This window comes from Aquila chrysaetos, chromosome 18 (genome assembly GCF_900496995.4).
Source record: "Aquila chrysaetos chrysaetos chromosome 18, bAquChr1.4, whole genome shotgun sequence".
Lineage (NCBI taxonomy): Eukaryota > Metazoa > Chordata > Aves > Accipitriformes > Accipitridae > Aquila > Aquila chrysaetos.
Genome location: NC_044021.1, coordinates 15,613,578 through 15,857,370, shown reverse-complemented (window position 1 = coordinate 15,857,370; position 243,793 = coordinate 15,613,578). Strand labels below are relative to the sequence as shown.

Genomic DNA, 243,793 nt, shown 5'->3' with positions numbered 1-243,793 from the left:
CAGGGCCCAGCTCCGGCTAGCAGAGCGACTCACGAAGCACGCACATGCTTTAACCGCCCTGAGCTACAGCTGCTGCACCGCGAAACCCGCGTGGGTTTTGCCGCCTGAGCCCCGCCGGGGCCGTTCTGAACCCGCGAAGACCGAACGCGCCGAGTGCGCCCACGGCTTGGCTGCGGCGGCAAGGTGGCCGAAGCCTGTCATGGCTGCCGCCCCCAGGGCGGGGCCCAGCTGGGCGCCCTGCTGCCGCGCATGCGCACAGCGGTGCGTCAGCGGGCGCAAGCGTCCTCATCGCACAGCTTCTTCTCCCCCCCCCCCCCCCCCCCATTTCCCGGGCGGCGGGTGACGTGAGCGGGGCCCCGCTCCCCCATTGGCGGCGCTGCCCGGCGGCGCGCGGAGCTCGGCGGGGGATGTCGGTGCTGCCGCCGTTGCGGCGCCTCCGGCAGGCGCCGCGGCACCTGCTGGTGTGCGAGAGGGGCCACGCGGGGGACGCGCGCTCGCGGCACGCGGCGCGGGTGCGGGACCACGCCTACAACTGCCGCGTGAGTGGGGGGGGCGCGAGCCGGGGCGTTAACGGCCGCGGCCGTTGGCGGGCGCCGGTGGGGGGAGGGGGGGCGCTGCCTGTCAGCCGCGAGCTGGTAGTCCAAGCCGTGAGGGACGGAGGGGGTCCCTCGGCAGTGGGGGGGGGGTCAGCCGAAGCCTGGCTGCAGGCGAGCCCGGCAGGTCCTCTTTTTCGCCTCGCCCCTCCATCTGCCGAAGGATCCTGCCGTGCCGTCATCGAGAACTGCTTCGCTCTTTGGGGCAACTTAAACGTTGCGAAGACCGGCTTTTGCCAGCTTGCTCGCCATTCTTTGCCTGGTGCCAGTGTCAGTCAGACCCTCTCGCTATTTCCTTAATGATTTTCCTAGCAGCTAACTAGAAAGCTTTCTACTTGTGTGGCAGGCAGCCCGCCTGTCAGTTGTTATTTCTCTTGTGTATGTGTGCGAAGGGAGGTACGTACCTGTTCTCTGTGAGCTCCTTTGTTTCCGAAAACAGTTGTTTTTGAGGGGTGGAGTGGGAAGGAGCAGGGGGATGAACCTTTATGCTGCTCGTGCAGGGTTATTGGGAAGCTTGGTGTTTGCCCGTGTAATAATCTCGTTTGCCCTCATCTCGCGGCCTTAAGAGTTCCCTTGATCTATGAAACACGTACAGGAAAAGTTTTAAACAAAAGGGAAATTAAAGGTAGGCAATTGGGCCGAAAGAATGAATGCCGAGTTTAGTAAGAAAAGATAGGCGCTCATCTCTTGAAAATCGGTTTCCTACCTTAAATTAGAAGCCTGCTACAGAACTTGTAGCCTTAACGTACGCCTTGTGACTTTTTTGAAAATTGCAAGCCCATCTTCAAGTTTTGTTCCGATGGTCTGTTTGCTCTCCTGACCTCTAAAATATTCTACAGAGGAGAATGCATTGATTCAAAAACTAGTTTAAATTCTACTTTGGTCTTTGCATTTCCACTGATGTTACATAAAAGCTTAGCCTGCATTTTCAGTTAAAACTGCTTCCTGCAGTAAGGGCTGAAGGAAATGTTCCAGTGCGACTTCAAGCTAAATTTATAATGATGTCAAACAAGATCATTAGTTAAGTCATGGTGTGTAAAATCATGCCTTTATGTAAGACCTCAAATGCTGTTGTATAGCATGTAAAATGCAAAAACCAAATAATGTCTTTGCTGTACTTGGAGACCTTTTGCAAATTGATACATCTTGAAGACAGTAGCTTGAAATTATTTTTCCTTCATCTCATTTTGGTGTAGCATACTGATTTATTTGAAAAGAAGAATTTTTTTTTTTTCTGGTTTCCTTCCAGAACAGATTTTAGGATATGATTTACATTACAAATATGTTCCTAATAGGTGTCCTTTTTGATCCCTGAATGTGGTGTACTACCTGAAGTGCTGAAAAGTACTATTGCAGATGTTGGACAGTACTACCTGGTGAGGAATTTATCGGTCCATGAATTGGTCGCTCATGAATTCATCGATGCTTTTGTGAAGAAAGGTAAGGAGGTTAATCAGAACATGACAGATGCAGTAACAGTGTATATTTTTCATAACACAGTAAAACCCATTTATTATTATTTATTCTGAAAAGTATTTTAAAGGAAGAAAAAATAAAGAAAATTCTGTATTAATTTCTTTATCTGCTTTTTTCTGCTCTGTGGTATGCCAACATTTGTTTACACCCAAGGGGTCCAAAACTTCTATGACTGTTCCCTCTTTGTTTCTCCCTATTCTATCTTAACTCTGCAATACAGCTATCAAGAGGGCTTCCATGTATCCTCACACCTGTTTATCTTCTACGTTTCATCTTTATGCAGATTCCTGCAGAGATCAGCTCCCTTCTCCCTTTCTGATTCCTTCATATTTCAACACAAAAGTTGTGTTCCGCAGCAGACAAGAGAAAAAGAGGAAAAAATATGCTGTGGGGTTTGGGTGGTTTTTTTTTTTTTTGCTAATGGAGCTGAACTGGCTCATCCTTATACAGTAAGAGCAAAGAGGGCATGAAGAAAGATGCAGCCTCTGCCTAGCCAACTTGCTATTGCAGACTCAGAGCATGTGGTTTTTATTGAGCAGGCCCCGCTCATTTGGCTCATGATAAATGTTGTACCCTTCAGATAATTGTCAGGGCAAAAAAAAGCTTTAAAGGGAAAAGAGAGGAGAAGAGAGAACATGTGGGTGACACGGGAGAATGAGATCCATTCTTTTATAAATGTGGGACTCTTTTTCATATTTCCTTTAGTCTCATAAATGGCTTTTATGCCAGTAGTTTTATGGAAGCAGTACAATGTTTGTACACCAAGTTTACAGGATCTGACTCTTGTATTTTTAAGAGCAAAATTGGTTGTGGCAGATAATGCTACAAAATATATTTAGTAATGTGAGCATCTTCCACCTTGTCTGCAAGTGAACCAATAATAGAAATGTGTCTGGAAAATATGGGGGTTTCCATTTGTTGAGCGGGGAAGGCCACAGGTGGAAAGAAAGTGTTTTCATATTGGGGCATATTGTTAATATTATCTGTATTACAGGTCCTTTAAAATAGTGCCAGTCCAAGGTTTATAAAAATAATAACAGAATGCTATTTTGCTTGAGAAGGTGGTATTTGGCATGTTTGATTATCTTGAGGTGAATCTTTCATATTGTCATGTCTGTCTTTAGAGACTCTGTAATCTCATGGTTTTCTGCTTTACTATTAAAGGTTCATGCTATGCACTTACCTATAACACAAAAATTGATCAAGATAATACTGCAGCTCTGCTACCAAACGGTATGTTTTGTTGTGTTTGTAGTAATACCTACATATTGATTATGGTTTAGGTTTTGGTGGGGGGTTTTTTTTGTTTTTTTTTTCATTTGGAATGGTGTAAACTGGAAACTTTAATGCTTATTGTGCTTGCCAACTTTATTAGAAATGTTTGAATCAGAAAAATATTCATTTTAACTTATTCTTTTCATTCATGCTGTTAAATTATTTATTTCATCTAAAGGAAATTAAGAAAAAAAATCAGCTTCACTTATGTATAGTATCAGATTGTCAATGCTTCAATCGTAATTGCAGTTGCTACAGAGGATTATTTTTGTGACAACATTGCATTCCAACTTCTTGTTTCCTACTGGTCTTAAAGACAGAATTTGTACCAAAAAAGAAAATTATCAGCACTGCTTAGGAACACTTTTAAAATATTCACTGTTTATTCTTTGAGAATTATGTGACATGTTAAAATACTCTTTTGCAATTCCATCACAGTTTTATGACAAAATTTTCCATCTCAGGTGGGATTTTACATGCAGAGAAAATAATTAAGCTATTTCGGGCTTCAAATATGTCTGTTTAACAATACATCAGATATAATAGAAACACGAATTCGTCTATTGACCCTCTAGCCTAAGATGCTGTAAGATGATTGGTGCCTATCAGTGCATAAGTAAATTAAGATTCTTCAGAGGAGGAATTCTTTTATGTGCTCTGTTAGCACAGTCCTAGCAAAATGAATACTTGATAGTATTGGTATGATAGAATTTGTATGATACAGTTATTACAAGCTATGCACAATTAATGCAGAGACAGTGTTACAGTTCCTGGTTATGTCACTATCTGAAATCTTCAGCAGCAGCCTTATTTGTTTGTATTCTATATTATACTGTTGTATGCTATATTATACAGTAGAATCAAAAGACTGTAGTAGAGATCTGTTGTGTGAAATTCTGTACTAAGTACCAGCTGCCAGATTTGGTTTATGAACATGGAAGTGGAGTTGTTCCAGCACATATCTGCTCATCACTATTAAGCATAGTTTACTCAATGTGAGTAGTCCCACTGGAGTTGGAGGAACTGCTTTTGTATGTGTAGTTGAGCAGTGCACACATGACTGTTTACTATGTCAGGCCCTGGTGTAATGTAGTGCTCAACCAATGACACAGCAAACGCTAGGGGACAAGTGGAGGAAAGATTGATGCAATGAAGAGAGGTAGTACAGTAAAAAAAGCTATTACTATCTCAGGAATAATATTATACTTTTCTCATTCTAGTTCATAAGACCTCTTTGATAAAAAGGAGTAATTGAGTTATAACATATATTTTTTTAAGGGTTAATCTGGTAATCCATTTAACTGGAACTAAGGAGTCTGGATTACATTAGTAATACCATTGATCCAAAGCTAACGTTGTATAAGGTATACAGTTCTCGGAAGACTTCAAAGGGGACTAAGTAGAAGATTATTTGTATTGAAGTTTGTTTTGTTTATAGGTAAACTAATTCTATCAGTGGATAAGGATACTTATGAGGAACTTGGACTGCAAGGTCGCCCTTCTCAGTATTCGGGCAAAAAAGTAATGAGATATAGTAAGTATTATTTATATTAACAGAGTAATTACTTCAGATCTGTCTGTGAAGCAAGCACCTTGTTATGATGTTAAACCAGCAATGCTGAAACTTCCCTTTCCTTAAAATTGGTTATTGTCTAGGTCATATTTTTCCAGATGCAGATACGAGGACTGCCTGAAGAGATAAAATACTTTTTCCAAATAATAAAGCAGTTATAGGGAAACAAATGTGTGATCTTTTGGGTATTCTATAAAATTTTTGATTTTGGGGTCTTTCATAGTCTTGTTTATGCTGGAGTGATGTAGGATGCAAGGATTTTTGTATACTGTGCACAGTATCTATGCCTTCCGATTTAAATCGGAAAATACTAAACTAATTAAGGTAGAGCTTAAAATTTGCACACTACACAGAAAAAAATTAGTGAAGAGCCTCACCCAAGACTGCTTGCTTGAAAGGCAGAATTGTATTGTGTTTGACACATCTAAAATGGTAATCTCTATATACCAAGTACTTGGAAAATGTTGTAGTTTTTTAACAGCTGCAGAGGAGACATACTTAGTGTGATTTTTTTGTTGTTGTTAATTTTTTTTTTTGGTAAATAATTAAAAAAACCATGAACAGTATGCCATCTCAAATGTATTAGAACCTGCAGTAGTTGATAGATAGGTAGACAAAAACTTTAGAAGGGGAAACTTGTTATCTATAATAAGAATTTTGGCAAAATGGGACATGATTTTACTATTCAGTTTGTCAAGTAAAATGTATGATGAAATTTCCATGTAAAAAATAAATGTAACTTTTAGCCTGGGACCAATTAATCTAGAAAAAAAAAACAGTTGAAAAAGTGTCATTGCCATATATGTGGCTTTTGATGTTAGAAACTTGCTTTGTTAGTGCTAATAGCTTGCCTAATTACCAAGATATTTTTAAGGCACTGTTTTTGGACTTCTGTCACTGCCATTATAAAAGGAATCTTTCCCTCCAGTCACTAGAAGGCAGTTCCAGATTATATCAAAATAAGGACAGCAGGAGGTGAATATTTATTTACATAATGGGGAGTCATATGTATATAACCAGATACTTTTTATGAAGATGTTGTCTATATGGAAAGGAAGTTTAATGTTCTTTGGTATCTTTGTGTTCTTTTAGTTCGTAATGAATTTAATATGAAAATTTATTTCAATTGACTAACAATTGTTTTTGTACATTTTTGCAGTTGTAACTGTTGACTTGACTGATTCTGGCTTTCACCCTGATAGCAAGAAACATAACAGAGTGCTTTGGGCCTTGAAAGAAAAGAAACCTTTAGAATTTGACTTCCTACTGGCTTGGTATAATCCAGGTAATAAGAACTAAATGTAAAACTAAAATGTAACTGACATGAAGTCCAAACATTTTTAGTTTACTGTTCTTTTCTAGTGATTGTCCAAATGCATTTTTAGTGGAGGAAAAAGTTAGATTAAAATGTGTTTACATGCGATTTTTTGTTTGTTTTGTTTATTTGGTTGGGCAGGGGGAGCGTTATGTGCATTAATTCCTACACAGCAGAACATATCAGTTCAGGAACACAACAGTGATTCATAGGAGATACGTTAGTTGCTTCATTTCCTTGTCTCTGTTGTCCAGGCTTTCTGGTGTAACTTTGCCTGTTTGATAGTGCTGCCTCTTTTTTATAAATTTGTGACATACATAACTATTATTAATACACATTTTTTGAGTTTTTTAATTAATACACATAAGTTACATATTTGGTGTAGTATTTGAGATGGGGAACTTTCATGTCGTCAGTAGTTATAGGACATGTACAGAGTCCCTATTTCTGTTGTGTGCCATGTACACTGATACACACACAGTCTGCTATTTTATCATTTTATTCTCAAGCACTTGTTTGAGATTGGAGCAGAGTAAGAGGTTGTTATAAGAAATTGTATTGTCTCAGATCACCTTTCTTCTAGTATTTGTTTATCTACTGTTTTCTAATTACTTTTTTTTTTTTCCCCTTGGGATTTAAGTATTGCTCTTCCTCTCAGGGTCACTTTCCAAAGTCCTCAGTTGCTTGTATAACCTCAGAATAGGCTGTGTCTAGGGATATGTGGCATATGCACAGAATTGACAAAAACTACAGGAGTATGTACTGCAACACAATGTTTTTCTTCATCATAGCTGTGTAGCTTTTAGTGTAGTTCTGCTTTGAGTTTCTATGCTAATGAGACGAGATGTTAGAGGGGTCCCTGAGAATGCTTTCCCATCTGCTCTTTACATTGTTACTCTTTCCTGGCTCTTCAAGACCCAAGTCTGAGCGGGAGTTAACTGATCTGAGAAACTAAAGCTTCTTACGAGCTCCTTTAGCACGTGTCCAATGTTTCACTTTAGTCCTTCATGTTTCCCCTCCCCCTTTTTAAGTACTAATCATACGACAAGGATCCTTCCTTGTTTGTCATACAGAAATTGTTTAAAGGCTTGCAATTCCCATCCTTGTAGTCTTCAGGAAAGGGTCACAGTGGAGACTGTTGCTACCATAAATGGTGACATAAATCTAACTAAGGTGGCAGATCTTCAGGCTCAGCTTGCTTGGATTTATTGACCCTGGGCAGAGAGCAAAATGCCTCTAGGGCCAGTATGTTTCTTATGTTTGTTGCTGCCAGGGTAGCAGCATTCAGGAAGAAGAGCATTCCTTTTCCTCACTTTCTTACATCCAAAAAATGGGTCAGGTCAATCATTTCCTGAATATGGAGTTAAGTCTGAATGCCTTTCTCTGCAGGAATCTTGTGCTTATAACACACAAAAGACTCTTAGTTCCATAGTACTGCCAAAAATAAAACTTTTATAGATTTTTATTAATAGACATGAGGCATCATGTAGATTCTGCTGGAAGGGAAAAAGAGGGCTGTATTTTGTCAAGAGAATCTGTGTTGTCCGTGAACATTCTGCTTTGAGCCTTCCTGCTGATAACTGGTGTTCCTTGCTATGGCCAGCACTGCTGCAAACCTATAAACAATTGTTCCACTTGCCAAGAGCAGGATTTTCTTGTTTTCATACCCGTTTTTCCCACTTAGTGGTTCTGGCACCAAGAGGAACAGAAAAAGGGAATATGGATTGTCTCATGTCTTTGAGAGAGGCAAACCAATCTTCTCTTTTCTATTGCTGTAATTTCTATGACAATTTTAAATGTGTATTGGCTGAAGTACACTGGCCTCCAAAAAACTTTGACAATGTGCCTGGTTGTTGCTGACATGGAGAGCTATCCTGTAGCTAGAGAAATTTTTCTCTTGGAGTCTTGGCTGTAGTCTTTGAGATTTCCTGAAGGTAGGGCTCTAGCTGAGGCTCCCATATGCAGCGGACATTTAAAATGTATAATTTTTTATATTTGACTAAGAATTCTAGGGCAATATTATACATTCTTTAAGCCTGTTAGTTTAACAAATGCCAATAGGATGTACGGGCTGAAGGAAGATTGTCTGTTCTGGCACACTTCAGACTTAAATATATCTATATAAAAATACTAAATTAACAAGAATTCAGTGGCTGCCTGTCTTTGGCACTGTGCCCTTTGGTACTTGGACAGCCTTTTTTGAAGGATGACTGAAAAGGATCAGGTTAGCCCTCCTTTTTCTGTTCCCCCAAGTGATTGTCCTTTATGAGATAAATATGTCTCATGGAGTTTAGGCAGTCCTTAATTTTCGATAGCAAGTCTTGGATATCATATTCTGCAGTGAACTCCATCCTGTTCTGGAATTTCTTCTGTTCATACATGCCTTTCCTGTGGTATTTAAATGCTATTCTGGACTTCAGACTTCTCATGAGTAAGGTATTATTTCTTGGTCTCCTAGAGACCCATTGTCACTTTATGAAAACAGAATACGTTATCTGGAATTTCAAATTTAGGAGAATTGATTCCACATCAGTTATGTTACTGCTTCAAAAAGGAAGTTGGTTAGTATCTCTGAATTTGCAATATGCTTGCTTAGATTAGGTTTTTAGAACTTTACTTGCTGTTTTGGATCACTTACTAGAGTTGAAGAAAAATGGCCTTTCTCATAAGACCATCAAGGTACATCTGTTACAGCCGTACTGCATTTGAAGACTTAGCACTGGGGTTTTTTTTTCTTCTTCTAGGAAAGTGAGATTTGTTATATAGTGTGATTTCTTTACCCTCTCCGCTTCGTTCTCTCTTCAATCCTTGTCCCCCAGACTATCCTAGAATTCCTCTTGACATCACTGATAGATCTGTTCTCAAACCTGTAGTCACCTGCTCACTTTTCCACTATTCAGGGAAAACAGTGTTCTGGGATGGCAGGCATCTTAGCCACGTGGGTAGAAGAGTCTCTAGTCTTGATGACTAGATGACCTTCCAAATATACCTTATCTGAAGGTGATTTCTCAATTTACTGTAAGTTTCTCCAAAACCTTATGGCTCCTAAACTAAGTTTGCCATCACACCTAGGAAATCAAGTATGTGGTCTTTAGTGATGGTATAAGACCTCCCAAAAGGATTCTTATGTGTTCTTGTCCTCAACTGAGAGAACTAAGAGATCCCCTAACCTGACATGCTGGATAGAAGACTGAGTGCCTTTTAGGACAATGAAAAGGGCAACTTTCTGCAGGTGTGAAGGCATGTTCCAGGAGAATTTAAATGACGCTATAGCTTTTTGCAAAGTATTCCTGAGATCTGCAGGAATTTATTCTGCTGGAGTTGTTCATGATTCTAGAAGCCATACTGTCTCTAGGAGGCACTTTTTAGTGAACTAGTGATGCTGGGTTCCCTCTAGACACTCACTGTTCTTTGAGGGAATGCTACCTGGATTCATGTGATCTTAGTTCCCTTTACCTCATCTTAGAGATGCATTATCTTTGTGTACATCTACCACATGTATTCTCCCTCAGGTTGCAATGCTTGAGGAATTTCTAGAGATGCTGAACTAGAGGTGACCTAATGGTCTAATGCACACACTGCCCTTCTACAGTAGCGAGTACCTGTGCATGAGCATGAAGGGAGTGTATGTATGGGCACTAGTAATGCAAAATGTTCTCTGGCCTTGTGTTTATAGGCACGGGTATATTTACAGTGTGAGTGCATTTGCAAACCACGTTAGCTTGGGGAGCAGTTAACATGTTCCTGCTCCCTTTCATGTGTTCCTTTTCAGGAACGCTGAATTCCTTTCTAATGAGTTCATTTTATTACTTGCCCAGTTAATCCGCTTGAATTTTCTATTGACAGATCTATACTTGCTAGTTAAGTAGTAAATTTACTGAGCTATACTAAGTTGCTGGATCTTGTACTAATTTTTATTTGCAAGATAAGGAAGCTGAAGAGTCTATGGCTTTTGCCAAAGATAACAGCATGTAAGCAGTTTTACACACTGCATTTTCTTGTATACATATATAAAGGTTTCATGTATTCAGTGCTCCTTTTGTTTAGTAGTTTCGTAACAGCTGTTTGTGGTGTTCTGTTGTTAAGATGCAGAGGGATCAACGTTGATGTCATACTTTTCAAAAAACCAAATACAGGCCCTGAAGCCAAAAATAACTTTCAGCACACTAAGGGACTTGGAGTGTCCCGTGTTGCAAAGTAACGAACTACAAGGAAAGCCAGATGAGTCCTGCAGTACAGAGGAGCTGTTTGAGTGGCTAGGTGCTGTCTTGAATCAAGTTAGCTTGTAAGTATTTGAATTTGTTTTATCTTTAAATATATTTTAAGTAAGGAAAGCCACAGTTCATTTTAATGAGGAGTTAAATAAGAAAGACATATTTCTGTAAGTGGGAAGTCCGTTATGCACTTAAGTGTTTGTTCTAAGTCTTGAATAACTTACCTGTGTCTTTAGCGGTACCCATGTGTACTGGTTTTGGCTGAGATGGAGTTAATTTTCTTCATAATAGCTCCTACTGTCCTGTGTTTTGGATTTGTGAGGAAATAACACAGGGATGTTTTCGCTATGGCTGAGCAGCGCTTACGCAGCATCAAGGCCTTTTCTGTTTCTCACGCTGTCCTGCCAGTGAGTAGGCTGGGGGGGTGGGCAAGAGGCTGGGAGGGAACGCAGCCATGACAGCAGACCCCAACTGACCAGAGGGATATCCTACACCATATGGTGGCATGCTCAGCAATAAAAGCTGGGGGAAGGAAGGGTGGGAAGTGTTCAGAGTTACAGCGTTTGTCTTCCCAAGTCACACTTAGACATGATGAAGACCTGATTTGCTGGAGATGGCTAAACATCTACCTACTGATGGGAAGTAGTAAATGAATTCCTTAGCTTGCTTTGCTTTCACGTGCAACTTTTGCTTTACCTATTAAATTGTCTTTATCTCAACCCATGCATCTTCTCACTTTTACCCTTCTGATTCTCTCCCCCACTGCACTAGGGGGGAGTGAGTGAGTGGCTCTGTGGTGTTTAGGTGCTTACCAGGGTTAACCCACAGCACCATGACATCTTGTGTATTAATTGCTTGGCCATTAGTTGCTTTGGTATTAATTTAGATGATACTACTTGGTTGGTACAAGTTTCAATTACTAAGACTTCCTATACAAGATTTAAAGTATATTTATTTTAGTTGGTTTTTGGTTTTTTTTCCAGAAACAACAAATCGTCTAGCTTCTTATCAACCTATTGCTGTCCTCAGCCCAACACAATGGTGGAAAAAGCTTTTTTGTGCACAATCACAGGCTTTATAATTCCTGAGAAGATAATTCAGTTATTGGAGCAGCTGTGGTAAGGGCAGGAGTACATTACTAAAACACTTGTACTTTAACACTTTTTAATTTTTGAAATCACTTTTAAATACTACTTTTCAGTAGTGCTGTTGGAGTTAAATAGCAAAATATACAAAATGAAGAATTTTTTAATTAGGAAATGAGCTGGAAGCTTAACATTGGTATAAAAAAAGCAATAAACGATTTTGGATACTTCAAATTTGAAAATGCCTGCCCCGTATTCTAGTAATGACTTTGCTTTTTATTTTAATTTCTAAAAACCAGTGGCTCTACTGAACTCCTACATTTTCCAAATTCCCCCCCGTCTATGAAAATCAGATGCCCTCAACTATGTCTGATTTAGTATTTTTAACTACTGATGGAAAATGTGATTGAAATCCCTTTATGATACTAAAAAGAGTATCACAAGGTACTTCAAGGTTATTATGGCATTACAATAAATTAACTTACAGTGAGTTTTTTGAATCAAGTGTTGTAATGTAGGACACTGGATAGTGATGAATGGGGTAGCTGTAGTTCTAATTCAGTACCAAACTACATGATACTAGTGTATCATAGATCAGTGTGGTATCTGTCTGTATTATATATTAGTGCTACTGATAGCAAATTCTGGAAGCTCCTTGCTCCATGTGTAAGACAATGCTTGAAGTGCCTGGTGGCTAACGATTGTAGCACTGACTCATGACAATATTGCTGTTGTTTTATCTGGAATATGATCATTACTCTGAGCAATTTTCAAATCTCATGCAGAAAGCCTCCCTAGGCTAGGGTTGGAACACAGGTTTCCTTGGCTTTTATTCTCTCCTTAAGAGCAGTGGATAATGTGTGGGTTTGATTATTTGTAATCCATTTCCTTTCTGGTGGTAAAAGTATTTGTGTCAAGAATAGCCTGACTATGTTTCTTCCTCCAATGTCTTTGTTTTTCCCTGATAGCAACTGTTCTCAGTACATGTTCTGTTTTCTGAAAGATAATGCATGCTGTAGGAAATTCAGAACAGCTACTTTATGACTTAGAAATTTTTCAAATTGCTATTACTTGCAGGTTTGGCATGTCTAAAAGTATGATAGTCATAATCAAGGGTCAATCTTATTTTATTTCCTAATGTCTTCTGATAGAGTATTTTCTTTTGAATTTATTTATTATGTACTAAGGCATGGGGTTTTTAACTGTTAATTACAAATTTTCACTGAAGTGCCTGTGTCTGATTTTTTTTTTTTTTTTTTTTTTTTTTTTTACTTTATATTGTATACTTGAACATGCTGTCTATTCCATTATAATTATTGATACCTTGTCGTCTTCCTTGCAGTTGCTATTTTGGTGAACCAAAACTGGCATATTGGCTGACCTTAACTGTGCATGGCTTTGCAGACAGCCCTGTTTCCTGGAGAGAAAGTGAACATGGTTTCCACAAGGGAGGAGAGAACTTGTACAACTTTGTAATTTTCAGAAACCTGGACTACTGGCTTCAGATGGCTGTAGGAACTAATGATGATTGTCCTCCATAAAGCTACGTCTACAGAAGAAGTTTTCTAATAATCCCATGTTACTCTATAGAAACCTAATAAGATAGTTTTATAAAAGTTATTAGGTAACAAGTTAAGTACTAAGAGGCTGTATATGGTTTTCCATTATTTATAGCCCTTAAAGGATGACCTGCAATCGAAGGAATGGATTTTTGTTTCTTCACTGTCATACAGTGCCTTCTGAAAGACTTCACAATTCTAGCTTTAAGAAAAGATATGTTTTTGAGCGTTTTAAGTTCTCAGGAATTGACTGTAGGTGGTTTTCCCTTTTATCCAGTATGATTTTGGAATTTGAAAGTTAGTTTTACAGATTACTAGCTAAAATATTTGGGAGGAAAGCACATTTTGGGATTCAGTGTTTTCTTTCTTTACGTTAAAGATCTATAAAACCTTCAAATTCATGTTTAAGACATTTCAGCCTGCATGCTGGCAAATAAATAAAAAAAGGGGGAGATGTGTTCTCCATAATTTTGGTAGGGAGGAGGAGAAGAAAGCTGAGGAGAAGGAGGTATGTGACAGTGGGAGGAGCACCCATTAAACATGGAAAAAGTGAAGACTTACTGACGTGCTTTTTGGATTTTGCAGATCACAGTTGGTTATCAGAAAGAAGTTGATTTTTAAGTGATGCAAAAGGCTACTGCTTGCTTTCTTAATTAACCTCCACACACTTACATCTCCACCCCCACCAAATCTCTACTTTTAAAAGTAGCTTGTGATTCTTGCTTACAGGACAACTCATGGAGCTAAGATTTCACTGTCGTGTTATTGCAGACACATTTCTGGGAAGAATGCTATGGACATACCCTCAAACAATGCAGTTGAAGTGAAACAGGTCCTGTTAACAATAAGCAGTAATGCTGAAAGCATAGGCAGCTTTAAAGAATCCAGGTTAACTCCTGTTGAAATCCATGAAAGGTTGGATGGTGGGTTGGGGGGGGAGCGAATGGGTGTTATTTGGTTTTTGTTTTATGGAGTGGGTATGTGTCATTAAAGTACCAATGCAGTGCTGAAATGGAAGTTGTTCACTTGACGGAGTAAGAGATTGGTAGTGGAAGTTAGGGCATAGCTGTAGTGGAAACATCAAGATCTCCTATCAGGGTGAGTGGCACAGAAAAGCGGAAAGACCATGGGACGCAGTTGAGTTTTCTTTTTTTTATCTGCTTATTGGCTCTCTTCAGTGAGGAGAATCATCCTGGGTGATTTGCTGGATGGTATTTGTTTGTCATACACCTCCACTAAACATAACCCCTTTTGCTCAAGTTTTGTTACATGTTTCACAAACACAACTCTGACAAATCAGCAAACAGTTTTCTAAATCATTACATTGTTTTTCAAAATTATCCCGCCATGAGATGTTTCTGGTAGGTTACCAGGAACAGAAGAGCCTCTTTGTCACATGTACAGACATAGACTCACACAATCACAAACTGAATGGACAAGAGTCTGGAAAAGTTCTTGGCTTGGCACTTGACTAGTAAATACTTAACATGGCTGGCTCAAACTTTGTTTCATTACTGTGCATGAGTGCAAATGGCTTCAATTGTTGGCCAAAGTCTGCTTTTGAAAGTGTCTGTGGAGGGATTATGCCACGTGTCAACTTTCACAGGGGACTAGTAACCAGGAGTGTCTTCCTTTTTCCTCTTGATCAGAAGGTCTCTTAAAAGCTTGGGCTTTCCTGGATGTTAAACCGGCAGCGAAAGTTCTAATACAAAGTTTAAAATCTTAAAACTTTATGAAAAGTTGGGTGAAGTTTGTAGCTGCTCCGGTAAATGTGCTCATCTTTGTCAGATTCTAGTAAAACTTTTTCTCCAACAATGTGTATACATGCACACAAACAAGTGTAATGTATACTGCTGGGGGGGGCCGGGGAAGCTATCCAGAAGTAAGAATCTTGTATTGGTGGGTTTGTTTCTCTTAGTAACTATTGGCCTTGGCTCTGAAATGGCAGCAGGACCAGGTGAAATGATTTTTCTAATTGGCACCTGGTTGCAGAGCACCTTGGGATCGTTGATGAAGTAGCTGCTGCAGAAGTGCTGGTGGGTACAAGTTGATAGCCTTATTGAGACAATTCTGGAAGGCAAGCTGAGAAGCAGGCATTTCAGCTCTACCAGTTCTCCTCAGCATGTGAGTATTGAGGTTAATCTTTTATGGGTATTTAGGAAAATCTCTTCAGATTAGTCAACGGTTCCCTTTGCCTTCTATCTATGTAGGTAATAGGCTAAACATTTCTCAAAGCTCAGTGTTGTAGGCAGAGTCATTTGGCCATGCTGCTTCCTACAGTCCCTAGTTGTCTTCTGGTGGTTGTTTCAAATTGCTTTTCCAGCTAAGGAAGGAATGAAAATACTGTCTCTGAATCCTGTAACTTGAGATGCCGAGTTGGTTTCTAGCTTTTTCTCTCTTTTTCTTTAAATCTGTACAAAGTATAACTGAAAACCTTGTGCTGTTAATAGTCACTGCAGTTTGTCTGCTCCTAGACTTGGTGAGATGATACTGCATTAACCAGATCCATGCTTTCCTAGTAAGATCCAATAGTGTGTCTGCCTCTTCAGAGGCAGGCTTTCCTGCGCTTGCTGGGCTTTGTAGTTGCACAGAAGAGAAACTGTGGGGTGGAATTGACTCCTTTCTTACCACCTGCAAACAACTGTGACCTGAGGGAAGATTTTCCTGGGATGAAGGACAGCAGCTTGTTCCCTAGGGTCTGTGAGGACAGACGGAGTACTGTGTCTCCCCAGGAGACTCCTAAGCACAGAGGAGACTCTTGCTGAGAGAAGGAACAGGAAGGTATTGCTCACATGCTTGGGAAACAGGTTAGGAGGGAAGATCTGGGACTGGGCCAGGTGGGCAGTAATTCAAGGAAGAATTGGGCAGGGCACATGAGGTGGAGATAAAAGGTTTTGCCTGAGAATGAAGGATAGCTGCTGGTAGTGTTCTTCCCCTTTGTGCCTGCCTGTGAGGGAGGACAGGAAAATGCAAGAGGTTCCTGAGGGCTGCAGAAGTAATGGGGAGCAGCTGTGCACCAGCTGCTTCTGAGATCAAAGGGCTGAGTGCTTACTAAGAACTTTGCCTCTGGGGAGTGTTATATCTAGCATGGGGAAGGAGAGTCGAATATCAGAATGCAGAGACAAGCCTGGGGCAAGCTGGGTGCATGAGGAGTAGAGTTTTTTGTTGTTCTGGTATGCAGGGAGACAGTGATAAGACACTCCTTGAGAGCTAGGGAACTGCTCTGCTTTAACCTCAGCCCTTCTACTGAGCTGTGCATTTCTGCCTCTCTGCTGGTGGAAGGAAACGGAATTTTGTTGAGAGGTTACAGGGAGTAGCAGAACCAGCTGGGAATGGGCCACAAAGATGTGCTTTTCCAGCCACGTTTGAGCAAGTGGTTATGTGCATTCAGAAATTGGTGGGTGTGGAACAAATAGAGAACAAACTTCCATGTTGACAAAGGGGAGATAAAAGCTGAGGCAGCTGGATAGCATGTGTTATGCAGAATCACTCTAAGTAGAATATATTTGCCTTTTTGGCTTGCAAATGCCAACGGAGTCAGGAATGTGTCTGGAGAAATAAAGGTATGTGTCCCATAATGGCCTAACAGTGGTGATAGTATTTTGTGTGAGGAAGGTAATATAAGCATGGGGGACTCTGAGAAAGTTAAAGCATGAGAAAAAGAACTTTCACTATGAGATTCTAGAGATGTGGTTGCAGAGGGAAAGCACAAGATTTGGCACAGCTTAGATCTGGGGAATGCAGGAGAGACAAGAATGAGTGCTAATCTAAGGCTGCTTGAAAGGGAGGTGATGGCTTAATGGAAGGAGAAGCATAAGCTTTGTTTTGATTGCATCATGCTGTCATTTACTGGGGAATATCCATTTTGGAGAGGCTAGCCAAGATGTAAAGTCTGGAAAAAAAGCCAACAAGAAAACAGGTTCATATGTCATTAGCCTGGGGATTGCATAGGAATCGTGGGAGTGAGGGAGATTGATCAAAGATGGGCTATGTTTTTGTTGGAAATTTGTGTGCTTTTATTATCCCTTGCTATAGGCTGTCTCTTTTTGTCTTATCTGTAAGGTTTCTGAGAGTGTTACAGAAACACCAAAGATTTAAAACTGTCTTGAGGATAGGTTGGATGATGTTGATATTGCTGTTAATTGCAATTAGTTGGGCTGCTCAGCCAGTGCTGCAGAACCAGTGCGGCGTTCTGCACATGTAGAGAGCATCCGTGCTACAACTACTGCAAAAATATATGGTAAGCCTGACAAAAGGTAAAAAGGAAGATGAGAGGTTAGAGGGGTATTTCTTTTCCTCCTCTCATGGGAGGTGCATAGCAAATCAGTGGCTGATCTGGGATTAGAATGAAGGCTTTTCATAGCTGCTCTATTACTCTAGCTACTAGACTATAGTTCTCTGATGCTGTTAATTAAAGATTAATGCATGCAATTGAGTCTGTCTTTAGTATTTCTTTATGTTCCAGCTATACTGGAACATGTTTGAACTGTTTCTCTTAATCATTTTTATTCACAGAATAGAGCTTAAAGAGCAAAACCAGAGACTAATTCAATTAGTAGGCTATTAAATAACCACCTTCTGAATATTAACAATTTCAGAAATATCTACTATAAACTAAGGCAGCTCTTCATAAAAGAGTGGTCTCTGTTTCATCCTTGGAAGTAGCTTCCAGCACTGCTTAAAAATATTTGTTTTAATGCAGCCATATACAGGACCAAAAAGGGGGAGCTAAAGTGACTTGAGCAGTTTTCAGCTTTCTAGAGAGCAAGGTGCAGGGTGCCTCGGCTATGCCAAGTTTCTCTTAGCTGGCTTTATTAGAACAATTTATTGGGCTTTAGTTAGTAGAATATGGATATGTTTTACTTGGGTAATTAAAGAATATCCTCAGCAGTGGTATATGCTATGCTGTCCCCCCACTGTAAAATATAACCATTGATAGTAACGTTATTGTTAATGTCTAAGCCAGATGTCTAGGTTCACTAGATACCAACAATCTTTCTGCATCGTATGTCAGTAGGGTTGCAGAGAATGTAAAGGGACTAAGTTTTATTATGCGATTGCAGGTGAAAAATAGCATGTTTGTTGATTTATCATGAAGACAAGTATTTATAATCTTTGTCGCTGTTGAAGTTTGTACCTTTTTTCAGTGCTACCAAATCAAGTATGTATTTTTAAAAGGATATAGCTTAAGGCTCTATGGGAAGCTAGTGCTATTACACTGCAATATTCAAAAGGTTTTGTAGTTTGGCATGGGATGAAAGCCATTGGGACATCACCAATTACAATTCATGAAGAGAGGTTTCTTCTTTGCTATTGAAGCAAATGAAGAGTTTAAATGGTGAGCTTTTGCAGGGCAGGCACAAAACAAAGCAGTGATACATTGGTTTTTGTGCCTGTTTTTTGGTTAGATATTAAATCCAACTTTAGAGCTCCTGGTGTCAGAACAAGATGTTGTAGCCCCATAAACTTATTTAAATATGCTCAAATATTTTTATAAGCTTTATGACAGTTGGGTATCATTTGTTTTCCCATAGTTGGTATAAATGCCATATAACGTACTTGTGACTGATTTGACAGAAAGGTGGTTTTGTGTTCCATATGTCACTGAAATTTGTACTACTGTACAGGATGTTGTGACTCACATCTCATGTTAAATACTGTGGAATTGCAGTCTGAGACACGTGGAACCTCTGTACCTGCGCTGATCTTAAAGGTCAGTAGGAACATTTAGCAATTCGAAGTAATGGATGCCTTGGCCAGATGATTAAAGGTATTCATGTGACCAGTATGGGTTTGCAAAGTCTGTGAATTAAGTCTTCAAAATTAGGTAGGCACCACTACTTTTTACAGATCTAACCTGAGGGTGTCTACCTAACTGTTGAAGACTTGTAAAAGACTTTTGAAAATCTGTAAAAGCAGAGCATTGTGGTGCCTACTTGTAGGCAGTTAATTCCTCAATGGCATTAACAGCCTTCAGGTTGGATACCCAGTCCCACAAAGCGCTTTCACTCTCATGCTCGGAACAGAGATCCAGAAAAGTCAGCATGCTGGGTAGTGAGCTACCTGTGCTAGCTGGTAGACAGTGTGAAGGACTACAGTCCACGTTCAGATTCTAGCTCAGCCCGCTCTGATGGAAGCGGGGGTTTGGTTTTGGGGTGGTTTTTTGGGGGGGTCAGGGAACAGGCAGCTTGAGCTAGAAAGACGGGGTTGCCTGAAGAACTGTGATAGAGACATCTGGGTTTTACCTGTAGCTCTGATAAGAAATTGCTGGGTGACCTTCTACAAATAACTTCGCGGTTTTGTGCTTCTCTGACACTTTCCCGTTCAATGCAACAGACTTAGAGATGCTACTTGCTTTGTAAAGCACTTTGAGAGGGGCATAGGTTATCATTTAGTGTTCACAGAATTTACTTCAGAACCTAGAATTAGCTCTTGCCACATCCGTTTTCCTCTGAAGACTGCTGATCAGAGAGGGGTGGTTTTGACCAGGGCTCCAGGGCAAAACAAGTCTTATCTTTCCTCTACCTGCCTGGAGGGTGATATAAGTGAAGGAAGTGGTATGAGGTTTACTCTGCTTGAGGCAAGACTGTAATGTGCTGGAAAACATGACTCCATTTAGTTGGCAGCATTGCAGAGTACAGGGATGAAGGGTAACTAAGGGTAATGTGAAGCATTTGGGATATTTATAAAAATGTGAAATGGCTTTTCTTGTTAAAAGAATGGTTGTGTATCACTAAAGGCTACAGAAGTGAAGTCGGAACATGCTTTCCAAATCAGGAGGAGAGCAATCCTTAGCAGTTGCTAATCTATTTATGTTCCAGTCATGCCCAGAGTGTGGCTTTGAGGTCTGAAGCTCTTGTAATTGCCTGGAATATGTCACTCTGCAGCAAGATTCATTGTTATGTTCTCCCCAAGAGGAAGGCTGAGATTTTTAGCTGTAGGACTTGCCTTTCAATCAAGCAGAGAGACATGGCTAAATTCCCATGTATTGTTTTGTTGAAACACTATTAATTATGGCTTCCATTATAAGCATGTCAGTTCTATGTGATCTGGGCAGAAATTGATGCATTTGGTGGGAAGCAGCCAGAGCTTTATTTTGGGGATTATACATGAGTTTTAGGAGCCAGGTTTTGATCCCTGTTGATAGAAGGCCCTCAAACTCTGCAGGATCAGTAGGATGCTTGTTTGGTTCCCTGATTTCTCAAAGGGTCAGAGACTTAATTTTTTTTCTTTCCTTTTTCTCAACTTCTTGCTGCCAGCTTTTCTTTGCTATTCCCCAAGCAATGTTCAAAACAATTAGACATTAAGCCCCATTAAATGAGAGTGAACTCAAAGCTCCATGCCTTGCATGAAGGTTTAGAGGGGCAAGATTCAGCAGGGATTGAACACAGTTTCAGGAAGCTATGTAAGATGTGGCTTCAAAAAGGCTTCCAGCCTAACCTCACCCATGTTACTTTGCATGGGAATGTCTCTCCTTTGTGCCTTCCCTTGAAGAGAAGTGAGTGCATTTTTAAATAGCGAAGAATTTCTGTAGCTTCCTTTCAAGTCCCCAAGGTACTGTTGGCCGTGGGAACCTCTCTATATAGCTCCTATGGAACCAGGAGCTTGGAGTACAGCCATGACACTTCCATGTAAGAAAGCACACATGCTCTATGCAAAACTCTTCACTGGTGTTGGTAGATGGGGTGGAAAAGCCAATTTTTATTCTATAGATACATTTCTTTTGTGAATGACAATCTATGCTGACTTTTCCTCCCTGGGGGCTGAAAGTGGAGTTGCTGCTGAGCTTCAACTAAATATGAGACTTTTTTAGATCCAGGTGTTGTTCTCCCTGCTCCTTCTTTAATGCATGGCTTGATAAAGTGAATTGTATGCTGATGACCTCTAGGGAGGGGAGCTGTGAAGAAAATATCTTTCTTCATGCCTGTCAGAAGGTAGGTCTGCCCCATCCAGGACTGCTTTGGTACTTTGTAATCTGGAGCAGCTTGCTCTTTCTTTTCTAACTCCAGTATGTGTTGGTGGGTTGCTTCAGAAAGTTCAAGTGCTCCTGGATTTACTGGAATCTGTTTATAAAATTGTTTACTGTGCTGAAACTGAGAAATCAGCCAGAGAGATGGGCTTTGTTGCAGGCAGGGGGCCTGCTCAGTGTCCTGCTTGCCCAGCCCGACCCTGCCCTTGGCCAGAAGTTGCCACAGCCTGTGTAGATGAGCAAGCAGGATTTCCTTCCAGGGAATATAAACCGTGGAGTTTGTGGCCTCTCTTCTGGAAGAGTAGTCTGACAACTGTCATCCAGACAGAAAGCCCTCAGCACTGAGAGCTCGCTCTCCTCTTTATCTCACGAATGGTATACCTCCAAGATGGTGCTTGGTTGTTTTTTCCTTCAGAGAGCAGTTATTTCAGGAATACCTGCCATTTTCTGAAAGACCCAAAAAATGTGATTTGGAAACAAAGTTAAGGGGTCGAAAACTGCAGTGGTAACATAGGACAGATGTTTGGCTGAGGCCTTTTCAATAGCATAGAAATTGCTTCATGAACCAGATTTTGTCCAAAGTGTCATAGGTGCTTGTCCCTGTAAATTGTAGGGACATGGTAGAAGCATCTTGGGTTCTTAAGAAAGTGCCAGCTCATACAGTTAGTACTCTAAAATGGCTGTGGTGCCCCCTTCTTCCCTCTGGATTAAATTTCAACAAAAAAGCCAAAGTGGATAAAGAAGAAAACTACAATTTAGAAAATGGTGTTAGACTGAGACTAAACATGAAAAATTTTGCCTTGGATCTTTTAGATAGTAATATAGAAAAAGATACAGTATTTTAACACTAAGTTGAGGCTCTGATGTGTTTTTCTCCAAATTCAGTAAGTCTTGTGGGCAGAAGAGAACAGAATGTGTTAAGATGGTTGATTTCGGTGCAAATAGAGAGCTCCCAGGTTCTTCTGTAGTGTCCTGAATCTGGTAGAAACATGTTTTTTTCTTCCTAATGAACAGATAGCTTACTTTGCTAAATACCTCTACACGTGTTTAGATTTATTCCATTTGCACTCAAACAAGATGAGATACTGCCCTATTCTAAGAGAAGATCTACAAATACCAGAATCTGTGCAAAAATCAAGCAGCTGATCAGCACTGTAATAAACCCTCTTGGTTTCTTGCCCTTGTGCAATTATGGAAAGAAAAAAAACCCTCTTGATAAATGCCTATGAAAGGCATTTACATACAGCAAGTATGCTGGCTTATAAGTAAGTACCGTTGTGGATGGCATCGTCTGGTGACGGTGGCCACTAGAGCTGCATCCACTGATCAGCTCTGAGCTGTTTTATGTGACCCTGAGTGGGGGCTTATTGAGTCAGATTTTTTCAAAGAATCCTGTTTCCATGTAGAAGTAGAAATAAGTAGCAGCCTTCTTGTGGACTTAAGTTTCCCTTGACTTCATGGATCTTTAGTGTTCTTTTTTTTTTTTTTTTTTTTTTTTTTTTTTTTAACCCCCCACAGATCTTGCACTGTGTCTGTAGTGTGAAATTACTACAGTCAGTTTTAGTACAGAGGGGATAAACTTGATTCCTGCTGTCTAAAATCTTCCTGCATGAACTTCCTGGATGTTCTCAGTGAAGGATTCAGTGTTGGCAGTAGCACATTTAGAGGGAAACGGTGCAACTTCTGAGCACTTCACTGAATTTCTAACCAGTTCTTACACTGAACACAAAATGCCGTAGTCTGCTAGCAGCGTTACGTCAAGTGCTGTACTAATGTGTAAAGAGAGACCATCTCTGCCTTTAAGTGCTTCCAATCTTTAAAAAAAAAAAAAGTCATGGAGAAAAGTGGTAAAGTTGCACAAAAGATTTTGCTGTTACTAGAAAAGGGAGGCTAGAGAAGAGAGAAATGCACTGCAGAGTGTTTCACCCAAGCTAATGCTTTTAAACTTGATTGGTTGTTCTCAAGCAAGGTTCAGAAAGCTTGTGATTAGACATGTAGCCTGTTGAATTGTGTCCCTGTAGTTCTATGTGTGTTTATTGCCAGCAGAATAATGTCCTATTTACCAGGTTTTGGAGGTATTGGCAAACTACCAAAGGGATCTGTCACTCCTTATTTTTTATTTTTCTCTCCCAATAGCATCTGGCTTGCCTTGGTGATGGAAAAGGCTGGTACACGGAAAATTCTGAGACAGACTGTCAAGAACAGTAATGGTTTGAGGTAGTGAAAACCAGTTTCAAGATACTGTGAAGAACTAGGGGAAGCTTTCTGGGAAGGGAGTTGAAGCCAACCAAAGAGAAGTCTGGGCTATTAAATTAATTAGCCTGTCATGAGGCTTTTGAAAGCAAAGATGGAGCTCTATTAGCATGTTGGCTTCATGGCAAGTGAGAGCTGGCTGGAGCCTGTTCATCTGCATGAAATTTTGAGATGAATTAAAGTCTTAAAGCCTGTGGGTTTTGTTGAAAAATGACATTTTGAAAGAGGCAAGTTGGCTGCTAGGAGTCAGAATCACAACAGAGCCAAAATAAGCTTCGTGTTTCTTAACCCCTATGTCACTGAGGTCCAGATTATCCCAGGTGATGTACAAATGCACAAGGACCAAGCATTGTGAGCTGCCAGGTTTTAGTGAGGGGAGGGGAGGAAAATAAACTACAGTTGTCCATTATGTAAATACACAGCAGGTATGAAAAAGACTGCGTTATTCAAACCTGATAATGTTTATGAGGAAAGGGAGGAGGCACCTATAGAATAAGAAGAGGGATGTGAGTAAACTGAAAACTCAGACTGTGACTTCAGTGTTTGGCACAAGTCAGAAGGATAAATAAAGCACTGAGATGGTAGGGGGCAGGGAAAAGAGAAGTGTCAAGCGTAGCATAAACAGCAAGTCTCAAGCCAGTGTGCTGTGCATTGTGTTAGTAGGCACCAAGTTGGATTTGTGGGAAAGATGGGTAACAGCAAAAGATACTAAGGGGTTTGAATGAAGGCAACCAAAAGATTGCTGTGCTCCACATGTTTTTGTACTCTAGTATGAATCAGATGCAGCTCCATGGGACTTCAAAGAGGAAAACTGACATAATGCTAGGAGAGAAATGGGCTTTCTTTTTATTAGAAAAGATGCAGATTAGATAAAATTGTGATTTATGTGATTCCGAGTATGTGGAGAGCTGGCATCAAGGGCTGAGAAACTAGCAAATTAAAAAAGCCCAAAGAGAAATGGACTGGATCCCAAGGGACTGCTTATTCTCTCCTGATACAAAATGATCATTAAGAAAGATAAACTTATTAAAATTGGGTAGTAAATATAATTTTGGGCAGATCATAGCCAACAGTGCTCATGGCCTACTTCATATATGTGTGAATGGGAGATTAGGAGCCTAAATGCCTTAGGATCTTTAACGCTGTATAGCAGCAGCTCTGGGTAGGTCAAGTTAGAAGGGTGCCAGTCTTCCTCCAGTACCCCTGTGTTCCTTTTACAGGTATTGCTGAACTCTTCAGATGGTGAATGGTTTTACATGTCCTTGTCAAAAGCTATTCTGAGCATTGGTAAAGTTCTGCTTCAAGGTTGCTGTTGGATAAAGGCAACACAGCAGAGGGGGGTGAAGGTTGTTAAATGTGTGGCTGGATACAGTACTGATCCAAAAGACAGGGAAGGATATAGTGCACAGCCTTTCAGGGACTCCTGCCCCTTCCCTCTGTAAACCTGAGGGACACCATTTTTTATAATTTTGTATGTCCATATGATTTGATCAGGGGATGCATAGTTCCTGCTAAAGAAAGAAAACTACTATTCAGATTAACTCTTTCTAGGCAGGAAAAATCCGTGCAGATCAAGTAACAGTGCAAAATCATTGCACTGTTCTGTCTTCTGTCGTAAGCAAAAAAAATTTTTTTTTTTTTTTTTTTTAGACAGAGGACATCAAGGAGGGTGTGCCTGATATCTACCTCCAGAGTTCCTGGATTTGCTTGTGAAAGTTTCCCCATCATATATAATCTTGGACCAAGGAGCTTTAAAGCAAAGCTCCTGAAGCTGTGCCAGCAGGCCCTGTTTTGTAGTTTTATGAACACTTCTGATCTTCACAAGCGTGGAATTCAGAAATTCTGCTGGAACAATGTTAGCTCAGTGACAGGGGGATAAAATTGAGTTTAAGGTTGTCTTGATACAAGGTAATTGGGTGACTTGTTAGTAAAACATTTTTTTAAAAAAAGAGGGAAAGTTACTGAAAAAATGGGGTTAAAACTCTTAAAATGGGCAAAACCTTGTAAACTTAATGGGTAAGTTGTCCATGCAGAATATACATGTGAAGACAGCACATTATGCATTGTGTGGGTACAATCAGCTGTTTATATATCGTAGATTTATTTTAAATAAGGGATTTAAAAAATCTAGATCTAAGCAAAATTTATTTCCCATTTGCTTTTACTGACAGCTGTGTGTCTGAACCTCATGGTTACTGTCAGAAATATCAAACTTCACCACTATCTTAGAGCATAGGTTTATTCATTTACACAAATAAAAAAGTAGGGATGGGGGAAAATCTGCAGCTAAGATTTTTTGAAAAGTTCGAGGTCATTTTGCTTTGCTCCAGGGCTGTGCAAACTGTAATATGCTTGTCAGTTAAACTGGTTTGGGGTTGTTTACCCATTCTGGGCACCTAGCCAGCCTAACTTACAAAACTGCAATTATCATGATTGTTAGGAATAGTTCCACTTCTTCCCTTTCCTCGGATTTCTTCTGCCTTGCTTCTTTTCTTTTTCGAGGAAGTCTTAAATTTTTCCTGTCAGTTCTGAGAAGACCTTAATTTTCCCCTTAGGGGTTCCCACAGAAATGCAGAGTTGCAGAGGCTCCCCGGCTCTCTGACAAATGTAATCCTTCCAGAGGCAGCAACAAGCAAGAGTGTCACTCCTCGGGATCAAATCCCTGCTGGCCCCAATTGACAAAGCCAGGTCTTGCTGCTAGGAGCCCCACAGTGTTCTGGGTTTTTTTAATTGTATGGTTTAACAGAGAATTTCTAAATATATGTCTAATTTGAAGGCTGAGAGGCTTTGGCATTTGCATCATTCCTCATTTATGGCCACACCATTGCTGTGGCAGTTGCCAGCGGTTGGACAGTGAACACTTTTTGAAGTATTTTGATGGCCCTCCACAGAACACGAATTGAAAAGAAAGATCTGGCACCAGGTGCTGGCCACCCAGCAGCTTTTGGACCGCAAGTACTGTGCGGTACCCATGGTTTGAAGGCCCTCAGGTAACGAACGCAGTGTTTACTGCGCTGTTGCCTCTGGCCTCAGACTCCTTCGTGAGAAAGCTTGTGAGGTGGTGATAGTATGTTGATCTAGTGGGGAAACCAGGCAAGTCTGTAATCTTAGCAACGTTGTTCTCTGCTGTTTTATTGTCGGTGATTTGCAGGCTCAAGTATGGCAGCAGTCCAGGCACGGCGTATGGACGCCTTTGCACAGCCCTTCGAACAGAGCTCCTGTTGTGCACGATAGGAAAAACAGATGTAAGAGATCCTTAATCTCAGCTGTCATCTTTGCAGAGGAGCTGTGCCTCTCTTCCGTGCATTTCATGTAGATTCTGGGTGGGATGCTCTGATTCTCCTTTGTCTGTGCAAGTGGTTTCAGTTTGTGATGAGGCGGTGGTCTGAGAGAGAAAATCCAGTGCTTATCTTGCTTGTGCCTTGTACTGCTGGGCTGCTGTGTCTTCAGTGGTAACATGTTTCTGGGGAATGTGCTGTGGGTCCTTGCTGTTGGTGCTGGAGCTCTTCCCAGGTTACAGTTGCTCTTCATCAGTATGAACTTCGAGGAGCACTGGGAACATCAGAGACAGGGAAGTAATGATGGTGCATCAGATTATTGTGGATTGCTGGCCAGAAATTTTCTGTCAGGGAGTTTCCTGAGTTCAAACCAACTTCTTGGGGTACAAAACTCTGCTGAGGATTTCTGAAGTCTCTGAATGTAAAGTCAGGGTGTCTGTGCATGTCTTTTGCTAGACACTGGCAAAATGTTGTTTATTTTCAGCCACAAACCTCTCTCAGAAACTTCTGGACAATTTTTATATGGCTTATTTGTTTAATTATTATATATATATATATTAGTGTTGTAGACTGGTGTACTACTTGCTTATTTGGTTTTGAAAGTTCAGTAATCAAAACCAATTTACCAGAGGGGGAATTGAAAAAGAGGGATCTTAAGTGACATGTTGAGAATCAGTGATAACCTGTTCAGTGGCAAAATTGCAGTTTTAATGCCTTTGTGTCAAGAACTGTCTAGAGGCAGATGTGCCATGTCTCTTGTTCAGCACATTTTGTTCCCAAAGCATTAACTTACCACAAGCATTGGGTGGACCTATTCTGCTGTTAGGAAGTGTAGTGAGGGAACTGAATGGCATTTTAATGTAGGCTAACCAGAGATTTCCAGAAACTCCTCATGTATTTTCAGATATCTCATTAATAGCATTCTTGTGTGCTTACCGCTTTTTTTTTTAATTGAAAACTGTGTTTTCAACCAATTATGTTTAAACTACTTAATGTCTGTGAAAAATCTGTTTGCTGAGCTGCAATGTCTAAATCTGTAGCAGAATATAAAAGAATTGAGTGAATGTGAAAAACTACTGTCACCGTCATCTGGATGGTTGGTAGTGACACTGGGCATATCCATTGTAGGGGAACCTGAACTGTAGACCTTGGGGCTGCATCTTTTTTAAGGATTAAGTGCAATAGCGTATCTTCTTGTGCCAGGACCTTTCAGAAGCATTGGGCATCTGAATTATTTTTAAAGTGTTTATTCTGCTTCAGAGCTGGGTTGTGTAAGGTCTCCAAATTTCCTGCTTTACATCATTAGGACTAACAATTTGCAAAGGTCTTCTGTTGAAGGAATTAGAAAGAATTCTGCTTCCCCGCAGACTAATATCAATAACTTCAGATGCTTATCATTCTAGGGGAAAATAAATCTGTTCTCATGAGCTGAAATAGATTGTCCAAAATGTCCAAAATATTGTGGAGTTGTTGCCCCTGATTTCTGCATCAGCCTGGCTGTTGTGGTTTATTTTGCTTCAAGAAAATTGATGTGAAGACCTGACTTTTTTCTTTCCCTTCCCTTGGATGCGTGGACTTGTTTCATTTCTATCCAGAATACAATTTTCTGTCAGCATGAATGAACATGTAATTCCTTCAGAAGCATTCAAAAAATGAAAGTGTGACTTCAATTATTCCTAGACACAATATAATGCTGGCTTCAGAAATACTTCTGTGGATGTTACAGCCCAGCTCTTGAGATTACAAAGTTAAGTTTGCAGAATCCTATTTTGGCATGATTGGTCTTGAGAAGCCTACCAAGAAGCAAGCAGAAAAACTTCTGGTGGACAAGGTGGCTTCCCTTTGCTTTCTTATTTTGATCCCCTTGATTCAAGGAGTCATCCGGTTTAAAAACTCCCACCTTTGCATTGTTTTCATTTCGTTAACTGTTATTTAGCATCCAAAATAATATACTTCCAGGACGTAAGTTCAGGGTTTATCAGGTTTCCAGTTTAAATCCTTACCACTCTTTCTGAGCACGAAGCCTGGGAGAGGGGGGCATGGTGGAGAGAAGAAAGGGAAGAAATATGGGGATGTGTCTGTCTTTTGACATTTGAATGTGGAAAGAAAACTGTTATTTTGTCATTTTTACATCAAGTAGTGCAAACATGATTTCTGTAGATGTGTGTCTCGGTTATTCCTGGCTTAGCAGGCGGTTTTAGGTTTGTTTTGGTCTTGTAATAATACCATTTGATTAAAGATCCCAGGCCAACCTGACAAGCTCAGTGAATTCCAAAACCATTATATTTGTAAGGAGCAGCATCTGCATTTCACAGACATTGCTACTGGCAGTAGCCAGTTTGCCCAGCATATGATTTGGTCAGTGAGTGCCTTTTCCTACTGAGACAGATGGTACAGTGAGTTTAGTGAAAATTAATTAAGAAGGGGGAGGCAGGGAAGACAAGCAGGACTTTGAAGATTGTTTATATTCTAGGTTTTGTCCAGCAATCAGAACACTTTGCTGCTGGTGGAAGTAAAAGGTTATAACGAATGAGTCTTGGAAAGCAGCATCTAGGAAATACTGGTTTATTACAGCATTATGAATTGACTTCTCACCCTGCAGTTAGATAGTTGCTCCATGGTGTGTGTGTGTACTAAGTTATATCCAGAGGACATAGTAAAGATGTGTTACATTGGACCTAAAGGCTCACACTATATGCTGTCTTCTTGAGTAGCCCATGTGGTTACATTTCAGTATGACTGCCAGTGGCTGGATTACTGTTCAGCTTGATCAGGCAGATCTTGGAAAAAATGCAAAATTTCAAGTTGCTGCTGAGGCCAAAGCAATGTTTCAGGTACTGTAAAAGCCATGTATTTGTTTTGTTTAAGTATTGCAGTCCTGTTTATCCTCAAAGAAACAAATAACTTCTTTTTCTTTGAACAAATAACTTTTTCTTTATGCTTTTTAAGAGGGCAAAGAATGATCTGTGTCTTACCTGAAACACACAAGTTGCTCTGTGCTAATCTCTTTTTCTGGGTGATTTGGGGCTATCCAGCACAAGGTGTTGTGTTCTCAAAGACTAAAGCAGATAGTGTTGTAGAGCCTGATGAGCCTGCAATTCTAGCCACAGAGGTTGTTTGGTGGATGATGACTGGATAGTTGGAAAATGAATGCAAGTGGTGTTTGGGGTGGTTTGTTTTGTTTTGATCCCCCCTGCCCCAAATCACAGACTGGCTGAGGTGGGATGAAACCTTTGGAGGTCATCTAGTCCCACCCCCACTGCTCAAGGAGGGCCACCTGGAGCAGGTTGCCCAGGACCATGTTTGGAATGTTTTTGAGGATCTTCAAGGATGGAGACTCCACAACCTTCCTGGGCAACATGTGCCAGGGCTCGGTCACCCTCACAGTTAAAAAGTGTTTCCTGATTTTCAGAGGGAACCTCTCATGTGTCAGTTTGTGCCTGCTGGCTCAGGTCCTGTCCCTGGACACCACTGGAAAGAGCCTGGCTCTATCCTCTTTACACCATCTCTACACATTGATGGGATCTGCCTGAGCCTTCTCTTCTCTGTGTTGTCCCTCCAGCTGATACCAGGTTGGTTGAAGTTCCTCCATGAGGACCGGGCCTGCGAATGTGATGCTCATAGTCTGCATGAGTTTAGGCACAGGCACTGATAATGTGCTCCACACTGTGGTATGGAATAAGTTTATGTCCACCTGGTGTTCTTGTCAATTGTATCTCTTCCAGCACTGAGGATAATGAGAATGAGGACTTAAGGAATGGCAGTTACTCTCCCTTCATTTCCTCCTGCAGCTCCTGTAAGGTCTTACCTGCTGTATCTTGGTGGTTTCTAATTCTCATTTGTTGTATTTTTCCCTGTGCAGGAGGGATGAGGGGGACCAAAAGAACTCCATCACCATCTTCTCATTTTGTACTGCACTCCAAAATCCTTGTGCCTCAAACCACTCTTCATCCTGTGAGTACCTCATGAAGTAATTATATTTGTTTGTTTGTAAGTCTGGTGCATGAATTAATCTGCTAGTCATGTTCCTCATGAGTAAGATGACAAATGTGCAGACCTGTGAATGAAGTATTCTCTAGAGAAATCTGAGGGCCTGTACAGAACAGGACAGGATCTTGTCCTATACAGGGGCTCTCCTCCCGATGATACGTCTTCCCTTGGAAAGGAAAATTCACCCGTGTGCCTTCTTAAGGATAACTGAGCTCCCATGCTGCCAATTTAAGGTTGCCAACTCGGCCCCTGCTACAGCTCTGTAAGACAGCCTGAGTGTTGAAAGCTGCTGGCAGTTGCTTAGGATGGAAAATCATGTGGCAAAAATGTAATTGAGTTAAGAGGTACCTCCTCCTTCCTACTCTCATCAGAAGCATACTGGTCATGTCCCAGATTAACATGAAGTAAGTGCCTCAACTTCCACCAACAAATCTAGGTAGTGTATAGGCTCCATTTATTGAAGAAAGTCTCTCCTGGCCACTTGGCCAGGAATGTTTTGTTTGTTTGTTTGTTGCTTCATTCCCTAGATGTCTGCAGTCCTATTTTGTCTGCTGTTTGGGTAAAGTATGAAATATATCAGTGTAAAGTTAAGCAGTTTATAGCTCAGTGTTATGTGTTTTTCTATTCTTTTCAAGTATGCCTGACTTTAAGAAATGAATCTCACCTAAAAAGATTATTTAATTCCCCTGAGCCTTGTTTTCAGAATGATAATGGTGCAGCTTCTGAAGCACAGAGAAGTGTCTTTTAGCAATATCAGCAATCCAGTGAAGGACTTGCTGAAGGAAAATGCTTCAAATCCTGGATTCATGCAAATTAGGAAGTTTGAACAAGGAAAAGACCTATAGGTGAGTTCAGATCTTCAGATACCCTAAAATACCTTTTGTTGTAGGTTAGCTTACCCAGAGCTAACACCTTGCTCTGCTTTATATTTTTGCTCAAACTAACATATCAGCAGAAGGTATGGCTAAGTGTACACAGGTGGCTTTCAAACAGTTCCAAGTCCATTCAACCCATGGCTCTCTGGTACTGTTTCCTGACCAGGAGAAAAGTTCTCTTTCTTACTTCCAAAAATGAACTTGAAGGTGATGTTTCTATGTTCTTACATTGCACCCAGATCCAACAAATCATGATGCTCCAAAATTCTCCAGCTACAGTTGTTCACACATCAGTACAAGCTAGCACCAATGTAGAAAAGCCAATTTGAAGTACCACTACTTCTGTGAGGCTGTGAAGAAAAGCCTTGAAAACACTTATTTTAAAATGTCTTAAGTCAGTTTTTATGATCTCTCAGGACTTCTTGCTTGCTATTAGAAGTCTGTAATTTTTCTGTCTTTGTTCTATTATGGTTTTGCAAAGACTAAACTAGAGTTAACCAACTTGCACACACATCAAAGGATATTTACTGACCTATATTGAAAAGAATGCGACAGTATTTTCCAAAAGAAACAGTATCCTGTACTCCAGCATATAGACAAAATGTGTACATTATTTATGAATGAGAGCATAATTTGTTAATAAAGTTAGTTACTGCTTTTTAATTCTTCTAAATATCTTTAGATCCAGTTCTCTGTTACAGTGAAGTTCATTCATGTTTAAGGAAAGCATAAATAATCTTCTAGCTGAAATAGATGCAATCTATGCCCAAATGCTTCTTACAGATGCCAGAAAAGGGATCTTTATATAAATTTGAGTTGAACTCCAAAAGGTTTAACATTACAGAACTGTAGGTAAGGTATCTTTCCTTCTCCCTTCCAATAAAATAAAATTCAGCTAAGGAATTCTCACTTTACCACAGCATTCTTAAGAGATTGCAAAGAAAAATTTACTAAATGTTCTTTTAGAACTGTAACAAAATAATTGAGTAGAATTACTTATATGTCTTCTTCCCCCATCCACCTCCTCTAAGAGAAATCTTCTATATAGCTTACAAAAATAAATTAATTTTCAGCTTTTCATTTGAAGGAAATTAAGAGCTTATATAAGTTTAAGAAAACAAAATGTAAATATTGAAGACCTTAATTTCCAAGATTTAAGCAACTCTTACTTTAAAATCAGAACTGAAATGCCTTTGAAAAAGACAACTATACGAGAGCCACATTTAAAATGTGTTAAGAAATATTAGTTTTATTTAACCAGTTTTCACAGCTGAATATTTATTCTATAAAAACTTTACAGATTGTACAGTTTATATATAGTTCAAACTACTAGAACAAAAAAGTAGGTCCCACAGATGCAAAAATACTGTACCAATCCAAGGTAAAGGCAGATTTACACACTGTACAGCTCTCCACTGGGAAGGGGAGGTGGGTCAGTTCCAAGTAAAAACTTCAAAACTGTACAAAAATAAGGTTTGATTTCTTTTTCATTCTTCATAATACATTCAATAAGATTGCAAGCACAGATACCCAAGTAATAATAGATATCTGCAGTCAGGAATCAATAACCACTCCTGAAAGGAATGCAAAATAGGTCTATTTACACAGGGCACTCTTTTACACCATACTGTATATAGTGTATATTTAAAATAATAAAAAAGCATAGACAAAGAACATTAAACATCTAATATAAGGTAGTTTTTTTTAAAGGAGTTTTTTTTTTTTACTTAATAGTGTGCCAAAAGAATTTTAACTTATTAAATAATATATTCTAAGTGAACCTAAAATTTATGAACATAAAATGCATTTTTGGTGTAATACATCAATTAAACCAGCAAATAGGAAAAGAAGAACCAAACCCCAAACTGTATATAAAGTAGTATTCTCACCCAGCAACAGAAGCACTTATGTAGTTATTAAAAAAAAAAAAAAAAACAAACAAAAAAAACCCCAAAACAAAACAAAAAAAACAAACCCAGAGAGACTATTTAAAACCCACTAAAACTAACTTATAACTTAGGATATTCATACATAAGATATTCAGTGATTCACTAATACTGCAAAACAAGCTTTTTTCCCGCCCCTCTGTTCCATTTCCCTCCCACTTCCCCTAATTCCCCTTCCCCAAGAGACAGTGGTTTCTTCATGCTATCTGGGTAAGAATTAAACATATTCCTGCCCCCTTCCTCCCACCCCTCTATACCTCCCCCCAAAAAAGGACAGAGTGTTTTCTTAGCATTAATCCTGAGCACACTCTCTTTTGGGGGATATGTGTGATTTAATCTTAATAGGGTTTAATTCCAAAAAATTTTAGAATGTTCCATTACTTGAGGTATTTCAACCTTCTTCTGAGACAATGCCTTGTATCTTAGCTGACTCATTGGGCAGTGAAAGTAAGGGCTGGCTAATACCCGTTTCAATTCTGTATTCTAATGAAAAAGAAAAGCATTATTCCAGACTTCCCTGCCACACAGAAAATAATGCAACACCATTCACTTTTTAATCCATTCTCTATTTGATACAGTACTAGCCAAAGATAACAAAAACTAGAGCCTTTAAAAGAGATGTTTGGTAGTGCACTCTATCATTTTTTTTTTTTTTTAGCTTGTGTGTGCGTGTCTACATACACACTCACACACATATTACATTATATATATATATATATAAAGACATATATATGCACACACATACACTTGTGTGTGTATATATATCTATATGTAACAATCAGGGAGAAAGGAGTTTTTGTTCAAATTTAAGTGATACAGTACTTTTAAACCCCTTGACAATAAAAGGGGGGGGGGGGGGGTCCACTCCTGTTCCCAAGCTGAGCAAGGGGTGAGTTTATATAGGTTTTTTAAATGGGCATATTTTGTTTGCCCTGATGTCCAAGAAATACAATTCCAGTGTCAATGGGCATCTCATCAGAACTCGTCAATTTTCTTCTGCAGATATTTTAACATTGAGTCCATCCCTTGTGCTGAGCCCCAGATTTTCTTCAAAACTTCACACTCTTTTTCATTTGCTTGTTCCAAGTCCACCTTCATGATATTACGTACTAAAGCTTTGGATTCTTCAAGTACCTAGGCCAAAAAAAAAGGAGGTGGATTAGCGTTACATGAGAACGGAGCAACATGTGCATTTACAGGTTTATATGGACGAATCCTGAAGCTGATTATGAACTTAGGGGTCATAGTATGTCCGTGAATTGATAAGCTTAAGAAGTGTTTCTCGGAGTCTCTCTCATATAGTGTCACATAGGATTTCCTTTACCCTATACCAGCACAATTTACAAGTACCCAAAAATGTGGAAATAATGAAATCATAAAATCATAACTATGATACCGATAACTAGAGAAAATTCCATTTTGGTGAAGGCTAATCATAACACTATTATGCAGAACTGCTTGAATAACCAGGTGAGACCTTGAATCTCTTGAGCACTTAAAACAGACTGAAAAATCTTGTTTGCTTTTCCATTTAGAAAACTAATAATCTGTTTCAAAATCCAAAATTTCTAATGCACAGAACAGTTAATTTGTACTGCTTCTCTTCTTGTAAGAAAGCATCAAACAGTGGCAGTTTTAGCTATCTTGTGCAACTGCCAGTAGTGCACACAACCACAAATGCACTAAGTGTTACCCATAAAACTGTAAATTCAACATAATGTCAAAGACTGCATTTATTTCCTTGGTAATATAAATTACATCTCAAGATAACTCATGATTTCTGTGTTTCTGTGCAGTTCTTAGGGCAACTGTTTACACTGTTGATTAGAGTAAGTTGGACTTATGCAACTATGTTAAAACCAAAATATATTGTAAAGGAAGAGTCCAATGCTGTTTTAATGTTCTTAACCACAATGTACTACGCCATATGATAAAGAGGAGTCAGGTACAAATTTAAAAAAAAAAAAAAAAAAAAATCCTCAAAACCCCAGAAACAATAAGATACATAAGAATGAGTTAAAAGATATTGCTATACTAAAATGCAGTCCTTGTTTCATGAAAATGGTCTTTTCTTAGAAGGACATAATGATGTAGTGCAATAACTTAGATTAATTCTTCTTAATCTAATCATAAAAACGTACTGTAAAAAAATAAAGGAAACTTACAACTGAATTACATGTGACAAGTTCCTTAATTCGAACCATTACTTCTTGTGTGAATGTTCCTGGCCAAAACACTTGAGAGACGAGTCCTTTGGCACAAGCTTCCTGCGCAGTCAGCTTCCTTCCACTGAACAACATTTCATTGGCCTGAAGGGATAAAAAGTTACTTCTGGTATGAAATGTAATGAGACAAACTCATTAAAGAAAAAAAAATGTTCAAAACAAATAAGGAAAATGCCTGCACTATTTGAAATACTTTTATTACAGCTCTTCCAACTTTGAATTAATAAAGAAAAAGTCTTGCCTAGAGGTAGCTGGTTGGTGTTGTTGGCTATACTGTGTCAGTAGTTATAAAAACACAGAGGTCTATGATTAAGGGTTAAACGTGAAAACGTCTTTTGTCATTTCCCATTCACGAATGTTCATTAGCTCTAGCTTTCTTGCAGTATTGCTGACTTGATTAACTGTATAGGTGGTAACAGGTTATAATGCCTGGCAGATCTGTAAAACAGCAATGAATACACCAGCTTGCTTTATAATAATGTTAGTTGCAACAGTGAAGTCTTTGCTAAAAATCTACATTATCTGTAAATTATAAAGATAACCCAGTTTTGGTAGTAGACCTCCTGGGAACTGCCAGTCTTGGTAGAAAAGAACAGTTAAATATTTTGCAACTAAAGTGTTTTTTAGTACTAAAATGTTTGAAACCTAAATATACGGTTTATTTTCAGCACTTCTCAAACATCTTCAGCAGTATTTCATTTATGATACAACATTTCAGATAGCTGGATCGTCTTAGAATTTGACCTCCAGAACCCACTGAAATGAGTAGGATATGTTCTAATTTCTGATCAAACTCATAGAAAATAAACATTCCCATTTTATTCAAGAGTTCAATATTGAAGTGATAAAATCCTTTCAAAAGCTGATTTAGCAGTCTTATTAAAAAAACGCCACATTTAAAAGTTCTTGTACATAGTTTAAGGGTACAGAACAGAGTACTACATTCTATGCAGTAAGGTGATCTCTAGTTCTGTAAATCTTTTTGATTTGTAATTATCATACACTTTACTATTTATCAGCTTCCCCATTAAAACTTCATCCTACAACCATTTATGCTTACACTGTAATTCTACCTTCAGTGAAGTTTCTTACATAGTTAAACTTTTTGTTTGCAGTGACATCTGCACAGAAACAGCCAGTGAAGGTTAAAAAGAGTAATTGTCAACCTCAAATAAAATAAAATTAAATTAAAAGAAAATCAGTTTTACTATTTCTTAATGACTAATTTACATTGAAAATATGACAAAGCTGTCACTGGACTCTGGGAATATGGGAAATAAGGCTGTTATAAAACACCCAAACCTGATAGGTGTAGCATTTCTGAATACAAAATTCTGAGTTTTTTAATGTTTTCTAATACTGGAAATTTTGGTAGTTATTACAGCAACTTTCAGTTAAGGATCTCAAGTTATCTAATTACTGTAGGTAATGTTCCTAGTATTGCGATTTTACACATGAAGAAATTTGAAAACTTAAGAGGTCTATTACTTGTCCCTTTGTAGTGAAATACAACATCTGGGGTTTACTGGCCATTTAAGTTGCTGACTCCCAGTCCATTGGCATGTAAAAAAAGAGATGTTTCCTAGGATCTTTTACATAAAATTTATCATCAGCTCATCTTTCATAAGTTACTATGGAAAGCTGTGATTCAGATATATTAGTTTGAAAAAAAAACCAACCAAAAAACCCCAAGCCTCAAACTAAAGGTACAAATTATATACCACTATAGTTCTACCTTCTATGAAAGCAAGTTTCATTAACTGTCACAACTATCCCTTCTAGTTTTCCAGATTATATGTGAATGATACTAACCTGAAACACTAGCAAAAAATCAGTGATATATACAAACTTGTCTAAAAGCAGGAATCATTTTCCTAAGGGGATGTGGAAAAAAAAAATTCTTCCCAAATAATTTTAAAAGATACCTAACGTTTATTATAGATAAAAACATGAAGTCAATCTAACTGGGAGTTAAGAAAGTCAGAAATTGAAGTCAGCTGGTCAGGTCTACATATTCTTCACATGTATCTTTGGTAACAAGGATAAAAATGAATGCTAGAAAACCTTAATAATTTTTTTCTAAAACTCAGTAGCAACTGCTGTGGTCTCCTGAACATGAAAAACCACAAATAGTAATGGTGCAGGTATCTTATTTCTGCCAGCTCTAACACAGCATTAGCAGAAAACCTCACATGAAATGAGCACTCCCATTAGTGTTCTCAGTTGACGGGTTTTGAAGGGAAATGTTTTGCTCTGGCATCTTCACTTTTGATCTACACGCAGCATATGCTGGAGACTCACTACGAAACAAGTTTTTTAATCATATAATCGTGCCTTGTATCTGCTGTGAAAATTAACACACTTGGTGGTTACTTTCCAAGAACTATAATACAGCAATAGAAATGAAGATGATAAAAATAGTTCATCAATACAAGATTCTCATTTTCTACTCAGCCTTTCTGCTTCCACAGAGGAACTTCACCAGGACATCCTCTGGTCTCTCTTTTACAGCAAGTCCCTTGAGGCTCACGGGCCACCTTTGTGCAAGCCCGCAGGCACTAGCCACTGTGGAGCACGTCAGCTCCCCTGCGCTGCGATCAGGAGGCGGCTGGTCTCTGTGACACCAGGGACCCTGGCTGTGATGTGGACTACAGGCACTATGGAAATGCGAATCCTTCATAACTGACAGAAAAGCCTAAGAAATACTGCCCAGTGTGTGAAGTTGATCACGTGGCTCCTGTGCTAATTTATATCCAGGACCAGAAAACCAGACCAAGAACTCCACAGCAGACAAACAGTAATGTATCTCCCCAAACAGATGTCACCCTAATCTCTATAATAGATTATTTTCAAAACTCAAATACCAAGTTTAAGAATTCTTCTAAAATCCTTGGTATTTCCAATACAGTATCAGTTTTGAATCCTAAGGATTCAGGTTTCCTGTAATAATTAACTCTGTTGAACAAGTTCTGTGAGAAAAAAACCTGACAGACCTGCTCACCAGCCAAGACTGACCCATAGGAAAGACATTTCCAAATGTAACTGCTGATAATAAAAAGAATGCACTGAATCTGACTTACAAGAGGTAAGGGTGGAACTAATATTGCTGAATACATTTGTAGCAAATTTTATGATGCATACAGAGGCCTTAATTCTTTCTTCTGTATGATATTTTAACTTTTTCCCCCCTGAATGTTTCTTGTCTCATACCATCTCTTCTTTCTGCTGACTTCTCTCTCCCTTTTATAGTTAGAAAGCATGCTACTTTATCAAAATGTTCAGTATGGATTCTGAATATATTTCATGGAATCTGCTGCTTGAAGTCCAACTTTGCCCCTACAGCATTGACATTGCTGTACTGCAGAGGGTCGAGGATAGTATGAAAACAGTGGACATATTTTTTTCCCTTTTGCAGTGAATATTATGGAATTGTTATCACTGGAAGATTTCAATTTAAGTCTTCGTATTGAAAAATGAGAGCATTCACAAACACACATGAAAGAGTATACTAGGGAAGAGCTTCTTGTGTTTTTATACAACTTCTGGAGAAACGAAAAGTGACAACCACAAGTCTCTAAAGGACGGGGATGGATGGAATGGATGGGTGGATGAACGGATGGATGGACAAATGGCCAAATAAAAAGGGAAAGGAACAATCAGTAGTTTGAAACATGCTAAGATATTAAAGATACTCTTATAACTGTTAATCTATTTCAGTTACCTTTTCTGTTCTCTTCTAATAACTAAATCCAGACATCGCATGATTAGTCATTAGATCTGTTCATACTGATGCTTTTAATATATCAAAATCTGTATTTTTAAATTAATAAACACCTACAGGGGAAAATTGGCTTTTATAATAAACAGTAATGTAGGAAAAACGGGTGTAGCTACAAGTGCTTGTTTCATACTGTAGGAAAAACGGGTGTAGCTACAAGTGCTTGTTTCATACTGTTACTATTCAACTTCATATTGGAATGGGACATAGGTCTAACAGTTTTCAAAGAACACAGCATAAAAAATAGCAAGCAACACGAAAATAATGTAGCTAATAGATTTTAAAATAGCTTTTTGTTACATTTGATTCTTTAATTGGAAAGCAAGAAAATGGATACTAAGTAACATGGCTTATGTTTTCAGCAACGGTGCAAAACTTTACCTTTTTTTTTTTTTTCCCCAATCCAGCATTACTGTAAATAAGAGTGCAAGACTGGAAAAAAAATCCTTCACAAAGGTGATTTGGAGCGGCTGTTTCCTGCATAACACACTAGTGTTAAACATCAGCAGAGATCTAGGAAGTTCAGCAGGACTTCTTGAGAACAAGTGCATGAAAGCTGAATTACTTATTTTGAATACTAGCATGAGACTGCTAATAGCTGGTGACACAGTGCTCTGCTATGTAAGGACACTGAGTGCAGACCAGCCCATTCTCTGCTACACTCTGATGCTGTACTGAATGAAAGACACTGGTGGCTGGTCCTCACAAGGCATCAGCAGGGAAGGTGTGTCCTGGTACGCAGGACACAACCCTTCTGCCACTGTCAGAGTTAAGAGTGCCCATGACCTGGGATTAGGTCCTGTGCCTGCTTTCTGTTCTGTGCATGCGGGTGAAGACTAGGTTGTAACAGCATGGAGCAGAGAAGCTATAAATACTGGTTTCTCATGAAAGGTTTTCATGAGAGAAAGAAAAAAAATAAAGAAAAGGCAACGCAGCAAAGGTAGAAAGTCTTGAAATCGGTCTGGATAAGTTATCACAACTGCATTGTGAAGCTGTCAGCCCCTACCCTGCAAGCTACTTACAGAAGCCAGGCCCATTATCCGGGGGAATGTAAGGGATGAACATCCATCTGGACTTTGTCCAAAAGTAGTGTATGGTGTCTGAAACCAAGCCTTCTCGTTAGCCCAAACCACGTCACACAGAGGCAATATAGATGCTCCAAGTCCAATGGCTGGGCCATTTACTGCTACAATGATAGGCTTCTTAAACTGAATAAAAGTATTCACAAAATTCCTGAAGAGAAACAGAAACATGCACTCACTACATATATAGAGAGTAAAATATACCAGTCCTTGAAAGTTCAGTAATAATTAATCTCAACAGTACTTTCAAAACCAACCTGATAACCTTCCACGATGAGGCGGTTAGCTTGGTGGATGAGGGGAGAGCAGTGGATATTGTCTACCTAGACTTCAGAGCAAGGCTTTCAGCACTGCCTCCCATAAGATTCTCACAGACAAGCTGTTGATGTATGAGTTGGATTGAGCAGTGAGGTGGACTGAAAAATGTCTGAATGGCTGGCCCAGAGGGTGGTGATCAGTGGTGCAAAGTCTAGTTGGAGGCCAGTAATTAGTGTTGCACCTCTGGGGATCAGTGCTGGGTCCAGTACTGTTGAACAGCTTCATTCACGATCTAGATGATGGGGAAGAGTGTACCCTCAGTGAGTTTGCTAATGATACAAAACTGGGCTGATATGCCAGAGGGTCATGCTGCCATCCAGAGGGATCTCAACAAGCTGGAGAAATGGGCTGACAGGAACCTCATGAAGTTCAACAAGGGGAAGCGCAAAGTCCTGCGTCTGGGGAAGAACAACCCCAGGCACCAATATATGCTGGAAGCCAAACAGCTGGAAAGCAAGGTGGCAGAAAAGGAGCTAGGGTTCCTGGTGGACACCAAGTGGAACTTGACCCAGCAACGTGCCCTTGTGACAAACAAGGTTAATGGTACCCTGGGCTGCATTATGAGCATTGGCCAGTGGCCAGCAGGTTGCAGGAGACAATCCTTCTCCTCTGCTCAGCACTGGTGTCCAGTTATGGGCTTGCCAGTGAAAGAGAGATGTGCAGCTACTGAAGATGGTCTAGCAAAGGGCCACCAAGGTGACTGAGGGACTGGAGCATCTCTCACATGAGGAAAGGCTGCGAGGGCTGGGACTGTTCAGCCTGGAGAAGAGAAGGTTCAGAGGGGATCTCATCCTTGTGCATGAATAGCTGAAGGGAGGGTGCAAAGAGGACAGGGCCACGCTCTTTTCAGTGGTCCCCAGTGACAGGACCAGAGACAATGGGCACAAACTGAAACACAGGAGGTTCCCTCTAAATATCAGGAAACACTTTTTCACTGTCAGGGTGACTGAACAGGCAGCCAGCAAGGTTGTGGACTCTACATCCTTGGAGACACTCAAAAACCCTGCCTGGACATGGTCCCAGGCAATCTGCTCTAGGTGACCCTGCTTGAGCAGGGGCATGTTCAACAGGATGACCTCCAAAGGTCCCTTCTAACCTCAACCAGTCTCCAATTCTGTGAAAGCCTAGAATTTCTCCCAGCCCAACAAAGCACAGTAATTGGGTAGGTGTGGATTTAACGCCCCTCCTACAAGCACCAGCTGATACAGCACTTGTGGTATATTCACATGCCTCACAGCCCTCTCTTAGATGAGGCTGTAGTCATAACTCACCTCTGGGCATCAAAACCATGGTTACAGCTCTGCTTTGGTCTACACTGTGTTTATGTATGACATTGGCATAAGGTATCTATATTTTTAAGTGAAAGTATAAGGTATATAGGTGTAAGTGAAGATGGGAAAAGCATTAATGAGTTTCCTTAAGGAGTATTTCTGGACTTGTGGGAGACAGCTTTTCTTCATAAATAAATCTGCCTTTTTAAATGATGAACAAGCCATAAATAGTAGAGCTCCATTATCACGTCTCTCACACCCGTAAACTTCCCCTCCTCATCTTCCCTCTCTTGGTTGGTCATAGTGCCATGGGTGCTATGCTATTAAGTTACAAATGCGTGTTCTCATCCTCATTATCAAGACAAAATGACAATTCATTCCAGTACCCACAAAGTATGGATGCTTACATGCTTCTCCATTCTCAAATAGTAAATACCTTCAAGAGCTTCTTAGGAAAAAGTAAGCACGTGTGTGTACCATGCATTAGACTAAGTAGAGACTTCTAAAACGTTGAAGTTGAGGTGCAGACATTTCTCAGTTACTACCACATATAATGAAGAAGTTGTCCATATTTACTTGAAGTAAATATGGACATGACAAATTCTGATTAGAATACAATGTACAATATACAGTTGTCAGCACCTGTAATGCACTCCTTTGCTCTGAATGACAGATGATTTTTCATTTCAGTATTAGATGCTGAAATATGGGATTATTATCAAAATTTTAAAAAGGGGGGGATTTAGTGGCAATTTTGAAGTTTGCTCTTTATCTGTGTAACACATTCTTGTATTTCTGTGAAACAGGACATTTTTACGATACTGCATCCATCACTAAAGGTTATCATGCTTCTTAACTCATTCTAGTGAACTGAAATAGATGAATGCAAAAAAAAATTCTGGAACCATCTTAGGCAAGCTGTCATACAAACATCCCATCCAGAGACTTAAGATAATTTTAATCATGTCTGAATATTCCAGAGACTACCATCTCTAGCATATATATGAAAAATACCATTATTATACTTGAAGGGGGGGAGGAGTGTGTCATAGGTGTTTTAGGTTACCTTTATCCATTTTATTAACAATGAATAATCAGCCTGACAAATCAGGCTTCTGGAAGGGCCTGAATTAAACTAGTGACAGCAGCTGGGTGTTAAGAGCCTCTGTCCCCTGGCCACATCTGAAGTCACTGCATGAGCAACTATTACATGGAATGGTTGAAAAATTGCCTTTGAAAAAAGTAACTATCGTAATCTCAATGAGCTAACTGTGCCTCCAATGAAACAGGCTTTACATGTTACAAGGCCTTTTTTAGGGATGTGAATATTGATAACAACAGAACATAGGTCTCTGAAGGAATATAGATACTCTGGAAGCATACAAGAGCTAATCCAAGAGCCCAGACCCTCAAAACCAGTGTTCAAATGACAAGCTTCTTGTTTGCACTGTTAAAAGTGTGTCTCCAAGATCCATACTTTTTTCCCCGTATATATTCTTCTAGTTTATATTAGTTCAGCTTGTTTTGTTTAAACCTTAGGTTTGATATGTAGCATTGGGATGATGTTCACCTACTCTAACCTACTTCTCTAAAATATCCATCATTCCACTCCTGTGAATATCTTATACTGTTACTCATTCAATGCACATCTTATATTTGTGTGTATTAGATTTTTCCTGAAACACTATGGCTGTTTAAGTCTTAAAATTGGCTTCAACTGGAAGAGTATTACTATACTACCAGTTTTCATAGTTAAATTTTAGTAGTAAAAACAGTGATGTATGAAATGACAATCCAAATAGAAAGGGACAGGGAGTATATAAAAAAAGTGCTGCACACTGTATTACCTAACAGGTCAATGTCTGAGATCTTGTTGAATTAAAGGCTTTTGAAACAAAAAAAAACATAAAACAAGCCAGACTACATGATGAAGAATACCCACTCAGATGACTGAAGATAATCTTACATACCTAATAGCTTCTGCCATCTTAGTGCTTTCCTTTTTTCTATCATCTGTTAAACGTCGTATAAAATAAATAAAATCAAGACCACAGCAGAAAATGCTACCAACTGCACTGAACAGCACAAGTTTACTGTCATCTGCAGCTGCTGTGTTCAGTGCACTTTGGACTTCCTTCATTACCTGAAAAATCAAAAATTCATTAGAATCTTCTTATTCCATCATTAAAAAGTAGCATACTGTTCTCCCCTCCTCCCCCCATGGGTTCTTTGACATCTTTCATTTTTCCTTAGGATCCACTCAACCATCATATTAGAAAAGTTAACTTTTTTTCATTATCCAAAAATAAGAAAGTTTTAAAAAAGTATTAGAAGCTTTGCATTTCAAAAATTTAATTAGACTAAGATAATGAAATCATTAAGAAAAGATCTATTGGATGTTATCTGTAACTAAAGCACTCATTCAGCATTTCTGTAATTTGGACAGCAGATGGCATATGCAGCCAGTTCAGAAAAAAAGAACCTTAATTCAGTCTAAAGCTTGTTTCAAGTTGCACTTTGTAAATCACCACATGTCTTATAAGAGACATCTACATGTTCAGATAACGTAGTTCTTAAACTCAACTGAATTACACTTAAAGTCAATTCTATGTGTAACATCTTGCAAGCAACAGCCTGAATCTTGTTTTTTGCGTTTGTGCCTGAATAACAGGCATAAATGAGGCAAGGACTTAGAATTCCCCCAGCACCCTTCCCCCCCAAAAATCAGAATTGTTCAGACCTCTGGATTTAGTGAATTATTTTCAGATGATTTTGTTGACAGCAAAATGTGTGTGAATCCATCTTGTTTCCTGACAACAATGTCTCTGTACCGGTATGCACTCTCCGTTTGTCTCACGCTGAAACGTAGCCTTTTATCAAAAGGTTGATCTCTCCTGTCATCAATAAACCTTCGTTTGCTGGCTGTCACTCCTGTTACAGATGTCTGTATGTTGGTTGTACCATTGGCTGCTAATGCTTCCATAAAGGTGGATGTACCTGGAAATAATTTAAACAATAACATTCTATTAATTACATTTTATTAGCTCAGCAGTTTCAAAATCCCTATTAGCATGAAAACACGCTAGTCATACTAAGAAGACACAGTAAATATGAAACTCAGTCCCCTGGAAGTTGCTGAAATGTTACAGAAATAGACACACTGCACAGAGCAAAACTAAAGTAGCAAAGGGATCCAATAAATTCATTTTAGCATTGTGAGAAAATACATTTTAAACAAGCCAAACAGACCAATCATCATATACCTATTTTTAGAAGGAGGGAAAGGTTTATTTAACATTTCTAATACCAATGCACCTCAGTAGGTTAACACTCTGCTTTCTCCCTTTCCAATGTCTTTAAGTCATCTAACAGCATCAAAATTGCAAAGAGAAAGCAGAAGCCTTTTGTTTCAAACGCCATGAGAAGTTAATATACAGAAGAAAATGACACTTACAATAAGCAAAATAAAGAACTTGATTGACAAGATCATATAAAGCATAATGGTCTTTAAAGTAAAATGGAAATGAAGAAATACAGACACTATAGTTCTGTGAGAGGGAAATAAGACCCATGCAGTGATGGATATTTTAATGGATTCATAGACAATGAGATATTTCTCAAGTCTAAACAATTTTTGCTATTAGAATTGGCAAATAGAGCATTATGTCTTTCTGGTCTTGTTCCCAGTCACTTAAATGGACAGAATTTGAAGGCATGCAAGTAAACAGGCCATTCCTCATGACACAGAAGGGACAGGTTTTTCTGTACTCCACATTAGAAACATAATACCGAATAATTAGCATTCGTAAGAGAAAATAAGAGAACATCTTGGATCTATAATCCATCTGTATGTTAAAGTCTCCATGTAAAATCTCCATAACATTCATTGGATTAAAGTAATGGAGTACACATGGGGGGCAGGGACAGTAGTACTAAAAATGTTGGAAAAATGTGTTACAGGCCAAGACAGGAAAGTTTTGAAAGCCTTTTCCTGAAAACTGAGGTCTGAGACATTTTTAAAATCTGCTGGAAACCCACAGCCCTTATCTCACAAACAGATACTTCAGAAGATCATGCATATGATGTCTTAAAAAGTACAGTTAAACCACATATAAATAAGTTAATTAAATGCCATTGATGCATCTTGCTCAATTTGTCATTATCTTTCTGAAAAACCTGTATTTTTAAAGTTCTAATAATATGCAACGCTATGATTTTTAATTTAATTTAATTTTTTTTTTACAAAATACTTCAAACACTTGTGGGTCTAGTGAAGACATTAAACAGGCTCACCTAAAAAACTGGAATATCCTATATCTCCACATTTTAACTGTATTCAAATGTTGCTTACTTGGACCTGTATGCAGTATGAGAGATATTAAGAGAAAGACTAACGAAATTAAAATTCAGAACATCATACATTTTTCTATTTGTATTTCAGAAACTGCCTTCAGCTATAAATGAAGTCTTTATATCAAATATTTTAAAATAAATAAATCTTTGATTATAAATCTGTTATGATTAATTAGGCAAGTTGTCTGTCAAAGGAGCTATACAATAAGTTTTTATTTTACTTTTTAAAGTCTTTCTTGTTGTGTTAGTGGTTTAATCCTCTTCCCATATCACTTTTGTGAAGAAGTTAAACACAACTCAAGATTTTTCAATTGTTTAAAGTGAAGAGTAAGAAACTGAATTCAGTTTGTGATCAGTCTCAGAGACAACAGAGGTGAACAAAATGAAATGGAAAATTAATATTTTATATTGTCACAGAAGTTTCACATTTATTCCTAAATTTTTCACGGCTTATCAAATTCCTTTTTTCATTTCAGCAGAATAAATAAAAATTTGATGCATACCAAATACGATATTGATGAAGGATGTGTTTTATACTTTTCCCTTGCAAACCACACTGCGTTGATTACATTCCTTTAAAAGAATTCCCTTCAAAGGGAATTTGCAGGAACACCACTGTTGCCCCATATTTCATTAGGAACACAAGATGAAATGGTATCACTGGCCACAATGGTTTGTTTTTCCATAGGGAAGAGAAATTAAAACAACTGAAATCACCTCTGATTTCTAAACCCTGCTGCAAGATTTTATGGCTTCTGTCATAGCCATAGTGAAAAAAGTGGAGAACCAGGACAGCACAATAGACTAGACTAAGCCAAAAAAAGTCAGTAAACTTGTGTAAGAGCTTTGCGTAGATCTTTTCCCACAACTCATACTTCCAAAGACATACTCAAATACCAGAAAGTTACGTCTGAGATGTAAGAGACAATGATTATACACTTTGAGAGACAAAACTTTTGGCAAGAGAGACCAAGATGTAAACACCACACACCACTTTTCATGCTTATCAAATTGGCAAGAGACCTTCCAAGTTTTTACATAAGCTCTGTCTGCACTTGTCAATAGTTGCAGTTTCAAACCACAAACGAGGGACAGCTGCAGTTCCATGGAAGTCTCCCACATCCAATCTTGTAAACACACTTTTAGGATACTTAGACTGGAATCAAAAACTTGACGGCTTTAGAAACCGTACCGCTGTGCAGGGAGATTTGCCTAGCTGGTACGGATTAGAAAACAGCACTGACAGAGTTAAAATATGTTGGTTAGTGTTTGTTGTTATTGCTGTAAGTTTGTGACTTTCCACACCTTAAAGTGTAGGGGGCTCTTTCTTTTGGCATTTGGTCCTCAAAAGTGAAGAGACAACTAAGAGCCATAAAGCAGTACTTCATGCTATATATAAATAGACAAAGCTTGCATGACTGGACAGTCTTGGACACATGTTGCAGCAAATGAGGATGAAAATTTTAAAAAGTGCCAGAGAGAATTAACTGTATTGCCGTAGATTTCCTCATGTGAAAATTTGGCATTGAGGTTACTTATTTTCAGGTTAATTACAACTATATTTTACAATTCTAAAATACAGATTTCATAATAAACCAAAAGCAGTTCTGCTTTTTAATACGTTAATGGAGAGAGCATATCAAAGAAACAAAACACCACAGCCTTCTCCTTTCAAACTGAGCCTTCCAAAACCAATAAGGGTTTGGAAAAAAGACAATTTACCCTGGATATTGTCAACTAGTGCAGAACTATGTTTGTTTAAGAGGTAAACAAACAGCTCTTATAGCTATAAAAAAACCCTTCCAACTGCAAACTCTTAATGTAATGTGATCTTCTCAAAGGTGAAGACATACTACTACTGTGCAAAGCTTCACAATAAGAGATGCAAAACAAAATGAAGAGGACTACTTGCTTTTGCAGCTGCTGATCAAAACCTGATAACACTCACCATTTTCAAGCAGCTGCTCTTAGAGGAAAAAAAAAAAGCCATGGGGAACAGATAAGAAAGGAACTGGTCTTATTCAAAATGAAGACGGACACAAAATACAGAAGTTGGAAAAGGGGCAGAACAGCAAAGGTATCATCATCCCCATTCCACTGGCAGAAGACAGAAAAAAGCCACCTCTCCAAAATATAAGGGGGACAACAATTAAAATGCATGATGCCAGACATCTAGATAAACAGAGTTAAAACCAAACCACGTAACACACAACTTCACAACAATCCAAAAGTTAAAATCCCAAGCTCTTCTCTAAGCTATTAGTGCCCAACTGTTACCATCTCCCAAATTCTTGAGAAGTTTAGTTTAGCTTACATAGCAAGTCTTGAATACAAACACTCCCCTCCCTGCAACAACCCTGGGGACACATCCAAACAGGTGCTCTAAAAACAGCCAAGCCTCTATTGCATGCTTCTTTTTAAGTACACATGTACTAGTGGTGGTACGCTTAATTCAAAGGTTTGTCTGACAGAGTATGCTGTTTCTGAAAGGCTTAGCACAGATGTCTAAGGGGCAAGCATAAGAAGATGGGAGGAGGCGTGACGGATGCTGTCAGAGTATTTTCCCCAAATCCAGCCACCAGAAATTTAGCAATTCCTAAAATTTGCATGCCCAGAACCATAGGCTGCACCCAAACCCGTGTAAATTAAATCCTTATCCCCATGGGATTGCCCAATTTACTTTTGAAACCACTATGGTTTTGTCATCTTTACTTTCTTCATCGCTTTCATCACATGTCTTCTCCAGCTTTATTAGTCCCAATCTTATTTACCCTTTCTTCTTCTTCCAGAAGCCAGCCCAAGCCTGTCATTCTCCATGCCTCTTCTACTAAATCTTGGAACAGGGTCCAAAATGGCACACAATATTCAAGATGGGGATTTATAACATGGCATATTCAAGCCTTCTCTTTTGTCATCTGCTCCTTTTCCATAATAATTTCTAACAATTTTGTTTGTTTGTTTGTTTGTTTTTTTTTTTTTTTTTTTTTTTAAACTAGCACTGAGCAGCTGTTTGCAGAAAACTACCCAAGCAAAACAAACCCAATGCCCTTTTCCTGAGCAATAACACATAGCCAGGAACCAGTCATTGTCCAGGCACGGGTTTATGTTTTGCTATAGGCATAGCTTTGCATAGAAGTCTGTTTTGTCCCCTCCTCATTGCTTGGCATTCACCTGCGCTGAAAGTAATCTCTCAGTCACAAAAATCACTCTGTATCTTCAGGTAAGTCTGCAGTGCTCACAAGGAGCTTCAGGGACCCTCCGCCTTTCCTGTACCCTCACACACCAACCACGTCCTCTCTTACACTAAGTGACAAAACGGTTAATAAGCAGCATCCCACTTGAATAAGCAAATGAACACACACGAGCAACAACAATTTCTTACAGTGTTAACTGCAAAACTAACACCGTAATTGTAACTGATTACAACTCAAGTACTGGAGAGGGAAAAATATGATCTGCAAAACTGATTGGGAAAAATTTAAATTTAAAAAAAAAAAAAATCAGTGCTAGAATTTGTATTTTTTCCTAAGTCCTTTCTATACTTTCAGTACTTTATAGTCCCCTGTACATATAATCCACAAGACTTCACGTCAGTTGTCCACTGCAGGTTGCCTCATGTTCCCCTTTTGGCTATGAACAGTAGTGTTTTGCTAAGTGTTCGTATGTACTATCAAGGTCTAACTATAAATACTGTTAAGCTTTTCGAGTCTTAACTCTGCACTACATCAAATATTTCACACAAGACACCAACCCCAGACAGCAATACTGCAATGCAAGCATCATATATAACAGTTTCCAGTAATTTTTCCACCTCTGCTTCAGCAATTACACAGAAATTATTTCTTAGAATTGTAGTGTATTGGCACAGATTATAGAAATTCAAAATGAGGTTCTAAAAAAAAAAAAAACCTATATATGTGCTCATTTTTGTCTGAGAATATGTATTTACAGCACTTATATTTTGGAATCAAACAAAAGTCCCAGCTTCCTTTGAAACGTCACTATAAATATTTGCAAGAAGAAAAAAAATTCTGAATTTATTGTACATTTCACTCAAAATACTGGTTTGCTCTGTGTTTCTGAAATAGTGTTCAGAAGGTATAGGTCATTTATGAAAGAAAGATACACTTTAATTAAATCCTTCCAGAATATGGTATTACACCGATGCAGCGCACAAAAGAGTGCAACCAATAATAGGCTGCACATATTCCAGCATTAGAACAGGCATCCCCAAAGATGCCTGGGAGGAGAGGGGTGCGGAAGGGGCAATACTTCTTCAAATTATGGGCTGCTGATCACTGTGACACTCTGCCGCTGGTGTTGAAACCTCCTCAAAACTCTTATTCCCAATGAGGGAGTGTGTGTGTTGTAACTTTATCTTTTCTAATAGCGTTAGCCACTCCTCAATTCTGTTTCAAGGAAATAGTGACACAGGGAACCATTAGATGTTCTTCAGCAACCCTCTGTTGTTTTTGCAATTATGTCACTTTTCCATACACAAAGAATGTGGGTTTTAAGCACAGATTAACTGGCAAATTATTGCAGTACTACTCCGTGAAACTTCAGCAACAGGTAACTACAATTCAGCAGTAAACCATCCTGCAGTGGCTGGCAGGATTGATTGTCAATATCTATCTTCAATTCCTAAAAAGCCCTTTTCTCATGCCCTTTAATTCCTACTCTTTTCCATATATTTTGTATAGGTGTTAGTTTTAAATGTCACTTTGAAGCATTGCTCCTATAAAATCTACATTTCTTACAGGACACTGTTATTGTGGACAAAATTAACATGAGAAGAGAAACACATACACACATGTACCCTTGGTAATATTTCTCTACTCAAAAGTTTTTCCATCCTACACCAGTTTTTATCTTGGCTGCCATGTCACGTTAATATGGTCTATAGCGGCCATTTCTTCCCTCTTGTAGAGAGTTTTCTTGTTTTCTTTGATTACTTACAGCATCAATCAAATATATTTATATGTTTACAACGATACTGTTAGGAAGAGGGAAACATTACTGGTTGTATTGGACTTTAGTAGGTTATAGCCTATTTAATTATTTTTGCCTTTGAATGTCTTTCCTTCTCGGAGCATAAGCATCCATGTAAAGATAAATTCGTAATGCCAACCAAAAATGCAACTAATCAGAACATGAAATTCTACTACTGAAAGTAGGCAATCAATGCAAGAGAAAATGGCATTTCTCCACCTTCAAGTTAAATAGGTTTACCTTAGTCTGACTATTTTAAGTCATATAAGTGGGAATAAAAGAAAGTTTACATACTTTAAAAAGATGGGAATAACAAAATACTAGACCTAACACCCATAAAAACAAGGATAACGTTAATAATACGTAATTTGGCAACAAATCTCTTAAAAAGTCTGATTAAATTTGACTATCTTCAAAAAGGAACTGTGCATTTTTATGCATAAGGTATTAAGTAAACTTTCCACAGTCTTACAGTGGAAAAAAATGTCCCCCTCCTACCAAGTGCAAAAGGCTTTCCAAATACATCTCATTCTTATTATTTCACCAGAAACATATAAACAAACACTGCTCAGGTCAGCAAATTCTCTTTCTCCTTTATCATGGCATCAAGATAAATTAGGATTGCTGTCTTCTCCCTTTCCACTGCAGTTTTAGACTCATTTTGGAGTGATTTTTATTCCATTGAATCTATAGTCAGGATACTACTGACAGAGAGAAAACAATGCACATGATCATTCTCACCATTTTAGCTGCTATTCAAGGTGGCTGAAAGGAAAAAATATACATGAAAATTCATAAGCGCCTCTGATATTACTCCAGTCAAGAAATTCCAGCCATAATTCACAGTAGCATGTACCAAAGTATTTGATGGGGGAAGCAAAGAGTTAGTTGTAGTTCTTTTTCTCACAAATAAGTACAAATAAGAAAAACTTTCCCCAGGTTACAGACTCCTTTTTGAGGCCTTTTAATACTGGGAACATTTCATAGGCAAGAACCCTCTTATCTTGATATTCTTGGAGCTGCAGGTTATGATACCACAGCATTCACTCCAAATGCTCTCAAATTTGAGAGTTAAGTAAGGACATCTCTTGGGGCTCATCTACAGAGGAAAGGCATCACAAAATAGGCTAAGGTTTAAACTCGAAGTATTCCCAGCTATTTCACACTAACTCCTGAGGTGAACACATTCTATATTAAGAGCACTTCATTGCAATTTAATCCAATCCCCAAAGTGATCTAAAAAATGGCTCTCTTCCTGTGGAATAAGAGTGCGCTAACATAAGGCTAGCCTAGAACAGGTACTGCCAAAAGATATCCCAGGCAATTTCCTGTATAGTCACGAACATATACATGCCATGTATGCATGACATAATTCTTTTAAGGACATCAAAACTTTCTAAAACATTTCAGCTAAATTATTAATGAGATTTAGATAGATGGGTATAGCACCACTATGTTGGCAGAATACTTTCATTTATCTTCTTTTTGAAAACAACATGTCAATAAGTACTCACATTTCATTCTTATCACATAGATGAGGCTTTCGATACTAGAGTTTGCAAGAGCTCCATTCACAGCTGCCCACAAAAACATTTCAATGCAGTAAAGTAGCAGACAAAGAGGGCTGGAGGACTTTCAGAGGTTCAGGACCCTGACGTGTATGTATTAAGCTTTACAGGAGAGCCCAAGCTCCGAGCGCTCGGAGTATCTGGACTGAGCATCCCTGCTGGGAAGAAGCACCTCTGGTTTTACATATATACCTCAAGGAGGTACATGTGTCTTTCCAGTCACTGTCTAATGTCTGCTATTAGTAGAAGATGTCTCAACCTCCTGTGGGATATTCACCAACAGGTTCATTAAGAGGTGGCCAATGAGTAGACTACCTGAAGCCATACGAGCTTGCAGCAGGCAGGCCATCTTCCAATACACAAGTGCACACAGCTGCGTGCCTTAACAGGGCCAGCTATATACCCTGTACTCGGGTAACCTGCAATACATGATGTTGCTGGCTGCTGCCAACACAGGCACTCCGTTCTGCAGCAGCACCCTCTTAACAGAAATCACTGACCTTGACAGAAATAACTGTCTGGGGCGGGAAGGGGAAGCACAAAGGAGGAGTCTCTTGAGTCTTCACTTGAGGCTTTTGGGTACCTCTTACAAAAAACTAAATATTGCAGTGCTGGGTGTTTAGTCCTGAGCCTTGCACTTAAGCAAGAGGGCTGCCAGCTCCTCGAGCACGTCTGCTGCCTGAAGGGTTGCGGAGCAAAAAAATCAACAGAGCTGGGCATTGACACCCAGGAGAGAAAGTATGGGTAAAAAGATTAGAGATCTCGGGGAAGTATAAACACAGCTCTAGAGACCTCTGACAAACAGCACATTCAGAAATGCATGTGCCAAGCAGGTTCTTACCTTTGATTCAGAGGTACTCAATGGAAAGTAGTCTCCACACCGGAGAGTCAAGAATTTGAGCCAAGAAGATTTCTGAAAGACCCTGCCTTTAGAGTACGCAACTGCTATTTACACCACATCTAAAGAGGCATTCACAAATTGTTCTAGAGGCAATCTCTCCACCAGTTTTCCCAATATGCTGGGAAAATAAGCCCACATTAAAAGCAGGATGATGAAAGGTATATTTGGGTATCCCCTGTAACAGGTGCTGGATACTTAGATGCTCTGAACTGAAAAAGAAATTCAGAACAGTGTATCACCTTGCCAAATTTGTCCCTTTATATTGTTGGAGAGGAATAAATCCCAAGTATGATCTACTGGCAACAGCTGAAATGAGGTGTGATGGAAAGGAGTAAGTACATACAACCTGTGTTCTCAAGCTGAATCTGATCTCTCCTGTTTGTTTTTTGGCAATACTAGCTAGGATCATTGAGTATGCAAGGACATGCCTGAATTGGAGAACTCATGGAAAATATCCAGAATTCTTTATTCTTCCTACATTAAATAATAATAATAATAATTAAAAAAACCCCCAACAACAACAACAAAACCCCAGAGAAAGTCCTAAAGTCATCAGTAGGAGACTACTGAGAATAAAAGACTTGGATCACATGCTTTGCATGAGGAACACTTACATGATATCCTCCCTCAATTAGGTTTTGTCCCATATTACTGCAGGCAACTACTAGAAAACACAGGAGGCATTTGTCTTCACATCGTCTTGCCCCACAGCTCGACCCCAGTACAAATGGTATGGTTCTCCACGTTGTGGGATTTGCACAGATAGCAAAGATCTTGAACATGGCCATGAGTCTTGGGAAAACGCCCATCATAAGAACACGTTTTCACCAAATTTTGAAATAAAAAAATATAGTGATAAACAAGCAAACAAAAATAAACAAACACCACCCACCCCCCCCCCCCCACCATGCCCAGGATAAATCACAAGAAAATAACCACAGCCAAAAGCAGTGAACAGACAAGGCAATGCACCAATCTCAGGCAGCAGCTGGGAGGAACTGGAGGCAGCGAGCTGCCCTTACACAGCGGGATGGATCGCACATGCACGGGTAGTGTTTGGGTACGTACTATTCATATTGCTGAGGGAAGCCATCAGCTTCTCTTTAAGACATTAGGCTTTCTACTTCATTGACTGTTGTCATATTTATGAACAGTCTGTCAAAGGGAAAAATCTGACAGACAAAACCCCTAAACTGATAACTCCATAAAGCACTAATTAAGTAGTTAACACATGCTGCCATACATAGAAAATGGTGCAGAGCTGTGAAAGTGGCTTCCCTCAGGCTACAAAGCAAGTCAGTATAGAAGCCAGGATTATTAGTTACAGGTGGTCCCAATCCTCAAAAGCTACTTTCCCCTGTAAAAATCTGCTTTTATAAAGTACTGGATTTTTTTTTTTTCTTTACAGAAATTATATATATCTGGATTAAAGTACAAGTAGCAATATTGATACTATTGCTAGTCAGAAGAGACAGCTAAGGAAGCACTGGAATAAGCACTATGATATTTAAGTGGAACATATTGTTTCAGCAGCACCAATATATTAATATGAAACCACAGCCTCTAAGAGATTATGAAGACTAATATTAGGAGGCTGAAATTTTGAAGAAAAAAAAAGTAATCAAGAAATTAGGAAGTTACAGATGTGGCAGAGAAAAAAAAAAACCCCAACCAACAGAAAAACCAATGTGGTTTAAGGCAAATTTCAGAACAAGTTTCAAAAAGACAAACCAGTTAAGATCTATCTCAGAGAGTAGGACTTAGCAACTACTATCAACCATGCCAAAAACAAGGGAGGCTTAGTTAGGTACCATAATGCCTGTCACTATGCAAAAACAAGAACAAAGTATGTCATATCTGATGCTTTAAATCAAAGAGTGCAGTGGCCTGAGAGGGAATTTTATAGTTTGTGTAGCTGGCAATAGGAAAATAAGGTTTATTTGACTATTTGGAGGTGGAGGTAGGAGCACATCTTTTCACAGGAGTCATACTAGCGTGATCATAGTTCACAAGTCAATTTGTAGATTTTTTTAAAAAAATATTATCACTGCAAGTGCATGGAAGGCCTTGGGTCCACAACCTGGTAATTTGAGAAAGCGAGGGGGACAAATGGACACGAAAGAATAATCTCCATCTGAGTTTTGGGCTTGGGAATTGTTGCAACTCCAATCGCTGCAATTCCAAAGTCCAGCACTGGAGCCTCTGATGTTCAGCAGGAAGTTCATAAAGCTGTGCTCAGACTTACATTTATTAAAAGGTGGTTCATGGGTGACGGGCTCTGAACATCTTTAGATACAGTAGACGCCTAAAATGCTGAATCTTGCCTTAGGAAACAATCCATTAAGAACACACAGAGAAACCAAAAATATCAGAGGAAGTCAGTACATAAAAGACAGAAGAGTTACTATTAAGTAAAGCAAAGATCGTACACACAAAAATAATGGGACTAGTACATAACTAGTCACAATTGTGAGCTCAATTTTAATTTGGAAAGCATTTAAAACATGTCATAGATGAGACAAAACAATAGATGAATTACATGACTGGTTGTTTCCTGAAACCTGCCAGGGACCCACCTGTTTAAGTCAGATTCCAACCACTAAACAAACAGAATAAAGAAAATAGAAACAGAACAGTATCAGCAAATGGAATTGAAATTTCTACCAAGATGAATGCTGTGCAATGTTACATAATGTGCTATGTAAAAAGATATTGCATTAAACACTTTTTAGACAAATAGCAAGATACCCCAGTCTTAAGGAAAGGGTGTATAAATGGAACTAAACTTATACAGTAATTGAATTATTTTCTTCAGGAGTGAGATGTAGCTTCAGTTAACTCCACATGGTTAAACAGGTCAATAGGAACTGAGGGGAAAAATAGAATATGCTATACTTACAAGAAAATAGGAAGTAAAGAACACTGGGAAGAATACAGGGAGATGCTAAAACAGATAAAGAACGGGTATTAGAAATGCAAAGTAAAACTCTAAAGTTCTCAGTTACAGATCCTAAACACAAATTATTTTTCCAGTGATAAAAAAAAATGAGAGAGAGGAGAATTAGACCAAAAATGAGAATGAAATGTAGTGTAAGTTACAAAGTCAATTAAAATATTAGTGGGGAAACCAGCATGCCATAATAAACCAGAAAAGATTTATAATGAGTATGAATATATTGTACATATAACAAATGACAGACTAAAAGGCTTGAACATGGCAAGATTGCTGACTGACAGTCAAAAAAGAGAAACAGACAAATGTCATAGTCTATATGGGAAACGTATCATAGTAAGTGAAATACCTCTGAGACTTGCTTGCTTCAAGACTAGCAAATTTGGAAAGTACCTTAAGTAATAAAATTTGTGTTGATGTAGTTTCAGAGAGAGTTGGGGAAAAAAAAAAAAAAAAGCCTTAAACCTCTGCAGTTTATTTCTGTTTCTAAACAAGACTGCTCTGAAAGTCATGGTTCAAAAGTGTCCTTCCAATTAAAACCTACTGGGGATCCAAAGCAATACTCAGGAGAGCCATACTGGATACTGCAGAGAAATTTCATCTTCTTACACAAGAGTTCACTCATTACTTGCCATATATTTTACCAATATTTTGCAGTTTCATACCATTACAAAACATGCATCAGAACCCTCCCTATCATATATATTTACATCTAATGTAAATTTCAGGATTTTAAAATAATATCACAACACAGGAGCAACTCAATTTTGCTCAGCATCGAAGCTGTATACACAGAATTTTTCTTAGTGATATAAAGTTGGAAATACATTGAAAAGTAAAAATTTTCTATCTAAAATTGATTTTACTTTATAAGATCCTAAAACATGAAAGTTTCTATTGATGCCAAAAGTAGAAGTTAGTAACAACAAAGATTTCAGGGTTATTGTACAGTAAGAATGCTAACATTATCATTGGGAGTTTGATACACAGAGTTATAATAAACTCTGCATCTCCATTTGATCTCAGAATATGTTGCCATATCACTAGTACATTGCCGTAAGGTCAATAGTTAACTGAAACAAAGATATCGCTTATAGTTTTCTATTCTGTTATTATCTATACATCAACGTATTGGTGATTTACAAACCCAAACACCTTGTCCATTTTTAATTACTACGGTAGATGACTTTTCTGATATAGCTACATCACCGAAGATACCACACCGTCAGATATTTCCCCCCACAGCTCAGTTAAAATACTATCAATACCTCAAAGGAATTTATCTTCAAGCTGTTCTTTTGAATCATTATAATTAACAAAAAGGCTGCAGTGGGATCATCTTATTTTTTCATTAATTCTTAAACAAAATTATATGCTTACTGAAATTTCTAAAAGAATGTGGTGGTTTGTTTAACAAAAAAAAAAAAAAAAAAAAAAAAAAGACATTACTTTTTCCTTTTTTTTCCCCTTTCTTTCAAACCAGATAAGAGACTATGAGCAAGAAGCAGCAAGATCATACACTGGCTCAGATCAGACTAACACTGCAAATTTATTAACCAAGTTCACCCCTGCTACAAGGGGGAAGAAGAAGAAGTCTGCCACATGTCTGTCCTTGGGCTCGATTGTTCTTGCCAGCAGACTGGCACTCCATCTAGCTGGGAAGTTCAGGAAAACCAGCCAAGGACCTTCCAAGGAGCCTCACCATACCCCTCTGATCTGGGCAAGCAGCACATACTGAATTACTTACCAGTCCTTAACTACCAATCTAGTTTACATAACATGAAAATTAAGATTTGTTTCCCTTCACAGCTGTTTCTTCCCTGTATAGTCTGCCAGACCAGAAACAAGTCATTCATCGCAGGTATTTGTCTAACCCAGAAACAAGGCAGCTGGGTTCCTTAATACCTTCCTCCCTCTGATACATCTGCTGAACAATTCCACAAGAGCTTCCAAAGTTAAACCAGATTCCAGTTTAAAACAATTTACCATTGTCAGTGTTTTTACCCCCTCTGACTTTCCTTTCCCTTCCCAGCCTTAAGACAAATGGAATCCTAAACCAAATTCACGAAAAACATTAAATATAGTTCAACTACAGCAGAATATCCGGGCAAAAGTGTTTTCCTACTCTGGGCTCATTATTTGGACAGAAATATCAACTTATGACTAAGTAGCAAGAAATGAGTAATAAACTGACATAAACAAACGAAGACATGCCAAAAACCCCACAAAAACTGACAAAATTAATTTAACAGCAGGAACAAGCCAAACATTTTTGCGGGGTGCATTGGGTTAGATTTCAGCATGATCAGTTCCTGAGTGCTGCTGCTGACGAGGCAGGGAGCAAGAATGTATGGGGAGGGACTGGTGGAAAGAGGACAGGCTAATCGAGAGTAACGTGAAAAGCACATCTAAAGACAATAGCAAAACATTTCTCTCCAGTTTAAATAATATAGAAAATATTATAGAAATACCTACTCTTACAGAAAAGAGTAGGTATTTCCTCATGCAAACCATTTAATTATGAGATTGATTCCCAGTACTGCAAAATAAACTCCAACGCTTCTGATTTATCTGCATAGGAATCTGGCAAAATTGAAATCATCAGAGAACAGGTATCATTGTAGAACATAAAAGAGTATGTAGCACTACAATCTAAAGCATTTAAAAAACCCCCACCTGCTGTGAATCTATCTTCTAATATTTCAACTACATGGCTACAATAAACACTGAGATTATGAACTACTTTTGCAAGCATAAAGTGACTCGTAGTTTAGAACAGATCTGTGGACTAGTTTGTTTATACTGTAGAAAACAGCCTGTGATGTAAACTCTTTAAACTTTCCCAAACATGAAAATCGTGAGAAAAAATGTTGCAGGTATGTGCGAGGGAAATACAGCACACTTCATTGCTGCCATCGATTTGGCAGCAGAGTTTATCAATGCTTACCTAGAGAGCAAAGAAACGAGAAAAGTTGTCACAGAAAAGAAAATGGCTGAGACATGAGCTAGAGCATGCAGTGGGAGGTAAAGCCACGCATCCGCCGAGGCTGCTATGATCTGCAGTGGGATGAAGCACAAACAGGGACAGTCAGAGAAGTGCAACCATTCATCACCTCCTCTTCACAAGCAGGGATTTCCCTGCCTGCTAGGTCCAGGACTGTCCCAGCAGCATGAGTTTTGACTATAATAAAGTCTAGATTAAACTGCATGGAACAGGAAAGGGGACTAACGTTCAAGCTGAGGCTCCACAATCAGTTTAACAAGTGCTCCAGTAAGCCCCTGGAAAATGTTGTTAGAGAGTGCCCTGCCATCTCTGAGAATTAGATTAGCGCAATTTGTGCTCAAAAAGCCAACTTGGGATCATTTAGTTGCTGACTTTGTCAGCCTTTTGAAGGACACAGAAAACTGCAACTGATACAGACTCTAAAGCTGTTGGGAAAGTTGGTTCTTCCAAACTATTGGCTACAGTAAATAGTAGACTTCATGTCAAAACACATTCTTTCTGCGTGCCATAGTGTGTTGCCCATCATTTAAAAGACGTGTAGACATGTTGCTTAGGGACATGGTTTAGCGGTGGACTTGGCAGTGTTAGCTTAACGGTTAGACTCCATGATCTTAAAAGGTCCTTTCCAACCTAAATGATTCTGTGATTCCCAGCCTATGAAACAGCTTTATTTTCAGAGAGAGACTTACAACGTGCCACTCTGGGTGGTTCTCTCACGACTGCTCCTTCCAAAGACAAGCCATTCATCCTGCATCACTCTGTGTATACCAGCCAGCAAAGCCTTTCCCTTTCTTTTAGGCTTGTTAAGGTTTAAAGTTTAAAAGTTCCCCTTCCTTTTCACCTAGCTTATATATGTTCCCTGTAACATATGAAAAACGAGTATGATGATGACCATGAAGTAGGAAGCAATCAAGAGCAGAAGTGGGCAAATAATGGATTTTGGCTCAGGGGGTGAACTGGAGACACAACAAAAAACTTAAACAGGTGGTTCTTTTGTTTTCAGATTTACTCCATCTATGTAACAGCTTTCAAAATGTTCTGAACCAAAATAAAAATGCTGCTTCAAAACAGTCAGATGTGTATTTAATAAATTGGACTCATTTGTAAATAGGATTCTGCTCTTCCCTGTTCTAAGCTCTGCTTTTGTTATAATTTCTATTGTTAAAAAAAAGTTGCCCATATCCATTCAAGAGTAATAATTATAGCATTTATTACTAGAGTTAATGCAGTAGTTTTAATTCTTTTGCTGTATGATGAACCTGAATACGTATTATTCATGTTACTTGTAGCAAAGTTAAGTAAGAAACATAATAAAGTTTGCAAACACTAATACAGCTTTTAACTCATTAGATTCTCCTTGAGAAAGGTTAAAATTGAAGCAGAACAAGCCCAGCACTATATCTTACAGGTCGATTTAAAATTAATCATAACTTTAATCACGCATGTGTTTAGCTGAAAGCCAGAAATTATTTAATCTTAAATTCTAAGAATGGAAAGATATTTCCCTTACGTGGTAAAGGGAAACCAATGGCTTGAATTCAGGCCTGTGCTGTTTCAAGATTACTCTTTGAAAAAGCCTTGGAGAACAACCCCTCTCCCAGTCAGGATTCCTCCACAAAACCCAAAGCATTTGTCTCACACAGGCTCACTAGTGTGCTCGGGCTAATTGCCCTCTACAGCCATACTACACAACCAGGCAAATAACCAGGACCCATAAACAAAAAAGGCAAAGTATGGCCCATTTAAAATAACATACATCCACTGCCCTGTGTTGCAATTCCACCTTATCATATGCCCGAGAGGTGTATTTTAACGTTCTGATGCAGCTAAATACTTCAACAAGTAAATTCAACCCAGACTCTGAAAGCAAAATGAGATTTCCCCATTTTGTAGTCCTCACAGGCAAAAAATGGCTCAACAGAAAACCAAGCATCTCCAGAGACACGTGAAGTATTTTCACTGAAAATTTCCCTCATTAAAACTCTTTTCGCCCGCATCTGTGACTACCTAGAATTACCAGTATTTCTGATGTCCCAAGGGCATCTACAAAAGCAGATGGCGTTCTGACTTTATCGCACTACCTGAAACACCGCCTGCTCCACCAGATGACCCTCAGAGAGAACGTACCTCCATTTTGCAGTTCCCCGCTTTTATTTCTGCACAGTGACACGACAGCTACTAGCCTTTTTACTTACTGGCACGCTCTTTAACCACAGAGCTACAGGTGTTTTCCAGTGACCCTGATGGATTCCCCAGCATGTGAAAACCATTTGACTGAATCAACAACAGCATCTGCGGAGCAGTTGGGGGGGGAGGAGGATTGATTAGATGACAAAGGTCTCTTCCAGCCCTATTTCCTAGTATTCTGTGATGCATATGTGATCACACTATGTAGCATTTATGCCTTTTTGTCCTGACCTAAAGGCAGTTGCTTTTCAACAAGCTGGAATACAAAGACGAAGTTCCTGGACCGATGGTATCAGGTGCAGATTAACAAACTGTGGACAACGACAGTCTGGATTCTTAGCTAACTGCTGCTTTCAGTCCTGATGGGGAGTGCTCTGCCTGTGTCCTTCAAGAAACCCTGGGGGGGGAAAAATCCTCTTCTGTGGAGATGCCTGAATATATGTCTGGGAGGCCACAACCAGAGCTCCAATATGTACCTCCACCTCTGCCACAAAGCTTAGGGTCTCGTGCTATGTGAGGTCTTTGTAAGAATGTTCCTATGGATTGCAGTCTCCATTCTGAACTGATAATTTCTGCCATGGCCACACTGATGTGAAAATTACTCCTGTTTTATACATTATTTGTAAAATACCTCAAAATCAGGAGCCTAGACTCTATGACTGGGTACAAGAAATGATAGCCTTCTAACAGTTTCAAAATAATGATGAGAAAAATAGCCTGTGGTAAGAGGAAATTTCTAAATGATCAGATTAAAAATGACAGTTCCCTTTTCTCGAAGGGTAAGGAACACGAATAGTCATTCCTCAGGGGAAACTGCTAATCTCCTTGGTTTCAGCACAACCAAAATACTATCTAAATTAAATATGGGTGCTATTATTGGATAAATTTTGTGCAATACCTTTGGGACTGCCCAAGGGAGTTTATGGCCAATTCTAGGAGTCATTCTCTGAGATGACCTTCTGCAATGCTTGGTGTTAAGCTAGAATTGGGCAAGGTGGCAGCAAGAGAAGTAGAGCCAATCTGATTCCTGTGATATTACTAGCATTTAAATGCGGACCATAGTAGAATCACCTTTCCCCTGATGTGGGGGAGCCAGGAATATCTGATAAAACAATAGCAAGAATGGACATAAAGAGTTCAAGAGCACCGTGTTTCCCTGGTTTACTGCATTTATTGAGGAGGGATGACAACAGTTACTTTTTGAGAGTATTTTTTCCCTTTCTTGGACTCACAGTGGTTTTGCAGCTGCCTGTTTTGTCCAGCGTTGCCCACTGTTAATATAGTTACCTGATCATCCAAAGCATATTGAGGGAGCGGGGGGAAGGGGAAATCGGGTTTTCCATAAGTCTCAGCCAAAGCAGAGCCAGTTCCCTCTTGAGGGGCTTCAGGCTCCTCCTCCCCCCCCCCCCCCCCCTTAAATCAAGTAATACTTTGTCAGGGAAACATCACCGTGAGCCAGAAGAGCGTTCAGTAGCTGAACAAGAGTTGCAGGAGGGTCTTCCACCCTGGCAGTGCTTTTGGCCCTCCACCAGTTTGCAGCTGCTGTCCCAGGCTGGCAGGCAGGAGGTGGTGGGCACAGTCACTCTTCTGTGGCGAAGCGTTATACAAAGATAGAAAAGGCCGATGAAACTCGTCAATAAGGAAGGGGGCAGGGGGAAAAGGTGTCAAAGCAGAAAAAGTCTTTACCTGGGTGCCAGCAAAGGCAGCCACAGCTGGTTGTAATTTGGTGAGCAGCCCCTTCCCCACCTGGCCTGCCCAGGGAGGGAGAGCCTCAGCTGTCCCTGCTCCAGCCGGCACAGCTCTCAGCACAAAAGGAGCTGGTTACAAAACTCAGTCCCCTCAAAAGAGAAGAAGAAGAAAAAAAGTCTTCCAAAGAAGTCTAGCTAGCGGGTGCAGTACTTCTATGCTGCGGAGATCCATTCACTTAAAAGGAGGCTTCTTCCTCTGCTGCTGGCATTATGTGAGTAGGAAACATTTCCAAGGCTAGGCTATGCTCAGTGTAGGCGATCTTCAGGCAATGTAGTGGATATAAATCGAAGAGGGTTTTGCTGAGTGTGCACACAGTCAAACATTTTTAAAAAGACAAAAGGTGGCCAAGTCTGAATGGATTTTAACATGATAGCAAAAGCACATCTCACACAAAGGCCAAAGCTGTGTTAAACCGCAAATCATTGCACAAAGGCTTGTCTGAGGAGCAGATGATCGCTCCCCGCCTTTGACAGTTAAGATAGTCAAGAAAGCAAACTGCTGAGCAACGTATGACATTCTCAGGATATGGGAATTCCTGACATACCATACATTTCTTCCCTATAGTTCCCTCTAATGCAAGCTCAATATCCACGACAGAGCTTTCTGCTATTGACTTTTCCCTCTCCTTTATTCTGGTAATGTGTTTAAGTTTGGATGATAGGTGAAGAGCCTGAGGTTTTTGTCCCTCCTTTTCCCAAAAGGCTAAAATCTCAAGCCAATAAAAGTTTCATCACTGTCCCAAAGCTTAAATACTGCAAGCAAGATGGCTAAAACCAAATCCAACCCCCACAAACATGACGCATAATAATGGCTCCCTGTTACATTTTAAATGGAAATCTACCCATGAGATATTGCTGTCCACTGAAAGGTAGCCTGTGTGAACATACACACACTACAAATTCTGTGTAAACTTTTTTTTTGTTTTAAAATTTCTTCCTGGAAAGGATGTTCCTTTATCTATCGTACTAAAAGAGGTTAATTTGCACTGAAAATTGTTCTTTCTCATCTGCTTAGAAAGCTGCATTTATGATTCAAGAGAATCAATTATTGTTTAGTTCAGTTATTGTAATTTTTTTGCCAGTGTATACTATGTGGATTTTAGTTTTAAACTTAATTAAAATCATTTAACATTGGCTTATCTAATTTACATGTATAAACTATATTTCAAAAATCACCTTTGTTATCTCTTGGCAAAGACTGGTTTCTTGGTTAATTTAACAATATGACCACATTAAGACCTATTCTCTTTTACAAAATATGACAAAGTACATACTCTTAAGTATTACTATAAAATAGCAAAAGTGAAATATAATCAGACGTAAACAATCAGAAGCACAGACATTTCTCTGCATATATACATTTGTCCTGAACTTGATATGTTGTGAAAATCAGTCATTCAAAGCAAGTATTCACATCCCTATTTAAAGTTCCAAGTGCTGAAGTTTCATAAATAAATAAAATAATAATTAAAAAAAAAAGAGTAGTCTATGAACATCAACATAGGATTTAGAGCAAAAAAGGCCAATGCAACTTGGAACGCGTTAGCCAGACCTTAACCTTATGAAATGAGAGAGTAAGAATATCAATGCCATGGCAGCATCAATGTTATGGCAGTCCTAACCACTACAGCAGTGGAGAACAGATGGAATATTACTTCTGTTGTGCTTGTAACAACTGCAATAAAATTAATGTAAAAGAATTGTGGGTATTTCAGGCAAATACATTTGGTCAAACAGAGTGTCTATGGAATTCCTTTGGTTTATAACAAGGTACAATGTTTTGAAAGAAAGATACAGAAAGAAAATTAATACCCTCTAAACTTTAAAATATTTGTCTTTTAGCTGTTAATCTGTTTCACAATTTAAAATGTCTAACAACAGTTGTAAGAGGAAAAAAACAAATATAATCCCTAAACCAACCATAAATACTGACATCCTAGAGAAATCTAGATATGTTAAAGATGGAACCAAGATCAAGCAAGCAAAGTAAAGAACATCCTTCTGTAGGACTTCACGCTAAAATTAACTGGCAAAAAAAGGGTGCTGTGGAACAGCAATTATCAGGTGAAGCCCATCTTCTGCTCAGGAAACTTGGGTAGATTTGGGGGCATCATTTTACTGAATTTCTACTCACTGAAGCCTGTGGCACTCTTATTAAGTGTTCCTTGTCATCTTACAGATTTTTACTGTTTAAATCCTTTCAAGTAAGCTAGAAATTAAAGAGTAACATGTTTTCTGCAGGTTCATTTCTATCCTGCTACTGTTCCCTATGCCTTTTCACCTCACAGCAACTGAAAAACCTTTACACAGTGAGGGAAAAAAAGACACCCAACCAATCAACAAGCTAACAAACCTATTAGTATCAAAACCCAAAACCTTACTATGGGGATTGTAATGAAAGCTAGAACAGGAGGACAGAAGGAGTGAAGATAACATACAGAGAAATAAAAAGCAGAAATCTGAACTTAGCATTGAGGTATCAGGTAAGGGCTTTTTTGTTTGAGTAGCAGTAGCACAGGACAGTATCATAGTATCTGCCCCTACTGTAAAAGAATAAACTGACTTTAAAGAAACAAAATTATTCCAAAAAGCCCCTAAAACACATCTGCATGTCTTCACAAGTGAAACGCAACTTTTTATTAAGAACATGAAAGAGTTCTGAAGATGTATTAGCTCCTTTATGGAAAGATCAGAGTATGGTAAACTATCTGAACAATTATAAAGCAATTAATGAAGAGAATTACACCAACTTTACTTTAATTATGAGAAAATCAAACACCTGCCAGTGAATTTAATGAATGCTCATACTGGAAATGAGCAAAAAACTCTGTAAGAAAGAACAAATCCCTATGTCCCCATAACAGATGAGCTGTGTGATACTGAAAGAACACCACGTCCTTGGCATTTGCTTATTTGAAGCCAAAAATCTAAATCTCAGGAATGCTACAATTAATTACCCATTATTGCAGGTTACTGGAATTTTATAAAATTATTAACTTTATATTCTGTAATGCAAACAAGACAGCTCTACCTCCCAGCTGGAACCATCTATTTTATTTATATTATGTACTAAAACTAGGTCCAGAAAAGTAATTTCAGATGTGTCATGGGAAAGCACTGATGAAATGATTTCAAACAATAGTGGTCAGAAGCCCTTTATAAAACAGTCTACACTTTGTAGGCCACAGATCATTCAATGATTTGCTACTGAGCCTTTCTCCCACCAGGCTGAATTTTGCAAGAATCACATGTGAAAACCATGAGGAGACTAAAAGAAATGGAAGAGGCAGCAAGAACCCTTAATGTTCACGAATGAAATTACTTTTCACCAAACATAACTGTCTTCATAAAACTTAAGGATTTAGATCAACCTGATCCTTTAGCAGCATTTCCTACCAGCCTAAAGAGCTGTCTCGATGAATTCACACTGAGCTTAAGTCTCTGGCATGACCAGACAGCAGAATAGTTGAGAAGCAGAGATTTTCCATGTACTTACAGATGCAGTCTCAGGGGATCTTATTATCCTGACCTTTAATAACATGCAAAAAAAAAAAAAAAAAGGAAATAACAAATGTATCACATTCTGTGGAGTCTTAAATTTAAGGTAGAAATATGGAGATTATTACCTCTTAGATTTAATCATGTTATTAATTCAAAGCAGCAGACTCAGGCAATGAAATTTGAATTTTCCCTAATTTAGGCAAAAAAAGAAAACACTTGATCCTAGAGTCTGACCAGTACATTTTGTGGGCAAAACCCTGTTACACTGACAATAAAAAACAAAGAATGTGGCTTAAAGAGGTTTTCATCTAACTCGGATATAACAACACCCCACCTCCCCAATTATGATTTATTACCAATAGACCACAAAAATTCCCAACTAGTTTGGATATGTATTACATAAGTAGCAATGCTGATCTGTGAATTTACAAGGCAGGAGTCTCTGAAGCGCAGGAGTGATTATAGAATCGGGCATCAGTGTTGGGAGATTTATGAGGCAGGTAATATTAGACATACTTAATGTTAGATACACTTTAGTTCATTCTCTGCATCATCCATAACGCACTTCTAGTACACGTCACACAAATTACACTATCAAATAAATATACAAAGACTTCTCCTTAGAAAATCCACATATGACAATTATATTATGCCACTTCCCTCACAGGTGCACTAGAAGGAAGCTCTCCCACTACAGCCTTCACATAGCAGTAGTTATGACTTGCCACTGACAAAAGCAAAAGCAAAGCTGCAATTGCACACAACCGCAAAAGGCCCTAAATTAAGTATTTCTGGTCAGTCTGTAAACTAAGACAAGTTTCTCATTTGTGCAGTGAGCCAGGGTACCTTTCCTGTCACCATCCGGTATCAAAAGTATTACTCTACACTCCAGACTTTCCAGACTACAGCAACTACTATCCCTTGGAAAGGTATATTGTTCCTGAAGGTATACTGCCTCTTTCTTCTGGCAAAATGTTACTTCTTACAGAACTGTAAAGATCCTTGTAAACATAGTGTGATAACCCATGAACTGCAGACTGTATTTAAATTTGGAGATGTGCATTTTTATTTGTCACAATGTTGCACAAACATTTGAAACCAGGTGGTCTTCATTGGTATCTTGATGAAAAGAAAAAAGTACAGGACAAAACCTACTAATTATTTTTCTTAAACACAGATAATTTGTCATTAAATTTAACTGTAAAATATTCTAATCCTTCTGAGTGGCGAGTCTGTGAAGTTAGTTCTTAAAAAGCTTGAGGTCATATTTACCTTGCAAACAAGAAAAACCCAACACAGGTTAGATTTGTCAACTTTTCTAGAATATGTTTAAAACCAGTAAGAGTCAAAGGTTTTCAAGAAAGTCTCAAGGTAATGCTTCATTGCTTAAGCAAAAATCATTCTAACAGTCTCAAAGTGAAAAGTATGTAGGAGAAAAAGACAAGTGGGTTTTTAAGACTTACATGCTGTTTAAGCCTGTGACAGGAAGCCAGAGCCTGGACAGGAAAAGTTCTCAGCAGAAACTCACTTAATTGAAGCTTGCCAATTTGTAATTAGTGACTTCACCCCTTATGTGCTTTTTTTTTTAATCCTAACCAAGTATTTTGTTTGAGCACAAAAAGCGTCCATAATTCTGTACAGTTAGCAAACAATATGGAACTAGATGCTGTCTTTCTTGTATTATTTCAAGTTAGGAGTGATAAAATAAAATAAATGCTGAAAATCATTCTTTCAGTATATATCCTAGTATTATATAAATTTACGAGATATTTTGAGAATGAGTATTTCCCCCTACCCTCTGAATCACAAACCTTAATTTAAATGAGCTGAAGGCCACTAACAAGGCTAGTAATTAATGTACTTACAGTCTAAGTGATTCATAAATTGTTTACCTTCCCAGACAAAAAGAGATTAAAATAACTATGGCATTGTTTTTTAAAAAAGATGAGGATTGCTATCTGAAACAAATACAAAATATAAGATACTGCCTGTTTTCTCCTACAGAGTCCAAAGAGTGGGAAATATGTGGGGAAATAAAGCATTGTGATTGTGGTATGAGCAGGAACAAGCATAAGCCCAAATTATTCAAACAAGTAGGGCATAACTTTTTGGAAAGGCTGGAGCTAAAAATGAAACAGAAAGTGCAACTAATTCAGCAGTGTCAACTACTGAAACTGCAAGTCACTGTGCAATGAAAGAGCCGGTGCACAATAAACACTGGGAAGTATTCCCATGGAAAAGAGATGCGCTGCAATCACTCCTCCTCCAAAATAAATACTTAAAATAAACTATAATTACAGAGTTCCTTGGTCAAAACATGTAGTTAATGCTACCAAAAGGAATCAGACCGATAAAGTCCAACACTAAAAAAAAAATGTGGAGAAAAAATTTTTTTACAAGTAAGAGATAAGTGAATTTGCTGTGTGTTGCAAATGTATGCAAATGACATCACCTGACCAGACTGAGTGAGCAATACATTGTAAAGACAACATCTACACATGTACTTGGGGCCGTTAATCTCCAGAGTGATCTTTCAAACCTGATAGGCAAAACATTTCAAATTTGTAACTGATTCAGGAACGGCACACACTTTGATTTACAAAACGTGATGAAAATGCAAGGCAGTCACAAATGAAAGCAGCCCAAGGTCACGTTTGATAGCGGGATGGCCAAACCTTACCTGGGGCAGTTCAGAGGCTGCAGTCACACACAGCCTACCCAGAGGACACCCGTGAAGATCTTCTCTGGGAGACGGGCCACAACTTAACAGCCCACAGGCACTACTGGCTACAGAAGAGCAAGGTAGGACAGTGAGCGCAGCCCAATCTTGCACCGACGCAGTAAAACTCTGGGCCTTTCTGCTGCCAGTAAGAAAAAACAAAACCACAATCTAGCAATCTCACCACACCTTTTTAGCTTCACAAGGATAAAATGAGGAAGTCTGCAGAATCTAGAAAGTTTCACAGGTGCTAACATCACCCCTAAGTTTGAGAAACAGCAAAACAAAGTTAGGAAATCTCGGAAGGTAGTCATAGCTGCTGGACTAGACAAATGGAAAAAGGTATGCTGTGACAGACCATGAGGGTTACTGGGGCAGTGGTTGTATGAATAGACAGGGGGAGGATGAAGCAAAAAAAACCCCGCTTAAGTATTACACTTCCACGTGTAAATATACTTGGGCCACTGCTGTTATTTTTTCAAGAAAATTTTGGCTCCTGCTCCTGGCCACCCACTTTTGAACTCCCACTCAACCTCCAAAACCACAAAACCACCACCACAACCACCCCCCACACACCTGCAACCAACCTCTACAGGTTGCTTGAAATCAAGTAAATGACCTAGTGATAAGGGGAGGGGGGGGGAAGAAAAAGATGGAGTAGATGCTTTTGGCACTGGTGACATAACAAGATAAGAAATTACTGTCTAAGGGTAATAACCATTGAGAGGTGAGAGAAGCAAGGTATATGAATAGTTGAAAAAATATATGCAGAAACATTATTATTCATACACTATCAAACTAAAAATACTTTCCAAGTACAAAGGTCTGCCTTGGGCCCAATTCTAGTCAGTATTTTTTATTCAAGACTTGGATAATGGAAGAGAAATTATACTTATGAAATGAACAGATATATCAAACTGAAAGGACTGCCAGCTTTCAGAAGGCAAGGATCACATTTCTAAATTATTTTGCTGAATTTGGAAGACATGAATTTTTATTTGTATGGAAGAAAAATAAAACATGCACTAAAAATGTGGAATAACAGACTATGAAGCAGAACACAGAAAAGTTTATTGGGTTATAATCAATCACAAAGTATACACCAGTCAACAATGTAATGTAAGAAAGAAGGGCAAAGCCCAATTCTGAGGCACACTGGTAAAGAAACGACATGTGCAAGGAGATGATACATTCTACTAAGTGCTTGTGAAGTATCTGCTGAAACAATCCAGTTTTGGGTACCATACCTAAAGAGAAATACTTTGGACTGTCCACAGTTTATCAACAATGACAAGAGATTTAAAAACAAGACATATAAAGTAAGATGAAAGGAATAGGGTCAGGTAAGTACAGAGACCTGACAGCCATTCTACAGCGTATGCAAGTCAAATACGAATTGCTCACTGGAAGAATCACTACTGAATTGGCTTAACCTGTATAAATTAAAATATATTGGGGAAAGAAAGGGAAGAGGACTTTTCTAATCAAGCGGCATGAAAGGTGAGTTAGACATGGCTTAATCTCCATTATGGATGTTTTTTAAGAACAGGTTATACAACCCCTGTGAGGGAAAACAAACACTTGCTCAATCCTTCCTCAGTACAAGGATGGACTAAGCTGATCAACATCTCCTTTAGTCCAAGCTGTAGACCTAACAACATCCCTGGAATTAAAAAAATAATAATAAAAAAATAATAATTTGCTTTTCACATGCATAGTCTTTTTTTCAATGTTATCGTAATTTGAACAAAGGCCGATATTTATTGCTTCAATGACATGTTCTACACAGCTCTTAAGCTTAAGATATAGGTATTTCTAAATGGAGAAAAAGCGTTTGAGTAACAGGCTTACTGTAAACACATACCATCTTGCTAGTTTGAAGCTGTTGGTAGAAATCCATATAACTAAAGGCAGAGCGAATAGGGGCCTTAACTCTCCAAGAGGTTTAAACCAACTCCAGAACACACACCACAGAATTCCCATCTGGTAACAACATCTACTTGAGGAGCCCTATCGATTTCTCAAATTCTGCAAATTTGTAACAAAGACTGTGAGGCTACATGTCCAAATAAGCAAATGATTCAACCAGTAACTAATACTGAACAACAAGGTTGAATAGAGTTTACAAGCTTAATTTGACTATTTGATGAGCTAGATGGGAGATTCTCAGAACTAAGAAAATCCCTTTTCTCCCCCCCAAAATCAGACTTCCAATGCTTAAAGTTAACAAGGAGAAGCAAAAACTATTCAGATTTTAGTTCCCGCAGTCTACATAGGATGGCCTGACACATTAGAAAGCAGCACCTGATGAGAGGTGATGATCTCACTCATGTCGTATTTAACTACCTAACCTGTGGCTGGACAGAAGCAGAACCAGATTATTCTTGGTGGTGCACATTAAAGGATGAGGGGCAATGGAAACAAGTTGTAATGAGGGAAATTCAGATTAGATGTTAGGTTAAAAAAAATAAAAGTTCACAATGCAGTAGTGAAGCACTGGAATAAGCATCTGCAAAAGGTGTGGAATCTCCATCCTTGGAGATACTCTAAACAAGCCCTGAGAAACCTTCAAGAGGATAGAGGATAGCTGAACATCTGATGAGAAGGAGAAGAAAAAAAAAAAAAAAAAAAGGACCTTAAGCACAAGATTGAATCGCCTAATTTTTTTGAATAATCAAATAAAACCCTGTGTATTCTATTAATTGAACTACCTTCTAGATCTTGGTAATTATTCTTATTGTAGAGCTGAGTAAAGAATAGGGACATATTTTTTCTGTTAAATACTACCTTTTAAAATTTGTTTAGCTTCTAGCTTTCTGTGACCTACTATCACATTAGTCTGTATTTGAAGAAGCTGCTTAGTGACATTGCTTGCTTCTACGAGGGGGGTAGCGGACTAGTATATTGTGTAGGAGTTATAAGCACCGAAGAGATTGTTAATTAGGGCACCTAAGAGTTACCTCTGTATTGCTACTCATTGTAATAACGGCTTTTTCTCAGTGAAGAAACCAGCTCTTTACTACTCTCCACCACTTTACCAGATGTTTTTAGCAGTGAAAAAAAAAATTTAAAAAAGTCTTTTCAAAATACATGTAGGGCATGCTTCTGTAAGCAGCAGTGCCAGTTTAAAGATCCTCCTCTGCCCAATGCCTGCTGGTTTCAGCTCCTGCTCAGCCCCTCTAAGTGGGCTGGCATAAATTAAAGGATATGGACAGGACCAGGCAGCCAAAACCATGGAGTGATAAGAGGGACAGATAGAAGGAAAAAAAGACATTGTGCAAGCAGGTGTAGGAAGTACTTCTACTTAATGTTTAACCACAGCACTAAATGGGAGGAAAAGTATAGCTGGCTTAGGCTAGGTTGCCTAATAGACATCTGTAGCTGTATTTTTCCTTCCCCTCAAAGCAGCAGTATAGACTGAAGATTTTGAAGAAGCTGCATTCAACAGACAGAATGAAACAGGGCAAGACACTTTAGCAAGGCACAGGAAAAAGAACCAGAACACTTTTTAGACAGAAAAATCCATTCTTTTTGACAGGACCTTTCCCACCTTTGTGAGGGTTCAGTACAGAGAAATTGAGGATATTCCTGAAACCAACTTCCAAAAATTTTAAGTCTAAAATATTTTCCTTACTTTTGCAGAACTCCATAGCCTGGACAATAAAAAAAAAAAAAACCTGAAAAAAAAAGCAACAGCAATGTGTTTGTGAGACCTTTTATCTTAAAATCTATTCACATTGAATATTTCCAGGCTACAGCTTAGCTTGACACATGTAAAAATCAAAAAATCTCTCTGGTCACATGCTACTCTATAGGCAATTGCAACAAAAACAAACAAAAAAACCCACAAAAAGACCACAACAAAACAAAATAACCTCAAGCCTTTTTTTTTAAAAAGAGAAACGACAAAAACCCCCTCTGTGCTTCTCTTGTATTCATAAACCCCCTTATGCCAACTCAACTTTCACATGCAAGAGAAAGTCCAGAGTTTATGCTGCAGAGATTTAGCAGGGAATCATCTGAGCCCACCTCTATTCTCTTCCTCAGTTGAGGAAGACACTAAAGGAAGAAACTGCTAATAGCGAAAGCAAGCCCTTTAGCAGGATGACCTCAACAGAAGTTTTAATAACCAGCCTACACAGTTTTTCACTGTCAGCACACTCAGGCATTCAGGGAGGCATAACAATCTGCACGGGTCTTGGTGGGAAGAGCAGAGGTTGCCAGAGGGAAGTGTTTGGAGGGCACATTACCAGGGCTAGGCTATGTGTACATGGCTGAAACATAAGCTGCTTTTCTGCAAGCAAGCTCTTTTAATAGGAATCCAGTTTATTTATTTATTCAGAAGCAGATGGCATCCTCTCAAGACGTTATGCAGAACATGACACACAAAACAAGTATTTTCATCTGAGCATATTTTTTCTAATCAACTCCCTGCTATTCAGCATTAAATGACAAACAAAAATTTAGTCTCCAGAGTCTGGTAATACTCTAGGCTAACTGAAGCTAACTCAGGATATAGCAGTAAGTGATGAAATGTAATGACTTGTAATACACTGGAGCGCAAGACTAGATGACCTCAGTGTCTTTTGATTTAAATGTTATATAAAAAAAAGCATTCCAACTGTGGGGAAAAAAAATTATAAATTGCAGCCTCCATGCTGATGAGCACATTTTATGGACAAACCTCATGACCTAAGGTTAGTCAGAAAAGTCTAATGCGTCTTTTTGTATTTATACAAAGGAAAACAAGAGGCAAGAAGCCCTGTCATAAAGTATGTTAGTAATACTGCCATGCAATTACTGTATTGTAGGTTTCTGTATGACATTGCTGATAGCTTTCATGTTATGTTTTTATGCAATTCTTCCTGAATCTCCATTCACTGCAAAGCCTAAGCAACCACTACAAAGACTTGTGGAATGACATCATGTTAAAGAAAATGTTATCACTACATACAGACAAAACATAATTTAGAAGGAAGCCAAATACTACCAAATATTCCCCTCTGCTGACCCTCCCTACTCGACACCTCAACTCTGAGACCACTGTGTGCTACCTTTAACAGATACTACATGGTGTCCTTCTAATAGGGAAGTCATACATATCCAAGTGTGTTGATGTACAGAGTTTCATTTACCACACAACAGCACAATGCAGTACACCAAAACGGAGTCATCCTCTCATTACAGCCTCATACAACACATAATTAAAATTTAAAGAACTCCCACAAACTAAAGTGATTTTAGAATTTTCTGCATGAAGAACGTGGATGGCCCTAATATTTTCCAATGATTTAACAACTTAAGGTCCTTTTCCCCTCCTGCCAGTGTTTCTAGCTTCTTTTCAATCCTTCCCTGGTACCCCCATCCAAGATCATCACCTTCCACACTCTGTGCAAGGAGGTCCTTCTCCCTCCTCTCCCTCTCCCTTACAAATAGCCCTGCCTTCCACTTCTTCCATGGACAACAGCTGCTCCTGCACACACCGTCCGGAGACTGCTAAACCATTGCTCCAGAGGGGATGGCCCTGGGAGAGCTGCTGCTGCTGCCAGGCAGGGCACACAGCTGCTGCGGGAAGCACGGGGCAGTTGCTGCTGCTAGCGGCTTCCCTCCCACAAGCAGGAGCTGCAAGCCTGGATCCCTGGGAGGCAGGGGAAGGGAAGGACTTCAGGACTTGGACCACGCTTCCTGCTCAAATGGTTCTCCATCTCCTTTGGGAAAGGGCAGCAGACTCCAAACATGGATCTCCTGGGCCCAACTCCACCCCATGACCTGCCTATTGGAATCGACTACTATGTGCAGTTAAAGATGTTGGAAGAAAAAAGAAATTGTATCTTTTGCCAAATTAACTGCATCTCAAGGAGACTTGTACCCAAAGTTCTCATGATCAAGAATCATAAGAGTATACAAAATCATAGTTGTATTAGTAAAGAAATTTTGATATCCTCTTTCTCTTCTTACATTTATAAAGGTAAATTACACAGGTGAATATAAAACAATTTTAGTGTTTCTACCAATGACTTATTATTTCTTATATTGTGACTTATATTATTTCTCACCAATGACTTACTCTCACTTTACTGTGTTGTGCCTGAACATGGCTAAGTGTAAAAAAAAAAGCAAAACTAAGGTTTTGTTTAAATGTGTAGTTCTTATTTTTAGAAGAGTCTGGGCCATTATTATTTGGATGACTTTGCCTAACTTGAGTGCCCTTGAGAAGATTAGCCTGCATCACTACTTTTCTCCTCTCTGCTACATCCAGAACGTTGAAGAGACTTAACAGGTACGCAAATATCATTGGAGGTTGCTGAGCAAAGTTGAAACTTCAATTTTTCATGTTTGTGTAGTTTTTCCTGTTTAGTTTTTCATACTGAAGTGGATGCCCAGATAATTTCCAAACATTGCCAGCCAGTCTGATTTTGTCTTCTCTCTCCCCTTTTGGAAATGTATAGCTGAGACGATGACTGAGAAACCTAAGCTCTAATAGCTCCACATGAAGGAGCTGCCAAGCTTCAATCTTCCTCTTCATCTTCATGTGGCTCTTCCACAACTAACCCTATGGAAATCCAGCCAACTAGCAGCTCAACACTAGGTGAAAACCCAGCAAACTAGCTACTAAGAAAGAACTATTCAGACCTGTCTGCACTTCTATTACCTTTTTCCTAAAAAACCCCAAACTCTGAATGTGCCTCTCACAAGATACTAAGATTTTAAAAAATCATTTACTCTCTCACCCCCTTACCTACTATATCTGAGAAATACTGAAATGAAGGCAGTCACTTTTTTGGCTTTAGTCTTTTAGTTGCTCCCTGATGAGAATAAAAGCTAGTTGGGATCCCCGTGCAAACTAGGGAGCTTACAATTCACCATGGTTATGAAAATTCAGAAGTGGAGGAAGGCTTTACCTCCCCTGTTAAGAGAAGAACAGAGTACATGCCCATTCTCTTCCCTTCCTCTGATGGGCTTTACCCTAACTAACTCTGGATAAAAGTTTCTTTCCATGAACGTAGATACACTGTGAACAAAATTTCAATTGTATATTTTCTTCATAATTCTTCAGCTTGTTACACCACATTTTTGAAATATATGAATTCATTTTAAACCAATCAACTAAATGCCTAAGCATTACAAACTTTATCACTGCAATGGTACTGTACTTAATTTGTCGATTTGATCAAAACAGTCATTCCACAATATCTAACTGATGTAAACAAGACTGATTTGTGGTAAATCAAACATTGGGCAGAGCAGTTCTAGGATGTCATAGAAATTTCTGTAAAATCTGTATGTAAAAATACTGAACACCAAACCAATTTACCTACCTAACCTCCCTCCCTACAAAAAGTTTTTACTCCTTCTAAGTGAAGCCAAAGTACAATTAGTGCAGAATTACAAGAGTATCTGTGAAAACTCAACACGTACCAAGGAACTTACTGACCTATAAACAAGGTCTCTAAAAACACACAACAATCACATAAATACCACTCTGCAACCAACAGAAATCCTCCTTAACTGCTGAGGATTGCCAGGGACGCTGGAGTATCTCAAGTTTTCACCCAAAGGCTCCAACAGCCTCCCCAAGGGCCTTCCCTAACCCTGACGCGGTGCTGCCAAACTCGCTCCTGTGCGGATCCCTTCTCCCTGGGCAGGGGCAGAGCAGGTACAGCACCTTAGGGGAGGGTGCTCACATCATAGCAGGGCTCAGCCAGGGGACAGAGAAACCAAGGAGCACATACAACTTGGGGAGGGGGGGGAGTGCTTAAGAGAGAGAAATACATAGTCAAATTGTAATTAAAGCCCATCAAAAATTGCTTCCGTATAATGGATTTTTCTTTTTGGAGTCTTCAAAGAGTATGAGGCCTATCCAAAGAATATATGATGTACTTACAGTAGGAAGATAGGCTAATATTTAAGTATATTTAAAAATATTTAAAAAATCAACACATAAAAGACTGAAACATTTGAAAATGTGATCATTGAGTTTAACTGAGTTGTTCGAAGATCGTGGCATAGCTAATTCTTACGCTGGGTAAATATTAGAATATTAGACAAAATTACAGCAAAAGTATAGAGATGTTAATGCCAGGTCAACTACAGACCCAGTGAGTGACTTTTATACAGCTTTATCCTGAAATAAATTTTATTTAGTATTACCCCCACCCTTTTTAACCTGAACATATGTAAGTACATGGCCTATTTGTATTACATTATCCTACTAGGTTTGTAATTTATAATACACAACAGTGCAGTAATAATTTCTTCATATTACACTTTAACTGAAAATAATCTAGAGAGATGTATTACTTTCACTGGGGCCTAAATTTCACCTGCCACAATCTAAAACAAATATGATATAAATTAATTTGGTATCAGAGTTCATACCAGGAATTTTAAAATAGAAAACAAAATAATTCTTAAAAAGCTGGGAATAGATGCAACTCTATTATAAGAATTCACTGTCCTTTCAAAAAGAAAGCTCACACAATTGCAATTATGTCTTTTATTATTTTGTTAAAAAATTGTGTATTATTGACATGCATAAAAAGTCTAATAGAGCATGGAGTGCTCCTTAACATTTCATGCATCAATCACTAATCTACTAATATATCTCATTCGATTATAAGATGACATTTCAAACTGGACTATGCCAACAAAACAGTAACAGGGAGCCCTTAACTATGACAAGGTATAACAAGAGGAATAATGATTTCTTGAAGATGACTACTGTGCCAGAGTAAAACTTAATACTAAAAAAGGTCTTAAGAGCAAAATATCTTAACATACCATCATAACAAGTCCATTTTCTTCCTCAAAGTTTCACAGCAAGCCAAAAAATAAAGATCAGTGAGGGATACTGATTGTTTTGGCTTGTATTACTTTTATCAGAAGACTTAGAGCTCAAGCTTTAAATGTTAGCTAGCTACATCTGTATTTGGAAATGCAAATCAAAAGAAATCTGATTTCCAAAAATGCAGGGCATCAGCACTTCCCCATGAGGTCAATAAACACAATAGGTATCTAAACTGTCAATTGAATGAAAAAAAAAAATATAAAAAGCATACCATTGATTTGTCATATGTGTTAAAGGGACTCATGCTTGAATAATTTTACCCATTGCTTTCAAAGCTGATTAAACATAATATGCTTGTTATTGTTTCCTTTCAATTTACAGCACCAGAAAGAGAAAGAAAACCTTTGAAATAAACATTGCCTCTGATTCTTAAGAGCAGAAACGTCAAGTAGAACTAAATCAAGTTCAGAAACCCCTCATTTCAGAGTATTTCTTCAAGAATATGTCCTGGATCCTGACCCATAGTTTGGGCAGCCACTCCATTTACTATCATCACTATCCTATACTACATGATCATTTGAGAAAACTCATTCTCTCACTGTACAGTTATTACAAAATACGCATTTTTTTAATTAATGGTAGGATTTTTTATTTATTTTTACCTTTTTTAAATGGAAAACTTTCCACTTCCTACAAGGACATGAGATAAGCAGTAGGTCTAAATTTCTTTTTTCTCCCTCTCACATATTTAAAAAGGTTTTTTTGCTACTCCATTGTTTGCGCTCAGAAAGGTAATTTCTAAAAACACCCCCCAACCTAACTGACTGTACAGGACTCAATAAAGCTAATAGAAACAAAAGCACTGTCAACGTGCAAAGCAAAGAAACAAGAAAACAAAATGCCTCGCTAGCTTTCAATAATAGTAATCAAAGATGTAACTTGCGGTTTCTATAAACTTTTAAATATTTAAAACAGGTTTTCAAGCTAATTGCCTGCACATGCACAGAAAGTAAAAATAGATGATTCTCTAAACTAAAGAATGCAGAATAATCTGTCATCCTTTGTATTCAGAAATTAAAACAGAAAATCACAAAACACACAGTAAATTGTTTGAAATACCCATTATTACCATATTAAATTTTCCTGCTTTTGCTAATATAAGAAAAAACCCTCTTTGAATTCCTCGGTGAAAGGGTGTTGCCCTGCACTGCCGTAATATATCTCCACACAATCATCAACTTTAAGAGAAGCCCTAGCAGGTTATTCTTTCCGTATGCCAAAAATGATTTTGAAATTTGAAATTTTGAAATCAATAAAATGTTATGCCTGGTAAAATAAGAATTAGCTTTGCATTTACAGTTGGTTTCAACTCATTCCTGTATTTCTCAAAAGTGGCCACTGAATTTGAAATCTGTCCAGAAAACCAAGGGATGAGAGGAAAATACAACATAACAAATCTGTTTACACTGGAGGGGTTTTTGAACTGACTATCCCAAAACAAAAAAGGATGAATGAAAATCAGTATTCTTTATATAAAGCATCTAAGTTTTGTGGGGTTTGGTTTTTTTTCCCCCAAAATGTCTTATACACTTCTCTAAGCATTTTTTAAAGGATGTCATATATGGATCTAAAGAAAGGTTTCTTTAGATGTCCCCTTGTCTTACTCATGCAATTCCAGAATAGAAATTTCCAACTACATCAGTAGTTATTTCATTGTGTCTATAGTTTGTTTCTTCTCTAAAATCTTTTCAGTATTCCCTTCAGATACATGATTTTTTAAATTATTATTATTTTATAACCTCTTTGTTCCTATTGTACCAACTTTCATCAATGGCTTGGCCTAGGTTCTCCAACTGTGTATACATTGGAAGTCCACTTGGACACCTCTCACATGGAACTACCCTGAGAATGCAGTCAGCCAGTTTCTCCACTCCCTCTCATTCTAGCCAATCTTAAAAACGAGATAGCAATCCAAGTTGAAATCTGAGGGACAACAGTGCTAACGCATGGAAGACACTATGCCAGCCAACACATATTATCTACAGATTCATTATACACCAAGCTTGATTTAAGAGTAAAGACAAATGTATGTGACAAACAAAGAAATCTTGAGAGTTTCTTTACTCTGATATTAGGCCAAGTCTTCTTGGAGTTGCTCTTAACAGTGTTTACGTATTCCTATCTTCATCCCAGGTTAAAAACTCTGTTTAGGAGCCAGCAAGGAAAATGGTCAGTTCAAGTTATCTTCCTGCTGTTCATCACTTTGCTTAGTCTCCCACTTTAGATATGTCCCTCTGTAGTTTCTATTTTTTTATATCTTAAGGAATAAATAACTTCTTCTAAGTTTTGTACCTTTGCTGCCTGCTGCAATTTTTTAAAAAGATTACTAATAAATATAAATAAGCACAGATCCTGTTACAGAATCTTACAACATCCCCCTATTAACCTTCTGACACAACTACAATGAACCATTAAGCCTACTCTGTTTTCCATCTTCCCACCCAGTTTCTTAGCAGCCTTTTGAAGCACAACTACTTACTTTCTTTAGTTGCCTCTTTCAAGGAATATTTTCAAAGAAAATAAATGACAATCTGTACTTCTTTATCCATGTTTCACTGAGATGTTCAAAGAACTCGTAATACAATAGTAAGATGCTCTCTTTCCACCTCTTCTTCCACCCCTCCTATGAAGACAGGCTGAAAGAGTTGGGGTTGTTCACCTGGAGAAGAGAAGGCTCCAGGGAGACCTTATGGCAGCCTTCCAGTACCTAACGGGGGCCTACAGGAAAGCTGGAGGGGCACTTTTTACAAGGGCATATAGTGACAGGACAAGGGGTAATGGCTTTAAGCTGAAAGAGGATAGATTTAGATTAGATGTAAGGAAGAAATTCTTTACTGTGAGGGCGGTGAGACACTGGAACAGGTTGCCCAGAGAGGTTGTGGATGCCCCAACCCTGGCAGTGTTCAAGGCCAGGTTGGATGGGGCTTTGAGCGACCCGGTCTAATAAAACGTTTCCCTGCCCACAGCAGGGGGGTTGGGACTACATAATGTTTAAGGTCCCTGCCAACCCAAACTATTCTGATTCTATGATTAAATCTTAGAACTTCCCAGTTTTCAGATGCATTCAAATACAGAATATTCTAGTTCAAAGCACTAGTGTTTATGATTTGCCTTTGTTTCTTAAAGGCATCTAAAATATAATAAACTTTAAAGCATTTTAAATTAAAAATACTTACTAAATAAAAACCAAAAGATTTTTTACGCATTCTAAGATTGCGAAATTAAGAAAACAGTTACTAGAGCAGAATTAACTGATAATTTGTGGCCTAATGCATTTTAGTGTGTGTTCTTAAATATGTTTACAATATAAATGGTATGTACAGCAGATAATTTAGATATTTTTGTTTGATTTGAAAAAATTCATACAGTATCACAAATGTACAGCTTCTGTATTTATTTTCTTTTAAATAAAAGAATAATACTTTGCTGTACTATTATCAATAACTCACAGCAGCAGTTTTGGATCACAAGTATGCCGGTTTGAGTACTGCAATTTCTCTGGCTGGATAGGAAGTACGTCTATCCCAGGGCAGTATAGGATCTGGCTATTTCATTAGTTCTCATTATAAAAAAATATATTTTTGCAATCACCTGTAAAATGCAAAGCTGTTTCCAGCTGTTATCCAAGCAGTTAGCTTTAAAAAAAAAAACCAACTCCCCCCTCAGTTTGCGTCTCCTTGAATCTAACAATTTTCTCTCTTTCACAAACATTGATGGAAAAAAACTGAAATTGTTTGTTTACTAATTCTGTGATATTTTATCCCACTTGTAACAGTCTCCCTATGAGGATGTTTTGTTGACTTTTTATTTTAAGTAGATAATGTGATCTAGGCAGCTCTTCCCTGAACTGTGTTAAGATTGTTTTGGTCTGTTTTTTACAGATTTTTGTATGAACCTATTAATATGAATCTTCTTTTCAAGAGAACACAGATTCATAATGACAGTTACCTTAGCAAACATGCATTCCATCCACTTCACAGCCTTAACAGAGACGGGAGATGTAACTTTTTAAAAAATTGAAACAGCAAGAGACAAAAAAGGTTGCTGGTTACTCTGCCAGGCACAACTGCAAAAGGCACCACATGAGTATTTCTGATTGCACTTCACATTTCTGCTGTATTATCAAAAGCTGTTCTAAAGTTTTACAATTTTGACAATAGTGGAAGGAAAAAAAAAAAACACAAACAACTATCTCAACACTTTTGTTCTATCATTTAGTCTGATCTTCCCTACATTTTCTCTGTGTAGACGTATGCAAAGTAGGTTGAAAGTGAGCCTTGTAAACAGAGCCTTTGCTTCATTGTGCTTCATCTTTCCCGAGTTTTGACACAGCAGGTATGACAAACTTGTCATCAGAAATTACTTCTGTCTCATGTTGGTACAAGTACTGTAGGACAACATAATGGCTGATCATTATTGACCCCATCTGAGTAGTCAAGAGAGATTTACACTCCAGATTCTCAGTCCCTGTAAACTGATGCAACAACAGAAGAACTGCACAGCTGAGAGCTTTGTGTTTACCAGTGGGCCTGCAGGTGTAATACCAATTTCAGTGAAAATAACAGGAGTTTTTCTATCAACTTAGGTTGAGGATTTTATGTCCAAACTGAGTATTTCTTGAGAACTTCCTTCCCCCCCTCCCCTTTTTTTTTAAAATACATTTTATCCAGCATTTCCATTAAAGGTTTTTCAGGGACAGAATTAAAACAAGGAAAAAGCATGTCTCTGTCTCCCTCCCCAGGGACACATCCTCTCCCTCACTGTCACTTCCAGAAGGCTGATAAAAATAAGTCTGTCCCTAAAGGAGCAGTCGGTTAGGCCATATTATAACCTGGGGTTGCAAAGTGGGGAGAAGGAATGGGACCACTCTTTTCAAAGTAGCTACCTTTTACACCAGCTTAGCTGTATCAAAACTCCACACCAATGTAGCATCCAACTGAGGCATCTCTGTTCTTAGTTGAGGATGGCAGAAGGCAGAAAAAGGAAGAAACCAGTCACTTATGCCTTATGTTCTCAGGAAAACAGCCTTAAAACTCAAGCAAACCCTGCACTTAAATCCTGATTTATTATTATGGTAATCTATTGACATAAACCAATATGGCCCTGAAGATGAGAGATTTTCACAAGCAGTTCTCAATCCTGGAGCACCACGTAAAGTAACAATTATCTGTACCAGAAACAGCACAAGCAATGGGGTGGAGGGGAGACAAAAAACCAGAATGGTATGGGATAACAGATCAATTTTCCACATAATACAGACCATCCAGTCTCCCATATTACCTAACACTTTTGCATTTATATTATGCCAGAAAATATAGATAAACAAGAAATTGGCAACAATTCAGAATATTATTTTAGTTAAGGGTAAAGTAGTTGAAGAACTTGAAAATGACTTAGTAATACAGATGGAAAATTTGATGATAGGTTAAAATGTTGCAATACAGTGCACAAGGAAGTAATAATGTGAACTCTTAAGGAGTAAGATCTAAGTGAAATGCAACTTCTGAAGAAAAAAACCAAAACAAACCAAAGGTGTCTTTAAGGTTGATTAAATGAAAACTGGTTTACTCTTTACTCTTAGTGATTTGCTAAATGCATACACAATACAAGATACAAAATTACACACTGCTGCATTTGACAAAGAAGTTTAACCAGTAATTTCAGAAGTTAGGCAGGCTTTACAAAGGACTTCAACCCATTTCATAGGCTTTTGTTTGCACTAATAAAATACTTGGTTGCTTTCCAGATCACTCAGCAGAGATCAAGCCACCATCCAAATGCTATGTACAAACACACTGAAAAAGGAAGTTCCTGTCTTAGGGCTTTTTTTGGAATCACATTTTACTACGTAACCAAAGCAAAAACAAACAAAAGGAGGGCTCAAAGCTGCTTCTGTCCTTCCAGGATGCTAAAAAGAAATCTGAAAAACTGTAACACATCACCCCAACTTTCCTTTCCTTGTACTCTCCACTCTAATTCTCACAGCAATGAACTTCTGCAACTCTCTTAATTTTGCTTTTTGAGAGGGTTATATGCATAGCTTGTGGTCCACCTGGACAATTAATGTGGTTCACACCCAACACACCTTTGTCAACTGCTACGCTTCCCATGGGACTCTTGAGGGTGGCCTAATGAGTTGTGCTGGTGACAGTGGACTGTTCCTCATGTAAAGCCCAACACCCAGGCACATACAGGGAGAGGGAAGAAAGTAACTGGGAGAATTTGGGAGGGAACTGGGTGGGCTCCCCTCACCTTAAGGAACATGGAGCAGCTAAAATCCTTTCAGCTCGGACTGGTATTGTATTGAGAATGTACATTTCTCCCTGGTTCCAGTTGCCTCCATGAACACTTCTACACTTGTTTGGTTCCTATTGAGACTAGAGCTATCAGACACTTAACCAAACAACAGACACTATTTTCCTTGGGTGTTAGAGTGGATTTTTGGTTTTCCAAATCTGTGGTTTTTAATCCCATGAGATGCTTTGAGTAAGGGAGAGAACAGGTAACAAAGAGAACTTAAGTTCAGTCATTTTTTTCCTGATGCCTGGCTTTTCCTTTCGTGCTAATACCATTGTTCTGAGATAAAAACAGCATCATTATCCAACTGAAAAATCAGCAGACACCCTTGTTCCTTGTAGGGTGATATACTGCAATCATCTTTGCATTGTCAGACAGCCTGCTGCTCCTGGAAGTTATTAATCTGAGCTAACGTGTGCAAGGAGGGAGATGCTAATGCCACTGTGCACACTGGTGATGCTTGTCTTCTAACAAGTGATGTGATTCACTGCATTTCTTATATTTCTTCTCTTCCCGTATGCCAGCCACCAGCCTGCCTTATGCTAATTATAGCAATGGATGCAGCTAGATGTTCTTTTCTTGCTCATTTTATACTTGGAGCTTTGCATGCCTTTCTGCCCCAAATCTCCCTTCTAGTGGCATTTATTCTCTATTACATCCACATGTTGGACACTGTCAGCTGACTAAAAACTGTAGCAACTATAGGGTGACCCAGGAAACAAAACCCAACTAGAATTTGTCAAGCAGTGGTATTCACCTGGTTTATGGTCAAGTTTTACAGAAGGTGAACATCAATTCAGTCTTTTAGTCCTTTCTAAAATTGCAAGAAAACTCTCTAGCCTTGTGTGACTGACAGATTAGATTCCCTTTACAGTTTCACTTCTTGTGTACTCTATTAGATAGAACTTCTCTAGATATTATGTGTACTATGCCTAAAACATTTGCAATAAAATTTCAAAGCTATTTTTTTATTCAATTGCGATGAAGGAAGCTTTCAAAAACTTTAAAGGTGTCAGAACCTATTGTTAGACATGAGGCCACTTCTTGTCTTGCCTAGTTTTGAGTAATATGCATTGCTTGTAGGCGCTTAACATCTTTTCCACAACATTTCAGTTATTTGGTGGTGTTTCTCTGTTTCATTCATCCATTTCAGGATTGCTTCTATTAACTTTTAGTAACAGCTGATGATCACCACATATTTCAAAAAACCAGAACCACAGCAACGTTCATTCAGTGACCCATTCCCCATTCCCACTTCTTCCATATATCACCCTTCTTAGACTTGTATGTAGTATATTACTCCATCAACTCTGTTTTCAAGGCCAAGACTTTAAAATATGAACATTCAATAAAATGGTTTTCTATATTAAAAAATATACTTTGGATAGCAGCTAGATTTTAGTATGCTGAAACCACCAAATCCCAAAGCAAACATTACTGTTATTTTATACCCCTGGTACCCCTGCACATTTGTATAAATATTTGCTGGTTGCCTTTTCTGAGACTGTAGGAACTCTGGAACAAGAACTGCATCATGGCAGTTTGTCTCATCAAAAGCAGGACTAGGTGCTACAATAATACTAATATTTCCTAGTAATTGCAGTCATGGGATTTTCCTATGTGTACAAGTTTTTTTTTCCTGGTGTGTACTTTTATTATAAATGAAATTTAAAAAAAATATATAAAGGCTGGGGAAAACAAACAAAGAACAGAGTAAATGCTGAAGAGTTTCACCATCCTGAACTAGGACTAAAAACCAACATGGGTCACACAATTCAAAAGCAGTCATAGCAATAATCTCAAAATTAGGAACTCTGTTTTGATATTAAAATTTTAAATTATTTTTCCAATATTACTTAAAAAAATCAAAACCAGCTTTTATTAAAAAAGTTGTCTAAAATTTTTTTTAAGTATAATATGTATTTTTCTAGAATCTTTCAAAATTATGCTTTCCAGTTAGTGATTTCTGTTTTGACTAACTGGGTTTTCCAACAAAAATGTTTTGATTAAAAAATCCTAAACCAGCTTAAGTAAAAAGTTATTTTTCAAAACATGCTTTTGTCTTCCTGACAGCACCCTCCATGTGGAAGTAGGAACTCTTAAAATTAACAGAAGGTGTATGTGGAGGAGGTGGGAAGTTTGGAAAGAGTGCTCCAAATGCCAGATCTATCATTTGTATTATTAATATGTCAGATCTGGTGCATATGAAGATGAGGTTACGAATTTGATGGCGTTTCTGTGCAATGAATACCTCTCATGAGGTACGATTCCCAAGGTGGTGTTGAAAATATGATGAGGTGTCCATTGAAGACAGAAGGAATGTCCTGAGTAAGGAGTGAAACGGGATCCTGAACCGCAACAGCCCCATGCAGGGGAGGGAGAGAAGCATCGATTCACCTCATTTTTAAAGAATAGCACTGTGAAGTTAAAAATAAAAAACAGCAAGGAGAAGAGCGCAGCTTTAATGAAGAGACAGAGTATGTGTCAGCTGAGGAATCTCGAAGGCCAGGCTAGCTCTAGGAAACAGGGCTGCCTCTCTTGACTTCTCTCTAAATAAAGGTCCACTCTGGCATGCAGAATGGCTGAGTTGGAGCCTGGGCTTCCGTGAGAAAGATATCTGTCCAAGAAATCCTAAAAAGCTAGGAAAAGAGACTGATGTCAGATATAAATGCGAAGTATTTTTCTTTTGCAACTTTGTTTCCATGTTTTATAATCAAAGAATTACTGCATGATTGGGATGTTACCCCAAAAACTGTTGCAGATGAGCATAACTGCCTGCAAAGCGATAATAAATTTGGATATTTAGCATGCATTTCCCAGCAGACTGCACAGCTCAGCTTGAGGATTGGCAGCGGTGGATCAGGACAGAGAGGTAAATCCTCAGTTAACGAACGTGTACTAATATCCCTCCAGCAGCAGACAGAAGGTGGAAACATACTGTGTATTTTTGGGCAACCACGTATTGTAACTATCTCCTTGGCTCTTCTTTTTTTGATCTATACCTTAAGATCTCATGAAAACATAAGTGTGAGAAAAATCTCATATTGCCATCATCCCTAGGGTCAGTTGATAGCTTTCAGCGTTAGTTGCCTAGACAAATGCCTAAGAAGAGCTGAAGGAGGTGGTGGCAGCTGAGGAAATTGTAACATCTCAGTGAAACAGATAAATGCACCTCAGCTAATGCTTTATGTGTCACTACCATTCCTGCGCAGGTCTTTCTACTTCCACTCGATGCCCTGTAACTAGGCCCTTGCTGTACCACTAATACCAGAGTGAAATGTTGGTGGGAATGATTTAATCATTTGTGGTTACTGATAGATCCAAGAAGGTCCTTTGTGTCCAAGTTTTTTTTTCTGAATGCCATGAGGCAAAAAAACATGACGTTGAAGGCAGCACTTATCAATCAATTCACTAGGAACAACACCATACTCCAAAACACATATTAATTATCACAAAACCATCACACACGCAAACACACTCCTCTACCTCACGTACTCAGAAAACTCACATACTGGCATCTCTTGCATTTTCCCCTCCAGCTTTGTTTACATCCTCTGAGATTTACATTCCTTCTTTAGCCCATGCAAAGGAAGAGATATTCCTGGCATCTGTGTGTGCATTACCATGGTTACCTAGTTCATCTGCAGCAAAATGGGTTGGTCCATGACCTGACACCACAGCTCCAGGAGCATCCTCCTCCCTTGTCCACTGCTTTTCAACCTCTCCCACTGCAGCTGTTTTTTCAGAAAATCTGAATGCAAGCAACAGTGGGGCACCCAACGCAAACTCTCCCAAAGTCTTCCAACATATTTTTTTGCCTCTATAGTTTGTCTCTAAGTGAGTTTTTTGGCAGGTCCAATCCTTGGTTTTCAAGCAATTTTTCCAGCAAGCTGTCATCAAATAGCATACCTGCAGATTTTACCCACTGCATTTTATTTGAGGATGCAGCATTACACTTGAAAATTTAGCCTCAAAAGCATGCTTCTGAGAACACCTGTGCCTACACAACAGCCTGGGTCTGTCAGGGAAGAACAAAGGTTTGGGGCACAAGAACAAGGACCAGGAATTCTTAAACAAGGGTCTCAGCTGGGTGGGGGGAACAAACAGCTTCCTCCCACAAAAGCAGTTTGGGTTTCTTGGGTATCACAAATTTTACAGTACAAGTTGAATAAACTGTCATCTACTGAGATGTTAGCAAGCCATGCATCAAACCTAAATAAGCTCCCAATATCAAATGAGGTATAAACAACAAAATATTGATAAAATATAATGAAGACAGAATTCAATCCAGGCAGAAGGCATATATACCTCCACAACTGGCTCAAATTTTCACTGAAACAAAACTTTTCAACTTTGTTTTTTTTAAGCAATGTCATTCTCACAGTTTTTTTTTTTTCCAGGCAATATTTATAACAAAATAGATACGTAAACTGTTATGAAGAATCCCTGCTCACATCATTCATCTATTCCCATAATTTATGTTTCTAATATTCATACCAAATTTGACCTATTTAAATAAACTTAAAGCAATGATGTAATCTCTGGAAATGGTACACTGAATATGTGTACCACACAATGTCAAGGCAAACACAGATGTATCTTATGGTGATTCTGAAAACACAAATACCAATGAATTGCTGCGAGGAAAGCAAAAGCTGGCAAAATTCGAAATGGCTTTGTAGTCATACAGTTATGTAAAATAAAGTCGTGAAGTTCTCCAGACTTGATTTAACATGGCTGAAACAGAGTGGATAGCTTGTTTGCATCTGAACGGTAAAAAATACCAGTCAAATGAAAAATCTACACAAAAAATGACCGACTCGTACACATACCTTTTCCATTTATTGTTAATGCTGATGCAATTGTGGCTGTTACTGGCACTGGCAATTGTGGCACTAATGGGTGTATCCTTGGTCGGCTCCCCATCCTAGCACGCTCTGCACCAGGTCCTAATAAAGCTCCCACTGGTTTTTCTGCTGCTACTTCTGGTGCTACAGAGTCTTCTTGATCCTGCTCTATATGGTCCATTTTATCCGGGCTTTCATTCTGGAAGCCATCAACTGTTGTCCGGCTCTTAATTGGGCTTTTGGGCACTAGGATTTTAATACCTGATTTTGCAAGGTCCATATTTTTCCTTCCAGAAAGGGATGGTGAATTGTTTTTCCGGAACTTCTGGGTGGCAGAAAAGAGTTGATTATTTTTTGACTCATGGTCTTTACCCATAACTAAAGATTTAGTAGATGTCTTTGAAAAAGAACTATTGGTAGATCTAGAAATTTGTTTTCTGGCGTTATTTGGAGAGGTCCTGTTTGTCCTGGTTAATGTGCTTTCTTTCTGCTTTTCATTGTGGCGTCTGTTAAATTCATGTATATATTCCTCACAATTAACAAGGTGCTGTTCTGGCTCCCAAGTATCATCTTCACTGTCGTATCCTTTCCATCGCACCAAATACTCTGTTTTTCCCTTCTTGTTTTTCCTCTTGTCAACAATTCTCTCTACCTGTTAAAAAGGAAAATTAAACATTAGACATGGGCAGATATATAACTCATGCAAGCAACTTGCATGCAAAAAATTTGTTAAGTGTAGATAGATTTAAAAATACTCTTGTAGATGTTTAATTCTGTATTGCAGCTCTTTAGCTTACAGTCTTTCACTGCTGACTGGAAATTCTTCTCTTTAAACTTCAGATTGTTACTTCCATCTCATAAAAGATGTTCTAAAATACCAAAACTGTTCTTCAGTAAGTATTTTGCATGCACAAGAACCTGAATATGACACATTACAGTTGACAATCAACACTGGCCCCAGCAAAGTTTTGACACCAACTTCAATGTGGATAGGATTTCCCTCTTTGAATATAGAGATCATGTTTAAATATGCTGTATAAACACAGTGTGTTTACCTTACAAAACTTATCAGTTTGATATTGTTTGACTATTTTGCTTGCTTAGCATAAGGCATATGAAAGAATCTCTTACTTACAGTGAGCTATCCTTTAGCTACCTGGGACAATATCGTACAGCTCAGAAATTGGGACAAATACAGAAGATTTTTTTTTAGAGGCTGTTGTTCTTGTGAAAACAGAGAACTTGTTTTGGCCAGTCTTTGATACACATACTTTAACAAATTACCATGCCTCGCTTATCTGCAAATAGAGATGATATTTATGTCACAAGTATTAAGTGCGCATACGCTACAACTGCACGTAGAACCCACAGGCTAGAGGAATTCAGGCACTGGGGTAAAGCAGACAGGGCAGACAGCAGCAGCTGCAGGGACAGAGGCTCATGCCTCGTACCAGAACTCATGCCAGTCATGCTAGTCCTGCAAAAAGGGAAATCTTTTACAGAAAAAGAAGAAATGTTTGTGCAAGGCTAGTCTAAGGATTTCCCCTTTTTATTTCATTTTTCCTACCCAGGCTGATCCTTCTGGTAAATCCTCCAGCCCACTTCATTTCAGTTATGGGACCAATACAGCCTTCTTCCCCATTTCTATCTTCCTTTTGGTTATTAAAAAAAAAAAAAAAAAAAAAAAAAGCAGGGGTACGGAATGGGACTATCACGTATTAATTAACTCCTAGCGCCTCATGAACAAAGACCACGCATGTAAGCTGAGATCGTACGCACCTAGGAGAACCTCTGAAGACCAGTAACATTTACTGGAGTAGCATTAACCAAATGGAACATCTACAGAACAGTTTGGAAGAATGGAAGGAAAATAGAGGTATGTATGGTACACATATATATGGTATACATATATGGTATATGATTCATTACTGAATCATATGACTGTCGACAACAGATTCTCTTAAGAGTGCAACTCAGTTTTATATGTGGCATGTTATCATAATGTACTGCCTGGTTTTCAACAGTGAGTTTAAATGATTACTATATTATAATAATCTCAGCAGCAAATGTAACCACACATCCTACAACTTCATGTGATACCCTGCAGGTGTTGTACTATGCTGTCCTGTCTCTAGGAAGTTACACAGCTCTGTTTGCATAGGTCTTAAAAAAACCCCAATCAAAACAACAACACACAAATAAAAACCAAACACAAACTAGCTCCACCTTTACTTTGTTACTCAGTTGTACCATTCAATGCAGTTTCTAGAGAGTAATGCAGTAAAAATTATCCAAATATTATTTAAAATGTTAAAATACATTAAAAATATTTTTATTCTAGTTATTTCACTTTTTAGTAAAGTTACTGGACTTAAAAAACCATGCAGCTAGAAAAATGAAACTACTGTTTTTCCATGAAACTGTATTTAGGAAGATCTTAACAAAAATGCTACCCCAAATAAGAAAGTCATTATAGAGAAATATGCCTTCATATTTTTTTTAGTAGACTAGTGAAAAGACTGTCAAGTATTAAGCCAGAAATGTTAAATTAAAAAATAAAAACAAACTCATGAATCAAACTTGATATATTGTCAAAAAAGCAGTTACTGCTATAGTCTTGCTTATCCTCTCTCCCTCTCTTGACCTTCTAAAATAGATTTTAAAAACATGATTCTTAGAGAAAGATCTCTACTACTAGCATTTTTATTTTCTAGCAGGAAATCTTTGTAACAAACATCATCGATTACTGGGCACAAAGTTCTACTAACGTCTTTCAATACTGAAAGGCCACCCATTAAGCACATGCCCTTTTCAAGTAGGAAGCCATCCCTCTCATCCAAAAAACCAGACACCTTGCAGAGATAACAGATGAACTCTAGAACAGGAGACACAAAAATCCATTCCCAACCCGATGATTTATAGAGCAAACAGAAATGCATAAAGAAAACCGTTATATTTAGCTGTATTGTCCAAGTCTGCAACAAAGCCTACCTTGACATTGCTCTTTTTGATTAAAAGGAGCCTTTTTTCCTAGCCCTTTAATTCTTCTTGAAGACATCTTATTTCTATTTTATTTACAACACAAAAATTATAGCAATTTACCTGTGATACACAATTTATCATGTGGCTTCAGAGCTTTAGTGAGGGACTTTTTGGATTGCTTCAGCTTGATTAGTTTAACTCCCCTAGGACCACTTGAAAAACTGCTCAGGAATATTCTGCTTCAATACTTTTGCTGGTGATAACTGCCACATGTGTGTTTCTCATCCAGATTTGGGAAGAGGAAACTGGAATGCTTCCACAATGTACAGAAGGCTTGGGTATAGAACAGGAATATTCATCTTGAACTAGTGGCAGATTTAAACTTAATTTCATGGCAAAACCAGAGACCACAAACTTGTACTTCTCTTTTCCTACTGAAGAAGAAAGCTTGTCCAAGTCATCCATTTCTACTCTGATGTACAGTGGTGACATGACACGAAATATAATGCAAGATATCTTCTTATGTTAGAAGATACTAATGACTTACATCCAAATATTAAAATGCAAAAAGAACACAACTGGGTGGAGAAAAAAGTCTACGTTCCTACTTCCTGACATATCAGTTATGGTGCGGTTTGATGATACATTTAACCGGTTGGAACAGCTAGGTAACATCCGCACGGGCAGTATTGCTTCTCCCCCCACTATTGTTAGAGCAAAGCTAGTGCTTTTCTGATCTTATGCTGAGTTAGTTCGGAGAGTGCCCTTAAGCACCAGGGTAAGAGCTAGACCACATCTTTAGCCATGATCACACCAGAAATGCTGGGGACAACTAGTTCATGCCAACTACCATTTCTACAGTGTCCAACGCCTTCTGCCACAGGGTAATATTTATTTTTAGTAAGTAAAAGGTTCTGTACTGCCAGGATTTGCTGCTAATGGTTAGTTTTCAGGTGTTGTGGAAGAATCAAAACAAAAAGGAAAATTATATAAAAAGGAAAGATAAAACAAGTGTGAGGGAAAGTTATCAGGCAAACTATCTGCATGGCAAAAGATAACATCTCCCAGTTTATTTTAGCATGCTAAGTTATCACTTTCCCCACATGGGGTACTGATCAATGACATTCAAAAACTCAGCCTGCAGAAAAACTGACATAAAACCAACACACTGCTCAGAGGTATAATCCAACAGTGGAGTGCCCAAATTACAATCCCACACACCATAATTGTATCTGAGATTTCCCATCTGTAAAATGGTAAATTTCCCTTCTTTCCATGAATTTGCTGAGAATCAGTTCATGTTTGCTTCCTCTCCCTGAAGAAGCAGACATTTTGTTTGTAATTGCTTTTATTAACAAAATATACCATATTTATACTTTTTAAAAAAACAGACAAGAACAAGGTAAGGTTGCAGGCCAAAGTGCTGTTTGGCTACAGCTGCGCCAGGTAAAAACAGTAATACTGCAACTTCCCCTCCCCATCCTGTGCTCAGAGACAACAGCTCCTCCTCATCTGTCAGCACAAGTTCTTGTGTAATTATTCCCTAATGCAATTCTGTCAAAGTGACCTGGTTTAGATATTAAGAATACCTGAGCTAATGTAGGCATCCCTGAAATAACTGGTTTGGAGAGCAGCCACATATATGTGGTATTTCCTGACATACCTAAGACGACTGCAACTTCCAGCAGAGGACAACAAACACCTATGGGCAGAACAGGTACCGTAACCTCTTTGTTCTGCTATGGTCAGAAAAAGGACACGCAGTCTTAATCCACGATGAAAGATCTTTAGTTCAGGTCAATCAAGGTAAGGATGAAATTCAAGAGGATGTTCTCAGTCTAAAGCATTGTAATTTGGGCACATCTGTAAACTCTATATAAGGCATACTCTGTGTAGATGTATATATATGTTTATATCATACACATATATATATTTTATATATATAAAAAGACCATACTTTAATTTAACAGCAGATTTGAAGAGATTAAATGAAAGCTACAGCTGTTGGGGGCGGGGGGTGGGATGACAGAAAACAGAATGAGCAAAATAAACATATAAGTAGGTATGTAAATACTCAGTGAGTACTGCCTTGTTTATCATAAATCCATTTTCCATTCCCATGATGTTCCTCTCTGTCCTCACATTCATGTCAGGCTAAATTAATTTAAAGTTAACAGAATAGAATCTACTTGACTTCATACTCTATCTGTTGTCCGTAAAATATAGGAGGCGGCCTTGTTCTGTTAGCTGAAGGCTATGTTTACATTAGTGTTTTGGTTCAAGAGCAATAGTGCAATTTAGAAGCAAATCCTTCTACCCTCCACACTATTCCCACTTACTGTGCAATGGGTTTGTTCCCAGACCAGTTTTTGAATACTTGATGTGGATTCTTTATGGAGAAATATAAACTGGAAATGGTGTTACCAATGCAATGGTGTTATCTGTCATGCTTCAACCCCTAAGGGGGCACACAGGTCCAAGCAAATAACAGCTCTGAACAGTTTAAACACACATTGTGGCATGGATATTTGATCCTGAGAGGCTCCACTAAATCTAGTCCAAAATAAAAGTGCTGCACAGCAGAATATGTAGAGGTGGGGGTCACAGCACCAACTGCTTCACTCTACTGATTTTCTCTGATTGAGCCAAATTACTACTGTAGACATTCACCAATTCAGAGACTGAAGCTAGAATAAAAGCAAGTCTTGCACACATGTATGTGCTACATGTGAACAGTCACCCTTGGTTAAATTGGAAACTGTTCCATGTACAAATGGGACTTGATTATCCAAAATGATTATCCATAAGCAATCAGCAATGTTTATGAATGACTATATCCTCTATTTATTAAAATCTTGCGGAAGTCAATGATAAGCAGTATTCAAATACTTCTTATTGTAAATAAAATAAATGCATTCAACATTAAAAAATGCAATATATAGCAGCATACAACACATGAAAACAGTTAAAGTGCTGAGTTTTGCTTAAAGTAAGAGGAGAAAATAGTTTTGGGAAGACAGTTATTCAAAAACAAATTTGACAAGGATGCCAAAATACACCTGAAGGTCTGCAAAATGTGCACTAAAATCTTCAGTGTACACATTTTATTAGAAAATACATAATTTCCAATAGTATGACTGAATGCCAGTTCAGAGCATTACTCACTGCAGTTAGCACCAGCAGGAAAATTTTAAGAACAGCTTAACACACATACATTCAGAATACCAAAACCATAGTATTGTATGGTTTAAGTCCAAATAACATCATTAAAAAAATTACACTAGGATACCGTCTAAATCCCAGAGTTCATCCTCACTGCAGCTCCATGTTGCTCTCTTCACGTTAGCCTGGGAGCGAACCCAGGCGAACGTAAGCCTGCCGCCACATGCTCCTGGAGCTGACTGATTTGATTAGCAGGACAGAGTGATTGGATTAACAGTCGATGAACTGTTGTAAACTGAGCCGCTACATCCTTATGGCATGACTGGACAGAGCATCTACATGGCACAGGACTCTCTGGCTATGGTGACGACTGTATTACACATATATTGTTCTGAAAGCCAGAGCTGTACAAAATAAACACAGATCAGATGTGGACAGATTATTGCCTTTCGGTCAAATTAGCTACAGCAGATACAGCTTTTGTGTTACTTTTGTGACAGCTCTGGGATGAGGGATGATACCTGATCCGGCCCAAGGCCTGCCAATACAGAGTTCATCCACTCGACTGTCTTCTGGCAATCAGAACCAGCAGGATGAGTTCATACAGGATCATCGCTTTACAACCTGCAGCCGCTCCCAGCCTCCTTTTGAGGAAGCAGTGTGTGCAGTGAAGTTGGAACACATTTATGTGTATGAACAGGAGTCACGTAAAGGGCTAATATGCTTCCAGTGGTCCTTCATGCTAGCAGTGCAATAAAGGGAACTTTATATCTCAGCCCTCCTTCCAAAAATTAAATAACCATGCTAAAACAAATATCAAGATTTCTCTTCTTCTCAAGCTTTATTTCAGTCAAAGACTGTCCATTCTTTTAGGATTCCTGGGCACAAGTCATGCAAGAGCTAACTTTGTGGCTACCCGCAACATGCAATTAATATACTGGCCTGCAGGTCATAATTAAAGTTTTAATTCACCCTCTGTATAAATTTCTAATCAAGTTGCCTATAAAAATACAATTGTCTCAGTCAAGCTCATAATTCATCATCAACCTTATGACTTATATCCTTCCATAGTCTTAACAAAGACAATAGACAAAATAATTTAATTACCGCATTCTCATCAACACCAATGGTTCCAGGGAATCACAGCTGTGGCGTGTGCCATGCCTGGCTGCACAGCCACCTCCTGGAAAGGTGCGTTAGGAAGTTTTATGCATCGTACTTATATTCAACAAACTGAGTATCACTGTACCTGCAACTTCTTTATGAACTATTGAAAAATACAGGTCGCAATCAGAAAAAAGATCTTAGTAAGATGCCTTTTCCATAGAGGACACCAGGGAAATGGGTGGGGAGGGAGGGCCTGTGACACAGTCACTTTGCTTTAGAGAATTAACTCACTGGAGTTTGCCTCAGATTTGCCTGAGATTTACTTCCTCACAAGTCACCACTGATGATTGATGCTAAAATGCCAGCATCACAGATCTTCCCAGGTACAATTTACATAGAAATAATCACAGCAAGTTGTGGTACAAGCTACAGCCTACTGCAGAATTTATCAACTGCTTTACCGTAATTATAGTTATCTAGCTATTGCAAAAATGGTTAGAAAATCTTAACTCTTATCAACTCACTGTTCATAACAGTTCTAACCTTTTATTTACAAACAGATAAGACAGACTTACACATTTTCTATTTTGCACAAAACCAGAATGAAAATACCTGAAAAGCTGTTAGTATCTGTACAAACACTGAACATAAACAAACACCTGCAACAATGTATCCTTACCAAACATGTGTTGTTTTCCTCCCTTTGAAATAAAAACAAGTAGCATCAAATAGGCTTATCTCCTTAAATGGAAATGGCCCTAATCAGAAGAAACTATTAAAAACTACTAGCATTTTATTTAAGACACACATTTTGGACAGTCAAAGCTATTACATAAGTATTACTGTGTTATTAAGTTACTGAAAATTTTCTCATCACTAGTTACTAGATCTCAGTATCACCCACACAGAATTACAAAGGAAATTCTTCCCATCCTCAATTAATTTCTAAAAGCTATACCCCAGGAAGCAAATCCTGGATCTTTTTTTCTCCCAGAGGTAAATATTCCATCTGCACTTGTCAAATTCTGTTGCTGGTATCTCTCTACTGCAGTCATGAAAAGTGCAGATCCCAAACTTGGCCCAAGCAACACTATCCCAAATTAAAAATATAGAAAAATGAGTTGTACATTTATTATTGGCAACATGAAAGACAAAACTCTCACCCAAAGATGATCATGTTTTGGGATGTGATCATTTGGGAAAATGTAGTAATAAAGTAAAGCTACCTCACAGTAAGAGCTTCAACAGCTTCACTACTATTTACTTAAAGGATTACACCAATAGAAATATTGTCACTTTATCCTTCAGCTAGAATAATACAGAGTAGCAGATGAAGAATTTGTCAACATTAAGCATCAAAACTACAGACTTTTGCTTTCAAAGCAGGAGAAACTGAATCTTCATTAGTGCTCAATTACAAAGACTTTATAAAGACAAGTGACTGATAAAGATTAAAAATATTTTGTCTAAAAAGAGTGATTTAAGGAGAGAGTAGGTCACAGCAAAACTGCACTCCAGATACGTTAGAGAACACTTTGTCATGGCTAAGCAAACTTCAGAAACAGGAACTGCAACAAGAACGAGGAGCAAGAAAAAGAAAATCACAGGGCAGTTGAAGAGTGAACTTGGTATGCTGTACTTAATTTATCAAATTCCACTTAATTCTACAATAACACTTTTATCTACCAACACCAAACAAGGCTTTTCAGCAGCCTACTGCTTGCAGAAGGGACAGTGACATGAGTCTGCTACTGTAGATCACTTGACCAAACCTCAGTGAGAAGGGACACAGACCTTATAAGCTCTTAGCTTACTCAGTAGCATGCCAATCAGAAATAAAACTAGCCTACATTGTGTCACTGTTTTTAACATACATATACCTCCTGCTGGCATAATTTGTATGAAAAAGTATTTCACATAATTATGATTTTCCTGGAATGTGTCTAATGCTTTACGCATGATACGTACTTTTTACATCAAATCACTAGTCATTCAACCTAACACATTACATTGATATTACAAATCCTGAATCAAAGGGACTGATAGCTGTAAGATTTTCTTCTATTGTCTTTTGAAAATATGCACTGTCTTAAGCTCCGTTATATACTGGTCCTAGCCACCATCAGTTCATACATGCACACTAAAAGTAACAGACACTAGATAGTAATCTGATCTCCCTGATGTTGGTTGATAAAACACATTGTCCCATCTCAAAATCCCTCATGCTTTGGCAATGATAACAAACAGCATGAAAAGCAAGTGTTTTAGGCTTGGAAAATGGTAGCTTCATTAACAGCAGCTTGTGCTGGGGTAGCTAAACTCATTTTTCAATAATTCAGATTTTTTTTTTTAAAAGCTGGGTAACAGCAACTTCTCTATTACACGGTTAACAAGAATTTCTGAAGTAATATAGATATAAAAACCTTCTTTAGAAGAATATTCTATTTGCTATCCTCTGGAATAAAGTAAGATAAGGTAAAACAACACAGTTTCCAGAATCATGTAATAAAATTAAGAAATTGTTTGTTACTCAAAAAACCACTTCTTGCCCACTATTTTTGTCCAGAAATCATTGTCTCAAAATTGGCTGTAGCATGAAGTAGCCATTGCACTCTTGATAAAACACTTTAAAACTGTGCCTTTTAAGGACACAACACAGACATTAAAGAAACCTAAACTATTTGTTCTTCAGTTTTTGCCAATGTGCTTTAAAGTCTGTGGAAAGCCAGACCTTCTTCCTAAAAACAACCATGGGTGAAATCTTCATTTAGGCAGAAATGGCTTGGCACTACAACTTGTTAAAAAGTCCATCCTCAGTAACAAAGGAACCAAGAGTTACCTTCTACAAGCACAAATTCCCTTCTCTACTTGCATTCAAGTCTTTCCCTCTGCAGAGATGTCATATAAAATAATCTGTCACCTTTCTATTATTACTACAAAAATATTATAAGTAAACTACCACGTGCTGTTTTGCAGAGGAAGAACATATTTTCCTGTATTTTCTACCAGATATGGATACTGTATTGGCTTTTGGTGCATCCTCACCCACCCACTGTACTCACTTCTAAGATAACACTTCATCTGTTTAAAAGAGTAGTTCTTGGAAAAGAAAAAAAAAGAATCATCTCTCATGCCATCTCCTTCAGTCTCAGTTGCTTTTTATTCCTTTCCCTGTGTTCGTCCCTGTCTGAATCTGATATTGCTATTTGCAATGCTTTTCCTAATCCCACATCATCGTTTGCTCTCCAAATAATGCCTTAAGGATTATTTTCCTCATCATTTTATACTGTAAGAGCATATTAAACCCTCACTCATTTCTCTAGTTTCAACACTGAAGTAATTTGTAAAATACCCTGCAAAATAACACTGTTTTTATTTTTTAAAAAATTAAAAATCATTGTGTTCACTTTATGCAGCTGTTTGTCGTACAGTCACTGTTCACAAATAGGTTTTTTAATATATAGGAAGTATTTTAAGTTAGGCCCAAACCTTTCTTTTTGCCTTAGTTATGTGTACAATTTCACTGACCGATCTCAAACTATTACTTCTATACTGTATAGGCTGTAGAGAATAAATGACTATCTCTCCTCTTTGTTTATGAAATAGACAAATTCACTAATGTGTGCATGGAGAATCAAGACTTAAGCATGTAATAATACACTGGCATCTATTGTCCCCTTCACTATGTCTTTTCATATTTAAAGTCAGTTTAAATAGGCACTGTAAGTGTGAACACTTTTTTACTTGAGCTGTTTTTCATATATAACATCTTAGCATTATTGCCCTTTCTCCACTGGAAAAAAAAAAAAAAGACATATCCAAACTAATGCCACAAAAAGAATGTAAAAACTCACATATTATTGTCTTCACATTGCAACATAAGCATTATTTATGGATTGCCCGCACTGAGAAACAGTCTTCACAGGCCCGTGTCAACAGTGGGGAGTTACCCTTCCAAAATAGCTACTGCCTCACAAAACACCTTTCCCGCAGAAGTAATGCCAGTCAGTTTCTTTGCACAAAGTCCTCAAATTGAGGGAATGCTCAGGCAAGGTCTAGCATGTTGGTCTTCCAAACTGCTAGCCTTTGTAATCCCTGCCTACATTAAATAAAAATAATTTATTTAGAAGCAAGTTGCCAAATTCCAGGAATATGGCATTATACTTATTTTGTCATAGTACAGTTACAGTTACATAGAAATATAGAAGCATACTTCACTTTCAAATTTGACTGGAAGGACAGGTGACAGTTCCTTTCTCCCTACACATTTGTCTTTATACCTAGCATTATGACTGTGTACCTATATTGCATCCAAAGAATTTATGCTACAAATTCCTTGCCAAGAGTCCATCTGTTTCTAGAAATAGACACATTTTTTGAAAATCTTTTGAATTTGGGATCTTCTTTAAAAATAGATAATTCCCCTTTTTCAGGTTATTAATCTAGTCACCTGTTGGCAAAGTCCAGTAGCACCTGTAAATTCAAATAGCTAGTGGTTAACTTGAATGTGTTTTAAAACATACTTTTAAAAAAAGATGTTCGCATATTAAAGGTCTTTTGTGATAGGTTTTGATAGCATTTTTAATACTTTAGCACCATAAAGTACAATTAGTGCTACTCAGCACAGGATTTAGTCTTATCTCTACAGTTACTCAAAAATTAAACTAAATTAATTGATATTGTTATCGTTACAGTGGTGCTACAGAGAACAGAATTGAATCTCTAAAACAAATGCACAAATTTTGTAAACATTTTGTAAAGGGATTTCCTGCAAACTGTGTCCAAACTGCTGTACTTTGTCATGTAGTTCATAAGCCTGCATCTTCCACACCTTGCTACTTAAGTAACACAAAGGTTCAGCTTTTTCCTTGCTATTTTTATTATTACTAATCAGTCACCAAGATACATATCACTGATTAATTTAGACTTTGATTTTATGGCTACGCTTTTCATTATATTGAGTGAGATTAGTCATGCCATCAATGTGAGAAAGATTTTTTTTTTTCAATCTGAAATCACACAAACAGTTAAGCGTTAGGTAAAATTAAATATCCTTTAATAATTCCTTCAACTTTTTTTTTTTCTTTTAAAAAGTGCTTTCCTCTTAAAATGTTTGTGGTTTGGTTTTTTGCGGGTTTGTTTGTTTGTTTTTGTGGGGTTTTTTTGTTGTTGTTGGGTTTTTTTAGAGGCGTGTTAGTAATCCATGTACTACATTTCTGGGGGAATGTAAGATTTACTTAAGTTTTTTCCCCCTCAGCAGATGAGGTCTTAAAAAAACCCCTTCCTTGTTCTCATAATTATAATCCATGACAACAAACACCTTTGGTTCGTATTCTGTTGAATCTGGAACAACTTGGTTCTGTTACTGTAAAACACATAGGTGATTCCTTCCTTTTCCAGAAAGCAGCAATGTTATGAATTAAACTAGTGAATGGATCTGCCTAAAAATAAATATATCCAAAAAATGTTTTGGTTTTCAGCTGGTTTATTGTGTAATCATACACTTATGTGATGGAAGTGGGACAGAGCAGGAAAAAAAAAAGTGGAGATACAGCAGTGGTGAGTTTTTCTGGAATAACGAGAATACAGAGTTACGGTGAAAACTGCTGCAGTTCTGTAGCAGCATGGTTTACATGAGTTTGTCATGAGCACAAAAGAAATCTAACCCAGAGTCCCTCAACTGAAAAAATACCAGAGATGAGGAAGTTACCTAAAGGAATGCATTATTTTTGGAGATTACTTTAAAGACTGAATACCGAGTTTATACACATTAAAATAATTACAAATTGTATATAAGTATTAAAGATAATTAATTGCATAATCAAGAATACTTAAAGGCTAATTAATTACATTTTATAGGATACTGGAAAGTGTATGAATTAAAACCTTCCAGTTTCTTGCTTGCATATGTTTGTCTTTCACTCCTTGTTCTTGAAATGTCTTCAATTACAGGAGGATGATATCACAGTTTTGAGAAGTCCGTCTTCTTCAGAAGCTTTTCTACCCAAAGTCTTTAATCGTTTGTTTTATGACATGAATATTTTCACAGTAATCAAGTTCAATGTGGTGTCAAAGCAAAGGATTAGGACTTTGTCTCTTCTATGTATTCCTTACCCTGACTGCATGTTTAAAGAAGTCTTGCTTTCTAACAACTAAAACAGGATAAGTAAAACTGAAACCATCCCAATCCAGAAAACAAAACAAACAAAATTTTGCAAGGAACCTATATTAGTACTCCCCATAAACGCAAGAAGGGTTACATAAAATTTTTTTATTTTTGTTCTGTAGGCACAATGTCATTTTAACTTGTCATCTCACATTTAGATATAATTATTCAAGAGCCAGATTGGAATCTTCAGAGCACTCTGTTTAAAAAAAAAAAACAAACCAAAAACCAATGCCCCTCCACCCCCCACCCCAAAAACCGCAATGCATGCATGACTGCTTCCAAACTAGAAAAGCATTTAAGTGAAGCATTTTTTAATTTTTTTGTCTTAATTCCATATATTCAGATGCTGATTTCTGAATGAAATTATTCTTCTTGACACTTCCAGAACTCTGTGACATCTCACTGGAACGAGGAGAAAGGGAAGTGAAACAGACTCCTCTTTAATCCTAAAGGATAAAATTACTGATGAATGTGAAATTTCATTTCAGTTTCCACTGTACACAACCAGCAAGTGTCACTTTCAAAATGAAATCTGAGGGAAAATGGTTTATTTCCTCTAAAGGATTTTGTATATGTCTGTGTGTATGTACTTTAGAGAGACCCTGCTAACAGTACCTTAACTTATAATGGGTTGCTTTTTTCCTACCTACTAGTCTATGACAGGATATGAAAGATACACTTTTGCAGACCAACTACTGTTAGAGCAGACATTTATTTTGCCTTTTTTTTTTAGCTTAACATTATGAGAGTGACAGCCCATTTGTTGAGTGTAATGTGTGTATTAGAAGCAGTGTAAGTTTTCTTCCACCATTAGCCGTAATATAACTGTTTCAATCTGCCTCCTTACACCCTAAAACACTGCTGCATAAACTGTGCCAGTTCTCTCTTACACCTTCACAGCTTTCCAAATGCCAGTATCCTGTCTAGACCAAAGCATCCAATTTGCAGTCTACATCACAATTCCTCGCCCCCCACACCCCCAACAAAAACAAAACAAAACAAATCGGATTCACCAGTGTGTCTCTTTCCCTCAGAGGGTTTTTCCAAGGCAGCATATGTTTACAGTAGAATGCTTACTACTACTGTTTTAGATGTGACTACCAGTTTGGATAAGGGGGTACTTGGATACCATGATGGACAGTCCATTCAAATTATCAGATTGACATACTAATGCTTGGGTCTAGCAACCATGAATAGACTGCATTTTGAAGGGTGATATGTGTATTTAAGTAAAAAGGGAGAGAAACAGAATTCAAAATAGTGTCACAAATTAGGGAAGTTGTTCTAACAAAGTGGAGTAAATTCTTACTTGGGAAAAAATATTAAGACTTCAAAAAATAAAAATCCCATTAAAAATTGCAACCAAATTTAGAGAAATTCAGTTTGACAGATAAAATTAGGAGAAATAAGATGGAAACAACTGACCATGTAAGTACGTTTTGCAGTATTATTTATCATTTTAATAATGTTAATTGAAACTACTTTTAACTGTTATTGATTACTGGGGGAGAGGATTTACTTTGTACTACACAGCAATAATACAAATAAAAAATTAAATTGCTGTGATTCTCTTTATCAAAGAGTTTGGAACAAGTTCTGAAGAATGAAAGTGGTGATATCCAGAATTAAAGAGAAATCCTTCAAGACTTTCCTAAACTCACAGCTGCAGTTAAGGTTCTGCAGACTGTATTTAAAATTTAAGTGTCTATGGGATGGAAATGCTCATGTTTTATATGGGTGGGGGTGGACAGACAAGTCAAACAACTTTACAATCCAACTTCCTAGAACAGATGGTACTCTAAGGGGCTTCTTTTTTGAACTCCTGATATTTGCAGGGATTGGTTAAGTTGAGCTACACTACTCCATGTGTAAAACTGAATCCTCTACTGAAACAGGCTTTAGATCTCAAAGCCTCTAGACAAATCTTTATGAGGACTGGTGGCCTTCTGAGTTTGCTTTTGTCTTATCCTTTTTCCAAACTCTTTTAGCTCACCCAACCTCTCTCCAAAATAAATCTAAAGCGCCATCTTTTTTTGTACTTCCCAGTGCCACTGGGTTCTTCTTGCTTAAACAACTCATCACAAACATGAAAATGTTGAACTCTGGGGACTAGAACTTTTTCCAACCTGTAAAACCCTAAAACACAATTAATGAACTTTTTGAAGTTTGCTTGAATTCCTCAAGTCCTGCATGGTATAAATCCAAATACTATTCATATCACATGTGCAGTTGTCTCTCCATCTTTTTTTGAGATCAGATCATCTCAAGTGAAAAGAACTATCAGAAGTTTGTAACTGTTTCCAAGGAAGGAAAAACTAAACAGACTGACTCTTCAATCTGGGAAAGAGGTGAATGAGGTTAAGAGGTATATGAAATGATGAATAAGAAAATGAATAGGAAATATTTCCTATACTTCCGATAACAACAAGAAGCAGGGGATACCTAGTGAAAAAAAAATTAGTGTTTTTATTTAAAAATAAAAGAAAGTTGTAGAACAGATTGCCACATCACATAGTGGAAGGACTAGACAAATTTATGAACTATAGGTCCATATAGATTACTAAATACCCAGTGCAAACTGTAGCTCAGGAAGCTCTTAAATTACTGTTTCCTGGTGATGAGAAGGATATACCAAAGGAAGACTCACTCTGTGCTGTCTTACTATTCTTTATCCATTCACTACTGTTATTTCAAGATAGGACACTACCTAGGTGGATCTTTGGTCCAACAGACTATCTCTTACATCAAAAGCCACTCAGTATTTTTAAGAAGTAGAAAGATGAGAATTAATACTTCATTGACAACAGGGTGAAAAAACTTGATGGAAAAGCCTAGGCCACCAGCAGATCAAGTGCTTGAACTGGAGTAGTAGCCCTTATGGTCTCTTTCATTCAGACCAGTGACTGACTCTAGAGTCAGGGTTACAGAGGCAGTTTGGAAAGTATAGGCAACAGAGATAACTACTTATTAAATTTATATATTGTCAGGAATTTTTCAAATGAAATATTTTCTTATCAGTAAGGCAGTTTTCATTAAATTAATGTTTCTATAGGGAATTTCAATTCTCCTGAAAGTTTTATTTTCTCCGATCAACAAAATCATAAGACACTTTTTCTTTCTTTGTCTGATCCAAGTTGGAACATCTCAATGTGATATTTATAGCAACTCAATGCACTCTGCTTTAAAGTAATTTAAAACCAATTTAAGTTCCTTCTCCTACAAAAGTTGACATGATGGCCTCTCCTCCAAGCTCCTAAAGCCCCCACTCTTTTCAGAGGATCACAAGCCCTTCCTCAGAAGATGATGCAATTCCTCACATTATGCAGGCATGCCTCCTACCTGCCTGTGCAGGAAGGACAAGAGGGACATAACTGTCAGTGCATTATGGGAGAAATAACTTGGCCAAAGATCCTGGTTCATTTGGTTAAATAATATAGTGAGGTTCCAAAATGACAACACCCTGAAGACAATATGCCACAGTGGCAAAATGTGGGTTGAAGTATCAAAATTCAGCTCAACTTCAACATTGTCAAGAAAAGACAAGATTAGAATTTCTACTGTCAGAAAGTTAATTTCAATTGACTTCCACCAAGAAAAAGCACCATCATCCTCTGTTGTGCCCCCAAACGCAAACAAATCCTGTTGATCATAATTTCCCTGTGTTGGAAATTCTAAGTTTTAGCTTAGAGAACAGAAATGCTTTCAGTGAGGACCCTGATGTTTGAAGGTTAATTAGCTTCCAAGAGGGCAAAGCAGAGGACACTTGAAAAGACGTAACACTTAGAGCAAAAAGCCACGACACAGGTAAGATCCAGATTACCCCAGACACCAAAAGTCAGATGTTCTACACATACACAGTCTGCTACAGTCTCCGGACTTAACACCCTCAATGGAACTCAACCATACCCCACAGCAAGGTGATATTCAGGCAATCACATAGCCAAGATACCAGCGACAGTGTAGTAACACAAAAGCCTTGCCTTCTAGTTTAAAACAAAACAAACCACACAACCCCCCACATTTCCATAAGAAAACGTTAAAAATACCAGCATAACCAAGACAGTGGTGTCTAACACAGTAATACAAGGTACTTTTCTTTTGGTATGGGCACTGGTGCCAATGTAAGCAGTCCCTGCTCTTTGGACCCTCCCCCCAACATTAGCACAGGGGTTTTTAGCTACAGAACGAACCAGTCTGGGGAAACAGATCCAGCTTTAAAACGTCCCAATGAAGATAAAAATATTTTAAACTTGAACTGGTTTCCAGTACCATGTTGCACCATTATTGCTCAAAAGCTTTGCCATGCACAGGGGCAGGAAGGAGCCGCTAGGCACAGGAAAAGAACTTTTCTGCTTTTTGTGGCACCAGTGCTAACTTATGCCAACATAACATTAATTTTAGCTGTGGTCTCATGGAACAGAATGAAGGTCTACAGATGCTTACAGGTAAGGTGTTATGTTGCAGGTAAATTATAAACTATCCTGAAATAGGCAGTCATTATTTCACTATTACTCTTCCCCATCCCTTATATAAATTTTAAGAATATTGCAGCTCCTAAAGAATCAGTTTAATTACTTTAATCAATGGAAAGCTAGTCATTCCAGGGAATAGCTGGGTTATTTTTCCTTTTATTCTCTTTTGTTTTCTATCAGCTAACAGGCATCAGAAAGGCTTTTTTAATTACTTTGAAACCAAGAACTTTGACAGTAACTACATGATGAAACAGAGAAAGGTCTTCTTCAAAAAGGATAGCTGGATCCAGCTCAGAGACCTTGCTGTTGGGTTTGATGGCCTTTGCAGGCATCAGATATAGTTTCCACTGAAGACAGCTCTTCCCTGGAATTGCAAGCTCTCTCTTCTGCTTGATGTGATTCGACAAACCCGATGACTGTAAGAAGAAATGGCACCACTCAGTGATAATCAATCACAACCGTTCTTGTGCAGATACTAAAATGTCCAAAGACTTCTTGTAGTGGGTCATGGAACATTTTGTCCCACTGTCACAATATGTTCTGTCTTACAGCCTGTTTTTATCTTCCCTCTTCTCCTCTCCTCTCTTCCTCCCCGCAATCAACTGCCTCCTAATAACTGAGCCCATTGAAGATTAACTAAATGATTAAGTACTACAATGTTCCTACCCATTCAGCAAATAAACCCAAAGCCTTAGAAAGGTCCTTTCATCACATCACCTAGCCGTTTCTCCGGCCTTCCTATAAGGGAAGTTTAATGACAACAACTAAAGCATTTCTGCCACAGTCCCACTCTTCCCACCCCCAGGGTGTCCCAGACCCTTCCCCTGGGAATAGCACTGGAGTTCATCTGATCTCAGAGGGAGAGGATGCAGGAACCTTTTACCGCCCTGTACCCTCACCTGCTATAAAACTCACCAGCTCCCCGGATTGCCTCACCAATAGATCAGCTCATCAGCAGCACACATACAAGACAGGAAACTGCAGTTTGGGATGGGTCAAAAGGGAAACCACAGAGTCCCCACTCAGCTCAGCTTAAAAGCTGTAATAGAAAGGCACCTTGAAGCTGTTCATCTCCACCTCCTATTGTTTGGATACATGGGTCCAGCCCCCAGTAATTAAGGACCTTTTCAAACCAAGAATCTCCTGACTCATGAGTCATCCTGCACTTTGCTGGGTAGTTAACTCCACATTTTCTCAAATCAGCTGAATGAGTTTGGTGGGGGGGTTTTAGTGTTGGTTATCAGAAAAAAACCACCCTAACAACTGCATACAGAGAATAAGAAATAAACCAAACCACACCAAATAGAAACCCAAATTTAAAGGAGAAAATAAAAGAATGTTTCAGGTACTACAAATAGGCTAGAACAAAGTTCAGCTTGCTCTTGCTCGACCTGCTTTTTAAATTTACTTTTCCCACTCTATCCTTCTCTTCATCTAGACACTAATCAAATTTACTTTAACTCAAATTTGTTCCCACCTTCTTTCCTGCTCTTTTTAACTTCCCTGGGGACACACACAAAATGGAAATGAATCAGATCAATTTAGTGAGAGTTGCTTTCTCCAGCTCAGTTCAATGGTCTTTTCGCTCCTTCTCTTCAACCATATCTGTAGCTTCCAAATATTCAGGGTCCAGTTTTGTTTATTTCATCACATTTTGGGAACAAAGCCTTTATGATTCAGTTTGCTCAGTTCTTCTTTCTGGGTATACCCTTCCCTGTTGCACCAGGTAGGCGCTTTAACAAGAATAAATAAACTCGGAGGCATGGGAGCAGCAGAATGGATTCATTGGAAGAAAAAAAAAAAAATGAACAAACAAACAAACAAACCTAAGACTACCACAGATTTTAATCCTAGTTTAAATCAAGGTTTTCCACTTGCTTGAATCTTACATTTTAATAGCAGCTGCATCCTACATTTTAAAGAAAAGCTCATTTTCATTGGTTGGTATTGTTAAGTCAAAATGACAAATACCATCTTTTAACCAAAGTTGGTGGGTTTTGCTGAACAGGATGATACATCGCTCACATTTATTAGTGTGATGATAAAGGTGTGAAAAGATTTAACTGTTTTTTTATTCAGCCAAGAAATGCACCTTTCTTAATCCTAAATGAATTAAGGAAACTCTGAATATCCAGGGGTTTATTTATAACTTACACGAATTTTTATTGGGATGTAAACAAAAAATTAACTACAGTGCATGAAGCTTACCTTTCTGACTGTTTATTTTAGAATATTTTAATGAAAATAGGTTATGCACTTAAATACTTGGTTGTTTTGGGGTTTTTTTTACTTAACATGTGGGGTTTTGGTTTTTGTTTTTTGGGGTTTTTTTTTGAGAAAATAATCAGTAGCCGGGAGCTAAACTTGGGCTTGTGTTTATGCTTCAAGATTTTGGAAGTAAAATATCTTACTTAACTTATACCTATTCTTTTATTTAGACAGGAATATATAAGATTATTTCTGAAATCCAAAATGTTTTCTTAGCTTTTAATAAGTTACACAATTAATTGAGACAGTTGAATAAGTTGAAATGAAGAAAGTATCTCTGTGCATCTATAAAAAGTTTGCTACCACTGCTAAGAATGGATTAGGTACTTAAAACTCAAGTTTACTTAAGCTCAGCCTATGACTGATTCAGTGACGTAATTCTCTGGCAGCAAAATACACAGTATTTTATATTTTTCTGTAGTTTTCTATACCTTGGTAGGTTATAGGAAGTTCAGCCTTTAACATATGTATCACATTTTAAGTATGTTTTTCAATAGTTAAATACTTGTTTAAAAATACACCTAGCCATATCATCACTTATTCAGAATTTTATATTACTCTCTATCTTATTTGCTTATCTAGCATAATATTGTTACTTTCATGTTCTGTCAAGAAGAGATTTTTTTTAAATTCCTCAGATTCAGTTTTCTTACAGCTACCCAAGAGTTACTGTATCTGTTAAATGTTATTACTTCACTGCCTAAGCCTCTCTCTCCAGAGAAAGAGGTTATAGTAGTAAACATTGGCTAAATTAAACTCAGACCAAATTCTAAATTTAAAAAACAGTTTCAGCCATTTTTTTAGACTAGCAGTGGGGATCTGCTAATGCACAACAGCTGGGGACAGCTATTTAAATCTAGGAAATGAACAGCTTAATTAGGGAAGTATGTTAAGGAATATGAGGAGCCCCAAGTACAGTATATGAGGATACATTCAGATAACCATTTTCAGATCTGGGAATCAACATATGCTCCTTTCACATATCATTATGAAGTGTATCTGATACATGTACCTCTGTAACTGTTTCTGGCCTAAAAATCTACACACATACATGTTTCAGACATGAAAAAAACAAACAAACAGTTCTTTTAGTATATCTTAAAATTATGGGGGGGGATCAGTCTAAAGGATGGGGCGAAATCAGTCTAAAGGATGGTTTGCCTGAGTATGCATCTTCCACTTAAGTAAAAGTTGCAGGATTGGCTTTGCATTCTTTTAGAAAACAGAAGTGGTTATCCTACTGTTTAGCAAGGCACCAGCATTTACTTTATTGTGAATTGTTTCCAAAAGAATCTCCTTAATGGTGGATCGAGGTACAATGGACAACAGTATGTGCTTTCATATTTAAAGATTAGTGTGAGAGCAAAGGGTCAAAGGTAAATATATTCAATTTTAAGCATCAAGTTTTACATTTAGTGGTGTGGTTCAATCACACCAATGCAGTTTGCAAGATATTTTGCTGACTAACAACAATGCTAACACAATCAGCAGAAACAGATCTTACTGTGACACCAGAGGAAATCTAAAAAAATGCTCAGCTTGGCACCTGCCAAACAACTTGAAATCCTGCTGGTAAGGACTTAGTTACATAGTTGATCCAAAAAGATTTAAAATACAGTAAGAGAAAGAAAAGGGTAGAGAGGACGAGAGGGTCAACAGAAAGGAACAATAAAGTGTACACTTTGAAAAAGAGCGTTATTTAAAAGACAATGCCGCATCCCTTGCTGTGTTCAGTTCTCAAGGTGGAAGAATAGGTGGTATTTTTTTTAATAAGAGCTCAAGGAAATAATGTTTGAGAATAAGGATACAAGCAGAAGGGAAGAAGGAACACTGTCTGTGAAAGAAGCCAAATAAAAAGGTGAGTATTAGGATAGAACAAAGGATACAAAGGTTGCATGCAGAAAGTACTGTACAACAGTAGTTTTATCAAAAAGACAAGCAGGTGGCTTTTTAGCACTGTATGCAATAACAAATTTGAAAGTGACTTGGAGTAGAAGGTGGGAGTAAAATGGCCAAATGGAAAAGCAGGAAAAACACTGTGGATGAAGAAGGGGGCTACACCACTGCAAGCATAGTTGTTAAAACAGTTGCCTGGCTGATGCTCAGCAGTACTGTGGTTTGAGAATCTAGGTACTAGCTCCTGGCTAAACTCAGTCAGGACTCACAAAGGATCAAGGATGTGCTTAAGCCCCAGTGAAGACTGTGGTCTAGTAGGTATGCTCAGTCTACAAGTAACACTCTGATTTCACTGAAGTCTATGCAGGACTCAACTGCTCAAGATGTGTGTAAAAATAATTTAAGCAATTCTGAAAAAATTAAATGAGGAAAAGGGCCATTTTGAGAAACAGCACTATACCATCACTTAGTTTTTCTCTCAGGTTAAACAAGAATTATTCCTGCAATGGAACCGGACAGCATTGAAATTATCATCATCTTTAAGTATTGCCTTCCAGAAGGGTGTTTTTCTCAAGAAAAGCGTTGGATATTTTGAAGTATCTTTATGGCAATGCAATATATGCTTCCGAACAACTCCTACCCCCAGCAACCGGTCTAAGGTCTGAACTTGAGTTCTCAACATAAAAGAGTTTTTCATTATTTGCCTTGCAGTTCAATCCTTACTGTGATTCCCAGCTTAAGGATGTAGTGTAGGTGTAAACAAGTAGATGGACAACTGTCTTTCATCAAACTTTCCCATAATCTGGCACAGACAGACATTTGGGTACCTTCCAGTAATCTTTAGTGCCTTCTTTATTTTATTATGACGATTATGAAGCCTTTTTGAGCAATATTGCTCCACAGCACTGGGTGCATTTTGAGAACACAGTATTCTTGAGAGGGTTTCTCTGATTCCAAGACACTTTGGAACATTATAAGCAAACAAATTCTTAAAGACAAAACAATTACACGAAGAAATGAAGTTTCCTTGGGAAGGAAATGGAGGAGTAAGATCCAGAAGCCTCATAAAGCATCTGACTGAGCCTCCAGGACAAAACAATTTTTTATACCACTGAAAAAATAAGAAAGCCTTGCAAGCAATCTTTTGCCACCTCTCCATGTACATCTGTTACCACTGGGACCTAGATGTGTCTTTCTTTGAGAGGATGTCTAAGCTCAAGGGCAGAATTTAAGGAGGTACTAAGTGCTAGCAGTGAAAAAGTGATCTAGTACTCTGATTTGCTCTTAGAGGAGGTCACTGACCTACCTCGGACAGGACCACAATTACAAAGCATTTAGAGGCCAATTTGTTCCTTTTGAAAGCCGATCGGGGAAAACGTGAAAGAGCTTCTTCAACACTTTGTTTTGTTTTCTGTGAAAAAATTAGAAAAATATGGGAGAAGAGGACAACACAAAGACCAGTTATAGCCATATGTTCAAGCTGAGGATTCATCTTAGTGAGAATGAACAGAAGCCCTTTAATGGCAATTTGCAGGAAAGTGTTACCCATTGGGCGACCTGCTACCCGTTCATCCTTCCCTCCTTCCTTTTAAGAATCTGTTTAAAAATAAAAAAAATAAATAAAAAAAAAAAGGACACCTTTTTCTTGAAGTTCCCTTCTGTTTCTCCCCCACCTCTGTGCTGGCACAGTTGTTGTGCACATGCATATTGTACCCATTCGGAGAACTAGTTCTGCTGAGAAGCAGACCAGAGTAATATTTATGTTTTAGCTGAATTTCTGGACCTGGTTCACATTCAGCCATAAAAACAGATGAGCCAGCACAATGGAAGAGAGCGCACTGGAAAAAAATCCCCAAAACCCAAATGTTGCCTCCCCCCACACCATTCCTGCTGCAGTACTGACTTAATACACATGAAAACTACAGCCTAACGCTCAGATAGGGAAACACCAGTTTTATATCAAGGGAGTAGTGAAATATTGGGAGACTAAAGGCCGACACCACCCCCACCCCTATATAAACCCCAAAAGAACATGATCATATGGTCCTCTGCAGTTTTCCAAAGAGCAGTAAAGCACAAAGCAAGTCAAAAGACCACCTGGCTTCTTTTCAGGGCTAGCAGCTTGTCCCGCACATAGGCAGCAATGGACATGAGAAGATGGGACTCCCCACAATGAACTCGTATTTCACACAGTTCCTTGTTCCTCTGCTTTAGAACAAAGAAAGTATCCTAAACCTCGGTCGAGCAGGTTGTTGTGCTGCACATTGTCCACAGAGATACCCCCAGGCAAGCTTCAAATGCAGGATTCGACTGCTGTTCTGTAAGACTGTATCAAATAGGTAAACGGATGGGGGGCTGCCTTCAGCTTATCAGTTCTAAGCATCAACCTGACCTTGCTCATGCTGGGGCAGTCCAAATCAGTCCTTTATATGTTCATACCATGGAAATTTTTAGACATATGTTGGTTCACAACAAAGGATGAGAAAACCATGTGTCTGAAACATTAACCAATATTCCTCTACAAGTGTATTTCTAAACAATTCTTTTGGGCATTTTTAAAGCACGCTTATTTCTGGAAATACCAACATGCAGGACTGAGGCATGAGGCATACACATCACTTGTGGTTGTTTGAGAACTCCCTGCTGATATCAGGACTTGTCAAGGTATTCTCAAAGTCAGCAAGGTATAACCAAAAGGTACCAAGTCCAAAATGTATGGCATAACTGGGATATGTCTGAGAAACATTTGCACTGTGTGTTCTTGAAAATACGAAAGGAAAAATTTACACATAGATAGCTGTGAACGGTAGGACTGATTATGTAAAACATGGTTCTCTGAAGGGGGCAGAGGTCCTGAGGTGGAAGGCGATTTAAATGAAAAATTCCTCCCTCAGTGATAACATCAGTTTTTAGCATTTTGGTGGGGACGTGTGGTGGTGTGCTCCTATCAATATTCTGATGTCTCAGCCTTTCCATCAGTGGGGTAAGGGCTTTAAATTATACCTTGATTGTCACAAATTGAAATCCATCAAGGCAGAAAACTTCTAGTTGTATAAGAAAGACCAATTTTTGTGTGGTCAAGTAATTTCCAAAATGAACAGCTAAAATGAATTGATAAGGAAGTGAAAAAGATTAGAAACTGACAAAAATCCTCTAGTTTTACTTCCATATATCTACTAACATATATACCTCCCAAATAGAAGATTTTACTGTTAGAAGAGGTGCAGAGGACAAGCACTGCTGCAGCTGACAGTGAATACACAGTTCTGAATTTATGTGTAGATTAGCACTATGTACCACAAGAAAAAAAGTAGTCTAGTGTCTAACATTACTGTCAGCACTCTCAGAACCGTTATTTCCCGGACAACAAAGAGACCTTTTTTCATACAGTTGGTTTTCAATTGCTCAGCCCAATTATAAAATCTTGTGCTTTTACAAAGTAGGCACCAGAGGGAGACCTGCACTTTAGTTCAACTATGAAATAATGGTGGCAGGAGTCACTCAAAAGTGGACAATCAAAGCCCCTTGGCCAATATACCCTAGGTGGTTCTGGGTGAAATTGTGGCTAACAAGAGCACTCGGAGAGGGACTGGTGTTGGCAGTCTTCTCTTTTTTAATGGCCAAAAAAACTTAAGACTGCTTCACAAAGAAAAGCAGGTTCCCAAATTTCAGGCTGTACATGAGCATTCCTCAACCAGTTTGGGCATAGCTGGGAAGGACCTGCTCTTTGCCACCCATGTCCCCAGCTTACCATCAAATCCTGCTGATGGTTACCACTTCTCAAATCTTCTGGCTGAGCTGCGTATATAAGAACTCCCTAAACATGTCAGTCAAAATAAGCTAGATCAGCTTAAGTAATTTAAATAACAAATCTTTCCTAACATGGCTCAATTTGACCGAATTGGATTAGGGATAGCTCCCATGAGCAGCTCAGCTAGCAGACCAGAGAGGGCAGTAACCCCAGGTAGAAGGCAGTGGAGAATGCTTTGGGGTGGATTTGCTCTTCTCTTCCATTGACAAAGCTACTGCTGAAGGAGGACTGTAAATATATATATTGTAGGCAGGTTGCTATTGTTTTCTAAGCCTGATAAGATTCAGCAAGAGAAGCTGTATTGACAGGAAATATACTATTGTCTTACAAACAAAGTACTCTTAATTTTAAGTGGGGAAAGGCAAGGGGCAATGGCTTCTAGGAAGCAGGCAAGAGCCCAGAAAATTGATCCCATGCATGTGGAGTCAAGCACACTAACTGGAATCCATGCAGACAAAGAAAAATACAATCATTATTATGAACGATAGGTCTGTTGGTATGGAAAAACTACTGACTCCTTACCTATACAGCTGGATACAAGGTTTACACTTATGATAATCAAAAGAGTTATTGATGGGAACATAGAAATGCTCATTAGAAGTAGTCCTCCTACCCCATAATTTTTCTTATTATCCAAAGGGCAAAAAACATCAACAAAATCATCAGCTCCTCATACGCATTCCAAGTTAAGAAAATTATTGAATAACAAAGAATAAAGAGCAAATTCTAGAAGAAAACCAAAATTTGACTCTGCTCTCTTGTGATAAAACAACAGGTGGTCTTAGTCAATTCATTTCTAGAAAGTTTGTTTTTTAACTTCCAGATTGAGAATTTGGCCTTTGCATTTTTGTTTTAAGTAGACACAACTCAAGTTTTTAATGAACAAATTCATTGTAGATGCTTCCAACTACAAATACAAAAACGTTGGTATTTCAACTACAAAGTTATTATAATTTTGCATGTTACTTTAAAGATATTTCATTATAGGGGAGTTGGTAGTGAAATAACGCCAAATTTAAAGTTTCCTTACAATGGCAGTCTCTTTTAGAAGTTATAACAACCTCCAAAGTTGCCAGCAGCTTCTGAAACTTAGCAGATTGTCCAAGGATGCTTTTCCACAGCTGCTTAAAGCAATGCTGATGGGGTTGCCAAAATTTAAACTGAACGTGCTCTTGGAGAAAATCAGGCCTCGAACTAACCCTATTAAGCAAAACAGGGGAAAAAAAAAAAAAAAAAAAAAAAAAAAAAAGTGGGGGATTGTGAGGAAGAAGAAATTTCAGATGGATAAACTCCATAAACTGTGTGAAATCCTGAGTGCCAGTGTTTGTAGAGGGAACACCCAGCTGAGGAGGCGGGAGGAAGGCAGGAGATCAACATATATTGCCTTGGAAATATGTTGGAATCTCTAGTCCTTGAGAATAAGGACAAACAGGAGAACATAAACATGTCAGTACCATGGTTTTTGTTCATGGCTTACGCTTCTCTCCTGGGAGCACCAAAGGGGAAGTACCCCTTCCCACTGAATTCATCAGAAAGGGTAAATAGCTGTGCACCTTCTAGTTCTCTTTTAATTATGACTGCAGATGGTTTTCTTCCCTGACCACAAGACCCATGATCCAGTCTGTACACAAATTAGATACAAAGAAAGAGAATTAAGAACGCACAGGCAACCATAAATCTGGTATTTCCTCAATCTAGAGTGTTTGAATTTGTGACATAAATAATAGTCTTTTTATGATGTGGTATAAAATCTATTAAAAAAAAAAATATGCTCAGACATAGCCCTTGCCCTAGAGAGCTCACAATCCTCCTTGCAGGGGTGCAAGAGTTTTATCAGATTTATCAAGTATATATGAACAAGGGGCTAACCTAGATGTGGCTTGTTTATACACACATGTCTTTATCAGGCAAGCAAAAGTAATTATCTCATCATTTGGTGGGAGCTGAACTTGAAATATTTTTTTTTTTTTGTGGTAACATATATGCATTGCCAGTTACCTGTATCACAGAGCAGACTGGGTATAGTTTCAATTATATTGAATCACTTTTTTTTTTGTATCAGTCAAATAGTCTTTCTAAAAAGTGTCAAATTAGTTATTTAAAAAGTTATGGTGAACTACCAAAATGTGCCCTAACATAAGGAACGTTTGTGTGTGTGGCTACACTTCCTAGTTAATTTCCATGAATAACTTTCAAAGGTAGTCTAGTCTATTCTCAGCCTGTCACCAAATCATCAAGCAAGTTACCACAAAATTTAGTACATCGTGCCTGCCTTCCATTTTCCCACAAATCCATTAACATGGGCGCAGGGAAGTGGTGGAAAGAAGAAGGAAAAGATTAGACTTGGCCAGATTTCACCATTTAGATAAATACAGTGACTATACTCACTAATTGCAAAAGTAGAAAAGCAACCAAATTCATAGAGCTTTGCACTCTGTGCAGTTCATAGTTGTTTCTCCTATTTGGGTCATGTTTTCCTAAGAAGTGTGAGAAGCTAAAGCCACATTACAAGGAAGGACATGGTAATTAAAGAGGTAAGATGCTTGTTGTCTTCCTAAAGGATGCAGTACACACTTATGTACATACACAGAGCAAGCATAAACTCTATAGCATGTCCCAAAGAAATCATATAGAATTTAGATATACAATACACAATCTCAAGAGGCGTATCATAAAATAACATTCAGAGTGCCACAAAGAACTACCTAGATACATAAGCCCATCTACTAAGTGATGTATATAATTTTCCATCATACCATCTTAGAAAAATCAAATATTTTAAATCTAAGATAAGCGTAGGTCTTGAAAACAGCATTTCATTCCTTCAAATATTTTTCAATAAGATATTAATTACCTTACTAACACATCTTGTGAACTGATGAATCCTAACTTGCAAGGCATAACTTAGGCACAACTTTACTCTTACAAAGTACTAAAGTAGTTCAGAGACCTTTATCATAGTAAACAAAATCACCATTCAAACCAGAAAAACCTAGAATTCAGGAAATCAAATTAAATATTTTCTGATAAAGATTTTAGATGCTCAAGTCAAACATCTGAAAGAACCCAGACAAGCTGAAAAGCTACGTATTGAACTCAAATTCTACTGTAAAACTGCCATTAAACTGGAATAAAATTTTTTAAACCACAGAAGTGTTCAAGAACAAACATTTGGAAAACTGTAACTCTGCCATTTGCAGAAAGCAGGATTTTATAGAGAGCCTTAACTCTTTTTTTTCCCCCTTGATCATAACAACCTTCACTCTACATGCAACTCCAACTTTTGCCTGCAGTTACTCCAATGCAATAGTGCTTCTGGCATTTAACAAAACAGAATGTGGCAGATAGTGACAACAAGAGACAAAAATCTCCATCTGAACTGTTAAAACCAATACAGAAATTGCACAAAATAAACAAAAGCTGCAACAAAAAGGCATTCTGACATATTCACCTCTACATTCATCAAAGCAAAAGGCCTACTTAGCCTTTTCTACACTGTTTATGAAGTAAGTTGAAGACTAAGCTCAATAGCTGTGACATGGTTAAAAATAGCTGTGCAGCTTAGGCATGGCAACTCATACTGCTCCACAGGAAGAATTATTCTCCTGGTCAAAATATTTGCCTTTTCAATGAGCTGAACTTTCAGGTCATCTGTTAACAATGTAGATTCTTTCCTGTCTAGAAGAACTTTATTGTCTCTCCTTTAACAAATAGCAGGGTATTGTTCCCAGCTGGTTGCTAATTCACACAATTATCATGTAAAAATCTTTCAAAATGCTATACAGAAGTTGTATATGTTGCTTGGATAATCACATATTTTGATTTAATAAATCTCATACTTAATTCCTTTGTATGTGTAAAACAAAATTTAAACTCATCTTTATTATATCATCTCCCCACATCCCCAACCCTTCCTTTCCCTTCTCTTTTCAGCCTTTCCTTCAAAAATACAGACACACTATGCAACTGAGTACAGGGTGCCTTTGATGCCGAAAACACTTTTGTCAGATTTTGTAGATGACCTGTGTAAGCGATGATAATTTAGTTTGCCTTCCTGTATAACAGATAATTTCACTCCAAAATTCCTGCATCAGGCCATCATATTGTGCTTGAACTAAAGGCATCTTTTTGGAAAAATTCACCGCTTTTTATCACTGACATATCCAGAACATCCTTAAATAAACTGTTCTGATAGATAATGGCCTTCAGTTTTAAATTTATTATATTTCTAGAAGAAATACACTTGAGTTCAGCTTTCAGCTCCTGTATTTTGTCATACCACTGCCTACTATACCTAAAGGACTGCTCCTTCTGAAATCTTTGCCCCACATAAGTACTTACAGGCCATCAGTCACTTCCCAAACTTCCCTTTGCTAAACTAAATAGACTGAGCTTCTCCAGGCTCTTACTATACACCGGGGTTTGTTCACTTACTTGTTTTTAAGGTTTTTAATCGTCCTTGACATGTTTTTCTGAACCTTTTTAAGTTTATCTAGGTTTAGGTGTTTTTTGCATCTTAAGCTCAAACAGGATGTCATTTTCTAACATTATCTGACTAGAGCTATACAGCAAAATAAAAGCATACCTAATTCCACTTGAGATCCCCTATATCCATACCAAGGGACTGCACTGTGCATTTTAGCTACTGTATTGTATCACCAAATTAGTCCTTTCCAAAGTACTACTCTCCATTCTACATGTATGATCTTACTGTCTAGACAGATATATTTAGCTATATTAACATATGTTGAAATGATCCCCATTAACTAAGTACAGACCATCCTTCACACTTATTAATCCATCAATTTTTGCACGTATGCATTTTACCAGAGATTATATTCTATTTTCCTCCAGATCATTATCCAAATCCTCAAAGCAATGGGCTGTGAAAAACTTCTATAAAATCCAACATGAACATCCTTCATCTATTACTGCTTTATGATCTGTCAATTAACAGGTTTGAAATGTATTTAATATGGGCCATGTTGACGTAGCAAAGAGCTAGGTTTTAAAAATCAGCATACCATGCAGTACTGCTTCAGGTGCCTTATGAAAGCTTACTATACCTACATGAGTATCTTTATCAACCAAAAACTTCCAGCCTCAGAATAAAGAAATAAATACAGATGAGTTCTAATCGTCATGAACAGTTAGGCAAGCAGTGGCTCTGCTTTCTTCAATTTTCTGCTATGAAATTCTCATTTCAGCCTTTCCACAGTTCTTTCTATGATCATTATCAACCTGTCCAGTCTAGTTTTTATGTTATAACCTGGCCTATCCTATCTAATTTACACTTCTACAACAATTAAAATTAAACCAAAACAAAATACAAACCCCAATACCTTAGATATCTTCAGTTGGTTAGGGTTTTTTGGTTTTTGTTTTTTTTTTTTTTTTAAATCCTGACTCCTGTAGACTAAAGGAAAAAAATTAAATTTGTTTGTTCTTACCACAATAAAGAAATACTTTTTGTAAGTCACTGTAAATTGTGAACACAACACCCAGATTTTGGCCAGCAAACAACAGTATTTTGACTCGCAGCATGTTTTTTAAAGACTCATAGAATAATATTTTTTGCAGTATTTCTGTCTCTTATCAACTGTTATTGCCCCTATCTAGTAGATGCATGTCATTACTAGCATTTTTTTTTTCTCAATAAATAAGAGAACTTTCATATTGTTCTTAACCCCATTGACAGAGGGTTGCTCATTAGCGTCTATATAATCTACTCTGAATGGTCTTTTCGTTGTGCGGTTAATAGCCACTACTGCTCATGGCATTTTCTCTGACTCCTCATTCATTTGAATCTTCACCTTTGCCTTACTACGCTATGACAGTTTTATATCTATCCCTAATGAATTTTCATTGTAAGTATGACAAATCCCCAAGGTAACTTTTATTTTTAAGTAATATAACTTTGAGACAAAATTGTTTTCTTTATATTTTCAGTAAAATCTCTATTACATTATTTTTAGGAAATAATCCTTTTAGAAGAAGTGATTATATATTATAGGCAAGGCCTGTACTAGATAGAGGAGATTCAAATAAGCAATGATAACTATCAGTGCTGATTGTTTTCATGGAAGTGATCTTAGATTTCATTTCATTTTTGTCAGAAGAGTAAAACTGAACTGAACAGAATTTCTTATTCTCAGAAAAGTATGATGAATGACCTGCACATATTACAAATTCCAGGAAAATTTTATTAATGGTCACCTAATGTAATCACTCTGGAATAACAATGCATAGTTTCTTTGCATCTAGATCATTTAAAGAAAGATTTCTCTGTCACATAAATCCCAGGAAAATGTGCCTTTATAAAAAGAAAGTTCAGACCTTACAGAACTTTCTGAGGCAACTTTCTATCCTTAAGTGTACACTTTGTTTATTTGCTTTTACCTTGTGAATAATCAAAAATAGAATGCAATGGTTTAATCCTTGCTTTCTGGGTGTAAAAAAACCAGTGCTTAGGCCAGGCTGGCTGTTAAAACAATGTCAGAGTTGAACCACAGAGGGAAAATGGAAAAGGCAATAGTAACAGCCTGATTTTATAATTTGATTCTGCTCTTAGAAAAGTGTGGCATTCCATAAAAACTGGCACAGTGGAAGTCTGTTTGACTTTGTAATTTTCACATAAGTAGTCTAAAGTGTTCATTGTTTGGTTTTGGTTTTGTTTTAAATACTTTGTTGGCAAGTAAATAAATTTGAATATATTGGACTGAGTTTCCAGATGATGATCAACAGTTTTGTTTTGTTTTGTTTTTTAAACTGACTGTAATCTTGGTTTTGTACTTTAAAATTATTTATTTAATAATTTGTAATTTTTTTTAAACTAAATGAGGGATCAATGCCAATGGCTGGCAATGCCATTAAATTGTACTGGTTTAGAAACAAAGTATAGCTTTTAAACTTATTGCTACATGCACCTGTTAAAACAATGAGTCATCTGAATATACATTCATGCAATCTTAATTTTTGTGTGCTACACCCCTGAAATAACCAATTTTAATCTGTTTTATGTTTTCAAACTGCATACAAATGCAGACTACATTTGTAATAAGTATATTAAACCCTTTTAATAAAAGAAAATTGTCTTTAAAATGCTGACTACATAATCTAGTCTTTTTATCATCATATTTAACATTTAGAAATAATAAATTTCTTAATTGAATATTAGCTACACCTAAATAATTGACAGAATATTTTTGTTTAATGTAAACAAAATAAGGGGCCTACACACACACGCGCAGAGAACTGAGAACATTGGATTTGGGGCACTTAACAGGCTGCTTTCTAAATTCTCACTCAACTACTATCTCTATGTTCCCAAATCCTTCCATAATACAGCACTAGTCTTGTAGTCTTTAGTGCTAGTAGACATTATTCTTTCCTAACCAGTTTTTATTTATATATTGGAAGGAGTTAAAGAGCAACACAGTTTACTTTCCTTATCAGTTTTCCCACCTTCACATAAACACATTCAAAGTGAAAATAATTTGTTCCTGCGGGTGAAACTGAAACCAAAAGTAATTAAAGCATAAGTTTTTACACCCAAAAGATATTGACAGAACTTGTATTTTGAACTTTAATTCCATTGGAGGGGCTAAAAATAATCTTTATGAATATCAGCATTTTAAATGAAATGCAGCTTAAAGGGAGCTCAACTACCAGGAGACATCCTGTCCCATCCCACTTCCTGCCCACTGCCCACTCAGTGAATAACCAGAATCCTTAGAAACAAATGGTACTTGTAACTACACTTGTATGTTACCCCCACCTTCAGACTGGGTTTGCACAACAGCATCAGAGCATAAGTGTAATACAATCAAGGTGGACAGGGAGAAGACAACCTTACACGGCTACAGAATTTTTTTCACTGGTGTGGCACACTAAAAGTAACAAAAAGTTTCAGCAAGCTTTGTAACTGCTATGCTTAAAGTAAAATTCAGGGAACTGTTAATAAGTAGCAGTTCTGCACTGAGAAGTAACTGGAATCCCGAATTGTTGCAAGCACGAGTTTTCCATTTTCACATTAAAATGGAAGCGTAACCAGCCACTAAAACTACACAGCACAGTGCCTTCTACTCCGAATGTGATCACCCCATCCCTTTCTCAGGGGTGCTGCTCCCCGCCCCATCCCTGCATGGTGCTGCATGACCTCAAGGTACGGTCCAGGGACACGGGATCTGTGAGTCAGCACAAGCCAAGGGCAAGAAGCCGCGCAGCCACGCTGCAAGTCAGCCCAGCGAGTTGATCCAGCTGAAAATTAAACATGCAGTTTGATGGATTCTTTCTTCTTTTTTAACCAGAGTCAAGTCATTGCTGCAACCATCCCCCCAGCATCTACCCATTATTTTTTTTCCTGTCTCCCTTCAACCATGCCATATATTCCTGCTCCTTTACTTGAAGCAGCACCTCTTGGATTTTGACCTGGGACAGCCAGAAAACTGCCAGAAAACTATTTCTACAGAAGTGGTGGACAGCCTTCCGCTAGATAGGCTTCCTTCAATGGCATTCACCTGACCCAGCGACACAAATCAGCGTCAGTGCAAAGGAAGGGGGAAGAATGAGTGGCTCGCTGGAGGAGGCAGTGGTGGCAAGCAAGGCCCTCAGCACTTAAACTTGCTTAAGCTGTAGAGAGCAGAGCCCTCAGACTCCCAGTTGAAAGTGGACAAGGAATAGATAGTCTCCTTCCTTAATATTTAGTACATTTCAAAACTAAGTTTTAAACATCACACCACTCAAAGAAACATTAAGGGAAAGAGAGGAAAACTGACGTAAACACTGTCAGGATACACAGATTTCTTCCCCCAGTCTCAGGGTTCGCTCACTCAGGCGGTTCTTCCGTGGACATCACTTGGTGGCTCAACAGCTCCAACGACCTTCCACACCTGCTTCATCATCCTGGGAAGTATGTGTATGGCCATGCACTGAACCAGACTGAGGAACTGATTCAACAAAATAAACATTTTTGGAGCCAGGGTTTTTTTGTTTGGTTGTTTTTAATTATGCCAGATCAATTTTCCAATCCTCTTAACACATGGACAAGCTGCTGTTGTGGCTCAACTGAAGGAACAGCTGAGTGGTTGGAGGAAGGACCTGCTGAAGTCAATTATAAAGCACTGCCATTCAAACACCTTCTGAGATTTAATGTAAAATGAAGTAAAATACAACAATTATGGTTTAAAAACATAACTTGATCAGTTACTGCCACTCAGATAACGAACCTTAACTTATACCATAACAGCTCAGTGCTGTGCCTAAACACTTTATACTCCAACAGCACAATCCTTTAACAACATTCACCTACTAACACAGTTTACAGTCCCAAGGGAAGGCCTGTAATGAATGAAAAATTGGGTATTATCCTGCATTAAGTTCAGAAGACAGTAGAAAAAGGAAAAAAACCCCTCAGTGCTTAGGAGGTCACATTTAAGTATATTTAACTTAACTGACTAAATTCACCAAACTAGCCTTTCTATACCTCTTTGTGGAGAAAGGGGATGAAGTCTGATGACCTTCTAGAGGAATTTCACTTAGATGGTCTGAATGGCCTTCTGGATGACCCTCAGCACTGATTACAGAGGATATCAAAGATAACACCACATGCTAGTTAAATACCTCTCTTCAGTTAGCCCCACCAAAACCAAACCAAAACAAAAAGTCCAACATAAAAGGGAGACAGGTTTGTCTGTGGCTTGTACTTGTAGCACAGCTTCTCTCTGTAAGATGCAATCAGCCTGCTCTACTTTATTCTAAGATATTCTGACAATATTGGATTTGGGGGTGGTGGGTAATAGGCTTTATTCTGCTTGTGCTTTGGCTCAGGGATTCAAACTTCATCAGGGAGATGAGCAAATTATTAGCAATCATCTCTGAAATACTCAGTCTGAGTGATATGCTCAGTGCTAGACTAACTATGACAGAGGAGAGAGAGAATTAAATTTTTCAAGACAGCATTCAGGTGTCCTAATGATGAGTTCCTCCATTCTTCCCCAACGACCCCTGCCAACCCATCTTTCTACAAAGGATAAGGCAGTTCTAGCAGGATATGCTTTTCTTCCACTACAGAACAAAGTTCCACTTTCTTGCTCAGAAAAATAAAAATCATCCTTACTTTACAATCAATAGACAACTAATTCCACACAGAAAGTGCTCTTTTCTGAACAAGTTGGATGGAAAAAGATTTTTGGTGGTTTGACTGAAAACGAGAGACGGGTATTTGGAAGACACTGGGAAGGTAGAGCTCAAACATTTGACTAAAGGGACAAATGAATGAAAAGGGAACATTCATTTAGTGAAAAGCAGGACTTAAAATTATCACATAGTTCCACAGTCCAATCGCTACTTTCTTCTTCCCCTTCTTATAATTTACTATGTCTCAGTATACTTTAAGATTTTATTTAGCATACAAAGATCTAAAATCCCTTCCCCCAAATTAATCACTTTTATTCACATCTTAGTTCAAGCTTCATAAATATAAAGAAGTGTACAGAAGAAAAAATAAAAAGAGCCAAATAAAGCATAATTTTACTAATGGAAAGAATAAAACCATATATATGTAGGTTAGAATAATGACTCTTATTAATTCCCATTCTTTATGAAAACACACATCATGAACAAGCAAAAAAGCCAAATGGCATTATTTTTACTTGACAATAAGAATGTCATAATAAAGCAAATTATTTTGTGTGCATGCAAGGAATCAGTTTTGCTACATTTAATAGCTTTGATTAGAGATATGTATGTTCAAGTGCAAGGGATTAAATTCTTTAGAATAAACTAGGTTGTAATTACTCAGGTAAGGACTTTAATGTTGAATAATTCAATTAATATTGAATATATTCAAATAACACACAGCAATAGAGACAGGAACTTCCCATTTTACAGACCAATACCATTAAAGAATGATTAACTAAGATCTTCACTTGCACTGAAAGAAAAAATTTCTTGCACTATTTTAACTGTAACTTAACTGACAGCTGTCTATCATTTATTGCTTTTCATGAGTATCCAAAGGTATAATAACTAGAGCGTAACAAACAATTTTTTTCTGGATGAACAGAGGAAAATAACATAGGAATAGGTATAAATGAATAACAGTAAAGTTTCATCTGTCACTGGGGGTGGATCAAGACCTAATGTTCATGGGGACAGAAACCATATGATGTCCTAGTGCTCATTCTATCTCCTCACTAAATCCATGTTTTGCCACTAATAGCAGCAGAGATAACCTCCAAAACACCATCTTATTCAACATGCTTGTTCCGCATTGCACCAGTTTCGGGGTAAAAATGAACTTAAAATTTAAATTGATCCTTGTAAAGAACTGGTTTTAAAGATAAGGTGTATTAATGATTTATCTCAATCAGCATTTTTTAAAAAAATCCAATAAAACACAAACAACCCTGCTATTAAATCTTTACTGATGAGAAAGTAGAGAAACGTGGCAAGGTTTGCATACAATTATGACACGTGTATCCTGCTGATGAAAAAATGAGCAAGGTCCCATCTTTGTGTGGTTTTAAAGATTTGTGAAGTAGTAATCTTTCCCATCCATAGGGTTTCTGTAGTCATGGACAAAAGCTGTTAAATCAACAACTGCTTGATGCACTGGCTTCCATGTTTTAACACTCCTACAATGTTACATCTCAAAGAAGCATCCTTAAATATAATAATTTCCATCTTCTCATTCAGAACCTAATATTTTATTCCTGGGCAGTATAAATAAATAAGCATAAATCTCAAGAGTTCTGATGAGTACCATGTGGGAGAGAGGAAAAACAGATCAATTAAGAAGCTGCCCTGATACAAAAGAGATGCCTCTAAAATGAGTGAAATAGAATCTGAAACACTGATAGATCTTTTGAAACAGAACACTACCGTATTTGCCATCGGCATCTGGGAAAAAAAGCCTTTGTTGTTCTTGATCATCATTCCTTGATGACCTGGGTAAAAATACAGCTTTTTCCAATCTTAATTCTCTGGAATTCATGCCTCTCAAAAGTCACATGAAAATGAACTCATCCTAGACTTCTGTATTACATTGCCTTATGGATGTTTTTTCCAAATTAAAATGAAATAGAGATCAAGTGCCCTTTACTCTCCCACTCAACACATACCCTTTTGTACAATCAAATCAAAACACAAAGTACATTAACACTAAGCATATGAACCAGACAAAGGAAAGAACAAATTTGAAAACAATTTGTAAGCTGGCTTTAACTTTCTCTAGCCATGTACATACACTATAAACAACCTGGTATGCAATGACAGTTTAAATTTTAACTTTGAAACTACTGACCTTACTTACTATATCATAAGTGAAAGTTGATTGACTCCTCTAAAGCTGCAGTAATGTAAAACTTCCGTTGCTCTTGGGAATGTTTGGACATCTTGTTATTCCTTCAGCTGCCAAGGACGGTGGTGAGCTGTTCCTACAGACGCCTCAGTCTTCCACGGGAAGAAGCTCTACAGCATCTCTTTCAGGAGGCATTAGAAATTGTTCAGCTGGAAACGCTCACTCAACTGACTGTTGAGTTACTTTGAATACATCTATTTAGAATAACTATATTTATGATCTAATTCCACAGAAAAAAGTACACTAAGAACAAAAGCTCAAGATTCTCAGTCTGATGTAAACATCATTGCTTTTACTTTCTTTCTGTTCCTTTGTTCTTAGAAAGCACAGTCAACCAAAGATCAAGTTTGGTCCTTACCTGTGACTCAAACAAGAGAGAAAAAAATGTGCCAGCTTGAAAACATGAGGGGCCACCTAAGAGTTACGGTACAGAGTTACTTACTTACTGTATGGCAAAAAGCCTAGAGAGAAAAAAAATCTCTTTAAGGAAAAGTTTTCCATCAACCTTCCTAATTTCAGAAAGATTAAACTCCAGTACAATCTACTATGGTTTATACTTACACTCACAAAATAGTATTAATTTCAAATCATGACATTAATTCCTAGGATTATTATTAAAAGCACTAATACAATTTGTTTTATTCTGTGGCCACATAACTCTCTAAAATTTCTAGTCTAGGAGTCTACTCACACAAAGCAGTTAGTTAGACCTTATTTTGTGATAAAGACCTTAAGCACATGAAGTCTCCACTGAAGGCTTTGCAGGTATCTGGAGCATACACTGCTGATAGCTTTAGATTTCACTCAGAGTTGGCGTTTTGTTTTGTTTGATCACATACTCCAACAACCTCTTCTTGAAAATTAAAGTTCAAGTTAATACAGTGTTTGGTAACAGCAATGTATTCAGTGGTTATGACTCAGAAAAAACTTGTACAATTGCCTTAAACTCTACCATTTGAACAAGACCCCAGTGAGTGTTTAGAAACGTCATCTACAGAGAAATGATGAAAGTTTAGCCTGGTGAACAATTGCGCTAACACGAGTGAGTGACCTGGCAATCATACCGTACTCCCGCTTACACCATGACCTGCCAGGATCAACAGAAACGCGCGCGGCATCGCTCTTCCCACAGATGTGCCCGCCTTTGCCTGAGCCTGCAGCCGCGGCCCTCCAGCAGACGTGTGCAGGGAATGAAGGTGGGCTCTGAACCTCTGGGGAGCTCAGGTCATGCTGCTGGCATTTTATAACCAAGGCTGAAATCTGCCTTTGTCCCAACAAAACCAGCCACGAAAGCTCCTAATGATTATCGCTGTGCCACGTTTCCCATTTTTTCTCTCTACAGCAAGATATTATGGACCCGTGATAGGAATCACAATGCTGAACTGGATGGATCTTTTGTGTCAGTATGTACAGTCTTACGTTCTCATTATTTCTTAGAGACACAATCCCAGGTCTGTTAGTTTTAACCTTGTAAGTGGCCTAGCCACTAAAATATGATGGAAGAGTCACACTGTGCTAGCACGAGCTATTTTATATATATAACTGGGGAAAACTGGGTGCTGAAATCAAAACACAACAAACGAGCCTGATTTAGCAACTAGCCAAACTATAATCCAGCTAACTTTCCCAAAGTTACTTTGAATTGTTTCGTACCCTTCATGCATGTACATTGTTACTGGTAACACAAATGTTATCAATATACAGATCATGTTTCATTAATGAACTGCATTTTATGGAAAGAACTTAAAAAACGATAGAATTCTGAATATCCACTCAATACAACATTCAACATATCAACAATGTCAGGGAAGTATTTTGGAGTTAAGATATATTCATTTCAACATTCTTAAGAATGTACCTCAATTGTTCCCCTAAATATATATTTACAAAATGTACATCTAACATTTTTCTGTGATAAATACATCACAACATACTTCCCATAACTTGCTTTAAACTGTGGCATCTTAAAACTAAACCAAATTTTTTATTATTCCCTAAACCAAACAAATTTCCACAAACCAGTGTTTTACAGGAAGTGGAGATGCTTAGAGGGGTATTTAAATGTCTGCAAAATGAAAATCACAATGTCATTTAAAAAAAAAAAAGAAAAAGGAAAAAGTACATCTCCTTCCTTCCCTGTTCATCCAAGATACTCAAAGAAACCCTGGGTTTTGATTTTTCAGATGCTACTATGACAATCAGCAAAGATTGAACATTAAGACTTAATTTACTTAAAAGCTGTGAAACTTTCAGAAACTGTGGGGGCAGAAGAGTTGAAGAGGCACAACTACAAATGTGGTTAGGCCACTTAAAACACATACCTTATCTTTCCCCATTAAAAAAAAAAAAAAAAGAAACAAACAAACCATCAGACATAACATGGCCAAGAAGGAAGATTTGATCAGAACTGCACTAATTTATTTTATGCAGTGCAATTATAAAATGTGAAGCCTCACTGAAGAATCACAACAAAACTGTTACAGTAGTTACTTTGTTTCATTATTCAATAAAACAAATATATAGTTAAAAGCTATTTAGTAAATAGTTGCTTTATTTTGCATTTTATGCTAGCAAAGTGGCTTCAAAATCATTTAAAAATGCAAATCTATGGTTAAAAAAAAAGTTTTTTATCCATATCCATTCTATGTATTCATACATATTCATAGATTCCTTGAAAAAGATCTACAGCAGGTCACCATTAAGGGACACATGTAAATCTTCTGAGGATGTTTATGAAAACAGTAAATATTCTTGCCTTTATAGTGTACTGAACCGGTAACATGCCAATTTTCTTTTCCTCTAAGTAATATGGAGAGAAGTTCAAAGAAATTATTTCAAAGAACACAACGTTCTTCTGCGCAAATATTAAAAGCCCATCAAAAATTAGAAAAATAAAAGCTCTTCTTAGAGAGATACTACAGCTTTGGAGAATACATTTGATAATGAAAAATACAGAACTTTCATTTCTAAGATATTTTTCTGGACTAACAATATGCTGTCAGAGAAAGCACACAATGCATTTAAGATGAAAATTATTAATGTTTTACTCAAAGATAAAGAGAAAACCAACAACCCTGTATTTATTGACAAATAAGGTTATTCCATGCCATCCAGCCATCCAAAACCTCAAAGGCATAGAAGTTAACAGGGAGAGACTTGTGCATCCCTTTTCACCTTGCAAATACAGTCTGTGGAGCTCATGCTTCCAACAGATACCCCAAAATAATACATTGCCCAGTAACAACAGATTTGGAGTTTATTACCAAAGAGTAAGAGTGGCATTATAGGCCTGCCTATCAGTCATATCCAATCAATCTGCGCATCCAGTTACCACAATAAGCAGTCATTCTGGTTGTCAAAGTTCTACATCAAATACAGCCTTTGCAAGCGTGCAAGAGAGAGATGAAACCATAACTGTTAGTAACTTGTTTTTTCTACTGCTTTGGCACAGGTCAGACATGCTGCAGCAGTCGGAAAGAAATGAAGCTGCACCTACTGAGAAGTCAAAGAGGGACAAGGCATCGCTGACGCTGTTCCAGCTATGCCGACCTCCCTGAGGAACAAGGGGCTGTGGCATGTCTCATTAAGTCCTTTGTGTCCAATAATTTATCCTCATTCAAGAGGTACTGAATGTCAGCATAGTGGAAGCAACATTCTGCGATAGTACAGCCTTCTAAGTTGGAAGTAATTATTCCGTAACTCTAAATGTGACTGGCACCACATCAGCCAATCTTTGATTGACCAAAAAACTCAAGAAATGAAATCGCAGTCTGCTGTGAAAGACAGAGACTGAAGGTAAGAATTATCAAAGCCTCACATGCTTTGGGGATGGGGCATCTCTCCCCCTCTCCTGCTTCTTCTCCCTCCCATCCTTTTTTTCCCTTGATGGACATGGGCAATTCAAAGCAAGTTACACAGAAAAAAACCCAAATATCATCTATTTTCTTAATATACCTATGACATATACATGTCTGTACAAAAGAGTTTTGTGCATAAAAATGGCTAAAACATCTCCTTATCTGTGAACCATTTGTGATCCTACACAGGACCCAGGCAGAAGTTCATTCCTTTGGCTGCGGGTGTTTGAACACTGGGAACAGCCACTAAAGTCTTGCCAGGCCAGCAGCACCACAGAGGGCAGGGCATGGCAGAGGAGCCCCCGGGGCCTCCAGCACGTCCCTGGAAGTGGCAGCAGCAGAAGATGGAGCACCAGAACTCCTCAATTCTGTCTAGAGCTCTGGGACAGGCGATGAAAGATAACTCAAGCTGGTGAAAAGCAGCGTGGCAGGGGACATGGAAAAACGTCAAGTTTCTTGCACTAAACGCGGTGGCTCCATTCCTGCAGTGCTCTTGCATTCGCGCTCTGGTTTAAAGAAGTGAAAGTCACCAAAGGGGGGTGAACAGCTAATCCTCAACTCTATTTTAAGTTAAGTGTACAGTTTCTAAGGGGGGGAAGCAACGCAAACAGGTCTGATGTAAATTCCTAGATTTGTTTAGTTGACTAGGATTAGTCAAGCAAGTCTTAATCTTTTACCTCTTCTGAAACAAGCAATAACATTGGCACCACTTGTCAAAATAAAATCGGAAAGATTCAGGCATTACAGCTCAATGACTATAAGACCCCCTTTATGAACAAGTGTCACTGATTTTTAACCAAGATCTTAGGAATCAGCACATCAGAAACAAGCAGCAGAAGATAGATATCAAGATATTTTGGACTTCCTGCAAGACAGGTTGAATAAAAACAACCCATTTCAATGGGGGAAAAAATGGCTATTTCCCAAACAGGCAATTCTAATTTGTTGTTAATAGCAAATTTTCATTAAATAGCCATAAGAAATTACAACAAACTCCAAGCTGCATACTGTAGATAATGGAGTTACCCTTTCGGTTAACTTAAGAAAAATAAATGTTTAAACTTTCCAGTAAATGCACACAAAATATGATGAAGATCTGATCACTGCAGTGTTACTAGGGCTGTGAGACAAACTTTGGGTTTAAGTGGGTAATTCCCATGCAGTATCAAATTTTCAACTAAATGACAGCATTTCTCCTTCAGTTTTCTATACTCTATCATTTAAAAAACTAGCTCAGTAGCTGAACAGCCCACAGGATCACTTCTTTTGACTTGTGGCCACTACTGTATACACAAAGTTTAGATTTTCATTGAGTATGTGTCTTTGGGTCTTACTTATTAGGTGATCAAATGACGTATAGCATAATGCAAGGCCACAGAACTTCAGCCAGTTGCTCCTGTAATTAGTTTCAGTTTGTAATTTCACTGTATCTGTATAATTTAATGTCAAACACTTTAGTTCTAAAAATAAAACCAAAAATACTGAATCATCATTGGAAGTATCACCTTGAGAATACTAGACATCGGGATGAAAAAATGCATATGTATTTTGCAAGATACTTGAAGAATTAAAAAAAAAAGAAAAAAAGACATTTTCCATTCTATAAAACATACAAAAATGTATAATTTTGGACTACAGGACTTTAAATATGTTACCCTGTAATATTTTAATGGAAATCGATTAAGTCACCTTAAACCACCAGGTTTACGAGCAATGTCAAGATAAAATACAGAGTGAGGAAAAGACACCGATGCATAGGTGAACTTGCAAAGTTCATACAAACTGTTTTGCTTACTTCTTGGTAAAACCCACTAAAAATATTTTGATATGAGTAGCAATCACAGCCCAAGCCTAACTACAGTTATGCAAATGGATCCAGTGGGCCATGTATACCATCAGCTGTACCAGTAATTCTCAGAAGAAAGATGGAAACACTTGGTCATTTGATTAGATACAATCTCCAATAGGCAGAGAACTTCAATAGGTTTCCACTGCACTTGGTACAAAAAGTTATTAAATTTTACAAGAAAGAGACTCTTCCAAACTCAGCACAGCTTTAGTATTTGTCTACCAACCACCATTTGGTACTTCTGACCTGCTGGCTAACGCACACTTGTCCTGGGGAGTACTTTGGTGGGATCACTTCCACATTCCATCAAACAAATTTGTCATGCCAACCACAATTCAGGATGACTTCAATCCCAGACATCACTGCAAGGGTCTGCCAGAGGAGGTCGAGTGATTTGACCGCAGAGCGAGCAAACATAGTTTGCTTCCAAATGAACCTTCTAAATGAAGTGGGTACCCTACTTCTAATTACTCCAGTGAAGATGATGAGAATAAGCAACAATCTTTCAATGGGTGGGAATCAGTCAATAAAGCAAAGCAAACTTGTCACAGTGTAAAAGAAAGTAGCCCTACTATTTGCCCAAGCAGCTGTACAAAGGGCTTTCCAAAAGCCACAGTAACACAGACGGCAGCAGGCACCCGCAAAGAAAGATGCCATAAAATGTCAACGCCTATTGAAACAAATTCGGGGGAAAAAAACCCCTGATGGAACCTTTTCTTATGTTTTCCTTTATCTGTCTCATTCACCAGTTTCGCCATGTCTGTCCACCTCACTAACATGTTGTCACTTGAAGAATCAAACTTACAAAGAGAAAAACTATGTTATTTGCCTCACCCATAGAGGCTGGCAACATTACTACTTGTTTCACTTTCCACCTAGAAAAAAAGAGTCTCTTCAATGCTTTTCAATAGAAGTTTCATATTTTCTTCAGATCTTTCCCCCCCCTCAAAAAAAGCAGGCAATCATTACCACAACCTCGAAAATGCTCGGGAACAAATGACATACAGGATATACAGCCAGCCCAACAAAGTCATCCTTTCAGACCATTAGTGTCTTTCAAGGTTTCTATCTTTGAATTCCAAATCACTGGCCTACAGTTTGGCTCCCTCTCTCCAGAGATGATATCCAGAGTAAAAATAAAACTCATCCCACAAACAAGTGAATCCATAAACATATTTTTTTCTTAAGGGGGGAAAAAAAAAAAAAAAAAAAAAAGGAACTTACCTTCATTTTTATTGTTTATAAGAGGATTTTTCATTTGTATTTTGGAAGTACCATGACACATATCAGCAGGAGTAGTTGGCATTCATACTTAGTCTAACAATTGCAAATAGATTATACACTTTTTTTTGAACAAGACACAAGATCAAGATTCAGAAGGAAAAATGGAGGTATAACAAATGGCACTGGATTTCAATCACCAGATTCGAAGAATATTGTACAACATGAATTACAAAGAAAATATCCATGAAACAGAAGTAAACTTCCAGTCAATAACACGGGCAGTTCACAGAAGGTTTTAAATTACCTAATATTCAACATTTCAGGTCAACTTGCAGTTATGTACTTCCCAAATTAGTGTTCACCGTATTTAAATTATTTATTATTTTATGATTTTTCAGGCATGGCTATAAATTTCATTACAAGACAAAACTTCTCTAAAACAAACAGCAATTTAGAAACAAAAAAAAAAAAATTGCAAGAGAGACAGCTTGACCACATCGGAGTCCAAAAGAATTAACAATTTCAGCATCTCAGATAAACTTTGCACTTACACAATTAAAGAATGTGTCTGATTTTTAAAATAATAAAGTAGTTTTATCACTTTAGGGGTTTTGCAAAAGACGATTTCACCCGATGGACTTCACATGCCGCCTGCCCAGCGAGGATGGCCACGCTCAACAGACTACTGAGCCTTTCGCGCAACTCAACGTTTCAAACACAACTTAAGACAACCAAGAAGTGTAATGAGCGGTGGTCACTCCTAACCTCAGTCCAACGTCCAGCAAATAGAATTCTTCTGGTCATTTTTTATGCCTATCGAAACTGATATCCCATTGTCCATCTTTGACCAAATACAGCGACATAAAAAGAGCAAGTATTGGCCACAGCACTGTCTATGGGCCCAACTCCACAAACCCGAGAGAACTTCTTCCGAAGTCAAAGCAAGTTTTTGGCAATCCTTTCACACACAGAGCGGTCCCTAAATTTCTCTCCTGCTTCCAGGGATGATCCCTTCAAGATTGGCTTAAGCCACATTATGAGGATGGGGAAACTTGCCAAAGCAATTAACCATGATTTTTCTGTCTTGGGAATACAGGCCTTCAATCTTCTAGTCTCTCAGTTCAGCACCTCTACTCTGCAGTCAACTTGCTTAAAAATATAAGCCCACCCAGGGCACCTTTCACTGGCTTCTACGGGTCTGTTCACCTACGGCAGCACAGATGTAACTCCATTAACAGGAGATAAATGTGCACCAACAGTACAGTAAGACATCTTCTTCTGTCAAGTGTCCTGAAGGCTGCCTGTCTCCCTTTGACCTTAGCCTTCCAGCCTCTGGATATAAATATTTTTTTATAGAACACTGTCTGGATGCATATTAACTATGAGATAAAAGCATTTTTGGTTTTGGGTGGCCACTTCTTTACCCAAAAGACAAGAGTGGCTCCAAAACAACAACGGCTTTTCACTCCCAGGGATGACTTCTTGTAAAAATAAAAACAAGGAAGTTAAATCCAAGAGAACCATAATGCTTTTCAATTAAGGGCAAGGATGTGAAATTGCCACACATAAGACAGGAAATTCAAAGTTAGGCTGTCACCTCATTCCCTTCTTCACCCCAAAACCTTCCTCTCCCGTCAGCACACCCTTTGACCACCTCCCGAGCAAGGAGTGAAGGATGGCGTGTCAGAGCCTTAACTTTGAATCTTTTTGGCTTCCCTCGCAACCTTAACCGTATCGTTAGAGCACGAAGAGCCGAGGAGTTTAAATTTTAATATTTTGCATCACCGCGGCTTGCTGCATGGCCGAGGCACAGGATGGTAGCACAGGACTTTGGTACAGACACAAATCCGGGAGGAAAGCCCCTCTGCCCTCCCCCCCGCTCCGGACACATGCAATAACTCGGCTTTGCACACATTTTTGCACACCGCCGGGCTCGCACTTCGGCGTGCTCACTCCCGGAGCAAGTCGCGGCTGTCAGCGCTGCTCCCCACCATCCAGCCCCCCCCCCCCCCCTTCTCCTTCTGGAGTCAAAGTGTTGTGTGAACGTGGGGCCGGGGGGGGGGGGGGGGCGCAGGCCACGGGTAACACTTTGCCGTCTCCTCCTTTCAGTCACATTTCCGTCCTCCTCCAGCAAAACTGGGGAGGGAAGGGGGGGCGGGGGGCCAGGCTGGGCGGGGGACACACACACACACACACACACGCAGGCGCTGGGCCCAGCGGGAAGGGGCAGCCGCGGCAAGTGTGGGTGACAAGACCGCCGGCTCTCCCGAGAGCAACAAAAAGGCGGGTGGGGTGGGGTGGGGTGGCCGGCGGGGCCGGGGGCAGGGCCGGCGCTCGGGGGCTGTTACCTCGTAGAGTTCCTCGGAAGCCATGCTGGGGAGCCTCACAAGGTGGAGTTGGGTGCTGGTTTGGAAATACTTTGTTTCAGTTGGTGCCGGGGAAGATCTCTGCAGAAGAAGAGAGGAGGAGGAGGAGGAGGAGGGGAAGGAGAAGAAGAAAGAGAAAGAAGGAAGAAGAAGAAAACAGAAAGACTGCTAATCTCTTCTCTCCTCCTCCTCCTCCTCCTCTTCTTCTTCTTCTTCCTCCTCCCTGCGCGTCTCTCTCCAGCGCAACTAGCAGCTCCGCTCGCTAAATGCCAGTGAGGTGCTGCTGCTGCTGCTGCTGCTCCTGCTGCTGCTGGTGGCGGCGGCGGCGGCGGGGCTGCGCGCACGGCAGCTGCGCAACTCGCTCGCTCCCCGCTCGCGCTCGCTCCCTCGCCCTCGCGCTGCCTCTCGCACACCCCGGCAGGCCGGCACGCACGCACGCACGCACACACTCACTCACTCGCGCGCGCACACCCGCGCACGCACGCACACACACACACACACGCACACACACACACTCACTCGCTCACTCACTCGTACACACGCACTCGCGCACGGCGGCGGCGGCGGCGGCGCCCCGCACCCCCACCCCTCCGTCCCCGGCTCGCTCGCTCGCTCCCTCCCCAGGAACACTAATCGAGCGCAGAGAGAGCGCCACACGCAACCACTCCGCCTCGGCTCCAGCCGCCCCCGGCACCATCCTCCTCCTCCTCCTCCTCCTCCTCCTCCCCCCCCCCGCTTTGATCTCCCATTGTCTGCTCAGCTGAGCCCGGCGGCGCGCGGGGGGCGGCGGGGCGCGCGCCCGGGCGCGGGGGGTGAGGGGGGGGGGCGGGAGGGGCCGCGCCCGTGGGGGAGCGGGGGGCGGCGGGACGGCCGAGTTTGGAGAGGCGGGACGGGACGGACGGACGGACGGAGACGGGACACACGGGGCCCGCGCACGTGCGGAGCCCTCGTCGCTTCCCTGAGTCCCGTCCCGTGTCCCCGTCCCCCCCGCGGTCCTGGCCCCGCAGCCCCCGCGCTCGTCCCTCTCCTCGCCCCGCCACGCCCGGTCCGCACCCCACGGCCCTCCGGCCCCGCTCCCCCGGCGGCACCGGCCGGCCCCCGGCCCCCTTGCCCTCCTCTACCACCTCCGCGCGCGTCGGCACGCGTTTGTCCGAACTTACTGGGTCGAACGCCTTTGCCGTGAGACGGCGGAGGACGTGGGCAAACCCACGCGGGAGCGAAGCAGCCCTACGAGGATCGTTGCCGACGGCACGTGCGCGGCTTCCATCTCCCAACTGACCGTGTTTGCAACGTCGGGAAGGCCCCGCCGAAGCCTCCCTGGCATGATGGGTCAACGGAGGGTAGCTGACTCGTTGACATCGGTCCAGTACTGGTTGCACCACACAACTTGTTCTTGTCACCTCATATGTCATCTGGGGGTGCTTCACAGGGAATTGTGCAAATAAGGTGGCGTGTACCATTAACTTGATGAGTTGAAGGCATCGTTGTGCAAAGGTAGGTGCGATGAGTTGCTCCTGCAAAAGCGAATTCTGCCAGACGACGTTTCTGATCTCAAAAGGGCTGAAGGGTGGGACAAAACCAGCGTCAGGACAGGAGTGCCTTACCGTGCATTCTATCATACCCGGGCATTTGTTCCGGTGAGCGTCTTATTCCACACCACACCGGGAAGCCATACTCTGCCGCAGAACAGCACTAGTTAAAGCAGAGTTCGTCACACTTATGTAATCAATCAACCCATTGACTCAACTAATTTTTGATCAAGTCACTTCTTATTTTTATTTTTTTGCCAAAGTCTTTCAAAAATGTTTCTGGAAAGCCAAGAAACTCCTCAACGTCCTGCTTTGAGAAACAAGTTTTGGACCATTATCCAGCAGGTACCCATTTGGAAAACATTAATCCGTTTGTGGGCTTTGGATGACTTATGTAGAAAGAGCTGGAGATTCCTTTCTCAGACTTGGTTAACCTGCCCGTTCTTTGTGACAAATACATCATGTCTCCCAGGTCAACGTCCTTCCTCTGGATAACTGAAATTCTGGTATTGGACTGGTAGATGGACATCACTTGTGCAGATAAAACATCTAACAACTTTCATACTTTTCATAGTTTCCTAATTTCCTAACAAGTCTATGAAAAGGTGAGAACTGATCTGTATTTAAACCACTTCTTGAGATCTTCAAGAGCTAGGCTCAATCTAAGCATTGAGAATGGGGGTCGTTCAGTGACAGTAACAGGATCACTGACAGAAGGATAGGCCTATGTATGAAATGGAGACAGTTAAGATCTAGGAACACTGCGACTGCCTTCTGGAGGTGAGCATTTAATCACAGTTCCCAAGATGTGGTCCGAATCCTTTTTGAGCTGTACTCAGCATACCATCATTGTTGTAGCCACCCTTTGAAGGACAATCTTCTAAAGTAATTGCTACTTACGTTTTAGCAAAGAGATGGTGGCAGTGGTTGCTGCAGCTGTTACTTTGCTTGCAAGGCATAGGAATAGAACATCTTAATTTGTACTAATGGTCTTCCCCTTGCAGTAAACCAGGTCTTAGGTGTTTTGATCTTCTGGATGACTAAAAAGAAACACAGTTCATCAGTACTGCTCTATTTTTAGTACCTCAAGGAAACAACAAAAGCTCAGAGTTATTACTAACTGTTAATGTTTCAACCACACTCTACATTTTATCTTCAGTGAAAAAAGGTCTTCCTTTACACATATTCATTGCTTGCATTGCCCTTAATGCTTCTTTGCCTTCTACTGTAACCTTTTGTCCTTGTTGTTTTATAAGACTTTTCAGGGGAATCAACCATACTATTAAAAAATACCATGCAACAGTGCTGTGGTTCAAGCATCTGAGAGGTACTAGGTTTTGTGACTGGTGCCCAGGTTTTGCAGTTGGATTTTGCTACACTGAGTTCCGTGACAGCTTGCTCTCATCTTGCTTTCTCCAGAAAAAATCAAGTTGTCCAAACGTTGTGTGGTGAATTGTCTAGATAACCATTTCCTTCTTATTTCTTAAGGTGTTTCACACTTTCCTCACTGAGGCAGGACGTGTCAATTTTTAACAATATTTTGGTTGTTGAAACCAATCTTCCTGCCAGCTTCCTGAATGGCTTTACTAACATTGCATATACATCTTTATAGTAATGGAGCAGTCTAGGAAGAGCAGAAAGCCAGGCCAGTTTGAGTTCCGACAGTGGCAGCAAATGTTTTTAGAGGTGCTTGAAACAGCCTCAGTTAATCCAGCTTTGGAAACAATCATACAATGTCAGCCAGGCAGGAAGTTTTACCATAGGCATACAGTGCTTCCAGTCTGAAGTGGACAGCTGCCTATAAAGGCAGTCCTGGTAAAGTCAGGAGGACAGTCGTTGTTCTGTTTAGCTGAATGAAGAATGTTCTAATTTATGGACAAGGTACAGATCACAGAATCAAGTTCATTTGAAAGGTCAACTCTATTTTGACCTCACTGTGTGCCATTGTAAGGTCTATAAAGATCTTCATAGATGGTGGAATAGCTGAATTTGAAATAGTTATGGTGGTAGGCCACAATATGGCTGAAAGTTTACAGTACTGAAAATATCACAGAGATTTGTATCAGGTGGGAATGGGGCCACATCTCCAGCATTTGCTCTAACCAAGGGATCGCAGCCACATGTGATATGCAGATATTTATCCACAAGATCACAACTCTTGATAATAAAGTGACTATCAGCAACTTGTGAACGGTTATATTAAGGTGATTATCTGCCTTTTAGTATTTGGGACTAGGTCTTGGAAATGAAGCATTTAATAGTTGAGATACAGTCAGTGATGAGCTAAAGGATTTCAAAAGGTGGGATTGATATGGCTAAATTTGATGGTCTACGCTGTAGGCATTAATATCTGATCAAATCACCCTATGCTGCTTTTTCAGTCAACGAAAAGCTAGTCAGCATAGTCAGTGGAATTCACGGCATGCTTCTTCTCATCTGAAACTAGATGCCTATGTCCGGACAGATGAATTGAAGTCTAAATTTGATTTATTTTGTTGACTGAAATTTTACTCATTTAAAGTATGGCACCTATTCTGCAACTGCCTAAAGAAAGGTGAGATTAATCCTACTCATGTTTCTATGATCCAGGCTTTCTTGATCTAAGACAACTTAAATTTAAAGATAATTTGAAACTCCATACTGGCCAAACTATGTTGACAGATTAGATAGGAAATACATAATATCCCTTTGCACCTAATATTTTTTTCTTTCCTATTTTGATTCTATGCTCATTTGTCCTCATCTTAACATCTAGGATGTGGCTTATCCTTGCACTCTGATATTCTCTGTAATTTCTGTCCCTCTTCCTTTCCTCACCTCTTCCTCATGTCCGTCTCAGTTAAAATGAAGAAACAAAAATGCTAGAAAAAAGCATTTCTTGCAATTTGTGTCTGTACTTCCAACACAGAGCTGAGAACTATGTTCCCCATTTTGTAGTGGGGGCAGTTTAAACAGAGGTCATTTCAGGCAGAAAGAAGGGTTTAGTTCTGTGACATGATGAGGAAAATGGGATCACCTGAAGGAACAACTGTTAAACAAGACCCCTTACATGAAAGTCTAGAAGAGAGAGGCTGCTAATTCTCTAAACTACTAAGATATTACTTTTGTTGATCTGCAAAATATTGTCTTCTAGATTAGATTAAGACAGTAACATAATCAGATTTAAATCACTGAAGAAAGAATGGTCATTATGCTTATAGTAATAGATTCTTGATAATTTTTGTGGACTGACATCATGATATCTAGCTCTTTATTGATAAAGACATAGTTTCTTTCCCCAAATTTTTGCTTTCAAAGAATGCTAGCAGATACTCCACTGTTTCCTTGTGGACTTCAATGATAGACTCAATGTAATAATTTTTTTTAACAACCATTAATTTTTCTTCAGAATCTGCCCATTAAATGAATTTGTATTGTTAACCATCCTCTAGCCATGTAGAACTGAGACATGAAATTAAATATTGTCAGAGATGTCCATTGATTTCTGCTGTTCAATTAAAGAGGCCTGGATTTAAGTACCTAAGAGAATATAGTACCTTTTATTTTAAAAGTAGCATTCTTACTGATATTTGTTACAGGTGTAAATACTAGATGTTTCTGTAACTCCAGCTGGGTATCCCACATCTTGAATTGAGTTTCCAAAGATATATATAGAAGCCATCCATGATTACTATGTTTTAAATTACTTGCTTAGTATCAAATGGAAGCTCTGTGACAGAAGTAGGACTATATTATAATCTCATCGGACAAAATGCATGTTTTACCTATAGGACCTGCTTTTCTCTTCCTGCACTCTCCTGCCTCTTTCACCACCCACCTTTCTGGTTCTGCAACACATGGAAGAATCTTAAATATGACAGCTTCCATCAGTATACAAAACCAGACATAGACAGCCCTGACTATGGGAGCCGTGCAGTCAATGGTAACAGAGACGAGATTAATATCTCTTTACATCCCTGGTAAATCTGTCTGCTACACATCCCTGATTTATTCCTAGAAGATGCTCTGTGCCTTGAATGATGCAAAAACTCCATGCAAGAAGCAATGAGAATAGCTGATTGGAGAACACGCATAGACAGTGAAGGTGTACAAGTACTACCTAACTTTAAAAAAGTTTATGTTTCAAAGCCCCAAACTGGAAATCTAAAATAAAAATAATCTTGTGCAATCACATTGCTCGCCCTTTCAGCTCACCCTATTGGTCACCAGCAGAGTTTAGATGTTTACATCCACATCAGAGACAAAAAGTTTTAGCTACTTCCTTGAACTCCTTGGCTCTATTCAAAGTAGTGCTGTCTTACCACTGGAATGTAGCTTCCCTTGCCTTGGTGAGGATGAGAACTGGTTTATAAAACAGCTAAGAAAAACAAAATCCTAGCTTACTAGTTGGGTTGGGATGGGAGCATGACGTGAAGCTGAAGGATAATTTTATCCTTACAGAACACTTTAAATGGCTGATCAGCCATAACAGTTTGCTCATTCTCATAGTCAATGTAATGATCATTACGAAGAGTGCATTACCTGAAAATTAAATTAGGGAATCTCCTCTTCAATTTTTGAAAGGAGGTATCATAAACTAAGAAAGTAGTAGGTTGAGAACTGATGTAAATGTAGGTACGATGTCTGAAAGATAGCCATTCTTTGCTTTTCTCTGGAATCCGTAATTTACCTTCTCATGACTAAATACAGTTTTAGGGTGAGTAAGAATGTGGAGAATAGAGACAGCTGAAATTCTGTGTTTTTATAGAGAATACAGAGTGCCCTACAGATATTTAATGAAGTAGATATCCCAGTATAGCTCATGCAGGATATTTGTTCATAACTTTTCTTTTTCTGGTTATGAGTATGGTATCTACAGGTTGACTTTTCCAGAGTTTGAAAATCTCCAGCATCTTTTTTTTTTCAACATGACATATCAAGCCTTTTCAAAATCCTATATCCAGTGTTGTCAAGTAAAGAGAATGTTAGTCTGAGTGGTAAACAGTTAGCTGTTTTCTGTGATAAGGACATTTGTAGATATTGAGAAAGAACAGGGTATTCCTTCTGATAACTGTAGAAAGACTAAAAACCATCATTTTTTTTTCCATTCAGATGAGAAAAATAAAAAGCTTAACTATCCTTTCTTCTTAAATAACTGAAAAAAGGAAAACTGAAAAATGTAGTGGGAAGCTATCTTCTAGAGCAATAGAAATGCATTATTATGAATAAAGAATATAAACTTTTTGATCTAACAGTTGAGTTTTTACAGATCAGAAATGGGTCAAAGATCTATGTTTTTTCTTTCAGTTTCAAGAGTCAACCCGGTATTTTTCTGTGACTGAAAGAGTAATTTTACTTTAACATGGTGATGTCAGAATATCAAATACTGTTGTGAGGACTCAACCAAGGTTGCTGGCAGAATTTTACAGGTTGTGATCCTTTCTTTCCTCCAGTTCGTAGGACTGCAACATATCTTCTGAGGAAGATGATGAAGAAGCAAACATCCATGGGCTCATCTGCTTAGATCTGGTCACCTGGTTCTGTGCCTGCCTCTTGGAATTCAGCAGGCCCTGCAGCTTCCCCTCAGTACTGGGAATATAGATGTAGCTATGTGGGCTCCAGTACTTGATTTCCCTTGGCTGTCCAGAGGAAGGTTTTCTATATAGTGGATTAAATTTAGACTTTCTGTAGTCAACATAAAGTAGGTTTATCCAGTCCACTGCAGTGCAGTCTAGTTCTACCAGTACCTCTTACCAAAAGTTTTACTCATATATAAGAATATTATGCTAATCAGTTAGGCTTGGTGCTTGAAAAACTTTTCACGAAACTACAAACTGCCTTTCAGCAAAGGGAAGGGAAAGTAAAATGTCTGCTTGATTTGTCATTAGTCTGCAGATTTGACTGTGGATTCAATATAGTCCAACCAAAACTAATGTTACCTTCTATAAAGGATGGGGTGCAAAATGTAAGGAATCTTTAGTGAGAAAATTAATGTCTTTTCTTGGAAGTGGTGCATGAACAGTTCCTTTTTGGTGTAGCATGTCCATGTCAGTATATAGCTTAGTAAAAGTGTGACAAAGTGGAAGAGGAAGTGGTCTGAATGCCTTTCATTTTGCTTCCTTATCTTTCTCTGAAATGGTCTGTAGGGCTTACTGATTTGACTGGTGGTCCATAGATGAATTAATGACCTTTTGCAATAATTGTGGCGATATGAAAGATCAAAACTATGCTATGGCTTCTTCAGACTTTTTCAGCACTGCCATTGGAAATAAATGTATTTCCTAGGGATAGACCATGACAGTGTGATCCTTTAACATAGAAGCTTAAGTCAATATGACCACTCCTCTTGGGTTGGTTTACAGATGGAGGTTTTGCAGCTGAGAATTAATGGATCTGAAATTGCAGATTCATGCAATTTTCATCTTTTCAGGTAGCCCCCAAGAACAAAGGCTGGCACATGCAGTCAATAGCCTTGTTGTTTAGACTGGCAGCACTGGAACAAAAGGCCTTGTTCCAGAAGTTTGCCTGTATTAGGATAGGCTGAATTCTACTGGATTTGCTCTGTTAAGTTTTAGCAGCTGCTAGCTGGCAATCTTTTGGTATCATTATTCAAGTTTTGCTGTCAATAGACAAGGGTCATTCACTAGTAAACACTTTACTAGGTTTTGCCATCAAGCCTCTATGTCGTCTTGAACTGCATTCATTGTCCTCACACAAGGAGATTGTATTTTAGCAGGACATGGATATGTTTCTACCAGTCTTTCTACAGCAATGCAACGGGGAATGACTTTTCCTCTAGAAGGTCAAGTATTAACATAATAATACTTATAACATAATAATAAAGTATCTTTATTTTGGCATTAATAACTTTATGTTGCAGCATAGTATTCATTATTCTTAAAAACTACAACAAAAGTTAATAAAACAAAATGGTCTAAAGTCATGTGTAATCAAACTGAAGAACCAACTAAATGCCAACCATGTTGGTGTATTTACATCAGCTCGGCTCACTGAAATTTCCAAAAATGGTCACTGCTGCAGTTTGGAAGGAACTCTTACTGTTAAAAATTCCCTACATCTACCTTTTGTAATCTTTCTTACCCTTAGGTTACTATGCAACAGAAAGGAAAAAAGAAAGCAAAGGAGATATGAGGACACTCCAGTGAGTGCTTCCTCAAGTAGTCAAGCAGCTGTCAAGATGTGTTGTTGTTGGCACATCCCAATAATGAGAAACTACAAAAGCTATTCAAAGAAGAACATATTTTTTCCTGAACATTGTTCTGGGGAAAAAAACCAACCACAAACTGAACCTTTTCAGGTGAAATATTCTTTTAAAGAATTCATCAGGAAGCATATATTGAAAAGTTGTAATCCAGATGGTTTAAACTCAGCAAAGATAACAATGTAAAACTGTCTTTTACTAGAAAGTGTCAAGCAACATTAACTGTAGGCATTACTGTCTCTATTGGCTATAATAAAAACAGTGTAACACAGCATGTAATGCACTCCCCAAAGATACAATCTCAGATCAGCACAGGCATGCATATACACTGCATAGTATAAAGATTTTTGCAAATAAATATGGGATGATTCCATTAGTCACAAATAGCATAGTTATGAATTAGTCATACAGGTCATCCCAAATAAGTGCAGAAGATAACATCTCTATGTATCACATCATAGTGTTACATTTTTTCAATATAATACATATACCAGAGAGGAACGATTTGAAGAATGTTTTTGAAAATTTGAAAAAACAATATTGCAATTATTGTCTGTATCTTTTGAACCTATAAAGACTGCTCTAATTAACTTGACTGCAATAGTTCAAGGTTCAGGCAAGATGAAGACTTAAGAGTAGTATCTGCAAAAGATCTCAGAACTACTTAAAATTGTTTGTGTATATGGAAGTGGTTTTAAAGTGCAATAAAGGATTTTCTACACCTACAAAGGCTGGAACACTGGCACTTCCCAAGGGAATAGATTTTTTACTCAAAGCTCTGCAGAATGGCAAGGAAAAAACTCCTGTCAGCCATTCAAAAATATATCACAAATCAGTTATATTCCTGTTAAAAGTATCTAAGTCCAGAGCGGAGAACAGTGACTGTTCACCTTCCTGGTTCTATTCAGAGAATCTGTCATGTGGAATGTGTCAAGGAAACTGGAGATGGCGTCACAGAAGAAACTTCCCTGCTTCTACATGAAACAGGAGAAGCCGAGGGCTCAGGGCCTACTTCAGTTTCTATTCCTTACATTAGTTGTTCTTGAGTATACTTGAAACATACCAAAGAAAATCTTCAGTAAGTTGCACATAATAAGACAAAACAGATTTTTGTGCTTTATGGACACACTCCATTAGTCAGGTGATAAAACTCATTGACTTCAAAGGATCAAAGCTTTATAAAGCAACTTCTAAGAGTCAGCAGACACAATTTTGCTAAAGAGAAGTATTCATTCTTGGGCAGAGAATATATATGTATTCAAGGGGTAATAAACTCAAAAGGTTTGGGTTTTTTTTTCAGAGAGTTGTAAGTGTAAGAGTAGACAGAGGAGACAGTATCAGCTTTTACCAGAATCCTAACATGTCATTTTCAATGTTACAGGAGTGACTTCACCTGTGGCTCATCTCTGACTTGTCTGATCCTGGGCTTGTGTTTGTGTGCAATCTTGCTTTTCTTTTATTTTCAGTCAGGAGGCAAGCACTGTCTTGTATATACTAATGCCTATCATCCTGCAGACCTGACTGTTTTCAAGCACCTGTTTTTCTTTTGATATTGACAAACAGTCCCTTAAAAGAAGGCATCTTTATTTAGCAGTTGGAATAAAGCATGAGAGAAAAGGGGATTTTAGAAACACCAAAGAGCCTAAGCACATATTTAGTTCAATTTTGGTTAAGGTCCAGCTGGAACCAATCCACTTCATAGGGATATGCAGGAATAACATAGCCATGCTGATAGTCATCAAATGGCTTCTCACAATTCTCTCCCCACCCTCAAGGACAGGCAACCTCTAAGAACTGACACCATCAACTCTGAAAGAGTATCTCAGCTCAAATAACCTGACTTACAGGAGTGAGTTTAAAAACCAGTGGGGATAGTAATGAAAGTACTACTCCATTGTGGGAACATTCTCATCCACAGGAGGTTAACCCAGGTGTTCAGATGTATGTGTCTGTCACCTGACTGGAAGTGAAGATGCACTTCAAGACCTGAAAGTCACATGTCCAGTGCCTTACATATTGTACAGAAACTTCATATTAAGGACAGATCCAAATACAGCATGAAAAATTATTCAAAGGCACACCCGCATTTGTCACAGTCACATTCCTATTACATTGTGTAAGAAGAAAACAATATCTGGCAAAAATAAAATAAACAGAGGCACATGAATGAAAGAGAACTGGTTACAATACTTTCACATTTATCTGATATTCTAAGGTCAGTTAAAATATGTGTTCGGTGTTATCATGGAAATGTCACAGAAGGAAATACAATACTAGTTTACTTATAAAAAGTTGAAGAGGACAATGGCTGTAAATATGTCCTCAACAGAGATGAAACAACACAATAGTTACTGAAGATAAATATATATATTTTTAAAGTCTGCTTTCTACCTTCTTATTTATTCTGTTCCATAGAAATCTTTCTTTGGTAGCTTTCATCATGGGTACTTTATCAGTAACATGAAACACAATTACATTCCTGATGATGAAAATGTAGCAGTGAACAAGGTAAATATGTTTATTTTCTGTCCAACTGGTTGAGGAGAATTTTCAAACCTGTCAGCTAATTTGGAATCTCAGGAGATGGAGGGAATTTATGAAGGTGAACATTAATAACCCTCCTCTATGCTATTCCTGACACACTGAAAAAAATTTAAAACAGTGTTTGCGTAGCTGTTAGGATCCTTGGGTTTTGAAGAGCTGCCCAAGGTAAGAATTTGTTTCGCGTTTTAGGATATAAAGAAAAGAATTTTTGTTTTCAACAGAACATAAACCTTAAAGCAAGACAACTATGCACATACACAGATTTTCCCCTCCACTCTATATAGTCTTCAACATGTAAACTAATGCCCTGCTGATTCAGGCTTGCTGAAGAAATGCAATTTCTATTTAAATCTTATTAGGGAATTATAAATGTTTTTAGGGGAATTAAAAACAAAAGTAAAAAGTCCCCACATAGATATTATTTCAGAAAATAAACCTATGCCTGAAAAGAGGGAAAACAATTTTATTCCTTTGGGGAATTTCAAGTTCTGGCAGTTAAGTGTCCACTAAGGTAAAGGTTGGTAAGAAATGTACATTTTTGGATTACTGTCAATTGGTAATCAAGCAAGAACATAATTTACTTCTGAGTATTCAACTAACATGCAAAATCTGAAAGATGAGCAACGGTGCTTAATGACAATTCTTGTCGTTTCCTGGGCTGTTTATTTTTTCTTTTTTTTTATAACCTTGTCTTCTTTGGTACTAATCCTGAGTTCATGCCATTTATGAAACAAATCCTGTAATCTAGATTCATGTTGGCTTTGTTTAAATTTGTTCTCATCTCTTTTCTCCTGCAACAGGATCAAGTTAATGGATCCCTACAGTTTTTCTATTAGTGACAGTAGTAATTAGAGATATAAAAAAGACTTGGTCAGCTTTGACTTCCATTCGGAGATGAACAGTTCCAGTCAGATTTCATCGTGAATAGAGTTTTCAGGCACTTCTCAGTTTTGAGGACCTCATTGGTTCCTTAAGTCTCCATTTTTGTTTCCTGGCTTTTGCAACTGGCTGTTAGTCTCCTTTAAATTGCATGAAATTAACTTTATCTTTTCAATCCAAAGAGAAATAACAACAACAACAACAACAATAATAATAATACAAAAATTAATTTTTTCCAACTGTGATTTGAGGCATAAAAGTCCCAGGTACTTTCTTCTTATTCACTTTAGACTGTGGCATCTTAAATAGGAGGTGATAGTTGTTCTGGCCTCAGGAACATAGTCCATTAAATTCTAGAGCAACTGAGTTACACTTCAGGATTCACTAACAATGTCATGGAAGCCCACACTGCTACCACATTACATGGTTTTGCTCAGAAAGCAAATTTTAATTTAGTTTAATTTGTAAGTGGAATTGGGTTAGAGGACATATCTGTTGTTCTTTTTACAAACCTAACCACAGAATTAATTGTTAAAATCCCTTTCAAATCCAGCCTGGTATAGCCCATTTGTTACTAAGACTCCTTTCGTACTGGCTTTTTTGTACTTTTGCTATATATAAAGTGACTTGAAAAATATGTAGTAGAGATTCCCATCACTGTCCATACTATCAAGCTGCTATATACACTTATGCCAAATAGCCTTGGCATTTCTGGTTTTCAAAGTGTGAATAATGTCAAATTTGCTCTTTAGAGATTTTCTGTTGATCTTTCTTTTCTCTTCAGACATAATATCCAAGTGCAGGTGGGCATGACATGTTTGGTGACACATTCAAACTATTTTACCAGATAATGCAATGCATTCATAGAAAATAATGACACTTGGCAAAAAAAGCCTGTACGGTTTTTTCTGATACTTTCCCTGGAGCCTTTGCTATCTCATTCTGTGATACAGTAGGACCCACAGAATGTGGCCTTGAGTTACAGCTCAACAAGCCTTTCAAATGTGTCAAAGTCAAGGTTTTTTCTGCTAATTAAGTGGGCATTTACTCACTTGGAGCAACTACTCTAGTGGTGGAACCATCTTCTGAAACTTACTAATATTCACAGGCATTTCCACTATCATTTCAGAGGGCCTCCAGTAATGCTGAGAGATTGCGCAAATTGGTTTAAGTATTTTCCTCCTTATCCACAGGTAAGTCTGCCTCTTGCTTAAGCACTTTACAACTCCCACGAAATTGTTTTGGCTGTGGTTTTGTTGTAAGCTTCTGTAATAATGATTTAGAGGGTGTTCTTTTGATCAATACACATTCAGTTGCCGTGATTCTCCAATGTGTAGTCTGCCACAAGATAAACATATTAAGTCTGTATCACATAAATCATATGTATCACATATAACAGTTTCAAAACCACAACAAAATGAGCATTTTCCCCAATTAACACACTAGCACAAGGGTCTGATGGAAAGGAATGCTAACGCACAATCCTGACTAAGTTCTAAGATACGCCTCTTCTGCTAGATGCCAGTGCTAGCAACAAAGACTGAAGTGAATCAATCCCATTGCTCTGTCTTAAAAACAAAATATCACTAAGGCCTAGAGCCTCCCACTTCCAGCTCATCCAGTTAATTTTTGGCTCTGGGAGTTGCAACTAAACCTTCTTAGTTATCACTAAAAATTACTTTTTTCCATCTGCAATATCCTTTGAGAACATGAATACAACTATCTTTTATTTGGAGAAAAGTGGGAAAAACAAATCATACAAACAGCTCAAAATCATTTCATCATACATATGATCAACCTCACAAGTGCAAATAGAAGTCATCCTACTCATCAATCTGCTTGGCTTCAGTGATATCAAGAGTAGCAAAGGGAGAGCCTCTTGTTGTCTGTTCTAGTCTAAAGAAAATCACTTATGTTGGGAGCAACTTATTTGTGCAATTAGCTGGTTCAGTATTCTGCTATGAGCCAGGCTGTGACCATGACAGTACTGGCATCACCTATCAGTCCCCTCAGTGAAATCAGGTCTGGTCTACCAATGCTACCAGCCTGATAAGATGATTCTCATAAGTCTATTCTGCAAATACAGCTGCCAGTCTACTCCAGTCAAACTCACTTCATGCAGGTACACAATCTCCAAGTTGATACGCCTGTACAAAGGAAATGTTTCCTCTCTGAGTTTGTTGATTTTGAACTTAATTACCAAACCAAAGTCCACTTCCTATAAAGGCAGAGTGATTCTGTTACTTGGGGTCATCTTTTGCAAGCCTTACGCATTTTCCCTTGTTAACTATTAAAAATTTATTAACATTTATACAATTCAAACAAATTCTAAGCACAGCAACATGAACCTTATATATGGAATTTCAGGTAATTAATATTATAGTTATTTAAATAAGCTGGCTATTACTGACTTCTCCTTCTCCTTCAGAGTGAAAAAGAAAGTACTATTGCATTACTTGTAGTGGTACAGAGGCATTATAATTAATACAATACAAAGAGTTCTTTTTGCTTTGCAGGTGCCAATAAGCAACCTCAAGGGAATATTCAAGAATCCTTGGTGTGTTTAGAATTTTATTGCAGGAAAACTGTATGATGTAAGTGCCTTTCATTTCACTTTCTTTCAGCTATGGTGCCTTTAGTTGGCCTGCTTATACATATAAACCACACATGCCTCTTTCTCCTCTTTTCTCAGCCTTTCTAAAATACTTAAGCAGAGTTTCAAAACAGCTTGTATACTACTACACATGCACAGAAAACATTAAAAGAACATTATGAAAGCTGCAAAGTCAAAAACTCTAAGTTGCCTTAATGGAACTCTATTTTTATAGGCATTATGATACTGCCTTTAGTTATACAATTACATACTTTTTGTTTTTCCACAAGGCAACTTTAATTCCTTGTCTCAGAATGCTTATTTTACAAGTTTCATAATCTGTTAACACAGATTTTTTTCTTTTTCTTTTTTATAGAGAATTAAAGATGCAAACAAAACTCCACCATCTCCTTGTGTGGCATCATACAGATTGCAGTATTATTGTTCATTAGCAGGGTTAAAAATTTTAGTTACAGAAAGGAGGTTCCTACCATTTCAGTTAGTGAGTTAACAGTATTAGTAAGATAGCCACCTCCGTATGGCCCACTAATAGAGAGGAAAGAGAGCATCATTTCAGAGTTGGTGTAAGTGGATGTAGGATCAGACAGTCAAAAAAAATTTGGGAGTGGAGGTGTTCCCTGCACTCCCATCTGTCTCTGCTGCAGCTTCCACCATGTTAACTTCTGCTGGCATGAGTAATCATGTAGCAACACAGTAAATCAGACCAGCTTGCTGATCTTACTGAAAGCTATCTCTGCAAAATAGCACCTAGTGTCTGATCAGATCTGTGAGCTGCATCAGCTCTTACTGTAGGTCAATACTCCTTGGTGTTGTAGCAAGAAAAGGGCAGCCAGAAGCAGGGGAGAATGTATGTTCATCCTTTTCAGTGGCAATGTGGTCTTAAATCCACTTAAGACCACATGCTGAGATACCCAAACATTAGTGAGTTTCACAAGTACTTGCTGACAGAAGAAGAATGTTAACAGTGAAGAAACTTGGGTTCAGGTCTAAGTACTGCCAGGGTGTGCTCTAGTAGGCAGAGGATTTTCCTCTGTTCACCATAGCTGGATGTTTAGTGTTCCCATCCACTCAAATTTGTCTTGCATATCCTCTTTCTTTTCCCTATACTCTTAGTACAGTCTCTCTGTCATTGACTTCTTGCCAAACTAATATATGTCTTCAGTTTCAGGATTCTCCTTGCAGCTCCACCTCCCCTCTCCCATTCTAACTTTTTTGCTGTGGCTCACAACCAGTTTCCTGCTCTGGTCAATGTGCTTAGCCATTCCCAGGCTGCCCTTGCTCCCCGCTCCCTGTTCGGTTTAATTTTCTTCAAACACACGCATGATCACAGTCTCTTCTCCCAGTCCCACTATCAATTTCCACCAGCTTTTTGTCCACTTCACTGTCCTCCTTGCCAGTTCCCATCTCCCAGTCTTTCATTCCTCCAACCCAGACTTCTTGCTCCAGTTTCTTCATTTAGTTAGTCTCAGGACCCCCTTCAACTTCCCGTTCTGTTTCAGCCTTCCCATCCCGTAGCTATCTTGGTCCCAAATCTCCCTTTCCTGAAGCTGATGTTCTTTTCTCAATTTGCCAATAACAACAACCAGTTGCCTGGTCCCCAAAGTCCACCCAAACTCCCCCAGTCCAAGCTTTTGCTATGTTTTGGCATTTCAGACACATTGCTTTTCCTTTCTTTCTGTATTTCATTTAGGTTCTTTCTCTAGTACTGACTTGGCAGTATAAGAACACCAAGACAACAGAGAAGAGTCTTCCTGTTTTGAGCTCCAATGCCTGCTCCTGCAGTGCTCTACAGCAACCTGGAGCAGCAGCGGCAGGGATTGTCTGGCTCAGCACCTCAGTGTGGAAAGACTCTTAAGAGACTGTAGCTGTCAAATTGTGGCTATGCGCTGCTGAGCATGTGCAAAGAGTGGTTCTCATAAAAGGCTTATCTTTGTGGCAGTTCATCAGGGAGATTACAAAAGGCTCATCCCTGTCAAAGAAGCTATTTTGCTGCCAAATTTTAAGGTCCTCACCCACATTAGAAATACATATGAGCATCTCAATAAAACAATTTTAGTATTTTAGGTAGGATCAAAACAATTTAAAATAAATGCTTTGAAAAGAAGGCATCACTTAACAGTTGGCAATCTATTTATTAGGTCTCTCAGAGCAAAGTTAAGAAAAGAATACCTAATATATTTTTTCCAGTGAGGTTTACAAAAAAGTTGCTTTGTAGTCATTTAACATTTGTCACTATAATGGTGAGAGGGAAACATTCCATTAGTCACTAATAAATAGTTATTTTACTTTGGAAATATTGTATAACTGTTTGTCACATCAACTTTATTTCAATTTTAAGAGAGTTACATGCTAACTTATTTTATTTACATTTGCATTGCTGAGAATACACAGACTGTCAGTTACTGCATTTTACCTGAGGGATGGTGTCTTAAGAAGCATCCTGGCTTCTTAAGATCTTGTTGACTTGAGTCTTGTTACCTGACTGTATCCTAAGTGTTTGTCTACATGGGAGGAAATTGCCCTTTATATGAATTATACCAGCTGCATAGCTATGTATTCTAAGGCACTCTCTTATAAGGAAATTCCTCATTTTGGAAAGGAAAGAGTGCTTATATTTGGTAGTCTGATAAATTATAGCTTATGCAATATGTTTTATTAGAGTCCCTCTAATGACCTATAAACCTGTTAAATAGTTTCAAACAAATTTAACAAAAGGATAGAGATCTCAGAGTTCCCTAAAATGTGGTGGAAATCGGCAACAAGGTAGCTAATCCCATCATGTTACTGCTGAGGGAAATACATGTTACTATGGTGTGGATGTTCAAAGATAAAGGACTGAAACCAACAGAAAAGTAGGCTTCCTTAGTACTCCCCTTGCTCATGAAAGAATTTATTTCCACATAACTTAACCCCCATCCCAAGCTACATGAACTAAATTTTAAAAAGTCATTTTTGTTATAGGCAGCCTCAGTAGTTGCTTGACACATTCCATTATGATTTGTTTTCAGTTGCCTGTTATTTTGAAAAACTTAAAAGCCATCTGGACTCAAATTTGGACTTAACCTTTTCCAGAAGGTCTGTTTCAGTTTGAGCTTCTGGGGGAAGTTTCTTCTGAAACAAAATATAAAACCTTTGTGGAGTATTTTTTCCCCTGTGTTAGAATAAAACTAACTAACTAGCTGTTACATTCCAGTAATTTTGGGCAAAGAATTAAATTTGGCAAGGTTATTATTCTTCCTTGAAAAATTCACCCAGTAATTATTAGGCCAAATGGCATTCTTCAGAAAAGCCTAGAGAGAGTTGCTAGCTAAATATTATAACACTCTTCTCTTTCACAGCTCCTTTGTGTGACTTCCCCTCCAAAGCATCTTGGCACATTCCTGCCCAAAGTTTTAGGAAAATCTAAATGCTAAATGAAACTACTGCTCTTTGTGGTATGTATTGTAAATGTCTATACATAGAAATACTGATAGCAGGAAAACAACCACTCCTTTGCTGTCAGTGTTTTCCTAGCATTAACTTCAATCCTGTATTTTTTGGTCCCTCCAAATTTAAGGGCATTATTAGTATTACTGTTTTTCAGGGATTTTAAGTATAGGTGCAGCTCACATTCAGGAATAATGTAAAGAACCACTGAACCACTGTTTAGGCTGAACTTTTGTAGCTCTGTTTTGTGGCAACCGGTTTCCCTTCTTTTCAGTAAAGTGTTATTAATGAGGATGCACAACTGGGACTTACATGGGGGATGTCACATGAAAGCTTCCTGGTAGACTGTGGATGGTTTAGGTTGGTGACTGAAGCCATCTGAGACATCAGCATTTGAATCAAACAGCTGAGTAAACTGACTGAGTAAACTTTTTGTATGTGGTAACTTTTCCATCTGAGCAACTCCTGGAAAGCTGGCCCAATGAAAAGACGGTTGGCACAATGAAAACTGGGTGTCACAACATTAGTTTTACTTGTACATCTGCTATACTGCTGTTATTTACATGATGTCAGTCAGCTTTCATGCAGTTTAAAATATATACCTATTTTATTGCAATTTTTAAACAAAACTGTAGTAACTATGGAGCTGGGGAGTGAAGAAGAAAAGAAGCCTACAGACATGCATCTGATTGAGCAAAGGTGAAATGTATAACTCTCAAGGTTCAGAAGATGTATGTGCCAGCACAACATCACTTCAGAACATAAATTCAGATCCTGCTGCTCAGAGCTCCAATCATGTTTCAGCTCTGCTTGTTGCCAGAAACTTGGATTAGGGTAAAAAAACACAGATTCTTTTTTAACCTTAAACGATTTTGCTGGTCCAGATTGTAACACAGCCTCACAGAGAGTCATATTAGCACAACTGAACTGGGCACTGAACTCCTATGCAAAAGCAGGAACGAATGGCCCAGGGCAGGGCAGGATAAAAACACTTTAAGCTGATTTTGCCACCATGAGAAGGGTTTGCGTACTAAAGCCTAAGAGGGACTACAGGAAAGATCATAGTAACTGTCAGGCCATGAGGCAAACATCTCTTGATCATTGCAGTAAGAGAACCTTATGGGGGAGAGCTAGATTCTTTACTTGATTTTAAATGGATAGTATTTAAGAAAGGGACTTTAGCCCCTTTGGAGTGGATATGAAATAGCTCATACATACCAATAGGAGATGCATTGAGAGGAGTCAACAGAAATGAATAGAGATTTTCACATTAATTCTTGGGGGTTGAGACAACCTGTCCACTTTGGTGTGTGTTCATCTACCCTCATTCAAAGTCTATCAGTTTTCCAAACAACTTCACTATCAACATAGAATTTAAAGCACTCTCAATAATAAAATCAGCTACTTCCCGAGGAGAGCTACATCTGAGTAATGCCCAGACTAAATGTCTCAAAATTTTCCCACAGAAGAAAATGGTTCATTGTCTGGACACACCGGTACTCAGTTGTGTATACAGGCTTCAGAACACATTTAAAGTCAAAAAGTGTTGTACTATGGGCATTGCATATTGGAAGTACCCTAGTCAAGTGATCTGAAGCTTTTACCAGTAATTCTGCTTCAGTCCCTACTATTGCAATTTTCAAGACAATGCACTTATGTATGTAAATCAAGCATCTTGATTATGAAAATATGTTCCTTTGAGCAGAAAGGCAACTGAAGCAAATTATCTTAAACTTGCACTTTTAATTCTTCTCTTCCCTAGGCACATCAATTTTCAGAATAATCTGGGTATGCACATTGATTATAAAGCATTTTGAAATATTGGCTCTTAAACCTGAATCATTGTTTTCAGGGCAAATGTTCCTGGAAGAGCTCCTGCAGAATGCAAACAACATGTATAAAAATTCTTAAAAATGCCAAGACACAAATTCACGCTATCCAAGTGCTGTTTGGGTTTGATGGCTTCAGCGTGTTAACATAAGCCACCTATTTATTCTGGTACTAGCCTGTCTGCAAACACTTTGGCTCGCAACTGGACTCCACTCCTTGGTACAAATTATTTTATTTGGGTCATTACCTGAACTTGACTATGCTCTTAGCTCTTCTCAGGATCTTTTAAAATACTGCTTTCCCTATGGAATTTGGAGTGCTGTGGCCAGATTTGAAACATATAATTATTCTAAAAAGGATCAGCATTAAAATTTGGGCCAAAATGTAAAAAAAAAAAAAATTAAAATAACTATGGCAGTTTGATGTTACATGAGATTTTTAGAGGAACAGTTTTTAGAGAGTCTTGTTCAGTCTGTTTTTTACCATAAACTTCAGCTGGATCCTTAGTAGGTTAGAACTGTGGTACTGCAACACAGAATGCAACAGATATATATAATCACCGCAATCCAGCTTTGTTATATGTGCTCATTGGAGACAATTACATTAGCTACTTATGTAATTTTGAATCAAATCAAATCATTAAGTTTGGAAAAGACCTCTAAGGTCATCAAGTCCAACTGTCAAGCCAACACCACCATGCCCACTAAACCATGTCCTGAAGTGCTACATCTACACGTTTTTTTGAGCACCTTCAGGGATGGTGACTCCACCACATCCCTGGGCAGCCTGTTCCAATGCCTGACAATCCTTTCAGTAAAGAATTTTTTTCTAATATCCAATCTAAACCTCCCCTGGCACAACTTGAGGCCATTTCATTTCATCCTATCACTAGTTACTTGATAGAAGAGACCAGTTACATTACATATGTAACTTGTATAACTTGACGTGACATGAGAATAGAGGTAGGGAGAAACTTACTAACTGTTGTCCGATAGGATGGTCCCCACCGACATGCTCCCTCACACTCTTCTTTTCCTGGGGAATAATGTAATAGTTTACACTGTGATACAACAATGAGATGCAAGCTCAGGTCTGTAAGTGCAGCACCATTTTATTCCAGTATTCTTCTAATACTAAGTATCTTTCAGTTATGAAGAAAATTATCTATCTTCAGATGTATGCTTGGTCTTAGCAGGCTTTCGCAGCCATTTGAATGACCTTCCTTCAGTTTCTTAGCCTATTCCCATGATGCTATCTTGTGTCTAGAGAATATCCCTGAATATCAGTAGCACCTTTGCAGTGTATCACACCTCCCCACAATGGACTTCCATTGCAGAAGTAATGAAATGCTTCTATCTCTAAATATATAGGTAAGAGACTGTGCGAGTCTTTGCCCCTCGGATCCAGAACAATTATAGATAAGATGGATCAAGAACCAATAAGGGAAAAAGTTTCTTCAGAGGTTTGGGTTGCCCAGCAGACTATGAAGAAACATGCATTTGAAAAGGGAATATGCATAAGAGCACACAAACTGGCTAGAGCATGCAGGTGACTCTTTAAGTGTGAGTTATACCAAACTGAGTGGCATGAACGGCTGTTTTTGCCTGTTTATGTCTCTGATCAGATGAGCACAAACACTAGCGCTAATGATTAGCCTTTTGCCCTTGGCTAGCAATTTTCCCAGAGTACTATCATAACACATGCAGTCTCCAGACCAGCCACATGATTTGTTTGGGACAATTACATTTACAATTTCTCCTGAATAATATGTGACTATAGCCAAGCACAAAGATAGCTACATTCTCTATACCACCCACGATTTTGACAAAGCAGTTATGTTTGTTCCTGATCCATATCGTGTTTCTTTCCTGGAATTTCTTAAGTGCCACAACTTCTAACCCATATTTACTTCTCCATCTCCATCACTGAAAACTAAAAGGTGCTTGAAAAAAGCCTGACATGGAATGATCTGTGTTTACAGTAAAACAGAATTATTTTGAAATAATAGATAATCCATTTTAGTAAGCAGACCTCTGCAAATTTCCCAATGATGACACATCTGGGAGGACAAAGCAGAAGTAAAGGCATAAGCCTGGGATAGTTGCCAACATACACATGAGTATCAGGTATGTATCATAGATAGTTGCCATATTCACTGAGTCAGCTTCTATACCCTTTGATGTAGGTGCCTGCGTCTCTTAGGTTGTTACGTAAGTCTTCCACAGATTCCAGCACTACGGGTAGCATGCAATTTAATGGAAAACCTCCTTATTCTTATGCTAAAAATATTTACCATTAGAATGTTGATATCATTCATTACGTATCACAGGGAGGCCTTTGGAAACAAATAGATAACATAGGAAGTTGGAGTGTACTGACTGACCTCTGTGGCCTATTTATAGCCTTCTGACACAATCGAGAGGCCATGACTCTAAGTGCAGTCATAATCCTAGAAGCATGGGTCTTTTATGTCATAGGCATGATGTCATCATGAAAAAAAAAAAAGAGAAGCCAAGACTGATGAGCTTCAACTTCCTTTTCTTCCTGTCTCCTCCTATTTTCTAGTCTCCTCTTTCTCACCTTTTGAATCACAAACAGAATCTGCCAGTCTTCTTCCTCCACAGCCTCTTCAACCCCTTTGTTACCCTCCTCCCCAACCTATCCTAACCACTTCCTTTGCCCCACGTATTTGCTATCCACACTTTTCCAACACACTAGTCTTAGAAGAGTAACTGCTTCATTAGCACAGTCACTTTTCCTTGGCAAGTTAACCTAATGACTCCTTTGTATATCTATGTGTTTGTCCCTACCTGTGAGTTACTTGAAGGGTTTGATGGAGTTTCTGGTCAAATAAAATACTTCTTCTGTAAGTGAATGAGGAAATTACAGTAATCTTCGTTTGAACGCAACAGCAATTTCCTGATTTCATTTAACAATGACACATGAAATTTAAAATGGGGGTAGAAGTCTTCTGACTTCTAAGTCACTTCTAAGTAAGTGATCCAATTATGTAGCTCCTTTGGCACCTGGTTCAGCTAAGCAAAAAATAGCATACATTTCTCCTTCTTTTCCTTCTTCAGGGAAAAAATCAGAAGTAGGAAGGGAAGGTAAAGAACCATGCAAAAGCAAAGTGCTAACTCTGGGGGAGATCCCACCCACTTCATTAGTCCACATGGCTCTTGGATACCTACCAGTTTAGGTGGTTCCTAACCTGTCCAGTAGGGACTGAATCTAGAAATTAATTAGGAGGATATTGTTGGTAGTTGTCAGTATTCTATTCACTGCAGGGGAGAAAGGAGAGAAGCAGGGTGAGAACTTGGCAGTAAGTAGGCTTCATTGATTAAACAGAGCTTGTTTCTTATGATCTACTTGTTCGGCAGCCTGCTTGAGGTCACAGAGCTTTAAAAATGATTGCTTTAAAGCTCTAATTTTGCAAGCTCATCTAGTGGGTCGATTCTTGACAACACATGAAACCCCATTAACATCAACAGGATTTTGTGCAGGTGTAAGTACCTTCCCTAGAGAATCAGCCCTGTAGTCAGCAGTAAAGCTCATTATTGAAACAAATTATTTTTCAGTAACCAAGTATGTAATTATCCTACATATAATAAAATTTTCTGTACATCCTTTGGAGAATTACGATCCATCCACTGGAACATGTTGATTCCCAATGCCAGTTATAAAAGCTAGAACACTGACATCACAAACAATTATAGAGATGAAGTGAAATACAGTTGTAAAAAAAGCTAATGGGTCATGGGTGTGCCATTTCAGTAGTGCTGGTAGATAAAATATGTTTGTACTATTTCAATCTTTAATTAGGGGGAATACAATTTTTCTGGGGGGTAGATTCATTGTGGGGGTTGAATTCTATTCTCAGTCTTTTCACTTCGTGGAGGGAGTGGAGACTGTGCTTTTGAAAGTGGGTGGGAGCCTCCTTCCCCTCCCCCTCCGCTTAGTCATTTTCTCTGACTTTGCAGAATTGTGACTTATGCAAGGTCATAGAAAGCCAACATCAGAGCTGCAAATAGTTCTTCCATTCCCCTCTTCTGACTATTAGATCACTGTTTTAACAGTACATTGGATCAAAGGTAGGTGTGTTTTGAGGAACCTTCCTTATCAGACATTTAATATCCTTTAATACCATGTTGCAACTAAATTGACATACTCATAGAGTAAGACTCCTTTGAGAAGGCTCTAACTAGCAAGCCAAGGGAAAGTTACTTATTAAAAATGCACTAAATGGATCACAAGCATTTCTCTTACCATTCCCTAATATTTTAGATAAAGGATGTCTAGCTAAAGATAGCTGGGAATGTTTCAAAAATTCCCAAAGTTTTTCCTCTGAAAATAGGATTTAAGATTCATGCAGAATGATTATACTCTCCATTTTCTGCCTCATACAAATTAACTCAGGATACTTTATAGATTGCTTGGTTAAATTTTGTTTACATTTTCTACAATAAGCATGGTGAATTGATAAGTCCAGGAAAATTTCCTTAACAACCAGATGGCTGTTGTGATTTGGTCTCTGAAATACTACCAAAATATTTTCATCATATTTATCCTTGGCCAAGGGCTGGTAGCCATTACAAGTAACAGTTACTACATGAGTAAGATAGAATTTGATCTGGCTTAATTTCTTCTCACTCCAGGCATTTAAAAGTTAGTTATTTACTCTGAGCTAGTCATATAGATCTCCCTTACAATCAAAGGAGAGACTCAGTTGATGCCCAGCAGACATTTATTTTACATTTTGATTAATCATTGCTGGGAAGTGCCAGTCTCTCTCTGTTGACTATAGAGGGAGCCTTGACAACTCACTTAGACAGGTGGAGTCTAGCTTTTGTATGATTAATATTAGTGAGCTGAATCCCACTTTTACAGAGATCAGAAAGACAGCAGTCTATTGCTTCTTAATGCTTTCTCTTCTAAACCTTTTGTGGATGTCACATGAGCATATTATTCTAGCTGTGTTCATGTTTGTAACTTAAAAAAATAAAAATAACATAAAGGTTCCCATAACCAGAAACCTTGCTGCTTTCACAGATGTGTTTTGTAAGACAAGTAACCAAAATCCTTATCCTGTTTGTTTTAGTCCTCAATATTCTCAATCCTCTCCAGTTAATTTTGAATTCTTTAAAAAGAGCTTTTGTAAGGATATCAAGTGATGGAGATGATTCCACTTTTGCCTTCAAGAGCTGTGTCTGAAGAATATTAACTGTGCATGTGCACAATATATAGAACAGACCATTTCAAATCTCTGTGAATGTTAACTGAAGTATCTATTTTTCTTAACCATTCTGTACATCTGAAAACTATCAAACACAGCTGATCCACTCATCTCAAAAAATGGTGACACAGAGATGTCTAAACTTTGGTTTAGGCACCCTATCAAGGGATGCATTATTGTTCTATATATTTATATATATAAAACACTGTAGAATGGGAATATATAAAAGGCTCCACCATACCAGTAAATTGTGCTTGGACCTAATATGTTAGAGTAAGACATTTGAGCTTTATGATTGATGTCTCTGTAAAAGTAGAAATGCTACCAGAGGCAGGATTTGCCTGACCAGAAGTAGATGTCAACAGTGTCTATCTTTGAATTTTTTGTCTAGACTTCTTTTATAATCAATGAGAGAGAAAATTACACTCCTAGATATGATTTACTTAAGCATAAGGTAGATGTCTAAAATAGGTCAGATGAATTATTCCCTACAAATTCTCTTTCTTTTTTGACTAGAGTGGGCCCAATATGACTAGCTCACTTATAAAAGCTTATATTGTAGAATTAGGTGAGATTGTTCGTAAGCCTTGCTGAAGCATTAGGGTTTCATTATTAAAGGTGGGATTTTGAGAGAAGCTGATCTACATTAAGGCAATGGGAGAAACATTAAGTCCTGTTAGCCCCTGACAAGCTAAATCAATCACTAAACTGAAGCAGGGTGGACTTTCTGGAGCACAGAACCAGGGTCAGAAGATTTTGATGAGATGCTGACATGTAGAAAGGCAAGATTTCTGAATGGCAAAACATCTACCAAATTGTTTGCTCTATTCAGCTTCTGAGTAGACGTTTTTATTTTATACATCTTTCATATTCTTTATATACCTCTCCATATACCTCAAAAGGACTGCCAGTTACTGACAAAGAAGGAGCCTATCACAGACTGGATGATAACAGTGAGTTATAAACCAGAAAATTGTACATGAGTGAACAGATTTTGTTGTGTTTTACGCAGACAGACGTGGAAGCATTGGTCAGTAAAGACAGATTTAACATTATTTTACTCTACCTCATTTTATCTTAGACTTACCATGCCTAAGAAGTTGCAAAAAGGATTAATTTGGTCCATTTTGGTGACACTGATCTATTTGTGAAGTGTGTATATGAGATTGCATATCAAGAAAGAGAGGCAATAAAGAAATTGGTTGTAATTATTTTAAAATATATTCAAAATAATTCACATTGAAAGCAAATCCATATAAGAGAACTTCCTTGAAGTATAGGTAAAATTAGAAGTACTTAATAATAACAAAGGAGTAACTTGAAGTATATTTAGTCCATCTTTTACCAGCAACTGGAATTTTTCCTACATTATCTTAAAATCTAGGCAGTACATATGAAAACATCAGGACTAATTCCTGTGTTATTAATACTACTTTGAAGTAAACAACATTTACCAGAATAGAAGAGTATTGGGTTTGTGTGGCAAGGTTTTGGTAGTGGGGGGGCTACAGAGTTGGCTTCTGTGAGAAGCTGCTAGAAGCTTCCCCTATGTCCGACAGAGTCAATGCCAGCCGGCTCCAAGATGGACCCGCCGCCGGCCAAGGCTGAGCCCATCAGCAATGGTGGTAGTGCCTCTGGGATAATGTATTTAAGAAGGAGAAAGAAACCGCTGTGTAACAGCAGCTGGGAGAAAGGAGTGAGAACATGTAAGAGAAACAACCCTGCAGACCCCCAGGTCAGTGAAGAAGGAGGAGGAGGAGGTGCTCCAGGCACCTGAGCAGAGATTCCCCTGCAGCCCGTGGGGAAGAACATGGTGAGGCAGGCTGTCCCCCTGCAGCCCAGGGAGGTCCACGGTGGAGCAGATATCCACCTGCAGCCTGGGGAGGAACCCACGCCACAGCAGGGGCATGCCCGAAGGAGGCTGTGACCCCGTGGGAACCCCGTGCTGGAGCAGGCTCCTGGCAGGACCTGCAGACCCATGGAGAGAGGAGCCCACACTGGAGCAGGTTTTCTGGCAGGACTTGTGACCCTGGGAGGGATCCACACTGGAGCAGTCTGTGCCTGAAGGACTGCACCCAGTGGAAGGGACGCAGGCTGGAGAAGTTTGTGAAGAACTGCAGCCTGTGGGAAGGACCCACATTGGAGAAGTTTGCGAAGGACTGTCTTCTGTGGGAGGGACCCCATGCTGGGGCAAGGGAAGAGTGTCAGGAGTCCTACCCCTGAGGAGGAAGGAGCAGCAGAGACAACGTGTGATGAACTGACCCCAACCCTCATTCCCCATGCCCCTGTGCTGCTCGGAGGGAAGAGGTAGAGAGTTCAGGAGTGAAGTTGAGCCCAGGAAGAAGGGACGAGTGGGGAAAGTGTTTTAAGATTTGGTTTTATTTCTCATTATCCTACTCTGACTTTTGATTGGCAATAAATTAAATTAATTTCCCTGAGTTGAGTCTGTTTTGCCCGTGATGGTAATTGCAGAGTGATCTCCCTATACCTAGCACATCCACTAGGGCAGGTGTGGTGGTGATTTGAAGGGATATCCTTTCAAACCTACGAAGCAATAAAAGAAAACTCAAGAAAACTCATGTAGGGAATTTTATCTAGCAGATATGGAAGAAAAGCTTGGAAGAATTGGTCGGTTGCAGACAGGAACTGACATACTGAGAATGAATGCAATGGCTTGAAAAGTGGGAATATGCCTGCAAGGCATTCCTTTAAAAAAAATGAACTTATTCTTGATGTGATAGCAAAGAAGGAGGCAGTGGAGAGAGTAAAAAAGAAAGAAAGCCTAGAAAAATGGTCTTTACAGCAGTAATATGAATATTGTTTCTGTTAAGAGCAGCAGAAAAAGGATGTAGTGTTTGAAGGTAAAGATTATGAGACTTTGGAAAAGACTTATAACTTTTTAGCTACCTACAGGCTCCAGAAATAATATGCAAGATGGAAGCTTAATCTGATTTTCAGACCTAAAAAGATGTCTGCATCACCTGCCTGTCTGACAAGCCTGGTGATCACATTATTCACAGCAGTTCTAAATGAGGGAAGTTGTAAGGACTGACTAGGGAAGAGAGGAGTGTGTGACATGCTTTAGTCATACTGCATTTGAGCTGATAGCTATCAGAAGATGCTGAAGTTGAGAGACAAGCCAAGATGTTATGGATGAAGTAGAGGTATAAATTTGTATATCCACATGGAGATGGTAGCTTGTGGATGTGATTGTGGATGAGACTACTGAGACACAGGCAGACAAAAAGAAGAGAAAGCAGCCAAAGTCAGAACTCAATGCAATCATCTGTGAAGGCAGAGGATCCTTGAAAGTACAGACTAACAGAGTGATTGGTAAGAGAACCCAGAAAGGACAAAGTTCCTGAAGTCAGTGAAGCTAAGGAAGGAAAATAATTCAAAAGAAGAGTATTGCTATTGTGTTAAGGGCAAGAGACAAGCGAGGGTACTGATTTTGAGCCTTAAGCAGATGTAGGTCAATATAGTAATACTGACTGTAGCTTCAGTTGAATGAAAAGGTAAACAGAGAGGTTCTGAAAGCTCAGCTGAACTGAAAGGAGGACGTAATCGGGGCATGAGACTGCTGACAGCAATTGCAGTGTGAACTTAGAGAGTGGAAAGAGGGGGGAAAGACTGGAATTTTTTAAAATGAGAGAAAATAAAACATGATCTTTTTTGTGAAAGGAAAGATCAAGAAGATGGAGAAGTGATGAGAAAAGCAGGGGGGTAATATGAATGGATAAGAATGCATCCTGATCTGCAAGCAGTCACTAATAGAGTCAGAGAAGGTCAGCTGATTAGAAATCTTAGTATGATGAAGATGTAGTTGAAGTAGAGGAATAACAGACTAGCCAAAATGAGGAAAAGAGTACCTCATAGTTTGTCAATTTTCTCTTGGATTAAACCAGTGACTTCCATCACAGAGATAAAAGTAAAAACAGAACCAAAGAAAGGCTTAAGAAGTAAGCTACAGATAAAAAGAAGACATCTAGAATATGGGAGTAGAAGTCTGTTGAACTGGAGAAGTAGAGTTGTTCCATTCGAAGACAGCAAAATTGAAAGGGAGAAAATACATTTGTAGTACAGGAAGTCAGACTGTTCACAGCACTTTCCACTGAAGATACCATACAGCACGAAAAGAGGAAGCAGATAATGAGTCTGGCCAAGCAGTTGGCCTGCTGCAGCAGCTCATGTCTTCTGCAACACTTATGAGAAAGATTTCATATTTTCTTCAGATCTTTATCAAAAATATTGACCATCACGGGGCTCAGTGTAGCTCCTTGATGAATACACAAGTAACTGCCGCACTAGGGTGATAGCTCACCATTTACAACTATGTACACTTATCATGTTTTTAATCTATGTAATATAAGCTGCTTTGATTTTTTGTTTTGAGCACAAATTACTTCAATGAGAGTACTATGCAAGACTAAGTTAAATTCCCTGCAGAAATCTCAATATATGATGTCATCACATTATCATTGTCAGCAAAGTTTGTAATCCCTAAAAAAGTTACTTTTTTAAAAACAAGATATACATTCTACAAGTCATGTTCATTTTGGATTAATAAATGTTGTGACTTCTAAAAATTGTTAGAACAGACTCTTCTGACAGTCTTTTTTTCACTGACTTGCCCATGGATCACAGGATTTTAAAGTACCTTCTGAAGACTGATAGGTCAAACACTTGATCTCCTTTGGAGTGTGGGTGTGAAACTGCAGATACCTGTATGTGATACTCCCTCTGGCTTTGCTGGAATGTGAAGAGGTTGGTTTTCTAATATGGGGTTTTTTTCTGCCTTTTTGCTAATTCTACTGTTACCTCCTGCTAAAGGAAAAGAATAACACAGCAGGAGGGAACATTATGTGGAATGTGCTTGCCATCCTGCTGGGAAACTGGGTGCTGCCTAGCCACTATGAAGGCAAAACCAATGCAAATAGTTTGTATTTATATTAAGATAAGTAATCAGATCCAATTTTTTGGGAGGACAGCAGGTAGCCTGTGTCTTAATTAGAGATGTAATTATGAATGAGGTAGATAACAATTTTTTCCTGTTAGCTCTCTTGTTCATTTTTATAAAAATAAGCAGTCGATCATGTTTACAACACTTCTTCAACTATAAATGCTGATTGTTAGCCAATAGCAAATTAAGGAAGGACATCTAACACATTAATTGACAACTATGAACAATTTGTTATAGCTGGAGAAACCACAGTGGCTGATTCTGCTCATTCAAATCCCTATTTTAAGATTTGCCTCTTCCATGAAAACCACAGAAATTGAGTCAATATATATTTTTTTTTAAAACCACAGCTGTTAACTGAGTTATCAAGTTCTCTAAATGCTTGAACAGAGTAACCAGGTGACATTACTGCTATAAACCTTGAACCACATCCTCTCTGCTCCATTTGTTACACTTCCTTGATGTAGTTGGAACTTAACATATACAGGTACAGCAGACTATATTTGCAAATGGCCATTTGCAAGAATAGAGTCTTAGATTATAAACCCGTGAGATTGGTATAGGATCTGATCATGAGAAAATGTAAACAAGAGTACTTTCACTGACTGCTATTTATGTTACCTTCCCACCACAGTAATACATGGTGTGTCATCAGCCAGATTTTGAATCCTTCCTGCAAAATTAGAAATCACTAAAGGTTCACAAAAAGGCCATCAAATATTCTGGGTTGATCTTCATATGTATTCAGCATTGTTTAGTCCTATAAATCTTCTCTCGCTGAGTAATATTTGCAGGATTTTTTCATTTAGACTCATGTGTGTTCCTCCAGCTGTTCAATGACAAGTATGCTGTGGCAAATGCTTTGGCCTCATTCTTAACACGTGCCCCAAATATTTCTATTTTCCTTTCTGGATAACTTTGGAAAGATGCATCTGCTAAACTTTGTGATAAATGTGGGTGTGTAATATCTACTACTTTATTCAGGCATTTGATTTTGAAGAGGCTTAGACATTTGTTTTTACCCCTTTTGGCTTTGTAGCATTCACATGCATATATTGTAGTGGAATAAATTTTCGACTGGAAACTGATAGATAGTTCCTTAAGCTCTAGGTTCTTGATAACGAAATCTTGTTTCAGCTTGTAAATATAGGTAATAACACTTTAAAACATCCTTTTGGATCTTTTCTTGGCTTGCAGGGGTATGTTAGCTTAATGCTTCATAAGAGTCAAAAAAGTAAATCAAATACTATGAATTGTTAGGGAAATACTAGAGAACACAACAGAGAACATCATATGCCTCCATGTTGCATTTGTTTCTAGGATAATGTGTGAGGACCTGCTGATCCCTTCTGCCAATACCCCTTCCCCCAAAAAAGGGAGAGTAAAATGGGAAAAAGTTTAGAGAAGGGCTAAAAGAACATGGGAACAGCTTCTATACAAGCAGCAAATAGGTAGATTAGCACTCGTCATCCTGGAAAAGATATTTGAGGAGAAAACATCAGAGTCTGATAAAATCCTGAGTAGCAAGGAGAAAGTAGGAAATTATTAATTATTCACTGTCTCTTCTGATACAAGAATTAGAAGGCAACAAAAGAAGGTGGCAGACTCAAACCAAGGAAGAAGAAGTGATTCTTCACAAAGCATGTAGTTAAGCTGCAGAGCTGTGAAACAGTGAGAATCACTGTTTACATTAAAACTGTCTTGGGCTGAGGGCATCCCTAAGCTGCAAATTAGAAATACAGAACCACATGGTTTAGAAGGGACCACCTTCTAGTCCAAACCCCTGCTCAAATCAGGCCGAGGTAGAAAAGGTTGTCCAGGACTGTGTCCAGATGGGTTTCACATGCCTCCAAGGTGGAGATTCCACAACTGCTCTGAGCACCTGCTCCAGTGTCTGACCACCTTCATAGTAAAAATTTTTTTCCCTGTATTGAGTGAGAATTTCCAAGGTTTCATGTTGTCTCTGTTGCCTCTTGTCCTTGCACTGTGCACCTCCAAGAAGAAAATCCCTGCCTGAGCTATCTTGTAGGTGAGCTGGCCTCCAGCTGCTAACCAGTTGGTCCCCAGCCTGTACTGCTGTGTGGGGTTATTACATTCTTGGTGCAGGACTTTGCCTCTGACTTTATTGAACTTCACAGAGTTCCTCTCAGCCCATTTTTCTAGCTTATGTAGCTATAAAAATACACAGGCAGCGGTCAACTTATTCACTGTCCCTAGTTTGCTATCATCTGCAAACTTGCTGATAATGCATTCTAGCCCATATTCCAGCTTGTTAATAAAGATGTTGAATGGTCTTGCTGCTAGTATTGACCCCTAAGGGATACTCACTAGTAACTGGCTGTCTGTTGAGACTTCTTACAGCTGATCACTGAGCTTCAAGCCCCATGGTCCAGCCAAATTTTCCCCCACCTTATCATGCACTTATCCAGTCCATATCTTACTCATTTGCCTAGACAAGGTGTATGACATTTACTGCTGTCCCATTATGCACACAGCGAGCCATCTCATCATAGAAAATCAGTTGGTTAGGCATGATTTGCCCTTGGTAAATACATTCTGGCTGTTCCAGTCACCACCTTCTCCTTCTTGTGGCTGGAAATAAGCTCTCAAGAGTGTTTGCCCCTTGACCTTCCCAGGGACTGAGGTGAGACTGACCAGTCTGTACTTCCCCATACTTCTTTCCCTTCTTAAAGATGGGTATGATATTTGCCTTTTCTCAACACCCTTAGATGTACCTGATCTGATCCCATGGACTTGTATGTGCTTCATTGGCTTAAGAGCTCACTAATTGTACCTCCCTCTACATTCCCACTGACCCAGTAGGCAGTGGGAACTAGGCAGTCAGAGAGCAGATCTAACCAGTGAAAACAAAAGCAAAAAAACTTTTAATATCTCAGTCTCTTCCATACCCTGTGTCATGAGGTCTCCTCCACCATTAAGCACCAGGCCCACATTTTCTTCAGTCCTGCTTTTGCTGCCAGTGTAGTTGTGGAAGTCCTTCCTCCTGTCCTTCACACCCTTGCTAGTTTCAACTCCAGCTGAGCTTTGCTTTTTCTATTAATTCCTGTGTACTCAAGAAATGTCTCTATAATCTTCCTGGGTAGCCTTCCTTCTTTGTACTTTCTTTTTGCATTTGAGCTCAGTCAGGAGTTCTCCAATCACCCAAGCTACCTTCTGCCATATTTGGTCAACTTTCTGCTCATTGGAATGGATCTTTCTTGTGTTTTGAGGAAGTTCTACTAAAAGATCAACCAGTTGTTTTGGGCCCCTTTGCCCTTTAGGGTAGTCTCCTCTGGGATTCTACTCAGCAGATCCCTGAATAACCCCAGACTTGCTCTTCCAAAGTCCAGGGTTGTGATCCTACTCTTTGTCTATCTCTTCTCAGGATTTTTAACTCCATGATCTAATGGTCACGGCAGCTAAGATGGCTCATCTTTACATCGGTGACTTGCTAGTGGGTATGAGGTCCAGGAGGCCACCTTCTCTAAGCAGCTCCACTATAACCTGTGTCAAGAAATTGTCATTGATGTATTCCAGAAATGTCCTGGGTTGCTTGCTTGCAGCCCTGTTGTCCTGCCAGCAGATATTAGGGTGGTTGAGTGATACGCAATCATGGGGCTTCTGGATGTCTAAAGAAAACTTTATCTATTTCCTCTTCTCTATCAGGCAGTCTGTAGCACATGTTTACCACAACACCACCTGTGTTGGTCTGTCCTCTGGTTCTTAGCCATAAGGTCTCAGCTGGCTCTTCACCTATTCCAAGGCAAAGCTCCATGCACTCTAGCCACTCCTTTGCATAGAGTGCAACCCCTCCTCCTTGCATTCTCAGCCTGTCTTTCCTGAAAAGCCTGTACCCATTTACTGCAGCACTCCTGTCCTGTGAGCTATCCCACCATGTCTCTGTAATCCCAATGAGGTTGTAGGTCTACAATTGCATGGACCGCTAACTCTTCTTGTTTGCTCCCAGGCTGTATGCATTTGTGTACAGGCACCTGAGATGGGCCCCTAGCCATGCTGCTTTCACAAGGGGAGTGTGATAGCCTCCCCACTCATGTTGTCTCACAGATGCTTCCTCAAATTGCTGGCTGCTGGGAGAGTATTTGGAAAAGTATCATGATATGCTTGTTCCATTTTTGTACTCTTCCCCAGACATCTGCTTTTGATCACTGCCCTTGGTGTGTACCTGAAGAACTGCCACCAGTAGGAGGGATTATGTCTGTTAAGTTCTGATGTCAAGAGTAGGACATGAACCCAAGTCTCCACAAGAAAGTCAGAAAAAATGCTGCAGAAAAACTTACAGCTTTGAGCCTAGTACCTCCACCCCCGCTTGGCAACCATCCGAAACAGGATACTGGGCTACACAGACCCAGTACAACCGTGCTCATATTCTTGGGTTGCTGCCCAGAGCAGATATGCAAACTGAATTACTTCTTTTGTTCCTTTGCCTTTTAAGATAATACTTGATTTGGAACTGCTGAAATTCTTGCTAGGTGTTTTTCATAATTGTTTTCTAACTCAATCTTTCTGATGCTGAGTAGTCCTTCAATCTTTGCTTGCATGCTAATTGAGCTATCCCCTAGAAAAACTATGTTGTCAGCAAAATCCAAGTCTCCTAATATACTGTTGCTGAACTAGGCAATGTATGTGTTACAGCAAACCTTGTCTTTTTCTCATAATGAATGAATGACAGTACCAACAGAAAATGTGGAAGAACACTTTCCTATTTGACAGGGTCTGTATTAAACCTTTTAACATGTGCTCACCTTGATTCTACCTTAGGCTAAACCTCATATGAAGACTCATTGATACTAATTTTTTTGGCATACACAAGATTTAAATGTGTTCCAGAATGATTCACAGTGATGCTGTCAAATAGTTTCTGGAAATTTATCATGTTTATAACAACTTTTTGGGTTTTTTTTGCAGCTCCATGCTCAATTTCATGACTGCTTTTAGGCTGAAAAAATCTGGTTAACACATGACTTTCTGAATCAAGCCTTGATTGATCATCCTTTTGCTTCCTTTCTTCCATTCAAGATGATATTGTAGGAGATTTGGTATTGCTCACAAAAGCATAATACACATCAGATGCTGCAAATGCATAGGTTATTTCTTGTATTATTTTGATTAGGATGCTATTCTTATTGTTCTGCAAATCAATAAGGTTACTGAGGCAAACCAAAAGCAAGACAGAACCTCTCCAAACAGGTGTTGATTAAAAAATTATGTGACAGAAGTGCTAACAATATGTCATAAAACACAGACTTGTAAATGTTTGCAATGGCTAGTAAAAAATAACAGAAAAGATTGGATGTATTTTTAAATTTCTTTACAGTTTAAAGTGTATGGACTCTGATTATCAAAGTAATGGTTTTTGGAGATGATCCAAATGTTTGCATTATTAATAGAAGATGTCCTCAGGTCTATCTCATTAGATCTTACTCTTTCTTGTATTATTTTAGGCATAGAAACTGGACTGCAAACCCACCCAGTTCATCAGTTTTTGGTCCTCCCAAAACCTGTTCAGAGCAACAAAACAAAGGGTCTTATTATTGCTAAATTTCACACTGATTAACTTATTCTAAGCATCAGACTTTGCAGAAAGGATGGTGGAAACACCCCATCTGATAATGAAGAAGCTTCCCTCAGCATCTTTTTCACAGCATGCCTAGGCAGGCCTTTCTAGCAGTTATACCTCATAAACAATGAGCTGAATGAAGATGACTGCAGAAATGAGTACAGAATCATCACAGCTATGTTGCCCTGCTTACATTATGAGCTATAAACCCTGAAATATGTACGATGTGGATACTGGATTCTCAGCTCTAACTCTTCCACTCTACATGTCCACACTACTTGCTAATGTAGACATAGTGTCAGTAGTCCCTCTTTTACATGTACCTCCACATCCCCCACCTCTTTAAATTGGTAGCTCCATGTACTCTGCTTCTTCCTCTATATGACTGAGACAGAGAAAACATCTACTGTACTTGAAAAGATGTTCTCTCATCTCCCCTTGATCATGGGTTTGGGAGTGTCTTAAAACTCAAGCTCTGTATTTAGAATCATTTTAAGACAGTTAAAAACATCTGAGTCCTACATGAATAGGATAAATTTTGGGAAGGGGGAAAAAAGCCAGGGCATTAAAAGATAGAAAAATATTAAAGCAAAATAGTTTTAATTAATAGAGATAATTCAAGGTAACATTGTGAAAATTCAGAGGTCACTTCGTTTTGGAAGATATACAAATCAACACAAACAAATAACCTAAATAAAAATCATAGCTCCAGTGGGTAAGTCATGCACTAAGGAGATGAGGAATACTTTGACTTAATCACTCTGAAGCTCAATAGCAGACTGAGCCTCCTCCAGTGTGTCTTCCGCTGCTGCAGACTTTTGTATAACAAGGACAATGTCTGAGAGGAGGTATTTCAGTTTCCGTTCTTTTTCCACAGTTTCCAGCCTCTTGACAAATATAAATTGCATACTTTTCCTGTGACAGGAGGAATATTGTATAAGGAATTGTGACCTGATTATTTATCTACTATTTATTTAACTTTTAATATTTTCACCTCTCAGAATCAAACAGGTTGGTATTCCTCAGAGTCTAGGAAATGGATTTTTAATTAGATACCCAGTGAATGACTCCAGATGATGGATGTGAAGGTGATTTTAGTATTCTGTGTGACTCCTGGCCAATGATTTTTGCACTGTATTTTAAGCCAGGGCTTAAGCTCAGGTACGGTCAGTCCACTGAATGCTCACTGCTGTGTCTAGTCTGGCATTGGTCGCAGGGGAGAAGACAAGGAAGGGTGAGGTGAATGGGGACAGTAGTTTCCATGACCCCACTAAAGTGATATGGGAGCTTGCTTGAGTTCTTTTTTTTCTTTCTGGGAGGCCAGCAGGACTGAAACAACTATTAGGTGCTCCTACCCAACTAGCATTGGGGAATTTCTTCCACAATAGATAGAGATGGAGAACTCAAGACCCAAATGAAGTTTTCCTTTATTCAGTTCCTAATCTTCCTGGCAGCTGAGCAGCATTACGTGCAAATATTACCAGGATGATACTGAGAAGAAGCATGGGGAGAGAGACAACTGTATTTGGGTCTCAGCTGTTTCTCCCCACCTTGTCTGGGGAGGCAGGAGCCTGGAATCAGCAGACAATACTGCCACTCAACTGGTACAGGAAGCTGGTATGGAGGAAAGAGAAGTTCCTCTGGTTCCAATGACCTTTTGCTTCCATTCATTCCCAAAAGATACATATTTATCACGTATAAGCCTGAACCCTAACTTATCTCACTGAATGGCCCTTTATGGGTTGGCAGGTTTCAGGGGCTGAGCTAGTGGACAGTCAAGCTTGGATTTATATTCAATAATGTGAATGTAAATTGGGTTAGATTTGGGTTAGAGAACTGATTCAAAAGTAAAATGCAATGAAAATATGCTCAGTGATTTGATACCTAAACTAAAGGAAGAGCATCCTCTTAATCCTGTTGGGATAAGTCTGCACAAGTCTTGCTTACATCCTGAATTAACCAGCTCTGGGTTGGATGTTGGGTAGCTGTGGTTACTGCAGTTCTGTGCTTGATCTAAAATGCTCCGCTGAACAGTAGGATATAGCAAACTGGGCTTAGCAGTAGGCTTACAGTGCTGTATAATATCTTCAGCCTAAAGGGTAGATATATAAGGCATGTGCATCTGAAAAATATTACATGGGTATACCATTAGTCCAACAAGCTTAAAGAGGTCAAGAGCAGTAACATGGAGGAGTTAGAACAGATTAGAACTTGGGTAACAAAGACCCAGAAACCAAGACAGCTGAAATCTAGATTCACAAAAACAAAGCCAAGGACTATTGCATCTTTTAGGTCATGTAACATCTACACTGATGTTTTGAAGAAAAAATATATAGTATTAACATTTGCAAATAATGATGTGGAAGATTATGTAAAAATAGGAAAGAACAAATAAGTATTATAAATTAACCTTGAGAGAAGGAGAAAGGACGAGAGAAGGAATCAGAAACTTTTATTTCTTCATGTGCTTATATGAGAGGACGATTTGCTGAAGAATGGATGGTAAATTAGTGAAGAGGTTGCAGTGCAAAGTACATTCCCATCAGACAGTTACTATAGAAGAAACAATGGTATGAACTTATTATGTTAATTGCCAGAGTGCATGCTTACATTATTTAGTAAATGTGAGGTAGTCTATGCTACAGTGAAAGAGGTAAGTTACATTGCTTAATGATATACAATATATAAATGCAATAATGATACACAAATCAACCATTTTCACTGTCATAAAGTAAGTTATCACCCTTGCTTACCTTGTGGTAACTTATTCATGTAACAAAACTCTGAAAAACGTTGAAGCAAGCTGTTGGAATTTGTGTTATATATATTGAGATATTATTGAAATGGGAAATAAGTATTTTTCCTCTAAAATTTTGGCAAGTTCTAGTCTAGTGTGCCAGTCACCCTTAGACCATTTCATTCTGGGCTTTTCATTGTCAGAAAGATGAAGACAAATGGAATCCTTAACTGTTGCTTAGTATTTTAATGTTTATACATTTTGTTTTCTTACTTTTTAATCCTTTCACCTGGAAAGGCAAGGGCCTCATTACCATTACTATTTGTCAGACTGTACACAGAGCAAAAAGAAACATTTTTGTGACTGAGCAAAATTTTCTATATATAAAGGCAGAGTAACCCTAATGATTTCAGTGGTATTATTTCTGTATTAGACCAGCAAAAGTGAGATGAAATTTTGTGACAGCACATCTCTGTACCACTAAAAATGACCTAAAAAACCTTTTTTGATAAAACATGTATGTAACAGTCTTAAAGGGATACCTTTCTTTAGAGTTGACATCAGAGTGTCCTTTCTTTTCAGTCTAAGTTGTCTATTCCTCCATAAGCTAGCTGGAAATATTTCTTTTCCAGAGAAGCATATGGTCTGGCTTTGTGAATGATAAACCTCATGGGGTAGCTCCTTACTGGTTAAAAGGTTTTCAGAATATTAATCCTGAGAATCTGGATGTAAAGGAGAAATATGGGAACTATAAACTAAATTTTCATTCACTTTTTGAAGTTTCTGTCTTCTACCTACTTGAAGGGGCCATGTTTTCAGAAAGCAGGAGGCATTGGCTGTTTGAAAACTGAAACTGTTTATAAGGTGTCACAAACATGATAATAAAGTTTAGTGGGCATTAAAAAAATCCAAACAAACTATAGACAGGTATAATTAAAAATATTTCTGAACCTGAGATACATTTAAACAGAACTGTCATCCTTATTTTTAAATGCTGAATTTAATACTGCACATTTTACTTTGGCACCATTAAACTATAAAGAAATAATTTTTGAATGATAACACATTATGAAGCAGTCAGTTTATCTGTTTTTAGAGGTAGGAAAGACAGAAGAGATGATAAATAAATACTTCTGTGGAACTTGACCTACTTATTATGTCTTTCTATATACGCATTATGAATATTTGCTCTAAGAGATTCTAGTTCTTTCTACCAACTCGAGGTTAATTTTTTTCCTCTGACTTGTGTGTCAATTCTTGCATTCAAAATACCTTACAGAAACTCACTGTCACACAACTATGGTAAAATATCTGTTCCCTGTACTCTGGCAAGAGAAAACAGTTGGCGGCAGACCACTGTGGGTTTGGATTTTTTGGTTTGTAATTTAGTACACATTGCCCACTTTGATCTGAAGTGCCCTTCATGTCTAACAGTGTTACAATGAGGACAGGTAGCATTTAGGGCTTACTCCTGTTCAGATTAAATCAGTGTTAAAACTCATTAAATTTTCTAAGCATTGGATAAAACTTTTAGACAGGTATGGTTTGTATTTGAGACTTACCTAAATCAGAGCAGTATAGAATAACTGGTGTTGGTTTAAGTAACCTGAGTGTTTAAAAATACACTGAAAATCATCTGTGGATCATGCTTTTAAAGGACAACATACTGTTGACTAGGACACATGTGCAGACATATCCATATCTTTGAATTTACTAAAGGAATTCAAGCACAGTCCTAGTATCTAATGACTGTGAAATGAAAAAGTGTTTCCAATGCTGGCAAAGAAAAAGGGACCCCAGGTATGACTGGCTATTGTGCTGCTTACTTTGATTTCTGTCTGAAACATTTATCCGCTTGTTTTGTCAGCCTTCATTCAGAGGTCTATCTTTTGAGGCCCTTGCCTAGTTTTTACCCCATAGCCCTGAATGCAAAAATGTGTACCTTCTCTGGCAGGGCTGCATCTTCTGCTCTGTGCCCCCTGAAGGGTACAAGGACATAATCTCCTCCTCTCTTACAAAAGCAACTGTATTAGCAGAGTCTCATCTGTGTATCAAGGGCCAATGTCTGCCATGAAAAAGCAGTCTTGGGATTTTCAATAATAATAATAATAATAATAATAATAATAATAATAATAATACATAATTAAGAATTCTTTCTTATTTGGCATCACCTGCAGCTCAGTGCCATTGCTATCAGAGTAATCCATAGGGTCAGTGCTGCTGTAAGAGAAAAGCTGCCACTGAAAAAAAGCAGAAACATCATTCCTTGTTACTTTTACAGTAGTTCTATCCTAGCTGGACTCTGCTTACTTCATAAGAGCTGATGAGACCTCAGACTTAAGTGGTGTGGCCACAGGCAAATAAAAGAAAACACAAATATAAATCTGGGAGATTTCTGTTTGCAACTCTAATGCTTTAAGCAGAAGCACTAAGCTGCACTTATCCCATTTGAATTCTGCTTTTCCAGTCTCTCCTAATAAGAATCACTCATATGAGCTAAGTATTTCCCTCAGTAACCATCCTTGCATTATTAATAACCAACTCAATTTTGCTTGCTAGAATAGGAGTCCTCCTTTAATATGTAAGGTTAGGTTCACATAACAGTCTTTCATGAATGCATATATTATCAGTCTTTTCCACTAATTGGTCTCAAAGTATGTCATCAATCTTATCACCAAATCCACATGGTTTGGAAGCTGTTCTCCTACTTGGGTGCTAACATTCAGCTAAAGACCTGGAGGGGCAAGCAGGAGGGAAAGCTGAGGCAAATGAATTTTGTGTTAGCCATGGTCCACAGCCAAAACAGCAAGAATGAAGTGACAGACATAAAGCCATCTAATTCTCTCAGAAGAACAAACTTGCTACATGTAAGAGAACATCAGAAGTGAAAATCAGTGATGGAGGCCCAGGACTCTGGACCTAATCCTTCAGCTCTTAATCCATTTTGATGCAAACAGGTCTATCGCTGGAGTTAATCTCTGAAGGATGTGTGTTTACCTTAAACAGTTCTGCTAATTGTTAGATTATCCAAAAATAGACACGTGGGGCACAGAATTAGGTATTTCTGATCATAAGAGGGGCAATTTGGTAGTCGGGACTATAGTAAGTTTACTTTTTTTGCCATTGATGTACCTAGACAAATAGTCATTATCTCTAAAGAGAAACTATATATAGTCAATGATAGAAAGAACAGGTTGCAGAAAGTCTCTGCTTGCCTTGGACTGACTTACTTATGTCAGCTCTTAATCATTCTCAGCTTTGTTATCCACATGGAAGATGTGACTCTAAATGAAACTATTGGAGCTGAGATTTTTTTTTTCTGCAAGACAATTGTTTTTTATGACATCAAAGTTTATCTCAGTTCTGATGGACAGCATAACAGGAGCCATGTAGCTAACAAGCTATGGTTATCCAGTTGTGTCAGAGAAATTTCCTTCTCATGAAATTCATTTCCCTCACTGCAGAGAGCTAACGTCTCATGTGCCAGGGACAGATGATGTATTGGCACAACCTTGGGACAGGGTTTTCTTTCAATAGCGCAAATGTTCTGTTAAAGGCTTTAGCACATGTTACTTGTGTATATTTTCTACAGGTGACATACTTATTGGTTACCACTTACTCATTGACAAGAGAATGGTCGTCTAGGGCTTTAGCGCAAGACTAAGTAACATGTAACACCTACATTGAGTACTGCTTTTTGCTCCACGGACACCATTTGCTCTCTGGGCATCCTCTGGCTCTACCAAAGTGAGCAGCATCTATTAGATCTCCTCCCACTGAGCTGAGTCGGGCTACTGACCTGTGGGCTTTTCACCTCCAGATCCTTCAGGAACCAGATCCTAATGTCTTTGGCAGACAGCTGGACCCTACAGGACAGATCCAGGGGCCTGGTTCTTAGGCACGTTGACCCTTTTGGGCAGCCAGACTTATCAGCCTTGAAAGGCTATACTAGCAGCTGAAGCATACCAGGCTGAAAACCCTGGGCCAGACTGACGTCTTCCCCTCCCAGCCATGAGGAGGACTAACTGCCTAAGCACGTGTAAGCCCAGCCTGCCGTGGTGGGGGAGGCAGGGAGAGTGCCTGCGGGGAGGGTGGGAAGGGGTCCATGGGGCGCAGCCCTGGAGGGGGTGGCCAAGGGCCGCTTCCCTCCGGAAGCCTCTGGCGGCTGGGACCGCAGGTGCTTGGGCTGCACAAGCAGCAACATGCGAGGGCGCAGCCTGGAGAGCTTCGTTTTCAGCTGACTAACCTCTTTCCTTGGCAAGAAGCACATTTCCTTGAATTTTTTAAAAAAGAGAGTGTGAGAGAGAGTGCATGAGAGAGAGAGAGAGAGCATGAGAGAAAGAGCTATTTTCCTCCTCAACATCTATTCTGAAGCCTGGGAGAAGGACCTAAAATGTGTATGCATGTGTAATGGTCTGTTATGACAAGAGTATTTTCTTGTGTGATGGAAACAAGGAGCTTCAGGCTTTTGATTAGACATTTAAGTAGTGGGGTTTCACCACGTTTGCTACTTTTCTGGAGGAGATGCATAGCAAGAGTGCCTACCCTACTCCTTCCTCCATGCTCCTCCTAGCTCATCTTTGGTCTCTGGGAAACACTTAGATCAGCAGTACCAACAACCATTCCGCTATCTTTGCCTAACTAGGATGATCAGTGACAGCTTTTGTTTAAAACTTCAGGATTTAAGATCCTTTTTTCAGCAAATGAGTGGCATTTTGTAACTTCTGTCCTCCCAAATCCTCAGTCCTCCAAGTCTTTTCACCTAGTGTGAGAAGGATTTTACTGGTTTTCTGCTCTCTCTTAAGCAAACTCATTGAACAAATTTAACATTGCTTCTCAGAGACTTAAATTGGATTTGTCCAGATGGACACTGTTACATGCGTCCTTTATAGGTGGGATTAATTTTATTAAAATATAATTCTCCCATGCTCACATTATCCCCTTCAGACGTTCTCTTTTAATCTTTTGCAAAGTAGCATTAAAACAGTTTCTGGCATTCATTAAGAATTATATTAAATGCAGACACACCTTTTTAGGCTACAACTGCTGAGAAAAAGCAAAACTGGGATTTCCTTTTATTGGAGACCCTCTCTGAGCCAACTGGATAGGAACAAGCAAGATGTGGTTGCACCAGTCCCATCAACATGACTGCCACAGGGGCACGAAGTAATCCCGTGACCATTCAACTACTTTCCTTCTGGGACAGAGGCACAGTTTATTTTCTGCCTCCCGGTCCTGGAAATCAACACGTGTTGCTCCGTAGCCTTGCTTTGAAGGAAAGTCTACAGAGGCTTCTGTGATTTTCCATTTCACCCCCATGCAGTGCAAGGCCTATGCACCACTTAAATCCCCATCAAAATAGGGCTTAGGTAATACCCTTGGCAGAAGGGCGAGTTCCACCCACATTCCTCTGTGCTCATCTGGGCTGGAGAACCAGAACTGGAAAGCTGTGCGTGTGTGGGGTTTTTTTAATGCTTGGAACTAAATACTTACTGTGCACCTATTTCAGCTTTGTTTCTGGCTGTGCTTTCTGTAAAGCCAAAAACTACCCAAGTAAAAGCTGTTTATGTTATAAATTTAGAATTCCAAGATCGAGTTGAAAGAATAAAAATGAGAAATCTTTGCCGTTCATTAATCTTGCACTGGGAATAAGCAGAGAGAGACTTCTCAATTACATTATTCGCCTCAGAAGAGATTCTCAAGTTTCCAAAACCCTGTCAGTCAGTTATGAAACACACACATGTTGCAAAAAAGTAAATAAATCTCTTTTGACCAGTCTCCTGATTTCTGGCAAAGCCCTACAGTATATGTAGTTTACTATTAATGGTAGCATGTTAAAGTCCACCTATAAGTGAGAAATAAAGTCTTGCTGAAAAGACAAATAGAGAAGAACACAAGAGCAAGAGAAAAACAGTCTGTTTGGAATTATTTCATTTTTAACTAAAACACAAAACCTTGGCAATAATATTATACATTTCAACATATAATAAGCCCTGAAGAAAATAAGATCCTTGATCTGTCCTTGATCGTATTGGCTAATGGTGTAGTACCTCTCATACTGATACACCTCAAATGATTTGTGGGAAACAGAAGCACATTTTTAGTACATGTTGTTACATAGCCATAAAATGAACCTACCCATACCTAGCTAAAAAAGGTAGCCACAGGTAACTATGAGATCTAAGGAAGAGCTGCAAAAACAGACACTGGAAAGAGGAAATGTAAAAAAAAGAGAGGGTGCAGAGCCACAGTGTCTGAACACAGAGATAGAAGGGTTCATGGCATGGGTGCTCTTTTTTTCTCCTGTCACTGATAAAGGTAGATTTTCAAAACTCCTGTAGTGTGGCATTATCAATGTAATTAAACCACAATAAATTCTCACTTAGTTTTAATATAATTACTTTATACCTTGTAGTGGATGGTTAAGAGATCAGTTCTGAAACTGGAAATCTCTTCAGTTAGTTCACTTTCTTAAATCTGCCTTTTTGGAGGGAAGGAATTCATAAGGGTCTACTAAATTATCCTATCTACCAGTATTTGCTTACCTAAGTTTTCAGCTATTTTGTGTGAAATCAGACTCAGGCCTCGACACGCTATAAGCAATGCGTTAGCAGTTTTGGTCTTGGACAGGTCCATGCTAATGTTGGAAATGAATCTCTGCTCCATCTTCCTCCCATAGTAAATATCACGTTTGTAAAACAAGAGTGGGAGTCTATATGACAATTTTAACCACTCTTCTTGACTGAAGCACAAACCTACTCCTTGTCTCTAGTATCAGCTGTGGATCTGAAGAAATCTGTCCAACCACCTGCTCATCATTTTTCACCAAGAAGACCATCCAGACCAAAACTGCTACTGCATTGGATCAGCCCATCCAACTTTTACTTGCATCTTATAACACAGTTGCAGCCATGTAGCTATTCAGCTCTGTTTGGATAAGGACCACAGTAATCTGGTAGGTGCATTACATGATATTATCTTGGCAGGATGGAACTGAAATTCCTTAGTATGTCCAGTTCCTGGCATCTTTAGCCACCAGTATCTTGGATTGCCACAGCTACACTTTTACCAGAATCTCAGCTAATTAGTTTAAAATCAGCCCTAGAATTTCCCAACTCTTGCTTTATCACTTCACATTCTAGAAATAATAGCAAATCTGTAATACAGCAGAAAAGATAGTCTAGCTGCCTTTAGAATGTCCTCTCTGCTGGTTGGGTTATATTTGCATTGTTACATTGAATTCCCTGTGTGCTGTTCCCGTTAAGCCACATTGCCACCATATGAGTGCACCTGGATATCTTTGTATGGCACTATACTGTGGCCCGTAGACGTAGTCAAAACTCCAAGCCATTGGTTTAGCAACTGAAGGGCAAGTATTTCCAGGTCAGATGGTATGACAAAGCTCTTGCAGGTAGGCTCTGCCAAATCTTGGAGTAGAATTTGAAAAGTTATGGGTTTTATTTTTCTACTCCCATCTCTCTCTTGGATGTTACTACACCTGTGCAAGCAGAAGCAGGATGGCACAGGGCAGAGCCACTGCATTTCAGAATTCTGGCACAAATTTAAATTGGTGTTCCTTTGTACAATCATGTGCTGCCTTGTTTTTGATGAATCAAGAATGCTAAACAAATTTCTTATAATTCATGCTAGTCCATATCATCAAAGGGTCCAAAGAGGCTGCCTTTTGTTCCAGCAACTGATACTGCTAAAAATCTGTTTCATCCTGATAGCAAAAATCTAGTTTACCTGATTGTCTACTGCAAAGATTTACCAGTTTGCTTTATGTCACCGGATTGTATTAAGAAATTAGCATCATTATATGGAAAGTATATTTCCATTGTGATATGTATGTATTATAGATACACATTTTTTCCGACTGTGAGATATGTGTATATATATAAGTGTATATATATCTATATGAGTATCTTTCCTACAAAATATATATCTAAATAATCCGATAACCTAAAAGAAAATTCTCCTTTATGTGAATTTACACTCCCACTGCAAAACCACTACCTCACATAAACCCCCAGCAATACTTTCCATTTGTCCTACACAGTTCCCTACACATAGCACTTCGATGAGTACTAACCCACCAGCTTGGCAAGGAGATGAACACTCTGTGGTGAGCTCTGAGCTGTGCGCATGCAGACTGTCAAAAATGATTGACTTTGGACAACAAGTTCTAAAGTTACTGGAGGGAGAAGGGAAGGATGAAAATAAGGATTGATAGATGGTGTAATTGCATATGGTTAGAAAACCTTAGAAAACAAGGTTAAAAACAAGCCTAGGGAAATGAAATATAAACTATTCGACAAGAGCTGTAGGAGACACGTAAGAGAAGCTACTTAAAATAAGAACAGCCAATAGCCAGAGATATCAAGGCAAATGATAAGATGTTAAACATTATCATAAATGGAGAACTTTTACTGCAGGTTAATCTGACAGTGTTTAGCTCTCAGCTATTAAGAGGATAAGGGATGAACAGATAAGGCTTTAGAAATAAAAATTGTATTTTCACATCTCTGCTGGTGAGGACATGGGTGATATTCTGGACTGCTATTATGTTTTTAAAGGTAATCAAGTCATGGTATTAAAAGATTTCTAGCAATCCTGTTGATCAGAATAACTATTGGGATTGTGTGGCAAGGTTTTTATAGTGGGGGGGCTAGAAGCTTCCCCTATGTCCAATAGAGCCAGTGCCAGCTGGCTCCAAGACAGACCCGCCGCTGGCCAAGGCCAAGCCCATCAGCGAAAGTGGTAGTGCCTCTGGGAGAACATATTTAAAAAGGGAAAAAAGAGTTGCTGCGGCACAGAAACTGCAGCCAGAGAGAGGAGTGAGAACATGTGAGAGAAACAACCCTGCAGACCCCCAGGTCTGTGAAGAAGGAGGAGGAGGAGGTGCTCCAGGCACCTGAGCAGAGATTCCCCTGCAGCCCGTGGGGAAGACCATGGTGAGGCAGGCTGTCCCCCTGCAGCTCAGGGAGGTCCATGGTGGAGCAGATATCCACCTGCAGCCTGGGGAGGAACCCACGCCACAGCAGGGGCATGCCCGAAGGAGGCTGTGACCCCATGGGAACCCCGTGCTGGAGCAGGCTCCTGGCAGGACCTGCAGACCCATGGAGAGAGGAGCCCACACTGGAGCAGGTTTTCTGGCAGGACTTGTGACCCTGGGAAGGATCCACACTGGAGCAGTCTGTGCCTGAAGGACTGCACCCAGTGGAAGGGACGCAGGCTGGAGAAGTTTGTGAAGAACTGCAGCCTGTGGGAAGGACCCACATTGGAGAAGTTTGCGAAGGACTGTCTTCTGTGGGAGGGACCCCATGCTGGGGCAAGGGAAGAGTGTCAGGAGTCCTACCCCTGAGGAGGAAGGAGCAGCAGAGACAACGTGTGATGAACTGACCCCAACCCTCATTCCCCATGCCCCTGTGCTGCTCAGGGGGAGGAGGCAGAGAATTTGGGAGTGAAGCTGTGCCCGGGAAGAAGGGAGGGGTGGGGGGAAGGTGTTTTAAGATTTGGTTTTATTTCTCATTACCCTACTCTGATTTGATTGACAATAAATTAATTTAATTTTCCCCAAGTCGAGTCTGTTTTGCCCCTGATGGTAATTGGTGAGTGATCTCTCCCTGTCCTTATCTCGACCCACAAGCCTTTTGTTATATTTTCTCTCCCCTATCCAGCTGACAGGGAGGAGTGATAGAAAGGCTGCATGGTGTTTAGTTGCTGGCTGGGGTTAAACCACGACAACAGATAAGGCTTTAGAAATAAAAATTGTATTTTCACATCTCCGCTGGTGAGGACATGGGTGATATTCTGGACTGCTGTTATGTTTTTAAAGGTAATCAAGTCATGGTATTAAAGGATTTCTAGCAATCCTGTTGATCAGAATAACTAAAAGAACTTGGAAAAAAGCAAATCCCCAGAAGCAATGCTATTCACACTGCAATTTGAAGGAAATTAGAGAAAAAAGCAAATGAAATAATTACATCTAATTACTACATCTTATAAAAAAACTGTTAAACAAAAATGAACTTTAAAAATGAATTAGCATTTCAAAGTATATATTTTTGCTATTTTTAATGATTTCCTCAACCAGGTTTGGATATTGTTTTTACTGGTACTAAGCAAGTGATGCGCTGCATCTGCAGGAACAGAATGGTCCCAGACTATCTGTATGTGTCTGTTTGCATCTAAGGCTGTGCTTCCCAGTGACGGATGATGATGCTAGGCCAACCCTATGGGCTTGAAAGGTACTCTGGAGGCATACCCCAAGAAAAGGTCATTGACCTTTTTCTCTTCTCCTCTCCTCTCCTCTCCTCTCCTCTCCTCTCCTCTCCTCTCCTCTCTTTCCCCAGATTGCCATGTGAAGTGTATAACATTTATTCTAAGTCAATGGGAGGGAGCCAAAGGCTGTGGCTTTAGCTCCAGTGTGTTGGTGGTGGAGGCTGGCTATTTGTCTCCATCCTTCCCTGTCCGTTGATATGATGCTGAGTTGTACTGAGTTTGGGGGATGCACCACGGCAATAGAACCAGCATCCAGGAAGAGAAATGTGCTTCCCGTGGGAGCAGAGACTGACTGGCTAGAGGCAGCTAAAGGGCTCAGCTGTTAATAGTTGTGAGACAGAAATATGACTTCATCAGAGCTTCTCTGTTGAGTTGGAGTACGAGGCAGGAATACTGATGGGACGCATCAGGAAATACATGGGTTTTCAGTAGGCTCAACTAAGAGTAGGGAAAACTGACTAAGGGTAGGGGAATGAAAGGGTATTTTGCTGGAAGCTGAGGAGCAGGATTTGAAGAAGAGGTTTGCACTGGGAAGTCTGTTTTACTGGAGTCTGAGGTGAAAGCACTTTTTAAGAATGGGGAGTGGGTAGCATAGTTTATTAGGCTGCCACAGACCTTCAGGACTGGACTACAAGGAAAGACAGTCCTGATCTAAAAAGATTGAGAGCTACTGGTTTGAACAGCCATTTCCTCAGTGATATTAAATATTTTGGTTTTACTTACTTTGGGGAAGTGACAACTGAACTACTGTAAGCAGTATCATCTCGGTTTGCAAATAAAGAAACAGGTTCAGGGAAAGATACAAGGTGGTTTGGTTGATTGATTCTTGACATCAGAGTCTGACTGCAGACAAGAGAAGAGGAAGAGTTTCTGAGTTAAGGGACTACCCTACAATGAGAATGATTTGGATTCAATTCTTCAAATTTCATTCACCAGTTTCAGCCTTTTGTCCTTGATATAGTTTAACCCCAGGTGGCAACTAAGCCCCACACAGCTGCTCGCTCACTCCCCCCTGGTGGGATGGGGGAGAGAATCAAAAGGGTGAAAGTGAGAAAACTCATGAGTTGAGATAAAGACAGTTTAATAGATGAAGCAAAAGCTGTGCATGAAAGCAAAGCAAAACAAGGAATTCATTCACTGCTTCCCATCGGCAGGCAGGTGTTCAGCCATCTCCAGGAAAGCAGGGCTCCATCACACGTAACGGTTACTTGGGAAGACAAACACCATCACTCCAAATGTCCCCCCCTTCCTTCTTCTTCCCCCAGCTTTTATTGCTGAGCATGATGTCATATGGTCTGGAATATCCCTTTGGTCAGTTGGGGTCAGCTCTCCCGGCTGTGTCCCCTCCCAACTTCTTGTGCAGCCCCAGTGTACTCACTGGTGGGGTGGGGTGAGAAGCAGAAAAGGCCTTGACGCTGTGTAAGCACTGCTCAGCAGTAATGAAAACATCCCTGTATTATCAACACTGTTTTCAGCACAAATCCAAAATGTAACCTCATACTAGCTATTATGAAGAAAATTAACTCTATCCCAGCCAAAACCAGCACAGTCCTGTTCTGCCATAGCCTGTGGGTGACCTAAAGTGTTTAAATTCTCTAGGTCTTCATTCCTAATTCAACGTAACAATGAGATTCAACATAATTTCTCTAGATCTTCATTCCTAATGCAACATAATAAGGCTATTGTGAAAATAACTGTTTCCTTCATGTTGTGAGGTGATGAGAAAAACCAATAAAACATGCAATGTAAATTCCAAGGGAAGAGTTGACTGACTGACATGAAACCACATAAACCTCTAAATAGCTCCATTTATGACTGGCCTGGTACTGAATATACACTAGCTCACAAAAATAAATTTATAAAAAAATAATGCAGTAGTATTACCAGAATTGCTAAATTCAATTACTATTGCATTGTGACACAACGTGGAAGATCTCTGTCAGACAGTGTAATTGAGAGATTATTTCACTGCCATCAGACTAAGATGTAGTTGAAGTGTCTTATGTTAAAATTTTTTGCTTGGATTCCTGCTGAAATATAAAGAAATGGGCTCCTGTCTTGAAGTCATTAGATTCTTTCCTATCCCTTAGTGTATTTTCAGAGCGTTTTAAAATAATCTCCAACAGCCAAAGATTACCTGTCAAATCTTCAAACTATTACTGTGAAATACAAAAGGCTGTAAAAATAGGAACAGTCATGCAATTTTAAAAATAAAAACAGGGCTGGAAAAAAGGACAATAAAGAAAATCGGAGGTATTGCTACTAAAATAATGCCTGTCTCCTGGAATTAACAAACAAACTGAGCTAAAACAATTTGTTTCTTTAGCATTGTATCTCTTCTATACCCCATCTCTTGTTTAAAGATTAGAAAATACCTCTTTTGCAGTTCATTAGCTTTTCCTTTTCAAGGGGGACATATTTAGGCAAGGTACTTTGTCCTTCTAGGTCACAAGCTAAAAAATCCTCAGTGTCTGTGTACATTAGGAAGTTTCACTGCTTAGATCAAGTCAGTTTAAAACCAATTTAATTGAGTGCAAACTACTACAGGGACACTTTATTTCAGTCAGGTATATGTCAGTTCCAAGTGATTTAAAATAAACTCAAACAACAGGAGATTAAACTAGTATTTACACAAATGTTGCATTACCTTAATTTAAATTGGAGTCACTTTCTTGGCAGGTTCTCCCTAAAACATTGCTTTATTCTCAGGGTGAGCCTGACTATATTAAGTAATAGAACTATGTAATTTAATGAATTGCCACCCTTCAGCTGGAGGTTACTGCCTGTTTAGTTGAAGTGTGGTAACTGGAGTGAATGCTCTACCACAAACATGAAATAGAAAAGATTAAATGAAAACACATATTTGATGGGGACACGACTTCTATCTGAAGGCTTTCATCTAATCCTACTACATAAGAGCAAGGGAACATAAAGAAATTGATTTTCAATTTAAAGCTATTGATAGATCATGACCAATTACTACTAATATGCTATTCCATAAGCAGAGGAACCAGAGAAGCCTGCTTTCTTATGCAGTTGCATCCTATGCGCCCTCTAAGAAATAAGGACAGAAATCCCAGCTCCCTTATGTGACTCTCCTGAGTTCTCCCCCTGCATCCCACATTAACCATAGCTTTCTCCTATATCCCTCTACAGGATGAGAAGAAACAGCATATACAGTGGCCGAGTTGTAGTTCCATATGTGTAGATAGGTTAGGTCTGATGTACACAACAGTTGCAGAGTTAGAAGGATGAGCAGAACAGGTAACTGTTGGGATCACACTGTAGCATTTCCCTGAAGGGACAGTGAGGAGACAATGGGAGTGCCAATTTGGTGCTCTCCCTGTTTATTTGACAATTTTCAGGAAATTTCAGTAACTTAATAACTACAAATGCTCTTAGTTTCCGCCTAATGTAGTTTAAAGTTGCTGACTGAGTAAAAAAAAAAGTGAAATGAAAGACATCCCAGGCATATAAGCTTTACTTCCTTAGGCAAAGGAATACTTTGCACCAGTTTCACATATATGTTTAGGTATTTCAAACACTTCAGTATATATAGTTATCCTGAAGTTTTTGCAGGTAGGCACATTCAGGAATGGACACGTTATGCTTCTTGCCAAATACTGCTCACTTAGCTAAGGCAGGCCTGTGAGGACAAAATGTAGTTTCACTTCCAGTCTCATACCCTAACCACTGGATAATGCTGTTCTTTGGCATTCACTTCCATGGAGAAATCAATGAGCTCACTTTCACTGGGGTCGTGGAAAGACTGGTCATAGTAGCTTCCTTGTATTTTTATTCTAGTAAGCAACTTAACATGACGAATGGGTTTCCAATTTCCAGTTGTCTTAGCTGCAGCAACAATGGAAGCACTGACCCGAGGATAAATGTCAACAAAATGCCCAGTCACAGAACAAGGCCCTTCTGGGAGACCAAACTTTATATCAATATTTGAGTTTATCAGAAGTGGAAACCTGCTTTTATCAGAAATTTCAAAACATTTCTGTTCTTGGTTTGGAAATATTTGAAATGGACTTATTTTGCATTTTGCAGTTTTCTAAGCATTTTTAATTAAAAATCATGGAAAGACTTATCAAAAGCTTTCAAGTCTTGTAAACTCTAATGAACTACTATGTTTCCAGAATGGTTTGGGAATTAAATTAAAAATGCCTTTGTGAGAAACTGATTTGTTTTGCCAGTATTGATAAGAGGAGCTTGAAAAGGCAATTTTTGACAAATCTTGTCATTATTCCACTAGAAGCTCTAATGAGCATCTTGATGTAATGGAAGCCACACAAGGACTTTCCTACTGTTGTCATTAATTCAGTCAGAATTGTCCCGCTAATAATACTCAACACCTTCACTGCTTTCAATGCCATTGATTAGGGAGGAGGTTTTGCAGACCTGGCTATGAGACCTCACCGGGATAAACAGTTATACTTTAAGATGGCTTTGATCATTCTTGGCAGACCTGCAGCTACTCCTTTTACTCATGACCTTTCACCATTCCTATTCAAGAGCACTTCAGCAAGACTTCTGGGAAAGAATGTGCAATGCCCTGAGCTACAATGCCAGCAATATGCTGACAGCACCCAGCTCTGTGCCTCAAGGCTGGCTTGTTCCCAGCTGTTCTACTGTCTGTAGGAAATTGGAAGCCTGCTGAATGAAAGGCAGATGGTGTGATGGACAACCTCTGATCCCTATCGGCAAGTTACACAATGTAGAATGGTAGATCTTTTCAGTACATGATAAAATGAACTGTGCTTTCACTGTCACCAAATTAATTCTTGGTTTTAGTGCTTGCAGACCATCAGAACTGAAGAAGGTTTGCTAGTCCTGTCTAAAATATTGGAAAATATTCATGCTGTCGGTCTGATTTTACAGCCTCTTCCTTCATTTTTGCATGAGAACATTATTGGCTCAAGGGAAAAAGACTCTAATAAATATGGTGAAGAATATACAGGGATTTATTTTCATAGTCTAACATTAGATTAGAGATATATACAAAAATAGCAAAGGAAAATTGAAATTAACTTTAAAAATAAAGCCAACATAAATTTTCTGAAAGTAACAACACAGAAGTTTATTAATCAGTAAACTAAATAAAAATAAATAGTTTCTGAAATAAAACAAACCCAGAACCACTGTCCCTGAAATGAGGGGAACTGTAAGCTAAGACACTAGTTATTCTGATTAATGTGATTGAAATGTATTCCTATATACATAGTTTATCTTCTGCTCCAAATATTAGTCTTGCTGAAGTGAGGAACCCTCGGCATCAAATCCTCTGACTTATATTCATTACCTGGAAAAGTACAGTTGCATCTTTCATCTGTACTTTAGTACACTCTCTAGATGAGCCCAAGACTCTACTTTTATTACCTGAAAAAAAGCTCTTTACCTTATATTTCCTCTGTGAGAATTTCTAGAAGCTCCATCCTCCCAGCTTGCACATTTTGAGAATAAGTAAAGTGCTGGGTGATTAGACCTCATACTTGACGATACACTTGAGTAGACTGAGTTGTATTTAATAAGGAGTTTGCAGGGAATACATTTCTCCTTTCCCACCAAAACTGCCTAATGAAATGCCTGCTGCCTCATCTTCAATTACCAGTGTCAAAGTTGCACACAACCTAGATTTTTGACATACTGCAAGTGAGGTGCGTTTGCACAAACACATCCTTGCAGTGAGACAAGGTTGTAGCTAACAGTCTTGGCTTGTGCCATAATGGGAAGTACAAGCTACTTTGTGGACACAGAAGCAGACTGTGTTGCTCATCAGCATGGAGAACTTAAGTAATTTTTCAGAGTTGAAGGGGCTGTGATGGCATTTGTTTACCTAACTGATTCCTGTGCCAGGTACAGTGTGGCAGATGGGAACCAGGAGACAGATGGGATGGCTCTCTCTCAGACTTTGACTCAGGGTCCAGTGCTGGGTGTCTCTGGTTTCCGGATGGGGTGTGCCTTCAACTGCTGTTTCTCTGGTTGCCAGGAGGGACAGAGAAGATAAATGAGATGGCAGAGCATTCCAAGCCCTCATTCAGGCTACGGTTGCTAGGTGGTTTTGGTTCCTAGATTGGGTGTCTCCCCTGTCTCTGCGGCTCCCAGAAAGGACAATGAAGATGGATGACATGGCAAAGAGCTTTATAGCTTTCATTCAGGCTCCGGTGTCTTCCCTGTTCTGGTACAAGATTCGCCAGTATCTGAGGAAAAGGAGGAAAGTGCCTCCTTTTTTGCCATAGTGTGTCAAAATTCTGTGTATCAAAGAAGATATGAGGGCAAGATTTCTTGTAAATGTTGGGTTTTTTTCCATATGCAGAGACATGCTTGCATGTCATCAGCCTCCAAGAGTTGGTCCCAAAATACTAACTGTCATTTAGATAAAAGGTTTAAGTATCTGTCCTCACTGCCTTTCCTGGACTAAAGAAGAAGGAAATTAGCTTAGAAAGGAGTGGTTTAGAGGTAAAGAACTTTCAGCTCTGCTACAGCCAGCTGAGGAGGGGAGGGATGGAGGCAGACTGGGGCATGAGGAGGAAATCCTACTGAAAGGCAGCAGTGGGAGCAGCAAGCCCAAGAAGACAGGCAGGGATACAGATCTGTTGCTGTGGGAAGAGTTCACCACAGTAACTGCTTCCTGGACATCCTGATCTTCTCAGCAACAGCAGAGAAGTCAGCTTTCCAAAGGTGCCTGACTATAGACAAAGCTGGTTGTGGAGCCATGGCTGCAGCCTTTGAGAACAGACTATTTTGCTTGTGCCTAAAGCCATCTGCAGGGAAGACAAAGAAGCAACACTTTAAGTTTCTCCATGTTCCTTTTTTCCCATTCCTGGTATAAGACATGCAAGGGCACCAGGAAACTGTAGAGCATGGCTGTGAAGCTTCCTTGCATTGTAGACCTTCAAAGTTATCAGTAGAGAACAGCTAATGGCTAAGAATTAGGCTACTGTCTGTTACAAGGAGAGAAGTATTTCTTCATACGTGTGTGTGTATGTATATTTGTACGTAGACTTACACATATGCACACACTGTGGAGTTAGTACTGTTTTGTTTCATCACAGTTTTCTCTTGTAAATTTTTTTACTTGTAAAAAATTGTCACATCTAATTGCCAGTTTCAACCGAAGACGTAGTGGGGTGAAGTCTGAGGACTAGATATTCTGCTTTAATTTGCAGGTAGGTAGTTTTAGGGGATAAAATCAGGGGACTTGACTTTTCTTCGGCCACAGCAATAGCATAAGCATCCCCTCATTCTCTCTGCTACTTTGCGCTGCACACTCACTTGTGTTGATACCACTTTTGGTGGGGCTACATGATGCCACCTGGCAAAAAAACGTTGGAGAAGAAAGAATGTTATTTTTAACTGGAATAAATTTCAAATCTAGATCACCTTACAGCTCCAGAAACAGTTATAGTGGCACAATGAGAAGGCAACATGGGCTGCCCAAGATGGCTCCAGTGGCCCAAAGAAACACAATGCGCGGTCAACCATAGCCTTTGCTGTGCTGAAGTAGGTGAAGATACTCACATTGTTTGACTTTGGCATCTTAGTTTGCAAGCATTTGTATGTCAGTGATGGTCCCAAAAGAAAAAGAGTGAATGTCCAGGAAAGGGATTTCCCCATTCTGGCAGTAGTAGTCATTGCATTGTTCAAGATGTACTGTGAAACTTGCCCTTCAATGTTAAAGAGTGGGTGAAGGGAATTTTTCTGTCAGGGCAGGAATTATCTTTTTAATGTGTTTGTAACGTACCTGACACAGGAAGGGTGGGGTCTTCCTCTGAGAGGAATGGCAAGAAGAATAGAGCACTTCAGGAAATCTTGCACTCAGCAAGAGGATCTTAATCTCATTAAAGGGACATGAGGATGATACATTGTATAAGCTGATTAACATTTACGCATAGAACACTACTACTTTTGAGAGATTTTGGAAAAGGATGCCTATTTATAGTGTGAGGAAGTTGAAAAAATACCAAATAGCTTCTATTAAAAAAAAAAACCCAAACCCAACAATAATAGGTGTAATAAAAACCTCATTTACACTATTGCAAAAGAGTTCTCCACTAATTCAAAATAGAGCTCCCTGTTTGCCTTTGCACACTGAATTTTTCTTTCTATGCATTTCTCATCGATGGAGTGGTTTAATGGAGTAGAAAACAAAAAGATAAACAGTCAAATGACTTCAGACATACTTAATTGAAACTTAATTTAATGCTTCTGAAAGGCACTGGATTAGCAACATCGGAAATTGAATTATTCATCCACAGAACAAGAACTTTCTGTGCAGTACCAATGACATCTTTTCATCTGATCCCATGAACAGGCTTCCACAAGAAACAACAGAAAATGTTCAGATGAGAAATATAGTTTTTTGCTTCTCTGATACAATGGCAGCTGGCACTTTTTTGTTTATTTGGGGCTGAAGGGAAAGAGCTGGTGCTGGCAATAGCTACTTACTAGGATCTGAATTGAAATGACTAGCTTATTTCATATTGGGTTATAGAATATCATCAGATCAACTGACGTTCCTAAGGGCTCCCATTACTCACTTATGGTGGGTTTCAGTTGGTGACCTATAATGAAAAGGACCTAGTTCCTATTACCAGCTCTCTTAGCAGTTTGCAGACTGTTTTTTTTTCCAAATTAGCATTTGTTTCTGATACATAGCACTATCCACAGTTAGGATACCCCTGTAATTTTAGACATGAAATCAGCTATTTTCTCACACAAATCCGTAATCATATAATCAACCTGGCTTAGTTTTTAAAGGTATCTTCAAAGACTTTTTAATGGGCAGCACTGGCTTTTCTTAGGCTAGTTGTGCACTTCAAAAAGGGGGAGTTAGGACATGGTCAGACAAGCTCTGGCAAACCTAGCTTTTGCTTTTGCAGTGTAAGAAATTACTGCCCCCAGCTCTTTGTTCAGTCTCTCTCCTCGAAGTTACCAACCCTGCACAAGGTTTTGTAGGGAATTGGCTGAGACATGCAAAACCATTCCCTTTTGCTGACTTTGTTATGTGCGCACTAACCTCCAGGAGAGGCCTGGTGCAGCTTCAAGCAAAACTGCCATTTCCGTTGTGAACACAGAGAAATTTGAGGCTTGGCCACTGTAAAGAGCGGGGCATCTGGAGAAAGCCAAATCAATTAGGACACAACAGAGGCCAGGGAAACCTTTGTCAGCATGAGCAAAGTTCATGTCTCCACTGGCTTCTGTATGTCCACTGCTTTTGCCATAAAGACCTATGCCTACATACTGTACTTAATTTATTTTTTTCTACCAGATTCTCTGGTAGAAAACAGCCTGCAGTTCCCATCCTTTGGCCATTTCCGCCAAGTAGGGGTTCTTGTTGCTCTCACCCACATCCCTTCTAACCCCGGACAGTACATGCAATTCACCTCTGACAGTGTCCTACTTTAACAAAATGCAAAGGCCAGAGCTCACCCCACCTTTATGTTTGTGCTTTGATGTCCTCAGGAAAACATCCAAGCAAAAAGGATGTCTAAAAAAATCCCAAACTGTAGGCATATAAATGTAGAATTTAGGACAAACTCAGAGCTTATTTCCTAATTTATGGACAGGGATAATTTGCACATAAATGACTGGGCTCTTCTTTGTAATGAATTTGAAGCATAGCACATGATCTAGGCCAGGTGGACAGGTAAAATAATGTTAGAAGTGAGAACTGTCACTCAGCCTACTGAAGCACACTAACAATTTAGGTAGGTAATTAAACTGTTTACCTTAATCAGTAAAAGGCTTGTGAGGCTTTGAGAATCTCCTTCTGTTTAGTAGTCAAGATATAAAATGTTCTCTAATGGGAGTGAAGCTTTTGAGGGGAAAAATATTTCCTTTGTGTAAGGATATTTGTGAGAGGAATTTCAACTGAGGGCTCTTCATTAACAACAGGCTCTCTAAGCAGCCCTTTCTGTTGTGCTTTACATCTGTGAAGGTACCTTTAAATAAAAATAACTGAAAATATTAATAGGTATACATGATCAATTTGTTGAAATATGTTAACTGAAACCGCAAACACGCTTAATGCTCATGTTTCAAGTTTGCCTGCTTTCAAAAGTTCCATAGAGTCCAATTAAATACTGTGGTTTGCTGTCAATGATTGGCAGCAGGCATATTGCTCAGTAGATCCAAACAGGACATTTCAAATTGTTATTTAATCTATAAGGAAAGGAGTGATTGTCACATCTTGATATATTTAGTATTGGGAGATTGATAAAGGTTCACTCTGCAGCTCTTAGAAATAATAGAATGTTATTGAATCAAGTGAGGCTCATGCAGGGTGTGCTATTGCTGCTGTAAATTAGAATTACAACCCATACGGTGACAGGTCCATGGTGGAATTGTCTCTCTAATCTTGGGTTGTCTTTACTAAGCTGGCTTCCTGGAAAGGTATTCATATTATGAAATATTTCTGTTCTTTGCACTTAATGTATGGATAAAGTATGTGCTAGCACTCTCTGTGAGGCTCTAGGATCCATAAAGATGTAAAATATATGTTGGATTGTAGTTTTATTAGATTGCTCAACACATTTTGAATAATGATTCATAAAATGCTAATAATTTTTTCTTTTCCAATATTGATGTTTTAGTGATTTTTTTTTATTCCAATTTTAAAAAATGGAAAATTAATGATAAGACAGGTTTTTTTCCCCTTCTTTTTCTAATTCTATGCTATTGCACTTTCTGTCTCAGTCTGTACAAGTGCTTCTTGTCCTATAATAACCTAGATCCTCTTGGCCAATTTCAATCAAATTTTGCAAGGGATGGACATTTGACAGATGTTAAGTTCCTACAAAGTTTATAAAAACATTTGATCAAGTAGCAAAGACAGATTCTTGTGACAGAGACTCTTATAAATCCCTCCATTGAAAGAAAGGTGCAATCTGAGCTCAAACCTTGGTAGACTAGACAGAACACACATGCAAGATCAATCTTGAGATGCAAATCCAAAGAAAACCTCATTTGTACCTGCTCTTCACAAAACTACTTGTTGGTTGATCAGCCTTTGCTCTCCCTCTTCCCACTAAATGTCTCTCTCTTTCATGGTGCCTCTAACCAAACAGTCCAATAATATCTCTGTGCAAATCTAACATTTCACTGCTATGGAAAGGGGCAGTCCAACTCCTTGCTCCTCCCTTCCTGCGTCCCTGCTTCTCACCATCCTGTCATGTCCCCTCCCTTGTGCTGCGCTGGTTCAGCTCATTAGCCTTAGAAAAAAAATCATTTGCTTCTCTGGTGTTTTTTTCTGGGTTAGTGAGTAGAATTAGTTCAGTGTGTGTCTTACAAGTGCCAGTGCTCACACAAGGCAGTGGTGAGCATGTGTTAACCGCAGCGGGGCAGCAGCAGTGAGCTGCTAGATTGACTCCATTTGATGATGAATTTTATTTGAAGGCCACTCTACCTCTGCCAGAGATTATCCACACACAAGTTTTGTAAGGTTTAATTTCTGTTCATTGATAATGTATCTTTAGTTAATTTAACCTAGCTGTCCTAGGAATTTCTGTTTCAACAGATAAAAGAGCAGGCCACACATAAAGTGTAGAAAACAGAGGCTTTGTCTATATAAAAAAGAGAATATTGGAAATCCAGGAGGTGAAAAATCATACACTACCACTTACTACGGGCTTTGACAGAGAGGGCAATCTGGTGCATTTAGCTACACCAGAGAGGCAGTGTCGCCTCTCCTACCTATCCACATCACTTGCCTGCTAGAAATCATTGCATCCAAAGATGCATTCACCGACCCCACTGGCAGTCAGTGTTTTAACACGTGCCAAACTTCAACCCCCGTTAAGGCAAGTGAACTGGCACAACCCCATGTCCTGCCTTGCTTCTCCTGTGAGCTGGGATGGCAGCAGGAGTGCTGCTCTCCCCCCTGGTCAGAGCGGGAAAGCAGTACAGCTGCCATTTGTTACTCAGGCAATTAGATCTGGGCCTGTTCTGAGAGAATTATTACTCTGGAGATGTGTCCATTTCGGTTCTGGAAATGATCCTATTGTGAACGAAAAGCTGGGAATGCTATTAATGGAAAGACATTTCTTAGAAATTGAAAGAAAAGAATAAATGAGGATGAAAGACCTCCCATAGTTAAATGTACAGTAATCACAATTGGAAAGGCATAATGAAAAAGCCACAGAGTTCTAGCTAATATTTAAACTGATGACAACAGCTGAAAATTATAAAGATTCTTCTACAGGAAAACTAAATATTTCCAGTACTGGTAAAAATATTTCCATGAGGAACACTTCAGGCATTGACATATTAGACACTCATAGATTATGCTGGATATTTAGTTAATGCTTGGCTTTGACTTGTATAAAATAGTGATGGTAATCATTTGCTGTCTTGAACAAACTGGACTTTAACTAGTACTGAGGGTTCATTACTATTTTTAGCCTGGTTTCTCAAGGAAAGAGGTTCACAGATCCCACATGTGTGCATATGTGTCTGTCCACCTCTTCCTCTCCATGTACATCTTGAGTCTGTTGATTATTTTCAACCAAAGTCATCAGAAGGGTGATCTCACAGAAATTAAGACCTTCTTTTCATGAAAACAGGAAAATAAAAAAAGCATTTGCTAAGTGGAAGTATAGAACATGAGTTCAGCTGTTAGTACATCCATATCCAGAATCCACGTGTCAGAGAGAAACAGGAGTACTTCATCCTTAGGTAGAGTTCACACCTTCTTAGACACCAGAAAATCCAACCATGATGCACAAATCTGTAGGAAACAAGGCTTCTACCATTCACATAATCAGTTGTTATATTACCATAAAGATGCTAATCCAGATATTTTGCTTTTTATGTAGTGGCTTCTGCCATATTTTCCTATAACTGTCTGTTGTGGGTTAACCCCAGTAGGTGGCTAAGTCAGACCCAGTGCACTGTATCAATAATATTTTGTTTTCAATTTAGTAATGAAAATGACCTTCCTGTCACAGCTATTTTTGTAGCTGAAGACTATGACTGTCTAAGCAAAGCAACATCCAAGAGAGCCACACCATACTGCAGAGGAACATATGAATCTAAGTGCCCTATAAAAACATAATTTATACAGAACAAAGGAACCTTTTCAGGCTACAAAGCATGATATGAAAATTGGAGCTGCATCAGCTGCCTTTGGATTCCAGCACTGCAAATTGTCTAAACTGCACTTTGTAATTAAGCAAAGTTATCAAGCTAGTGTTAAAGAAGATACACTGAAGGCCAGAAGCAAACAAACTGCAGCAGCATGGAGGTCCCGAAGGCTGAATTTCCCTGCTAAGAAGCAGTGTGAATTGACCAAAATTATTGCCATATTCAAACTAGCTAATTTAACTATTTTAGGTATCTCTGTGCTACACCATTGTTTGCCACATAGACCCTCTTGTCTGTGTCCTGGTAAACAAAGCTAATAGGGTAGTACAACCTATTTCATATATCAACTCAGCATCTTAACCTTTCTGGATGTGCTGTGCATTAGAGAGGCTGGAACAGAAATCTAGTAAAGACTTCTGATCTCCAGCAAGTCAAGAACTGTCAACATGTTGTGGTACTCAGGGCAAAAGAGATTATTATATTCATTTTAAACTGTAAGGCTCCTCTTTTTGCTAAGGTGAAATTTTCCTGCAGGAGACTTATCAAAATTTCCCATTGTGTATGCCTATAAAAAATATAGATCCACTGATTTCTTTTTTAGCTTTAGGAAAAGTAGAGGTATCTAAAAAATTCTTCTTTTTATTTGTTGTTCACAACTAGTTTTAGTATAATACATTTAAAACTGCAGACTTACCCACATACATATATTGATGATGTCTGCTATAAAGAGCATGTATTGAATTTAATATTGCCTCAATTAAGTATTTGCATTTCCTCCATAACTTTTCATTTACAGTAATGCATCTGTCGATGAAAGTATTTTACTGTGGATATGCAAAGCAATTTAAAGCATTTTGTTGTGGTGAAACCAACACAAAATATATTTAGCAGCAGTCAGGACTTACAGGACAGGACAGTATAACAGAGCCAGGTTTATAAACGTACCAAGTTCCCTGTTGTGGAAACATTCCCTAGTACCTAAGTCTTGCCTGAAGCCCCAGCCCCTCCTGACAACTGACAGAGGGTTCACATCTCATTTCTGCCCCATAGGAAAAGTGTCTAGTCCTGCTGGGAACTTGCATCAATTTAGCTCATTCTAATGAATCTTTATTGGCACAGAAGAAGGAATATCCCAGTGGTTAGCATGGTAGCCACAGGCTACTTCTGTGATCTTGAGCAGTCACTTAGAGGCAGAATTGTTAAAGAATGCGGTAAGTAGTCATAGGATTTCCAGAGGCACTTAAGGGTCTGTTTGCCATAGAAAACAATAGAAATTAGGCACCTGGTGCTTTCAGAAAATCCGCGTAGGTGCTTATGGCCATGTCTAGACTGTAGAGCAGTTGCACTCCAGGGCTCTACATCTTCTGTGCACAGATTTCCTTCCCATGGAAACCAAGGTGCAGGGTGGGGAGAGGGGGATGATCCACTCAGAGATTGCACTTTGACACAGCTGGCGCACTGGGAAGCACTCCTGCAGCCCTTCCTACATCTTTAAGTATCTAAACAGTTTTAAGCTTCTAAACAAAGTGTCAAAGTATGTTAAAAATCAAACTCTTTATTGCTCTGGGACTTGTTTCCCCATCTGTAAGACAGAGATAATAATTCTTTTCTCACATGACCATTATAAAGAAAAATACATCAACAGCTTTGCAGAACTCAGAAGCCATAGAAACACCAGCCAAGAAGCACATGACTCTCAGTCTGTGGAGGGCTCTATTACCAGCAAGGGAAGAGAGGTTAAGGTAGTATTAATACTCCTATTAATGCAGCTTTGTGCAGCTTGTAACTCCCCATTCACAGTGCAGTAATATTCCTCCCTGTGATGTGAGCAATAGATACAATCTTCCCAGAATGAAATGGTGTCACTAACAGGCTTCCTCTGTACGTTTTTTCCATCCCCAATGGCTATATAAATTCTCACCGACAACTGCACACAAACATTTGATCTACCTTGGATTTCCATTTCTCCAAAATAATGTCCAACTTATGCCCAGTAAGTTCTATGGCTAAGCTCCACTTTTGCACTGAACTGTGGGAGTTATTTATAGATATAAATGAGGATGATTTTTGAGAATACTGTCTCTATAGAAACTGGTCGTGGACTAGACCAAAGAGGTTTCTTAGAGGAAATTCCCTGCTCTTTTCCCTTCGTAGATGATGCCAGAAAGAGCTTAAACTCCTTGTTGGCTGTTAGGGAAGGATGCATTTGGCATATTTGGTATTATTAATTTCTCTTCCATGAGGAAAAACGTAAACATTTACAATTGACAGTATTTACTTAGATAAAAATCTTTTTTCAATTGTATTTCAGCTGGGTCCATGTGTTCACTTCACTTACATTCCAAAAAACCAAGGGAAATTCCAGCGCACACACACAAAATTGCATTAAGATGGTGTTAAGGTTGCTGACTCTCATTCCTAAATAACACAAAAACTAAAAGCACAGGAAATCCTGAGTTAAGGCTCTTTTACAAACTTTAGACATAATTTCCTTTTTCATACATAATACTTCCTTCAGTGCTGGTGGAATCAATTTGTGGCTGGCTGTTCTGGCATTGGGACAATGATGTGGCAGTGGAATACAGCAAATCTGCGCGGACCCATTTCATTTCCACTTATATGTGTGGACCATAAGGCCAAAGCTTTTAAAAGCAAGTAGTGATTCTGAGTACTTAAAGCTGAGATGTCTGAAGTGCTCTGATTTTTGGAGATTGCTGCCAGAAGGAAAACTGAAAATAATTTTTAAAAAATCAGAAAATCCTACATGGAGTACAAATCCCGATAAGAGACGCACTTTCAGGTAATTGCCAGTCATGGTCAAATTGCTTGCTGTATAGAGATTTTAACATCTTTCCAATCCCTAATAATCCACTTTTCTCAAGGCACTTCATGAAATCCAAGTATTACAATAAACATCAGTCTTTCCCTGAAGGGAACTCCTGCTGTGAAAGATAATAGTAAATTGCATTAGCACGTTTCCTGTAACCAAAAGGGTCTGCGTTAGGGGTGCAATCATTAAAAGCCCTTCACCTACTGAGGTGCTATCAGTTTCAGGGGCAGGTTCCATACTTTGAGGCCTGCCAGTGAATTGCTCTTGCTGCTGGGGAAGGAAGCAATAAATGTTTAGATGCTGATAGCAACATTCCTCACTATTTTAGAACAGGAAGTTAACGAGCAACATGTAGCTGGAACAGCAAGGAATGTTTCAGTAGTCACTCTGAATTTGGTTACCGCTTGGAACTTGCCCAGCACGGCAAAGGCAGTGCTGCAACTCATGTGAGAACCACCATGTTGTGTTTTTTCACTCTCATTTGAAAAAAAAAAAAAAAAAAAAAAAAAGCAGCATACGTTGGCACTGCTATGGCACAAAATAACCTGATAGCAGAGCTATAAATGAGACCCATTGCTTTGGCATCTTGAGATGTTTTAAAACATATTTAACTGAATCTTCCAACCTCAAATAGCATGAGGTTTTCAGGGCTTTCCTTAACAATATAAACTTATTTATAATGGCAAAACCAAACCTGATTAACTAGATACCAATAAAAAATTATATACACTGAAAGCCTTCTGTTCACACAGAGTAATAGCTGCCTTGATGAACAGTCGATGGTGAAGTTATTTCCATTTTTATATTGCAGCTAAGATGATGCAGCAATGCAGATGAAGGGGTGGAAGATGTCTTGTACCCCAGTCAGTCTGTGGCCATGTACTCTCTCTGCTTCCTGCATATCATAGCTAACAAAAGTGTAGCTGCAAGGTGAGTCAGTTTGACTGGCTGATCCAGTGGAAAACTAACTCTGAAAAAAAAAGAATCAGTTCCTCACTGGGTCAGTCAGCCGCATCAGGTCACACTGAGGCTGCAGGACTTAGATGTGGGGGGGAGAAGGGCAAAGCAAGACCATGCTTTCCAGCAGCTGTCATCAATAGAGTCCCTTGGCTATAGCATGAAAACTCACCCTCAGACTAACTGGTGCAATTTGGTGTAAGGACAGCTGGTATCCTCCTCTCTAGGCAGAAACAAAAGCAGTGGACCACAAGGCAAACAGAACGTAGGGCCAGTACACCCTTTTCTGGCACGCTGAAAGCAGACTGTGGCAGATCGCTGAGAAGAGCTAGTCTCAGGCTGGGAGGCCTTAATTAAGTCAGCAGCAGGACACAGCTACAACAAGGCCTAAACACCTGAGGGGTTTAAAAATAGGCATTGTCACTTCACGTTGTCACATGAAGCATACTTCAAACTAGGATGGAATTTAGACAAGCAGTGTCAGGAGCCTGCCTGTCCCATCCCGTTCAGGAGCTGAGCAACTATATTTTACAGAAGCTCTGAAATGCCTGTCTAATGTAATTCCATTCATCATAGACCTTTTCAGCAGTTTGGCTTATATGTGACAAAGAAACTTGTAGTGATGTCCACCCTGGACAAAAATGAGGAAGCCATTTCACCTATGCCATCTCAGGTTAGCTACTTGTCCTAGACAGCCGTTACAGGCCACACCAAGAAATATTCACCTCAAGTGTCACTCTTTTGCCTTAATTCAGACATGTACATTAGATGAAATAGATTGTGCTCCACAAGATGCTTACTTCTTTCCCTTGACAGTAAAGGGAACTTAGGGTGATTAGTTCAGGTGCAGCTGTCTGTTTCAGACAGCCAAAGTTAAGTGAGGTGCATCTCATCTGAGGAGCTGTCACCTTCTGTCCAGCTGTAGATGATAAAATACATGGTACTATGATCCAAATATTCAGGAGTAAATGTAGTGAGACTCAGAATTATTCAGATATGCTACTTCTGTCACCCCATTCTGTTAGAGGCTTTCCTTACCTAGTTAATCTCATATCAATCTCAATGTGTCAGGGCAAAGCCACAGACACTTCATATCTATCTTAACTAAGCACTGTAAAGAAAGAGGAGTACATTTTCTGGATTTCAGTAACAAAATTTTGGTAAATAAGGATCAGAGCAATTAATTTCAGTAACCTCTCTGCAACTGCCTTACACATTGCTTTGTTCAATTTAGTTCTAGAAGTTTGAAGAAGCTGAATGTCTACTGGTTTCCCAGGCATCTTTGTGAATCTCATCATCAGGGAAATGTTGCCCTAACATTTGCATGTCGCAGTCTCTCATTTAATTTAAATCTGCTCATTCTTGTTATAGTTTCCTTTACACCAGTAAACAATCTCTCCCCTCTCTTGGTGCTTAGATGCTCCAAAGTTTTTATGCCGTTATTATACAAAGCTTGGTACTTGATGATTCAGGTGTATCTGTGTGGATCTCTTAACCTTTCCTTGTGAGCCAAGCCAACCTTCCACAAAATTACTACTTTGAAAAAGCTCTCCTAAAAAAAAAATTAGCTTAAATTAATCCAGTTAAAAAAACCCATCTTTTTTTAATTTATAATCATAGACTCTTTGACCTATGTGAAATTTATCAGTAACTCTTGGAGCTTTTACAGTCTGTCAGGGTTTAAAATCCTTTCTTGGTACCAGCCACTCATATACTTACTGCCAAAGGAGAAGAGCTCAGGTGCTGCTTCAGGTTTGCCCTGTGCTGAGCCTTCAACACCCTTCATTCATTTTCAAGTGTATGCAATATGTACTGTAACTATCTTAAAATTTTTTTAAAGCAGTAAGAAAAATACAGAATTCAAACCCAATTGATAAGTCAATGGAAAAAAACGCACAAATACACAAGAAACTTGCTGCACCTTGACAAGCAGAGGCTGTGCACCAGCTGAGCACTCAGTATCCAGAATCTTAGACCATAATAAATGCAATAGAAAGGGCACTAGCAATGGCATGGGGGTCTGAGCCCAAAGTCTTGACAATTGGCAGTATATTTGGTATTTGTCTTAAAGTTTCTGCTTCTGGTTTAACTTTATAATGTAGTATAGATAATATGTAAGTGAAGTGAATTCCCTTTACAGTTACAGAAAAGGACTTGATTATATTGCAAAAATATAAAGCTCAGAAACTGGAAGAGAAATCACCACTTTCCCCCAACCCTCTTTCAATCTCACAAATTTTGAATCACTTTCTTGATTTTGAGAGACCTGATTCAGGATCTCCGAATGGCTGGAGTTATCCATATGGCAATAATAATAATAATAATAATAATAATAATAATAATAATAATAATAATAATAATAAACCATCCTTTTTAATGAAAACAAAGCTTTTGAAGTATCTTCACTGCACCCTCCTACAATAGCTTTGGTATGAAACTTGACACTGTAATGACAGCAAAGCCATGAGTTTTTCTCTGATGACCATGAAAAGAATTTTTGCTCCAAATTTTAATGGTCATTATATTATAGACAGGCCTGGATGCACACATGCCTAGCAAGGTTGTCCAACATTTCCCATTATGAGACTCTGTTTTCAGTTATTTGTAAGTTTGCCAAAGTTTAATTATTTGCACTGAAAGTTTCCACACTGAGCATCTGCCTCAGGCTGAATTTGTTTTTTTTGGAAACAAATAACTCAGCCATTTCTGAGATCAAGGCTAAGGGAAAATACGTCATTTTCTTCATAAAAAACCCAACAGAGTTCTGCTGAAATTTTTTAAGGCTACCACAACTTGTAGAATGGGCTTAAAATTTGGTGGAGGCTTGCCTTTATTTTAAGGATGTACCTCTCCTTCTCTTCATAGAATTTGTTAAATTTGGCTAAATTCTAGTCCTTTGGGAAAAAAAAGCAGTTCACACATGCTCAGTACAGAAGTCTCAGGTGTCAGCAGTTGCATTTCTCAGAGATTCTGTAATTATAGAACATGTTCCAGACTGAGGCTGAGCAGGATTTTCCTTGCAACTACAGCTCTACGTCATACTGGGCTACAGTCCAAGACGGAGTGCAGAAGCTCTATTTCTCCCACCTACTCCAACCAGGAAGCGAGAAGGAGGAAGCTGCACTATTTAAATGCAGAGCTTGCAAAAAGCTGATCTGCCTGGAGATGACAGGAACCAGGATACCAGAATGCAGAGACAGAGTGAAAGAAGAGGAAACCGGGGCAGTTACGGTGATAGAGACAGTAAACTGCATGTGGAAAAGGTGGTGAAGAGATTCAGACCCAGCAGGAAAGAAAAAAAAATGAAGAAGAGTTGCTGAAATGTTGGCAATTGTGAGAAAGACTGAAGGATCCTCTCAGTCTGGGGAGGGATTGCTGCTGGACATCAATCTACAGAGAAATCTATGGTGGAGAAGGAAAAAGGGACAGGAGAGACAGAACAGATTAAAAGCTAGAAGGGAAAGGAACTAGTGGAAGGAACCAAAATGTGCTGAGAAATGGAAATGGAGCTGGAATGAGGACCAGCGTTAAGAAGAAAATCTGACTGAGGCAGTCACTGGTAGAGCCAGAAGTGGTTATGTTTTGCAGGAATAAATTCAAGCATCTGTGTCCTGTGGATGTGCATTCAATCTGGACCTTGTAGTGGAGCCCAAGAACCTTGACTTCAACAATCCAGCCATTGTCAGAAAATAGGTTGGAAGCTGTCCATCAAAATGTTCTATCATTTTTTTGTGGTCCACAGAGAGGACAGAAAATATTATTCCTAGTTATTCTGTTAGCTTAAATGTCAGGAGACTATGTGGGGCATCTACATTTTCCTAACCCATTGATAAAACATGCACATTTAAGCATGACAGCTGGAACATGTGAGATTATTTTTTTCTAGTTTGGATCAAAAAAGAGAAACTTATCTGCACATAGAAAAGTATGATGGAACATTTTTAAGACTCCAAACCAAGTGTTCAGAAGTTAGGAAATGGAAAAACTAAAGCTATAAAATCATGGAGACTGTATGTTGGCCTTGTTGTGTTTAGCTGGACACATTTTTTAATTGCATGATTACTTACCTGTTTAATTTATTTTACAATGGTACTATATACCTTCTCTCTCAAAATCCCTCTGTAATTCTTAGCAAGTCATCTGCACTAAAAGCTTTTCATATGTAGTGCCTCTTTTTCTGGGTGCTTCACCTGAATTCCTATGATCTGGCTTACAGAAGTGTTGCACACTTAAGAAGTCAAGAGGAATTACAACTTGAAAAAAATAAATTGCTATATTAAGGCTCAAGATCATGCACCTTGAACTGAGCACACCAAACTACAGGATAATTTTAACCTTATCTCTGCAAAAAGCAGGAGTAGCAATATCACTTTAACTGCTAGAGGTGTATCATAAAAGTAAACATATTCGTATTTGTGAGGCACTCAGAGAGTACAGTGACAAGAACCACTGAAAAGATCAAAAGGAGATTAATCAATCTGTTGTCAAATAAGATTTGAATACTGTGAAATAAACAAGGCAGAGGGACTCATACTGAACAAGGACAAGAAGACAAAATATCACATATCATTTAAAAACTACCTGTCACCCCTGAGTGCTGACTGAGGTTTGGATCTTGAAGAAAAAAACCCTATGAGGATATGTAACTAAAGGCATTTGCACAGGGGAGATGAGTAAAGTTTGCATACAACCTGACTTTTGGCATTTCCTGCCTTTTGATTACTTGACTTCACAGCTTTAATGACATTCTTAAAGCCTATCGTTTAATATGTTTTATACAAACATACAGAGCCTGAGGAATCCTGCATATTATAATCGTGAGTATCACCAAAACCCCAAGATGGCATTATAGTTTTGTTTTACAAAGCTGTTTGAAAATAAACATGGTTTTGTTTTTAATGCTATATGTAGTTAAAATGTTTCAAACTCTCTTTCTCTCTTCCTTCCTTTCTGTTTCCATCTCTCTCATTCTTTACAAATGCCTTCTTTCTTCAAAAACTGCAGGACTAGTTCTGGCTCAAACAGCTGCAGAAACAGCTTGGCTTCAGACATTTACCACAGCAGATTTGCTTAATCAAACAACCATCAGAGCAGCTTTGTTCCAAGCAGTTGCCAAAAGCCTGTCATGCTACAACTTCAAAAAGCTGCTCCAGCAGCTTTGCTGCACACCAGAGATGCTCATCATGCGTGGAGGTGACATCATACATTTCTAAGTAGGAAATCCAATGACATTAATGTTCTGTATATTTCTATGGTGCAGTTTTATCCATCTAATTAAGGTATTTGTAGTAACAAATGTCATAGTTTGGAGTCCATGGCCACATCATCTAATTTATTTCTGTTACAAAAAGGTGTTATTTTGTCCTAGATACTTCCCACAGTTGGCCTCTGTCCAAACATGAATTATTTCAGAGAGTTTGAAGAAAACTCTTTTCAACAACTTTGAACAGGCAATTGAAACCATAAAAACAACAGAGATCCATCAGAATAAAAGCCTAGGAAGTATGCTGTATGGTCATCAAGTTCCAGCCATCATCAACGACTACGACATTTTTGCGGTTTCGATAGATTGTTTGTTTAACCTGTATTAAAGCTTTCAGAGCAACTCTATCAGCTCCTGAGACAAACCTACTCCAGTGTCAGTACCCCTACCTTCAGCAAATTTTTCCCAACAGCTAACCTGATTTTCTTCCTTCAATTTAAGTCCATTATTTCCTGTCACATAAGAAGTCTTGTCTCCATGGACTGGCAGAACAATGTATATGCTTCTCTCTAAAAGTCTTCTCTCCTTTAGGGTACACAACAACAGTTCTTTCAGTCTTGGCTCATTGAACGTGGTTTTTTGGCTTGCAATTATTTTCACTGCTGTTCTCTGGACTGTCTTGAGTAGTCCACTCCTTTCTTGAAGAGCAATGCCCAGAGCTGGACACTGTAGTCCAGCTGAGGCCTCGCCAGCTGTGAGAAGAGTGGAAGGCACACTCTCTGTGATTTGTAGGCTGTGCTCTTGTTAAGAGAACTCTGCACATAGTTAAAGCCAGAGAGGATAAGTACCATATCCTAAATGTCACAGGCGCTTAGATCTCACTTGGGAATACTCAACAAGTATGCAGAAAATATATTAGGTCAGCTAATAAGATTAGATTTTGAACATGCAAAAAGTTCTGGTAAGTATAAATACCTGTAGCTTTTAAAAAAATGTACACACCAATTCCTTACAGTGGCATAACTAGCTTAGAAGTGAAGCACTGACCTGTCCTTGTGAACCTACATTTTTTGGAGGTTTAGAAATAATGGCTACACCAATAGCAGTTAAATGTTCATGTTTAATTCAAACAGATCTGTGTTAACTTTGTTAAATCTCTTGTGATTTCTCAGCAATTTTTCTGTCGTGCTTTTTGCAAATTACATACATTAGATGTCTTACTGTTCATGGCAGGCCTCATGTTTGGGCATATCCATCATGCTGGGTTGCTTCTGTCATACTTCTCTCTTCCAGACAGTCTTTACTGCGTATGCTCAGCTGTTTCAACTCATGCTTTGAGGTATAGGGTACAATAACACTAGTTATATCCAGTGGGAGATGCAATTTTGTATTTATAGCACCAGTAATCCTTCCCTTGAAAGTTATGGAGCTTTTTCTAATGGTCATTTAACAAGAGCAACTCACCAAAGCTCTTTTGGTAGTACCACTTCATGAGTATAAAATACCTCCAGAAATGGATAGCACTTCTGTTTATTTCAAACTTTGCTTCTGCTTACTCCTTCCTTTCATTATTCAGAATATGCTCTTGGCAGAAAATTCTCTTAAAGTCTCTATTTTTCACTTAATGTATGGATGACCACATTTCTATGTGTTTTGTGTTTCACTTAGGAACTTTAATCACTTTGGGGTGAGAGATGCTATGTAAATGTAAGATTTTGGTACAGTAATATTATCATTAGTGTTGCATATTATTAACTGTAATGCAAATCTATTCCTCACTTGTTGCTGAGTATTTGCAGCCTTATAAATTAGTTGGCCTGAAAATTTTGCTGCTCTCTAATTATAGTGCTCTTTATCCAAGTAGTATAGAATAAACAGTAAGATTTTAAGTATTACAGTGAATCATGCTGATGGTGGAAGATATTAAATCTACACCTTATCATTATTACTTATGTACTACAGTAGTGATCAGGGTCCCATTGTGCAAAGAATTTTGCAGGCACACAGTAAAAGGCAAACCTTATTCTTCAGAAAAACAGCATAGTTGGATAGTCTTTCTTTCCTTCTTTCTATCATTATTTCCACTTTAACAGAGGAGGAAGTCACAGCATGAAAGCGAGTTACTAGCTGATCAGAGAAATGTGAAAAGCAGCAGAGATTGAATCCTGAAGCACTGAGTCAAGTCCAGTTCTTTAACTGCACTATGTACAGCATCAGCAAAACAAAATTTAAAAACCTCAGACCCTCCATTTTAACAATTTTATAACTGCCCTATCAAAGACTATCCCTAAACTAAGGTGAAGATTAAAGAGCAATGACAGAGTAATAGTACAACAGAATATATTCCAAATATACTAAGGTCCTAGCAGTCCATCTAGTCCTGGGAAATGTCTTTTCTCAGAACAATGAGTTATAAACAAAGCTTTGAACCAATGGATAAATGAATCTTTCTATGGGATCAAATCTGCAGGAATCACCTTCAGTGTCTGTGTCTGGCAACCTTCGTATCAGCAGTACCGAGTAATTTGAACAGAAATGCAAGTCAACAGCTTTTCAAACAGAGTTTAACAGAGAGATAATTATGGAAATTGGATTGTATTGCAACAGACTAGGATCTGAAACTTGATAAAGCATATTTAAGTACAGCTACTACAGAACAGTTAGGTGGCTAGGAGTCTGCCCTGTCTGCATGCAGTTCATGGTTCATGGGCTCTAGCCCATGTTGTCAGCCAAAGTCAGTGTTTGATCTTCTGCAGTTTTTCCATACCAATTCATTCCCAGAAGATATATTCCTTGCCAAAATATCACACCTGGAGTTCAACCAGTTATGAAAGAGCTGTGTCAAGCTGACATCTGAGAATACTGAAAAATGGTGAGTATCCTCCAAATAAAGTGCCTTCTTTTGACAAGCTGCCTTTTAGCTGCTTTTTGGTCTCTGAGATTTTGAAGATTAGTGTTTAGGCTCAGGTGCAGCCATTTTTAGTTTTCCTGAGAAAACCTCAAGTCTGATGCCTTTTCCCACAGCATGGTTCTTCCCTTTAAGGAGATAGTGTCTGATTTCAAAATCCCAGCTATCTGTCTCTCCCAAAGGAACAGGTAATCCCAAGATCTGTCTCTTTCTGTGAGTCCACTCATGTTGGCTCCAGCCCTCTGAGCCAGCCACTCTCTATTGTGGTTGCAAAGGACCAGCAGCAGAATCTCTGATTTGCATGCTAGTTTTCTGACAGACCCACACAAGCTTAGAGCAATTCAGGATGTCTGTAAACTGGACGCAGGTCTCAAAGGACCATCAGCTGGGGACTACAGGAGACTAATAAACACTGGACAGACTGGAAGGCAATAGGAGTGTGTCTGCATCAGTTGCCTTACTAGCAAACACCTCTCTCAGCAAAATGACTGTCTTACTGAGAAGATACTGTGGATTTTCAGGCACTAAGGGACAGAAGCAAGAAAATTAATCTAAGTAATTGGCCATATGGTTCTGCTTCCTCTCAGTTTTATTTTCCCATTTAACACCGCCTACTCTGAATGCATATGGCCCTTACATATCCTCTGGTTTTATTTTTAAGGAGTGTGGATACTATGAGCTAAACCCCTGAGGGACAGAGGCAGCCCCACATTGCATGTTCTAGTACCTGACTTTCAGGTGTCATATACCAGCCCTGAGTTAGATGCCTACAATGCAGAGCTCAAAGACCCAGAGCACTCTGAGCAGTAAACAAACAAAGTCAACAAAAAATAGCAAGAGTATGGAGACTAGGCTCTCTGAAGCATTTAAGTGTTTAATCTCAGGCTACAGCATGAAACTTCTTTTCTCTTGGTATTTACTACCTCGACTGCATGATTGGGCTCACACTTTTCAGAGGGGCATAGCCAGAAGCTCAGTTTTATCCAATAGCTCAGTGGTTAGTTTGAGGACAGAAAAAGAGCCATAATTCCTCTTGTTGAAGCTGCTTTACTTCACTGAGAATAATTAAATATTCATTAGGCAAAAGAGAGAGCAATACTTTATTGCCTAGCATTCGAGGCACTCAGCTACAAGAGAAGAGGCCTCAGTGCCTGCGTCGATGAAATTTTAAGTTTCCCCTATTAAGTAATCATGAGAGCAGGGACTGGGATTCGGTCCTCTCTTTACTTAGGTGAGAGAGCTAACCACTGAGCTATGTTATCACACTAGTTTTTACATTCCTTTGCTTCCTTCCCTGCACTCTCTCTGTTCTAACAAATATTTTGCTACTCTGTGCACACTGGAGAAGCATAGAAAGAATGGATGTTGAATGCCTTCACTTTGAAAGCAGACTACACATGAAGTTAAAATGATCTCGGAAGGTGGGAAGTACCTATTCAAAAGACAGAGGCATGAACAAAAGAAATAGTGTCTTCTGTGTCTCAGCTGAACTCTTTAGCTGATGAGTAAAAGGACAGGGAGAGTGATGAGAGATCCCCAGATATGTGTCCTATATGACCCAATCCAACATATCTGTACTCAGGGTGTTTTCTGGACTGGATTTTGGATGCAGGCCAAAGGATGGAATATCTTCTTTGAGAAATACAAGGCTCGGGCATCAACCCTCCCAGTTTCATTCATTTAGCCACTTAGTAAATATCACCTGTGAGAACTTGGGGACTTAGAGATTTTATAGGCCTCCAGGCAAAGAAGCATCTAAGTGAGGACTTTGAATGCCTATATTTGGGATTCAAACACCTGAATATTCCTGGAGATCCACTATATACACAATATTTGACCATAAATATCTAGCCGGTACACATGAGAATTTGCTTTGTTTGACTTCAATACAATTTATCTTTTAAAGCTATCCATTTTTCACCAGATTATTTCTGTGAGCCACAAACTAAGTAGCTGTTTTTAATTCAGTGACTAGGTAAGAAAATAGCTTGAGGAAAATGATATGTTGTCCTGCTTAGCACTTGGAATGCACTTAGTAACAGTCATGTGATTTAACTTATTGTTAGTATTATTTTGACATTTCTTCCCAAGCTTTAGTAACGTGTATACCACCTTCTGTAATGGTCTTCTATCCTATGAATTTTGAGTTGGTGTGGTACTGTATTTTATAAAAAAAGAGGCATTTTCAACTTGAACAGGGTGATTGTACAAGGTTGGAAGCACCATAGAAAGTCAGTGTACTTCTAGTTTGATCAGTGCTATTTTCATTGGGCTTTGAAAAAATGGACACTTTGTTTTAAGGATGAGATAGCACACATCTAGTGAGTCTGCACCCTAACTCTGTTTTAATTAGAAATAGATTTGGACAGTGCATAGGACTATCATTCAGCTGTCCTTGGTTTTGCCCCAATCAGCTCAGTTCTCATACAAAGAACCCATCATCTGAGTGAGAAAATAGGGCAGCAGTGAAATTCACAGATACAAAATAAGCTGAAATAACCAGTTTTACATGAATATAAGGATCTGCCTACATGGGCAAGTGGAACCAAAATAACAAAATGGCTCATATATTATGCTTACAGTTATGGTAGTTCAGGTCTTCTTGAGTGCTATAATTTTAGAACAATAGTGCTCAACTGTGAAATAACATAGATTTTAAAAGTACATTATTTAGAAATGGGGCAACCTTTTTCTAAACAAAAGCACTCACAGACAGTCAAAATCCTGCAGTTAGACAAGGCCAAATTCCTTTCTTGGATATTTGGCATTAGCTGTTTATAGGATATATAACAGACATATTGAGTACAGTAATCAAAAAAGGCTGCTCCTGGAAGCCTACCGGCAGTCCTCTGCCTTTGGACTGTCAGTGTCTACACTCTGAGATCCAAAGTGTTCCTCTAACAGGAATGTCTGGAAAGTGAAATGGACCTAAGAAAAAAGTTCAGATAATACTAAAAATATCACTGATGGCAAAGTGGGGAGATCCAAGCAGGTCTTTAATAACAGAATATGATTCGTTGATGGGTAAGCAGAAAAAGAGGAAACATATTTGAGCTATTTCTCATTTTGTTATGAAGTAAAAGCTTTACAAGTATATGTATTTTAAAAACACTTTATTTCTGCTTGCTGTGTGCTTAGCAATCTCAAATAAATCTTTTCTGTTTTTGAAAGGTTTCTTGGATGGCTTAGATGAATGGGTGTGGATAGGAAGATTTTGGCCATTAATCATAGGGTTCAATTTTTCACCAGAGCATCTTTTCATACAAATATTTGAGCTGAATAAGCATTTGAAGCAAAAAGAATTTGAAGCTGACTAAAATTATTTCCTCTTTCAATTAAGTACATTTCACTTGCCTGGTTGCGTGTATTACAAATGAATCACGATTTTTTTTAGGCCAATCAAGATCAGACTTTCTCCTTTGAATACATAAAAAATAAATGTCCCAAATATCCTTCTTTAAAATGTCTCTTTTTTAGGGAAGGAAACCCTCATCCTGTATATGCCACTGAGCAGCAACAGAGAGATACAACCTATCTTCACCAGCCTCAGCAAACGCCTTTTTTGCCTAAGCTGGCACCTGCAGCCATATCAAGTTACACTTTGAGATTCTCAGGAAAGTGCTTAACTTTAAGAATGCACATATTTTTCACTGCCTGCTGCAGAGTTTAAGTGTATGTTAACGAGCTTGTTTGCATGGGGATGATTTCCTGAAATGGGACCAAAGTCTGTTATCAGATATTACAAGTTCTACGAGTTCCAACTTCCCACAACCTCCAATATGAAAATGTTGTAAGAGACACCTGTGACAATCCTCAGGCAGCGCGTTCTCTAATGAATCAGACAGACTAGATAGCCCTGAAAAGTGAGGAAACTCTACAGCTGGAGGAACTACCTCCTGGGGGTGGGGAAGGGCCTGAATGCTTCAGATAATTCAAGGTATGACAGTATTTGTTGTAAAAATGGTGTGCGTGGTTAACCCAATACTATTTGCCAAATTCCAGTGTAGTTAATTACAAGTATTACCGCATAGTCAAGACTCAACCAGTAATTTGTAACCTGTGTTCGGGTTTAGATGCATTTGTTTCATCTTCTATATTAAGTGGGGACAGTCTTACTTGGAGCAATGAGTGTTTTTAATCATTCAGAACCAAGCACCTTTGTAGTAAACTGTGTAAGGAATATCTCCAAGGAAACAATGGGTTTGCTTCCTATTTGCACAGTATAACTTAGAGCTGAGCCTGTCTGGTGGCTGATAAAGGTTATCATCACAACTATCAGCTACAGAGAGGGATTGGGACATCCTTTCTGCTCAATTTAACAGCTCAAGAGAATCATGATATTCCTGGGCTGCACTGCCAGCTACGGGGAGAACCATGGACACCATGTTTGCTACTTTATAAGGAACTGTAATTACATACCTGCTGGAAGTCCTGCTTGCTGAAAAGTCAGAGTGACCATTTGACTTTTAGCATAATGAATAAATAAAGTCTCTCTGAAGTAAACTGCAGGCTTTGCCTGTAGATGTGGAGAAAAGGAAGCCCTTGGTAGTACTCTCACTTTCCTATCAAATGGTGCAAGAACACTGTAGAGGCATCTGCATGGGCTGTGCAAGCAAAGGTATAAGTTGCTGACGTATGAGGAAGCTTTGTTGCAAAGTTAGAACTTCACTTGACAAAATATTTTATCACAGACAAAATCCCTACGCAGACCCTGATATATAAAAGGAGCATGCAGAAATATCACTGAACTTACATGGCTGCTTCCATAGGAAGCATATTATTTTTGAATATTTTTTTTTCACCTATGAATATTTTCCTTGGTACATTTTAAAACTTTACATAAACAAGCTTTAAACACAACACCAACTTACACTAATAAGCTAAGTATTTTTATTCAGGTAACTTTCTGTAAGCTATTTGTATTTGCTAGCTTTAAATTTTCTCTTCTTTTAGTAAATGTTGAGGTAGTTCTTTATGCTGCCATGCTAATTTCCATTTTGGAGAGCTTAAAGTTGTTGTTCATAGTAACGTTTTGGAACTTTCAGTTAGATTTTTCAGATAGGCCTAGCAGTCAACTCAGGAAAAGGCATGTTTAAAAGTCCTTCTCACCCCAGGATTAAAATACATTGTGATAACTCAGATTTTTAAAAAACAAAATAAAACCAACAAAATAGACCTAAATGCATCTAATATACTAGAGAACCAAGTAGCATTAAGTGCTGCCAGCTGAGAGACTCAAGTATAAAAGTGATTTGAGACTGCAGGCCCTAAGCCAGTGGAAGCTGAGAAGCTTTGCAGATGTGATGTGGTCATTCTCTGTTGACGTTGGTGGTCATGCTGTTATCACAGCACTGCTCCCACAGCTGTCATTGGAGTGATGTTGGCAGAGCCTCTGCTGGGAGACATCTGCCTTGCTCTTCTAACTGGAGTTGAAATGCTATGATGACAGCTGCACAGAAAGTGAAGAAAAAGGGAAGACAATAGAAATCTGAAAGAAATATTGAAGATATAAATGGAAACAACTATGCTAACCACTGTCAAGATTCAGACCAGAATTTCACAGAAGTTAGAAAATGCGGCTACAGGGGTGTCATTTTTACTTCAGTTACAGTGCTGTAAATCTGGGATTAGGTTAAGTGGCTCTATATTTACACCAATACAATAAGAATCTGCCTTGGATCCCCAAAGTAATTTTAATTCACCTCAGTTGTCTATTTATGCTACAGTGGCTCTTCACAGCAGCATGCTATGATCATACAACATACACATGACATTTTATGACAACACTATAAAAGAAGTTGACCACTGAACATAATAGCTTGCAGTCAACTTCTATGAACGTTGAGAGACGAGAGGTTGCTTTCAGTGTACTCTAATCTACTGTTTTTCGTTGGAACGATAGCAATGATGAATCAATTTTTATCTCTAAGCAACATCTACTGTTCTGGCAGTTAAAAAAAAAAACTATTCCAACATACAGAAATTGGTATTTTTGTTAAGAACACCATGTCTATTTTTTTCTATTGTTCTGTGTATTAAGCCTTACCCTCACTTATGTGTAACTTAGTCCCAGTGGAAAAGCTATTGTAACTGGTATGTATTTGTTATAAGGACTTGGAACATAACAAATACTTTAAGAGCACATACATAAACTAGATGAGCTCAGAGAAACACAAACCATTCTGCTAGGCTGCCTAAATCACGAATGGGCTGAAGCATTGTTCAAATATGACAACTGAACACCTCACATACTAAATTGAACAACCACCCTCCACACACATGCTTTTCAGGTGCAAGAGATTAAACTGTAGCCCCAAGCCTGGCTCTCTGCTGTACATGAATTGAGCCCTAATGCAAAAAAGCCCCCCTCACTCCATTGCACTTACAGCTCAAGTATTAAAGAATCCGTACAGCGGGGCATCCTTGCCTCTGTGTTTGCTGCAGACTGGATGGTGCTGGAAAAGTGGACTTTTGAGGGACACACAACTTGAATCTGCATGACTTAGAACAGATGGAGGATAAGAACAGCCTGCTGTGCATGCGACATTACCTTACCTAACTGTATGTGGCAACATGCCAAATGTGTGGGTGTTCTGGCCCTCAAATACAGGACGAGAATGAGTGTTACCTTTACAGGCATAATACCTTGCTGTATTTTCATCTAATGAAAGCATTTGGTTTCCTTCCTTTTTTGGGGCTGGGGCTTGGAAATATACAGAATGGTACATGTGCCATCATATATAGCAGTAGCACTGCTCCACAAAGTACAATTTTTTTCTAGGATGCCAAAGTACCTGTGGCTGAATACTTGCACATAGCAAAACTAATCACAAAGTAAACGTATGTGAAAATATGCAAAAGCAACAGGGGAGACAATGAGAGAGGTTGCAAAGACTTCCCTCTGTGCTAACAAAGTATTTAGAGAGAGATTCCTGCAACAAACATGAGTAATAAATAAATAAAATAGTGAAAGAAAATAATAAAACTGTCTGTAATCATATCCACATTACCAAATTATGCAATAGCCAGTACTTATGGTTATCCCATTTTGTAGGCAAACATCTGTTAATGGTTCTTTTTTCTGTTTCTGAGCATCCATGTCTTCCTACTGAGATCTGGCTTGGACTATTTCCAGAAGCTCCTTTATAGTTTCTGTTCCCTAAACACAGTGGTTTTGTTGTGGTGTTGTTCCTCTGTTTTGTGAGGGTAAAGAGGGCCATGTTTGTATGTTCTATCCCAGCTTCTCTCCTCACATCCAGGAGTTCGCTCCAAAGAGCCATGATAACCAAACTCAGGCGATAGAAGAACAGAATCCTGTTCCCTAAATATGAAAGTTCTTGCTGTTCTCTGGCTGTTTTCGACACAGAGCCCTAAACTTCTGTGTCAGCAAATGAAACAATGAAGATGCTGTTATTTTCTCATGATAATGTAACTTGCTTTGGTGCCTTAAATGTGGATTATGCTTTTTTTCAGTTACAGAATTTGTGCACAGCTTCCCACAATAACTCCTTTGCATTCACCTATGTGCTGCCCAAGGACAGAGCCCCTGAGCTTCAGATCAGGCCATGGACCAGCTCATGTCCACCTTCAGTTTGTTTATCACCATGGAACAGCAACAAGAGCAGCAATATCAGACAAGAAAAAAAGCAAAAGTCCTCAGCAAAGGTGAGAAGTTTTGGTAGTATTAACTGAGAAAAGGAAATGTAAATAAGAAACAGTATACTATAGCAGTGACTAAACATCAAACACTAATTCAAGACCCTTGAATACAATGACAGAGGTGTTATGGGACTGCTCAGATGCAGGGTCAGCCTTACATAGAAAAGAAGAAACAAAGGACTTAACTTGAGAGCAAAATGCTTGTGAGCAATGAGACTTTTTCTGTTTCAAAGGAAAATTCCATGTCTTCCCTTCTGGTTGGCCTGCCATAGAGGATATGCTTTTGGAGTACAGCATGTACAGTGCATAAGTGTATTGGTTTTGCTGGCAAGGTTTTGGTAGCGGGGGGGGTTACAGGGGTGGCTTCTGTAAGAAGTTGCTGGAAGTTTCCCCTGTGTTCGAGAGAGAGCCAATACCAGCCGGCTCTAAGATGGACCTGCCGCCGGCCAAGGCCGAGCCAATCAGCGATAGTGGTAACGCCTCTGTGATAACATTTTTAAGAAGGGAAAAAAAGTTGGGACAGGCAGATTCGGCAGCCGGAGAGAGGAGTGAGAACATGTAAGAGAAACAACTCTGCGGACACCAAGGTCAGTGAAGAAGGAGGGGGAGGAGATGCTCCAGGCGCCGGAGCAGAGATTCCCCTGCGGCCCGTGGCGAAGACCATGGTGAGGCAGGCTGTCCCCCTGCAGTCCATGGAGGTCCACGGTGGAGCAGATATCCACCTGTAGCCCGTGGAGGACCCCACGCCGGAGCAGGTGGGTTTCCTGAAGGAGGCTGTGACCCCGTGGGAACCCTGCGCTGGAGCAGGTTCCTGCCAGGACCTGCGGATCTGTGGAGAGAGGAGCCCACGGAGCAGGTTTTCTGGCAGGACTTCTGACCCCGTGGGGGACCCACGCTGGAGCAGTCTGTGCCTGAAGGACTGCACACCGTGGAAAGGACCCATGCTGGAGCAGTTCGTGAAGAACTGCAGCCCGTGGGAAGGGCCCACGTTGGAGAAGTTCGTGGAGGACTGTCTCCCGTGGGTGGGACCCCACGTTGGAGCAGGGAAGAGTGTGATGAGTCCTCCCCCTGAGGAGGATGAAGCGGCAGAAAACAACGTGTGATGAACTGACCGTAAACCCCATCCCCGTCCCCCTGTGCCGCTGGGGGGGGTTGGTAAAGAAGCCGGGAATGAAGTTGTGCCCGGGAAGAAGGGAGGGGTGGAGGGAAGGTGTTCTGAGATTCGGTTTTATTTCTCATTACCCTACTCTGGTTGATTTGTAATAAAGTGAGTTAATTTCCCTAAGTTGAGTCTGTTTTGCCCGTGACGGTAAGTGATGAGTGATATCTCTCCTGTCCTTATCTCGACCCACAAGCTCTTTGTTATATTTTCTCTCCCCTGTCCAGCTGAGGAGGGGGAGTGATAGAACGGCTTTGGTGGGCACCTGGCAATCAGCCAGGGTCAACCCATCACAGTCTTTTTGGTGGAGAATGCGGGCAGTGTGAGGAATTCGAGATAAGGATAGTAACTGAGAGAGGTTACGGGCAAAACATGGACTGAACGCAGCTAGAGAGTTAAGAGCTGCATGACGAGTGGGGAATTTTATTGTTGTAATTGTGGTGAAGGGACGAGGGGTGGATTGTGTGTAAATTGCTCACCTTTTGTCGGTTTTGTGATGATATTATTCTGATTTCGGTGTGGGAATTCTTTTTGTTGATGTGAGTGAAGATTTTGTGTGATGAATGTAGATTTTAATGATAGTTCTTAAAAATGTGATTCACAGAGGCGAGGGGTGGAATGTATTGGTTTTGCTGGCAAGGTTTTGGTAGCGGGGGGGGTTACAGGGGTGGCTTCTGTAAGAAGTTGCTGGAAGTTTCCCCTGTGTTCGAGAGAGAGCCAATACCAGCCGGCTCTAAGATGGACCTGCCGCCGGCCAAGGCCGAGCCAATCAGCGATAGTGGTAACGCCTCTGTGATAACATTTTTAAGAAGGGAAAAAAAGTTGGGACAGGCAGATTCGGCAGCCGGAGAGAGGAGTGAGAACATGTAAGAGAAACAACTCTGCGGACACCAAGGTCAGTGAAGAAGGAGGGGGAGGAGATGCTCCAGGCGCCGGAGCAGAGATTCCCCTGCGGCCCGTGGCGAAGACCATGGTGAGGCAGGCTGTCCCCCTGCAGTCCATGGAGGTCCACGGTGGAGCAGATATCCACCTGTAGCCCGTGGAGGACCCCACGCCGGAGCAGGTGGGTTTCCCGAAGGAGGCTGTGACCCCGTGGGAACCCTGCGCTGGAGCAGGTTCCTGCCAGGACCTGCGGATCTGTGGAGAGAGGAGCCCACGGAGCAGGTTTTCTGGCAGGACTTCTGACCCCGTGGGGGACCCACGCTGGAGCAGTCTGTGCCTGAAGGACTGCACACCGTGGAAAGGACCCATGCTGGAGCAGTTCGTGAAGAACTGCAGCCCGTGGGAAGGGCCCACGTTGGAGAAGTTCGTGGAGGACTGTCTCCCGTGGGTGGGACCCCACGTTGGAGCAGGGAAGAGTGTGATGAGTCCTCCCCCTGAGGAGGATGAAGCGGCAGAAAACAACGTGTGATGAACTGACCGTAAACCCCATCCCCGTCCCCCTGTGCCGCTGGGGGGGGTTGGTAAAGAAGCCGGGAATGAAGTTGTGCCCGGGAAGAAGGGAGGGGTGGAGGGAAGGTGTTCTGAGATTCGGTTTTATTTCTCATTACCCTACTCTGGTTGATTTGTAATAAAGTGAGTTAATTTCCCTAAGTTGAGTCTGTTTTGCCCGTGACGGTAAGTGATGAGTGATATCTCTCCTGTCCTTATCTCGACCCACAAGCTCTTTGTTATATTTTCTCTCCCCTGTCCAGCTGAGGAGGGGGAGTGATAGAACGGCTTTGGTGGGCACCTGGCAATCAGCCAGGGTCAACCCATCACAATAAGCAACTATTGGCATTCATGGTTGGCTTCCAAATCAGCAGTGCTTAAAAATATGAAGTGCAAACTTGGCTCTCTCTTCTATCCTGGGTTTTGTTATTGTTGTTTTTGTTGTTCTTGTTGTTGCTCTGAAACAGTATTTGCTCACTTTAAAAAAAAAAAAAAAGATCTAATTTTAACTCTGTGGATGTATTCTCCTTTATTCAACCAAAATGCTCTTCCTTTCCTTCTGATGCCAGTGGCAGACAGCTGGCAGTCTCCTGTAAGAAACAGTGCTGTAGCTGACTGTGCAAATCAGCACTTCTCCTGAAGACATTAAATATCATCTCAGACCATCCCTGGAGCAATACCAGAGGGAATACCTCAACTAGCACAAATACAGTAACTATTCTGCCCAGGTACTGAAGGCTCTGTGTGAAACTTGCTCTAGAAAACGTAACTAAACTGAGTGACAAGCAAGGATCAGCCTGAGAACTTGAGGTTCATCATAAGCAATCATCTCTCCTAATTAGCAAAATACTTACTGTTATCCATGTCCTCTTCCCAAAACAGTGTATCTTGCTGGAGTTAAAAGACATGGCTCTAGGCATTGTTTATATTATTCCAGTATCTACATGTGCTGGTGGCAGAATGAGACTCTCAAGATGGCTAGCAGTAAAAACCTTCAGTGTGAATGAAGTTGATTACTACTCAGAGCCAAGCACCAGGTCCGTATGTCCTTGGACATGGATAATGTTAACGACGTGGAAATGTTCAAGAATGGATTGGTCAGAGCAGCTGGGCAAGTGTGAGGAAATTGCTCTCACCAGAGCTGTGGCAAGAAGAAAACCCAGGGACAGGATGACAGCAGGGAGTAAAGCTCAAGAAACGGACTTTTTCACATTCAAAACTAGCTTCTCTATGTAGCTGTAATCTCCTGTGCCAACAGATTCACATATACCATGGCTGCAGTTTAGGTAAGTTATACATAACCAAACAAGGAGGGCAGACCCAGGTTTTTCAACTTTTATGCCTATGTATAATTATAAATATATTTCCATACAGTAATATTTTGGATTGTTTCAGATATTCAGTATTCAGAAAGAAGTATAGGAGAATCAAAACAGGTATAAAACCCCAAATACATCAGGAGAAAATGCGTATGTCAAACTTACTTCATGAGCACATAAAAAAACATATGGTCTCTTATTAGCAATAAAGACAGAAAGTCTACAGACTCAGTTATTTCTTCAGACCTACCTCCATTTCACTTCAGGACACCTATCCAATGATGCTATCCATCCCTCAACCAGTCATTCTTGCAGAGATGACCTCTTGCTAGTAAAAATGACCACACCATGGAAACTAAACCTCTCCTTGTATCTTCCATTATGCAATTAAGGTGGACAGCCAACACTTTCATAGAACTCCTCTGCTTTGTCATAAGGCTTCAGAAGAAAAAAAATTATAGGATGCGTTGGTACAGATCATGGACAAAAAGCTAGCTCATACCAGCCTGGCCTTCACTTCAGTGAGACCAGTGGAGACTTGCCAATGAAAGCCCTCTTGCCCTCTTTGGTTTGGGAAAATGCATTAAAATAGGAAATGTGTCAACTAACACAATGTTAAATACAGTTTTGTTCATACTGCAGGAAAGAACAGTAGTGTTTAAAACTGTGTCTGCTGCTCAGAATTAGCCTGTGAACTGGTTGAAGAGAAACATGAATAAGAGTACTGTTCCTCTTTCTGTTCCTACTTGAAACTTCACTGTAGCATGGTTGAAAACACATATGCTCTTTCTCACAGTGGGGAAGAGCCTAAAATGCCTCATGTCTAAAATGTTCAGACAACAGTCTCTTGTCTGTTCTGCACTTATTAGTTGCTTGACTCTAATAAGGTTGTTATTAAAACAACCCAGTTTAATGTCTATCATGTTGTATTGACTTCATGTCACATAATGTTTATATAAATAATCTTTGAGCCATGGGAGACTTGCAGGATGTTTTGTCAAATTCCTTGTAGTGCTGTCTCAGGAATTGTTAAGACATATGAAGACTGTAAGAAATTCTAAATAAAATGCAAATTCATGAAAAAGAAAGTTTTTTTCTTCAGCAATGTTTTGCACTTTATTTGTAACTGGATTTAAACACACTTCATCCATTCCCACCTTTCATCAGAGATCCTGTGCTCTTGAATCCCAGGGTTACTTCAGTTTTCCTGTCTTAACAACTCTACCGACCAGAAATTTTCCAATTTCTTCAGAATTTCTCCTTTTCCTGCCTCTCCAAAGTCCCTGTTGAAAGCCTTCAACAAATCAAATACTTGACAGCAGCTTCTTTTATCTTCATTTTAAAAACCTGTCACCTATGTTTCTGTAGAATGATATTTTAAACTAGCCTAGCAGAGTGATTTATAAGCTTAGAGACTGCTTTATTTGACCTCCTTCACCTTGAAAGGACATGTAAAAGGAAACAGAGATTCATCTTCTGCCATTCCATGGGCTCCCGAGCTCCTTTTTGTTGAGAACAGGACACAATCATTTATTCTGAGTAAAATATTGCAGGTTACACATGCTTTACTATCTCTATAATATATCGTGGTTTAACTTACATTTTTCTCACAATGTATTAATGTTAAAGGCAGTAACCGGTAAAAACCTCCAGTGCCTTCATTTTTCCTTCACTAGTGACTTGCCAAAGCATCAATACTTGGCTCTGCCTTCATGACATTTTACTTTGACGCTCACACGGTCAAATAAGCTAAAAATAAAAGAACCAGGGTTTTTCTTTCTACTTGATAATCTAGATGGAAATTATGGAGTGGTGCAAAGGGGGTTCAGAAGTTTTGAACAAATGTGTCTTTAATAAAGCATGGCATCAGTAGCAACAGCAGTCAGGTATAACCAGTCATGTTGTGTTAGTTTCAATGGAATAAGTAAGACTTCAGTCATAGGTGTTAATGTGATCTTACCAATGTAAAGTGTTAAACCATTAACATGGTTTGTGGTTTTAAGTACAGAGAGCTTAGCCTGCTCAGTCACGTGACAGCTGCACTAGAAATGCATGCCAAAGCTGGGAAGTGTATTGATTAGTATGTACAAAAACAATACAGAAAGTATTTGGAAATTGAAACCAAGTGGTTAAACAAGACTAACTTAATCAAAATCTGCCAGAGTCCCTTTGCTAGACACAGGTTATTAATTTAGAATCCATTATGCTATCCAGAAGTCCTTCTTAGCACAACAAGAAAGGTTTAATTCTCTTATTCATCTTTCGGTACATGACTATAGGAGTAAAGATTGATTTCCTGCTTTTGATAATAAATATAGACAAGGAAAGGAGAAAGGATAAGAGAGTGGAAAGCAGGGGAGGTGTAGCTGTTGCTGAGCTTTTCAGGATACAAGACAACTGAGTAGGAAAATAATTTGGAGTAGCCAGTCACCCCTGGTAACTGCTGGCTTTGAGCCCAATTCCCTTGCCTGTATGGGATATCCCGTGCCTGGCCAAGAGGTCTCCTTCCTTCCATTCACCATCCCACCTCTGGTAGAGCAGCACAGGCCAACTCAAAGTGACGTTAAAATCTGAGTGGCAGAAAGAGAGAGACCAAAAAAGATATAATAAGGGGAAAGAAAGAGACTCAGAGAACATGGAAAGGCAAGGCAGGACCCCACTTCTGTCAGGTTGCTGGTTTGTTGGGAATTGCCAGGTACCTTCTCATGTTTGATGGCCTGGGTCTGTTGGAAGCTGCCCAGTGGAGGAAAGAATCAACCAGTGGCCTTTCCTCAGGAAGTCCTTCAGAAACCTCTTCTACCATATGCCTGCTATTTTGCTTTTTAAAGGTTCAACAGGTGATGTGAAATCAAACAGGCCATTTCTTTATTTCATTCACCTATTTTGGTGCACTAATTTCTCACTTCACCCTTTCCTTATCTGTCACATATCATCTTCATACCACCCTTGATTGGACCAGGAAGACCTCTCTGAATGAGTGGTTGTTGTCTCAATTTCTTAACCCTTCTGCCATCTTTAACTCTTACAGCTAATTGCAGCACTTTGTGAACTTACCGATTTCTCAGAGAGATGATTACACAATTATAATAGACACACAGTCTCCAATTATCACAAAGGTAGGGAGAAGTCAACAAGTAAGTAACAAATCATGTTTCATTTCAGCCAGGGATGCTTACTGGAATGTGAGGTTCCACTAGAGCAGTTAAATCCCCTAACATGGCAGGGAGGAAACTAAGGATCCTGAGCTAGCTGTCATGGCTAAATCTGTTTTACATTCTAAGAACAGACTTCAGGATTTCCACCAACCACTATAAAGTTCAAAACAATCCATCCAACCCTTTAGGCTGGTGAGTCTTTCTCCATGGTAAACGTGCCCAATGTTTCACAACACATTCTCTCAGAGATGGCAGTTAGCCACCTGGCAGCCAGTCTTATGAAAGGTTTTCTTCCTTTTAATTATAAAAATATCCACACAAATGCCTCCCTTGCCTATCATGCTGTTTCCACAATACAGTTCAAAGTGATTTATGAAGGAGTAAATTAACACATTCTTACTATGGTCATTATAGCTGTAGTTGATTGGGCAGTATCAAGTGCCACATTTTTGCAGTTTAGGTACCAGAATCATTCATTTGATCTGATTTACACTGATGACATTCAGTACTGTCACTCTTACGATAAAGCAACTTGTCAATGCCAGCTATTTAATTTTGTAAAGCCATTGCCCCAAATTTATTAGTGATCGGTCTTAAATGGCTATTCAGGCCTGAAGAGTCTTATATTTTGGGGGCAGTGAATGTCCTTGAAAGAGGCTTACATTAATGTCTTGTATCTTGCAACTGGGCAGACTAGGAACACTCACACAGAGAGCGATAGCTGTTCAGCTAAGCTTTGCAGCTGCTCCCTTCTGCTACAACCAACAGAATGAATAATTTGGATCGCCATAATATAAAAAATGAAAAGGACTGGATCTAGAACGAAGGCTGGGTTTTCCTCTTGTTTCAGTGCATGGTTATACATAGACACAGATCAGTGCCTGCTGTTGCCTGCATTAATTTTACTATTGACTTCAGTAGCTGTATGGCTGGTCCTCTCTACACTAGGGGGTGATTGACTAGTTATTTAATTAACTAGTTTAAGCAGCATTAACAATAATCTCAGCAGTACCCAATGGATTTTCTGCTTTAAATATACTGTGCACTTCCCTATTTATAGTAAACACCAGCAGTGGGATTCATCTGTCCAAATATAGATTCTGTGTTGTAGGTGTCTGTATCTGAGTTAACTGTCTAGGCTCCCTTTATAAACAAGGGAACAGGCCTTCTGAGGGCAGAGCTCCTCTTATCCCATTTCCGATGTCTAAAACAGATTAAACGAATCACCTTCATTTAGCAGATAGAGTAGGAAGGCCTATTTCTGTCCATTCACTATGGAGGGAGTCTGGACAACTGGCAATGGTATAGATGCCTACACTGTAGAGGCTACAACACAGAGATACTTCCTGCCCTAAAGTAATACCAAGAAGGCTGTGGCCATCAAGCAGGCCCTATGTTTCTTCAGATGAACAATTTACCACTTTGCTGCCTTGCAATAATGTTAGCCTCTATCTCCTACTCATCTCATTTGGAAGCAGGGCATGTTTGAGAATGGTATCTCAGACCCACCCTTCTTGCTGGCTTTCACTCTTCTCCCCATAGTTTCAACTCCATGGTCTCATTTTACTCGCCAAGGAGGTAACGAGCTATTGGAATGAAACAGTGCTGCTGTGTAGCTGGTTGAGGAGATCATTGTTGAGCAATGTAACATGCTCTTATCCTTTGTCCCCAGAGGACTGAGCAAACGTTTTGTGAGGCAATCCCATTTACTGCTGATGCCAATGCCAGGAAATGAACAATCTGTGTTAGCTTTTGACTTTTAAAAACAATGGGCTGGATGCAATGCCCTCTGAAGTTACCAGGAGTCTTGTTCTTCCTTTGTTTTCAAAGGGTATGAGGTCAGGCTCAACACTAGGAGTTTATTTTGTTTTGTTTATACACTTAATGGGAAATAAAAGTTAAAAGCAGGTGTACTTGTGATTATGAGCAGTTGATCTATATGGTGAAAGCAGAATGTGATTTTTAAACAAACAACAATCAAGTTTCCCAGTTAAAATGTTTTTGTACTAATTGCAGATGGAATTTTTTGTGTCCTAGTTTAAGTTTTATATAGGAGATTATTGGTCTCTGCATTACAAAATCTAGACACACCACAATTTTGTTATAAAGGTGTTGTTATGCTTTTAAAGAGGAATTTCCCAAAGAATATGTGTATTGCTTCATTTGTGCAGCAGTTCTTCCTTAGTTTGACAATCCCTTTCCCCTTTCCTCCATTTTCCCTCTCCCTATGTGAAACCTCCCTCTGAGGATCATGCATGATCCACAGTATATGTATGTATGGGGTATAATGCACAGGCTTCTGATCTCACTTAGAGTCTGAAGAAACTACTGCAGTCCAAAGCCAATTATCAACATTTATGAGACATTAGTTACCCTCAAAAACGTAGTACAGCAATGTTATTATCCTTACTTTCGAGGTAAGAAATTGAATCACAAAAGAAAATAATTTACTTATTCATGATCACATGGACCCAAAACCAGAGCCTCTCCTGAGGCCATACCCTATTCCCTTAGGCAGAGAACTATACACCCTCAGTCCTACACTATGCATATACATATTGATTTATGGTTATGTTCACTTACTACACTCCCTATCTATGATATGGCTGATCTGCAGGAAGGACTGGCTTTCAGGGACTCTAACCCATAGGGACAAGAACTGCTTCAGCCATTTAGATGATCATGGCACTACTGAGGCTGAGCACAAAGTTGCAGCTATGCATTTTTTGTGCATATGGCACAACTGCCTACTAGGACTTGGACTGTGCCTGCCACACAACTCACACATATCAGCAAACATCATCTCCTTATGTTATAGGTGAGTGGATGGGTATAACTAGCAGTAAGCCCTCCTTCAAGAGGCTTTCTTATGTATGGAAACATATATAACATCTTCATAATTTAACATCTTTCTTAGTATCTTTTAACACCTTTATGGTAACCTGGAGGGGTGATAGAGTAAATTCTCATCAAGTTTGCAGATGACACCAAACAGGGGGAACCAGCTGATGCACTTCAGGGTAGGGCTGCCATCTACAGTGACCTATATAGGCTGGAGGAACAGGTCAACCACAACCGTATGAAATTCAGCAAGGGGAAATGGAAAGTCCTGCACCTGAGAAGGAATAACCCTGGCAATACAGGCTGGGGACTGACTAGCTGGGGAGCAGCTCTGTTGAGGACCTGGGAATCATGGTGGGCAGTCAGCATGAGCCTGCAACCTGCCTGGCAGCAAGGGAAGCCAACAGCATCCTGGGCTGTCTCAGCAGAAGCACAGCCAGGAAAGTGGTAATCTCCCTTTAATCAGTGCTTGTTAGACCACAGCTAAAATAGTCTGTACAATTTTGGATTCCCCAATACAAGAAATCCACTGATACATTGGAGCACATTCAGCAGAGGGCTACCAAGATGCTCAAGGGTCTAGAGCGCTTGTCCTGGAGGGAGATGCTGGGGAAACGGTGCTTGTTCAGCCTGGAGAAGAGACAGCTTTCAAGGCACCTAACCAGCAGCCTGCCAGTATGTACGAGGAGGTGGCACCAGGATCTTCACAGCAGCGCATGGTGGGAGGATGACAGACTATGGGCATAAACTGAAACAAGAAAGCTTCAGGGTGGATATAAAGAAAAACTTTTCCCTGCGTCAAGCAGAAAAACAGGTTAGCAGAGAGGCAGTGCAGTCCCCATCCTTTGAGCTTTTCAAGACCTGACTGGATAAATTCCAGAGTAACCTTGGTCTGATCTCATACGTAACTGCCTGAGAAGGAGGTAGGACTAGAGACCTCCTGAGGCTCCTTCCAACTTGAATTATCCTACAATCTTATGAAAGAGAGTTGTCAGCAAAAGATTTTTTCTGGGAAGCACCAAATAATATTTTCAAGCTGCAAACTTCAGGAAGGAGTGTAAAAGCATACTAAAATCTTACAGCAGGCACGTTATATGTTCTGTGCAGAGCAGTTACTCCCCTCTTATAACAGCCTTTGCATTGTTCCTATTTTTAATCCATTTATTACCACCAACCACCGCCAATGAAAGGAGTGAGACAGAAGGAGTGTGGACTGCCATACTGCTTATGATGGCTTTTGGATGCACTGCAGAACATGCACAATTTGCTTATGTTTATGGAGAGACATTCTGGCCTCTGCCTCACTACAAAAACATGTGCTTCGCTTATGCAAAATCCTCACAAGTCTGAAGTAATTAAAGTTGTTGTATTTCTATCTAATATTTCACAGTCAGAAGTGTGTGAGCATGCACTATGTGACACATCACAGTGAGTCTGACACACTGGAGAGGTATCTGAGCTGCAACTGAGTAATTGTGCAAGCACATACCATCTGTGCAATAAAAGGGATGGCCTGAATATGGCTATTTATCCATGCTCTACTATCCAGGACAGAGGCCTGGAAATCTTGGCCAAATGGCCATATTTATCTTTTTCCACATGGGCAACAAAACAGATTAATTGACAAAAAAAGAGGATGGGGCAGTGCAGACATAGAGTATTCCTAGAACAAACGTGTGTGGTCATCTCTTTTTCTGATACACCTTAAAATTTTAAGACGCACCTCTTTTGCTTCCCATGCTGAAGAAGTGTCACCCCTTTCTTGTCCAAGGATAAAAGTCACAGAACCACAGCTTTCATTTTCTGTTCTTTTCAGTGCTGGGATGGAAAGACAGTGGGGAGAAATAAGTCCCACATTGGCAGGATGTGCCAATTTGAAACAGTCTCAGTACTATTTCCTGCACTTGCTTTGGTGTCTGCTGCCAGGCATCCTCTTCTGTGAGGGTAGCTGTTCTTCAGGGCTGGCGGGAAGGATCACTGTAGAGCAGATTGATTTCCAGGTCCCTGAGCAGACCCAATGTCTTATGGTTACAGGGCACCCAGACCCCTCTTGGGCTTTCAGCACAGCTTTCTCCCACAGGGTCAGTGCTCTGTCCGAAAAGTGAAAAGGGCAGTGATAAAGCTGATGAGTGGTTTCCAGCTTGTTTTCTTTACTCAGGTCTTGTTTACACTCTAGTTCCCTGAAGCCTCTGTGACCAGTTGTGAACTAGTAGCCTCATCTCACCAGAAGAACCAATGAAATAAAACAGGAGCAAAATGTGAAAGCAAGAAAGTTTTCACTGGGTTCTCTAAAACGCTTTGGGCTTGTCTATGCATGGGGTTTTGTGCTGATCTAACAAAACTGAATTGGGGTTGCATCAATTTAATTAAATCACTGCAAAAGCTGTGTAATCTAATCCTTTGTTTTGGTTAACACCTATGCAACTCAAACATCTGAGCAATAGCTACATAAAGAGCTCAAAGGCATAAAAAAGACTCTAGCTCCAGTCCACCAATCTCAGTTTCAATTAAAGGCTAAGAAAGCATGCACTTCATGCCCCTATACTTCACCGTAAAGCAGGGAGAAACAGAGAAAGTAGTAGATGTTCCTAAACTAAAGAAACTCACACCTGGCAGGGATAGGATAAACCAAATCAAGTAACTTTCGTGTCTTCTTCCTCCTTCATAAAACTAACATTAAATGCCAAAAGGTTTGTTGTGGTTTTTTTAAATATTGCAAGCCACCTTTAAGAACAGAGGGAAAGAGTCTCCTTGACAATATTGTATGAGTCCCTCGAGGCTTTTCCAACACTTCATTTTAGTCATCTGGAACAACTTATTGATACACAGTCATCCCTTTCAGAAATTTCTAGAGAAATTAACCCACTATTATTCATACTGTAAATCCCTAGGGAGCAGTCCGGTCAATGCTTTTGTGTATAGTGACTCCTGCCACGCACAACAGTGCCAGACTCATGGAGACCATCAGAGCTTTCTAAATAATCAGCAAAAATGGATCGCTTTCCGACTTTGCCAGTTGGCAGCTGACAGCGTTTCTAATGGTAAGTTGGCCACTCCTCCCCCTTCCATTTGCCTGCGTGGATCCTGAAAGGGAAACCTCAGGGAACCCAGGAGGCACTAAATTGGCCAAGGTGGAGGTTATCTGCTGATTTCTGACTGCAGCAGAAACACACTGAAAATTAGCATGGTTAACTCACTAAAAGTCAACAGATGATGGCTTCTATTGCTCTGCTGTATAAATGAGGAGGGGGCTCAGGAGTCTTTCCCTCTTACACTCTTAAATACAGATTAACCAAAACCCTTCTTTGTGCTTCCCTGAGAATAAAAGCGGGGCTGGGAATTACAGAATCTGGGACTGGCTCCAGCAAGAATATATTCTGCACTTCTTTACAGTTACGTAGCTGTTGCCTTTTCTATACAAGCCCCAGCAGGTCTCCCCGGAGGCATGCTGACCACCTCTTCTCATTGAAAGCTGATTATTGCTGTGGTTGCGGGTATCCCTCTTTAGCTTGCCACTGCCTTCTGCCGCTGTAGCCTAGGTTCAAGAAAGCCAGCAGCTTGATGAGACAGCTTTGCACTGCACTCACTAAACGCACAACTGGTCGGCTAGCTGGGCTGTGGATGAATATCTTCCTCCTGGCCCAGCTGTGCTCCCAATGTTGTGCCAACTAAAAACAGTGGCACCAGCTACAACAGTAATGAACTCCTCCACAACATGCAGTGCTTTCTTTGATAACCCAGCAGCTTGGAAGATAACACAGAAGTCTTCTAAGCTGTTTTTAAAAATCTTTATCACCATCAATTTCATTGGTCCCAAGTTCAGAAAAAAAATTTTTTTTCTTTTCCATTATGTCCAAATTTTTTGCTTGGTCACATCTGTGACATCCTTTTAGGTATGATGGAGTTATTAAGGGGTAAGTGTAGTCAGAACTGGCCTCTGTTCTCATTGTTTTGTTCTGACATACATCAGTTAAAAGACAGAGTTTTGTGCAGTTTCCTGACCCAGATTTCTTCTTCTGGTCCTGTTTTTATTATTGTTGTGAGACATGATGTATATATCAAAGTATCCTTGTTCCCACCAGAACCTTTACAATTTTTCTTTTGCCAAATAAGCCTCTCTTCAGTGTATAACACCAATAATGCTCCAGCAACTTTAATTACTTGCACATTACAAGCACAAACACTTTTTGTTCTCTGGCGAATACATACACCCCTCCTTAAAGCCTTGCGCACATACGTGCAAGCAGGCACACATGCAGGCCTACACTGCCCTTCCAGTAGAAAGAAATCATCTCTGTTCATAGAAATTTTCTGTGTTTACAGAACAGGCATCTTTAGGCTCAGTTATTACAACGCTTCATTATTTCTTTTGTTGCAGAATGGTGGGGCTGGCAGGGACTTAGGTAAGCCTCATTAAGCAACTCTTGCAGTATGCATAATCATTGTGATGGAAGTTATAGGAGTGTTTATGATATTCTTACATGAATCAATTAAATATGGGACTTAAAATGACTCATCATGGTTCTGCAGCATTCACTTCCCATCTGTCTGACCTTTGTTCCCTACACAGGCATGCTGGATCTTCTTCCCACAAAAATCTGAACCTAGTATATAACTGACAAGAATGCTGTATGACTTACATCCATCACAAAATGAGAGCGTGCCTTAGGCTGCAAGGTTTGTTACTCTGCTTTCAAAAACATACTCACAAATCATCTCTCCAAATGGTACAGAATATCAGCTCTGGAAATAGTAGCGTTAGTTATTCATTGACACAGCTACCGAAAGGTTATATGTCTTCACAGCTCACTGGCTTTATCTACTCATAGAGGAATATCTCATACAAAGCTTCACTGCCATCCTGCCCATCAGTGTATGTACCATTGCACACAATAACGTGCACAAACACTCCTCACTATATGGAGTTGTCATCTTTATTTGTCTCTGGATGAACCATGTTGCGTTCTTAGTCACAACTGTAGAGACAGTAGGAGGGGCAGTGCTGCCAGCTCATTATGAACACTCAAAATCCCTTCCCCCATTGACCATCAAGGAAAATATTGCTCACAGCCTATGCAAGCAGTATGGCACACTCTATTTTCATAGCACTCAATTGCAGGAGCATTAATTCTTTTCCTTTTCCTTCACTATCTGGAATGTGAAAAGTGGTGATCCACTGGGAACACAAAGACAGATTCAGCTGAGCAAGGTCAAATCAAAACACTTTGGGCTATGACTAAGGGCTTGAAGAACCAGCAGAAATGTGTTGCCGACTGCACTTGCACAACACAGCAGGTTGATGGCAGGAAGCTCTAAAGAGAACCTGTGTGCTGCCAATGCAACAATTAGTTCCCTAAACTGCACTGTACTTCAGAGACAGTTAGGTAACCATCTTAATAATTCCTATTGAAAGGGGAACAATTTTCCCAAGAACTTCTATGAGAAGTTTTCCCATTTCCAGCAGTTCTAAGGTACAAAAAAATAAATATTATCAAAGTGTGGTGGAAAAACAAAACACGAGAACATTTTATACCACCATAGCACTGGTAATAATCACTACTTCATTGTTAATCCACAGTCCTACGTTCAATAACATTATTTGCCTTATAAATTAGATAAAAATTCATGGAGAATAACCTACCACTAGTATAGAAAAAACTACTTTTAAATAAAAGGGACTGCTAACTTAAGTGATAACCTTCCATAATTCTCTATCATCATTTTGGGAGTGCGTGAGCACAGCATTTTTAACATCACCCCTTCACATTCTGACACTCGTACTCTCCATCTGCATAGTAGTAACCGTGAGGACATTACAGACCTATCTCCCACTTCAGGAGAAATAGAGAATACTCAGACTCCATTCTGCTAAGAGTGAAGCACCACATTTGACAACAATACTGGCTAAAAATAACTCCAAAAAAGTGAAAAGGGTTTTTCAGTTGCATGAGTTCCCTCATCTACCTCACAGCACAGACCCCACATGCAGTTGTTCCAGCATAAATGAGGGATTACCAAAGGGATGGAAAAAAGGCCAGTGACAGAGATACAGGAGCTGTTTATACAAGCACTGCTGCTGGGAAAATGCATGTGCAACCACAGAAAAATTCAGTTTGTATTATTTATATATGAACTTGAGTTCTGGAAACGAAATGGCTACAAACCACATATCACCCACCTCTTCTTTCACCAGTATATCACCAATACTTATTTCACAGATAGCAACTCCACTTTAAGACAGACAACACCTTGGGCATTGCTCACAAACTGAAGGAGAAAACAAATTGACTTGAAGGTCATACACTTTTGTCTACACCAATTCTTGCACGAGAAAGTCAATAGCAATGCAACATATCTCCTATAGGCTGAACATTTCCTGGCTCTGTAAGAAAGAAGCACTCTGAAAACATGTACAATATTCTCACTGCTGGTACGTGTTGTAGCTATCAACCAAGGAAGAAACTGCCTGCATGCTGTGCTATCAGTATGTTGTCTGTATGGCTGTGCAGCAGATTGTTGCTGCTGCCTTATTGCTGCTTCTGCAGATTTCATCATTGCTTTCAAGTGTATGACTAAAAATGCATTATATTGGGGCTGCAAATTAATCATTAAATTTGAACTGCAGTCAGACAACCCCTCCTAGTTTACAGTAACCCAAAAGTTCATTCTACCAGGTATTTATTTCATATATGGTTGAAGCTGTCTTTCCATGTCATTTAGAAATGCCTTCAGAAAAAAAATGGTAAGTATGCAGGGCCACTTGGAACTGCAGCACTGTGAAGACATTACGAATGACAGTGTTTTGGCAGACATGAAGCCAAGACCACTTTTCCCAAAGGAAGCAAACATTGAAAACATGCACTTTGCCTGGCCTCCCTATGTATAAGTCAACAGCTTCCTATGATGATTCACTAAGACTTACATCATGATCACTGTTGTTATTTATACTGAGAGCTCTTCAGAGAAAGAATTATCTCTTGCTGTGTATGTGCACAGCATCTGCCATGGCTACCACCTCAGAACATGCAATTGCATTAATTCTTAATTAATGTGCCTTTCCTATAGAATATTTCTGTGCTTATATGGAAAAAACAAGGGATAAGAGAACAGGCACATGAATTCCATCAACAGCTCTTGAGAAACCCGTGAAAATATTTTGAATGCTTCTTCAGCCCACTATAATTTCCATGCACACTTGCATATCAGTAGGTCAGGAACTGCCTAATGATGAAGTGCCCAGTTGAGCACCATTGGTGGGACTGGCCAAAGTCTATTGGGGATCTGCCAGTGATTAGTGCTTTCATCTTGGAGGTCTGGTCCAATAACAAAAATGTCTCCTTCCTCTTCCCAGGGAAAACATTCCCTGTGTAACTCATGACTTGAAAACACGCCTGTCTGACCAGTCAGTGCTTTGAACCAAGCTAAAAAGCCACAGATGTCAACATCCTACAGAACCATACAGATCAGGCTATTTCTGAGTTGCGCTCACGTGGGTCTAAGTGAATGTTTCCAGAATGCCCTACATCAGTTTGATGTTCCAGCTGACAGCACAGAAACTCCAGCAGATAATTTTTGTTCCTCACCAAGCACACAGTAAAAGCCGAGCATTTTCCCTGGCCTCCGTTATAAGAAAGGAAGTTGGCAATGGTTGATGAAAATTTTCCTAGCAGCTCAGCAGGATATAATCTTTCCTCTCACAGTTCCACCAGGCTCTGAAGGGCCCTTCAAAATTTGCTATAGCTTCAGAGATAAGTGCCCAGGGAGCAAAATTCTGCGGTTCTGTGTAACAGAAGGGCAGGCTGAGAACAGCAGTGAAGTGAAACAGTTAGAGTGGACATACTGCATCATTAGCACTCATGCACGCGTTTTCCTGATCAGTCAATTCCACAGACTACAGAGATCAAGTGGATCATTAATTCTTCACAGTAGAATTAGAGGTCACCTGCATTTTATAGCACCATTTTAGTGAGAGACGTCTAACAACAGGAGAGCAAAATAAATAGTGTATTATTAGTGGCTGCATTCTGCATTGGATTCATCAATTCAGTCATCTATTGAAGTAGTCTCCCATCCTTTTGTACTCTATATAGGCAAGAGTTGTAAACATAAATACTGGGACAGAGAGATATTGCAGATAAATATAACTTACTGGCACAGTACTTAGAGAATAATATTGTACAATAAATACAGCTAATGTATGTTATCACTGGCAACAGAAATTTGCAACTGTGGAAGATATTCTGATTTCACAAATTTATGAGATCTGTGTACCATAAAGTACACTATGCCACACTGTACCATTTTATAAGTTCCCATTTTTTTTATATTAAGATAGTCTTATCTTACACAGCTTTCCTTCTACAGCAAGTTGCATAAATCAGGTTTCCAACCTCCTAGCGAGTTCACAGCAGAGACACTTCCATAGTACCAAAGGGAATCAGAATTGCCCTATTCATCTTAATGGTGTGCTAACTTGTGCAAGTATGTCCATTTTAATATTTAATTTGCTGTCGTGTTTGTCTATAGTAAGACAAAGCAGCATGTATGAAAAAAGAAAACAGATATAAAATACAATATTTTGCTAGCTGCTAAACAACATAAAATATGTGTGAAAATCACAATTAAGAAAGCCACAATTAAGTAGAGAAAACATGCCATCCTCACAGCATATCAGGATCCCCTTTTCTTTTAGGACAGACATTTACACACTTTAACACGTTTTGTGCCAAGGAGCCTGAGTCCTTTAAGACAGAAAGACGTTTAAAGATTCATTTCTTTGTATAAAGAAAAATAAGTTTTCTTCTGCAGTTAATAACTATTACAGGCATTCCCACTAGACAGTGGATAGGGTTGCATGAGGTGTTCAGTGCTTCACTCTCATCCACGATCAGACTCTCACACAGGCTGGATCTCATTCACCTCAGACCAACAGCCACCTGTTGATTTTTGGATGACCATTTCCTCTCAACTTTGAAAGAGAGAAAGAGAATGTGTAATTCAAAAAGAAGGCATTGAGAGCTAGAAGAAGGCATCAAGGACAATGTGATAACTCAGGTATGAAAAAAACACTTTAGCAAGCAATGGAGTATCTAAACTTACAGGGTGTCCGCAGGAAGGTGCTGGTGGCAGCTGCGGCGGCGGCTGTGAGGGGAGAGGCGGGGCTGCCCCGGGCCGGACCCAGCCGGTTCCCGCCGGTTCCCGCCGGCTCCAGCGGCCCCACCGCCGGGCACAGCTGAGCCCCTCAGCCTCGGGGAAAGAAAGCCTGGGGAAGAAAGGGCAAAAGGGCTGAGGGAAACGGGGTGAGAAACAGCCCTGCCAGCCCCGAGGGGAGAGTGGGAGGAGGGCAGGAGGTGCTCCGGGCCCCCCTCCCCGGCAGAGATGGCCCTGCGGCCCCGGGAGAGACCCCCCCCCCGCTGGGGCAGGGGTTTCCGCACCAGAGCAGATATCCACACCGTTGCCCATGGAGGACCCCACACCTGTGTGTATGTCCTGAAGGAAGCTACAGCCGGTGGAAAGACCACGTTGGAGCAAGCTCCTGGCACGACCTGCAGCCTGTGAAGAGGAGCCCACTCAGGAGCAGGTGTATCCTGAAAGGACTGCAGCATGTGGAGAGCCCACATTGGAGCAGGGCACAAGTGTGAGGAGGATGGAGAGGCAGAGAGGAGCTGTTGTGGACTGACCACAGCCTCCCATTTCCCATCCCCCTGCACTGTCCGGGGGGCAGGAGGCAGAGGAATTGGGTCTGAGGGAATGAAGTCGATCCTGGGAAGAAAAGGGGTGAGGGTAAAGTTAGTTTTTGTTTCTCACTGTCCTACTCTATTTGTAATTGGCAGTAAATTAAATCGGTTTCCCCCAAGTCAAGTCTGATTTGTCTGACAGTAATTGGTAAGTGATCTCCCTGCCTTTATCTTGACCCACAAGCATTTCCACCTTATTTTCTCCCCCTGTCCCATTAAGGAGAGGACAGAGCAAGCAGCTGGGTGGACATCTGGCAGCTGACTCAGGCCAACCCACCACAATGAGTAAGAACTTTACAGTCCTGCAAGATATGCCATAGATAAAGATAAAGAAAGACATATGGGAAACACAGTGTAAGTACGTTAAACTAGGTGCTGAGCAATAGAAAGATGACCTTCTGCCCATGTCATATGAGGAGCTTGTCTCTTTACACCAGTCTGTACAGTGTGTATTATCCTGTACAGTAGAAATCCATTAGTAGCACATCCATAGAGCATTTCCAAGGGTTAATTTCTGCCAGCTTTACTTACGCTAAGTACTCCCACTGACTACTACTCATAAAGTTGGCAGAATCTGGCCTTGTTCTAAAACCCACTACTTCTAGGGGTTGTTAGCCGTTGAGATTAGTAACTAACTCAACATTTTCAGCAAAGCTTCTTGTATTACACGTAAAAAGTCAACCTACTACATGGCAAAACAACATTTTCAATTGTTCTACAGAATATTCCATGCAGTACATGCAGCATTGGACTTCTCAGAATCAGGTGATGTGATCTTGGTTGAAGATTCAACCAGCAGAATGAAGTTGAGGAAAGCAAATACAAGTGAAGTTTAGGTGTAGGGCAGAACACACTTACTATGATAGAAGATAGAAGATGGCATGTAACTGATGCCAAAAATCAACTTTCACCACAGTTGTCACAGCCTATACATTGATTAGGCATAGACAAAGACTTAAGATGAATATTCATTCTTACCTGTAATACTTCAAGGACTATCAAAAAATGACAGATCGTTGTCACAAACAGCAAAGCAAACATTCATCCATTTTTAAATTTAAATGCAAGGTATTTAAGCTAGTCTCATGACCTTTCACTGGCATAAATGTTTACAAGAAACCAGTTTCAAAATGTTGAATCCAGTATAAACTTGAGAGTGGACTTTTAAACTCAGGCACAAGTACTATTGCTGAAATACTTCCATATTTATGAAATTGGAGAATGGAAACAATGACATGGGATTTTTTTAATCAGTCTATACTCAGATATGAAAAAAATCCGTGGAGGACTGTTTGCACTCCAGCCTCAGAGTCAAAGACATCTTCACTAATATACATCAAATACTCTAGAATAATGGGAACAAGCAGTGAAATCACAGTCTATTCACTGACAGCCATCAAGCATAAAGAAAGGCTAAATTTCTTGTCATTGTTGGTGAGTGCCAGCAAAACACATTTGGGTAGCATAGAAAAAAGTCCCATGATGCAATTGATCATGAATATTAAAGACAAAAAGACATAGTTAAGGGTTTGAGAAATAAAGGCAGCTGTCACAGCCCCAACTTCAGCACCATAGCTTGCAATATGTCGGTATGACATTTACAGTAATGACTGAGAGTAAGCGTAGCATGACCTTTACTCATCAGCCAAGAGTAGAATAATAAACACTGTTAAGGACAGCAGAGTTATAACTCAATTATGTCCAGATCAAAAGTAAGATACTCATAATATAAAAGGTCATTTATTTCAAAGGAAGAGTTCTGCATTTCTTTATTTCTGTTGTTTTCCATCCTTAACATGTATTTTGAAATTGAAACATTGTCATTACATGATAAAAGCATGAAATTTCCATTGGATAAAGCAGGAAGGCAATTCAGCCAGAAATAATTTTCTGTTTATGCAGTGGCCCTTTCTATTAATTGTCTATGGTTGATTGTATTATCAATGTGAGTGTTATAAAAATACTAAGGAAATGTAAGGGCATGTTAAAAATCCTCATCCAGTCTTAAGGGATCTGTTGTCTTTACTATTATAACCTCTTTCTCTATGACTTCCTTCTGCTAGTATCTTGATGAGCCTGTATATTCCAATGGCTCTGCAAATATTGGAAACTGGTGTCATTGGAAAAATCAAACACTCTACACTCCTGTGATTTCAGCAGAGCTGCAACAGTATAAAACTGGAAGCAAAAATGATGAATAAGCATTTGCATTTTATTTAGGAGAATTTTAAACAGCTGCTCTAATTCCCTGCTGCTATCACTAAGGTAGAGTTCAGAGGATGCATGAGACAAGGGGACAGTGAATTTATGCCAGAGGCCCACTGTTGTTGCATTAATACTATAGTAATTATGGATTATTTCCTTCCAAACTCACATACATATGCAGTCTACAGGCCTGAATCTTCATTCCTTATCTCCAGAAATGACTGTAGAGTTTCCCTCAACAATATGGCTGGAGTGCCAAACACAACTTTTTCACTGCTCATCGTTTCTGATTTATTCTTTCACTCCCAGCATTACCTCCAGTGGTTGCCATAGGTTAAGAAGTGAACCATGTAACTGTACTAAGCGACTCTAAAAGAAATAGCAGGAGACAACTGTCACCATGGTACCAAACCGTACCTTCTTTTTCTTGAAGAGAAACATTAATAAGATTGTACAGAAAGGTGGGAACGGTAGAGTTACCAAAAGTAGTAATGCATTGTCTAACATCCTGAACTTAAAATGAAGGAAATTTTTTGAGAACCCGGGACTTAAAGAAGCGTCTAACAACCTATTCCCACCTGAATTCACATATTGTCCACAAAGTCTTAAACACATCTGCTGAAAAGAAAACAATTGAACAGCTAGTATAAGTTATTCAGCTGTGACCTGCAGTGAAATGTAAGGAACAAATATACTTGATTCATGCAGTCATATATTTTCTCTGTCCTATTAGCAGTCTCCATGCTTGTCGTGGTTTCAGCTGGGACAGAGTTAACTGTCTAACTAGTAGCTGGTATGGTGCTATGTTTTGAGTTCAGTATGCAAAGCATGTTGATAACACTGATGTTTTCAGTTGTTGCTAAGTAGTGTTTAGACTAAAGTCAAGGATTTTTCAGCTTCTCATGCCCAGCCAGCGAGAAAGCTGGAGGGGCACAAGAAGTTGGCACAGGACACAGCCAGGGCACCTGACCCAAACTGGCCAACAGGGTATTCCATACCGTGTGACGTCCCATTTAGTACAGGAACTGGGAAGGGGGGGCTAGCTGGGTGTCGGTCGGCGGGTGGTGAGCAATTGCACTGCGCATCATTTGTACATTCCAATCCTTTCATTATTGCTGTTGTCATTTTATTAGTGTTATCATTATCATTATTAGCTTCTTCTTTTCTGTTCTATTAAACCGTTCTTATCTCAACCCATGGGTTTTGCTTCTTTTCCCGATTTTCTCCCCCATCCCACTGCAGGGGGGGATGATGGGGGGGTGTGAGTGAGCGGCTGCGTGGCGCTTAGTTGCTGGCTGGGGTTAAACCATGACAATGCTCTCTTTTGGAACTTAAATGAGTTTATCCTGCTGTGTGTTAGCCTTAAAAAGGTATACTTTTCTTTCAGAGAAGACACTCATTTGGTCAGGGAATCGAACTCCTCCCTTCAATCTCTTGCTGAACAAAGGGCTCTGAAAAAGTGAACTTCTTAGCCTAATGTGGAAACACTTGATAACTTTCTCAGGACAAATACCAAAACTGTGAGGAAAACACCCAATACTGCGTTCTTTATTAACAGGTATTGATTAAAAGAAAGCCTCTAAGAGTAAAGATTCCCTAGCTTTAAGATATTTAAAATCTAAAGTACATCTAGACTCATGTACTCCAATTTTTTCTGTCTTTAACGTATACAGAATATCATCCTTTATGAGAGTGATGAATATCATATGAATATATGATACAATATAAGTAGCTTTTTTAGGTTTTACTCATGGTGTCTACCACTGTGGTATGTCAGGCAGCAATCGTGTATAGAGAGTAAGGCAGATACTCCTGCAGAATTGAGTCCATAAGTGAAGTGGAAAAATTACAAAAATACACAAAAGTGGGTAATTGTGTAAATATTATCTACTCAGCACATTCAGTCTTGCAGAACTGGCAGAACAGCTGCAGATATACTGCAAGTTGCAACAGTCCAGTGTTTTTTACTCTACGAACTCATGAACTGAGAGCACTTTAGTATCTGATATTTGGAACTGACTTTGTTCTGTGACTTCTCACATGGCATTTTTCATGTGGCTTAGTAGGATAAACACAGAATTTATAATTAGTTAGGGATAACTGAGGCTTTCATATGTTAACATAGCAAAGTAGTGAGAAAAATGGAGAGAGGAGCACCTCTCAGAATGAGGCAACAAAAAGCTTTCCCTTGGAAGTATTTATAATAGAAACTGACTTCATCACCTTTGAAATTGCTGCTGAAGATGTAAATATTTGTTGGGAAAACTGATTTCAAAAAGAAAAAAATGCAAGTCTTCAAAATTTCTGATTTTTATTCTCAATGATGCTTAGGACAGATTTATCAGAAAATGCAGAAAGAAATTCCAGACCAGTTCTGAGTGACCAGAGATGACACTCCCAGTTCAGTCAATGCTGATTTTTCATGCCCCACCTGTGGTTGGTAGTAGGTGATAGGTACCAAAGTATCTTAAACCCATACACTAGTGTGGGTCAGGCTGAACTTTGAAGATACCTATCTGTGAAGGGAGCTTAAATGCGTACGTCAGACTAAATGCCTAGCTTTTTAACTCCTAAAACTGGAGAAAACAGATCTCATGTTAAGAATGCTTAAGCAGTTCTGCTGGTGAAAATCCTCTCCCATTCAGCCACCCAGAGAATGTCCGAGCTCTAAGAGACAAGCCTTGTGCTTAAAAAAGAAATGTTGCTCTGATGATCTGTTCAAGGTGATTTAAAGATGTGATGTGTGATATGATCGTTGTCTTTTAGGTCTTTCCCATCTTATTCATGTATTTTTAAACAAACCAGCTTGGTGAGAGCAAATATAAATAACAGCCAAAACCAAGCTAAATGTTCTTAAAAGGCAATGTCTTGCCTTGGCCACTCAATCTTTCTAAAACTATTCATATTTTTAATTTTTAGATCAGATCTATGTGAGTCACAAGACTGTTTAATAAAACCATTTGCTTTTTTG

General features: G+C 39.1%; 2 protein-coding genes across 6 annotated transcripts; one reads left to right on the top strand and one right to left on the bottom strand.

Annotated features, from left to right (window-relative positions):
• The first annotated feature begins 287 nt into the window (after positions 1-287).
• RPP40 (ribonuclease P/MRP subunit p40) lies at positions 288-14,581 on the top strand. Its single transcript, XM_030041642.2, has 8 exons — positions 288-539; positions 1,889-2,033; positions 3,234-3,302; positions 4,783-4,878; positions 6,077-6,202; positions 10,319-10,517; positions 11,430-11,564; positions 12,874-14,581. Exons 1-8 carry the CDS (start codon positions 408-410, stop codon positions 13,070-13,072), a joined length of 1,101 nt encoding a protein of 366 aa, XP_029897502.1. The 5' UTR covers positions 288-407; the 3' UTR covers positions 13,073-14,581.
• An 18,103-nt stretch (positions 14,582-32,684) lies between these two features.
• On the bottom strand, positions 32,685-160,610 carry CDYL (chromodomain Y like). 5 transcript variants are annotated; one of them, XM_030041639.2, is made up of 10 exons: positions 160,598-160,610; positions 137,691-137,733; positions 137,500-137,599; positions 89,979-90,645; positions 56,789-56,833; positions 44,816-45,072; positions 44,046-44,218; positions 40,427-40,637; positions 35,567-35,710; positions 32,685-34,535 (listed from the first exon to the last, which is right to left on the bottom strand). In XM_030041639.2, exons 3-10 carry the CDS (start codon positions 137,521-137,523, stop codon positions 34,377-34,379), a joined length of 1,680 nt encoding a protein of 559 aa, XP_029897499.1. In that variant the 5' UTR covers positions 137,524-137,599; positions 137,691-137,733; positions 160,598-160,610; the 3' UTR covers positions 32,685-34,376. The 5 variants fall into 5 exon arrangements, with proteins under 5 accessions (XP_029897499.1, XP_040974227.1, XP_029897498.1 ...); XM_041118293.1 differs by lacking the exon at positions 160,598-160,610 and having other exon boundaries at positions 137,691-138,124; XM_030041638.2 differs by lacking the exon at positions 160,598-160,610 and having other exon boundaries at positions 137,500-137,595; positions 137,693-138,124.
• Between the last annotated feature and the right edge of the window lie 83,183 nt (positions 160,611-243,793).

What these genes read in the sequence shown, in the direction of transcription:
- RPP40 (XM_030041642.2), top strand. Translation starts at nt 408, where the DNA reads ATGTCGGTGCTGCCGCCGTTGCGGCGCCTCCGGCAGGCGCCGCGGCAC. An exon ending in GTCTTGAATCAAGTTAGCTT is followed by an intron (nt 10,518 to 11,429) that starts GTAAGTATTTGA and finishes TTTTTTTTCCAG; the next exon opens with AAACAACAAATCGTCTAGCT. An exon ending in CAGTTATTGGAGCAGCTGTG is followed by an intron (nt 11,565 to 12,873) that starts GTAAGGGCAGGA and finishes TCTTCCTTGCAG; the next exon opens with TTGCTATTTTGGTGAACCAA.
- CDYL (XM_030041639.2), bottom strand. Translation starts at nt 137,523, where the DNA reads ATGGCTTCCGAGGAACTCTACGAG. An exon ending in AAGATGGCAGAAGCTATTAG is followed by an intron (nt 40,638 to 44,045) that starts GTATGTAAGATT and finishes GTTTCTCTTCAG; the next exon opens with GAATTTTGTGAATACTTTTA. An exon ending in GGATAATGGGCCTGGCTTCT is followed by an intron (nt 35,711 to 40,426) that starts GTAAGTAGCTTG and finishes TTATCCCTTCAG; the next exon opens with GCCAATGAAATGTTGTTCAG.